Source organism: Cnephaeus nilssonii (assembly GCF_951640355.1).
Source record: "Cnephaeus nilssonii genome assembly, chromosome: 13".
NCBI classification, from domain to species: Eukaryota; Metazoa; Chordata; class Mammalia; order Chiroptera; family Vespertilionidae; genus Cnephaeus; species Cnephaeus nilssonii.
Window position 1 is genome coordinate 73,197,737 of NC_137084.1, and position 246,595 is coordinate 73,444,331.

Below are 246,595 nucleotides of genomic sequence, written 5' to 3' on the forward strand. Positions count from 1 at the left end.
GTGCTTCCTGTGAGGTGACCCTGGGCTTCATTAGGTCTGCACCAGAGCTGTACTTCTAGTAGTAGTTCTTTATAGATTTATTTTTTTTTTGGGGGGGGGCGTGATTTAGAGAGTTTTCTTCCAGTTTTCTGGGAGTTTTATCATGGATGAGTATTATAAAATGTTTTCTCTCATTATTGAGAAAATCAGGTAATTTTCCTTTTTTTAGTTTTTTTTTTTAACATGGTGTATTACATTAATTAATTTTTATATATTAAACCAGTCTTGCAATCCTGGAATAAACCCCACCTTTATCAAGGTACATTATCCTATTCCTATATTGTTGAATTTGGTTTTCAAAAATTTTATTAGAAATTTTATGTCAATGTTTCTGAGACATATTTGTCAGTCTCTAGTTTTGTATTGCTATTAGGGTAATTTAAGTCTCATAAACTGAGTTGGAATACATTGAACTATCTTCAATTTTTTTGGTAGAACAGGTTTTTTGTTTTGTTTTACACTCCCTATAGCTTTCTTTGTGGGAAGGTTTTTAAATACAAATTTAATTTCTTTAAGAGATATTTGGATTTTAGACTACTCATTTCTTCTTGAGGGAGCCTTGGTAATTTTTGTCTTCCAAGACATTTTTACATCTTACTTAAGTTATCAAATTCATTGGTCTACAATTTTTATAATATTTCCTTGTTATACTTTTAATATTTGTGGCATCTGTAATCATGATTCACTTTTATTCCTAATACTAGAGGCCCGATGCATGAAAATTCATGTACAGGAGGGGGTTCCCTCAGCCCGGCCTGCCCCCTGTCACAGTCTGGGAGCCCTCAGGAATGGGAGGTGACCCGGTGATCAGGAGAAGGCTATGCCCCCATCACACCTCTGCTGTTGCCACTGCTGGCAGCACAAGACTTGGCTGGCCCTGGGTATCTAAGCCTCAGGATGCCCTGGGCAGCTGGGCAGCCACCATCCAAGGCTTGCCTGCACTTCAGGCCGGCTGTGGGTGGCTGGGGGGCTGAGGGGACTGGGGGAATCCAGAGGCAGGCACGCGGAGCAGCTGGACCAGCCTGGAGGCAGGCCTGGCTGTGCTGTGCACCTGCTGCCCCAGTGGGGCTGAGGGGACTGGGCATCGCCATCTTGTGGCTGTGGGCACCGCCATATTTGAGGGTGTGGCAGTCAATTAGTACATTCCCTCCTTATTGGCTGTGGGTGCCACCATTTTGTGAGGGAGTGATGGTCAATTAGCATATTCCTCTCTATTAGATAGAATTGGTAATTTGTGTTATTATTTATTTATTTATTTATTTATTGTTTGTTTGTTTGATTTGGCTAGCAATTCTTTCATGGTTTTATTAAAGAATCAGCTCTTAGATTAATTTTTTTAAATTTTCCTATTTTATAATTTTCAATATTATTTTCATTCTTTACTTACTCAGTTTGAGTGTAACTTGATCTTCTGTTTTTAGTTGTTTAGATTAGAAACTGGGCTCACTAATTTGGAAACTGTCTTCTTATATAGGTTTTAGGACGTACCATATGTACTGCTGTAGCACTGGATGCCTGATACTTTAATGATGCATTACATAAATATTCTTCTGCTTTCACTTGACCAGAACCCCATAGTTCCTGGTACAATTTGACCTCTTAGATTTTTTTGTGCTCTAAATCTCAGGGCAGTTGATGTCTGGTAAACCTTGAATAGTCTACTCTTAACCCTTAGATTTCTGTCCCCCTTCCCCACCTGCTCATCTCCTTTGTCACCAGTAACTTTCCCTACAGATTATAGCTGCTTCAACTGGTTGCATCTATGATCATTTAACAGCACTTACCGCTCCATTTCCATGTCATTGTGCTATGTTCTGGAAATTGTTCCCAACATGCCACGATGTTCAGGGGGCTCATCTCTTAAGTTTTTCTTCTTTCAAGTATTGGTGTGTTGAACTTTCCATTTTCCAATATTGAAAAACAGTGATCTTTTATATTTATCTACATTTATGCTGAGAGAGAGAGAGAGAGAGAGAGAGAGAGAGAGAGAGAGAGAGAAAATTTATGCTTATTTTCAAGGATTATTATTCCAGTCTATCTGGTCACCTAAATGAGAAAAGCAGTTCAGAATGCCTACATTTCCTGGTTCTGTGCCAAAGAAATTATGCCATATTTGAGTGTTGGAGTAATTTTGCTGATTCATCAAATAAATGTCTTCATTATTAATTTATTTTTATTTGATCATTTTATGCTTAACTTTCCCTATGCTTAACTTCACACACATTGTAATTTAAGCCCTTTGGACTGTGCAATATATCTTTATTGACAAAGGTTTAAACTGTGATAATGCAGTTCCAATTCAAATGGCACAGAAAAATCTTTTCATCACCCTTTCTTATACTTTGTCTCCAGTGTTTATTGAAGGTGAAACTCCAGTAACTGTTTTATGTGTTTGAGAAATGCAAATTTTAGAAGATGATTTCTGGGCAGAAAATAAACTGCACTGTCTAGCTCCATTAATTAAGGCAGCATGACATTACAGTTTCCATGAAAGAACAAATGTGTTGGGAAAAAAAGACATTGGTATTTTAATGAGAGTTCAGAATCCTCTACTTTAGAGTAGTCCAGGTAACTGAATTGTGAGTCAAAGTTATAAAATGGGGGGAAAATGTATGATTTTTAAGCAATAGAAAAATAAGATTGTGGCTTTGGGTTGATGATTACTAATAAAAACATAATCAATATTTATTTAGGCTCAATACTATTTTAGACCAAGTATTAAGAACTCTTGTGAGAGGTTTTATAAAACTTGACTCCTAAAAGTAATAAAGGTAGACCATGGATGGCTGATTAAAATAACTGTAAAAGTCTCTCTGTCTAATTTGAAAGTTATATATAATTTTTCTAAAGCCAAAGAAATTTTGTTAAAATGTCACTTTGGAGATAAGAAAGGGGTGGATTAAAAATTGTGTTCTAGTATTCATAAGAAGTGTTATATTAGGCAATTTACATTTGAGCTTCAGTGTCCTCTGTAAAATTGATGTGATAGCATAAAGGGTTGTGTTAGGAATTAAATGAGATAATTTATACATTGTGGACATGGTGTCTGCCACATAAAGAGCATCAGATAGGAATACATTATTATTTATTAATAGTGGCCCAGTGCACGAAATTCGTGCACGGGGGGGTGGTGTCCCTCAGCCTGGCCTGCATCCTCTCCAATCTGTGACCCCTCGGGGGATGTCCAACTGCCGGTTTAGGCCATATTCCACATGGACTAAACTGGCAGTCGGACATCCCTCTCACAATCCAGGACTGCTGTCTCCTAACTACTCACCTGCCTGCCTGCCAGACAGATTGCCCCTAACCACCCTGCCCACTGGCGTTCTCGCCCCCAAATGCCCCCCTTGCCAGCTTGATCACCCCCAACTGACTCCCCCCTGCCAGCCTGCTCGCCCCCAACTGCCCTCCCCTCCTGGCCTGATCACCCCTAACCACCTCTGCCTCGGCCCCGCCACCATGGCTTTGTCCAGAAGGACGTCTGGAAGGTCTCCCGGTCTAATTAGCATATTACCCTTTTATTAGTATAGATAATTTTTGCTGCAATCATTATCACCACAGTCAAGAAATCTATACTGAAAGTTGGTTATCTCTATGATTATTTAACAAGAAAAGAGGACATAATGATGCAGAGTTAAGGTGTTCTTAGATGAGAGACACAGGAAAAAACTTAAGCCCTTGGAAGTAGTCAATATGTGGAAATAGACTGAGAAACTTGGTGCACTGACAGTGAGTATGAAACATGGAGAGCATCATATAGGGTCAAAGCTGTAATATATTCTCATGACTGCATTCATCTTTTTAAAAGCCAGTTAGGTTTTACTTAGTTTTTAGATAAATAAATTAATTATCTCATACTTTCTCTTCGTTATGCCTATTTAGGTAGAAAGAAACAAAATGTGTTATGTTTGAAAAGAATATGGAAGATTATTTTATGTATCAGTATTAAAAATAACATATCAGAAAGTTAATCAATGCATTTCTAAAATTAAAATCAAATTGAAGGGTGAATGAAAAGATGCAGCACTTTTGTAAAGAAAGTTGGCATTCTCTACAATGAGGCATAAAGTCCCACACCATGAGACTTAGACTATTGCTGGGAACCCATTCTGCAAAAGCTATTCTATATATGGAGGAATCCATATGCATTAATGCTTTTAATCTCAGTATTATTTGTTATATTAGACTTCCAGTTTATACTAAATATCCAAGAAAATTATTGATAAACTATTGAATATTATTTATAAATCAATTTATATCATTAAACTATGTCATAATATAGAAATAAAACAATCTTATGTATTACATTCCAGATGCCATATTTATAGAATGGTTATAATAACATAAAAGAAATATGGAGTTATAAAAATAGAAAAATTCATTAATATGTTAATAAGTTATATTCTGCATATAGAGAGATTGGAATGATTTTTTTCCTTTCCGTATATTTTGTTTTATTTAAAATTTTTAATAATGGAATCATTCTTTCTTATGAAACAAATATTATCTCTTATGAAAACACAAATTATTTAACTTGAAAATAAAGATTGATTGTGCCTTTTTAGAAATACTTATTTAACATACACACACACCCTAGCCGGTTTGATTCAGTGGATAGAGCATTGGCCTGTGGACTAAAGGGTCCCAGGTTCGATTGCAGTCAAGGGCACAAGCTCGGGTTGAGGGCTTGATCCTCAGTGGGGGGCATGCAGGAGGCAGCCGATCAATGATTCCCTCTCATCATTGACGTTTCTATCTCCCTCTCCCTCTCCCTTCCTCTCTGAAGTCAATACAAATATATTTAAAAAAAAATACTCAAACATAGCTTTAATACATTATAGATTTTCTGATGTAGGTTAAACTTAATACAATTTGGAGTCTAATCCAGGCATCCTCAAACTATGGCCCGTGGGCCACATGCGGGTGTTTTTGCCGTTTTTTTTTTTTTTTTTTTACTTCAAAATAAGATATCTGCAGTGTGCATAGGAATTTGTTCATAGTTTTTTTTAAAAAACTATAGTCCGGCCCTCCAGCGGTCTGAGGGACAGTGAACTGGCCCACTGTTTAAAAAGTTTGAGGACCCCTGTTCTAATCTGATGCTTGTTGCACCAGATTAGAACAGGGGTCCAGATCATCTTCTGGATAATCTATCCCTTTATAGATGGACTTTCAGCTTCAGCACATCTCATGAAATGGTTATCACGTCTCTTTTCAGTTCATCTTTCAAAATGTTGAGATTATTTTTTCTTCTGTTGATACAATATCAGCCTTCCTATAGATTACACTCATACTTTTTGAGGTATAATACTTCTTCAACATGGCAATCTTCCAAATGCATAAACACACTAATAACACAAAAACAAATCAAAATAGAAGGAAAATACCCAGATTCTGATTCACTTGGCATTTATCTTTTCAGTATTTTTGTCACACCATTCATAATGCATTTGCAATTTATCTCTATTCTTCCTTATAGTTTGTCACTCAGATTTGAATACATTTCTGTAGTTTTTCTCTCACTACCTCAGAACAGAGACTATCATTTTTCTTTCCATTAGTGAAGCTTAAATCCAGTTGGCTTCATTGGAAAAACATTTTTAAAGGGGCATAATTTATAAACAGAAATTACCTTTTAGTTTTAAGCTTGACCAGAACTGACTTTAATGAAAAATAAAATTTAAAAAAATCCCCATGCTTCCCATCCTCTCAACTTTCAGACAACCAATGAAAATACCAAAAACACCCCACAAAACAAACATGCATTCCACTCAAAAAGGTGTTAGGAAATCAATACAAGTAAAGAAAGTTTATTTTATAGGCGTGGAAACTTTCACTCTATTTAATATAACTGTTTAATCATATTGTGCACCCCATTGTTAATACGTCTTGATGGAAAGGGAACTACGTCCAAAGTTTCTCTTGGCTATGTTTTCACATATTTCTTAGGGCTAAAAGTCTGAAGATATTTAAAACACTTTTTAAAAATTATTCTGACCAAAAGGTGCATTACTTATTGATTTATGCATATGTAGTTTATTCAACTTATTCCTTCCTTAGTGAAGATGCTCCCTTGAATTATGGTTGACATAAGTTGATTTAAGTAAGCACTTCATGAATTGATACTTTTCAATTATCTTTACATTTTCATTGACGACTTTTTCTTGGGTGGAATCTCTAGAATGGATATACCACATACATTGTATAATTGTTCTAGTGCACATCAGTAAATTGTTAGTGTCCTATGTTTATTAAAGTCCAGTTCTTTCAGTAAGTCACATTTATTTTTAAAGCCAAGTCATCCTTGTAGTCTTAAGTTTGTCATTTTCCCCATCCTATATAAGAAAAGGCTAATATGCAAATTGTCCCCTCCACCTACCCTACCAGGAGTTCAACTGGGAGTTTGACCAGGGGGCAGGGCCGGCCGGACAACCACCTGCGGCCCCTCCCCACAGCCGGCTCCACCCCAATTGTTCTCCCCCATCCCGATCGGGGGTGGGGTTGGCCAGCCAACTGCCTGCATCCCCTCCCCACAGCTGGCCCAGCCCAATCTGCCTTGATCAGGGAGGGCTGGCCAGACCCTACCCTTGCATGAATTCATGCACCGGGCCTCAGGCCTCTAGTTGTCTTTATGAGTTTATCTACATGAAAACTCCTGGCAAGGGTGCTATGTACATTCCTAAAATTCTAATGCACTGTACTCTTGGCTGAGTTATGCAGCTATGCACAATGACCATTCTGTACAGGGACTTGTGTCTTCTCACAGCATAGTCAGAGTGAGGCTGTAGAACAGTGAGACTGGCCAGAACCACAGCTTTAAACTGTGGATTAAAATTAGACAGCCGTTAATGTTTGAAGTCTTTTAAAAAATTCTTTATTATTTAAAATATTACATAAGTCTCCTTTTTTCCTCATTGATCTCTCCCCAGCTGCTCCCATTCCCCAGCACATACCCTCCATTGGTTATGCTCATATGCATGTATACAAGTCCTTTGGTTGATCTCTTACCCCACCCCCACCCCCGCTCCTCAGCCTTCCCTCAGGTTGGACAGTCTCTTTGATGCTTCTGCGTCTCTGTCTTTATTTTTATTCATCAGTTTATGTTGTTCAAATTCTTAATCTAAACATTAAACACAGGGTACAAAAGAAAATGAGTGGGCTTAAAAAGCCTTTCTAAAGAGGAAATACTGTATATTGAAGTGAGTAAAAGATACTAGTCCCCCTTGAATTGCTACACAATAGACAAACACGTATTTCATATGCACAGATCAGAAACTAGTTTGCTTTTTCCCAGCAGTATATGCTAGATTATGTTAACACATTGAAATAATACCTTTCCTCAGAGCTTGTTGACAAAAATGCTTTTTAAAATATTTTATGGCATTTTTGCTGCAGCATTCTACTTGATTGCTTAAATTTTCATAATTCCATAAGAATGCAGTCTCTTTTTAGGCAATAATGGACCTTTTGGCTAAAAGCAAGTTTATTTATGTCTCAATTCTTTTGATCTACAGGCAAGGATTTCTCTCTGGATAAAAATGTTGACATCATAAAGATATGCCATAGTGTTAAAAATTAATTGCAAAATGGAGTACTTTCAGAAAATTGAAATAATCTTCAGTCATATTACACACATTCTCTCTCTCTCTTTCTTATACACACACACACACAAACAACAACAAAAAGAACATACACAGTACATTATATATCTTAGTACTATGAACCAAAATTATGTTATTCTTTTTAAGATTACTTATTTCTGTCTCCAAATACAATATAAAGAAAGAGTGTTTAATTACTAAAGCCACAGTGTCTAGTAGGGTGCCCACATCATAGTAGGTGCTCTGTTATATTTTGTTAAATAAGCTAATTAATTATTCATACTATAGAGTATACATTTAATTATTAAATTTATAAACTATGAAATGTATAAATAATTGAATAACTGAATTAATAACTGTGATGTTAGGACTGCTGTCTTCACTTAACACACATAGGAAGTAATAATAGGGTTTACAGAAAAATTGAAGTAAGAATCTATAGAGCAAGCATTGGCTCCATTGCCTCCAGATTTTTTCATATTTTTGTACTAGTGATTGAAGTGGAAAATTTTAAAATGTGATTGGTTTGTTGGCATTGACTTCTTGGCAGTGGACATGAAATAGCAACAGGAAATTGAAAGGGAAGTATATTTAAGAATTCAGAAATATTGAAAATTAAGATGTAAAATGGCCATTATTTATATAGAAGAACTACTAGGAGTTATTTGAGAACTTATATTCACTGGATCAATTCAAGGATTAAAATTTTGGAGGTTTAATATGCATATATTTAATAAGATATGCTCAGGTAACACTGAAAGTACTTAGCAAATTTTCTGGTGATTGTCCCTAGTTACAGACTCCTGAACTTATTCTCAAGTACTATTGGTCTTCTTCTAGTAAACTCAAAGTCTTCATTCTGTTTGTTTGTTTCTTAGACTCTACCTTTTAGGTTTCAGTCTGATTCTACTGTTATACACACACACACACACACACACACACACACACACACGCAATATATATTCATGTTATATAATTACCTAAAATATCTTTGCATACTCATTCTTTATTCCCACTGAATCCCATGTTGCCTACATAAAACTTGTTTTTGCTAGATCCCAACTAATATTCTCATGTGCGACTTTAATTTTATCATTTTCTTTTCTAAGATAATTCAATGAATATGTACTCAACAAATATGTATTGATCACCTCTTGTGTGGTAGGTTTCCTAAATCCTTCAAATATATCACTTTAACTAAATAGATAAAGATCCTTGCTCTTATGTAATTTATATCATTGCAAGGAGTAACATGTAACAAACACTAGACATACTAAATAAACAAATAGTGTGGTTTAGTATAAGCTGATAGGAGCTAATAGGAAGAAAAAAGGAGAGTAGGTTGTGGTAGAGTAGAAGCATGGAAAGTAAGTATCAGAAACAATTTTAAATAGGTTGATAGATCAAGGATTATTAAGGAGATAAAGTATGAGTAAAGATCCAAAGAAGTTGAAGAATTAGCTTTTCAGATTTATGACCCACCAACTGCAATATATATATATATATATATATATATATATATATATATGATAATTTGGAGGTAGAAGTGACTAAGGAGAAAGTCATGATTGTTTAGGTGAAAGGCTAGAAGATAATGCATTATTCAGAACATTTTGCGACTAAGGAGAAAGTCATGATTGTTTAGGTTAAAGGCTAGAAGGTAATGCATTATTCAGAACATTTTGCATTTGATGTTCTTAGTGGGATAAACTTTAAGATATTCAACCAACATTTTGGAATTCAAGTGTAGCTCTTTTACAAAAATTTAGGAATGGAACTTTTTTTTTTTCTGCATCGGACCACTCTTTCTATGTTTGGTGTATCCCTTCACCTTATGGGATAGTCTTACTTTAGAAACAGAAAAAGGTGCCAGGTAAATATTTCCCCCAACCTTCTTTGCAGCTAAAGTCCACATGTATTATCAAGGCTCAACTAATGAGATTTATGTATTCAGATTATAAAAGCAAACAGCTGGTAAGTGAAGAAGCAAGTATGATACAGGCTTCCATATTTTGAGGAGAAACTTACTTCAGTTTTTGGAGGCAGGAATGGATGCAATTTATGGTGGTGGAGCATCTTGGGTAATGGTGCTTTCACGGGACCTTTACTATGTCACACCAGTAGACTTGCTCCCAGCTATTTATCTTCCAATTGAAGCTCTGTGGTCCTCCCTAAAATTCTGTGTTTAACCGAATATCCTTTAATAAATGTATTTCCTGTCTAATTTTAATTTAGGCAGAATTCGTTACTGACATATACACACATACACAGGGTTGGACAACAGTGGGTTTACAGTTGTGAGTATGTGAAACAGTTTATTCTTGTATTATTATTTTTTAACTATTGTATTATTTTCCATAGAAACAACTGTGAACTTATTACCTGTTTTTGCCCCATCGTGTATATGTGTGTATGTATGTATATATATATATATATATATATATATATATATATATATATGCACATACATATTAATTGATAGGAATCAAAGGCAAATATGGACATCATTTACAAATAGAAATAAAAACTGAAGTCAAAAGATAAAAAATATGAATTAAAGAGTTGAGAACTAAGGAAGATTAAAAAATAAGATTGAATAAAATATTTAGTAAATTATTTGGAAAAAGAAAGAAGAATCCTAGCAGAAGCAGTCTGAATACAGGAGAAAAACCAATAAATGCCTTCCTTGTAAAAGGGTACATTTTTAAAGTATTTCAAGGGGGAATCAAATTTCATAGGGATTACTGGGAGCTTTCAAGGGTATTCTTTGAGTAAAGAGATCATTTAGTGACATTCTCACAAACTCACATCCACCTAAATTGTGAAACACCATGAGGTAATCTGATTTAGTGTTTATTGCTTTGTGTACATAAATATAACTTAGTCATGCCTGCTAAGTTACAACTTTCAGGAGAGCATAAAATACTCTTTATATTTTCCTAATGTTTTAGTCTAAGATACTACACATGGTGTCTTTCAGATTGTTTAAGAGTTCTCTATCTGTGTTACTGTATTTCTTATCCCGATCTACTTTTGCTGCCCTGCCTACCCCTAACACATGTAGCCTTCAGACTGTATTTGGAGCTCTGTAGATTCTCAGTTATTCCACCATACATTTTTTTTCAGTCTTGGACTTTGTCTTGTAAGCTGAATGAATATCTGGTCTGTGCTTTGTTTAGTACATCTGTGCTTAGTCTCCAGAATCAAAGGGAGAATGGAACCGAGGGTATTCATGGAGAAATCACTAAAGATACATCACTGAGGAGTGTAAATGGAGCAGACATTTTTTTAGGAATTAGCAAAAAAAAGAAATAGGGCTTCCAGGAACTCAATTGCTAAAATATTTGCTATTGAGAAATATTGAGAATAGCTTTGAATCTTTTCACTGATCTCCCTCTTCTCAAGAAGGTGCTTGATCCACTTCAAATTTTGAATATCAGCTGCTGCTACTAAAATTTAGTACTATTGAAATTTCTGTTTGGAAAACCACTGCTCTCTCTTGATTCCTTCATAAACACACTACTGTTTTTCAGAAACCTATTCTGGTTTGATTTCAAGAATAACAGAAGTTTTTTGTTGTTGTTCTTGTTTTTAAGTTTCCATTTATTATCTCAATTGAACCTGACTCTTAACCAAAGCTCCAGAATTAAACTTCTAGAAGTTTCTTAGCCATATGTGAATCAGGGTCCTCCGCTCATTGTTGTCTTAATTCTTTTGGATGTACTCGTGAATAATGTAAAACGTTTAAGAGATAAACTTCAAAGGTACAGTCACAAAGTCTCAATTTTAAATATTTCAGGAAAGAACATCACTTACAATCTCTCCTATTGGCAGTCTCCTTTTTGCAGAGTGACTGGATTAAAGAGTGTCTTTGTTATAGGTTCAGTGTTCATGTGCCCAATGCTTCAAAAATAGGCCAGTATTCAATATGTCAGAGTTTGGAGTAAGGAAAGGTTTATTAATTGAGAAGGACCAGCTCTAAGAGATGGAGGTACCTTGTGATTTCTGAAAATCCTTCTTAAAAGAGCCAAAAATTCAAGCATCTTTTATGGTCAAGGGAAGGGACAATGGGAGAAGCAAGAGGTAGGTGGGGACGTAAAAGGCTAGACAGCTGAGCATCAGAAGGGATCCAAGGAAGAGTAAAAATGTCTAAATTCCTTTATTCTGAGGCCCTTGACCCCCACTGATCTGAGTCCGGGTTATGGAGACCCCTATAAATCTTTGAAAAACAGTCATTACTTTGTGCATATTCTCCCACCTCTTCAGGAAAGGTGCCCTCTATCAGGGTATGCTCAAGCCTTAAACAGAATTCATCTAGCTAAATAACTTATCTATAGCAGTAGTTATTAGCCTGAAGGCCATCAGAGAGAGCAAGCATTTCACTCTGTTATACCTTTAGAAGTTAAAGGTTAACACATTTCATTTTTCTATTAACAACATTATTTTTAGACCTGGACAGGAGGGTAACTCCCTTAAACTCCACACATGCCCCACACACTACAAATATATGAAAGAACATATAGGCAACAGTACAATTATTCTCATCAAGTTTAGATATTGAACAGGTCAGATGAAACCCATGGACTTTCATAGTCTTTCTTAAATGAACATTTAATTACGATTAATGTAATGAGGATAAGAAGACAATTATTTCTATCAAATTCATGTCTCAAAAGCAACAAATGCAACTCTGATCTGTCCATTAGAAAGATAGTATGTTAAATCCAGAAAACTAAGAAATTACATGATAATTCTGGACAATATTCATCACTTCTTTCTGACATTGTGAGAATGCTTTTATCCAAACATATTCTGATTCAAATTAATCTTATAAAATTACATTGGGGTAACATTATAGAAACTTTAATATTTTATATTACACCACTTTTAAAATAAAGAAAGAAAATGTAGCTACCAGCATTTAAATGCGAATGAAAAATGCAACATAATTGCCTTTTGTTACACATTTTGCAGGAAGTTGCTTTCATGGTCAGCTTTGCCAATCAAGTTATCAATGCTTGAAAACACTCAGGTTCTCAAATAAAAATCACAAAATGTACTTCCACACAGAAGAGTACATATCTAGTTTTAGCTAATTAAATAAAAACAACAGTATTCATCAAAGACAAATGCATTAGAAGATAGAACACATGGTATTCTTAAAAGAAGGATATCATGTATTCCATATGTTGGTGTTGTCGGAGAAAAGTGTGGATGGTCTTTCTCCATTGCTCGTGGGAGTGGGTTCTTGGGATACTGCTGGAATAAGCATCCCGAGGCCTCCACAGGGGCACGAGATGTGGTTAAAAAAAAATCACAACTTTATTTTCATTAAATTGCATCCTTGGGTTTATAAAGTGTCATTTTCCTTAATACAGTCCTGGAAAATGTCTAGCTGAGGATTCAGTAGAGCTGAAAGCAAAGCCCATGTCTAGAGTTTCTGTTCCATGTTGGAGCTGGGTCTGGTAGAGCATTAGGCCAGTTATAGTCCATCAGTCCATCGTGTGAGGTCCACATGACTGTAGGCCATGTGGATGAATGCAGGAGCGTGAGAGCCCCTGAGAAACCAGGGCCTACTCTGGCCAATGACCTGTTCCCAGGTGTGACGGACAAACAAGTACCTTCCCTAGTTCACCCAGACTCTACTGGCCATGCCTATAAATTGCCGCTTCCTGGCAAAGTTGCAAAAATGACTATAATATTTGGCCTTCTTTTTGCTCCTTTCCGATTATTCATAACTAGGTTAAATTATAATGGTATCACAGATACACATAATAGTGTACATCTTGGGGTCTCCAAAGGCAGAGTGTGTACTGGAATGAAAGAAAAATGCCTGGGTTTATTAGACATGATTTTAAAATTTGATGCTAGAACAGACAAATCTGCATGAAGATAAAAATAATTTAGTGACAGAATGATTCCTACGTGGGATAAAGAATGTAACACAGTATTACTGATTAAATGCATAATAAATTTAGAGAATAAATTACAATAAGTAATTCAGGAAAATGTGACTTCTGTAAAGGTAGCTTAATAAGCAATATAAACCCACTACTAGAAAAAAACAGTAATGGGTAAAATTATTTTTTAAAATGTATCTAAAATCTCTGAAAATTGTTGTAGGGCCTACAGCAAACAGTTATTTAAGAAACTCTTCTAGATTGTGATACGAATGGCAAGTCTTGGCACTTTAGCATGACCTGCTTTCCCCTTCACTCTCCTTATGTCAATGTTTTTATAGAATTTCCAATTTGAGTGGATGGTGCCAAGAACATAGGGCTTCCTCTCCCCTGGTTTCCTAGTCAAGGGATATGCTTTCTTACAAGGAGGGCCAGGTTGCCAGCATGTCTTATCCTTATCAGATCCTCCTTTTAGAGACTACATTTCTACTATGTGAAGCTGAGAAATTAGTCTTTCTTATTCCACTTGATGCAGGCGCTCCGGTGGTCCAGGTCCCTGAAGGTCCCTGAAGGTCCCTGATGCCCTGTGTGTACTTGGATTGGTGCAGAGGAGAATTCAAAGGCAAGCCGGAATAGAGTGTGAAGTGAAAGAGAGCTTATTAGTAAAGCAGTGGGACATAGAGTGGGCTACTCCACAGAGAACAGCCTCTCCCCAGTGGGATTTACTTCTTTTATTGGGGCTCATTTAATTCAGGGGGAGGGCATTCAATAAGGAGAAGAAATGGTCAAGATTTTTCCAGGGAAGGGGCAAAGACTTCTCAGAAAAGCCCCATCTGCAATTTTGTGTCCTTAGACGGGCTTTCTGTTTGCTATCATGGAGCAAGGGCTGTGTCTTTTAGCAAGCTGATGTGTTACAATGAACATGTAATGAGGCTAGAGGTTACCACAGGGTGAAATTAGACATCATGTTAGATGGAGTTGGGCTTCTGCTAGTTCTAAGGCATAACTCTGTTGGAGGTTGATCTTACTATCTCCTTGATAGTCCTTGTAGCCCTTATGGGTTACAGCTGTTTTGCCATGCACCCTATCTCACACTGAACGCCCACTGATATAATGGAAGCTCAACCTCAGGCAAGGCAGGACAAGAATATTGAGGAAATGAGCACCCTTTCTCCAGCTCACACTCACAGGGTGTAAAATCACCGCTGAGAAGGTAAGCCAGGAAAACTAGAGATAGTCATCCTTTTCTATAAAGCAGGCATGTCCCTGTGACCGGACAAGCCATGATCTCTGGCTCTGGCTCCAGAGCAGGGGTTAAGATGTTTTGCCCTGATTCAGAGGCGATCCACAAAAACAGAAAGCTCCAAAACTGTCACAAAAAGAATGGACAAATTTGAAATCAAGTGTGGTGAAGTTGAACCTGAAAGTTACGCAAAACCAAGGCAGTTTTGGTGGTAGTAAGCAATTAAAAGAAATAAGCTAAAATTTAGGCCAGCAATATTACCAGAGAGAAGCAGGTGAAATGACAGCTAAAAAAAACACAAAAGAAACCTACTCTGTGGTGAGAATAAACCTCTTGCATTAAAACTGGCTCTGCAGACATGGAACAGTCCTTCAAACCTCAGAGGGAAGGCAGGGAAGGGTGGGACAGAGGGGTAAGAGATCAACCAAAGGACTTGTATGCATGCATATAAGCATAACCAATGGACACAGATAGTGGGGGGGTGAGGGCAGGTGCTGGGGAGTGGGAGAGGCTGGGGAGAGATCACTGGGTGAAAAAAGAGATATATGTAATACTTTAAACAATAAATAATTTAAATAAAAAAATAAATAAAAATTGGTTCTGCAATGGGCTGAATTAGATCAGACTGTGGAAACAATTTATATCTCAGGGCATCAGCAAAAAACAATACTGTACAGTGATTGGCCTGCAACTAATGGAGATTAAAGTTGGGTATAATACCAGTGAAGGCAGACACCTTCACAGAGAGATCTGGGAATGAGATACTTTAATACAGTAGTGTACTCCACTGCTCGAGGCTGCAACTGCTGAGAAACATCAATGGCTAAAGATTAAAGATGACTGAGATTTTGTTGCCTAAGGTTTCCTCTAAGATTTTTATGGTTTCACGACTTACATTGAAGTCTTTTATCCATTTTGAATTTATTTTTGTGTAAGGTGTAAGTTGATTGTCCAGTTTCATTTTTTTTTGCATGTATCTGTCCAATTTTCCCAACACCATTTATTGAAGAGACTGTCTTTACTTCATTATATGCTCTTCCCTTCTTTGTCAAATATTAATTGAGTGTAATGGCTTGGGTCAATTTCTGAGTTCTCTGTTTTGTTCAATTGATCTATATACCTGTTTCTGTGCCAGTACCAGGCTGTTTTGATTATATTGGCTTTGTATTATAATGATATCTAGTATTGTGATCCCTCCAACTTTTTTCTTCTTTCTCAACATTGCTGTGGCTATTCAGGGTCATTTTTGGTTCCATACATCATTTTGGAAAGTTAGTTCTATATCTGTGAAATATGCTGTTGGTATTTTAATAAGGATTGTACTGAATCTATAGTTTGCTTTGAGTAGTGTGGACATTTTGATGATGTTGATTCTACCAATCCATGAACAGGGTATATTCTTCTACATCGTTATATCTTGCTCTCTCTTTTCCCAACCTCCTGTAGTTTTTCTGAGTATAGGTCTTTTACAGTCTTGGTTAAACTTATTCATAAATATCTTAATTGTTTGGTTTTTTTTTTTTAGTTTCTCTTTCTAAGAGTTCATTATCAGTGTATAAAAATCCTATTGATTTCTAGGTGCTAATTTTGTATCCTGCTTATTCATTTATTAAATCAAGTAGTCTTTGGTGGAGATATTAGGGTTTTCTGTATATAATATCATGTCATCTGCAAGTTATGATAATTTTATTTCTCCTTTTCAATTAGGATGCCTTTTATATTCTTTTCTTATCTGATCATTGTGACTAGGACTTCCAGAACTATCCTATCTAATAAAAGAGTAATATGCAAATTGACCATCACTCCAAGACACAAGATGGCTGCCCCCGTGTGGACACAAGATGGCCACCACAAGATGACCAGCAGGGGAGGGCAGTTCGGGAGGAACCAGGTCTTCAAGGGAGGGCAGTTGTGGGCGATCAGGCCAGCAGGGGAGGGAAGTTGGGAGGGACCAGGCCTGCAAGGGAGGGCAGTTGGGGGTGATCAAGCCTGCAGGGGAGGGAAGTTAGGGGTGACCAAGTCTTTAGGAGAGGGCAGTTAGGGGCATTCAGGCTGGTAGGGGAGTGGTTAGGGGGTGATCAGGCTGGCAGGCAGAAGCGCTTAGGGGCAATCAGGAAGGCAAGCAGGCAAGCAGTTGGGAGCCAGCAGTCCTAGATTGTGAGGGGTCCCAGATTGGAGAGGGTGCAGACTGGGCTGAGGGACACCCACCCCTCCCGTGCACGAATTTCGTGCACCGGGCCTCTAGTGTTGAATAAGAGTGGTGAAAACAGACATCCCTGCCTTATTCCTGTTCTTAGGGGAAATGGTTTTAGTTTTTGCTCATTGAGTAGCAATATGTTTGCCAATACATCTCCTAGGGCAAGGGAAAGTGAGGAGAAAATAAACAAATGGGACTATATCAAAACAAAAATTTCTGCACAGCAACAGAAACCATCCACAAAATGAAAAGGGAGCACACTGTATGGGAGAACATATTTGCTAATGATCCTATCTAACAAAGAGGGAATATGCTAATTGACTTCCATGTCCTCAAAGATGGAAGCACCCACAGCCAATAAGGAGGGAATATGTTAATTTACTGTCCTGCCCTCAAAGATGGTGGCGCCCACAGCCAATAAGGAGGGAATATGCTAATTGACTGTCACACCCTCAAAGATGACGGCTCCCACAGCCAATAAGGAGGGAATATGATAATTGACTGCCATGCCCTCAAAGATGTTGGTGCCCACAGCAACAAGATGGTGGCGCCCAGTCCCCTCAGCCCCGCTGGGGCGGCAGGCGCATGGCACAGCCAGGCCTGCCCTAGGCAGGTCCGGCTGCTCCGTGTGCTTGCCTCCGAAGTCCCCCAGTCTCCTCAGCCCCTCAGCCACCCAGGGCCAGCCTGAGGCACAGGCAAGCCTTGGATGGTGGCTGCCCAGCCACCCAGGGCCACCCAAGGCTCAGGTAACCAGGGCCGGCCAAGGCTTGTGCTGCCAGCAGTGGCAGCAGCAAAGATGTGATGGGGGCATCGCCTTCCCTTGATCGCTGGGTCACCTCTCACCCCTGAGGGCTCCCAGAGTGTGAGAGGGGGCAGGCAAGGCTGAGGGATCCCCCCTCCAGTGCATGAATTTTCATGCACCAGGCCTCTAGTACATCTAATAAAGGGTTAATTTAAAAAATATACAAGGAACTCATACAATTTAACAAAAGTAAGGCAACAACCCAATTGAGAAATTGGCAAAAGACCTAAATAGATGCTTATTCAAAGTGGATATACAGATGTCAAAGAGACATATGAAAAAATGCTCAAAGTCACCAATCATCAGAGAGATGCAAGTTAAAATGACAATGAGGTATCACCTCACACCTGTTAGAATGGCTAACATGAACAAGTTAACAAATGACAAGTGTTGGAGAGGATGTGGAGAAAACAGAACCCTAGCATACTGCTGGTGGGAATACAGACTGTGCAGCTACTATGGAAAGCAGTATGGAGTCTCCTCAAATAATTAAAAAGCACCTTACCTAGTTTGCCTTAATGGATAGAGCATTGGATTGAAGGGTCCAGGTTCAATTCTGGTCAAGGGCACATGCCTGGGTTGTGAGCTTCTTTCCAAGCTGGGGGCATGCAGGAAGCAGCCGATCAATGATTCTCTCTCATCATTGATGTTTCTGTATCTCTCTCCCTCTCCCTTCCTTTCTGAAATCAATAAAAATATATTTTAAAAAATTAAAAATGGAAGTCCCATTTGACTCAGTGATCCCACTTCTAGGAATATATCCTAAGAATCCTGAAACACCAATCAAAAAGAATGTATGTACCTGTATGTTCATAGCAACACAATTTAGAATAGCTGAGATCTGGAAACAGATCAAGGGCCCATCAGTAGTTGAGTAGGTATAAAAGCAGTGGTACATTTACACCATAGAATACTATGCAGCTGTAAAAAAGAAGGATCTCTTACCTTTTGAGGCAGCATGGAGGGACCTGGAGAGTATCATGCTAAGAGAAATAAGCCAGTCAGAGAAAGACAAGTGTCAGATGACCTCACTCATATGTGGAATCAAATGAACAAAATAAACTGATGAACAAAATAAATCCAGAGATATAGAAGCATGGAACAGACTGATGAACCTCTGAGGGAAGGCAGGGGTGAGGTATGGGTGAAGAGACATTAACTGGGGAGTTCATGTGCATATACGCATGGCCCACAGACACAGACAATAGTGTGGTGAAGGCCTTGGAGGGGCAAGTGCGGGTGGAAGGGGGGGGGGAGGGATCATCTGTAATATTTTCAGTAATAAAGGCAAATTTTAAAAAATGTCAATAATGAAAATATTTAGTCACTGAACAAGAGAACAGCAAAATTGAAATTCATAAATATCTAAACAGTATGTTATAAGTACTAGAGTTGTTTCACTTAGTAGGAAACTGAAAAAAAGATTTTGTCAAATTTAGAAAATGATTTCAAATGCTAGTCAATAATGTAGCTTTTTGGAGAGAGAGAGATTTTAAGGTATAGGCTTATGAAATTTAGGGAATTACAGGGACTGTCATTTAAAATCTATAGAGCAGGCTGAAAGCTGGAAATCTAGAGAATTTAGTAAGATGTAAGGTTGGAAACTCAGGCAGAATTTCTATGTTGCTGTCTGGAGACAAAATTCCTTCTTTGGGAGATATCATTGTTTGTTCTTAAATCCTTCAATTGATTGAATAAGGCCATTATGAAGGTTAATCTCTACTTAAAGTCAAATGACTTAAATGTTAATCACAGCTAAAAAAAGATGTTTGCAGCAACATCTAGATTAGTGTTTAACAAAAACAACTGGTCAGCATAGTCCAGCAGATTTGATACAAAAATAACCATCATAAGTCCATTTTTTGCAATTTGAGTATTTCTAGGAATTTGTACATTTTTGTCTAGTTTCACTAATTTATTGTCATACATTTGTTCATACTATTATCTTACAATCCTTTTATTATCTATAAAGATAGTAGTAATGGTTCTACTTTATTTTTATTTTTGTTTTTTAATTTATCTTTATTGTTGAAAGTATTACAGATGTCCCCTTTGGATTTTTTCCTGTTGACCCCCTCCAATCTGCATAATGGTTCCACTTTAATTTCTGTTCTACTTATTTATGTTTTATTATTTTTTTGTCAGTCTAACTAGAGTTTGTCAATTTTGTTGCTGGTTGCAAAGAACTAACTTTTGGTATTATTGATGTTCTCTATTGATTTTCTAATTTTTTTTTTTATTTTTCTCTGCTCAAATCTTTATTATTTCCTCCCTTCCACCATTTTTAGGTTTAATTTGTTCTTCTTTAATCTAGTTCCTAAAGGTGTAAAGTTAGGCTATTGATTTGAAATTCTTCTTTTTTAATATACTGGTAAGTGTTTACAGCTTTAAATTTCCCTCTGAGCATTGCCTTTGCTAAATCCTATCACTTTTTGGTGTGTTATGATTTTGTTTTAATTCATCTCTGAGTATTTTCTAATTTCCCTTGTGATATCTGTTACTCATGGGTTGTTTGAGAGTTATATTTTAATTTTCACAGACTTGAAAATTTTCAGTTTTTCTTCTGTTATTGATTTCAAACTACATCATATTGTTGTCAGATAAAATATTTTGTAGGTTTTCAATCTTTTTAAATGGATTGAGGTTTATTTTATGGGTTAACACTTGGTTTACCCTAGAGAATTGCTTTGGAAAAGAATGCATGTTATGCTGTTGTGGGTGACGTGTCTACATATGTTTATTAGTTCTACATACGTTTATATATATCTACCTGGTTTACATTTTGCTCAAGTCCTCTGTTTCTTTTTAATCTCTCTAAAAGTTTTTTGCCTTATGGACAATGATGCACTGAAGTGTCAACTATTATTGTAAAGCTATTTCTCTCCTCAATTCTACCTCTCATTGCTCTATATATTCTGGGGCTTTGGTATTTGGGGTTGTAATTGTTACATTTTGTGATTATTTGGCCATTTATCAATATTTAATGCCTGTTTTGTCTTTCAGGACAAATGAATTCCCATTGCCCTCTGTAACTTCTATACCTCCCATCATATGTAGTAATATGACACAATCAACATATTTTTGCATAAAAAACAACAACCATGTATTTTCTTAGGCTTTCTAGCAAAAATCAATAGAGTAGAAAAGAAGGAAATTGCGAGAAAATAGGGGGAAATAAACACGTTTTCCTAATTTTAATGTTTTAGAGTGGGGGAAGGAAGATTTGATTTTCTTTCTCATCATAATAGAAAAAGTTCTTGCTCCACTAAAAAATTACATAAACATTGCACTGTGAATACAAAGAAGAAGAATCAAATGCACTGCTATTGTTTTCAAGAGAAGATGCAATAAATTATGCCAAGTAAAATAAATGTTTCAGTCGGTTCCCTACAGGCCACCCAACAGCTGTCTAATAGTTTCTGTTCAATCATTTGATGATATGTGTCAACAATAATAAGTCCAGGCATGATTACACTTTCTAAATCCCTGTCAACAAAAAATTCACTAAATAGTTGCATTAGAATGCATGTTGAATGTTTCCTATCTGAGAATTCTTCCCTAACATGCATGTAACCATGTAAACAAACATTGTCTCTGCTTATGGCATGGCATACATGAAAGTTGGTGAACTATCATGACAGTTTCCATCTAAAGTGAACGCCATACTACAAAGGAAGTAAGACAGGTACATTGTGCCTGCAGCAAACTGCCATCAGCATGGTGATCGGATGTTATCATAAAACACCATGTGGAGGCCAGCAAATGCTAGCTGTGGTCTGTAGCAGTTGACTACCTTTCCCTTAACGACTCTGAAGTTTGAAAAAGCTGTATGGACTGGCTGGTATGTCTCAGGGGTTATATGTTGATTTAGGAATTAAGAGGTCACTGGTTCAATTCCTGATCAGGGTATGTGCAGGAGGCAGCCATCAATGATGTTCTTCTCTCATTGATCTGTTATCCCTCTATCCCTCTCCCTTCCTCTCTCTAAAAATCAATAAAAAATGTTTTTAAAAAGACAAAGAGGCATGCTTTCTTTTCTCCGAGTTCATGATTAATATTAGAAAAAGCTTGCAGAGTGCTATTCTCAGTCACACTCAGAGCTTTTACTTCTCTTATGCAAATTTAATCTGCATCCTCCTCTGTATTACTCAAGGAAAGTTCTAAACAAATATTGGGCTCTTAATTTCAAAATGAAATATGAGCCAAAAGTGAATTCAGAGTGGATTATATAAAAATGATAAAATAAGCTCTCTTATGAAACAATAGCTTCCCCCATGTTAAAAGCTTTTAAGCAGTGGTGATTACCCATTGGAAATGCTGTCAATAGTATTTCTTCCTAAATTGGAAAGTTTAATTAGATGGCACATAATTTCTGATATTGCCATTAAAAGTAGTTACTTAGAGAACAATCTTGATATTTTCCTCATTTTTTTTCCTCCTCCACAGTTTAGCTTGCTTTACTAATTATAACTACACATGTTTTATAAGCATTTATTTATGATTGATGGGACTTTGAGGTTACTAACAAGTGTCTTTCATTTTTTTCTTCTTAAATATATACTAAATGTAGGACTTTAGGGAGAATAAAGAGTGCCAGGTGACTGCACTTTCTTACTTTGACAGTTTATTAAAGCTGTTATTGATTAGCTAACTTAGGATATCCAGGATGATGCAAAGTTGGAGCCATATGGAGTTTGAAATGTCAGTGGGCATCAGGAACAGATATTAAATGTGATCGAGGAGACCTTGGGATTGTAGATCAATGTATGTGAGTTAAAAGCCTATTGCAGGATATTAGCCAATGGTAATCTCAGATAATTTGGATACTAAACATTAGCTTAGTGGCTCATTAGTAAGAAGGGGAATAGAGGAAGACCTGTTCAGAGCATCATGGGAACACAGTCTTCAATATTTGGTTCCATAGATGTGGAAAGCTTACATAATTGATGTGGAAAGCTTACATAATTCTTTATTAAGCATACCTAGCCCTGGATTGGACTGGTAGTAAGCATGGTTTGGTGGGGGTTAAGGGGTTATTGACATATTCTTTTGTGAAATGGAAAAGTTGAGAAGTCAAGGACAGTGAAGATGCAAGAATGAAATAGCATTAATTAATCCAGATTTATACAAAAGTAATTTTTCAAGCATTCTCTAATTCAAGAACTTATTAATCACTTATATATATTTAGGTGTAGAGCAAATAATACAGTATGACATCACAGACAATCCCAAGGGCTCCTCGATAACATTTAATATCTGTTCCTGATGCCCACTGACATTTCAAACTCCATATGGTTCCAACTTTGCATCATCCTGGAAATCCTAAGTTAGCTAATCAATAACAGCTTTAACAAACTGTCTAAGTAAGTGTCACCTGGCACTCTTTATTCTCCCTAAAGTCCTACATTTAGTATAGATTTAAGAAGAGAAAATGAAAGACACTTGGTGACAGTGTTAGTAACTTCAAAGTCCCATCAATCTTAAATGAATGCTTATAAAACATGTGCAGTTATAATTAGTAAGGCAAGCTAAACTGTGAGGAGGAAAATTTATTTTATTCAATTTATTTTAATTGAATAAAACAATAAATTAATTTAGTGATTTATAAAAGCTTACGGTTCATCAAGTGCTTTTTGTATACTTGAATAATTTTTAAATTTATTAATATTTTTTATTTGACCTAATGAAATACAAATTTCTTCAGAGTAAATATGATTTTAATCATGCTTTTGAGTAATTTGAAACTTAGTGAAAATAAATGTGATTTTTTTCCTGAGGATGAAAAGATCTTTATGAGGGCAGGAGTATTTTTGAAGAAAATAATAGTTTACTACTGATAAAATAAATACTATAAATGTAGTTTTGTACATGGCTTAGAGTAGTACCAAACCAGTTTGACCCACGCATTTCTCTGCCCGTATATCTTTGCCATTTCATGTTTTCTAGGCATGAGAGCCTATAACTGGCAAGTCTTTAGTTATAGTCTTGCCCTTTCAGTATTGCCTATTTTATGCCTCCTTTCTCCACATCAACTACCTGATGACTGATTGTACTGCTGAAGGTAGATGATTGTCATGTTGATCCTAATTATAATATCTTGTTCTAGTGACATGCAAAATCTGTTTCCTTAGTGAGCATTCCATGCTATCTCCCTTTTATTTATTGTGTGCTAGAATGAACTGAAAGGTGTGGACCATGGTTCTGAGCAGCACGTTTCTCCAATATAATTTAACCCTCTTTTAGACATCAACAACCATCACTGATAGGTATTTTGATTTCTGTTGAACTGAATGTACTGCCTTTGCTCCACTGACTAATTCAAGTCCTCCATTCCCTTTCCAGCTTTTCTTTGTGGGGTTTTCTTACCCTAGTTTCTCACTTCGATTTTGAAACTGGAACCGTTCTGATGTTCTCATCTAAGCATGTTTACATGCTCAGGCACTTATACTCTATTAATCTTCCCTTTGTTTATTTTGTGTATGTGTACCTGTGCCTGGCAATTCCAGTTATTATTCAAGAAATATGTGAGGTGGAATCAGTTTTACTAGATTTCAAACACATTTTAATGAGTACATGTGGCAGCTTTTAATTTGTGAAATTGGAAACTAGAATTATTCAACATTTGCTATATAATTAGCACCTTTGAGACTAGAGAGGAAGTAAAACCTTAAATTCTTCATGTCCCTAATGAGTATTAAATATTATGCTCTGATGGTGCATGATAAGTCTTCTCATAACAGAATTGTTTACATCGCAAGCAGATGTTTGTGCTTAATTTGATGTAATTTGGAGTGACATTCTATGATAAAGTCCAAGATTCATTTCTCTGTCACTTTTTAATGGATACAATATAGGTTTGCCAATATATTTCTAAAGAACTTCCCTTCATGAAATCTGGTGATGTGTTTTAATTCCTCTTTTTCTATCATATTTAAGAATAAAAATAATATTAAGTTTGACAATAGAAGGCAGTATATCCAACTGTTCATTTAATGCAATAATCTATCAGTGTTGTAAAAAGTAGTCCATCCAAATTTTGTCAGCTCTGAAGGTTAGGATGTTTTGTTTTGATTTTCTTCTAAGTTAATAAATTCCAATTAGATTAATCATTTTAATTAGTTTTTATATGACATCATCTCTATATCTTCTTAACTTTGATAATTATTTTAATAATCTTGGTTTGTAAATACCTTTTTTAAACCTTATTATGCTTTTACCAGATAAGTGAAACAAACAAAACAAGTCACCTAGTTTAATAAAATAAAAACTAAAAATAAACTTAATCTTTCTAATATTATTCTTTTTAATAATAAGCATTTTATTTCAGAATAATTTTAGATTTGCAAAAATATTGTAAAGTACAGAGAATTTTTATTGTCTCGTGCCTAGGTTCCCCTATTAGTAACGTCTTACATTTGTATGCACATTTGTCACAACTAATGAGCAAATATTGATACATTAATATTATCTGAAGTCCTTACTTTATTTAGATTTCCTCAGTGTGGTAGGCAGGATAATGACCCGCAAAGATATATGCATTCTAATTTGTTGAACCATATTAGGTATATGGCAAAAAGGAATTAAAATTGCAAAAGCATTTAAAATTGTTCCTCAGTTGATCTTTAAATAGACTCTTCTGGATTTCCCTGATGAATTCAATGTAATTAATTATAAGTCCCCCCCCCTCTCTCTCTCACTCACTTTTTTTAGTTGAAAATATAAAATTTTAATTTCCCAAGAAGTACAGTCTTAAGTATTTCATTTCAAAGCTTTAGACTTTCAAAGTCAAATTAATTTGAGTCTTCATTATTAGTGAAATTCTGTAAAATACGTTTCCTTGAAGTTAGAGAGAACTATGTGTAAAATATTATCATGTACACATACTAGGCAGTGGACCCCTTTCAGTGCATGCCTTTTATTATGTGTCTATCATATTCCACACACGGGGCTGATGCTGGGAAGAGCAAGAGCAGTCCTCTGCCACTAGAATCCCCAGGTGCTGTGGCTGAGGATTGTTGCTTCCCTGGTCTTTATCCTGCAACAGGGTTTACATAAAGGATTGACTTATGGCCTGCCACAGAGTGTGTACTTTGATCAAGACAAGGGCAGTAGAAGTTTCTGGAAGGAAAGGTAAAAGGTACAAGGTCTCTTAAATGGGAAAGAGGGAAGCAGAAGAAGACATTAGCGTGATGCAGTGTTAGAACTCAATCCACCGTTCCTGAATTTGAGAACAGAAGCAAGCCCACAGCCTTGTGATTTTTTATTACTCAAGGAAATGAATCCTCCCTTAGCGCTTCCAGTAAAGAGTACAGCCTTGCCAGCGCCTCGATGTGTGTTCAGTGTGACTAATTTTGGACTTGTGGACTGCAGAACTGCAAGAAAATAAATTCATACTGTTTTAAGTCACTGGTTTATGGTAATTTGTTATAGCAGCCATAGAAAACCAATACACTTGGTTTTTATAATGACCTTTTTTGTTTCAGGATACATTACATTTAATTATTATGTTTTCCAATATTTTGCCTTTTCTTTCTTTTTTTTTTTCTTTTATACAGTAAAAAAATATATCTTTATTGATTTCAGAGAGAAAGGGAGCGGGAGAGAGAGATAGAAACATCAATGATGAGAGAGAATCATTGATTGGCCACCTCCTGCATGTCCCCTATGAGGGATGGACCCCGCAACCCAGACATGTGCCCTTGACTGGAATCGAACCTGTGACTCTGCAGTCCACAGGCTGACATTCTATCCATTGAGCCAAACTGGCCAGGGCCCTCTTATTTATTTATTTATTTTTCCACAAAGGTCAGGACTCCCTTCCCATTTTCTCTCACAGCCTTCTTCCCAATAGTTATCATGCATGGCTGATCCCACTTTGGTGTCTGATTCTTAGAGGGCATGAACTAATGCAGTTTTCACCCCATTGACAACCTCCCCCACCATCCCCCAGAGAGTGTCCAGCCAAACTGATGAAAGGGGAGTAACTGACAGCAGGTCCCATGGTTTAATTGATGCTCCAGATCCCAGCTGAGACCACATCCTTACTTATCTTCATTCCTGGCTCTATCATACTTCTTTTACTCCTTTTCTTTAGATCACTTCACCAATAAATTTCATGTATGTGAAACTCTGGCTCTAGGGGAAATTCACAGGGGATTGATCGCTATACTAGACTCACTGCACATCTATAAGCTCAAAAAATATATCTCAGGATAATAGGGATTCCCCACATCTAGGGGATCTTATCTATGGCCATCCCCAATCGCCTTTGAGTGGATAAGATAATTTTTGCTCTCAAGAATCTCAGAGCCCACTGTAGGAGGAAAAACAACAACACACCAGATCATTTAAAAAATAGGTACCAAGATACCGATACCATATTACACTGGTATAAAGTGCACGTCTTGATGGCAGTTTTGAAGGAAGTCCACTATGCCCATCTCAAACACTGGTGTGTCTCTCAATTAGGTAAGGAATTTATTTTATTTCATTTTTTAAAATATATTTTATTGATATGTTATAGAGAGGAAGGAAGAAGGATAGAGAGCTACATACATCGATGAGAGAGAAACATCGACCAGCTGCCTCCTGCACACCCCCTACGGGGGATGTGCCCGCAACCAATGTACATGCCCTTGACTGGAATCGAACCTGAGACCTTTCAGTCCGCAGACCGATGCTCTATCCACTGAGCCAAACCGGTTTTGGCTAGATAAGGAATTTTTTTAACTTGCAGACAAGAAATAAGTATGAAAGGTCTACTGAATTTATTAAGCCAAGTCACGTAAACATTTTATCAATTGATGAATATATGCAAATAAATTTCTTTTATTTGTCCATAAGTCTTGGTTATGGAACTTTTCAGGATAATGGATATCTCTAAATAGAAATAATCTCAAATTATGATTTTGTGCAGATTGGGTCACAGTGACTTCCAAGAGTTCCAGTCCCACCCCTCATTCCAAACAATTACCTGTATAGTGCATACTTAACTTATCAATCTTATTTCAGAGGTATTTCTTAATGATCAGTAATTATATCTTTTGAAGATGTATTCTAAATCTGTAGCTAGTGCTATCAGTCAATGAAAATAATAATTTGAGCTTAAAATCTTCAATTTTATTCATGTAATGTAAGCAGAAAAATCAATTTCAAATATAGCAAGAGTATACATTTGGTGATAAATCAATTATTATGATGATACAGAGACTTTATATTTCTCCTAATTTTGACATTCTAGAATCTGATCACCTGTTAATAATGGATGATGGCATTTTGGGCCAAAATAGTCAAAAAAATTTCCTGGAATAAAAAAGCTTTTGATTAATTAATTTAAAGCAATGATGTATATGGATGCTGACATTTTAAATAAAATGTTTCAATACAACAAATTAATTGAGCACTGATTATAAATACAATTATGCTGGACACTGTGGGGAAAACAAAGATAAATAAAACATAGTTCATGTAATCTGAGGGCACAAAAATATTGAGGAGACTGATTTTGTGCCTGAGATAATCTAAGGTAAATTGTGAAAAGTACTATAATAGAGCTAAAGAAAAATAGTTTTATTGATAACATATCATCTCTCACTAGGAAGAGAGATGATATGTTACATCATAATAGTAGTTATAATGATGTATATTTATAAATAATATATACATAAATACATATGATATATAAATATACATATATTTATGTATATGTATGTAAATATATGTATATTTATATATCATATGTATAATATGATATATAAATATACATATATAATATATTTATGTAATATACATAAATATGTTATATATGTAATTATATATACATATATATGATATCCCGTGAGAGTGAGGGCTATGATTTTTGTTAAGTGTCCAGTATTTTTCATCATGGAGCAGGATTATCCATGTTTGCTGAATTTGAAAATAAATAGAAAATATAAGCCAGATACTTCACAGAAGATTAAGCACTATGCTACACTCACTGCACATCTGCGGGCTTCAAACATACATCTCAGGTTAATTGAAACTTGCTCATATTGTCAAATAAATATTTTTTATTTATAAGAAATCATGAAGAATTGCAAAAAGGGCAGTCACCAGCAAAAATTAACCTGCTTTTTATCATGCTTTATAAAAATAATATACATGTCATTGTAAGCAGACTAAATCAAATTTTTTTATTACAGTTTCAATGAGGGTGGAAATGTCGTGACTTGGGTATCCAAAGCTAACCAGCTGTAAATGAAAAGATTATATAGTTCATGCCTTATATACATTTAATTAATTAATCTTTAGTATTTCAATCAATAAATTTGTTAAGTAGACTTTTACTGAAATTCCTGAATTGAAATTCTATTTCCATTTATGTTGCATTCAATAAAGAAATAAAAGCTTTAGCCAAAACATTTTGTATACTCTCTTCTACTGATATTGGCAATGTAGAAATGGAAATATTATTTTACTTTATAAATGAGTCTAACAGTAGTATTGAGATTCCAATCCATATACTGGTCTATTTTTATTTCTGTTTTAGGAATTAGTCAATGTAAACTTTTTTATGTACACATTATGTGAAAAGTATTTCTCATTAAATTTCACATAAATATATTTTGCCCAATGAGGTAAAACACTTTAAAAATTTCTTATACATAAAATAAAATATAATTCACTTAAATGCCTATTTTAGTCTAGCATAGAGACTGAGAAAAATGGGTTTTACATATGTATTTACATTTATCAACAAGCACTTATTATACATAAATGTATGCTAATAAACATACCTATAAAAGAATAACTCAAGGATTTAATTCTGAAAATTGCTTATGCATAGTTATTTATACACATTCAAAATTTGTTTCAACTTGGGAAAACACTAATTTGTCTAATTGAGCTGAGTTTTATACATTTTTCTGAGAATTGGAAGTTGGTTAGAATCTATGAATTCTTTTGTGTCATACTGAAAACATTATTGTCTTTTAGAAACAAAGTAATGTCTTTATTTTTTACCAAGTTCACCCAGTTGTACAGTGCTAGAGCTAATAATATAGTCTATTTTAAAACATAGATTTATGGGCAAACATAGTAAAAATAATCTTTATTTTATTATATTTCACATATAACTTCAAATACAAATTCTGGAAAGATCAAGAAAGGTGTTAAAGAACAGATATATTGTTATAAACTCAATTCAAAACAAATACTTTTAAAAGTAGATATTTATTGAAAAAGAATAAAAATAATATATCCAATACCTCTCCTAGCTTAGGTTTCATCATGTGTAAAATAGAGAAGAGTAATAGTAAATTTTATAAGATTCTTTTAAGATGGGATCATGTAATGCATGTATTAGTGCCTGGGCAAAGCAAGCAGTTACTCTAAGTTAGCTAGTTAACTACTACCTACACAGGAAAGGGAAGAGCACATGTTAGCCATTAGTTCCTTCTATGATCTCATCTAAGGTAAAAGGAGCAGTCACTTTCTTCTCTTCTTCCTGTGTGGGAAGATATTGTGCTAGTACTAGATTTTGAAGCTTTCTGCCCTGGATGAAAAAAAAAACACATTTATTTAGTGTTATGCTAAGTGAAGAAAGTCAGGCAGAGAAAGACAAATATTGTTTAGTTTCACTTACATGTGGAATCTAAAAAACAAACAAAACAAAACAAAACAAAACAAAACAAAACAAAAGCAGCTCATGGTACAGAGACCAAAGGAATGGTTACCAGAAAGGAGGCTCGGGTGAGGAGACAGGTGAAACAGGTGAAGGAGAATGTAATCAATAATATTGGGATAATATTGCAAAATGACAGATCATTACAAGAATGAGTGGTGTGATCACATTGTAAGGTATAAAATTGTCAAACCACTTACATTGTACACGTAAAACTAATATAGCCAATATAATCCTATATAATAAAAGGCTAATATGCAGATCTACTAAACAGCAAAATGACCTGTCACTATAATGCGCACTGACCACCAGGGGGCAGACGCTCAATGCAGGAGCTGCCCCCTGGTGATCAATGCTCTCCCACAGGGGTGCACCACTCAGCCAGAAGCTGGGCTCACGACTGGTGAGCACAGTGGCAGTGGCAGGAGCCACTCCTGCCTCCGCGACAGAGCTAAGGAGCAGCAAGTCGAGTGGTAAGAAGCAGCAAACAGGCAGGTGGTAAGGAGCGATGGGTCCCAGACTACGCAAGGGCACAAGCTGGGCTGAGGGACCCTCAAAGTGCACGAATTTCATGCACCAGGCCTCTAGTAATGTATACCAACTATACTTAAAAAAAAAAGTTTTCATAAGTAGAATTCTAAAATAGCTCCTGAGATGATTATTTTTTACTTTTTATTGTTAATATACTTTTATTGTTGATAGTATTACAGATATCTCCCTTCCCCACTCCCTTTCCCCACCTCCTCACAGTCCCTCCCCCCCCCCACCCATTTCTTCACTACCCTATTGCCAGTGTCCATAGGCTTTGCCTATAAGCATAAACTTTCTTTGTTTTATCTCTTCTCCACACATTGAGGTATGTCAGTCTGTTCCATGCCTCCATGCTTCTGGTCTTATTTTGTTAGTCAATTCATTCTGCTCATTAGATTCCACAGATAAGTGAGATCATGTGATATTTGTCTTTCTCAGATTGGCCTGTTTCACTCATTTCCAGGTCCATGCATGCTGTCCCAAAGGGTAAGAGATCCCTCCTTTTTACAGCTGCATAGTATTCCATAGTGTAAATGCCCCTCAGCTTTTATATCCATTCATCTGCTGGTGGGCAGTTGGGCTATTTCCAAATCTTAGCTACTGTAAATAACACTTCTATTAACATAGGGGTGGAATCACTAGATCAAATGTCAGTTCCATTTTTAATTTTTTGAGGAAACTCCACACTGTTTTCCATAGTGGCTGCACCGGTCTGCATTCCCACCAGCATTTTCTCCACATCTTCACCAGAATTTGTTGCTTGTTGATTTTTTGATGGTAGCCAATCTGACAAGTGTGAGGTGATATTTCATTGTGGTTTTAATTTGCATTTCTCTGATGATCAGTGACTTGGAGCTTTTTTTTTTTTTTATATGTATCTTGGCCATTTGTATGTCTATTCAGATATTCTGCTCATTTATTAATTGGATTGTTTGTCTTCATTTTGTTAAATTGTAAGAGTTTCTTATATATTTTTTAAATTAACCCTTTAACAGATGTATCATTGGCAAATGTATTCTTCCATACAGTGGGTTCCCTTTTCATTGTGATGGGGGTTTCTTTTGCGGTGCAGCAGCTTTGTATTTTTATGTAATCCCATTGGTTTACTTTCTCCTTAGTTTTCTCAGACCTAGCAGATATATCCATAAACATATATTGCCCCTGTGGATATTTAAGACCAACCAGAAGAAGCATGGCATCACAGTATTTAGCAGTGAGAAAGCACATGGATTGGAAAGACTTGTTGATGGTCCCAAATGCTCTTGGAGGAGACAGGCTGAGACGCTCCTGGAGGAAGGACTGGCATGTGATGGGAAACCTGAGAAGAGATACCAGTGGTGGTGGTGGACACTCCACAGCCCTTATGTGCTGTAGATCAGAGGCAGCACAGCAATCAGAAAGCAGAAGGGCAAAGCCAGCATACTGGCCACACATATGGCTCAAACCAGTGAGCTGTGTGTCACTCTTAACTCTCCTTGGTTTAACGGGTAGAACATATCATGTCATCATCTTTCTCAGGCATGAAACTCCCCTAATCCCGTGAAAGAGATATGGCCCCCATAGCAGTGATCCTGTAACCAACTGCTCTCCTGAAACCATGGTGAAGCTCTGGGGCCTAGAGATGACCCCATAGGCATGAATCCTTGATCTTGGGGGGCATCTGGTTTATCCCACATGGGATTGGGGAGGATTTTGAAAGTTAGAGAATGTCCCTAAAGGGAGGAACAGGCCTACATGCTTCCTGATCTAGGCTTGGAGCATCCTTCCTAATGATACTGACAAGAAAGACACCCAAGAGAGCCAGGCCTCTGAGATGGATACTCCAGGAAGAAACCCTGCATGCTCAGGTCAAGGATATTCTGTGTAGCCTGTCTCCTGACCACTCCAGGGCACTGCCTGTCCAATATCTTACTGGACCAGGATTATCCTCCAATGGGCTGCCTTTCTTCCTGTGGCATCTTCCCTGTGTACTTCCAATTGTCCTTGAGCTGTCCCTCTGTCTCTATAATTTTTAATTATTTAAAATATGCAATATCTACATTATTTTCAAAATTTCTAATATACACACTTGTATATGAAGCTGAATATCAATGTACACAGATCTTGTGATCATCATTGGTTATTTTCTTAAGGCAGTACTTTGGAAGTAAATTTGCTAGATTAACATGAACTATAAAGACTCAGATATATATTAAAGAGGACTTGCATGAAAGTTATAATTCAAAAAGAACATTAACAACATCTTTATATTCAATGTATACATTCTTATTTTATTTTCCACTGTTTGTTATTTAAGAAAATATCTCCTCTTTTTACCCAATCACTTTTACTTGGCTTATTAAATTTTTATGAAGTTGTATTTCTGCTTGATATTTTTCAGAAATGTTAGTGGTACTTGTGTGATATCAAATTCCACTGAAATAGCAAAGTAAATGTCACCTAGGCTATTAAGCCTTGTGCCCAAATGATGTTACACCCAGTTCTTGGGGAGTCATACAAAAGTTTGAAACTCACAGGTGACCATATTTATAATAATCTAAAAATTATATAGAAACATTGTTCTCAATGAGAAGTATTTGGAGAAAACAAAATAACTTAGAATCCAGCATACATCATTGTTAGAGTAAATAAAGGCAAAATATATCTATGTGTACATATTACATGTAGGAATAATGAGCGTATCAGGTTGAAATATATTTTTAAACCTGAAACTCAAGTCTTTTTCCTGTTATACATGCTATAATTAAAACTGTACCTTTTATAAAAATTTGATTGATTTGTGATTCTTTTATTTATAAAAAACTAGAGGACCGGTGCATGAAATTCATGCACGGGGGGAGTGGGGCTGTCCCTCAGCTCAGCCTGCACCCTTTCCAATCTGGGACCCCTTAGGGGATATCCGACTGCTGGTTTAGGCTCAATCCAAACAGACACACTTCTATGCTTATAAATTGCTTAGTCAGTAGACTTTAGGTCATTATTATTTTTGGATATTTTAAAAGTTTGTTGCTATCATTCATGTATTGATACTAATATGTATTGATACTTTACATTCAATAAAAACATTTTAAAATTCTGTACATGGAAATATAAAGATAGATTTTTTTACTTTTACTCCGTGAGAAATTATTTTAATTGTAAACACCTTCCAATTATTAAAACCTAAAAATGTCAGATAAAATTAAAAGGGGGATCATCAGGGTGAACACTTAGTTAACGTTTCTGCAATAAAGTAAACTTCTCAGTTGTCTAAAGAGAGACTTTTTAGTACTGTAAATGTTGCATTTAGTGAGAGAGAGCGTATGTCTAATGTACAGAAAAAGGTTTAAAAGACTAGTGATTTATACTTTAACACACACACACATAAGTTAAGGTACACAGGCAAGCAAGGTAGGAAATATGAAATTAGACCAATGAATAAAGCCGAGAAACTCTAAATTCCAATAAAAAATTACCAATTCAGAGAGTAAAGAAGAAATTTATTTTTTCCAATATGCTCTGAGTGGAAAATATATTCTTGAGAAACTGGCTTAGAAGGAATTCTCCATGTCCTGGTGAGTGATTAAAATTTGGTCAACTTAGGAGTAGAAAGAATGAAGCCAGTAAGACTGGATGAGTATGAGCACAGCACATCCCAAGGTGTGGGCAACCACAACAGCCTCCATCTGAACAAAATCCAGGAAATATACATGGATATCTTTGAATATACAATGAAGAACCTCCTTTACTAAACTTGTTTTGTAGAATAAATAACAATGGTTAGGTTGGAAAATAGTGGACCTTGGCTAATGTATTTAAATTTGTCTTAAATTCCTATGACAAGACTTCTGCTTCTGACGAAGATGGGAAAAACAAAACAAAACACACACACACAAATACTACAAAAAAACAGCACTTCCTTCCTCCTGAAACAACTAAAAACTACATTAAATGATGGCTTACCAAACACTGGGCATCAGGTGATGAAGAAATGATTCTTGGACATGGCAAATACCCGAGGTTAGATCTTTGATTGCCTGCTTACTGCACTAAGTTTCCAGACTATGGTACGGGGAGTAGGAGGAATTCTAGCAATGGTTACTGAACCCCTGAAGGGAAGATCTAGAACTGGGAGCCCAGGGAGACTAAAGCTGCTAGAGTTTATTGGACGAAGCACCAGAGAGGGAGAGCTTCACAGAAAGAGAGCCCCAGAGCTCTGTGGGGGATTCCCCTCCAGAGTTCAGCAATGTAATGACCATGTGATAGGAATGTCTGTGAGGAAAACTACCTGAGGCTGGAAAATAAGCACCTGAAAGCATTCGCCATGGAGTACCTGGCAGCCACCTAGGCCTGGGATGCTGCCCATTTCTCTCCGCCACGCGGGAAACCTCATGATTCCTAGGGCCTCGCACAGATACAAGGAAGGATGTTTCCTGAGAAGTGAGGAGTAATTAGCCTTGGTTGGGCACTGCTCTGGTCCCCCATTATAACCTTAAAAATAAAACCTGATCAAATAAAATCATCTGTAAGGAATTTAATTGTATTATAGAATAAAGCTTGATGATACATACACCAGAGTAATATTTATCTATTAATATAAATGGCTCTTGAGTTGGCTTCTGCATTCCTTCCAGCTGGCACTGGCACCAGGCACATACATAGATGGTAATCAATTAACATGACTTTTTATTTCTCATGAGCATGCATTTTTGGAATGAGTAACACCTGGGTTGTCAAGTAAAAATAATAGCTGCTTGATTTAGAACAATTTATTAATCTAGAAAATGAAGATTAAGGTTGTTTCAATGATTAACACACATTGATAAGCTAGTGCTTCACAGTAACCAATCAATGAATAGTACTTGTAATTATAACTAAGGAGTGCAAATTCAGTTAAAAATGTAACACATTCCCAAATTTCTGCCTTCATTTTATAAATACCACAGTTTAAAAATCACAAACAACAGACTTTAAAATATTTTTCTAAAGTTGATACATTAAAAAAAATACAGTAAATATTCATAAATAGTATAATCAGGCGTAACATATAAAAGCAACTATTTATGCTGTCCATTCTACCTACATGATTAAAAGTTGTATTAGGAATAGGCCTTCAAACTCATGCATTGAAATCTTTAATTAACACATGAGCCTACTTCCCTACCAGAACAGCTATGTAGAACAAGGATAAGGCAAAACTTATGTGTTCCAAATGTGCTACACTTACCTCTATCTAATTTCCCTACCGATGATGTATTACTGAACTTAAAAGTTGAAGCTCAAATTGTACCAGTTTACTTCATAGATATATTGGTAACAGGCAAATCTGAGAAATATTGAGAATAATTTGTTAATGCAAATCCTATTATGTTGTACAAATAAGAATATGTTAAGGTGTTCTTTGTACTTTTGGGTTTCTAGTTATAATGAAATCATGGTTGCATTTTTCCAATAAGTTTTTCCAACCTAATGGTGAAAGGCTATATCCAGAGATCAGTTTCAGAGAAGTTGTGATAATGTGATTATTCTCCCTATGTCCTAATAATATGTTAAAGGACAAAAATTGAAGAAGCATTGTGTAACTGGGAATCAGGAGAATGGAGCCTAAGATTGGCTCTTCACCTAAACACAGTGGGGACTTGTATAAATATTTTCACCTTGGCGTGTCTCAATTTCCTTGCCTGTAACATAATGTTTAAGCCAGACAATGTGCAAAGTCCTCTTCAGCTGTTAACACCTTATGAATATTGTGACCAAGTTACCAGAGTTTATATTCACTGATTTTTTTAGGTTCTGAAAGTATTAGAGATGTAAAATTTGTACATATTTTAATCTAAAATAAAGAACATCTAAATCAAATCAATAATTTATTAGATATCAAATAAACTGAAGGACTCCACCTACTAGAATCTCAGAAGAGCTTGAAAGCTTGGTGAGCTTGCTGTTTCATGACTTAAAGTAAGTTATCAGCCCTTCTCAGGGAGGGTTAAAGGAAGAGTGCAAATAAAGCTGGGATAAAATTAGACCAAACCTGGGTGTTTCCAGATTTATTTCAGGCCTTATTCTAACCAATTTTCTTCTTTAAATGACAGTATTTTGTGCTATGAACTTGATAATATGAGTATTTAGTTAGCTAGACTGTTTATTATTTGGTACATTGTGTTGAAAAGAAGCTCTTTGAGAAGGTTAGGGGAGAATTGGGATTAATTGAGGACAAGTGTTTGAAGGTGATAAGTGTTGAACTATTTAATGGAACAGAAAGATGGAACAGGGGTGAACTGGGCAACATGGGCAAAATGCTGCTCCACAGAGAGGAGATTTGTAAGAGAAGCAGGGTGAGGAATAAGGTGAAGAGGAGACGAGCAGGAAGGGAGAATAGGTCTCGCTTCAGCATTTTGAAGGTAACATTTAGAAGCTAGTATTTTATCTGAGGGCAAAGGAGACTCACTGAAATAGAGACATGACAGCTTCAAGGGATTGGTATAAAAATGATTTAGCAGGAGAGAGAAGGAACCAGAATCTAGAAAGCCAATGAAGAGTAAGTTCTTAAACTTACTTATATTTTAGGTAACTAGGAATACTGAAAAAAAATACTATTAATACTACTAATAATAATTGTAAATCAGAAAGGAAACACACACACACACACAACAAAATTAAAATTCTAACATAAAAATGATGATGATCTGGCTGGTAGCTCGGTTGATTAGAGTGCCATATCCATACGCGAAGGTTGCAGGCTCCATCCCAGGTCAGGGCACATACAAGAATCAACCAATAGTAAAGACTCCATCAAAACATTATTAGACTTAATAAATGAATTTAGTAATGTAGCAGGATATAAAATTAATGCCCAGAAATCTACGGCATTTTTTGTAAACCAATAGTGAATTTACAGAAAGAGAGATTAAAAAATCAATCCCATTTATCATTGCACCAAAAAAAAAAAAAAAGATACCTAGGAATAAACTTAACTTAGAGGTAAAAGACCTGAACTTGGAAAATTACAGGAAACTGCAAAAAGGATAGAGGAAGATATAAACAAGTGGAAGAATATACCATGTTCATGGATTGGTAGAATCAGCATCATCAAAATGTCCATACTACCCAAAGCAATCTATAGATTCAAAGCACTCCACATTAAAATACCAACAGCATATTTCACAGACCTAGAAAAAACTCTCCAAAAACTTATATGGAATAAAAAAAAGACTCCAAATAGCCTCAGCAATCCTGAGGAAAAAAAGAACAAATTAAGAAGGATCTCAATACCAGACAGATATCAAGCTATATTATAAAGCCAGTGTTCTCAAAACTGCCTGGTACTGGCACAAGAACAGACATATAGACCAATGGAATAGGATAGAGAACCCAGAAATCGACCAAAACCACTATGCTCAATTAATATTTGACAAAGGAGGCAAAAGCATACAAAGGAGTCAAGACAGTCTCCTCAATAAATGGGGTTGGGAAAGTTGGACAGATACATGCAAAAAAATGAAACTAGACCACCAACTTATACCATACACAAAAATAAACTCAAAATGGATAAAGGACTTAAACATAAGACAGGAAACCATGAAAATTTTAGAAAAATCCACAGGCAGCAAAATATCAGACATATGCCAAAGCAATATCGTCACCAATACAGCTCATAGGACAATGGAAACTAAAGAGAAAATAAAAAATGGAACTACATCAAAATAAAAAGCTTCTTCACAGCAAAAGAAACCATCAACAAAACAAGAAAGCCCACTGAAACTGGTTTGGCTCAGTGGATAGAGCGTCGGCCTGCAGACTGAAGGGTCCCAAGTTCGATTTCGGTCAAGGGCATGTACCTTGGTTGCGGGCACATCCCCAGGGGGGGGGGGGGCAGGAGGCAGCTGATCAATGTTTCTCTCTCATCGATGTTTCTAACTCTCTCTCTCCCTTCCTCTCTATAAAAAATCAATAAAAATATATTTAAAAAACAACAAGAAAGTCCACTGCATGGGAGAACATATTTGCCAATGTTAACTCCTATAAGGGTTTAATCTCCAACATTTACAGGGAACTCATACAACTTATAAAAAGGAAGATAAATAATCTAATTTAAAAATGGGCAAAGGACCTAAATAGAGACTTTTTGAAAGAGGACAGAAGGACAGCCAAGAGACATATGAAAACATGCTCAAAGCCACTAATCATCCCAGAAATGCAAATCAAAATGACAACGTGGTACCATCTCACACCTGTCTGAATGGCTATCATCAACAAATCAACAAATGACAACTGCTGGCGAGGATGTGGAGAAAAAGGAACCCTCATGCACTGCTGGTGGGAATGCAGACTGGTGTAGCCACTGTGGAGAACAGTATGGAGTTTCCTCAAAAAACTAAATATGGAACTCCCATTTGACCCAGTGACTTCACTTCTAGGAATATACACCAAGATACTTGAAACATCAATCAGAAAGGATATATGCACCCCTACATTCATAGCAATTGCTAAGATTTGGAAACAGCCTAAGTGCCCATCAGCAGATGAGTGGATTAGAAAACCGTGGTACATCTACACAATGGAATACTATGCTGCTGTAAAAAGGTAGGAACTCCTACCATTTGCAACAGCATGGATGAACCTGAAGAGTATTACGCTAAGCAAAATAAGTCAATCAGAGAGATACATATCACATGATCTCACTCATTTGTGGAATATAATGAATAACATAAACTGATGAACAAAAACAGAGACAGAGAAGCATTGATCAGACCTTCAAACCTCAGAGGGAAGGCAGGGGAGGGTGCGGGGGAGGGGGAGAGATCAACCAAAGGACTTGTATACATGAATATAAGCCTAACCAATGGACACAGATACCAGTGGGGTGAGAGCATGAGCGGGGGGTGGACAATGGGGGCATAAGGACACATATGTAATACCTTAATTAATAAAGAAAAAATATATATAAAAAGGAAAGAGCAAAAAATAGATCAAGAGAGATATGTGCTATAAATTAAATATCTGTGTCTCCCTCCCCCCCCCCCCCCCCCCCCCGCTATCTGTTATGTTGAAATCCTAATCTTCAATGTGATAGTATTAGGAGGTGGGGCCTTTGGAAAGTAATTAGCTCATGTGGGTGGAACCCCCATGAGTGAGATTAGTACCCTTATAAAGGAGGCCTCAGAGAGCTTCCTGGCCACTCCCACCCTGTGAGGACACAGCAAGAAAACAGCCATCTGTGAACCAGAAAGTAACACTAAATTAGCCAGCACCTTGACCTTGGACTTCCTAGCCTCCAGAACTGTGAGAAATAAATTCTGTTGTTTATAAACCAAAGAAAAAGTATCAACCAATAAATGCTTAAATAAGTGAAACAACAAATCAATATTTCTCTCTCTCCTCTCAAATCAATACATGAAAAATAAAAAAAGAGAAGATGATTATTAAGTTTAACAAAATTAAAGTATAGAGGGAATTACCACACTTTGGAATTTGAATAATTATTGGAGATTATACCTTAGTTAATGAGAAAACTGAAACATAGAGAAACTATTGGAAGCACTCAGTTATTTAACCAGTTATTCGCAGATGTATAAATAATATGATCCTTCTGATTCCAAGTTTAATTTAATTTTTATTATGTCATTATCTGCTTTCTTGAAAATTTAATATGACTAAAGCATTTGGATATTTAAAATTAAGAAATATTAATAACATCATGGTGTTTTTTGCCATTTTTTAATAAACAGACAATTTGAAAAACCGTTTGGTGTGTAACATTCATTGCCCCCCCCCAAATAAACTTGGAGATTGCAGAAAAAATTCCATGTTATTAATTTATTCCTTAATATATGCTTATACTGTATTGTGCTAAGAGCTGGGATTATAACTTTGAGAAAGACTTTGTTTCTGGTCTCAAAGTGTTCATTGGTCAGTGGTGCAGATAAATGGGAAAATAAAAGTTAACGCAGGGTCATAAACTCCAAATACCATTGTGCACACGACATTTATGCATCTAGAGAAAGGTAACTAACATCATTTTTATAGTCTGAGAAGACTTTCTGGAGGAGAAAATATTAGAAAATGAAGGGCAGGAGTAATTGAGCCCAGGAGAGAGGAGATAAGGGATTTTACCAGGATAAGGACAGTATTGGGATGGACGTGTATCACTGAGATAAATTACAAGAAGCTCTGGGGGACTGGATAATGGAAAAGGGGGAGTGGGAATGGAGAGTGGAATAAAAGGGCAAAGTTCATTTCATGAACTTCATATGCAATAATCTCCAGTCTATAGCCAGGTGCTACCCAAGGATACTAGGTAAGATAGTAATGATCAGAGTTTTAAGATGCTCACTCTGGTAATGTAGAGAGTTGTTTGGATTCTGGAGGATAGATAGGAAACAGTTTTAGGATCTAAAAGAAAAGCAAAAGAGGGATTTACCTAGGGACTTGTAGGAACTAAGAGAACACAGGAGTAATTCATGACAAGAGAGTTACAAGACTTCCTACCAAGTGAATGCTAGTGGAGTGGGGGAGGTAGAGGTGTGGGCAAGAGTCCTGACTTGGGAGGGACAGTGCTGTAAAGAGAGAGTGCCTGGTCAACAGTGGTTAGAATAGTGACTTAGTAGAAAGAGAAGGGAAGGCATTATTTTGTTAGGTATTATGCCAGACACTTTGTAAAGGCTATCCTTTTTTTTTTTTTCTTTATTGATTAAGGTATTACATACGTGTCCTTATCTGCCTAATTCCCCCAACCCCCGACTCTTGCCCTCACACCCCTGTTGTCTGTGTCCATTGGTTAGGCTTATATGCATGCAGACAAGTTCTTTGGTTGATCTCTCCCCCTTCCCCCCACCCTCCCCTACCTTCTCTCTGAGGTTTGACAATCTGATTGATGCTTCTCTGTCTCTGGATCTGTTTTTGTTCATCAGTTTATATTGTTCGCTAGAGGACCGGTACACAAAATTAGTGCACGGGGTCTGGAGGGGGGGGGCTCCCTCAGCCCATCTTGCACCCTCTCACAATCCAGGACCCCTCAGGGGATGTCTGAATGCCCAATACCACAGGGCCTAAACCGGCAGTCGGACATTTCTCTCATGATTCAGGACCAATGGTTCCTAACCGCTCTCCTGCCTGCCTGCCTGATCACCCTAACCACTCACCTGCCTGCCTGATTGCCCCTATCCACCTCTACCTTGGCCCCTGCCATGGTGGCTTAGTCCAGAAGGATGTCTGGAATGATGTCCGGAAGGTCATTCAGCTGTCTGATCTAATTAGCATATTACACTTTTATTATTATAGACTAGTGGACCGGTGCATGAAATTTGTGTACATTAAAAGGAGATTAATTAGAGAAAATATATTTTTAAAATATATTTCGTTATTGATTTCAGAGAGGAAGGGAGAAGGAGAGAGAGATAGAAACATCAATGATGAGAGAGAATCATTGACTGGCTGCCTCCTGCACATCCCCTACTGGGGATTGAGCCTGCAACCCAGGCATGTGCCCTGGGCTGGAATCGAACCCGGGACCCTTCAGTCCGCAGGCTTATGCTCTATCCAATGAGCTAAACCAGCTAGGGCTAGAGAAAATATTTTAATACTAGTGACTCAGTGCATGAAATTTGTGCACATTAAAAGGGGATTAATTAGAGGAAATAATTTAATATTGCTATTTGCCCTTACTCTATAATAGAAGTGTCAGAGATGAAAGAAAATTAGTAAAATGTATATGAAAACCTTCCTCCTGTCAGAGTCTGGGGCTCACCACAGGACCCAGAGTCAAGTCCCCGCCCACCCACATGCACCTCAAAATCGCATGTGACCGAGACCCGGCGGGCCCCCCTGCATTGGGCTAGATCCAGACCCAGCCAGTACCACCCTTGTCAAGCCCTGCCAGGCAGGGGGCATAGCCTCAGGTCCCTTGGCCTGGCACCAGGACAGGGGGCATGGCCTGAGTTCCCCCAGCCCAGACTGGGGTGGGGGGTGTGTGCCTTGAGGTCCTCCATCAAGCCCTACCAGGTGAAGGACACGGCCTGAGATCCCCTGTCAAGCCCAGCCAGGCAGGGGGGCACAGACTCAGGTCCCCTGTCAAACCCTGTTGGGTTGAGGCGCAGCCTGAGGTCCCTTGATCCAGCACTGGGGGTGCACCTTGAGGTCCCCAGTCAAGCCTTGCTGGGAGGAGGGTGCGGTCTGAGGTCCCCCCGCCTTGTGCTGGGGTGGGGGGCGAGACCTGAAGTCCCCTGTCAAGCCCCACCTAGTGGTGGGCGCGGCCTAATTTCCCCCGGCCTGGCTCTGGGGTGGGGGGAGCAGCCTGAGGTCCCCTAGCCCAGCACCAGGACAGGAAGCACACCTTGAGGTCCCCTGTCAAGCCCCACCAGGTGGGGGGTGAGCCCTGAGGTCCCTTATCAAGCCCCACAGGGGTGGGGGAGGGTGTAGCCTCAGGTGCCTGCTGACTGTTCATTAAAGCTCATTACAGGAACTCAGACTCCTCTGTGGGTGCAGCCATCTTGTGTTACAGAAACAACCCCTCTGCCTGCGCCGTGGGCCACCGCCAGCTTTGTGGCGGAGTGACAGTCAATTTGCACATTCCTTCTTTATTATATAGGATTATATTCCACAAATGAGTGAGATCATGTGATATCTATCTTTGTCTGACTAGCTTATTTTGCTTAGCATAATGATCTCCAGGTCCATCCATGCTGTTGCAAATGGTAAGAATTCCTTCTATATATATTTGGAAGCAAAACTCTATGTTTTAGATTTAAATTTGTATATGTATGATTCAAAAAATTATGCTCCTTCCACTTTATCCTTCTTAGTGATAAGAACTGCATTTGAGACTAGGTAATGTGATCTTAGAGTATCTTACAGAAAATTCTTTATGCAATATGAAAATCTCTGCTTCTTTCTTGCATAAAAGTATAAAAAGAAAAAAATGACATGCAAGCCTCATAACAATGATTATTATAGTTTTTTAATATTTTATTTTTTAATGTTCAATAACTTAATTTTGCCATTTAACATTATAGCATAAACAATTTATAATGCTTGCAATTCTTATTTTCCTTTTAATGGGTAGCTCATTGTTCAGAAGTATCATGTTATGATGCCAATATTCAACATACATTGTTGATTTCAATTTTTAGTAATTTAATAGTGTTGTGATGAGATTTTCCCCCCCCCCACCCCCCCGCCCCACATACACATGATTTTATGTTTGAATCTCTGTTTATTTCCTACAGCTTAATTCCAAAAGTAGAAATACTGGGTCAAAGAGAATGAGCACTTTTAAGACCCTGTAAATAATCTAGCCATGGATAAAAATAGGAATAGAAATAGAGTTATATTATTCCACACTATCTACCAAATTTATATTTTTATCAGCCACATATGGAGTGAGCATTTTCTCTAATTCTTATAAAAACTGAATATTTCATTTTTATTCTTTGCCAATTTGATGGACAAAACTCAAACCTCATTGTGTTTCTGATGAACTTGCCTTGATTCTCAGTGTGGCAGAATGCTTTATAACCTAATTGTCTATTTGCATTCTTTTATGGATTAACTGCTCATGCACATTGAAAATTCTTCTTTTGAGCATTTATAAAATTTAAACTATATGAAAAAAATCTTTGGTAATGTTTATAATATATTTTGCACATTAACTAATGCACTTACTAAGTTACACACACATTATTGGATTTAACTTGCCTTTTAAATTTATTTATGTTTTTACAAAATATTCTTATGTTGCCAAGTTAGTCAATATGTTACATTGTTTCACTTTGCATTTACAACTACGTTATCTTCCATTGGTGGGTACTTAAGATAGTTCTTCTATAAACAAACATTAGAAATTTATTCATATAGTTAAAGTTATTTTTGACTTCTTTATTTTGGATAATTTCACTATTTGATATGCCTGTTTTTATTGACATTTTACAACATGGCTTAGTAGCTGAAAGGGCAAGAAATTCTTACTGATTATTTTAGAACAATGTTTCTAGCCATTCTAAGATTTTTCAATTAAAAAAAATGAAAGAAGAAATAGGCATGTCTTTTGAGTTTTCCCATATTAAATATAATGTTATATTTTACTTGGGATTTACAAAAACAAGTCAGTATTAATAACTGACTTTGATGTCTATGACATATGTTGCTAGAGATTATAAGAATATTTCCCAGTAAAAGAGCCTATGTTTCTAGAGCTTATAAAACATCTTCATAAATTTGCCAAGATAAAGAATGCTAATTGCTTTCTTCTTAGTTTTATTAGCAATTAAGGTTTTAAGTGTTAAAAACTCATAATGGGAATAACTTGAGGTGTTTCAGAAGGGTAACTGGAACACCTCAGAAGACTTGTTTTATGTTACACTAGAGGCCCGGTACACTAATTCGTGCATGGGGGGGTCCCTCGGGCTGGCCTGTGATCAGGGCTAATTGGGGCCATCTCACCCAGTCCTGATCGGGGCTGGCCAGCCGGGCAGGAGGGATGGCGAGAGGTTGGCCAGCCACAGGAGGTTGGCTGTGGGAGCACACTGACCATCAGGGGGCAGCTCCTGTGTTGAGTGTCTGACCCGTGGTGGTCAGTGCGCGTCATAGTGAGAGGTCGACAGGTCGTTCAGTCGACTGGTCATAACCGTCGCTTAGGCTTTTGAATATATAGATTGCATAGGAAGCATTATAAAAATTAATGATAATAAGCACCTGCAGTGTACTGTGTGCACAAACAATGGTTTTAAATTAAATAGTTAGGGCTATGGGAAGTTATAGATGTCTGCTGGTTCTTCCTGGCTGCTTGGCATATACCATTTTTTGTTTTTTACATCATTCCTTTATGGGTACATTATAGTGCATTTAAGTTGCACTTGGATGAAAGAACTAAAAACAAAAAAGACAGGGAAAAGTTATAAACTTGTGGTTAACCTATAAATTAAGTTGGGAAGAACTGTCATCTAAAAAACTATTTTGTCTTTCTATCCTGGGCTTTATTCAAATCTGTTTTTATTTTCCTCAGTAATGGCTTGAAGGGATTTAATTTTTCACAGAGTTCCCTAAGTTTTTGGTTGCAATTTATCTATATATTACATGTGTTAGTATTATTGTTCCAATCATTGCCCTCTGATGTCTCTATTTTTAGACAGAAGTATTTTATTAACCAATAAAATGGTATATGGTAAAATATATTTCTTGAGAATATATTTGCTCTTTGTCAAACTGCCTTTTTGGATTTTGGAAGCAATCTTTTCCCTTCTCTGTTAAGTCACACAGATAACCACTATTAGAACAAGAACACACTTGGATTGTAGAATTTCTCCCTTGTTCCATGTAAACAATGCGCAGTTCCCAATAATACAGCAGAGTCTACACTTCTATGCCTTTCCTGGAAGGAAGCCACAAATAGGAAGAATGAATAAATTCTTCATTAGCCAACCTTAGAAAGGAGGCCAGCATTTAACAGCTCACACAATTTCAGTAAGGTTTGCAATGGTGGCCTAAGGAATACTTCATGAACAAATTGATACCATAGGCTTCCCGAAAAATTCATTTGTCTTTTTAGCAATTAAAATTTATCTTTCTCTATTCTTATCATTCCCTGACCCTGGTAACTCTTACTTTACTGAGGATAAAAAACAGAAACATTCACCCAACAGGATCAATTTACACTTCTTTATAACTGTGGGACATATCTGCTAGCTAACAGTACTCTTGTTTCAAGAACCATGCCAAGATAGTGTATCAAAATACTTTTGACCTGGAGTCCATGATTAGCTTAGTATCTAAAAATTAAAACTTTGTAACCTGAATAGTTACTGAATTCTAATTGAGAGTATACTCCCTAGGATTTCATAACTGAGTGAAAAAAAATTCTGTATAGATGATAAAATAATAGAAAATATACTGCTCAGAAAGCAACAGCATAGATTTTATAATCTGTGCTTAATTCATAGAGATAAGATTTCTAGATATTTTTAAGATAGAAGTTTTAGATAGTATGATGTGGCATTGACATACTTTAAAAATTTTATGTTTTACATAAATTTCAATAAATCTTAGATTATCCTTGTTGACTTCTAAATCTTCCCATTTTCATACTCTACTTGGGTATTTTGCCAAAGTTTAGTTAAAAACTCTATTAGACAATGGGCACCATATTAATATTGCCACCTACATGTGGAGGTATTTTGCCTTAGCTTTACCTCAATCTAAATAAATAGTACAGAATAAATCTATAAACAACTATATTTGGCCTTCATCTCCAAACTTACTTAAATCATTGTATTCATCATTTATGATTTTTGATAACATATATTTACTACATTATTATTCATTTTGTGGAGCTACTATTTGCTTTATATATCAAAGTTTTGAACTTAATCAAGTTTCCATGAACTTTTTTAAATACCAAGGATTCTTTGTTGTTTTTTTAAAAAAATTAAAAATAATTATACCATGATAAACCAGAGTTAAGTGTGAGTGAACGAGAAACTGAAGGTACGATTAAGTTTTGCAGTGGGAGTTACTTCCTGAAAAAAGCCACATCTCTGATAGGTCAAAGGTTTAAAATACAAGATATTCCTTATCCATGAGTAGTCACTTCAGCACAAAAGGGATAATTAATATTTCTGTCAAGTAATTGCCAGATAAGGGATTTAGGCAATAACTTTAAATTGATAGAAATATTTTTCCATTTATCTTAATACTAATTTAAAATCTAAAATACCTGTGGGATTGAATAAACATTCTCCACAACATAAATGTGGCTGTAACATTTTCTATCAAATTTAATGAAAAATGTCAGGTAGTAATTGTTGCTCTATCTCTATCTGAAAGCAGTTTCTTCCGTTAGATAAATAGACCCAATGGAGGAGTTTTGGACAGGGGACAGGGACCCTCACAGCCAATGTTCTAACAGTGGCTCTTGTCTGAGCGTCATGAGCCATAGGTCTCATGGGTGCTTGGCTTGAGCCTGTCCTTCAGTTTTACACCTTCTCAGAGGTTCCTGGGATTTCATCTCTTTAGAATCTCTCTCCTTCTCCTTCCCCACCTCTTTCTTTCTCCCTCTCTCAGAAACCCAGGTTTTTATTATTTTCTGACAGTCCCTCTTCTTCTATCATATACAAGGCAGAAGGCCTTGAATAAATTGTCTTTTTGAATTTTTCCAAGCTTTAAAATTGAAAATTCTAACATGAAACCAGATTGTATAGTTAGTTAAAAAGAAGAAATAGTCTAGTAAAACTTCATGTTTATTAAGTTAATTTTTAGGGTGTTGATAATTATTTGGTAACTTAAGTTCACATAAATAATAAATGCATAGAAAATCACTTGTGTATATAGGCTTGAATTTTAAATTTAACCATTTCAAAGTATTATTATTAATAAATTGCAAACCTTTCACTATATAATTCATACTCATATATAAATATCAGAAAACCTTTTTTAAAAAAAATATTTTTATTGATTTCAGAGAGGAAGGAAGAGGGAGAGAGAGATAGAAACATCAATGATGAGAGAGAATCATAGATCAGCTGCCTCTAACACACCCCCCACTGGGGATCAAACTCATAACCCAGGCATGTGCCCTGACCAGGAATCAAAGCGTGACCTCCTCCTGGTTCATGGGTCAATGCTCAACCACTGAGTCACATCCTCTGGGCCAGAAAATCTTTTTTTTTTTAATGCTGGACAATCTACTAGACACTTGCATTCATTATTTTCTTGAATAATTATAACAATTCTACAAGATAGGGTCACAATATCCATTTTATCCATGAGGAAGTTGAAGCTCAGACCTGCCAACACTTGTCACACCGTTGTCATGTCACAGAGCAAGGATCACATCAAAGTTGGCCTGGATCCAAATTCCATGGTCTTTCTTCTATACTGTAATACAATTGGTAAGATTTATTGCTGCACTTTTTAAAGCTCTGTTTTCTCCTATTTTATTCACTCAAAAATTATTGATTGCCCCCAATGTCCCAAGCACTCTTCTGGATGCTAAAAGTAAAAAAACACAGGTGAATAAAACAGTTGCAGTCCCTGATCTGATGGAGAGTTCAGATGAATGAGAACATGAGGTGCACAAATTATCACAGGAGTTAATATCCTATATAACAGTGATGGGCAACCTTTTGAGCTTGGTGTGTCAAACTTCGCCAAAAAACTGAGCATAACTCGGGTAGTGTGTCACTTTGAGGAAAAAACTAACTCCAAGACTCTAGTCGCAAATGTTTCATCCTCAGGAGCAGCAAATGTTTCATCCTCGGCATGCGGCCGCCTTAGCGGCCGCGTGTCAGAAATGGCTACGCGTGTCAGTGCTGACACGCGTGTCATAGGTTCGCCATCACTGCTATATAAGAAAAGCCTAATATGCAAATCGATTGAACAGCACAACCATCAGTGGAACGATAGGTCGCTGTGACATGCACTGACCACCAGGGGGAAGACGCTCAATGCAGAAGCTGCCCACATCCCACAGACTCCAAGCCAGCCAAGTTGGGTGCCAGCAGGGGCTTCCCGATTGCCCCACTGTTGCCCCACAGATCAGCCCTGATCGCTAGCCAGGCCTAAAGACCCTACCATGCACAAATTTTGTGCATCAGGCCTCTAGTCTACACTAATAAAAGAGAAACATGCAAATTGAACTTACCTCTGCTATGCCTACAAGCCACGCCCATCAGCCAATCAGGAGCAAGTATGCAAATTAACCCAACAAAAATGGCTGCAGCCATGGAGCGAGCAGGAGGCTTGGGTTTCCCCAGCAATGGAGGAAGCCAAGCTTCCTGCCTACTCTGGTAGGCCCGGGCCTCTGCTCAAGGCTACAAAGTTTCAATTATAGAAGATAAATAAATACCAACAAAAATGGCAGCAGCCACAGAGCTGGAGAGAGCAGGAGGCTTGGGTTACCCCCGGCGATGGAGGAAGCCAAGCTTCCTGGCCTGCCCTGGCCTCTGCTCAAGGCTCCAAAGTTTCAATTATAGAAGATAAATAAATCTCAGACACGAGGGCCTCTGCTTGGGTCACCAGGGGGGCGTGGCCAGCTTGCAAACCACCACAGGCCTCTCACCCAGGTCACACCATGCCCCAAGGGAACCCCCACCCTGATTTGGGACACCCTTCAGGGCAAACCAGCTAGCCCCCACCTGTGCACCAGGCCTCTATCCTATCTAATAAAAGAGTAATATGCTAATTGACCATCACTCCAACACACAAGATGGCTGCCCCCATGTGGACACAAGATGGCCACCACAAGATGGCCAGCAGGGGAGGGCAGTTGGGAGGGACCAGGGTTGCAAGGGAGGGCAGTTGTGGGCGCTCAGGCCAGCAGGAGAGGGCAGTTGGGGGTGACCAGGCTTGCAGGGAAGGGCAGTTGGGGGTGACCAGGCTTGCAGGGGAGGGCAGTTGGGAGTGACCGGGCCTGCAGGGAAGGGCAGTTGGGGGTGACCAGGCCTACAGGGAAGGGCTGTTGGGGGTGACAAGGCCTGCAGGGGAGGGCAGTTGGGGGTGACCAGGCCTGCAGGGGAGGGCAGTTGGGGGTGACCAGGCCTGCAGGGAAGGGCAGTTGGGGGTGACCAGGCCTGCAGGGGAGGGCATTTAGGGGCAATCAGGCTGGCAAGGGAGCAGTTAGGCATCAATCAGGCTGGGAGGGGAGTGGTTAGGGGGTGATCCGGCTGGCAGGCAGAAGTGGTTAGAGGTAATCAGGAAGTCAGTCAGGCGAACAGTTGGGAGCCAGCAGTCCTGGATTGTGAGAGGGATGTCCCAGATTGGAGAGGGTGCAGGCTGGGTTGAGGGACACACACCCCGTGCACGAATTTTATACACTGGTCTCTAGTATAATTATAATATGCATTATGTGCGATTAAGAAAAAAAAGGCCTATGATTAAAATGTAACAAATGGCCTTTGTTTAAATTTTGGAACTGATACTCTCAATCTACTAGACATTTGCATCCAGTCTTTATTGAGGAACTAACATTAAAGATATATACCACCAGATGAACAGTGGGAAGAACATTCCGGGCATTGGGATCCGCATGTTAGCAGGCTCTGCTCTGAGATCGTAGCTGGACCTGAATCGGCAAGAGAAGAGCAAAAGCCATGCAATGTAGAAGCATGTGGGTTTTACTAGTAAGAACTATAACTTCTTTTTCTCTTCAGTTATCCACCAAATTCTACCTGTCCTTCTGGGCCCTGATAAAATGCATCCTACTCAATGAAACACTGATGCCCACCCATGCCTATGCTGATCTTTTTTTTTTTTAATTTATTTGATTACTTGTGCATATAGCATCATGTTCTACCAGCCAAATTGTTCGCATCTATGAAACTACAGCTCCTGAAAGCAGAAGCAAGGTCATGTAAGCCTCATCATATAGGATAGATGAATTTAAATATAAATGAATTTTGGGATAGTCCCTCCCATGATGGGGAAATTGGATACAATTAATAGTCTTACACCAAAGATGATTTATCTGAAATCAGTGGCTGCCTTCATTAGCATATCTGAATACCTGAAGTAATAATAGGTGGAATAAACAACATTGAAATGCTATGTAAATGTGAAATATTACATTAAGAATGAAACTAAAGATTTATTATGGGGTTTTGAGAATTATCAAACACCTGAGCATCATATTCTTTTGAAGTTAATGTGTAAATACGGCACGAGTCAATAAAATCAAATTCATGCTGCAAAGTCCTAAAAATATACAGAATTTTACATCTTCCCTTACATTTGAATAATTCTCAAAAGAGCAAAGACACAAACATGTAACTTGTGCCAAAACTAAAAGGGTTGTCTTCACAAAAATGAGTTCCAATACTGACAGCAGATCAAGGCTATAGAAGCTTCTCACTAATGGGGAAACGGTAAAAGGTACACTAGTTGGATCCTTCTGTTTTTATGCCAGAATTTGTTAGAGATGACAAAGAAAAAGCCTCCCAAATTGGATTTTATAATGAAAATATCCATGGAAACTTCAGTAGTGTTTTATTCCTACAAATTATTCTAGCCACTTCATATTTCTTAGTTCCCTTGACAACCAGCTCACTGGTGACAGTTTGAAAAAACTTATCTTTTGCTCCGATCTAAGAATCATTGAGCAAGGACTTCTCTTCAGCTCTCTTCTAAGTAAGCAGGCATTGTATGATGGCTACAGGTTTATAAAAGCTATTTAATAATTTTAAAATTATACTTACTGGCAATTAATACAGTCACTACAATTCTGAGTTATGATATATGTTGTTTTATTTTATAAATATGTAAGTGTATAATAAAAATATTATGATGACAGGTAAAATGTATGACCAACTAGAAGATTCTATCAAGTTAGATGTAATAACTTGACACCCCATTCTTCCTCTCCCAAAATAATACTGCAGTATAATTCAACAGTGAACCACTAAGAATAGAGAAACTATAGGATTTTAACTAATATTAATGCAATTTCTACCCCAATGAAATCAGTTATCATAGTTGCTCTTACTTACTGACTCTCTATGGTAGAACCTAATGTTTCTTATTTTCAGTGTGCCAGTGGCTCAGGGTTCCCCTCGCCTCCTGCTCCCAATGACGTGATTAACCTGCAATTACCCCCCATTTGCATTCACTCCTCAGTTCCCTCCTCTCCATGACTGGGCAGGTGCCTTATTTTCTCAGTGAGAAAACAAACCTGATACATGATTGCTAAACAATTATGACACAGAGTGATAGGGCTGAGTGTGATAGGTCCAAGTAGGGAGATACTTGAAAAAATATGTCTTTTGAAGGTGTGAAACCCAAGTTCTACTATGTAGGTGACTCTCTTTATTCACACATGTTATTGGTTCCACCCAGAGATTAATCATAAGCATCATTGAAATAATTTGATCTTCTCCCTCTGTCATAGCTTCCAAATAAGACATTTTTGACAAATCTTTCTGTTTCCGTGATTTTCACAATACTCATTGAAGAGGACATCACTGCCACCTGAAAAATAAACAGGTCTGAAGCCCCTTAGAAGCGACTCTTTAACACAGCAGAAATGGTCCTCAAGGGGTGCATCCTAGATTATATTCCATTGTTTTGACTCTCCGTGAAGATTACCTGAGTCAGTGGACTCTAATACTGGCTCAGCTACTGACACTTTGCTCAGATCCTTTGTCAAAATATATGCCAGATAATGTCTAAGGTGCTGGGATAGAGAGAGATGGAAATGTGCCAGTCCTGTCCTGGGGGAATTTCCAGTCTAGTGAAGGGAACTGATATATAAACAAATACTTTTACCATAATGTGAAAAATACACTGACTGAGACCAGTGCGGGATACAGTGGGAGTTTAGGATGGAAAAGTAACAATGGTTTTCTGTTGTATGCACTAGGAGACACTTTTAAATTAAATGGCAGCATACAAAATTATCCTGAACTCTATGGACAAGAAAAGTCCTATAGAAATCTGAGGCATTATTAAGCATCATCATCCATCATGTAGACATCCCTCTGGTTTATATAAAAGGTAAGGCACGTGATATAGGTTATTCAAATTATGCAACAGTGAGCCTTATTTTATTCACTTATTATAGAGGGTCTTCCGAGTTAAAAGCCATGATTTAAAAAAGAAATTTTCTTGTTTTTGATACTCAGTTTTGGACTACAGTAAATGTTAAATTCCTAACTTCTGCAAAAACTAAACAAAGAGAAAGGCACTACAGATTAAGAAGTACAAATCGGTAGTTACAGAATAATCATAGGGATGTAAAGTGCAGCATAGAAAATATTGTCAATAATATTCTATAACTCTGTATGGTGTCAGATAGGTATGAGATTTCTTCAGATGATTGCTTAGTAAGTTATCTAATGTCTAATCACTGGGGTGTACACCTGAAATGAAAATAATATGGTATGTCAACTGTAATTAAAAATAAAAAAGCATTAGAATAATAAAAATACATTAGATTCATTATTTGGCTATTAGAAGTGATTTTTTATGATAAACGTCATTTCAAAAAAGCTGAAAAGTGGCAAAAATTCCTCTTCATTAGATTCTACAATCAATCATCTCTCCACAAACCAGCCTTCATTAAACCCTAGCTTCTGCTATAACCTTACTTCATACCTTGTTTTAATGGTAAAATATATTTCTGGTATTCTGAGTTCTCATTTACAAGATACATTAAGTTCAGTGCTCATTCCCAGCTGGCTTGGTTCATTGTTTCTAGTAATATCAGATTTCTATCGAACTTGATTAAATGTGTTTGACCTTCACTCAAACGTTTATTGAGCACCTTCTATGTATAGGGCAGTGCACTAATCATTGTAGATAAACCATGTCTCCTGCCAGCATAAAACCTATGACTGTTGGGGGATAGAGACACACATTCATGCCTACAGGACAGTGGAAGATGCTATGGGAGAGAAAGTTGAATGGTACAATGAGGGCAGAGAAAAGGACATTTAAATTAGACTGAAGTAGCTGGGAACACTTCTCAGAAGAAGGGATACTTAGGCTTTCTCCTGTCTAAGCCAGGTAATTGGACTGGATGAGGGCATGATGGGGGTTTTCCACTTGAAATAAAATACACGGTTTTCTCCCTTATTGGCATAGCCAGTTCAGAGCTGATGATGGGTTGAATGTATTTTGAATATACTTTAATCTACGTGGTAAAAATATCTCTTTATAACCTAATCCACTGCATATTTTGAATTCTTGAGTCAAAATAAATTTGTCATGTGAGACCACGTGACCAGCATCTGGGACTGGAGTGGCACTGAAGCTGAGCCTTTCAATGTTGCATCAGAGTCCATCCTAGTCTCTATTAGGGGATTGGCAAGCGAAGTGAATTTATATGGACCTAGGGAGCTAAGGATGGAAGCGCAATAAATTGTTCTTATCTTTCCTGACCATATCCATTGTTCTTCTCTAGGTCTTGGTCTTTTTCTACAGGCTTTTCCGGGAGGTGAGCTTGAAAGATTGACTGTTGGAAGTAGAGAGGCACAGGAGAGATAAAAGGCAAATGCAGCTTAAAGACAGGATTAAACAGCTATAAAGCACTCACCTCTCATCTTGCTCCACTGACTACAGACACGATGCATTTACAGTTACTATATTTACTTCTCTCACTCTTACGGAGCATTTACTATGTGGCCAAACCCTGCGTTTGGGTTTACAGGTGAATCAGACATGGTCTGTGCCCTCCGGGGCTCACAGGATAGCCGGATACCTGTATTCCAATAAACAGATACAATAGCATGTAATTGACCACTGGTTAATGTACGTATGGATTAAATGAGCAAGAGCAAGAAAAGAAGGAGATCAGGGAAAGCTTCTGGCAGGAGGTGGTGCCTAAACTGCTTCTTGGACAGCCAGGAAGTGAGTAGATTTGCAATAGACTGATGAGGGCATATCAGGCTGAGGCAAAGTGTGAGCAAAGGCCCAGAGGTGAGCGGCAGCCTTGGACATGTAGAAGAGTTGGGATGGGGTGGGGAGGGAAAAGTCTATAAAGGCCAGCAGAGACTGAACAACACTGAGCACCACCCTGAGAGGAGAGCTTCAGCTTACTCTAGCAGGGGAAGGGTGAGCATGAAAATTGTAACAGCTTTTTTATATAAAAAACTTGTACACAAATGTTCATAGCAACACTTTTTACAATAAACAGAAGGTGGAAACAAAGCAAATGTCTCCTTCCCCCCTCCCCAATTGAGTAGTGGATAAACAAAATGTGACCTATTCATAATGGAATATTATTCAGCCACACCAACCTGGGTAAAGAATGGAAGCACTAGACTAGGTGACAGAAGCCGGACACAAAGGCCAGGGATGGCATGACTTCATTTAACCGAACCATCTGGATCCTCAAATGCAGAGAGCAGCTTGGGTAGAAAGGAACAGGAATTGGGTAGGGGGTTTACTTTTACGGGGATGAGAATTATCTAGGACCAGGCAGCAATGTGACGGCACAAAATTGTGAATGGACTAAATGTCACTGAAGTATTCATTTTCAAATGGAAAAAATCATAAATCTTATTGACTGTATTTTAACACAATTGAAGAACGTAAATTTAAAAATTTAGCTTAAAACTAAAGCTAAATAGTGATACCAAGAACAATCAATTTACATGCCTCCTACAGTTACCTGGACAAGGTTCAGGGGAAGATGCCTACAGTACAAAGCAGATCGGCCACACAGTCCTAACGAGCCTTCTGCCTGGACACGGAGGTCATCTGTGTGCCCTTTGTATTCACTGTCCTTTGCTAGGGCAGCCACTGAGATACCCCCTTGTGGGACATATGCCTAATACACACAGTGGATGTTCAAGAAGCTGACCCCAGAGTTATGCCAAAACAGGGTTCTTCTGGTGTTTAGTGTGTCTTTAAGTCAATACTGTACACTGTTAATCTAAACCCCAAAGAGGCCTATTCATTTCATTCTCATTCTCTTAAGAGGGCATTTTCCATTTTGTAGTTAAAGCAGGTTTACTTTTCTTCTCAGAGTATTAAGCGTTAGGTTGTTTCACAGTTTGCTTTTTCTTCAAGGACAATAATTTGATAGCAATTTCTCTGCTGTTGTCAGTGTTCTAGTTCAACTCCGGAAGAATTTATAAGTCCCCGTTGGGCCATGATAACCTAACGAGATCAGTACACAGGATACAGCAAAGGTAGGTTTACAGTTGGGAGTACACCAAATACAGTTGTATTATTATTTATTAATTATTGCACTATTTTCCATACAAATAACTGTAAACCTACTTTTCCCCCACCCTGTATATCATATCACTTAAGTGAGTTGACCAAACACATATGAATCTTAGCTTTCCAAATGAAAATAGGGAGGCTCAGAGTAAGTCAGTGACATGGCATAGAGAGCAGAGGGGAGAGCCTGCCTTCACACTTAGGCCTTCAGGTTTAAGGTGGTAATTAGCCCAGCACTGAGGCTAATCCATGGGCCCTTCATCTGAGTAGGCTGACCCTCCGCCTATTTTAAGCCTGATCTTGTAGAGTAGCTTCAAACTTCTTCCCTTTGCCCTGCAACCTCTTGCACTTGTTGCTAAGATGCTACACAAAAATTTGGCCCACCTTTTCCTATCCTATTTAGTTCTTTAGAAGCGTCACTTTTAGTTCTCTACAGTGGGTGATCTCAAACTTTGGGAACATAGGTATTCAGAGTGAAAAAGGATTGGAATTCATCTCCTGACCTAATGGGTTTTAAAGAATACCTGTGATCCTGGGTGTGGCGTGAGAAAGACAGCACTGTGGGTGTGGGTAGGAACTTTTAGGTATAAGATGGGTAGGTTCTGGGGATATAATGTGGAGCATGGAGACTACAGTTAATAATACTGTAGTGAATTTTTTAAAATTGCCAAGAGTAAAACTTTAAAGTCCTTATTGCAAGAAAAACAAATGTAACTATATGAGGTGACAGATGTTAACTGAACTTATTGTAGTGACCTTTTCATGGTATATATAAATATCAAATTATTATGTTCTACATCTTGGTCTAACACAATATTTTAAAAAAAAGAATACAACACTACAGGGTTGGTCTTATGGATTGCAATGTATTTTTAACTCCTAAACTGTAGTTACTATACTTATCATAAAATACCTCTCTCCCTTTGAGTTTATTGCTTTTTAAATGACCTTATTACATTCCAATATAGGTTGAACAAGGAAATATGATAACTCAAGGTACTTGCTGACTGATTGTCTGTGCTGACATGGCAAATTCCTTCTTCCCAATACACTTCTAAAAAAAAATCATGCATCCCTGGTTAAATAATCCACGCTACAATCTGGTAAATGAATTAGACACATTTAGAGGTTGCATTCTGTAATTTTTGGAGATTAATACAAATTAATATTTTTTCATTAAAGTTTGGTTGCCATACAATATTATGTTGGTTTCAAGTGTAAAACATAGTAATTCACATTTATCTACTTTACAATGTGATCACCACAAGAAGTCTGGTAACCATCTATCACCATACATAGTTATTGCGATATTATTGACTGTCCCCTATGCTGCACATTATATCCTGTGACTTATTTATGTTACTAGAGGCCTGATGCATGAAACTCATGCAAGAGTAGGTCTTCGCAGCTCCAGCTTCATCTGAAAGGTCGTCCAGAAGGTGTCTAGATGGTCATTCCTCTGTTTGGTTGTTCGGTCGATTTGCATATTAAGCTTTTAGTATTATAGACTAGAGGCTGGTGCACAAAATTCATGCATAGGGGGTTTTCTGCTCATCTTCAGGTCGCTCTCAGAGATAGCTCTTCTCCACGTAATTGTAGTTCGGGTGTCAATGAGAAGAGGTGAGCTCAGCATTCTTCCTAATCTGTCATCTTAAACCTGAAGGCAGGAGCCTTGCTCTTGAATGCCAGTGCAGCTTCCTGTGAAATGCCCTTCCTTATGGCTGGTACACTCACAAATTAAATTTCAGGCTGTTTCTAATGGCAACATCTCTGGCACCATTGGCTGGTGGTAACTAGTACCAGTCTATTTACTTGCTTTTACATATGATTAAAACTAATTATTTATTTAGTGTCTTAGTAATCATAGACTCTAGCATTCATAAGTCAAAGTTTCAATTCAGCCATTCATCCCACCCCCGAGACATTGTGCAAACTGTTACATACATTAGTAAGTCCTTGAAGCAATCTTCAACTGTGAGTTATTTTGCCATTTTTATAGATAGTTAAGCATTCTCAGAAAAGGAACTGATGATATTGGATGAAGTGGGGTGTCCTCTTCCCCACTGGGTGCTGCTGGGGATGGGGTGTGTGTCCCTCAGCCCAGCCAGAACCTTACAATCCCGAGAAGAAGACTTTTCTGAGTTTGCACAAAAGAATGAGTGATTTTTCATATGTGTGGAATTAACCCCTGTGTTTCTAAAGTCCCATTTTCTTAGTTTAGTCATAGAAGTGTAGCTTGGGTTTCACTAAAACCAGAAGCAAAGCCATTACCAGAGTTTCCTTTCCAGGTTGGAGGCAGGTCCAGTACAACGTCAGGCTAGTTGCAGTCCACTGTGTGTGGGGTCCACATGGCTGTAGGTCAGGTGGGTGAATTCAGGGGAGCAGAAGCAAAAACGCCCCGAGGCACACGAGTCCCTAGTGAGCCAGGAGCACAAAAACATAAGTGAGCAAACGCCTTTGTTTAGGGCAGTGATGGCGAACCTATGACACGCATGTCAGCACTGACACGCGTAGCCATTTCTGATGACATGCGGCGGCTGAGGCAGCAGCATGCTGAGGATGAAACATTTGCTGCTCCTGAGGATGAAACATTTGCAACTAGAGTCTTGGAGTTAGACTCTAGTCGCAAATGTTTCATCCTCCCCTATTAGACACTCTGTGCCCGAGGTCTGTAGGCCAAAACAACAGAAGTCCGGCACAGAGCGTCTAGTTCTGGGACTTCTGGTTAAGCCGGGATCTTTGCCGTCACTTCCCCCTGCAGAGCAGGGAGCAGCTGAACGCAGCGGGGGATGCATCTCTGGGGGCCCTGCAATTACCAGTAACCAAATAACAGTTAACCACAGCAACCATTATCTACTGTTCTGGGTTGTCATGGATTTCTAATCCATCATTACTGAGATAAGTGAGGGGGAGGCTGGGACAGGCGAGGGTTTGTGGCGTGCTATGGGTGCCGTTTCCCGCCATTAGAAATAGCGGCAGCCATTTTAATTCACATAAGGAACACATCTTGCTCCATAGTGCAGACTCCATTTCACCACTATTACTGTTGTGCATCCTTATTAACCCCTATTTCTACCCTGCCCTTTCCTAAAAGACAGTTATATGCACCATTTTGTGGTTAGTTAGGCTAGTTAACCCCTAATTGCCTGCAGGCCTAACAAGCTATCTATAATTCTATCTTCTGTCACTGCCCCCCTGATGGAGAACCCAAAAAATAAAAAAACTAAGGTTAAGTAAAGGAAGTGGTAGTAGCAGTGGCCTACCCTTTCAAGAGACAAGGACCGAGATGTACGGCTTTATAGAAAAAAATGGCAGATCATTTTGCGTTCTATGTACTGAAACGGTAGTAAGCAGAATGTGGAATATAAATAGACATTTTGAAACTAATCATTACCAGCTCTTGGAAAAAAGTGAGGATGAAAGGAAGGAATACATTTCCAGGCAGCTACACCTTTATAAGAGCCAATCTAATTCCATCCTTAAATTTATGAAAGGCTCTACAAATTTAACATCTGCAAGTTTGAGCATTGCTCATTCAATAGCTCAGCATGGAAAAGTGCTCAGTGAGGGAGAATTTATTAAAGAAACTCTCCTAAGATGTGCACCAGTTCTATTTCACCATATGCAGAATAAAGATGCAATTATTAAGAGAATATCTGAGTTACCACTCAGTAGAAATATCATAAAAGACCGAATAATGAGACTGAACACAAACGTACAACATCAATTAAAGAGAGACGTAAGGAAGTGTAAATATTTTTTGATCTCTCTTGATGAAACTACTGATGTCACATCACATGCTGAGTTGGCCATTATTGGTCAATATTCTGATGGTCTCACAATGAGAGAAGAGTTGATAAAGTTAGTATCAGTGTCAACAAGTAAATCAGGAAGCGAAATATGTAAGGTTGTTATACAAACATTTCATGACCTAAGCATTGATATCTCTAAAGTTGTGTCAGTGATGACAGATGGGGCACCAAATATGGTGGGGAAAAAGTCGGATTTGTCAAATTGTTTACAGAAGCTATTGGACAACCGATTGTGCCTTTTCATTGTATTATCCATCAGGAGGCTTTATGTGGCAAGGCAGGATTTACCGACTTAAATGACTTAATGTCAGTTGTTACAAAAATAGTTAATTTAATAGCTGCTCGCCCCCTTCACAAGTGAGAATTTTCGGCACTTTTACTGGAGGTTGATTCCACCTACAGTGGACTGCTGATGTACAATAATGTAAGATGGCTGAGCCAAGGCAAAGTTCTTGAGTGCTTTGTGGAGTGCTTTGAAGAAATTAAGGTATTTCTTGGTGATAAGGATCTGGGAAACTTTCCTCAGCTTAATGATGATAAGTGGGTAACACCCTGATGTTTTTTACAGATCTCTCTGTTCATATTAATGAACTGAACTTAAAGTTACAAGGTTGTGGCAAAAGTATTGACGTTATGTTTGGATACATAAAAGCTTTTGAAAGTAAAGTTAAAATTTTAAGCGAGATGTAGAAACTAAAACTTATAAGTATTTTCCTCGAATAACAAAGTATTTTGAGAAGGCCAGTGCAGCTGTACAAAATGAAATGGAACTCTTGCATATGAAGTACCAGCATGTTTTAGACTCGTTACTTGACCAGTTTAGTGATAGATTTAGTCAATTTAGAAATCTAGAACAGACCTTGAAAATAATTAAGTATCCTGATGTAGTAGTCTACAGTAGTTTGGAATTAAATGGTTTCCAATGGATGCAAATTGATGATTTGGAGATGCAACTTGCAGAATTTCAAGACAGTATCTGGGCTCAGGTGTTTGTCAACTTGAGGTCAAAGCTTGAGAATCTGGAATGGTGCCGCTTGGAGAATCAAGAGGAGTGCCACTACGAACAGGAAATTTGGAGTGCCTGGAACCGACTACCAGACACTTTTAGCACCCTGAAAAATATAGCAATGGCTTTACTCACAATTTTTCCCTCCACATACTTTTGTGAGGCCTTATTCTCAGCATTAAATAATCTCAAAACCAACAAAAGAAACAGATTGACAGATGAAGTTAGTAGCGCCTGCTTGGGCCTGAAGTGTACAAAATACCAACCTTCAATTGAAGATTTAGCCAATGAAATTCAGCAACAAAAAAGTCACTAACAGGCAGGTTAGTTAAAGAATTCCCCCTCCCCCTCACTTATCTTAGTTCACGGCACCCCACACAAGCTAAATAATATCAGAACCAACAAAAGAAACCAATTGACGGATGAACACAGAAGTCACTAAGCAGGTAAGTTAAATATTTAGTTTTTGGTTTATTAAATACAATTATATATAACAATTATACATTTATGTTATTTAAACTATAAATATCGCAAAATAATGTTTTTTCCTCAAAGTGACACACTACCCGATTTATGCTCAGTTTTTTGGCAAAGTTTGACACACCAAGCTCAAAAGGTTGCCCATCACTGTGTTAATCAATAAAGTAATTTAAAAAAAAAAGAAAGAGAGAGAGAGAGAGAGAGAGAGAGAGAGAGAGAGAGAGAAATATCAATGATGAGAAAGAATCATCAATCAGCTGCCTCCTGCACATCCCCTACTGGGAATCAAGCCCAAACCCCAGGCATGTGCCTTGACCGGGAATTGAACTGTGACCTCCCAGTTCATGGGTCAATGCTCAACCACTGAGCCACTTTGGCCAGGCCTGTCTTGAACTTCATCTCCCTCTCTCATTTCACATCTGGTGAATGGCCAAGTCCAAAGCTTTTGAGTAAGCAGCATCCCTTTCCTTTTGGGGGATTTGTTTGTAAGCTGTCTATATCCTCCACTAAATCAGTGACCTCCAGCTGGTTCCTAGACTCTTTTCTCCAATTCTTTATTCAACAAATACTCACTGAGCTCCTACTACCTGTCAGGTGCTGTGCTAGGAGCCAAGTACACAGGAATGAATTAAGCAGAGAGATCCCTCCTCTCACCGAATGTAGAGATGTAAGTGGATAACAGGGTTGACGGCCCAGTGTTTACCCCACTCCTCATTGTGTAGCAGTGAATGCAATTCCAGGAGGTAACCTCAATCCTAGGGTTGTATTTCCCATTAGTCCAACCACATCCTGTTTATTGGTCATAAGCTCAGGGTCAAGGTGACCACCCTAAGGCATTCCTCTTGATGGTAAGGAGAACATGTGACCCAACCTGAATCCCACCTACCTCTGCATATCCACTCGGGAGATAATGAAAGATCCTTATTTGTGTAATATCTACACCTGGGAACATAGGCATTAAGCCAATACAAGATTATAAGTACAATTTCAAATATAGCTACTTACTGTGAAGGCAAAGGAAGTGTAATGGACAAAATAACCCATAAAGGGGGAGTGTAGGCAAAGAAGGAATCTGCTTAGAGTAGATGTTCATGGAAAGTGTCTGAGAGGGTGAGGTCAAAGCTGCTACTAGAGAATGAGAAAGAGCCTGGCAGCATGGCAGGGGGACCGTGATTAGGCTACCATTTGAAGCAGAGGAAGTAGAACATGTTGTGGGACCCAGATGGGGAAGAGCATCATGTCTAGAACGTTGGCAAGCAAAGGGAAAATGGAATGTAGGAAGACGGAGTCCTGGACGCCACAGAGAAAAAGTGGGTGAAATCAGTGGGAAGCGAATAAGATATTTTAAGAAACAGAGGGTGAGGCTACATTTTTAGAAGATCACTATGAGTTAAAAATAGATTGTGGGGTAGCAAAGATGGAAACATGAATAGGAAACCATCGCATAAGTCTAGGTAAGATGCAGGAGGATGGCAGTAAAGACGAAGGAAGCGGAATGGTTGGAAACCCATTTTGGAAGCAGGAACAGTAGGTCTTGGCTGGTTATAAGAGTGTGAAGAGGGGTTCGGGACTTGGACAAGTTGCATGGTGGTGTGGCTTTCTGGGCTGGGGACCTTGGAGCAGAGTAAGGAATGAAGAGTCAATGTTCGATATATTCAGTGTGAGGTGGCTACAGATGTGCAGTTCATTCATCCTACAAAGTTCAGCCCAGTAACTACTGATGACTTTGACTCACCTTGAGCATTGGCTCAGTGACAGGCATTGTGGCAAGTTCTTTTCATCTACTACCTATTTACTATGATTGAGCTCTGTTTAGTCAGCATGGTAAAAGAGCTTTCAGTTTCACCACTTTACCTACCTAATCTCCTTAGTGGCGTGTTCCTGAGTTCATGCTATGCTTAAATTCAGAGCCTCATCCTATTACGCTTTATACACCGCTGCTGTGTTCCAGCCAACTGGTCTACCAACCAAACACCTTCTGACTTTCTTAATGTGATATGCTTTTGTTCATGTCTTTTGTGGGTGAGTGGGTTTTTCCCAGCCTTAGTGAGTTATAATAAACATATAAAATTACGATATTTAAAGTATACATCATAATGATTTGATATGTATTTGTTGTGAGAGGATTTCCCCATTTAGTTAACACATCATCAACTTATTTGTTTATTGAGAACAATAAATTTTAGCAAATTTCAATTATATAATAAAACTGTTATCAACTATAGTTGCCATGTGTTATATTAGATCCTCAGATCTTATTCATCTTATAGCTGAAAGTTTGTACCCTTTACCAACCTCTCCCTATTTCCCCACTCCCAGCCCCTGGTAGCCACTTTTCTACTCTTTCTGTGAGTTTGGCCTTTTTTTTTTTTAGAATTCACACACAAGTATGGAATCTATGCAGTTTTGGCTTCCTCTGTCTGGCTTATGTCACTTAGAATAATGTCCTCAAGGACTATCCCAAACTTTGCAAATGGCAGGATTTCCTTTCTTGTGGCTTTTTGTTCACACTTTTTTTTAAAATCTACTTATACGTTCTCTTCAACTCTTAGGAGATACAACTGCTCCTCTCACCTTAGCAAGTCTCATTTCAAATGAGACTCCATTCTATAACCAGGCTCCTTAACCCCACTCACCCACTTGTACTCCTGATAGAAAGTGAGGTCTGAACCTCCGGTTCTCCAGTGTGCTTACTTATCACCCCAGTCATGAGCCTCTGTCTTCCCTTTGTGCTTTGGCCAGGTGAACTGTGGTGAACTGTCTGCCCCTCGTGCTCTGGCCGAGTGAACTGTCTTTGCCTCACACTCTGGCTGGATGAACTGTTCCCAGCACTCTGGCCAAGTGAACAGTCTTCACCTCTGTATTCTGCTTGTGCTCTGGCCAAGTGAACTGTGCTGAACTGTCCTCCCCTCGTTCTCTGGCCCAGTAAACTGTTCCCAAAACTCTTACCAAGTGTACTGTCTTCGCCTTGTGCTCAGTGCTCTGCTAAATGTACTGTCTTCGCCTCATTCTCTGGATGAGTGAACTGTTCCCAGTTCTTCGCCTTGTGCTCGGTCTTCGCCTTGTGCTCTGTTCCCAGTTCTTCGCCTTGTGCTCGGTCTTCGCCTTGTGCTCTGGCCGAGTGAACTGTTTCCAGTGCTCTGCTAAATGTACTGTCTTCGCCTCATTCTCTGGATGAGTGAACTGTTCCCAGTGTTCTGGCCAAGTGGTCTGTATTCCGCTTGTGTTCTGTCCGACTGAACTGCTCCCAGCACTCTGACTGAGTGAACCGTCTTCACCTCATGCTCAGGCCGAGTTAACCGTTCCCAGTGTTCTGGCCCAGTGAACACTCTTCTGCTTGTGCTCTGGCCGAGTGAACTGTGGTGAACTGTTCTCTCCTCGTGCTGTGGCTGAGTGAACTGATCCCAGTCTTCAGGCGAAGTGAACTGTCTTCTGCTTGTGCTCTGGCCAAGTGAACCTTGGTGAACTGCCCTCTTCTTGCGCTCTTTCTGAGTGAACTTTTCCCAGCATTCTGGCCGAGTCAACTGTCTTCACCACATGCTCTGGCCGAGTGAACTGTTCCCAATGTTCTGGCCAAGTGGACTCTCTTCTGCTTGTGCTCTGGCCAAGTGCACTGTGGTGAACTGTCCCCCTCATGCTCTGGCAGAGTGAAGGGTCTTGTACTTATGCCCTGCCGAGTGAGCTGTGGTTAACTGTCCCCCTCATTCTCTTACCGAGTGGACTATCTTCTCTTCATGATCTGTTCAGGTGATAGGTGGTGAATTGTCTTCTCCTCATCCTCTGGTTGAGTCAAGTGTGGTAAACTGTCCCCCTCGCATTCTGGCCAGGTGAACTGTGAACTCTAGTCCCCTTGTGCTCTGGCCTGCTTAACTGTCCTCTCCTTCTCTCCTCAACTTAACTGTTTTACCCTTTCACTCTGGGCCGGTGAACTGTCCTCCTCTGTTACATTCTGCCTGGGTTTGGCCAAGCATTGTCCACTCATGAATATCACATAGGTGCCACCTGTGTTATTTTTATTTGTTGTTTTCTAGGTCCTGCTGTGCAACACAGGAATTTTAAAAAAAATCCAAAGATCCTTCTTGCCACCCCTTTCCGGCCCTGTCTCTGGCCAGAGGAAGAGGTCCCCTCATAAGATGGCCCAGCTTGACAATTGTCAGTGTTTCTGCCCTCTGGGGGTCCCCCACAGCTTCTGGGGCTGCTGCTGCTCTGGGTGGCAGGGAAAATCTTATTGTTACAATGGAGTACCTGACTCCTTAATTCCCTGCTGCCCGGCTGGCTGGTCGTCTCCCGGCATGTGCGTCCTCGCTGGCTGGTCCTCTCACCGTGTGCACTGCCCGGCTGGCCGGTCCTCACCACTTGCGCACTTCCTGTCTGGCTGGTCCTCTCCCCATGAGCGCTGCTCAGCTGGCCGGAGCTCCCCAGGTGCGCGCTTCCTGTCTGGCAGGTCCTCTTCCCGTGAGCGCTGCCCAGCTGGCCGGAGCTCCCCAGGTGCGCGCTTCCTGTCTGGCTGGTCCTCTTCCCGTGAGCGCTGCCCAGCTGGCCGGAGCTCCCCAGGTGCGCGCTTCCTGTCTGGCTGGTCCTCTTCCCGTGAGCGCTGCCCAGCTGGCCGGAGCTCCCCAGGTGCGCGCTTCCTGTCTGGCTGGTCCTCTTCCCGTGAGCGCTGCCCAGCTGGCCGGAGCTCCCCAGGTGCGCGCTTCCTGTCTGGCTGGTCTTCTCCAGGTGCGCGCTGCCTGGTTGGACGATGATCTTCCTCACCTCCACTCTAATTGGTGGAGTGTCGGTGGTCCATTCCAGGCTCCCTGGGGAACTGGTGCTTCTTGAGGGCGTGGTGGTTTTGCCTCTCATGCTTCCTGCGGGCGTGGTGGTCGTGCCTGGCATGCTTCCTGCGGGCGTGGTGGTCGTGCCTGGCATGCTTCCTGCGGGCGTGGTGGTCGTGCCTGGCATGCTTTCCGAGGGCGTGGTGGTCGTGCCTGGCATGCTTCCTGCGGGCGTGGTGGTCGTGCCTGGCATGCTTTCCGAGGGCGTGGTGGTCGTGCCTGGCATGCTTCCTGCGGGCGTGGTGGTCGTGCCTGGCATGCTTCCTGCGGGCGTGGTGGTCGTGCCTGGCATGCTTCCTGCGGGCGTGGTGGTCTTGCCCCGAATGCTGCACGAGGAAGTGGAGCTGTTCCATTCAAGGCTGCCTGGGGGAGTGGGCACATTGGATTCTGGGCTCGGTGGTGGAGTCACAGGGCCTCTGCCCTTCTTCCCTGATGCCCACATCCCCTGGGCTCTAGAAAGTCTCATGTTGGGGTCAGAGGAGGAGCAGGGTCTTACCTTTATCTTCCGGGCACCGATGTTCATTTTCATATTTAAAATTCGATACGTGCCCATGATGTTATTGAATTTTCTCCCCGTCAGGGATTCTTCTATTTCCTCCTTCTGATAGCCCAGGGTCCTCATGATCTGTGTTACCTGGGGGTCTAAGTCAGTACCGGGTGGTTCAATGTAGGGTGTCATGATAGCTGACTGCCCCGTATTGACCCAACGATCTTGCATGATGATTCCCAGGGTGGGTCTTCGGCCGGCGTCAATGTTTATCATCTTTTGTAATAGTTTGTGGCACGGCACTGATAGAGAATAAGGAATGAAAAAGACCCCGCTCAAGATGTACTCCGTGAGTTCTTCTAAGTTTTTGCCCACAAATGGAAGCACGCCGGTCAGCATCTTGTACAGCACGATCCCCACGCTCCAGACGTCCACCTTCGGGCCCTCGTACGGTTCGAGCCGGAACAATTCTGGGGCCATGTAGGGGTTAGTGCCGCAGACGGTGGTTAGTTTTTCCTCCATAAACACTTCGCTCAGTCCGAAGTCAGCCAGTTTTATATTCAGCCCCATGTCCAGAAGGATGTTCTCGGGTTTTATGTCCCGGTGGACAATGTTTTTCTGATGGCAGTAATGGACTGCTGACAGGATCTGGCGAAATGGGGCTCGCGCTTTCTTCTCGGAGAAAGGACCACACTTTCTTATATACTCATGTAGCGTGCCCTCAGGCGCGTACTCCATAAACAGGTAGACTTGCTGGTGGGTATTAATCACTTCAAAGAGTGTCGTTATGTTTGGGTGATTCAGTTCTTGGAGTGAATAAATCTCTTCGGCTACATCTGCGTGGTCTTCATAGTTCACAATCTTCACGGCCACCTCCGTGCTGGTCATGATGTGCCGGGCCAGTCTAACCTCGCCAAAGGAGCCCTTCCCGATGCCATTGAGGATTCTATAGCTGCCAATGTGCCACTCCACATTGGCAGAGGTGTCTTCAAAGAAGTCAGCCATGGTGTTATAAAAAAATAGTATTTGCTATTTGTTCCCACTGAAGGGAATCAGTGGGAGGAGGGGAGGAGGAGGAGGAGAAGGAGGAGGAAGGGGAGGAGGGTGATGATGAAGGGAAGAGGAGAATGAGAAGGAGAAGGAAGAGGTAAAAAGCAACAAATAATCAATCCACTAATCCACGAAAAACCAACCACTCACTACCCAATCAGCTTCCTGGGCTCAGCCAGCACCTTATATAGGTTTGCAATCAGATCACAATGGCACCTTATGAGGTCAGAGCAAGAAATGAACTGATCATGGTTGGAAATGAACCACAGTAGTTTTCTCACCTTTTGGTCCCATGATCCTTATACTCTGGTAAAAAAATAAATAAATGACTACCAAATATAGAATATAGAATATTAAAATATAGAATATTAAAAGTTGATGTTTATTAGAAATGAAAATCTGGAAGGAAGAAAGGAAAGTCTGACTTTTCTCATGCTTCAGGTCTGAGTTCAAATATCACCTGCTTAGTGAGCTTCCATTCTTACCTGCCTCACCCAGCCCATCACATTTGTCATCTTCATAGCACTGACCACAGTGTGGCTGATTCTTGTTTACCGTCTGTCCTTCCTATGAAGGAAGGAGCATGACTGTAGCGTTCCCTGTGTCTAGCACAGTGAGTGGCAGGCAACACCGTAAGTATTTAATCAATATTTGTTCAATGGATTAATAATGAGTTTGGGGAACAAAAGAAAATATGACCAACTATTTATTTAATCAGTGATTACTAAAACATCTTAAAAAATAGTCATGTTCTGTCCTCACTTAGGTTTCGGGGCAGATAAGATAGGAACGAGGAGGGCTGAAGTCTGGGTTCCCAGGAATTTGGTCTCTTGGTGAGACTGAGGAAGGCCAAGTGGTAGGAGCCTTGTAAAGATGAAGGAAGATGATTCGTCCTTCCAGTGGTACTTGCTAAGAATGCAATAAGAGTGGAACTGTATTGAGGCTGCAAGGTATTTTTTCACTTTGAATATCCAATACCAGATTACACAAAGGACTTGTCAGGTGACCCTGAGTAGACCATTTAGGTGAATTTCTGTGTTACTTAAATGAACCATCTCTGTGGACAGAAGTGATGCTGAGACTTATTGATTTATATTTGTGAAGACACTGAAACCTCTGAATGGAAGACATCCTGCGTGAGTACAAAGGGTGAGGTAATATTTGGGGGCAAAATTTACCCTTTATGAAGGCAGAGAGGGAGCAGTCAGGCTTGGGGACACTTAGGGGGAGCCTCAGGCACATTATTTTTCAAACTAATCTTCGAAGAAAGCTCCCTACTTTTAGTACATTGAGCGTTTTAACCACATGTATACGTTATTATTCTAGTAATTACTTTCCTTTAACATTTCCCTCCTAAAGTCTCAGCTCTGTGTAAAGGCAATCTTTAGAGGGATTAGCCTGTGAGCTTTTCCCTCGACTGCACTTTAGTTTGTTACTTTTACCTACATCAGTGACACTCAGCTCCTAAGCATGACAGTCTCTCCTGCTGAGCTGATTGGGACCCAAAGGGGGTCATCTCATCAATTCTAGACAGCTGTTCACAAGTTCCAGCCAGAGATTAGAATAAGCTCAGAAAGGAGAAGGGAGAATTTCGGCAAAAGCTGCCAGTCTATGACTTAATTGTATCCATTTATAAAAAGTGGTATTAGTAGTTACTTAATAAACAATACCAATAGAATAGGTCATTTCTTAGCATAATGATCCCTTTCAGCAAGGTAAATGCATACTCACAGATAAGACATTGAATGTAAAACTGTCAAACCAAAAGCCAAGCTTAAAAAAAAGGAAACGGGCTATCGTAGTTTTCAATATGCTACATCAGTTATATGCTTGTGATGTGCCCAAATGAGCATACAGCTTTTTTATGTTTTTCTTGACCTTGTAAATTTGCTTAGTTTGGGCAATCAGTAATTTTACTACTTGTTCTCAGGAGTAATAAGGATTTTTTTGCTTTTCTGTGCCTGGCTCTTCCTGAATGTGGACTGAGCTCCTTGGCCCTTTCAATGGATCCAGACAAGTCCTAGGAACTGCTCCTTCATGCTTCCTCTGTTCATCATATCTCCTGGATTTCTTTACCTGCTTTACCTCCGAAATCTCTTCTTCCTCAGGAGGTAGCAGGGCCCCTTCCTCCTGCTCAAAGGCCATGCAAGGTTGCGTTCTTCCCAGGTCCAGTCTCATTACGGGGTGTTTCCTAGACCTCAGCCAAGGTTCTGGTTAGATGAATACCACACATGGAGCCATAGGAGAGGTTGCCCACATCCAGCCCTAGGACTCAGGAATTCTTGGATCCTCATACATGAACTATGTGAGTGCCGTGGGGCCATTCTATTCCTTGGCCGCTAGTGTCCTAGCTCATATTTCCTCTTTTTGTGCCAAAGTTTTCTCAGCTTTTGAACTAGTTTTCTTAAAGGAGGCCTATCACTCCAGGCTGCCTGGAAAGATGGAATGCAAAGTCCCTAGGGCAGTGATGGCGAACCTATGACACGCATATCAGCACTGACACGCGTAGCCATTTCTGATGACATGCGGCCGCTGAGGCAGCCGCATGCCGAGGATGAAACATTTGCTGCTCCAAGTTAGTAACTCCAAGACTCTAGTCGCAAATGTTTCATCCTCCCCTATTAGACACTCTGTGCCCGAGGTCTGTAGGCCAAAACAACAGAAGTCTGGCACAGAGCGTCTAGTTCTGGGACTTCCGGTTAAGCCGGGATCTTTGCCCTCACTTCCCCCGGCAGAGCAGGGAGCAGCGGAACGCAGCAGGGGACGCATCTCTGGGGGCCCTGCCATTACCAGTAACCAAATAACAGTTAACCACAGCAACCATTATCTACTGTTCTGGGGTGTCATGGATTTCTAATCCATCATTACTGAGATAAGTGAGGGGGAGGCTGGGACAGGCGAGCGTTTGTGGCGTGCTATGGGTGCCGTTTCCCGCCATTAGAAATAGTGGCAGCCATTTTAATTCACATAAGGAACACCATCTTGCTCCATAGTGCAGACTCCATTTCACCACTATTACTGTTGTGCATCCTTATTAACCCCTATTTCTGCTTATTAACCCTGCCCTTTCCTAAAAGACAGTTATATGCACCATTTTGTGGTTAGTTAGGCTAGTTGCCTGCAGGCCTAACAAGCTATCTATAATTCTATCTTCTGTCACTGCCCCCCTGATGGAGAACCCAAAAAATAAAAAACTAAGGTTAAGTAAAGTAAGTGGTAGTAGCAGTGGCCTCCCCTTTCAAGAGACAAGGACCGAGATGTATGGCTTTATAGAAAAAAAATGGCAGATCATTTTGCGTTCTATGTACTGAAACAGTAGTAAGCAGAACGTGGAATATAAATAGACATTTTGAAACTAATCATTACCAGCTCTTGGAAAAAAGTGAGGATGAAAGGAAGGAATACATTTCCAGGCAGCTACACCTTTATAAGAGCCAATCTAATTCCATCCTTAAATTTATGAAAGGCTCTACAAATTTAACATCTGCAAGTTTGAGCATTGCTCATTCTATAGCTCAGCATGGAAAAGTGCTCAGTGAGGGAGAATTTATTAAAGAAACTCTCCTAAGATGTGCACCAGTTCTATTTCACCATATGCAGAATAAAGATGCAATTATTAAGAGAATATCTGAGTTACCACTCAGTAGAAATATCATAAAAGACCGAATAATGAGACTGAACACAAACGTACAACATCAATTAAGGAGAGACATAAGGAAGTGTAAATATTTTTCGATCTCTCTTGATGAAACTACTGATGTCACATCACATGCTCAGTTGGCCATTATTGGTCGATATTCTGATGGTCTCACAATGAGAGAAGAGTTGATAAAGTTAGTATCAGTGTCAACAAGTAAATCAGGAAGCGAAATATGTAAGGTTGTTATACAAACATTTCGTGACCTAAGCATTGATATCTCTAAAGTTGTGTCAGTGATGACAGATGGGGCACCAAATATGGTGGAGAAAAAGTCGGATTTGTCAAATTGTTTACAGAAGCTATTGGACATCCGATTGTGCCTTTTCATTGTATTATCCATCAGGAGGCTTTATGTGCCAAGGCAGGATTTACTGACTTAAACGACTTAATGTCAGTTGTTACAAAAATAGTTAATTTAATAGCTGCTCGCCCCCTTCACAGGCGAGAATTTTCGGCACTTTTACTGGAGGTTGATTCCACCTACAGTGGACTGCTGATGTACAATAATGTAAGATGGCTGAGCCGAGGCAAAGTTCTGGAGTGCTTTGTGGAGTGCTTTGAAGAAATTAAGGTATTTCTTGGCAATAAGGATCTGGGAAACTTTCCTCAGCTTAATGATGATAAGTGGGTCAACACCCTGATGTTTTTTACAGATCTCTCTGTTCATATTAATGAACTGAACTTAAAGTTACAAGGTTTTGGCAAAAGTATTGACGTTATGTTTGGATACATAAAAGCTTTTGAAAGTAAAGTTAAAATTTTCAAGCGAGATGTAGAAACTAAAACTTATAAGTATTTTCCTCGAGTAACAAAGTATTTTGAGAAGGCCAGTGCAGCTGTACAAAATGAAATGGAACTCTTGCATATGAAGTACCAGCATGTTTTAGACTCATTACTTGACCAGTTTAGTGATAGATTTAGTCAATTTAGAAGTCTAGAACAGACCATGGAAATAATTAAGTATCCTGATGTAGTAGTCTACAGTAGTTTGGAATTAAATGGTTTCCAATGGATGCAAATTGATGATTTGGAGATGCAACTTGCAGAATTTCAAGACAGTATCTGGGCTCAGGTGTTTGTTGACTTGAGGTCAAAGCTTGAGAATCTGGAAAGGTGCCGCTTGGAGAATCAAGAGGAGTGCCACTACGAACAGGAAATTTGGAGTGCCTGGAACCGACTACCAGACACTTTTAGCACCCTGAAAAATATAGCAATGGCTTTACTCACAATTTTTCCCTCTACATACTTTTGTGAGGCCTTATTCTCAGCGTTAAATAATCTCAAAACCAACAAAAGAAACAGATTGACAGATGAAGTTAGTAGTGCCTGCTTGGGCCTGAAGTGTACAAAATACCAACCTTCAATTGAAGATTTAGCCAATGAAATTCAGCAACAAAAAAGTCACTAATAGGCAGGTTAGTTAAAGAATTCCCCCTCCCCTTCACTTATCTTAGTTCATGGCACCCCACACAAGCTAAATAATATCAAGACCAACAAAAGAAACCGACTGACGGATGAACAAAGAAGTCACTATGCAGGTAAGTTAAATATTTAGTTTTTGGTTTATTAAATACAATTATATATAACAATTATACATTTATGTTATTTAAACTATAAATATCTCGAAATAATGTTTTTTTCCTCAAAGTGACACACTACCCGATTTATGCTCAGTTTTTTGGTGAAGTTTGACACACCAAGCTCAAAAGGTTGCCCATCACTGCTTTAGGGGGTTAAGTATCCCAAATCTTAAAGGGCTTGCAGTGGCCACACCCACTCTGGCCAATGACCTATTCCCAGGTGTGACTGACAGCAGCCCCTTTGCTGGTCCCCCCAACTTTCCTGGACATGCATCTATCTTCCCTTTGTCCAGGACCTTCCCCCGTGTTTTGCAGGAAACATGCCTAAAATGTCTGGCATTTTCTTTGCTCCTTCCCTGTTTTTTAATAACTAGTTAATTATAACAGTGTCACTAAGGTAGTAAGTAAAAAAAACATAATTGGAATCTTGATCTGTCTGATTCCAAAGCCCATTTTTAAAAATCCTTATTTCATGCAAGTGTAATTATAGTCCATATTTCATAAGTATGTTTTATATACATGCAAGAATAGAATTGTACAAAACCACAGACTGCTGCTTCTGCTCTGATTGGGCATTTTTCTAGCTGCTCACTGAGTTCTTTATTTTTAGCGATGTTTAATTTTGCTCACACCCAGCCCAGGGGTGAGATAAATTTCCTTTCCCATTCAGTTCCTGAGACCTGGCGCTGTTATGTTTTCAGGACATCACCAGCTTCTAGGTGCAGTCTAAGATCCCAGAGGGTGAATTACAGCATAGCCCAAAGGCCAGGCCTCCTCTGTGAAGCCGGAGTGAGATGATGCCTCTGAGGCCCGCTGGTCCTCTCCAGCATCCCCCAGAGGCCTGTGACTCCGCTGGATGGCAGGCTCAGAGTGATCTGCACTCCTGGGGGGCTTGTAGAGAACACTGTAGGCTGGCCTCATACTCACCCCTGGGAGAAATCCCGGGGCCTGAAATGTGGCAGCTAAGTGGACCTAATGGCTCTAACCCAGCTGCCATTGGCATGAGTGATTGCCTTATTCTTGTCTCCCCTCAGTGACAGCACCCTACCTGGGCAGGCGGACATGCCTCTAAAAGTTCTCCTTTCAGCTTCTCTCTAACCCTCCAGGGAAGGTGAGATTGACTTCTGACATTTCTATTTGTGCCTGTGGCTCTCTGCAGCAAGGTATGCTGAGTCATGCCTCCCCACATTCCCTTCAAATGATAGCTACATAGCTAAGCCTATCTGCTTTTTTAAACTTATTTTTTTACTTCCTCATATATTTCACTCAGCAGTAAATACTGAGTTGCCACCACACACTCTTTGCTTTTATTTATATTACTAGTGGCTCAGTGCATGAAATTTGTGTACAGGATGGGAGGGTGTTCCTCAGCCCGACCTGCATCCTCTCCAATCTGGGACCCCTAAAAGTATGTCCTACTGCTGGTTTACAGGGATTGGGCCTAAACCAACAGTTGGAAATCCCTCTTATAATCCAGGACTGCTGGCTCCAGCCACTCACCTGCCTGCCTGCCTTCCTGATTGCCCCTAACCACTCTGCCTACTGGCCTGCCCACCCCCACTGCTCCCCACTGCCGGCCTGCTTGCCCTCAAATGCCCCCCGCCAGCCAGATCACCCCCAACTGCCCCCCCCATGCCAGCCTGCTTACCCCCAACTGCCCCCCCCTTGCTGGCCTGTTCGCCCCCACCTTCCCTTCCCACTGGTCTGCTCATCCCCAACTGCCCCCCTGCTGGCCTGCTCACTCCAAACTGCCCCCCTCCCTGTCCTGATCACCTCCAACTGACACCCTCTGATGGCTTGCTCACGCCCCACTGACCCCCCCTGCTGGTCTGCTTACCCCCAACGGACCCTGCCATCCCATCCTGGCCTGATCACCCCCAGGCAACCCAAGGTCCCAGCTCCTCCTTTTTTTCTTTTTCTTTTCTTTTTTTTTTTTCAGCACCTCCTTGAGTGGAGGCCAGGGCCAGCTGGAAGCAAGTATCTAGGATTTATTTATCTTCTATAATTGAAACTTTGTAGCCTTGAGTGGAGGCCAGGGCCAGCCAGGGTTGGCGGGAAGCTTGGCTTCCTCCATTGCCGGGGCAACCCAAGCCTCCTGCTTGCTCCAGCTCCGTGGCAGGCTGCCATCTTTGTTGGGTTAATTTGCATATTTGCTGGTAGGCGTGGCTGGTGGGTGTAACGGAGTGATGGTTAATTTGCATGTTTCTCTTTTATTAGTGTAGATTTTGATTCAGTCTGACAAATAGAGCTGCATGATCTTGGCCCATGAGCTGCTTTATTTTGGTAAAAGAGGAAGTCCCCTAATGCAAGGACATATGTATTGAATCTTAGCTTATGGAGAAGTCAGATTCACTACCCCAACCTAATGGATTCATTAAAAGTGAAATGTTCTTATTAGCTGTTTAATTTTTAAAAAATATTTCCTTCTTCATGCTTTTATGCACTTTTTATATCTAATTTTAAAAATATTACTTTTATAATTTTTCAAGCAATAATTATTTCTAAGATTTAACACAATGGTCTTATTACATTCTCATTAGTTTTGAATTTAAAAAGCTTACAGTGTATACTTATTACTTTTAAATAAGAAATTATATACAAGCACAGGAACATTTTGTTATTTCTATTCATGGATCTGGGTTTTATCTTATTTTTTTCAAATTGAGCGTCTCATCAGAGGGTTAAAATTAAGCACACTGGAAAATCTCTGTTAGATAGCTGCCCCACATTTCAGTCATAAAACAAAGCTACTTTTAAGATCTCTTCATTGATACAATTGTAATTAGCTAATTATTCATAACAGGAAAGGAGCAAAGGGAAGGCCAGACATCATGGGCATGCCCCGCACTTCATCCTACATCATTCTGTATCCTTTTCAGAACTTTTCAATTGGTCTTTGAGTCATGGCTCAGAAAAGTATCAGGAAACACTATTATCAGGTACAAAGTAATTTTTCAAACATGTACTTCAAAATTAACGGTGGTTTTGACCAATTGTCTAGCATGAGTAATAATGACATAGAAAAGTTCATATGAATAATTTTATCTGAATCCCACTCCATAAGTCTCTTATTTAAATAATTTTTACACAATATAATATTAGAGGGCTAAGTGGAGACTCAGAAATTATTTAGGTTTCTACTTTTCAATCTTTTATATTATGATTGACATTAAAATTATCTTTTATATTGCATTCCAGTATATATAAGAATTTATATTCAAAACAGAAATGAGAACTTCATGTTCCTTTAAATCAAGGTTTATTTATTTGTCTGTGACTATGCAATTGCTTCTTCACCATTTGTTAACAAGATTATATATTTTTTTCTATTGAATATCTTTGCATTTTTGACAAAAATCGATTGGTGTATTGTGTAAGTCTATTTGTGGAGTCTCCATTTAGTTCTATTGATCTTTGTATGGAATATAGCTGTAATACCTATTTTGTTGTTGTTTTTAATCCTTACTCAAGAATATTTTTTCTTCATTGATTTTTAGAGACAGTAGAAGGGAGGGAGAGAGACACAGAGAGAGAGACACGTTGATGGGACAGAGACGCATTGATTGGTGCCTCCTGAGTGGGGCTGGGGATTGAGCCTGCAACAAAGGTACAAGCCCTTGATCAGAATTGAACCTGGATCCTTCAGTCCAAGGGCTGACATTATAACCACTGAGCAAAACTGGTTAGGGCTATAATACCTATTTTAATATCTCTGTCTGCTAAATCTAATATCCAGAGGATAATTTGGATCAAGTGATTTTTCTACTAATTGTGAGTCATGATTTCCATCTTTCTTTGGTATTACTAGAAATATTTCATTGAATGCCAGATATAAATTTATTTTAGCTTGTTGGGTGCCAGATATTTTTAATCTCCTATAAATATTCAGGAGGTTTTGTTTTGTTTTGTGGAATCAAGTTAGGTTACTTAAATATAGTTTGATATCTTAGGTCTTGCTTTTGACTTGTTACATGGGACCAGATCAGTATTTTGTTTGGGGCTCACCATTTCACAAATTCTGAGGCAAACTCTTCCGAGTTCTCTATTCAAGTCTTGTGAATGATAAGGTTGTTCACTGGCTGGTGGAAGCAGATGATGTTTATCCCCCTCTGAGATAAAAGGGTGTGTTTCTTATAATTCTTAATTCTCCAGGGAGAACTTCTGCAGGTTTTCATAGTTCTGTTTCTGTGCAGATCTCTTCTCTTCAGTGTTCTGTCCTTCCTAAGCCAGTTGTCAGCTCCATCCTTCAACTCAGAGAGCTCCCCAGGCTCCCCTCGTGCCACTCGCGGTAATGTGGCCTGCAAACTCCTTCAATGCAAAATGGAAGCAACCTCAAGGCTCACCTCATTGTTTCTAATCCTTCAAGATCACTGCCCAGCATTGCTGTTTTTCAGTGTCTTGAGTACCATAGTTTCACACTTTACTTTTTTTGATAGTTTTAGAAGTCCTCAATAATTTATCTTGGCTAGTGATACGGAATTTTTGGACTGGAACCTGGATTCTTTGTCTGCCAGAGTCGAAGAATGAATCCATGGACAGAAGGTGATATAACAAAGGTGGAAATTTATTAAAGAACAAGTATAGACTCTCGTGTGGGGAGAGGGTAAGAGTCCCACTGAGTTCTTTTCCCTCTGGCTTATAAAGGCTGCAGATCCTGGTGCCTTGATATCCCCTCTGATTGGTCACTATTCCCTTGGACTGGTTACTATAGTAACTCCTGGGCTCAAAGGTAGAACCTTTGGGACATATGAGGTTCTCCCCCCTCTACTCCTTCCTTATTGTTTTTCTATTCCCTTTGGGCTTTCTTCTTCTTCTTCTGGATGTAGGGCTTCCTTCTCTTTATTTTGTAAATATAGAACTTCTGCTGTTTCCAACTCCCTCATTCTATGGAAATGTACCTGTTGCAGCTTTTCAGCTTCCCTATTCTATGGAAATGTACCTTCTGCTGCTCTGAAGCCCTGTGCTTCCTCCATGGTCCCCTTAATTTCCAAAATTTCCCAAACTGGTTCTATTTTACCCCTAAAAATTCCTGTTTCACTGGAGGCAGAAATCAGAATTTCCACATGCTTTTAATATGATGATAGAAATCTTATATTTGAAGGAAATTGTGTCATGTTTTGATAAAGACTGAAAAGAAATTCACTGAAATTTAAATACATGGAAATGGGACTTTTAATTATAATTACATTTATAATAAAAAGGGTTACATCATTCTCCAAAAAGTGATTTGCCAATATCCTTTAAAATTAGATTTTCATCTTTGTCTAAATGTGGTTATCTAATAAATTGAACACATTCATTTCACTCTTCTCAATATTCAATATAATAATAAGTAATTAAGCCACCTTCATCAGATGAATAAAGGGAATAGTCAATAGTTTATTTCAGTTTTTGAGGCCATTTACTGGAAGTCTTATCAGGAAGTATAAAATAAAAAAGAAAACAAAAGGAATTTGATGAATAAGACCATCTGGAGAATGAAATGTTTTGAACAGTGTTTATAATTTGGTGAGGCTCAGTCAGTTGGCACTTTTTCTTAACTTAGACTTATAATAGAATAACATCACAGAAGTGTAAAAAGAAAATCTTCAAAATAAATTAAACAGCACTTAGTTCTGCCACCTTAGCCTTTCAAACTTGCTCTTTATTTCTGCTTTGCTTATATAACTTGAGTAAAGCATGGTGAGTTGGAGAGAAATGCTACAGAGGCCTGAAAACCCGAGGAGGCTGCACAGCCCTGTGGTCTTATGAGCCACGCACTCAGGGAGTCAGCAAAAGAGCCTTATATTACCTGCGGGGTTGTCCCAAGTAGATCCTGGGAAAAGATCTGGGGTGTTTATCTAAGGCTTCCCCTTTGATACATTTTAACCATGCAGGTGTTGGGACATTCAAGGAGTTGTTAGCGAAGAGGCTGCTCTACACAAGCAGGACCAAAGGCCCGCCTAGGACCGAAAAGACCAGAAGCTTTAATTTCAGTTTTAGGCCTACACAAAAGAATTCAATTAACTGCTGGAGGAATTACACAACATGAAACATATGCAGTTGCAAATCACACAGCACTTTATTACACAAGTTCCTGATGCTGCGGGTACAGGCTTAAACGGAATTCTGGCAGTGCTGTCCTCTGGGATCCAGCAACTGGGCTGGTCCTGTCTGCTTGCAGGGGCCAGCACTCCTCAGTCGCTACTCCATCGGGGGGTACTAGCCATTCTTCTGTCGTCTGGCAGAGAGAGAGGAGCGTGGAGTGGTGTCACTTGCCAGACTGACAAAAGGACGTGCCTTTGTGGCTGTCTCGACAGGTGAGCACTGTTGGCTGGCCAGGACCCATTTTTAAAGCCTGTTTCATACCCGCAGCAGTTCAGGTGGCTATCAATGACTTATGTCAATGCACACGTTAATCTCAAACGGGGCGAGGGGCTACATGTGGTTATCTAGGGAGAGTACATCAGTCACACAAATGGTTATCTTAGCAAGTCACTCTAAGTCAGTAACTAAAGTTCAAATCCTTATCTTTGGGGTACACACAATTCAGGACAGTGGGGACTGTGTCCTTAATATCACAATTTAGGTTTTAGAAAAGTTAACTCAAACATTTTAAAACCTTTTTAACATTTTTAGACATTTTTAAAGTAGTTTTAAACATTTCTATATATTACTACAACAGGGGTCTGATCATCCTGCCAACTTTTAGCACCCAAAAGGTACCAGATATTTGTGTTAATCAGAGGTAGTTCCCCATATTTGAGCAAGCTGAGACCCCAGGCTTCCAAGGTCGCTGACCCCTGTGAATCCTATAATCCTTTCTGGTGCAAAGAGGGAAATCCAGGGGAAATGATGAGCCAGCATGTCCACTGCCCCTGGGATCTGAGGTCCACCTGCCCGGGGCCAACCTCACTGTGATCCCAGCCTGGGCCTGGCCAGTTGCTCTGTCTCCCATCCATGTTTATATTCTGGAGGGGGCTACTCCATCCCCCCAGACCAGAGTGTGGTCCAGCACAGGTTTTGGGTGAAACTGACAGGTGCCACTGCTTGAACCCTCCCTCACCTCCAGGAGGTCATAGTCATTCCTAGCTGTTGCTGCTTGAATCTTGTTTTTTTTTTTTTTAATAAACCTCTTAAAATTAAGATATCAAAACAAAAAATGAGAAGAAAATATAACAATGAGAAGAAAAAGAAAAAAAAAATATACCTTTCTTAAAATAAGATTGTAGGTATTTCACTTAATAGAATTTCTTCAACTCAGAATTGTGCTAAAGCTTGTGGAACACATGTAACATGTTTAGAGAAAACAGCTGCGATCATTTTTTTCATAGGTCAGATGACTCTGTTTCTAATCATAGGGACAGTATTTGACCCACTTTACAAGATCTCTCTAAACCCAGCTGAACCCCTTTCAGATTCTCCATGGTGCCATGCGGAAAATGCATTTCTTACATATTATACTGAATCAGCTCATTTAAAATGGATCTCAAAGATAATGACACAGAATAAGCATCATTGATAATGAGAGTATTTTGTATACCCTTTGCTATGCTAATAAAATAGTCAATAATATATTTTTAAAAAACAAACATTACTTTTATAAAAACTAAGAATTAATAATGACAACCATGTGTCTTTTCTTTTCTAATGGTCGCAAATACTTTTTCTTGGTTGTTTAAAATTACAGGAATATCTTGAAACATCAAGCACATACTTACAAAATAGCTCAGTAAAAATTAGTATATGGACTTATAAAAATAACAAATATATATATATATATATATATATATATATATATATATATATATTAGCCTCTGGATAGATATTATTTTCAAATGGAAGAGATTCCAGAAAGTTGAATGTAAATTTATTAAAAACAATTTCATATGTTTCTGTTTGAAAAGCTTCTCTATAAAGAAGGATTCAAATCTCAGTTTTTTTCTCTCAAAATTTATAAAACCACTTTCAGTATTTCCTAAGTGTTTTCATATTTTCAGTATGTCTATTTTCCAACAAATCTGACAAGATTTTGAATAATGTAAAAATAAATACAGATAAATCTCAACAACTTGAAAAAGTTATTCAGCCCATATCTGCAAATGAACAAAGGAATCAAAGAAAATGCAAAAAAATAAAATAAAAATCTTGTCTACAAATGCCAGGGGCAACAGCAAAAACTGAAATCTTCCATATTAAGCCAACCATTGAATAACATTCAGAATAGTATGCTACTTGAATTTTAAATGTCTTCAGGTATTCATTATTGCTTAATAAATTAATTACCTCAGTACTTTGACAGAAATTATACCCATTTGTGGAAGAAAAACAAGATATTTCAGAAATTATGGCCCATCCTACATGTGTTGTTTGTGGTTCGACAGACTTCTCTCTGTTGCAATGTTCTTTTTCTGAATTATGTTGGGTTTCTACTTGGTCAAAATTTCCTGAGATTCCTTGGAGTTTTCCTTTGTTTGCTCCTCAATAGGATAGATATTTCAATGTCTACACATGAAAGTTTATAACAATTATATTTTAAAATAATTACTTTAAAAAATAACATTATTAGTGCTTAGATTTACATAATTAATTTTCATAAATAAAATTTTTTAAATGAAGAATTCTCTAAGTGAAGTAGTTTTAACAAAATCTATAGTTAAAAATATAAAGAAAGCAAAAAAGACATTTTGATATCAGAAGATTAAATTTAGAGCTTAATGCTTAGATTGTCTTTTCTCCCATTGTATAAAGTTTTGATGAATCAGAGGCTTATGAGTTATATTTAAAAATGTGTGTTTTAATACATTAATAACAATATATTTTAAAGGGTACAGCATACAGACTTTAAAATATACTCATTTTTTAAAATTTTATCTTGTTTAAAGTATTACAAATAGTAGTACATATGTCTCCTTTTTTCCTCCATTAACTTTCCCCTGGCCTCCCCTACCCACCCCCCAGCACATCTCCCCCGCCCCACCCCAAGTGTCTGTATCTATATTTGTTCATCAGTTTATAATGTTTTTTATATTCCACAAATGAGTGAGATCATATGGTATTTCTCTTTCACTGACTGGCTTATTTCACTTAGCATAATGCTCTCCAGGTTCATCCAAGCTGTTGCAAATGGTAAGAATTTCTTCTTTTTTACAGCAGCATAGTATTCCACTGTGTAGTGTACCACAGTTTTCTAATCCACTCATCTGCTGATGGGCATTGCAACAGTGGTGACATAATACGTCTATATGCTGAATATTCAGCATGTAAATTTTATTGGTATATTTGCTTTACATTTATGTTTTATAAAAGTAATTTAAAAAAAAAAAAGCTGGAAATCATGACCTACAATGAGTTGCCAGCAAGTTCCCAGGCTGTGTTCTCAATAGGCACTACTAAAACATGTCTGTGTAGGATTGATTACCCATTCACCACTGAGGACCTGTCTTTGTTCATTTGGGCTGCTATAAAAAATACCATGAGCTGGGCAGTTTATAAACAACATTTATTTCTCACAGTTTGTAGGCTGGGAAGTCCAAGATCATGGTGCTGGCAGATTCTGATCTCATGAGGGCCTGCTTCCTGTCTTTTCAAGGTTCTGACTTAGCAGAAGGGGTGAGAAAGCTTTCTGGGGCCACATGTATGAGGGCATTCATTCCATTCATGAGGGCTCCACCATCAGGGCCTAGGCATCTGCCAAAGGACTCACTTCTAAACACCATCACATTGGTGGTTTATTCTCAACATATGAATTTTGGGGAGACACAAATAGTCAGTCTGTCTATAGCAAAACCTAAGGCAAATCACACTTAATCTAATGTCTTCCAATTCCACCTCTCTATACACATAACATGTTATCAGGTGAAATTATGTTAAATGAGCATTGGAAAAGCCCTTGAAGAGAAATGGAATTATCCTATCTAATAATAGATTAATATGCAAATTAGGCATCACTCCGCGACAAAATGGCCGCCTCCATACCCACAAGATGGCGGCGCCCAGTCCCCTCAGCCCCACTGCTGGAGTGTCTGGCCTGTCCCACCAGCAAACAGAGCACTGAGAGCAGGGCATGGTTGCTTCCTTAGTGCTGCTGCAGCGGGAAGCTGCCAGGCCCTGAGCACACGGAGCCGGCGGAGGAGCAGGGCCTGTCGCCGCGGTGATCGGGAAGACGCCAGGCCCTGCACACATGGAGCTGGCGGAGGGCAGGGCCTGGAGTCTTCCCGATGGTTGCCGTGGCGATCGGGCCTGTAGCTGCAGCGCGCACATGGAGCCGGCAGAGGAGCGGGGCCTGGAGTCTTCCCGTTGGTCACCGTGGCTATCGGGAAGACGCCAGGCCCTGCGCACAGGGAGCAGGCAGAGGAGCAGGGCCTGTCGCCGCAGCGATCGGGATGACGCCAGGCCTTGCACACACGGAGCTGGTGGAGGAGCAGGGCCTGTCGCCATGGCGATCGGGATGACGCCAGGCCTTGCACACACGGAGCCAGCGGAGGAGCAGGGCATGGCGTCTTCCTGATGGTCGCTGAGGCGGGAAGACTCCAGTGCCAGCAGAGCAGGGCATGGCGGCTTCCTGATCTCGGCAGCCGGGAAGCCGCCAGGCCCTGCAAAGCCAGGCATGGCGGCTTCCTTACTGGGGCAGTGGCAGGGAAGTCCCCAGACATGGCAGACAGAGCCCAGACAGCAGAGCTTGGGGGCTTCCTTAGTGGGCAGTGGCGGTGGGAACACCCCCAAGGCCCTGCAGACAGAGCCTGGACAATAGGGCATGGGGGCTTCCTTAGTGTGTCCATGTCTGGGAAGCCCCCAGGCCTGGCAGACAGAGCACACTGCAGGGCATTGGGGCTTCCTTCACATGGCACATGGCAGCAGCAGGCAGAGAGCCACAGCAGGTCATGGGGGCTTCATCTCCATGGCTGCAGGGAAACCTCCAGGCCCCGCAGAGAGCAGAGAACCATGGGGAGGGGGCCTAAGCCATCAGTAGGATATCCACTGAGAGCTCCTGGATTGTAGAGGGTGCAGGTTGGGCTGAGGGACCCCCGTGCACGAATTTTGTGCACCGGGCCTCTAGTCTATATAATAAAAACCCAGAGACTGTCACGGTGGAACAATCAGAATGACCAGTTGCTATGACATGCCAGCTGCAGGGGCAGCCACCTGTGCTGCTGCTGAGCCCGAGGGGCCCGGGGCCAGTTGTGTGGCTGCTGCCAAGGTGCTGGTAAAGTACATGAAGGTGGCCAGCGTGACCATGCAGCTTGAGATGAAGGCTCTGTGGGATGAATTTAATCAGCTGGGCACTGAGATGATCGCCACCAAGGCTGGCAGGTCAGGGCACCCCTCTCCCTGCTGCGACCCTCCCCACATGGTGCCAGTCTCGGGCAGTGGGTTTTGGCCCGATCCACACGAGTGAGACTGAGAAGTGGGGTGAGGGCATGGCCTGGCGACCTGCTGGTCCCTCTCGGCACTGGTCAGCTCCTTCTCTCTCTGAGTCCTGGCTCTAGCAACAGCCACCGGGCGCATGGGGCCAAAGGGTACTGCTTGGGAGGCCAGGAAGGCGGTGGAGAGAAACCCTGTGGGCCTGCTGCCTGACCAGCAGCCCAGGACCCGGCACCACCAGAAACAGACTGGCTCAGTTTGTTTGGAAGGCAGCCGCCTGAGGGGGGCCTTGCCACCAGCTGGCTCCCGGTGAGTCCCACCTCAAAGGAAACTCAGTCTTTGGTTCCTTAGTTCAGTCTATCCCGGCTAAAGAGGAGCAGCTGGGCACATTTTAGGGGACAATTAAGATTCTAAAACAGTGTGTTCTGTTCCATGGAGATTGCTACCTAGTTGTCTTAGGCCTAAATTCCGGGTGATTGTGGGGCCTGGCTCTGCCACTGGGGCCCGTGTCTTCCAATTGGCCTGTATTTACTGTAAGGGCCCAAAGAGAAGAAGGGGAACAAGTTTTCCAACGCAATGGATTTAACCAACAGACAAAGGCAAGTGCCAGGCTGTGTCTAATGTACACACAGAGACACCAGCTCTGAGTCCGCCTGGCCAAAGGGAGCTCAGAGCCTGTTTGAAGAGCCTTCTGGTGGTTTCTGTTTCCTTGCTGAGGTCATCCTCCCTGGGAAGCCTGGGGCTCATGCTCAGCTCCAGCTCAGTGGGTCTTCTCCAGGCCCCTCCCCATGGCCGACCAACCTCCCCCGGCCCTTCCCTCTGGACGGCCTGGTCCAATTGGCCCTGATTGGGGCAGGCTGGCCGGCCCCACCCATGCACAAATTTGTGCACCTGGCCTCTAGTAACACTATAATATGTTTAGGAGTCTCTGAAAGTCCAAAAGTAGCCCAATATTTTGTCTGGGTAAAGGTGTTGAGGATTAAATTATCGTTGTATGTCTGTGAATTTCAGGCTTCCTTTTGTCTTCAGTTGAAGTTAACTAATTTCCTCTAAACATGTTTATTTATAAACAATGACTCCAAATTCTAAACCACTCTGCTCACTCTAATTATTATATAATTACTAAGGTATGGTTTTCTGGGAAGTATTTACTAAATCCTAAAATAATGTACATACAAGAGTTTATGTGAGAAAAAGTTGTTAGTGTATTAAAGAGTAATATTTTTCAATCTATGTTAGTATATATATTATATACATGTAAAATAATACACATAATGAGAATTAAGGAACCAAAGAACTAAGAATTTGATAAACTGTGTAATTAAAATATCATATAGTAGACAACAGGTAAATGTATCCCAAATATATCCATCCATGCACTACAATATCTACTGTGATTCAAAAAAAAAAAAAAAAGTCATTGTGGCTTGAAATGGCTCATTTAAGAAAATAAAAAAATTAAAGATTAGCAGAATATGAATATTATGAGTTAAGACTAGAAATTTGATGATCATTATTTAGAAATTTCTATATTTGATATGTATTGTTTTTCCCCATAAAGTTTCATTATTTATAATTTTCTCTTCGGAGTATCTTGATTTATATGAACTCATTCTCAGGGCAGATATACTACCTTCATGTTCATGTTACTGCACCACACATTGTGGATTGACTTTTTAAAAGGTTTGGGGGTTTGCTATTATTAAAAATATTAATTGGTAGACTTTCCTGTACTCACATTATCAGTAAGTTAGGATTTTGTATGCTACACTGCCACTTTTTTATTTCTCATAAGAAATTTCAGTTTTTTGGGATTTTTGTGGTTGTTTTTCCAAAACAAGTACCCTCCCGTAATTCCTTTGATATCTGTTACTGATTTCTGTGCTGCCCACAATACAGCTTCCCTGGCTCAATAGAAAAACATTGAATTCTTCACTATGGTTATAACTTCTTGTCCCCCAATATTATCACTCTTTTTTTAATCCTCACCCAAGGATATGCATTTTATTGATTTTTAGAAAGAGAGGAAGAAAGAGAGAGAGAGAGGAAGAGAAAGAGAGGGAGAGAGATCGATGTGAGAGAGAAAAATTGATGGTTGCCTCCTTGTACAAGCCCAACTGGGTATTAAACCTGCAACCCTTTGCTTTACAGGATGGCACTCCACCCAAGTGAGCCACCAGCCCAGGGCTCCACTCTGTTTTCATAGGTACTCCAGACGTTAAGATGAGGACAGGTGTAGAAAATAAAATGCTGAAGAATTGTTCAATAATTGTTACTTTTTAGATAGCATTGTTCGTTTGGTCACTCAAGAAATTTCCAAGGCATTGCCTCTTTAATTTTACAACATCCCAAGGGTTTGCTGGAAGATACTGTTATCTTCAGGTTTATACTTGCTAAACAATTTGCTCAAGGTCAAGAGAAGGAGCATTTGCCCCCAAACTGGGAACGTCTTATTCTCTGTATTGATACTTAGGATGAGGGCAACAGGAAACCATTGTGATAATGAAGGCACAGACAGATTTAAAATTTACATATTTTTTAAAGAGTTGAAAATGAACCAGATTATTTTTGCAAGTAATTCTCAAAACTAATGGGCCTAAAATCTTCTGACTGCTTGCAAAGTTATATTAATTCTTAACATTGTGTGTGTGTGTGTGTGTGTGTGTGTGTGTGTGTGTGTGTGTGTGTTTTAAGTAGCACCTGGTAACACTTCTTACCATCTTTAATTTCTTTCCTTTTCCACTCGAGGTACAATCATCAGCATATGCCTCTTGGAAAAAAAAATATAATAACCTTGACTAATGGTTAATGAAATGCTTCTTGAATACTGGAGAGGTAGGGAAATGAAAAGCAGTCAGGAAACTTACTGATATAATGAACCCATACAGATTTCCAGAAGTTTAATATTATTTGGACTTTTGAAATCCTATATATAAAAGCAAAATACTTTATAAAAATAGCGATAATAAACTTTTAGTAATTGAAAGTTTACTATGTGTCAGGCATGAACCAAGCATGTAAGCAGAGTATACTTCTTAGAAATGTTCTAAGTTTACCTTGGATCTTTATTTCATAGGATACAAATCTGAGGCAGAGAGAATTTACCTTCTCAAGGTCACCCTGCAAGCATTACTTGGGCTATCAAAGTGTATTTTAATACGTTAGAAATAAATGGTATTTTTAATATTATTTTACACAGGCTATCTTTCTTCTTGAACTTGAGCATAGAGACTCCATATGAAATTCTTGTTATATTTTAGATAATGTTATCTTTTACATGAAGGTAAATTGCAAACAACTTACATTGCAAACAATGAGGTTGCATTTAGGGATGAATCAATGTGTCCTTTACAGTGCTTCAGAACTCAATTTGCAGTTCAGAATAAAATAAATATTTCTCACCCTGGCTGGTGTAGCTAAATGATTAGAGTGTTGGCCTGTGCTCCAAAGGGTCACAGGTTCAATTCCTGGTCAAGGGCTCATCTGGGTTGCTCCAGTTGGGGTGAATGTGGGAGGTAGCCAATCGTTGTGTCTCTCTCACATCCATGTTTCTCTCTCTCCCTGTCTTTTCTCTCTCCCCCTTTCTCCCTCCATCTCTCTCCAAAAATCAATGGAAAAAATATCCTATGGTGAGAATTAACACACACACACACACACACACACACACACACACACACACATATCTTTTTTTGGAACTGAATATACATCTATTCATCAAGCAGCATTTATTTGGCAAATGTCTATTTGTTGTAGGTAAACTATGTGCTAGGATCTGGCTTAGGCATTCTTGCTGCAATGAATGCTATAATTTGGTCTCTTCCCTTAAGAAGTTTAAAATATATCTTACAACATATATTTTTTAAATGAGCCCATATCATTTGTGAAGTTCATAGATTCTCTATAAAGTGTGACTGTCATTAAGAAATGGTCTAATATTCATGAAAAATACTGGCCTGCATGCTTCCCTTGAAAATTGCTGGGAAAGTGACACCTATATACTATTTCAATGTATAGAAGTGATTTTTATGGAGAATCCAGTCCTAGACAGGAATTATAGTCCACCCGCCTAGAAGACTGCCCATTTCCCTAACTTTTTGTCGATAAACTAACGGGGGGAGGAACAGAAACCTCTGGTGAGAATGTACATGGATTCCCCAGAACAAATTGTGTATCTGTTACATCCCTCAATCCAATCCTATCATTTTATTTTTCCCTCTCTGTAGCCCAATGAGCAGTTAGCTAAGCTGGTGTTTAATTCTTCTGACATCACCCTTCAGCCACCAAAGGTCACTCTCCATGAAAAGGCTGGGAGAGGCTAGGCCAGGAGAAAGCCACATGTTTAAGGAAACCGACAACATAGCTAAGCATAGTGTTTGGCTTCCACCCCACCACCATTCATGGATAAGTTAAGTATAATTAAGATTTTTTTTTAATTTTTGAGACAAATAAATAAATAAATAAATAAGACCAGTATAAGTCATGGTGATGTGGAACCCTAAAGATATAACATAGATTGACCTTAGGTCTGTAAATAGCAGATGAAAGAACCAGTCCTGGAGCAGCTGGTACCCGTTGGTGCCTCTTATTGGGTCTGAAAGAGTTGAGCACTGAGTTCTACTAACTCATTATCCTACACAAAAGGCTGCTTGAGTCTGCCTAGCTCTTGGACAGTAGATTCATCTTGTGTCGCAGGCTTGAGCAGTTCTGGTCTGGGACTTGGGCCAGCAACATTAGACCATTAGAGTGAATAAGTAGCATCTATCTCTCTGCAGAGAGCATGATATCAAGTCAGCAAGGACTGATGGCAGCAGCAGCAACCTTGGACTAAAGAGACATTTGGTGATTTCTAGTGCTGGCTACAGGATACATGTATAGTCTTCAAGTTCTCATGGATGAGTCCATTATCTAACACTGGTTCATGTATGTTTATACTAATTCCATTGAGAATAAAAGTTGGAGTCAATCAGTTCTTCATTAAAATCTGTATCCAAATAGGTCTTTCATTCACCAGGTCTAGATTGGAGCAAGCCACTTAATTTCTCTAAACTTCAAGCACAAAGTGATAGTAATTATAGTACTTAGATTCAATGTTTGTAGTTAGATGGCATCATTAGGAGTACCGTGCAATTTTTAGGGGTAGACACTCTGATTGGTGTGGGAGATATATAGCAAAGAGGAAAATACTAGCTAAGTTGTTGAATGGTTTTGCAAACATGAACAGTCTTCCTGAAACAGTGAGTAACTGATTTTGACTTCAGTGAAGGGTACTTAAAAGCTGCAGAATCACAAAATCTTAGAGGAGCTCCCAAGATCTTACTCAACCATTTGCTCAAAAATGAAATTACCTCTGTGTTTTCATGGATTGAGGTTAACCTCTCTATTTAAACCCTGAAACACAAAGGTAAGCACAAAAGTATATAAACTTTAGAGCAAAATATTTAGATTTAGTTTTAGTCTGGCACATTAATAATTTTAAGATCTTTATTCCATGGCTCAGTCACTACCTCAGGGTTCTCATCTATGAAACGATGGATGCTAACAAAAAAAAAACCTTTCCTACTTAACTCATAGGGTTGTTATACGCCTCAAACAACATAAGACGTGTAAAATTCCTCTGTAAATGTCAAAACTCTATGCAAATGAGAATGAATGCTTTTATTTTACTGTTACCATCAGAAAGAGACCACAGTTTCAGAGAGAGCAATTTATTCACTATTCCCTTCAAAACAGCAAATGCATGATTATCTCTATAATTCTTTGCTCATCCCTTTTCACTTGTGATAATTATTCTCATTATTGCTGTCTACTAGTTCAAATCCTTGCCTTCTTTATTTTTCAAGCTCCAATTTCTTCATGAAGTCTAAAAAAATCTAGTGTAATAAAAAGAATCAGCTACCTGGATTTCAACTACAGCTATGACTTGAATAAGTTATTTAACCTTTCTGAGCCTTAGTTTCTTCTTTTGTAAAGTGTGGAAGTATATATTTATTATTATCATGAGGAATTAAGCACTGATATATGTAAGTTGCTGCCGTGTAAATATAATATATGGTGTATTCTTTCTCTCTTTTTGTCCATCATCCACATCCAGATTTTCTCTGTCTTGTGATTTCCTAGAACACTAATCCTATATAATAAAAGCATAATATGCAAATCAACCGAACTGCAGAAGAACCGGTTGGCGGGGTGTGGGGTGAAGAGCAGGCAGCACCAGGCCAGCCAAGGCGTGTGCCAGCAGGCAGAGGGAAGGAACGGCGATGGGCGGGCGGTGACCAGTGATGGTGGAGGGGTGATGGTGGGGGGCAGCACCATCCCCTGATTGGCCTGTCTGGTCACCTCCCACAGAGGGAGGCTGGGCAGCAATGGCAGGGTGCTGGGGGCGGTGCCATCCCCTGATCCCCTGTCCTTGCCTCCTGTAGAGGGAGGGCAGGCAGCATAGCGGCAGAGTGATGGGGGCGGCAGTGCCATACCCTGATCGACTGGCCCTGGTCACCTCCAGTAGGACATCCTCTGAGGACTGCTGGACTGTGAGAGGGCACAGGCGGGGCTGAGGGAGCCCCCCTACCCCCAATTGCATGAATTTTCGTGCACCAGGCCTCTAGTTTTAAATAACAGTGGGACTTTGCAGTTGAGATATTTTATGTGCCTTAAACACATTCTAAGCTTCTTGAGCACAGGGACTGTGTCTGATACATTCTTTTAACCTACAGCAGCTTTGAACTTAGCATTACATCAGTAGGAAAATGACCAGTGAGTCACTAATACAGTAGGATTTCCAGCTTTTTCTGGTTGCAGACTTACAGCTTGGTTAAAGTTAATTGCACAGTGCCACCTTTATTCCCACAGTAAATGTAGGTCCTCCCTGCACCTGATAAGACAATGGCTCAAATGTGATATCAGGGGCCATGTGACTTTCATAGTGGTAAGCCCCAAGTAATGGGAGAGGCCTGACCATCCTGGTAAGAACATGCATTTGTTGTCCTTGAGGGTACTGATGCTTTGGGATGAAATAAGAAAAGTGACAGATGCAGGTGGTGAGAACTCCCACCTGAAGAGAACAAATCTGGCAGGAGTATGCAGAGCAACCTCAGCTTCCATCATTGTGGCATGGAAATCACCGTGGTGATATAAATGTAACCATGGCTCGCTCTTCTTAAGCAAAATTCAATCAGCTGAGTTCACCCTATCTTTATATGGCACTTTAAACTGTTTGAGGTGAGAAATTTTCTCATCCACGGATCATTTACTGTCTCAACAACTGTGCTTTTCTGATCCTATTTATTCATAGTAGTGAGGTCTATCTTAAATATAAAAGCCTAAAGTACAGACACCAAATCTGAGATTTTATTTGACGATTTATAGCTTGCAAACAGGTTGAATAGTTAGATTCTGCTTAAGTGCTGAGGATGGAGTGTCCAGAGCATGCTGATTTTATACAAAGGACTTTATTTAAACAGAAGACGTTTTTTTCTTGGTGCCATAATAACACTAGTGAAAAAACGTTCTGGTAGACCATTTGTGCAGATAATTTCCAGTGACAAGAAACAGATCAAAGACAGAAGGACTGTCTTTCTGTGATCTCTGGAGAGATGCTGAAAGTGATGAGAGACACTTTACAGCTACTGAGAACAGATGAGAAAGTTAAAGGCCTTGGTACCAAACCCAATTTCATTAAAAAGCCTGTACTTTATTAATCATGTTGTCTGTCATTGTTTAAGTCAGGAGCCCATGGTGGAAGGGTGAGAAAGAATGCTCTTTTTCACTGTTGTGAAAAAGAAGGGCTTTTAAACTCTCTCTGAAGTCACCATGGAAACCTCTGCCTTGACTAAATAAGTGAGGCTTAGTGTCCACACACATGAGGCTTTTCCTATTGCACATTTCCCCATGCCCATCTGAAATGTCCCTGAAATATATAACACATACCTACCCACTGATATGATGTAAACATCTACACTAATAAAAGAGAAATATGTAAAGTGACCATACCTCTGTGATACCCACCAGCCAATCAGGAGGGAATATGCAAATTAGCAGGATGAAGATGGTGGCGGCCCCACCCCCGAGCTGATCCAGTCGCAGAGCGGCTGGGTGGGCCAGGATGCCTGCTATGAGGGGGAGGGCAGGAGGCGGAGGAGCTACGGGAGCGGTGCTCCAGCCAGAGCGAAGTGAAGACTGCAGACTCCGGCCGGAGTCAGCGAAGACTCTGGCCGGAGCGAAAGCGGAAGGCGGCGGACAGAGCAAAGGCCTGGGTATCGGGTGCCGGAGGAAAACCGATGCCGGCAGCCAGGTGAAGGAAGGCCTATTTCATGAATCTTCGTGCAATGGGCCTCTAGTGATATAATATTTTTCTTGAAATAAAAGAATCAACATAATACAAGAAGATACATTGCATGATATAACTTTGCCCATAGTGTAAAGTCTTGCATGCATCAACTTTATTGAATGCACTGGCCGATACTTGGGTGCCATAATGATCAATAAGAAAAATGAGGAACCCCTTCTGGGGGCGATCTAGCTTACTGCCTGTGAATGCTTCTCCGAGGACCTTGAATGGAAAGAGACAATAGAAAATAGCACTGGCACATGGTTTGGAATATGTACAGATGATTTAATAGCTCTTAACCAGAATATATAACAGATGGTGTAGGAAACTTACAACATTCATCAGCCTGGATTCTTCTTTGATTCAGTTAGATGGGCTAGGTTGAGAAAATTGCATATTTGAACACTCTCCCAAGTGATTTTAATGTGTACAAGAATTTAAGAAATATGAAAATAATATAATGTTTATGCAGTGCATTGTAGGCAAACATTTAACCTCTCTGAGCATTAATGTTCTCATCTTTAGAAAATATCTTGTATGCCACTACTTGACTTCATGTCTTAGGTTCTCCAGTACACTAAAGCCCTCTTGGTGAACTGGAGATGTTTTCTGGCAATGGGACAGTCTTGTTTCATGTGAGTTTTGTATCTGCTGAATCTTGAAGATACTAAGAATGATACAATCAGTTGTTTCAATTATCAAGTTATCCTATATAATAAAAGCCTAATTTGCTAAGTGTCCAGTCATCCATTCAACCAATCAAAGTATAATATGCTAATGATATGCTAAGGCTGCTCAATCACTTGCTATGACGTGCACTGACCACCAGAGGGAAGATGCTCCAACCGGTACGTTAGCTTGCTTCTGGGGTGCATCTGATAGGGACTGAGTGAGACGGGCTGAGCATGCCCTGGAGTCCTCCTGTGGTCCCTCCCCAACTAGCCAACCTCCCGCATCCGCCTCAACCCTGATCGTGCACCAGTGGGGTCCCTCAGCCTGGCCTGTGCCCTCTCACAATCCAGAAAACCTTGGGGGATGTAAGAGAGCTGGTTTTAGCCCGATGGCAGAACGACCTGTCACTATGATGTGCACTGACCACCAGGGGGCAGACGCTCAACTCAGAAGCTGCCCCCTAGTGGTCAGTGTGCTGGTGGTCTGTGTGCTCCCACAGGGGAGCACGGGTCAGCCAGAAGCTGGGCTCATGGCTGGTGAGCGCAGCAGTGGTGGCAGGAGCCTCTCCCACCTCCGTGGCAGCACTAAGGATGTCCAACTGCTAAGTGTCCAGTCGTCAGCCAGACATCCCCTGAGGGCTCCCGGACTGCGAGAGGGCACAGGCTGGGCTGTGGGACCCCACTCAAGTGCGTGAATTTTGTTCACTGGGCCTCTAGTATGATATATTAACCACAAGAAAGATGCATTATATAAAAATTAGAAGTGCTCTAATGGTTTAACGTATTAAATTGGCTTTCCCGTAATGTAAATTTATAATTTAACAATATCAGGCTAAGCTTTGACATGTCTTTGGCAAGTGATTTAAGGAGCTGAGCTTCACCAGGTGCCTTTCTAAAAATTTGTCATTGACCTCAAGTTCCTACCATTAAAGATTCAATCTTTAAGTATACACGTAGGTATATGTATGTATGTATGTCACTTTACTTCAAGGAATTGGTTCACCCAATTGTGGGGACTGCCACATCAGAGATATGCAGGGCAGCCTGGCAGGCTGAAAACCTTCTCAAGCTAGAGTTGATGTTGCAGACTTGAGGCACAATTTCTTTTTCTTTGGGAAACCTATTTTGGCTCTTAAGTCCTTTCAACTGATTAGATGAAGCCTACCCATATTATTAAAATTAACTGATTGCTGATGTTTACTACATTTATGAAGTGCCTTCATAGCAATGCCTAGGTAAGTGTTGAATTGAATCCTGGGTACTACAGCCTAGTGATGTTGACACATAAAGTTAACCATCATACTAGTCAATAAAACATAAATGGGGAAGTAAGAATGAGGAGGAAAATACCCTGATCACCAAGATATTTTATTAAATTTCTATAATGGGAAATTTCAAATATATACACAAATATAATCTACACTAATAAAAGAGAAACATGCAAATTCACCATCACTCCACTACACCTACAAGCCATGCCCACCAGCCAATCAGGAGCAAGTATGCAAATTAACCCAACCAAGATGGTGGTCGACCACAGAGTTGGAGCAAGCAGGAGGCTAGGGTTGCCCTGGCAATGGAGGAAGCCAAGCTTCCCACCCGCCCTGGCTGGCCCTGGACTCCGTTCAAGGCTACAAATTTCAATTATAGAAGATAAATAAATCCTAAATACTTGCTTCCAGCTGGCCCTGGCCTCCGCTCAAAGAGGTGCTGAAAAAAAAAAAAAAAAAAAGAAAAAGAAAAAAAGGAAGGGCTGGGACCTTGGGTCGCCAGGGGGTGATAAAACCAGGATGGGACAGCAGGGATAAGCAGACCAGCAGGGGGGCCAGTTGGGGGTGAGCAAGCCGTCAGTGGGGGTCAGTTGGAGGTGATCAGGACAGAGGGGGGGGGGAGTTTGGAGTGAGCAGGCCAGCATGGGGGTAGTTGGGGGTGAGCAGGCAAGTGGGGAGGGGAGGTGGGGGCGAGCAGGTCAGCAGGGGGGGCAGTTGGGGGTGAGCAGGCTGGCACGGGGTCAGTTGGGGGTGATCTGGATAGTGGGGGGCATTTGGGGGCGAGCAGGCAGGCAGTGGGGGGCAGTTGGGGTGAGCAGTTTGGCAGGCAGAGTGGTTAGGGCCAATCAGGCAATCAGGCAGGCAGGTGAGTGGCTGGAGCCAGCAGTCCCAGATTGTGAGAGGGATATTCAACTGCCAGTTTAGGCCCGATCCCTGTAAACTGGCAGTAGGACATCCTTCGAGGGGTCCCAGATTGGAGAGGGTGCAGGCTGGGCTGAGGAACACCCCCCACCCCCCGTGCACGAATTTTGTGCACCAGGCCACTAGTAGTATAATAAGATACCATGTACCTTTCTCCAAGTTTTAACAGTTATCAATCTATAGGTAATCTTATTTATTTTATAATCAATCACATTTTTCCCTACCCAATAATTTATTTTGAATCAAGTCCTAAATACCATGTTATTTCATTTATATATTTAATATTTATGTTTAAAAGTTAAGGACCCTTCTAAATAACATAACTGAAACCTAATTTTTTAAAGCTAAAACTGTTAGTAAATCTTCTATGCCATAAAATATTCAAGAACTAGAGGTGGGGACAGTGCTCCAGAAAAGACACGCTGAGATTTCATGACTCATTAGAAGCACCTTCAAATTAAGGGGTGGGTGATTGGTGTGGAAGAAATGGAGGACAAAACAAAAAGGGGGTTGGCAGGAGAATGCTCTAAACTGTGTATACTCTTTATTTCTATATAGGCCAGCTTGGTTAGATATATACAGGGTGTCCTCAAAAATGTGTATACACTTTAACAGCTGATAGCTCAATTTTGAAAATGAAATGTACTTTAATAAACACTGTTTGTATAATTATTCAAAGTGTGTGTACACATTTTTGGGGATACCTTATGTATTCTAAACTACTCAGGAAAATAGGTAGCAAATTTAATTTTTATTATCAATTTTGCCAAAAAATAGTAAACAGGATGATTCTTATTTTCTCTAGAAAGGTCTATCAAGAATAAATGTTAGACAGAAACGTTGTTTGGTAAGAGCCCCCTGGTTTTAAAACTCTGTGAAGGAAAAGATTGAGGATTCATTCACTTCTGAAAATACGTGCTTAACAGTTTCTGACACATAACAAGAGATCACTAAATACTTTCTTTTAAAATATTTTTAAAAAGCAGACTGTGAGGAAGTGTCATTATTGGGAGTTACTTAGCTCCATGCCAAAATAGAAAGAGAGTGTTATTATTCCAGGGCAGTGATGTGAAGGCCAGGGCGGGGAAAGGAGTAAGAGGGAGGATGGGCTATTAAGCTCACCTGGGGGACCTTATCAACATGCAGGTGCTCTTATCCCCAAATCCATTAATGGATCACTCCCAAATCCATTAATGGAAGGGGACACTTGCATTTTGAAAATAAAGCCACCCTGTTAGGGAGGAAAAAATAGACTCTGGGCTACTTTAAATTTTAACGTTCTTTTTTCCCCTTCTCTAAGACTCCAGTATGACATTAGTCCCTGATCACAATGATCTCAAGTCAGGGGAGAAGAACATTACATCCACTCGCTTTCCTCTGTTTTAATGTGTTTAGTGGCCAGTTCTAAAATTGGAGTGGAAAAAGCATCTGTATTTTCCTAGTTATTGAAAAGAATGGGTCCTATTTTGCTTGTCTTTTTATTTGGCTATTGCAAATATTTGGAGCTGCTCCAAAATTCTCAAGTAAAAGGATTTGCAATTTGCTAGGTACAACATTACAGACCATGCTAATTGAGTGGGTAGTGAGCAAAGATACACTTATGTAATTGTATCTGTATTGTGATGTATCTCTCCACACCAGAAAAAAAACAAAAACTATTATGCCTCTTGCAAACGACAGTGATTTTACTCTTTCTGTAGCACAGTTACATCTCCACTTCTTTTCAGAAAATGGAGTTATACACTGAGTGGCCAGATTATTATGACCACCCCCATCAGTACAGTGAAGTGGATTAGTTATGCAAATAATAATAATAATAATAATAATAATAATACCTTGAGAATATTTGCTTAGGAAGTTTACAATATTCAGTATTTTTGGAAGTGTCAGTGAAGTACTGATGGGGGGTGGTCATAATAATCTGGCCACTCAGTGTATATGCACAGAACAGAAGGGGTTACATTTTTAATGTTTTAAAGAGGATTCTTCTGTCTCAATAATAGAGATCTAAATATAAGGTTTTGCTTAATAAGCACAATTATATCATCTCCTTACCTAGAAATATAGAAGATGATCATTTTAGAAGGGGATCATAAAATAGCAAAAAGAAATAATATTTAATTTCATAGATGGGATATAATTATTGGCTGGCTTTGATATAAAACTCTTCTTCCCTAAATTGCAGAGGCAGACTGCAGGGCTCTGATGCCATGCTAAGCAGAAACAGTCACCAAAGGTACCACTGAAACTCATGAAAGAGGACCCTCTTAGAGGTTGTTGGGATAACGGAAGGGGGTTAATTGTGAAGGAATAACTATTATTCCAGTAATTATCAGTATCACAAAAATTCCATTCATTTTGTAGGATGGAGCACTCACTAGGGGTGACCCTAAATGGGGAGACACCAATAAAATGCTACTCCTGCAAGGCAGAAGGGAAGAGCAGCATATGAGGAGAAAGAGGCTCAAGTTCACATACACACCAAACACCTCAGGGAAAAGGGGGGCCTTACCTTCTGGATATAGCAGCATGAGGAAACTGATAAACATGAAAAGTGGATAAAAAGCAAATAAGCAAATAAGAAAACAAATTTAAGGAGAAACACATGCATAAATCTTTGTAATTTGGACAATAGCCTTGAATACTAGTGATATTTGAGGGGACCCTGCAGCCAGCAATACAAATATTGTGACCAAGAGAAAGAATAGAACATCTCAGTACATGTACAAAGTAAAAACATTAGGGAGCTTTGAACACTGAAAATGCGCTAAGTACTTTATATGTGCGATCTTTTTCTCTCACACACAAAACACTATAAGACTTTTTTTTCCATCTTAGAAATACAAAGATTATAATCCCATCTAATAAAAGAGTAATATGCAAATTGACCATCACTCCAACACACAAGATGGGTGTCCCCATGAGGTCAAAGATGGCTGCCCCCATGTGGACACAAGATGGCCACCACAAGATGGCCAGCAGGGGAAGGCAGTTGGGAGGGACCAGGCCTGCAAGGGAGGGCAGTTGGGAGCAATCAAGCCTGCAGGGGAGGGCAGTTGGGAGGGACCAGGCCGGCAGAGGAGGGAAGTTGGGGGCGACCGGGCCTGCAGGGAAGGGCAGTTGGGGGGGACTCAGGCTGGCAGGGGAGCAGTTAGGCATCAATCAGGCTGGGAGGGGAGTGGTTAGGGGGTGATCAGGCTGGCAGGCAGAAGTGGTTAGGGACAATCAGGTAGGCAGGCAGGCGAGCAGTTGGGAGCCAGCAGTCCTAGATTGTGAGAAGGATGTCTGACTGCCCGTTTAGGCCCGGGATAGGGCCTAAACGGGCAGTCGGACATCCCTTGAGGGGTCCCAGATTGGAGAGGGTACAGGCTGCACTGAGGGACACACACCCCCATGCACGAATTTCATGCACCGGGCCTCTAATTATAAATAAGACCAGATCTAGAAAGAGTTTTGAGTTCTATCAGACCATGGCTGTGTTATTTAACATAAATAACACAAATTCATTAGAAAGTTGCACTTGCATGAAAAACACTGAGAGGATGGAATAAGCTTCCCTTTAGTGTGAGAGTCAGGACAGCTTTAGTTCCTTCTGCTGGTGTTCTGGAAAATAGTAGATGTCCAATAATGACTTTTGAGGGAATGTATTCTATGTGCTTGTTTAACCCTTTAGGAAGCATGTGTAATACTTTATATTTTTTTGTTTAGCTTTTCTCAAACCTTTTGCATTTCTAAGTCCTAATCATTTCTGCTAAATATTATTTTGACACTAAAGGAACACTCAACATCTAGAACAATTTGAAATACCTTTTGTCTAAACTTGTGAGTCTAATAGTTAAGTGGATATTAGTAAAAAGAACACTAGAATGAGAGTCAGAAAACAAGCTAGAGATTTTACTATTTGGCTTCTAATTGTGAGCAAAGCACTAGCTTTCCTTTAATATAAAAGGGGTTCCTTGTATCCCATAGAATGCTTAATGGATGTAATCAAAATGGTATTTACAAAGAGAACCTGCATCCTTCCAATATGGTATAAATGCACTGTGACGCTATGACTTTCTAGTGGCCTATTTGTCCCTGTGCCTGGTAGTCCCTGTGTAGACTTCCTCACACCACCCTAAGAAACGGGACTCATCAAGGGCCCTCCTTTCCCTGCAGCTGTTGCACTCACCCAGAGCTAACCGTGGATCAGCTCCTCCTCTAGTCAATCTGTCCTGCTCTAACTTCTAACAAAGGGCCAACAAGTGCTTTATAACAAAAGCTTTCATTTACAAACTCTCCCTTTTGGAGTTTGAAAGGTGAATGCCTATTTTGTCTTTAGGGCATGGTTAAAGTAAACATAGATAATTTGATTTTGCTTCTATTAGGTTATATCAAGATGTTACTTTATTCATTTCTGTTATTGATAAAACATCCTGATGTGCATAAAATCCCATATAATACAACCCTAAAATGCAAATGGACTGAACGGCTGACTGACTGGTAGCTATGATGCACACTGATCACCAGGGGGCAGATGCTCAATGCAGGAACTGCGCCCTGGTGGTCAGTGGGCTCACAGCTGGGGAATGCAGCGGGTGATCAGAGCCTGCCTGCTGGGGGAAGGGACTGAGAGGTTGGCCAGCAGACCCCAATCCAGCAATTGGGACAGCTCCTATGTTGAGCACCTGCCCCCTGGTGGTCAGTGTGCATCATAGTGACCGGTTGTTCCTCCCGCCTCTGTGGCAGTGCTAAGGACCCTTTGGGGGATGTCCAACCCTTAGGGGGAGTGGGTGTAAGCCAGCAGTCGGACATCCCCTGAAGGGTCCTGGATTGTGATAGGGTGCAGGCCAGGCTGAGGGACCCGCCCTCCCCCAGTGCACGAATGTTGTGCACCAGGCCTCTACTAGATATAATATTCATGAAAATGTTTGAAAGAGCACGTGTTCAAAAAATGAATATTGATTGAATATTTTCTAAATGCCCTTGGAACTCTAAAAAGGCACATTGCTCCTACCTGGGGGAATCCTCAGAATTCCTCATGCAGGAAAATAAAAAAACATTGGAGGTTTAAGAATGTGTGCTAGTAAAACTAATATCAAAATAATTGAGAAGCATTTTGTTAATATCCAAAATAAAAATTTTCTTGAAATAATTTGAGAAAGTGCTGAGAAATATAAGACTTACATTATTTGTGATATTTTCCCTGTAGCCAGGGTGTATTTGGATAGCTATGACTAAAACAATCCTATATAATAAAAGGGTAATATGCAAATCGACCAAATGGAGGAACAACCGGTCACTATGATGCACACTGACCACCAGGGGGCAGGTGCTCAACACAGGAGCTGTCCCAATTGCTGGATCGGGGTCTGCTAGCCAACCTCTCAGTCCCTTCCCCTAGCAGGTAGGCTCCGATCACCTGATGACGAACAGGGAACCGAGGGTAGGTGGCTACAGATGTGGGCAGCGCCAGGCCAAGGCCCCCGCCCCGCCAGTAGCCCCACACACAGAGGGCAACCTGTGGCAGGGGACAGGGCTGGTGAGCAGGTGGGAATGGCCAACCTCTTGGTCCCTCCCCCCCAACCCTGGCAGGCAGGCTCCGATTGCCCAATGGCGAATCGGGAACCGAAGGTGGGTGGCAGCAGAGGGGTGGGGGGGGGGGGAGGGGGAGGGCCGGCACGAATTTCATGCACCGGGCCTCTAGTTAAGAAATAATTCTAGTATTTGAAAAAAGACAAAACACATTTTGGGAAAATATTTCAAAATCTGAAGAGACTTCAATAAGTCCATCGGTAATAGATAAGAATACAGGCATAACTTAGAGATTTTGTGGGTTTGGTTCCAGGCCACCACAATAAAGTGAGTATCTCAATAAAGCAAGTCATACTCTTTTTGCTGGTGGCGGGGTGAGGGGGGGATGTCTTACCTTTAATTTGTAAAAACAAACAAACAAGAAAACTACAAACTTCAATAAAGCAAAGCACAATAAAACCAGGTGTGCTTTTATGTTTCCAAATATGCTCATATAAACCAACTATGCTTGTGTATCCATACAAAAAATTATTTAACAATCTAGAATCTAATAAAGTTTGATATTTGATTGTATTTATCCACTTGATAATCATCAAAGAAGTTTTATATTGACCCTTTCTATCTAATTCTACTGAAAACAACCGTAGTCACTATGGGCAATGTAATGGTTTATTTTATCTGTCAACTTTACTGGACCATGGTGCCCAGATATTTGGCCAAACACTCTGTATGCTTCCGTAAGATGTTTTTGGATGAGGTCACCATTTAATCAGTAGATTTTGAATGAAGCAGATCACCTCCAATGTGTGATGATGCTCACTCAAACAGCCGAGAGTCTGAATAAACTAAAGACTGACCTCCCAAGTAAGAGGGGATTCTACCAGGAGACTACCTGTGGACTCAAACTGAAACTCTTCCCTGAGTCTTCAGTCTGCCTGCCCATCTCATTAGATTTTGGACTCACCCAGCCTTTAAAGCCACACGAGCTAATTCCTTAAAGTAAATCTCTATATACACGTGCATCCTGTTGGTCACTTTTCTTTAGGGGATCCTAATACAGACCAAATTTTCCCAGACCTCTGATTTCATGATTTCTTCCAGGCCTCTACCAGATGGATAAATGGAAGAGACATCGTGGATATATGAGTACATGATTTATCATCTACATTAACTTGTCTAGAGTAGGAAGACAGAAAAAATAGGTCAGCAGAAACCAAAAGCTTTTTGTACCTAAATGGCATTTGTCTACATTATAATTTCATTTTCTGAAACACAATTCCTCCCACACACTTTTTTAGACCACCCTCCAAAGTCAAGCCAACTGAACCACATACATGATCACACACTGTACTGTTATTGCTATTCACCTCACTTACATATGGAGTTTCCTTAATTTAAAAAAATGCTTTTATTTTTTAATTCCCTCCCCCATTATAATATACTAGAGGCCCGGTGCATGAAATTCATGCAGAGGGGCTACCCTCAGCCCACCCTGCACCCTCTCCAATCTGGGATCCCTCTCACAATCCAGGACCACTGGCTCCCAACTGCTCACCTGCCTGCCTTCCTGATTGCCCCTGACCGCTTCTGCCTGTCAGCCTGATCACCCCCTAACCACTCTGCTGCCAGCCTGGTTGATACTTAACTGCTCCCCTGCCAGCCTGTTTGCCCCCAACTTCCCTCCTCTGCCGGCCTGGTCACCCCTAACTGCCCTCTCCTTCAGGGTTGATCAGCTCCAATTGCCCTCCCTTGCAAGCCTGGTCCCTCTCAACTGCCCTCCCTTGCAGGCCGGGTGCCTCCCAACTGCTCTCCCCTGCTGGCCATCTTGTAGTGGCCATCTTGTGTCCACATGGGGGCAGGATCTTTGACCACATGGGGGCAGCTATATTGTGTGTTGCAGTGATGATCAATCTGTATATTACTCTTTTATTAGATAAGATAGAGGCCTGGTGCACGGGTGGGGGCCAGCTGGTTTGCCCTGAAGGGTGTCCCGGATCAGGGTGGGGTTCTCTTGGGGCGTGGGGTGGCCTGAGCGAGGGGCCTGTGGTGGTTTGCAGGCGGGCCACGCCCCCTGGCAACCTAAGCGGAGGCCCTGGTATCTGGGATTTATTTTCCTTCTACAATTATAACTTTGTAGCCTGGAGCAGAGCCAAGCCTGCTGTTCCCTCCGGGGCGGCAGCCATCTCTGTGGCAGTTAATTCACCTTCTACAATTGAAACTTTGTTGTCTTAAGCGGGTGGGCCCGGTCAGGGTGTGCTTTAAAGCTTTGCTTCCCCTGTTGCCGCTGGCAACCCTGGCCTGCTCTCTCAAGCTCCATTCTGTTGCCATTTGTTTGAATTTGTTTACCTTCTATAATTGAAACTTTGTAGCTTGAGTGGAGGCTTAGGCCTGCAACGGCTATGGAAAGCTTGGCTTGCTCTGTTACCTGGGAAACCTTGCTCTCTGTGGCTGTAGCCATCTTGGTTTGGGTTAATTTGCATACTCGCCCTGATTGGCTGGTGGGCGTGGCTTATGTAGCATAGTGATGGTTAATTTGCATATTACCATTTTATTAGAGAAGATGATTATGGTCTATAAAACAGAAGGCATTCCAGACTAAAAATAATTTATTATAGTAAAACAATGTTAAAACTGATATTATAAGTTATATTTAATACTTTGAACAAGTTGATAAATCAAAGATTACCTGAAAAAACTCCTTTCTATGTAAAGTGTCTCAGTTAAGCTACATGCATCCTATTTTTTTTTAATGTATTCTCTTTATTATAATATTACCAGGATCTAAAAGAGTGTCTGGAAAATTGTAAGATATAAATGTGTTGATTGAAATATTGAATGATATAAGAATTTAGATTTCCTTTATTTCTGGCCAGAAGATCTTAGAAATTATTGCATTTTTGTTTTTTCAAATTCACCGAAAGTCATTATGCTTCATTTATTTAACTGGCTCTAAATGGGAGATTGAAGAAGGATCATAATTTAAAACAGAAAATATCATTTTAACAATACGTAGTTCACAAAGATTTTCATTTACAATACTGTCATCCGAGGAGAAGCTTAATTTTAGTGCTATTCACTTTCATAATTTTCCATTTAATTTCCTTTGTATTTCTCAAAGAAGACTCCTACCTTGTATGTGCTTCAGTCCCACAGAGCCTGGATCAGATCCAGGCCTGATCGCAGTAGTGATGGCCTCTTAGGTTACTTTATGGCTCAGTCCTGAAGAAATTCTAACCTACTTGCATGCTGCCAAACTGACCTTTCTTCTTGCCTTTTCCCTCAGAAACTCACCCTACACATTCCTCACAGATCAAAGTTCTTTATGCCATTTCTCAGAAACACTCAATTCTTTTCCAAGCCCATAAAGTTAAGTGCTCAAATCTGTACTTTGATGCATCTAAAAAATGCCATAACCTTCCCTTCACCTTTCTGTTAATCTTCTTTCATAACCAACTTAACTGGGCCACTCTTCCCCTCTAATATGGTTTATATATGCACAAAAAGTTTCTTTTCTCATTCTCTTTCCTTTCTCTGAAATGGCTTCTAGATGTTATATTCTGGGCTCCCTGATAAGGACTGACAGGTGACAGGGTGGAAACAGAAGACGGGATAGAAGGATGCTAAATCCAGGTGCCCAAGGATTTAGCACCATTTGCATTCTCCAGAGTGATCCTGCGGCAGCTTGCATGGCATTTGCCTGAGAAATCTTCACTTTTCTTGTGGTTGGCAAGTTCACCTCAGATTTATTGATGCTGGTCATGGAACAAGAAGTTAAGCATCAGGACCACTAATAAAGGCTGCATTCATGTTTATGGACAGATGATCATAAGATGCGAATAACCCAAGAGAAAGACACATATATTTTTTACTCAACAATATAAGTGTTAATGTCAAAGAGATCTACTTGTTTTTATTTGATTTCACTGCATGGTCTATTGTGTCGTGCAAGAAAGGGAACACAGTTGGGAAGAAATTATAAAATATTGACTGGAAAAAAGGTATTTCCTGTAGTTACATACTATATTTTAGATAAATGTGAGGTTTAAGGCATTACATTGTATGTTTCTCATATAGTGTTTTAGATTCCAAATGATCACAATATATTAATTTCTATAAGTTTATTTTCCTTCCTTTAGGTCAGTGATGGCGAACCTATGACACGCGTGTCAGCACTGACACGCGTAGCCATTTATGATTTTATGATGACACGCGGCCGCTGAGGCAGCCGCATGCCGAGGATGAAACATTTGCTGCTCCTGAGGATGAAACATTTGCGAAATAATGTTTTTTTCTCAAAATGACACACTACCCGAGTTATGCTCAGTTTTTTGGCGAAGTTTGACACACTAAGCTCAAAAGGTTGCCCATTACTGCTTTAGGTTATTCTAAAATCAAAATACATAACATACATTGGAAAATGAGTTATTGTACAAGTAATAATGCCATCCACCTTCCCAAATCAGCCTATAAAAATCCTTCCATTATCATTATGTTATCTCAACGCCTTTGTCTTGTAAAATTTCCTGAGTCCCCACTTAAATGCTACCTGTTGTTCTCTTGGCCTTCCCTTCTGCCATCTCACTTTCTTTTAAATTTTAATATTTCTATATTATTTCCATCAGATTGGCTTATAGATTATGTGAAGAAAGTACTCCAAAGAAAGCATGTTTTATAAAACGTATATTCTGAAGATGTATCAGGTATAGATTCAGTATACAGGGAGATATTTAACAACTTTTCTCTAAAATATGCTTCTGTTGAGAGTACTTTCCCCCAAAATGTCTGCTGGTCATTCATTCTATTGTATCAACTTTAGAGCAGTTAAGAGTCATTTACTTCCAAAGTCTTCGGGGAAGTAGATGTTGTATTTCTTATCCTCCATGTCATTGGCTTTTAATTCCTTTAATCACCTTCCATTTATCAGTACCCATAATTCCATAACTTTATGCACTTCTCCAGACTAAAGCATAAATATATTTATATTTATAAATAATACATTAAATAGGTATATAATTTAATATAAATATTTATTACAAATACAATATGTTATATATTCAATGTTTGGATGTGTTGAATATTGAGAGGAACTCTAGAGATTTTTTAATGGCTGTTGTTTTTGCATATTCCTAAAACTTGGCATTGTCACTTCCTGTGTTTCTTCCAATATTATTTCTTACTCTCCAAATTGCTCAATTGCTCCTTTTCTGATATGAAGCTCAATGTTTTCTCCCACTTTATTTGTCTACAAATATTTCTAAGCAATTCTCACTCCTTGTTGTTACTTCACAGTCAATAGTGGAGTCAGTGAGACAGTTTCCAGTCTGTGATTGTCTGTGAATACCATTAACATGGTGTTATTTACACCCTCCTTTAGCTGGCTAATGAAGATGCTGGCTAGGTTCGTCTGTAGATCACCTATCTAGCGATAATGTGATGAAAGTTGCCATTTTTCCATAGCTTTCATTTTTGGTCCTTGGATTATATTGCAGCTTGTATCTAAACTTGAGAAGCAAATGTCCTTGAGGCAGCATCATTCCTTTAATTTACAGCATATCTGGTTCTTTTGATTCCATAGCAAATTGTCAGTTGTACTCAACAGCATTTTTTTTTTCTTCATGATCCAATGGTCATTACTTTTTGAGATGGTATTAGTGCAATTCCAGGAGTACGTTACCTTATTGCATTAGGTTTGTTTGCACAGGATCTGAGTTTCTTGGACGTGGCAAACACAAGGCCAAATTTCATTGTTTGTGTTTCTATCCATAGGATAAATGGTGTTCTCATAAGCCATTGCTCATTTACACTCAGTGGCCAGATTATTATGATTTCTGAATGCATAATAATCTGGCCACTCAGTGTATAGCCTATGTAATAAAAGGCTAATATGCAAATTGTCCCCTCAACCAGGAGTTCGACCAGCAGGCAGGCTGGCCAACCGCCCATGTCCCTTCACCCCACCCATGCATGAATTCATGCACTGAGCCTCATAATAATCTGGCCACTCAGTGTATACTTCTGTGCTCTTACCATTTTACACCCTTTACTTCATCTGGACCACTTCTCTTTTGGATTTATCAAATTCCTTCTTATGTAGTTCTCAGATCATTTTCCCATTTCCCCCAGAAAATTATTTTTCTTTGTATTCCCAATGTCTCTGTATTCCAATGATAACTCTATTACCACATTTATCATGCAATAGGGCACCTCTCTTATTTACATATCTATTATTGCTCTGGGTTGTGAACATCTGGAGGGCAGAAATCTTGTCATAGCCATCATTATTCCTTGGTGTTTAGCATAAATATGGCACTCAATGAATGTTTGCCAATAGAATGAGTAAATTAATAGCCTTAATTTGAATAAATCAACCTTTTGTGTATATCAGAATGGCTCTCCACCAAATTCGTTTTATTTATTAACACTTTATTAGAAAATGACAAGTTGCCTTTTCTTCTCTACAGAGTTTCAGCACTTTTAATTGTTCATAGAATGAGCAGAAAGCAATAATGCACAGTCAATTACTGTTATTATTTTAAACACTGAGACCCTTATGTAATAATAACTAGTTTTTAAGAATGAGAAACAAATGTCAAGAAAATGAACTTTTTTAACCCTTCCTTAATATATTCTGATTTAAAAAATATTTAATATTAAAAACATAATTTAATTAATATTAACCTCCACCTCCCTCTTAATGCCCTAAATACCTAACTGTTTTGTTTGTATTTGATTTATTGAGTTACACTGTTTAATAATATAAATTTCAGGTATACTTTACCTTCTTCTACCTACCTCAGCCCTCTCCTTCCCTCTGGCAATCACCATACTGTTGTCTGGTTTATGAATTGTTTTCTTTTTTTTTTTTTACTTAATCCCTTCACCTTATACACTCAGCCCTTCAACTCCCCTTCCCCCTGACAGCGTCTGTTCTCTGTATCCATGAGTATATTTCTATTTTGTTTGATAGTTTATTTTGTTCATTAGATTCCACATATAAATGAAATCTTATGGTACTTGTCTTCCTCTGACTGGCTTACATCACTTAGCATAATAATTTCCATCTATGTACTCACCAATGTAAGAGTTTCTTCTTTTCTATGGCCAAGTATGACTCTGTTGTGTAAATGCACCACAGCTTGTTTTCTTCACTCATCTACTGATGGGCACTTGGGCTGCTTCCAAATCTTGGCTATTGTAAATAACACTGCAGTGAACTTAGGGGTGCATATGTGTTTGTTTGTGTGGGTTTTTTTTTTTTTTTTGAATTAGTATTTTGAGTTTCTTAGGATAGATTCCCAGAAGTTGAACCTCTGGGTCATAAGGTAGTTCTATTTTTAATTTTTTGAGAAAATTCCATACTGTTTTCCATAATGATTGCACCAATCTGCATTCCCACCAACAGTGCACTAGTGTTTCCTTTTCTCCACATCCTTACCCACACTCGTTTGTTGATTTATTGATGATAGCCATTCTGACAGGTGTGAGGTGATAGCACACTGCAGTGTTAACTTGCATTTCTCTGATGATTAATGACACTGAGCATCTTTTCATATGGCTATTGGCCATCTTTAAGTTTTCTTTGGAGAAGTGTCTATGTAGGTCCTTTTTTCAAATGGAGTTTTTGAGTGGTTTTATTTATTTATTTATTTTTTGGTGTGTGTTGAGTTATATAAGTTCTTTATAAATTTTGGATAGTAACCCCTTGTCAGATGTATCATTGGCAAGTATGTTATCCCATTCAGTGGGTTGTCTTTTCATTTTATTAATGGTTTCATTTGCTGGGTAAAAATATTTATCTATCTATTTATTTATTTTACTTTTTATTTTTAATGAAAATTATAGCATTTTATTCTTTTTTAAATTTTATTTTGAATTAGAGTTTACATTAAACATTATTTAATATTAGTTTCAGGTGTATAGCATAGTGGCCATAAAATTTTTATTCTGAAGTATTTTGCTTCAAGAAAGACAGAACATTCTAAGTTAATAAATGATTAACTTTGACAACAGTAATGAGCACACCTGAATTAGTTTTTTAATTGAGTACTTATTACATTTGTGCATATATACCTAGTTCTATCTATGTATCTAATTATATAGGTAGTTATTCTTTAAAAATATGGAACATTTAAAGTGTTTAATGTAATGTTTAATTTTTCACCATTATACCTTAATAGGGAAAAATAAAATAAAATGTATCTTTAATTATATAATTCTATGACCAGGTAGTCTTATTTATTTATGTAAGGTTAATCTGCTTAAGACTTTTAACTTTCAGGAAATATAAGTCTAAAGTAAATCATTAAAAAGATAAAGATACTGAACAAATCTACTGAGTTGCAGATTCTAAAATTGTCCCTTAAAACCTAATACTGAATGTCTCCCTTTCTATAGTCAAAAGCTATCTAGATCCCTCTTTAGTTTGATCTTCTTTAAAAAGGTGGGGCCCATCTACTTATCAATATTCAGCTTCTCTCTTTCTCCCATTAGAGCAAGTCTGCTTATCATTATTTTTTCTAATGGCTTAGACAAAATAATAATAATATTAATAATAATAATAATAATAATAATAATATTGAGAAAACTTTAGACTTTGTTTGCAGCCAACACACAAATTACTCCCTTATACAGGAATTTCAAGGAGAATTCCTGAGAAAAAGATGTTAAACTAATGAGAGTAAGGAAGAAATCCAAAGATATTTTGAAACAATTTATGAAAATGAGAACACAACAACCCAAAATCTATGAAACACAGCAAAAAATATCCCTAAGAGAGACATTCACAGCATTACAGGCCCACTGCAAAAAAAACAAAGAAATCTCAAATAAACAATCTATCTTTACACTTAAAGGAACTGGAAAAAAAACACCCCATAAACAAAACCCAAAGTGACTAGAAGAAATGAAATAATACAGATAAGACCAGAAGTAAACAATATGGATTCTAAAACACACACTTCCATTCTCTTGATAGAAACAAAGGACTGAAGATGAAGTTAATTATCAGTCATGCTTATAAGATGAGGCCTCCATAAAAGCCCCAAATATACAGTGTTTGGAGAGCTTTCGAATAGCACATCCCAATTTCAGGGAATCTCTGATTTGTAGCCAAGTCAGACTACAGTAACCCAGGGATCTATGATTTGCAATTGGCATCTGAATTGTGGGAAGTCTCATGAGAGTGAGCCCCTAACCTTTGGCATGTGAGGCTATTTTCATGTAGGTAGTACCAGAATTGAGTTAAATTGTAGGACGCCCAGCTTCTGTCAAAGAATTGATTGATGGGGAAAACCCACACATATCAGGTGTCATAAGTGTTGTTAGTGTGGTAAAGGGGAAACATAGGAGGGAGGGCTGGTTTTTTTTCCAACTTATAAACATATAATATATACATATTATATAGATATGTAAACAATTATTAGCTAGTAGGCAAACAGACAGTTATGAGACATGCCTTGTATTTTTAATGAAGGCAGGTGTTCTGTCCTTTTATTACTCCAATAATATATTTTGTGGAAAACTCACCAGAGGAAAATGAACAATACCCTAAAAACAAGTTTCATAAATAATATAATAGATATTAGACAAAGAATCAGGGAAATTAACTGTGAGACACAGAACTGTTTCTGAAGCAACCTGCAGGAGCCAGTCTGAAGGTAAAGAGTATTGCAGTCTCTGGCTCCTTTTTCTTTTTTTTTCGGACTTTCTTTTTTTTTTTTTAATTTATTTATTTATTTTTTAAAATTTCTTTATTGATTAAGGTGTCACATATTTGTCCTCATCCCCCTATTACCATCCCACAGCCCTCCCCACGGATGCCCCAATCCCCTGTTGAACTTAACCATTGGTTAGGCTCATATGCATGCACACAAGACCTTTGGTTGATCTCTCCCCCCTCCCCCCACCCTCCCCTATCCTCCCTCTGAGGCCCGATAGTCCGATCGATGCCTCCTTGTTTCTGGTTCTGTTCTTGTTCATCAGTCTATGTTGTTCATCATTTCCCCTAGATGAGCGAGATCATGTGTCACTAGAGATATACTTACACGAACTGAATGTGAGATGAGCAAAAATAGTTATGCTGACAGGCAAATGAATCAGTCTGTAGTGAGTTTCTTTCTGGACCAACAGTTCTTTTGAGACCCAATATCAATGTCCACCAGTTCCTTATGTGTACATGTCGGCACTGACCCCTTAGCTCTGGATGGTGGACAAATGGTGGTAATGCAGGTCCGATTCCCTCTGGTTGGGTCTCGGCCGGACCCAGGGGCACGGCTTCATCCGGACCCAGGGGCACGGGGCCTCACCCGGACCCAGGGGGTGCGTGGCCTCACCTGGACCCAGGTGCGCGCTGGCTGCTTATATTCTCTTTTAAAAACTACAGACTACCTAACAACTTCCCAGAAGAAATTCTAATATCAATTGCTAATTAACTTAACATATTGGTATATTGCTCTATGGGATCACAATTTATGTGCCTACTATGGGTCCATCTTTAATAAAACAAGGACAGGCTTTTCTTGTATAGCATTGATATGTGGAACAGTGTTTGTGGATAAAAGGGAATGGGATATATAAAATAATGCTAATGTTTACTTTATAAATACAAATATCCTGAGATTTCACTGAATCTAAAGGGAAAAGAAAATAGTGTTATTAAACCAAAGTATGCTTTATAATTAAATGAAAAAAAAAAGAATTCTTTTTTGGCTGTAATACTCTTAACCCCTATATCATAGCACATATGTGGGGTTGGCTGCACCTCGCCTGTTAATTCTACCTTGAATTAATAGATATCCTTTTTGACAGTGTAGAACCCTCCCTTTAATGAATAGAATACATGAAAGCACAAAAATATTATTTTAAATTTACTTTAACTGCACAATAACCAAATCGCAGATTTTGGTGTAAAAGGCCTATGATTGATTGTAATTTAATCTCAGTTAAGTTCATTTCAATGATACCATGTTTTTCAATAAAAATAAATACTACAGATTTTTTTCTAAAGGATTCTAAACCTGTCTATGTGAAGACTTCTCAATCACTTGCCTAATTTTTTCATTGTTCATCCTTATGTGTGTATTGAATAGTTAGAAATTTAACAATCTGATCGTATTTACTAGTACAGCAATGTAAAAACTTCTATGGTATTTGGAAGCTTGGATTCACAGAAGCGTACCTGCATAAGGCAACTATTCTCTTCTACAAACATTTGCTGAGTACTTACAATGTGCTAGACAGTGTTCTAGGTTCCAGGAATGGAATCATGATCTAAAGAGAAAGAAGCCCGCCCACTTGGAATTTGCCTTAAATCTCTTTCTTTGCTTATAGTACTTGCAGTGCCAAAAAAAGGATAGCATCTAGGTTTCTCACTTGCAGCTTTATATTGCTGCCTGTTCTAACTTTACTAATAAAAGTTTTATGTAGATTTCAATAATCCTAGGCATAAACAGCGAATATATTTGTTTCACAGGAAAAATATTCCTCCAATGAAGTCAAATTTTGACCATGTAAGAATATTTAGACTTTAGACTTTGTTCTATACTTCCTGATGGAAAATGGAAAATGGTTCTAACATACAAAACATTGACTGATCTACATATAAAATGATTTTACTTATGAAAGCTATTTCTCCACAGTGGGCTATACTCACTCTATTTCCTTTCTAGAGGGGCAGCCATCCATTAATTCCTTGGTTCTATTTAATATGAATATTTGATATGCTGTAGGAAGTCTTGAGAAATGTTCTGAAAAAGACTGCCTTTTAAAATAAACCAGCATATTCTACCTTTAAATTTAATTTCTCCAAATCCACCCATTCTTTCCCTAAGTTCCTTGAGCATCATTATAACCATTGTTTTGAACTCTATATCCGATAGATTGCTCACCTCCATTTCATTTAGTTCTTTGTCTGGAGCTTTCTCCTCTTCTTTTACTTGAGGCATGTTTCTTTGTCTTGCCATTTTGGCTGTCTCTTTTGTGTTTGTGTCCATGTATTAGGTAGATCTATGACTTGCAGGCTTGGTAGGATGGACTAACGTAGCAGGTGTCCTGTGGGACCCAGTGGCACAGTCTTCTTGATCACCTAAGCTGTGTGTGCCAAAAATATTTATTGTGTATGTTATGAGCCCTCCTTTTGTAATTGAGTCTTTATTGTTGTTGGTCCATTTATGCATACGGTTGACCCTCAGACTGGCTGACGGTGAGGATTGATTTAGACAACAGTGTATGAGCTGCTGTTCTGATGCTGACCACACAAAATGGAATTCGCCTCAGAAGGGTCTGTTGCCTGCTGAGATCTCCCTTTGGATGTGTTGCTTATGGAGCTAATAGCATCCTGCTCTGATGTTGTCTGAGCTTGCTACTCGGTGTGTTGGTTCTGGGGTCTCTTGGGAGGATCTCTGGTGCAGGCCAATGTCAGACTCTGCCAGTGACTGGCCTTGAGCAACCTACTGGGAGCTACAAAGCACTCCGCAGTTTGTAGCTGTCTCTGCTGGTCCTGGTTGTGTGTGGGAAGGACACAGCCACATGCCAAGTCTGGCTTACACCAGTACTGATCCCAGGGGTAGGTCGGCAAAAGGCCCAACACACTCTGAGATCCGACTCTTCCTGGCTCTGCTTGCCAGCTGCCTTCTAGGCTGACTCACTGAAAGAGCCTCTGCTGGGACAGGAGTTGCTGAATGAGGCAGGATCTCAGTGTGTCGCCAAATGCGAGTGGGTGGTGTTCACTACATTGATACAGATTCAAACTCAGGGCCCGTGCTGGGTCTGAGGCCCCTTAACAAAAGCTCCAGTGTACTCCAAGGCTAGCTGACACCAGCTGGGACCCTGCAGACCTTTGTGGTGAGGCAGGGTCTGAGAGAGTTGTCAGAGCGAGCCCAGCAGAGTTACCAGGCCTAAAGAGACCAAATTTGGGGCATGTAAAAGGAGGGCTCTGTGCAGGTCCAGCATGTGAGGTAAAAATGACCTTGATCCTAGAGCCACACAGCTCAGCCCATATCCCCAGACCTGCCAGAGAGCCCAAGCTCAGCCGGGCAGTGCCACAGGAGTCCAGAAGGTGGTGCTAGTGGATCTCCTGTGAGGGGGTGACCCTGGTCAGGCTCACAAGAGGTAGAGGGAATGGCTCCCTCCCCAGAGCTACACAATTCAGTCTCTGACACCTTCTGAGTTTGCTCAGACCTCTATACTCTGGATCCAGGCAGCTGACTCATTCACAGGGTGTGAGCATCACAGGACATGTGACAGGGAGTTCAGAGTGTCAGGCTATTGCATTTCCCTAGGCTGATGCTATAAGGAGGGGAGTACTTGACCCAAGAAAAATGGTGTCTGGTGAGGAAGAGGGACTCATACAGGAACCTGGCTGCTATCCTTTCTGTTGTCTTCCCAGGACCACAAAACTCAGTCTCTCTTCACATGACTCTAAACTGCCTTACCATGCTTCTGCCGGAGTCCAAGGTGTAGGCTGTGAATAAGATTTTTGCTCTGGCCCTTTAAGAGGGCACCTGTATCTCTAACAGTCTCTCATTTCTACCTGGCAGACAGAATCCCCACTGATTTTCACTAGATGTCATGTAGGCACCTCTCTCTGACTCTGGTGCTCTGGGATGGGGAGCCTGGTGTGGGGTTGAAAACTCTCACTACTCAGGGGGTATCTTTGCAGCAGAGATAACCTCTGGATTCTCAGATGCTGCAGATGGGTGCAGGTCCAGACTTTTTCACATGTCAGCCCTTTCTACCAATCTCAATGTGGCTTCTTCTGTAAATCCTCGGTTATAAGATTTCTGTACAGCTAGTCTTCAGTTGGTAATTCAGGTTGTTTGTTCTGTATTTTAGTTGTAATCCCAGTGTGGTCCTGAGAAAAGGCGAATATAACTTTTACCTACTCCACCACCTTCTTGGATCCTCTGGAGTAGGCATGCTTAACTGTCCTAGACAGCCACCATAGCTCTTCTATTCCAGAAGACTGTCTAGGTCAGGGGTCCTCAAACTTTTTAAACAGAGGGCCAGTTCACTGTCCCTCAGACCGTTGGAGGGCCAGACTATAGTTTAAAAAAAAAAAAAACTATGAACAAATTCCTATGCACACTGCACATATCTTATTTTGAAGTAAAAAAACAAAACGGCAAAAACACCCGCATGTGGCCCGCAGGCCGTAGTTTGAGGACGCCTGGTCTAGGGAATGCAGTGATATACAACAGTGATTGCCAACAAACACTGATGTCTGGTTCCTATCCCTGGACACTTTGATTTCATTGTTAAGAGGTGCAACATGGGCTTTCAGAATTTTCAAAGCTTCCCAGCTGGTTCTACTGTATCACAACCAAGCAAAGACTTTTAACATACAGTGTGACATGAATGGCAAGAAAATTAATATTATCTCTGGCAATACTTTATTATTATTAACTAGAGGCCTGGTGTATAAAAATTCATGCACTGGAGGGGGGGTCCCTTAGCCTGGCCTGCCCCCTCTCACAGTCTGGGAACCCTCAAGGGCGGGAGGTGACCTGGCGATCAGGGGAAGGCGACGCCCCTATCACACCTCTGTTGCTGCCACTGCCAGCAACGCAAGCCTCAGCGGGCCCTGGTTACCTGAGCCTCGGGTGGCCCTGGGCGGCTTGGGGGCTGAGGGGACTGGGGACTCTGGAGGCAGGCGCACGGCAAGGGAACTGGATGCTGCCATCTTGTGAGTGTGGGTGCCACCATCTTTGAGGGTGTGGCAGTCAATTAGCATATTCCCTCCTTATTAGATAGGATGATGTCATTAGACACTGATCTGAAAGCAAAACACAGGTATTAAAAAAAAACAAAGGCAAAACAAAAATAAATAAAATTAATTGTTATATAAACGAAATATTTTTGTGGTAAAACAATTTTAAAATTTCTTTTACAAAAGATAAGCTAAAAGAAAGTAAAAGCTTAAAAAAATGAATCAAACAATATAAACCTGAAACTTTGCTTTCGGTTGAATTTTACTAGATTCTGTTATCCTATTTGAGTCATAGACAATCCTCTTTGGTGCTTCCATTTAGATGGTTACACAAAAGCTTTCAAGAATATGGCTGTTTCTATTTATGATTCATGTTTTCATGAGCCTTTGAAGTTTTCTATAGTGATTACTGACTCATCTGTGGCTTTATAGAGAAGAAAATAGGTATTTAAGGAAGACAGGCAATGCTCAGCAGTTATTTCTATAATATTTCCAAACTGTTTTACCTGAAGGCAGAGATAAGGATTTCTTAAGCTCTCAATATTTTTTTGAGCCAGATGGTTCTGTTGTTAAGCCTATGTAGTATTAAGAACTGCTTATAATAAATATACAGCTGATGAAGTTTTAGGCACAATTTCAAGTTAGAGTGGGCTCCCTTTATTTCTACTTTTCCATCCTTCATTTGCGATTTGCTTTAGGCAAAGGACATGTGGTTGCTAATTTTAGTTTGTCATTAGTTGAGTTTCCTGAGGTCAGATAGCTTTGGTGACTGGAAGAATATGCATTTGTTAGGCAAAACAGAGGGATTATTTTTCACAATGATTGTTAGTCTTTATGTAGTTATCCTGGGGAAAGATGTATAAATATTTTCATATAATTGATTATAGTAAGTAGATACAAGCAAATCAGAATTTTCAGAGCATGAATGTAACTAATTTGAGCCTCGCTATTCTGGTTTGAAAAAGTCAGCTCAATTATTTCCAGTCATTTAGATATATATTTTTTTTAAACAAGTGAGCATTTGGTTGTTTAAACATCACAATTAATGTGTATATCATATTACATAAATATATTTCTTCATATCTAATTTTATACACAAATGTATAGAGTCATACATAAAACCCCAGTAAGTTTAATTTTTCCATGCACAAAATAAGTACCTCAGCAGAAAGGCTAAAGATTATTTTACTCTGGTGTGCTATGTTCATATGTGGAAAAGAACCTTTTGATTCACTGCTAAGATTTTCAACAGCTTTACTAATTAGTGTCAAATAAAAGAGGGAATATTTTTCCAGTAGGAGTTTAATTGTAATTTAGCTTATATAATTCAGATTTATCAATAAGTCTTAATTTTTGGTGTTTCCAAAATTTTTTAAAATAACGGAAGTTATTTTAAACTACTGATTGACTTTCTAGTCAACAAGGGTGTGGTTTTGTGTGTGTGTGTGTGTGTGTGTGTGAGACTTACAAGATTAAAAATAAATATCTGAATAAATAAATGATAAATAAATTAGCAGAGCATCATTATTTTTCCTTATAAAATTTATGTGATAACTATAAAGTCTGTTCTTCAATTTGCAAAGTTTGACGTGCACATAAATTAAAATGGTTTAAGCTTTCAACCAAGAAAAATCTAACAGAATGATCTCAAACTCCAAGAATCATGAAATAATGTTTTAGTCATTATTCTACTACTGATTACTAGTTGACCTAGGAAGAGCATTAGTAATTCTTAGAACCTAGTTCTGACAATCTTGAAGAGGGCAGTCCTGGTTCCTTTGTTTTCATACTATTTCCTGGCTCAAAGTACCTGGAGAGTCCATTCCTAAGGGCTTTTAGTCTCTCTCTCTCTCTCTCTCTCTCTCTCTCTCTCTCTCTCTCTCTCTCAGATAATGCACTTAACCTTCACCCCATGCTATGCAAGGATGGTCACTGCCAAGTTTGTGACCCATAAGTGGTAAATTAATATCTCTTTCAATTAAAAAAATAGTTTTGTTTTCTAAGTTACTCTGATATCATCTTGTATCAATGGTTTAATGCCTTTAGCAACATGGATCTAGGAAGCACCCACTAGGAGAGGCATTTCACTAAGCACCTGAAGAGGGGATGCTGGAAGTGAAGCAGCAATACTGGATCCAGCATCCGAGCCTGTTATTGTGGAAGTCCTGTGATTAGAATCTTTTGGTGGAATTGGAATTGTCTTGAGATGGGCAAGAAAGAAAACTAAGGGTCAAAGAGAGAAGCAGGGCCAAAATATATTTTATAGGAGAGCTAGTTTTATCCAAGTATAGCATATGCTGGAGGCCATTTTGACCCCCAAATACTTTAGCACAAAGGTTGAACTTTGGGAATAGTTGTTAAGCATGTAAGTGTGAACCAGAAAACGATGCAAAGTGAGATGCCTAACATGTGGTGTGTTGTACTGACATCTAGGTTACCCAATACTTTCTGTATCAATGCACAAGCATCCACAGGAAGTGTGAGATCAGTTTTCAACAGAGACAGTAAATGGCAGTGATTAAAACAACTGGCTCATTGAGACCTCCAATCAACTCTCACACCAGACATTTTGTCCCCAATTCCTTTTTTTTCCTTTCTTACCTGCAGACTACAGATTCCACAGCCCATCATTATAATCACTTCCTTGTAAATATGCCTAACACTCTTCTTTCTACCTTCCTTGTAATCGCAGGGACTGGCTATTGGTATACAATATCACAGCTTTGCTTAGAGTGTTAGCTTAAATTCTTTATTGCACACTCAATGGGGCAGGCAACACTTCAAGACACTATTATCATTTCTTTACTGAGTTAACTTTCTCCACTTGGGAAACAGGTAATTTATACCTACTTTTCTTTTGTCAAGCTACTAGCACTGCCTCTTATTTCACTTTTGTCTGGTGACCACACTCATATTTTATTGATATAATGGAAATCCATAGGAAACACTCTGTCATGTTCAATCACCATGGCCTTCACATTGAGGATGAATGAAGCCTTTGTGCCCAAAAGTCCTCTATTCTTCAGATCTTGACCTCATTACCTCCTGGAAAGAACAGCAGGCATTCTTTCCTTCTGCATTTCAAAAACTCCACACCTACTCAATATGTTATAATAATGGATAGACACATAAAAATCATCCATCTTTTAAAATTTTTCTCATAACCCCATATTGCCATTCTGCTACTACCCAATTCATCTATCTTCCTTTAAAACATAACGTATACTCTGTACTCACTGTCTCTCTTTCCATATATCCCCATCTTACCACTTCATGGAAATTTATTTTTCCAAGTCACTAATGGCCACAAATGTTGTTTTATCTGTTGAACACATCAAAACAATTTGATGCTGGCTCCTTATTAAAATACTAGAAACCCAGTGCACGAAATTCATGCATGGTGGGGGAGGAAGGTTCCCTCAGCCCAGCCTGCTCCATCTCACAATCTGGGACTGCTGGCTCCTAACCGCTTGCCTGCCTGCCTGCCTGCCTGCCTCATCACTCCTAACCACTAGTCTGCCTGCCTGATCACCCATAACTGCTCACCTGCCTGCCTGATCGCCCCTAATCACTCTGCTTGCCTGCCTGATCACCCCTAACCACTTGCCTGCCTGCCTGATCGCCCCTAACCACTCGCCTGCCTGGCTTATTGCCCCTAACCGCCTCTGCCTTGGCCCCCGCCACTGCAGCTTTGTCTGGAATGAAGATGGGAAGGTAGTTTGGCTGTCCGGTCTAATTACCATATGATGCTTTTATTATTATAGATTATCATCTGTTGGTTATTGTGAAACCATGCCATTCCTTGGATTTCTGCTTGCCTTTACTGCTTCATTCTGTTTGTTGGCCCTGTGTAATAAAAATTAACCTTACCCAAAGAGAGGTTAGGCCTTTATCCTACACTACTGCCCTTGGAATGTCCTGTTATGGCCTTTGGCATGTCTTGTATAGGCCCTTGGAATGTCCTGTCTGATGAAAGTGTCTTCATTTACCAGAGGCCTTGGCCACTGGATAATCCAACAATGTGATTTATGATAGAAGCTTTGTGGCTTGTAGTATCCACTCTACCTTTAAAAATACTATAGACTACAGGTCATACAGGTGTGTAGTCAAATGTGATACCCCAATTAAAATTTTTCACACCAAGTTTCAGGTGAACTTATTGAGCATTGATTCTAGGAAATAACAGTTTTTAGTTAGTTATGTGAATCATTCAAGAGAATTGTCAAATCTGAGTGTGGTTTTTGGAACACCCAAGGCATGCAGTTGATGTTAGAAGTGAGGGAGATCTGTGGATGCCTTCCTCAAACCGTGGTGGCTCCTTTTCTTCTCCCTTTGGAATATTAGAGTGCTCCAGGGCTCGATCCTAGTTCCATTTTTTCTAGCTATACACTCTACCTTGATGATTTTATAGGGCCCTAGAGTTTAAAATACCATCCAAAATCTGTATCTCTAGGCCAATTTTTTTCTTAGAATTTCAAGATAAATGATAAGCCTTAGGTAACGTCTGCTTCGGCAACTACTAGTTGTTAAAATTCACAACCCATTGCTATGAGCAAGAAGATCCCCTTTAAGTCTTCCACCATCTGACCCAGTCTCCCTGAACACTACCTAATTACCTTTTTAACTTCCCACAGTCCAGAACAATCTCAGGACCTGACCTATTCTAGCTCTAAGGACAGCTTCAATTATGATTAATACAGCTGTGCCAGCTATATTTCCAAATGTTTTCTTGGAACCTCTTGGGGCTACTCTGGGGTCATTATGTCACTCTGGCACCTGCCAGTCTGCTGGGTCTCCAACCAAGTCATTGTTGCTTTCCTGGGAAGGCTCTCTTTTCCAATATATCTTTGACCAAAGTGGCCTTGAACTCCAGGGCAGGAGAGAGAGTGTCTGAGAGCTATGATGATACCTAAGCGTGCCAATGCCAAATGGCCACCTGGCACCCTGAGATTATAACCACATACGTCTGGCCATTGCTCTCTTGGAATCATTCTTGCTTGTGTAGTTTATTTTGTTAAGTAAAGCCTTCTTGGGACTTTTTTCTGGAAGGTTCCTGGGAGAAACCTGGAGAGAAGGTAGGTTGGTCCTAATTAGGGTCTCCAAAGGCAGCCACAGGGCACAAGAAGTGCTGCAAGAGCAGTGGGTGCTCCCTCCCTAGGGAGTTGGGAGGCTTGGATGATGGGTGGAGTTTAAAGTCTGTTTGAAACTGGAGGTGTCTGAAGCACAGATGCTCCTTTCACCCTTCCCATTGATTTTCTTTTTTTTGCTGAGATAAAATTCAAATATCAAACATTTACCCTTTTAATGTGTACAATTCATGGATTATTAATACATCCCCACAAGGTTGTGAAACTACCATCACTATTTAATTCCAAAACATTTCATGATCCCAAAAAGAAACCCCATTAAGAGTTACTCCTCATTTTCCCCTCTCTCCAGCCTCTTATGTCTCTACTAGAGGCCCGGTGCATGAAATTTGTGCACAGAGGGGGGAGTGTCCCTCAGGCCAGCCTGCACCCTCTCCAATCTGGGACCCCTCGAGGGATGTCAGTGGGATCGGGCCTAAACAGGCAGTCGGACATCCCTCTCACAATCCAAGACTGCTGGCTCCCAACTGCTCACCTGCCTGCCTTCCTGATTGCCCCTAACTTAAGGTGACCAGATTTTAACATTGGTAAAGCGGGACACCATTAATGGTGGTGGGGGGGAGGGCGTTAAATATATTTTATTGATTTTTTACAGAGAGGAAGAGAGAGGGATAGAGAGTTAGAAACATCGATGAGAGGGAAACATCGATCAGCTGCCTCTTGCACACCCCCTACTGGGGATATGCCCACAACCAAGGTACATGCCCTTGACCGGAATCGAACCTGGGACCCTTGAGTCAGCAGGCTGACGCTCTATCCACTGAGCCAAACCGGTTTCGGCCCGGGAGGGTTCTTGATTAAAAATTTGGTCTATATTGTAATTGCTTTTGTTTTTTTTAATAAAAGGAAATTCACTTCTTAGATCATCATTGAATTTGCATCCTCTTTTCTTACTCATTATGTTAAAAATCTAAAAAAAATAATTTAAAATTATATTATAAATTATTATATACATATTGCTTAAAAACACAGTAAGTAGGTACATAATTACATGAACATATTTTATTGTTAGTTTATAAATTAAATTAATTTGATTGTTATAAAGTAACTATATTTTAAAAATTATTTTAATCCTATATTTCTTTCTAAATAATAACAATACTAACTTGTATTATTTTTCCTCTGAATTTGCTGTAACGTAAGTCGTAGGTGTCACTTTCAAGGATGGCGCTAGACTTTTTGCCGCCACTATAAAATATAAATAATACGAGTACTGTCTGCTAAATTCAAGAAAATTTATGTATTTATGAAATAAATAAATAAATTACTTACCTAAATTATCTGAATAGCTGATTTGTAATGACATCACTTGTTTAACTAGCTTACTAGCACGCAGTACGATGTGTATTGTCTGAGAGACAGTTACAAAATGTTTTCGTCATTGCCAATCCCAAAAAATGCCATTGTTCATTAAGTCCAAACAATGGTGGTCGAATTCTAACAACTGATCAACAATGTGAACTTTGATAAGCAGTTCTCGATAATCAGTTCTCAACAATTAGTTGTTATTATTAAAGTTTAACATTATAAAATTAACAAAGATAATATGAAACTCATATCCTGGCTAAATAGCCACATGGCCGCCAAAAAAAAAAATATTCCCTTCCCGTTCTCCCACCGTTCCCTAGCTTGTCGTGCCTTTTTTCCAAAAATTGGGACTTTTTTAAAACGCCGCAGGACGCAGGACAAATTGTTAAAAATCGGGACTTTCCCGCCAAAAGCGAGACGTCTGGTCACCTTACCCTAACTGCTTCTGCCGGCCAGCCTGATCACCCCTAACCACTCCGCTGCAAGCCTGATTGATGCCTAACTGCTCCCCTGCCAGCCAGTTTGCCCCCAACTTCCCTCCTCTGACGGCCTGGTCGCCCCTAACTGCCCTCCCCTGCAGGGTTGATCGCCTCCAACTGCCTTCCCTTGCAGGCCGGGTGCCTCCCAACTGCCCTCCCCTGCTGGCCATCTTGTAGTGGCCATCTTGTGTCCACATGGGGGCAGGATCTTTGACCACATGGGGGCAGCCATCTTGTATGTTGGAGTAATGGTCAATCTGTATATTACTCTTTTATTAGATAGGATAGAGGCCTGGTACAGGGGTGGGGGCCAGCTGGTTTGCCCTGAAGGGTGTCCCGGATCAGGTGGGGGTTCCCTTGGGGTGTGGGGCGGCCTGAGCGAGGGGCCTGTGGTGGTTTGCAGGCCAGCCATGTCCCCTGGCAACCCAAGCAGAGGCCCTGGTATCTGGAATTTATTTTCCTTCTACAATTGAAACTTTGTAGCCTGGAGCAGAGCCAAGCCTGGGGCTCCCTCCAAGCCTTTTGTGCTGGGGTTATAATTGAAACTTTGTTGCCTTAAGCGGGTGGGCCCGGCCAGGGTGTGTGGAAAGCTTTGCTTCCCCTGTTGCCGGCGGCAACCCTTGCCTGCTCTCTCAAGCTCCATTCTGCCGCCATTCTGTTTAAATTTGTTTACCTTCTATAATTGAAACTTTGTAGCTTGAGTGGAGGCTTAGGCCTGGCAAGGGCAGGCGGAAAGCTTGGCTTCCTCTGTTACCTAGGAAACCTTGCTCTCTGTGGCTGTAGCCATCTTGGTTTGGATTAATTTGCATACTCGCTCTGATTGGATGATGGGCGTGGCTTGTGGGCGTGGCTTGTGGGTGTGTCAGAGGTATGGTCAATTTGATTATTTGTCTACTAGAAGCCCGGTGCCCAAAATTCGTGCACGGCGGGGGGTTGTCCCTCAGCCCAGCCTGTACCCTCTCCAATCTGGGACTCCTGGAGGGCAGTTGGACATCCCTCTCACAATCCAGGACTGCTGGCTCCCAACTGCTTGCCTGCCTGCCTTCCTGATCACCCCTAACCACTCCGCTGCCAGCCTGGTTGATGCCTAACTGCTCCCCTGCCAGCCTGTTTGCCCCCAACTTCCCTCCTCTGCCAGTCTGGTCACCCCTAACTGCCCTCTCCTGCAGGGTTGATCACCTCCAACTGCCCTCCCTTGCAAGCCTGGTCCCTCACAACTGCCCTCCCTTGCAGGCTGGGTGCCTCCCAACTGCCCTCCCCTGTTGGCCATCTTGTGTCCACATCGGGGCAGCTATATTGTGTGTTGCAGTGATGATCAATCTGTATATTACTCTTTTATTAGATAGTATAGAGGCCTGGTACAGGCCTGGTACAGGGGTGGGGGCCAGCTGGTTTGCCCTGAAGGGTGTCACAGATAAGGGTGGGGGTTCCCTTGGGGTGTGGGGCGGCCTGAGCGAGGGGCCTGTGGTGGTTTGCAGGCCGGCCACACCCCCTGGCAACCCAAAGGGAGGCCCTGGTATCTGGAATTTATTTTCCTTCTACAATTGAAACTTTGTAGCCTGGAGCGGAGCCAAGCCTGGGGCTCCGGCAGCCATTTCTGTGGCAGTAAATTCACCTTCTACAATTGAAACTTTGTAGCCTTAAGCGGTTGAGCCCGGCCAGGGTGTGCGGAAAGCTTTGCTTCCCCTTTTGCCGCCGGCAACCCTGGCCTGCTCTCTCAAGCTCCATTCTGCCGCCATTTGTTTGAATTTGTTTACCTTCTATAATTGAAACTTTGTAGCTTGAGTGGAGGCTTAGGCCTGCAACAGCTATGGAAAGCTTGGCTTGCTCTGTTACCTGGGAAACCTTGCTCTCTGTGGCTGTAGCCATCTTGGATTGGGGTTAATTTGCATACTCACCCTGATTGGCTGGTGGGTGTGGCTCGACTGGTGGGCGTGGCTTATGTAGCGGAGTGATGGGTAATTTGCATATTACCATTTTATTAGATAGGATAAGCAATCTTAAACTAACTACGGACAGCCCTGAGTTTGAGCACATGGTAGGACATCTGACCTTACCACAGTCTCTTCCATTTTTGTGAAGGACTGTGTCCTCTCCACTTGATTAAGGATGGGAAATACATTTCCAGAATCCCATTCACTGTAAGCTTGCAAACAGCAATCCAGCGAGTAAATGAGCAGCCATTGATCTTAAAAGGTCATTGTGGCTGGATACAGTGATGGGCAGCTACAGAGTGGCCTGGCAGACCTCATCCCAGCTTCACCTCTCTCTGCTTTGCTCTGTCTTCAGCTTGTCTTTTCTATTTCTGACCCTGTTGACCAATAGAGGCTTCAGGGCCACCACACAAGATCCTCCCCCTGGAGCTGTGGTACTTAGGCTGAGACTTAGATCCAGCCTCATCTTCCCTTTCAGTCTTTCTTTGATGGCTCAGCTTGAATGGTTTCTCACACTTACCTGCAAGCTGTACTTTAACTACCTGCACCAGTTCTTCTGGCAGGCTGGTTAGTGCCTTTGCTTCTGATCCTCCAACTCTCCCTTTCAGTCTTTTGTTTCCTATAATAAATCACGGATTCCCCTAACACTCATTCTGTTCTGCTTCTCCAAGCAAATCCTGACTGATGCTTTCCCACAATGTTTAGTATTTTACAATTGTACAGTCTCAGGAGTTTCCTTATTTATTTCTAATGGACTTTATGTAGTGAAGCCTTAAAAAGATTTGATTCAAAAAGATGCTTATGTTTCTCTAAAAGTGATTCTATGAAGCTGAAAATGGCATGTAGTAGGCATAGTGGGAAGAAAGAAAATTGACACTTTACTCCAAATAATAGCATTTTATGGCCACCTATAATTGAGAAAAACTCTTTGTAACATATTTTTCTTTTCTTCATGCTGAATTTTACATGTATTTTAAAGGCTGCTTCAAATATCATACCTTTATTTTTTGGAATCCTGATTTCAATTTGCAAATATAAACAGTACAGACATTAGGGAATAATGGGCTCATTTTTATCTTAGCTAAAATGTGTATGTAGTCACCATATTATTTAATCATATATCATAGACAAAGAACTTATAGCCAAATTTAACTATATTTAGTGGCAAAATGCAATGCACAAGACTGTCTTATGTAAACAGACTGCATAAAGGGCGGAAATGGAGACTTTTGTAACAGTGCAACAATAAAAATAAAGTAAAAGATTGACATTGACTTCATTATCACATCTCATTTTCAATAGACTCATGGTGATATCATGAGTCTATTCCTTTGAATAACAGTTTCCTAAATGAACATTAGATTGCATGGCTAACTATTGCTATTCTCACATGAAAGTAGGTCTACTTTTATTCTTTTCAATTTACCTGTTAATGAAATTTGAAAGCATTTTTCTTTTCAGCAATATGCTTCTAAAATCCTGCTCTCTGTTGATTTTTGTTCTCTGTTGACTCACCTTTGATATCAGGTTTCCTTATATTTATCACTACTTGTTTCATAGACCTTGAACATAAACAATCTCTAATAATATCTTAAAAAGCTGATTGAAGAAAGGACTCATATTTTACTTGTAATATGAAAATGTTACTAATGCAGTTACAATATTTAATATAATTAAAAATAAAGTTTGAATTGAATATGGTAGTACACTATATTCCATAAACTCTAGAATATTATGATACTAACATTGAATTGTAGACATGAAGTTTTCCCAATTGACTTCTTTAAATAATTTCTAAAAAATTAAAAATGAAGTTCTCATCTTATAGACATGATTTGCCTTTAGCTGTCTGAACTTTTTCCAAATTATGTGTGTAATATTCTACATTTTGACATTAATTGATTGCTTTAGAAAAAATAATTCTGATTATTTATAGATTTTTTACTGTCTCTATTTTAATTATTTTACGTAAGACATGACTAGAATAATGACTCTGAGGAATTTATTATGTTTCCTCTAGTTAATGCATAAAATTTATTATGTTTCCTCTAGTTAATGTCTTCCTTTTCTTGTCAGTCCTGGAAATGTCACAATTAAATCTTGCTCCTTAATTTAAATAATATTATATACATATATATGTATATATATATGATATATATAGTTAACTTGAGAATTTACTTAACAACTTAATAAGTTCTATGAAATATTCAATTATTCAAAAGGTTTATACAAATTTATTTTCTGTGTATGTTTGGAGGGTTGTAGTGCACATGGCATTTTGATTCTGCATAACTTCTAATCAATGCTTTATCACTAAGAAACTTGGATCATGACAGAGAAGGTAGAGATAATCTTTGGATTTTATAAGCAAAGCAAACCAAGTGTGACTCAAGGCTTCAATACTAACACCTAAATATAAACCTTAGGAAATTACTGAAACTTTTCTGATCTCCCAACTACCTCCACTATAAAATGGGGACACAAAATAAGAGTAAAATTTAATAAATTGTAACTTTATTGGTTTGCTAGGGCTCCTATAACAAAATACAAGAGGCTAGTGGCTCAAACAATGTACATTTATTTTCTCCCAGTTTTAGAGGCTAACAGTCCGAGATGGAGGTTTTTACGCGTTTGGTTTCTTCCGAGGCCCCTCTTCCTGGCTTGCCTACTTTCCCTGACCGACATCAGCCTTTCTCTGTGCCTGTGCATCCCTGGTATCTTTTAACACCATTGTAATGAACCTCGTTATTAATAACAGGGGAGGAACAAAGGGAAGACCAACTATTATAGGCGTGTCAACAGGGTAGCTTTGCCAGGAAGCGGCACCTTTACACTTCTCAGGGGTCCAACGAAGGGCAGAGAGACACATGCCCAGCCAAGTTGGTAGACTAGAAAAGGTACTTTCCTGTCAGTCACACCTGGGAACAGGTCATTGGCCAGAATAGGCAGGGCCCTGCAAGGGTGTGACATGTAGGATATTTAATCCCCTAAAGTTTAGGGCCTAAACAAAGGAGTTCTCTCTTTTGGTCGGCCGACCCCCGGCTTGTGGAGCCCTGGGCTCCTGCTTCCAGGCATTCTCCTGTGTAGCCCACGGGCATGGACTAATGGACCAATGGACTGCAATTAATCTGATGCTGACCTGGACCCAGATGCATATGGAGTGGAAACTCTGGACACTGGCTTTGCTTCCACCTCTACTGAAACCCCAGCTACACTTCCATAAATGGGCTAAGGGACGTGGGACTTTGGAAACCCAGGGATGCAATTCCATGCAAATAAAAATCACGAATTCTCCCATGCAAATCTCAAAAAATTCCTTTTCTCAAGATATCATAAGGAATCCACCCCCAGCACTCAGTGGGGAAAGAATACCTCAGCTTCCCTGATGACATTATTGTGTATTCAAATTTCTTCTTCTTATAAGGACACCATCATATTGATTTAGGGCTCGCTCCAATGACTTACCTGAACCTTAGTGCGCTCCTCCTGTCTACAAATACAGTCATATTCAGAGGTGTTGGGGGTTAGGGCTGCAGCATATGAATTTTTACAGGGCACAATTCAGCCTGTAATAGTACAAAACCCATTAGTTTCTTCATCTTGACTATGTAATAGTATTTTCTTAGGAACTAGATAAACAGGCAGATTGCCACCTCCATTCAGATCTATTAAATCTTTGTGGTTGGGGCCTGACGAGTTCCTGGCACATGGTGAGCATATATATGGAACTTTTTGTAGTAATAGTTGTCATCGTCATTGTCATCTGCATTGTAGTAGTCATAATGGTAGAGCAGTTTGCATTAGTGATGATACAATGTTTGACGTTTAATTTAAACACTAACGGGCAAACTACTAATGGGCAAACTTTTGGAGGTTACACATATAAGGAGACAATGTCACATGATAGTTCCAGAAACAGATTGTATATTCTATTGTTACTATAACAAGTTTACACAAACTTAGGAGCTTAAAATCATACTTATTATTCTCTTCCTGTTCTGTTGATTGCAGGTCCTGGTGAACTTGACTGCATTCTCTGTTCATGCAGTAGTCACAAGGCCCAAATCATGAGGCAACTGGGCTGGGTTCCTAGCTGGATATTTGAGGGAAAAGTCTGTTTCCAAGTTTATTCAAGTCTTTGGCATAATCCATTTATTTGTGGGTGCAGATCTGAGATCCTGGTTCTTTGTTAGCCATCATTTGGGGACTATTTCTGGCTCTTAGAGGCCACCCGCCTAATTTTATTTTTTTTTTCAATCTGGCCCCTCCATCTTTAAAACAGTGACAATAAATTAAATTATTCTCAGTGTTCTAATCTCTTTATACCTGCCTCTTCTGCCACCAGTTGCGGGAAACTGTCTGCTTTTAGAGAGACTCATGTGATTAGGTGAGGCCCATTCAGATGTTCTCTCTGTATGAAAGTCAATTGTGCCGTATAACACAACATAATCACAGAAGTGAGATTTCATCATATACACAGGTTCTCAGGATTAGGGTGTAACATCTCTGGGAGGCAGTTTTAGAATTTCTATCTTCTACACTGACATTTAAGGCAAGATTTTTAGTTCAAATTTCAAATTCTTGCAGAAACACTAGACTTTGACCCTAAAATATTTGATTTTTTCTCATTCTGGAATTTTCTAAAAATATTTTTTATTGATTTTAAAGAGGAAGGGAGAGGAATAAAGAGATAGAAACATCAATGATGAGAGAAAATCATTGACTGGCCGCATCCTGCATGCTCCCTACTGGGGATCAAGCCCGCAACCCAGGCATGTGCCCTTGGCTGGAATCGAACCTGGGAAACCTTCAGTCCCCAGGCTGATGCTCTTTCCACTGAGCCAAACCAGCTAGGGCTAGAATTGTTTTAATTATAAAATTTCATGTATGATAATAACATTTACCTCAACATTAGATTAAGTAATAAAATGGAAAGAAGAACATTGAGATTTGCTTAATTGTATGTGCTAATAAATGTTCATAGTTACTGCTCCTATTGTTTTTGCTATGATTTCTACTACTCTATAAGCTCCTCTGAGCTTGTTATCCATCAGATTATAGGCACAGTGAGAATGTAACTCAGGCTTATGTAAAACAGATTTCCTAAATAATTTGTTTCACCATTTTAATATAAATTTTAATAAATAAAAATACAGTGAATATGATCAACATGTTACACACTACCTAGAATTAGCAGATATTAATATATTGTTATATGACAGTTTTATGAAATAAATGAAACAATGTGGCATTATTCTTTGTGCTATTGCTTCCCTCTTGCTTCAGACTCAACCACAATTATGGTTTTGATATATATCTTCCTGACTATAGCTTAATATATTTACTGAGTGTCTGTAACATATGTATAAAGCCTTCTATAGATTTTTAGAAATATTATACTTCAGTTATACCTTGCAACTTTATTCTATTCATTGAACATTAGAGTTTCAATATTTCTTGAAATTGAAAGAAATAAAGGTCTAGTAGAAAATGGGAAACTCTTTTATGACTTGAGTATACATAAGTATTTTTGAAACATGATATTGAAAGCACAACTAATAAAATAAAATATTGATAAAATAGGCTAAGTCTAAATCAAAAGACTTTATACACCAGAATAAAGTTCAAAAATATTGGTCAGATTAGAAGATATTTTTAACACCTGTAGGAGACTATGGTTTGGTATACAGAATACCTTTACCAATCAATAAAAATAAATAACAATAAAAAATAGGTGACCATGACCAGGGGATTCTGGCAGTTTTGGGTGATGTAGAGTTTAAGCATTCAGTTTGGAGTTTCTGGTTTAGCAGATGAGTACACTGTAAGCAGGTCTCCATTGAGAGCTGGTACATTCAGCCCCTCTGTGGAAGCCAGTCCTTTGGGGTAGGACCCAGTTTTCTTAACAGGCTTATGTAGGTAGATCTCCAAGAATATTAGCACCAGTTCATTCACCAGAGTGTAGTGAACTTTCACATGAGTCATCATTACTAAAAGTGTGTTATTAGTTACATGATTTGAAAACATCATTCTCAGAGGTTAGGATCCGGGAGGATAGGGCTATTTTGTTTTCTTTTTCTCACATGAAAAATGAAACCAGGAAAGATCTCATGCTTTTCAGAGATTGTAGGTGGAAGCAATGCCCCAGTGCATACTGGTGATGGAGTCTCTTGGATGGTTGGTAGTGCGCAGTGAGAAGAAAGAGGCAGTATTAGGAAAAGATATGGGGATGCTACAGAGAGAGGGTCTTACTATTGAGCTTAATGAAGGCTCTCTGTAGGGAAAATGTTTATTTGTTATCCTTTTCTTCCATTTTGAAATGATTATGGTTTTCACTATAAAACCAGCCTGGTCTCAATGGTGGGTTGGCAAATGGTAGTGGTGGTAGTGGTGGTGGTGGTGGTGATGGTGGTGGTGGTGGTGGTGGTGGTGGTGTGTGTGTGTGTGTGTGTGTGATGGGGGGTACACAGAACACTTAGATTGTGAAAAGCCAAAGTTTTAGACAGAAATCATGACAGAATAATGGAAGTAGTGGTTGTTTTGGGGGATAAACTCATAGAATCTAAAAGGGCATAAAGTTGACCATGTAGGTCCTATTTCTAATCTTAGATATATAGGATGCAGTTCATGGCAGGAGTTCTCCGATTGCCTTTGTAATTGTCCAAGTGTCTACCAACCAACCCACGTAATCAGAAAAGGTCTTTCTTATGTTTAATTTACCACTTTCTGGCCAAAATTATATTGTTTCTTTCTGACTTTAGTACAGTAGGAAAATAACTGGCTATTATCCTTTTAGTAGATACTTTACAGTCTTTAATATCATCATTGCAAGCTGAGGTTTTACTATTGTTTTTATTGATGTTGTCAAGGAAATACTGGAGTACGAGCTAGTGTAACACATCTCTAGAGTTTAGTGCTACCAGTATATGTGGCCCTGGAAAGGAATGCATGTCTGAGCTCACAGTGAGGCTACAGGGTGAGATACCCGGGTGTCCTCTACTCCCTAGCACTATCAAGATTCCTTCAGTCTTCGAAATAACACCACATCTCTGTTTTAAAAGGCTAAATGCTAAAAACCTTAGAACATACTCATAAAAATATTATAGCACAATGAGAAACGTTGAGGCATTTAACTGCAAGTAACCTTTGAATATTATCTTTGTCCTATTAGGTGGTGTTAGTTGTTAGGACAGAAGTAAGAGCCAATCTGTTTTGTTGAACTAAACTTCTCAGAATGGGCTATAGGAGAACACATGCTTTCTTTCCTCAGGTGAATTCAGATTAGGCTTGCTGCATCAAGAAATCTGGAAGTATTTTACTTCTAAGGCAGAGACAATGAGTGTTTCTTCTTAGATTCCTTAGAGTAAATAGTCTGATTAGATTTAAAGCATCATTGTAAAGATTTGTCACAACAAAGTGATGGCATTTCCAGCACATTGCTGATACCGTTTTTACTAATATCTACTAATTTATGTCAAGCTTGATTTTAAAAGGTCTCTAATCAGCTACAAGAGAAATTTATTGGCTTACTTCCTCAGGAAACGCAATTCCCTTATCAACCTCAAATAATTTTACCTGCTCTTCCGGTAGTGAAAAACCGCTTTGTCTAATGACGTTAGAACAGTTTCTGCTACAAAGAACAGCCTTCTGCTTAATGGTGATATATTATTTTAGCCCAGTTTCCATTAAAAATAAAATTCGGAAATTATTGAGTTTCTCAGTGGTTCTTTCTCAGACAAAAAGTTAATGGAGGTCAATTCTGTGGGCAACCACATACAAATCACAGGATATCAGGGCTACTCAAGAGCTGAGTTTCTGCCCTCCTGGAGGTGAGAAAGCAGTGGACCTCATATCTGCACATGGCCAACAATTGGCCCGGTGCCTTCTGTGTTACAAAACTGGAGGATGATGCAGGTCCTATTGTGATAAAACATAGTGTTGTGTGACTATGAAATTAGGCAGTTGGTAAAGGGGCATAAGCAAATGCCTTCATGCCACCCTGAAAACTTATGGCACCTCGTTCTCTGAATATGTTTGGGCTGTGTCAACAAAGTTTCCAACCTTGACGCTGAGGACTTAGTCTAGCAGAAATGTTCAAATGCAGAGACTGCCCAGCTTGCTTCTCCTGATTAAACATTCTCAAAAGCATTTGCATTGTATATGCCCCAGCACCAAGGAGCTGTGATTCAGCAGAGAGGCTGTGCTGGAAGGAGCTGAGGTTCCTTGCCAGACCACCTGGGGGTTGCCTGTATTCATTAAAAAGAGAGTGACAGAATAATACTTTAAAAATCACAGCTCTGGGAACTGTGGGCAGTTTTTACATCTATGTTCTAATTAATGTGTGCCATAAATATATTATTTAGGGATTATTCTTTCAAATCTATAGAAGATAACTCTGAAAGAGATAAAGTAACTTACCAAGTTTCCTTAGCTGAGTGGCAATATCTAGATTTGAACTTAGGTTGTGAAAAAAATTAATCCTCACCCGAGGATATGTTTTTATTGATTTTTAGAGAGAGAGGTTGGGAGGGAGAGAAACATCAATATGAGAGAGAAACATCATTTGGTTACCTCCGTTATGCTCCTGAATGGGGATCGAAACTGAAACCTAGGTATGTGCCCTGACCAGGAACCTACAGCCTTTAGGTGTATGGGATGATGCTCCAACCAACTGAGCCATGCTGCCAGGGCAGGCTGTGACATTTTTAATGCCAAGATATAAAGCTCTATATTTCCTATAATTCAGATTGCTAGAAAGGTGCAGAAGGAAAGGGATTAAAATGCTGGTGGTCAGAGACACCTTCTCAGAGGAAGCAGTAATTATGTTAGGACATAATAAACAATAGCAGTTAAGGAACCAAAGAGAATGAAGGGGGGAAAAAGAAAATATTCTGTGTATAAAAGCAGCACATGCTAAATTTCTGAGGTGAGTCAGACCACCAGGACATTTCAAAACTGTAAGCACTTTATTGTAACTGGGTAGCACTGGGAAGCTAAGCAGTAGCAGGATCATAAAAGGCCTCATGTTAAAGAGCAGGTTGTGGTAAGAGGAACATAGACTTATTAACAGATATTAGGTTGGCAATATCAGAACCAATGCCCAACCTTGACCAAGGAAGGAACAGAACTGTAAAGCTCTATAAAAGCACTCGGTTTTCTGAAAGCCATAGCCCAGCACCAAACCTACCTACTTCCTTCTGTGTCCAACACAGATCCTTGGCTGCATGATGCCAAGTGATAATGGTTCCTTCACTCCTGCAAAGAGAGGAGACTCCTTACTAAATCACATTAAGTCAGTGAGAGTTACTAGTAAATGCCTGAGTGAGTAAAAGAAATTCTGAGTGAACAAGGTTTAATAATTGACCTAAATGACCACAGATAAATGCTGGTGGCTTAGCAAGATGAGATGCAGAATGGTGCCAACCGCACACAGGACAATAGCACAGCGTCCCCCAGTGGAGCAGTGGGACGGGGAAACAGCCCAGCACGTTTTGACCAGGAAGGAACACGAGAGACATGTTTATATCAGTGGTAGTGGCGGAGGCTTTTACGTCAATAGCTACAGTAGTCAGCACTGGTCCAGAGGGGAGTGTTGGCCCTTCCAGATGCCTGTAACACAGAGATAGCAGGAAAGCAGCTGAAAGCAAGTGAAGAACACCCTTGGCAGGTATCCCACTGCTGGGGCTGGCGAGGAGGCAGTAGCAGCATAGAGAGGGTAGCCCCAGGCTGTAGAAGGAATTGCTGCGTGTTGAGTGAAGTCGGCACATATACAGCTTTACTGAGCACAGAAATGAACTAGCTCTGACTGATCAATTGGGAAAATGCACTCAAGGACTGAATTGATGTGTTTTAATATATTCTTGGAGATAAATATGAAGATATCCCTCACATTGGTTTTCCTGTGGCTTCTCAAAAACAAACAAACAAACAAAAAATATACACATAGAGAAAAGGGATGAAGCCATGTCTTTGAGTGATTTACACACTATGATCTGGTTCACAAAATTATATAAGTTTCAGATGCACAATTCTACAACACATCATCTGTACACTGTATTGTGTGTTCACCACTCCAAGTCAAGTTGCCCCCCGCTCCCTTTTCCACCCTCATCTCCTTCCCCCTCTCCCTGGCAATCATCACACTGTTGCTTGTATTCATGATTTTTTTTCCTTTTGGATCAACCCTTTTAGAATTATTTAATTGCAGATCTATGGAGAGATTAATATAGCTGGTGGATAGAAGAGGCTTCAAATCAGAAATTGATCAAGGGAAGAGGAATGTGTGGATTTTCACCACTGTATGCAAAAGTTGAGTTTCAAATGAAACCATTGATTACTCGATATTTAAATAATGTGGAAATCGGGCATAGTTTATGTGTCACTGACTTGTGGAAAATAATCACATATACGTTTCATGAAAGTTTACTAGTACACACCCACTACTTCTTTTCCTTTTCTCTCCTAGCACCTGTGGTACAGACTCTCATCATTTAGTCCCTGATTTGCATTGACAATTTCAAACTAGTTCCTCTCACCTTCAGTTTTCCTTCAGAGATTTTTTTTTCCCCTACAGGTATTTATCTTCTGATTCCATCAATTGCACTCTATAGAATCTTTACTGAATTATTCCTCATGATGTACAAGAGATAAAGTTCAAACATTTTCACATGATATAAACAGGTCTCACCTATGATCTCTACCTATTCCTTGAAGTTTACCTTCCATCACTCTTCCAAGGGAAAACTGTGCTCTAGCAAAACCATTTATGTATTGCTTCTCCATACGTATAATTAATGGAGCACAGGTTAATGCCCTCTGTAGCCATTACAACCATAGCCTTCCTCTAAGCTGTTTCCTCCTGTGAGCAACATCCAAAAAACATTGACCCATTGCTTTGCCATGGCTTGCACATCTATGAGGCAGTATATCATATGCCTAAGAGCAAAGAATACGCAGTGAGTTCAAACTCTGTCCTGTCCCTGCCTAGCAATGTGAACTTTATCAACTTTTGTAAGATCTTTGACCATTATTTCAACTGGAACAGAATGATTATCAGGGTTTTACTGCATTGTATTGTAGTGAGGGTTAAATCATTTGTTATGTGTAAAGAATTTGACACATAGTAAGTGAACCATGGATGTTACCTATTATTATGCAAAAACTCTGAAATCTCGCCTGCTTCTCAAAGTGCCAGAAAGCCCTGGGTCGATTTATGCGCCATTAAAGTAGTACAATTTCATTGGAAGACCCAGGTCAGCCTCCATGAAGAGTTCCCTTGGGTCCTGAATACACTTGAGCTGGGACTTTGAGAGGCACTGTGGAGGGTCCAAAGGAAAAAACAGGAGCCAGGCTCTGTGCAAGCATTTTAACAGGCTTGGTCCTCTTTATATGAGTCGTAAGTGTCCAACCTCCTCCCTCAAGCCAAGCAATACTGTGAAGGTCACAGGATAACGGAATGTCCCTTGGGCTCATATCTGCTGACATGCAGACCTCTTGGTGCTCTATCTGTGTGAATTAGAAATAGCTTACCCGCCAAGGGGCTTCATTTCATGGTCTGATACATATTCAAAGATTTCATTTTACCCTTAATACCATAATGTTTAAGAAACTAATTAAACATACAGCAGTTCATTTCCCCAGGTATTTTTCTCCCCTCTGTGTATAGGAGTTTGCTCTTTCTGTCTTTCTGTTACTTGCTGTCTTTATAAAGAAAAGCATTTGTATTCAGTAGAACACCGTAGATTGCCTTAGAACTTCATACACATGACTATGTTTTCGATATACCAATATGGCCTAAAAGTGCTATTTTAATTTGTTGTGATTTGCTTCTGTTTATAAGAATTCTATAAGCAAGTAACTGGATGGTTGTAAGAAATGTTTTAATAAATCACAACTCATTCTTATACCACACTATCTTCTGTAGAAAGGGAGACCAATGCCTCTCTTTTTATCTGCTCTCCTCCTTATTTCACTTACAAGGCGGAGTCCAGAGAGAAGGACTTCACAGCACTTTCCGGAGTTCTCTCATCCATGGATCAAGGTCAACATTATTGACATGGTCTCAGTTCCTTAAAGTCTAGCCTCACCAAGCAGAACATACATAAAGCTGTGCTGAAAAACAAAAGCTCTACCACTAGCATTTTCTTCTCATTCAATACATCACTAGATCGTGACAAACCTCCCTTCACTACAAAAGGTGTGAGACTCAAATTTGGGGTGAGATCTTAGTGACTTTTCAATGCACTTTTATTACTGTGTCTAACCATTTTCAGTTTAATTAAAGGATCTCTCCAAATGGTTTATCCCAGCTCATTAGAGACCTTCCCTGTGAGCAGAACTGATAGGTTAGCAAGACGGTCTATTGCCTTCGTCAGCTGTAGCTGGTCTCCATGCCCTGACTTATTATCTCTCTCTCACCAGCAATTGTACCCAGTGGATGGATATGGATATTTTTAGGGGTTGGGTGGAGAGTAGAAGATAGAAGCTGGAAATTAGTTTTCTGTCAAATACTACATTCTTAACCTCATCATACCCATAATATTTAATTTAGGGTTTATGTGAGTTTCTTCCAGAGAGTCTCTTCTAATTCACAATTCCAATGTGTCTATATTAAAAAAAGAGTATTTTTGAAAGTTATCCAAGAGTCTCCTTAGTAAAGCATTAGTCTCTTGAATCAAATGAGCTGAGGTGCACAGAATGACCCTTCCCTGCCTTTGGCACTGCTGTGCAGAACCCACTCACAAGTCATTCTAAGTGACTTCTGCTTCACCTCTCTTTGAGGCTCTTATCACATAGACACTGGTGCTATCAGCTGGGCTATTGTGGGAATAACACATTGAAGTTGTAATAATTTCTAGTTTCCACTTAAAAACAAAACATTTGGTCCAGTATGCGTTCACCGTTTTCTCTCACATATAACTTTGAAATCTAATAACTCTTTTACTTTATCTCAGTATTCTCCCTAAAGCCCCTGCACACCCCGGGCACAATATTTCACAACTACTATAAGCAGAGGCAGGTTGTGTCTCTTCATGATATATTAAAATGACAACTTGTGTGTTTGCGAGCAAACACAGAGACAGATAAATTAACTCATGATAAACTTTAGTGGGCTCCAGTGGCTTGCAATGTTTGGGGCTACTGCAGAGAAAAGCTTGTTTTCCAGTGAACGTCTGTGAACAGCAAAAGACGTGACCATGTGAGGCAAAGTGAAGCTGGCCAAGTAACAACACTAAAGAGACATCCACGCGATCCATTGCACAGGGTGGACTCATCATCCCGACACATTTCTACTTTCTGCTTAGCGAGACATTGCATCCCACGTTCTCAACTGCGGAGTCCTTCCGCTTACATTTCTAAATCTCAAATCTTCCTAGGCCCTCTCCCCAGAGTCCTCCCTCTCAATTCAGCAAACCCCATGCATGCATATATCACACATTACATTCTACTGAATAAGACAGAGAACATAAATTATGAAACTGCTCTTGAAATGTTCAGTCTTCAGGAGGAGGCAAGAATTAACCAGGTGAATCAGTTGGAAAAGTGCTAAATGTAATAGAATCGAGAAGCAAGATTCATTGACTATATACAAAATGGTCACTAAAAAATCAGGGCGATGTCATTGTTGGTCAGTTATTTTCAAAAGGCTTCTCAAAGTTACCAAACCCAGCAGCAAAAAGAGGAGAGAGGGCCTTCTGAATCTGTGTCACAAACTTAAAGTCACAGCCTGTATCAAAGTCAATCTTATATTAAAACAAAAACCACTTGAATAAACATGAGGATGTGCATTTGAAGGCTCTAGTGCCTGTGGGAATGGTAGGAAAAAATTAGGTTGATTTTCACAAAAGTGTTGTCTGCTGACCACTTGTCTTAAAACATGTCATGTTGCATATCCCTCCTACAAATTCAGTTGCACATTAGCATATTAAAAGGGCTGAAGCCTTAAGTTAATTAAGCTGTTAACTTTTGTTTGACTCATCATTTGTCAAAATGTTTTGAACACAGACCACAGTAACCCTTATTATATAGTTTTCTGTAAGACACACATTAGGAAATGTTGAACTAAGTTTACCAAGTAGAATATATATGCACCAAGTAGAAAAAAAATCAAATTCTACACTAGAATTCCAGTGTAGAGTTTGACTTCGTTTAACAGGCAAAGATACTGAGTAGGAGATTTGTAGGTTCTAGTTTAGATATTGAGAAAGCACTTTTTGAGAGAACTGGAGAAAATAAAAATCAGAAGAACACTAGTAAAGTAATTTGCAAAAATCACTTTTTTTTAAACAACTGGATTAGAATGATAGCTTTGAAAATAGAAGAGAGAAACACTACATTTGTAGACAAAATGAATGGTAAAAAACAATAAAAGTAGCAAAGTCAAGATCATTGAAAAGAAAGAAGGGAACTGTTTTAAAAAAGTGAAATGAAACTCAGTCCCTGGACTGCTGTCCTAGTTCATGGCATGAAAACTAGGTTGGAATAAATGTGAGACACAGATGGAAAACACACGCAGGCCAGAAGGATGCAATGACTCCAAATAGTGAGCCAGGTCCTTTTGCTGTTTGTTCCCCCATTTGAGACCCAATGATCAGTCTAATTATTTTGCAGGTGTATGCAATATAGTCTCAAGGAGGTAAGGCTATGAAAATCACCTTACCATTTTAAAACCTCTAAAATACATTTTTTTTTTTTTTACTATTTCACTATACCATAATTACCTGAGGTGTATATGAAAATTCAAATTCATGCTCAGGAACCTAAGGTTCCGTAATTTAATTGCTACTATTATTTATTTTTAAGCACGCTAAAGTGGAGAACAGCTGCAAGACCATTAAAGCTAGCTAGCACATAAACATACTTGTGGAAGTTGTGAGAATGTGACTGGCAGACATCCAACAGCAGGGGTCAGCAGTGAGCAGTGATCCCACAGCTGCTGGGCTCTGAAAATTGGTCCTGCATTGGTTCTGAGGCCACTCCTCCCTTAAGCTTTTCCTGGCCAATGACCACCACTGTAGGGATTGTAAAGCAGACCCAACCTTGGGCAAAGCAGGATTTCTCTGAGGGTCATCATTGCCTTGAGGATTCCCTAGGGTCCTTTGTCAAACATTCCTTACTAGGGACCCAGTGCACGAATTTGTGCACCTTGAAAGGAACTGTGGGCCATGAGGCTGCGGTGGGCACAGGGGTGGGTCTTGGCACATCCTGATCCCACACACTGATAGCGCCGGCCTGTTCACACCCGCTGACGGCGCTGAGCAATTGGGGCCAGTGCCAGCAGCAGATGCGAGTGGGGCCGGTGCTGTCAGCAGGTGTGAGAAGTGGCTGCTGTCTCAATCACCCCTCAGGAGCAGGGGGAGGTGGAGAAGCCCTCAGGGGAGATCGGGGCCAGCACTGGTAGCAGGTGTAAGCATCGGGCAGGACCATTGTATGCAGGAGCAAAGAATTTTCAATAACCACCAGAGGCTTGCCTCAATGACAGCGACCGGAGCCCCGCCTTGGTCTGGCGCTCCTACTCACCTGCTCCACCATCCTTCCGTAGCCATGTTCTGTGCTCTGCTGCCTCCTGCCAATGCCCACCATGTTCTGCATGGGCCCCTGGTGGTCAGCACATGTAGTAGCCACCAGTTGTTCGGTTGTTTGGTTGTTCTGCCATTTGGTCTATTTGCATATTAGGGTTTTATATATGGTATATAATAAGACATAGCAGTCTAGCATGCCTCCATCCACCATTTTTCTCCCTTTCTCCTTCACTCAGGTCCACTTGCATCATAGTCTCATGTCTCTTGCAGTCTTCCTGTTTATTTTCCTTTTCCCTAATAGAGTCATTGCAAAATTAATTTCTTCTTGGCATCAGCTTCCTGGAAGACCTAAACTAACCCCCTTCTTTGCGGTTTGAATAAACTATAGCAAACAAGTTCCCCTACTTGCTAATAACACCTGGTCTATGGTTTTATAATACACTAGAGGCCCAGTGCATGATTTAATCATGCACCTGGTGCACCAGCTGGCTGGCTGTCCGCTGGTGCCCCAGGCCTTCCGAAAGCCTCCGGCGCGGCGGAGGCTTTAGAAAGGCCTTGTGCTGGAGCAGACAGACAGCCAGCTCCCCCACTTTGGCTTTTGATAGTGGGGGAGCTGGCTGGCTGTCTGTCCGCTGGTGCCCCAGGCCTTCCGAAAGCCTCCGGCGCGGCCATGGCACAGACGCTGAGCTCAGTGTCCTGCTGGCCCAATCAGCTACCCCGGCCACCCTGAGTCCCGCCCCCTGCGCCTCCTGCTGGCCTAATTGTGGGCGTAGCGGAGTGATGGTAATTTACATATTACCATTTTATTATGTAGGATACTGTTGGATTGCTTTAGTCTCATTAATGTATACAGTATAATTCTATAGCAATAATAACAACAGCACTTTATTGCATGCTTATGATGGGCCAGGAAGTGTGGTAACCATTTTGTATCTGTTGTTACAATCAGTAGTATGCTGGTAAACAACCTTTTTTTAAAGCAGCTTTTAAAATATTACTTGTACATTTTTTTGTGTGTGTGGTGTAAATACCCTCACCATGGCCAATTTCAAGCTATTAACAGGATAAATAACTAAGTCACATAATTTAAAAAAATTTACACTTGGCTCTTAAAAGTTGGTAGGAGCCTGCCTGAACACACAAAATTAACCCCCAATCTTCTTTATAATTTTTGAGGTAGATTTTTAATCCAAGGCCTACTGTTAAAGGCACTCAATAACTGGAGAAGTTGGGCAATTTCCTCAAATCCTAGATTTCGGATTTGTACCCTGGTCTGAGACACCATTAATCTAATCACTATCTAGGTCTACCCAGAGCTCCTTTACTTGCAAACCATAGTTAGTTTAAGCCAAATGAAAGAAGAGAGAGGCTTAGTGAGAAAACCCAGCTATGTCTTATGGAACACAAGATCAATTTACTAGTTAGTCCTCAAAAAGTTAGTGAGACCTGGGACTTCAGGAGCTACCCTCCTTTGTGCCCCTGATTTACCGCTCTCTATAAGTAAACCAGTATGCTCTGCTTCTTTAGTTCATGTGGCTGGTATAAAGAGGTTCCCAATCATGTGATATTATGTTTTACATATACAGTTATCCAGAAACATTGGTTTTCTCTCTATTTTAAGCTCAGAATCCTTAAGAAGGAACTCAGACTGGCCCAACTTGATTCATGGGTCCACCATGTTCCAATTGACTGTATTCTATGTTTGAGTGATGGAAGGAATAAAAGAGGGCTGGTGGTAAATGGACAGATACTCCAACTAGGGTCGAGAACACATTTACATGGCAGAGAAAAGATACCATTAAATTGCAATGTAGTAATGTATATTCATGTTTATTTAAAATATATTATTGTTTTTAATACAAAAGCATAGTGGGTTATTAACTTTTACCTTGTCACTATTGGATTACACTTCATTTTTGTGAGTCTTAAAAAATTATCGAAGTCCTCTATTATTAGTTATGCCTAATTTTGAGGATGAATGGGGAGCATTCTGGCTTAGACCCTGTGAGCCAGCTACTATAAATTTCAAATCCCCTGGTGCATGAATATATATGATACATATATTTAGTTCAAGGCTTCCATTTTGATGGCGGAAACCAGGTACTTGCAACTTAATAAACAAAACTCCAGTTGCTCTTCCTGTTCACTGGTTGGGAGGCGTGATGGGGAGGTTGACCACAAGACAGGATATGGGCTGCTGTAAGCTGAGTTCCTTCTTACCTGGAGTATTTCCTATCTCTCCATATGGATGGTCTCCTCAGCCAGCTACATGCATTTAATCTTAGGTAAAATAAATATTTTTTTATATAGAAGAGAGGGGGGTTTAGTGCATATTTAAATAGAAATAATAAAACTTTAAAACAAAGGTAAAATATGAATTCTGCACAAGAAGGATGCACAGAAACAGAAACCTGAGCTGATGAGCTTCTTAAGTTTCAATGTAATGGGCATCAGCATCTAACAAAATGTGTAAGATTTTTAAGAATCAGAGAAAACTGGCTGGAGAGGTTGAATGCAAAAGCCAACCTTGTAAAATGACTTTTCTTCTTCAGAATATTCCTGACTAAAGATGAGGGACGAGTCTTACCAGATATTTAAATACTAAATACAACGTTACAATAATAAAAACAACATGTTACCAGCCAGGAATAGATGACAACTAATGGAACAGAATTAACAGTCCAGAACCAGAATCCTACGAAGATTAAGCATTTCATAAAATTAACCCTTAAAATCAGTAGAGAAAGAGATTATTCAAGAAATCATTTTGTGACAATTAGCCATTTCAGGGGGAAAATAATAATGAATGCCTACTTCTCTGCCCTATGAATAAAATAAACTCCAGATTGGAGGAAAAAAAAACTTAAAAAAATGAGGCCAAAATGAACAATTTACAGTTTTAGATAATTTTGGAAGAGGCAAATGCTTTTTCACTAGTAAAATAGGAAACAAACCCAGAAGATAGAAAGTTTAGAAACATGTCTGGTTTAAATGTTTGTACACAAGTGTTCATTTGACAAGAAATCAACAGGAACATAAAGAGCCAGACAGAGGGTTTTTTTTTGTTTTGTTTGTTTTTTGGTTTGTGGTTTAACTGGCAAATGCTCCACTTTGCATAAGCGCATAGTGAACACACCCATGACTTTTGCCTTCAGATTGCACAGTGGGTGTCAGATGTGACACTCTTCTCTTTGGGGATGGCCAGTCAAGGGGAGGGGTCTGACAAAGGACCTGGGCTGGTAACCCGGAATTCCTCACCTGGAGTAGAGGTGAGCTTACCATTGCCTGGATTTGTAGGGTTCCCCACTAGCCCTTTGTCTTCAGTGCTCCCTCCCTTAAGTATTTCATTGTGGTGATGAACTTGATATTTTACACAAGTTCCTTTTCTAGAACTCTCTTTTAAAAACAAATCTTTATTGTTGAAAGTATTACATACACCCCCCATTTTCTTCCATTAACCTCTTTTAGCCTGCCCCCGCCCCCCTCCCCACCCTCCCACTCAGGCCTTTACCACCCTACTGTCCATGTTCCTGGGTTATGCATATGTGCATACAAGTTCTTTGGTTGATCTCTTCCTTCTCACCCACCCTCCTCTGCCTTCCCTCTGAGATTCACACTTTGTTACATGTTTCTATGTCTCTGGATCTATGTTGTTCATCAGTTAATTTTGTTCATTAGTTTATCCACACCCTATACCCTTCACAACATATGTTTTAAATGATAGCTTATTCCTTCAATCTCAATATCTCAGCAATTTCTAGAAGTGAATTGCTATAGAATTCTAAAACAATTAAGTTTATCCTTTGTAGTTCTCATATCAAATAAGCCACCTTCATGCTTTTAAATAATATGTTCAGAGGTATTTTAAACTCTAGTAGGAATTATAATAATTTGTTGTGAGTAGAACAGGAGGTTAGAAGACCCAGTCAGGGATTTGATAATTTACTGTTAAATCCTCTATCGTACAAAAGACCTATTTGGACAATCTCTCATATAAATGGATATAATAATAGTATTTTAAAACCTAATTGTTTTTATGAGTATCAAACACTATAATGCTTGTTAGAAACTCAGCTCAGTGTTTAACATATATGAAGCTCTCAATAAATGCTAAATGTTGGTTGGTTTATTTTCACTATCAGCATAAAATTATTTAATAACTAAAATATATTAATGGAGAGTATTTATATGTGTGAAAGTGTAACCGGACAATCAATGGGTCTGGGCTGCCCATCACTACTTGAGCCAATGAAGCAGAGACAGAGTTGAATCATATACGAGCGTTTATTTCAATAATGCCGGCAGTACGGGAGAGCAGCAGGTCATCCACAAAGTCTGTTCTACACTCCACCAGAAGCCAGCTGCTTATATTGGGTAGGGGGACAAATATTACATGGGGAAGTAGGCAAAAGGGATAAGAATGGGTACACAAAATGGACAGATTACAGACAATGCAGGCTGGAGGTATGCAAAGGACTGGCTGCCTCTGGTTTCTGCAACAAGGTTGTTAATCTTCCCATGATAATAGGCAGCTCCTGAATGTGGAGGATGGGCTAAATTTCTAGGTGAGCTCCCAGGTCCCATGTGCAACTCCCAGCCAGGTTAGAATGTGCTTTCTGTAATCAGAACAAAACAATCACAGTTAACAGGGCACGATTAATATTTCTTGTAATTATAGCTGGTCCCCAATATTCTATTTCTGCCCTTAACAAAAGAGTGCTATGGTGAGACCCACTGAGAAATAATTTTCAAGTGTTTTACCCTTATACATTCGGGTGATGATAGCCTTCTGCTTTGCTTCTCAGAGGAACACTTTAACTTAATTATCAATATTTTTTATCAGGTTAAAATAGATTGCCTTTCCTTGGAGAATCTGAAAACAATAGCACTTCTAAACTGACAATTAAAGTCTCAATATATGACACTCCTTTGTAATTTGTCTTAAAAATGCACTAGTGCCTTTTTGTCTTGACATAATTAAATAGCTTTGTTTAATTAAAAGTGGTTTGATTTATACTCTTCAAGGTTGAATAATCATTAACTTACTATGGTTGTTGACTGATTTATAAATGCGTGATTTTCCATTTCAATATGCACCATTATACAGATGGTTGAAGATAACTTCTGTTCTGCAGAAACTCAGTTTTGCTGATTTGCTTCAGGAAAAGGAGTTTAAAGAGCAACAATACAGGCGGTTAAACTTTTCCCAGGCCTCCCATTTCTCACATCAGTCTTTTGTCACACAATTCTTCACTTCCTCCATCCTCATGAATTATCTTGATTATTTTTATCATTCTTAAAACAGAAATGGCATAAGGAACTCCATGATGATATCGACATATTCCTTATATTTTCTCCCAAAGGAATCATTGAATCCTGAGAGAGATTTCTCAAGTTGATTATCATAAACTTTTAGTAATATCTGATAATGAGTTTAATTCTTAAATAGCTGAGCAAAAATGGTATCGGAGGTAAATTTTAGGGCAACTTCAGCCTTCCTTTACCCACTATTTGGTTCTATTCCTAAAACCATGGCTTTTACTTATCCCGGGTCCACTTTTCATCACAACCTCATGTTGTGAAAAATCAGTCAATGTATTTCCTTACCAGGCTTGCTTACATAAATTGTTGGCCCAGTGAAAAATAAAAATGTGAGGCCAATTGTTCAAAAAGCGGGAAAAAGTATAGTTATAAGTTATTAAAATATAAAACTTTTTTCTTTATTCTCCAGTCTCTCTCTGGACTTGACATAGTGTGGTTTTTTTTTAAATGTTTTATTTGCTATTTAATATCTTGAGTAAAGAATAAATATTTTAAGTTATTTTTATAAATGTAATTGTTCATCTTTTTACTTTTTATGACAGTTTTACTGCAAATATGCCATGTTTTAAAATTCCAGTTTAAAAACATTTAACTAATATATGGACTCACAGAAATTGCCCAATTTGTATTTGTAGCTTATACATGAATATGTATTTCACTAAAATATATATATATATATATATATATATATATATATATATATATATATATTAGGGATAGAGACATAGAAACATACATGATGAGAGAGAATTATTGATTGGCTGCCTCCTGCACCCCCTACTAAGGATTGAGCCCAAAACCTGGGCATGTGCCATAACTGGGACACTAATCTTGACCTGATGGTTCATGGGTTGACTCTCAACCACTGAGCATTACTGGCAGGGCTGTATTTCACTTTTGAAAGAACAATGAAAACACTATACTCAAAAATCTCATCTGTTTTTTCTTCTAGTTTTATTGAGATACTAGTAACTCTGCCCATGAATCCATGTGCCAGTAGCTCTCTGCAGGACCTGGCAGTTCTGCACCCGCTGCCCAGAGGTTCTCCACGGCCCAGAGGCCCATCTGTGGCCAGGCGCGGAACACTTGCCTCATCGCCGGGGTGATGACTCAAGAGTTCACCTGCCCTCCCCCGGCTGCTTCGTGCCTGCTGCCCAGAGGCTCTCCACAGCTAGGGTGGAATGTTTGCCTCATTGCCGGGGTGATGAAGCAAGCATTCCACCAGGCCGCTCATGCTGCCTGCTCTCAGTGGCTGCCCCCCTGGGACTGGGGGACTTTGGCAGGGCTGAGAGGACTGGGCACTGCCATTTTGTGACGGAGTGATGGTTAATTTGCATATTACCCTTTTATTAGATAGGATAATTGACATACAGTGCTGTATAACTTTAAGGTGTAGAGCAAAATGACTTGACTTATATACACACTAGAGGCCTGGTGCACGAAATTTGTGCACTTGGAGGGGGATTCCCTCAGCCTGGCCTGTACCCTCTCACAGTCCGGGAGCCCTCAGGGGATGTCTGACTGCCACGGAGGCAGGAGAAGCTCCCGCCGCTGCTGCTGCACTCGCCAGCCTTGAGCACGGTTTCTGGCTGACCAGTGCTTCCCCTGTGGGAGTGCACTGACTACCAGGGAGCAGTTCCTATGTTGAGCATCTGCCCCCTGGAGGTCAGTGCACATCATAGCAACCAGTCTCTCCATCATTCGGTCTATTTGCATATTAGCCTTTTATTATATAGGATAGTATTTTAAAATAATTACCATAATCAGTTTAGTTAATATTCATCGTTTGATATAGATACAAAAAAATACATAACACTTTTTCCTTGTGATAAGAACTTTCAGTATTTACTTTCTTATCAACTTTCAAATATATCACACAGCACTACTAACTATAGTCATTTTGTTGTGCATTACAATTACATCTCCAGGACTTACTTATCTTATAACTAGAAGGTTGTACCTTTTGACCACCTTCAACCAATCTAACCATTCTCCCCCACCTCTAGTAACCACAAAGTCTTCATCTTTTTCTGTCTGACTTATTTCACTTAGCATAAAGTCCTCAATGTCCATCCATGTTGTCACAAAGATAGGATTTCCTTCTTTTTTATGGCTGAGTAATATTCCATTATATTCCACATTTTCTTTTTATTGTTGATACTATTACAGATGTTCCCATTTTCCCCTCCTTTGCCCATCCCCTACTGACCCCCTTCCCTCTGGCTATCATCACACTGTTGTCTGCATCCATGGGTTATGCATATATATTCTTTGGCTCCATGCATTCATTGACAAGCAACTTAGGTTGTTTCCATGCCTGTGAATAATGCAACTATAGACATAGTGTTGGAGATTGAGCCCAAACACTATATCTTTTTGACATAGTGTTTTCCGTTACTTTGAATATATTCTTAGAAGTAGAATGGCTGATCGTGGTGGTAGTTGTATTTTTAACTCTGGAGAACCTACATCCTGTTTTCCACAGTGCCTGTACCAACTTACATTTCCCTTAATGGTACACAATGGTTTCATTTTTTCTACATCCTGGCCAACAATTGTTACCTCTTTCTTAAGTATATTATGTTAGCTATTCTAATGGAGATCTCATTATGGTTTTGATTTGCATTTTCCTAATGATTTGTGATGTTGAGCTTCTTTTCATGTATCTATGATGTTGAGCTCCTTTACATATCATTTTAGAAAAAAATGTCTATTAAGGTCCTTTGCCCATTTTAAAATAGGATTATTTAGGTTTGTGTTTCTTTTTGTTATTGAGTTGTATGAGTTCTTTACATATTTTGAATATTAACCACTTATCAAATATATGACTTGCAAATATTTTCCCATTCTGTAGGTTATATTTTCATTTTGCTGATTGCTTCTTTTGCTCTATCTCATCTATTTTTATTTTACACATATTCTACCAATACTTTACCTTTAGCTTACTGATGAGTAAGATCAAACAAAAAGAAAATAAACTATTGGTTGCCCAATCTTTCCCTTTCATTCTTTAATTTTATTTCAGCATAAGTGGTAAGCTAATGTAAGAAAGAAAATTGATTAGGAAAAGATATGATAGGGTACCTTAGTCATTCGAACTATGTCATTGCTTTCTTTCCAAACCAGAAACAATATTCTCCTGTTTCCAGTGGAGATATGGCTTCTGGGGACATGCAATGCCTCCACTGACTCGATCATTGATATGTTTACTTTGTGTTCCTTTTGAGTTGTCTTGAACTCACAGGAACCATGGGTCTATAGGAATTCTAATTTCATGGGGCATCTCTAATGTTTTATGTGAATGAGGAGGCAAGGGGCAGAAAACAGATATATTTAACATATCTCCTATATTCATACACATTCTTGATTGTCCCATCAGATTTCACTTATAAAATTCAAGTTAAAAGGTAAAATGGTAAATAATTTCAAGTCAGTGATAACAGAACATTAAATAAACATGGAGTCCTGAATACAAGGTGATGTTTCTTACTCACCCATGAAGCCAGAGTTTATCTCTTATTTATCTTTCATGACTTTGAGCAAATGTTAAAACTCTGTGAGTCCCTAGAATTACTATTTTTTCTTTATTTCCATATTAATACATACTACTATAAGAGCATGTAGCACATTTTAGATGCCTAAAAATATTGAATGAATGAATAATCATAGGAATAGATTAATGGGTGGAGTTTTAAAGAAAATAAAACATTTTAACTGTGTTATTTCTATTTGCAAAATAAAATATTTTAAAGTGACTTTAAGTAATATCAAGGTGGTATCAAGTATATTTATGTATTATGGAGTCTTTCCAGTATGCTGAATCAGAACATCTCTATAAGGCTCAATAAGTTGCACTATCAACTGGTTGTGCCCTATGAAACTTCATGGTCTTTTCTAGGCACTTAAAAGCATTATCTTGATAAATTTTCATAACAATCTCTGAAAATATTCTAGTGTCACCATTTTCTAGGTGAAACTGAGGGTGACACATAGAAAGTGACTTGTCCAAAGTCACTACAGATACCAAGGGACAACACTTACACTGAACCTGATTCCAAGCCCAATAGGCATTTCACAAAGTATGGTAGTTTCTTACTATCTGAACAAATTTGCAGAAAAAAAGGAACAAAGAAAAAAATTTAACCCAAATAATGTACTTTGCTCTTCTAATTTCTTTTTTCTCCTTTGTTTCTTTCTAAAACAATAGAGATATGAAAACCCCTTTTGTTGCATAACTCACTACTGAGTCTTGACCCAATTGGATGAATGCAGTCCTGGAGTTGGCCTGAGTTTGGCTGGAATTCCTCTCTTCACCTTTTCCCTAAATGTTATTCCTTCTTTGCAGCCCAGTTCAAATCCTCCTGTCCACATAACTTTTCACAAAAATACTAATGATCCCTTTTTTTTCTCTGACTCATCATGTAGTTTAGCCTGAAATCCATCACTCCGGTTGGTCTTGATTAATTGATTAATCTATAAATACTTTTTGAGTACCAATTATAATCCCAATACTGTTCCTTGTGCTTGGAGGACATCAGTGAACAAATAGGGAAAAAATGTCTACCCTTACAGAGCTTATATTATAGAAAGCATGACAAGTTTTTATTTTTCTCTGTTCTCTAATTGCTTTGTGTGATGTTTGACGCAAGGAGCTTTACTTCTCTGTATTTCGAGTTTATTCAAATTAGTACAGATGCTTTTTTATGAGACAATTTGAATTTTAACACAATGCTGAATAGTTAGTAAATATTTGGTTGAGTAATTGGACTTCTGTTAACAGAAAGTTACCCAGACATCGATGGGGAAGGGTAATTTGAAATATTGAATTTATTCACATAATAATCAATTAGTAGTAACTATTTTTAGTAATAAGCTTTTTTTTACAGATAATAAATTACATTTTTGAGATTTACACTGGATGTTTTTATTTAAGTCTCACAGCTGTCCAATGAAGTAAATCTTATTCCCAATTTACTGGTTACACTTTTGGAGGCTACTTTAGTTGTCTCAGGTTACACATTAAAAAAATGACAGACCTGGAATTAAAACCCAAGTATTTCTAAATCCAGAAGGCATGCTGTTTACCAAAATACTATAATTACTGCCCAACTAGGAAGTAATCAATTTGACTACGACAGGAGATGAAGCCGGTTGTATACATATCAAACATTTACTCATAAGCCAGCTGAGTAGCATAAATGGCTCATTTTAATTAGTAACTTCATGGATGATAACAACAGCTTTAATAGCTTTCACTCGGTATTCTAGATGAATACTAAATTAACAAGAAAAATAGATACACATATGCATACAACGATACAAATGCTCAGTGCAAAGGCTCCTGAACTTTTCAGTGGCTGTCTAAGTGCAGTCAACAGCCTGAAGCTCCAGTCTCCCAGTATTGTGCCTTATGTCCCACAGATGCCGTATAAATGAAGTGTTGCAGGACAGAAAATCATAGTGTTAAAAATTGGTTGCATGCCTGTGAATTGTCACTGTTGTGATGTTTCTGCATGTTGACAATTTAGAAGGTTAGTCTTCAGTGGAAGGAAACTTGACACTGGTGTAGAGAGAGAGGCAGTATACTAGTACTATAGTGTTTTGGAAACTTGTAAGATCGAAGCCAGTCAGATATACCTAGGTGCAAATCTAATTTCAGCTCTGTTTAGTTGTATGACTTTGGCTGAGTGGATGCAATCTCTGAATCTCATTATTCTAGTCAATTAAAAGGAAATAATAATCATGGTCTTTAGGATCATGAACCATTGGTGAAAAGTGTTTGATACTTAATAGGTATTCAGCAAATAGCAGCCACTATTCTTTGTCCCAACTCACTCATTCTGTCTGGAAACCCACCCACTTTTCTGACTGGGAAATTTGTTTTCATTCTTCACAGGCCAATGGCACTATCTACTCCTTTTTTATTCAGGATCTAATCACGCAGAGAGAGTTTGGTGCTTTCTATGCCTCTACTGGTTGGGATCACATTCGCCCTGGCTTGTAATAGCATGTACCACGTTGTTATTCATGGGTGCCTTCCTTTCCCATCATCCTCACTGGACTGTCAGCTCTTCAGGGCCAAATCTGTCTGATTCATATTTCTATTTGCAACTCAGGAAGACGTAATAAGATTCCTCTTATGTCTGAATAAATGAGAAACCTGATACCCAGAGGCCGAGAAGAGGTTCAGGAACTACTCAGAGGAAGCAGTACAAAATCCACCGCTCGTCTTGCAATCTTCTGCTTTATTCACTGTCAGGAAACATCACCTTTGGCAAAAACCCAAAGAACAGATTATAGTTGGAAAGAAAATATCAATAAACAAAATTTTGTGTTCTACTATCTTAGAAATTATTTTACTCCTGGATTTTAGTTACATAATTTTGGAGGTTAATAAATATTTTAAAGCAGCTGGAGGCCAAATGTCAGGTCACTGCTACAAGGCTGTCACCAGACAACTGGAGTCCTACTTTGTCAGTTAATGCCGTGTGTCATACCACACAAGGACAGTAATGTTGTGCCTAAAACCAGACAAAACCTCAACTCTGGAAGAATCTGGTGACTTTGGCTTATGTGGTACAAGAGGTTACTCTTAGTTAATTCCAGAATTTTAACTGGAACAACAAGTTACTTTAACAAAATGCTGAAGCTCTGGGGAGTCACAGCGTCATAGATCTAGAAGCAATAGTAATATCATCTAGACAAATACGATCATTTTATATCAGAACCCTGAGATGTGCAATAGCTAAGATGTTCAATAACTTACCTAAGGGCAAATAATGTCAGATAATGTACCAGATCCAGCTTTCAATGGGAGCCATTTACTGAGCCAATTGTTTCACAATCATTGTCTACTTTATTAACTAAAAAAACCCCACACATTATTTTTCCTAAAGCTAATCCTTATTATACATAGCATTTAACCTGACCTTTATAATGATCCTCAAATGTGGGATACATTATGATTAACGGTATAGATGGAGAATGGAAGGCCAATAAAGTCTGAAACTTTAATTCTGTATTAGAGAAAGCTACCAGTAGAGGCTATGCATCATTCTTTGGGCAGTATTATTTTACCATATTTCACTTTCTTATTCAAAGGAATCAAAACTAGTAGGATTTTTTTTGTTTTTAGTTTATTTATTAATTAATAAACTTCATATTTTAAAGAAAAGTTTTAGGTACATAGCAAAATTGAGCAGAAGGCCCAGTGATATATTATACAACCCTGTCCTATACACACTCAACCTCCCCCAATATCAACATCCTGCACCAAAGTCATATGTTTGTTACAATTGATGAGCTACATTGACACATCATGATCACCAAAAATCTATAGTGTACATAGGGTTCATTCATTTTTTTGTTAATCCTCACCAGAGGATATTTTTTTCATTGATTTTTAAAGTGAGTGGAAGGGAAAGAGGGAGGAGAGGAGGGAGGGAGGGAGACAGGAAGGGAGAGAGAGACCGAAACATAGATGTGAGAGAGACATATCTATCGGTTGCCTTCTGCATGTACCCAGACCGGGCCAGGGATCAAACCTGCAACCCAGGTACATGCCTTTGACCAGGAATCGAACCCGTGACCCTTCAGTGCTTGGCCTGATGCTCTAATCACTAAGAAACACCAGCCAGGGCATTAGTGTTTATTCTTTTTTACATTCTGTGGGTTTTGACAAATGCCTAATGGAATGTCTCCACCATTGTTATTATACAGATCAGTTTCATGCCTTACAATTCCTCTGTGTTGCTCTTACTCATTCCTCCCACCTCCTCAGCCCCTGACAATCACTTATTTTACTGTCTTACTTGTGTCCATAGATTTACCCTTTCCAGAATCTCACATAGTTGAAATATGTAGCCTTTTTAGAGTGGCGTCTTTCACTTATTTATATGCATTTAATGCCCTCTATGCCCTTCTATGGCTTGAGAACTCATTTCTTTTTAGTGCTGGACAATCCATTGCCTGGATCTACCACAGTTTATGTATCTATTTACCAACGAAAAACATAGTGATTGCTTCCACATTTTGGTAGTTATAATCAATGTTGCTATAAACATCCATGTGCAGGTTACTATGTGAACACTGCTTTCAATTCATTTGGGTAAATACTGAGGAATGTTATCGCTGGATAATATGGTAATAGTATGTATAGCTTTGTCAGAAATTGCCAAACTGTCTTACAAAGTGGCTGCACCATTTCGCATTCTTACCAGCAATGGATGAGAGTCCTTGTTGCTCCACACTGTGGGCAGCATTTAGTGTTGTCAGCGTTTTGCATTTCGGCCATTCTAACAGGTGTATAGCTGTGTCCCATTTTAATTTACAATTCCCAAATGGCATATAATGTTGAACAGCTTTCCATATGCAGACTTCTATCTGCATATCTTCTTTGGTGAGATGAATATTTAGGTCTTTGGCCTATGTTTTAATTAGGTGGTTTATTTTCTAAATGTTGAATTTTAAGAGTATTTTTAATATTTTAAATAGCAATCTTTTATCAGATGTCTTTTGCAAATATTTTTCTGTGTCTATGACATTGTTTTCCACATAGCAGAAGTTTTTAATTTTAATGAAATACAGCTTATCATGTGTCTTTCATAGATCATTCCCTTGATGTCATATTTATAAAGTGTCTTGCCCACGGTCCTCTTGGATTTCTCTGATGCTATTGTCTGGGGGTTTTACTGTTTTGCATATTTATTTAGGTCTTTTGGTGCATTTTGAGTTAATCTTTATGAAAGCTGTAAAGTCTGTGTCTAGATTCATTATTTTGCAAATAGCACCATTTGTTGTAAAGATCATCTTTGCTCTGTTTTACAGGGATGCCTTTATTGCACTTTGTCTTATTACACTTTACAAATGTGTATTTTACAAATGAAAGGGAGAGCCCTCCACCAGCAAAAGATTAAACTTGCCTTGTTGCAATATTTGCTTTATTGTGGTGACCTGGAACTGAACTTGTAATATATCTGAGGCATGCCTATATTATCCTGTTTCCTTGTCAAAGATCAGTTGATTATATTTACTTCTCAGCTCTCTATTCTGTTCCTTTGATCTATTTATCTATTGCTATATAAACTTTAGAGTCAGTTTATTGATATACACAAAATAACTTACTTGAATTTTTATTGGAATGTATAGATCAAGTTAGCATAATTAGGTTTTAAAGATAAGTTCTGTTAGAACTATTACTTATTATTTGGAAATGAGGTATACAGATACATGAGAATTCTTTAACCATTAGATAAAAGAGCAGTAAAATGACTTAAAAAGTTGTTCTTTTCAGTGAAACTATTTGGAAATAAGATTGCATACTAGAAAGCTTCATGAGATAAATTGATTCTAGTTAAACAGTCTGGAGTTAAAACAAGACTACAGGCATTCCATGTAAAAGAAATAAATTTATGAGTATTCACGCTATTAATAACTGCCTGCTACCCTGTGGCTTCATGGCTTCTGTCAGGTCTCATTCATAACACCCACAATGCTTGGATATGTGAAGGAAACTAGATTAAGGGAAAAAAGGAAATCGTTTGGGTGAGAATTAGTAGTGATGCTTATTTGGCTTAAAGACAAGTGCATTTGCTAGAAATTTTATTTCAAACCCTAGTGTTTATTTGACATTTATGATGTTTAAGTTCAATTAAAGATGTTCACAAGTTAAGCAGTGAAAGACTCTAAGAGATTGTGGTACCAGTTTCCCAAGATCCTTTAAGCTATACATGCAGTGGAAATGTGGCTCTCCCATGGAGCATTCTTCAAAAAGGATATGTTCTGCCCAACTGTCATAGCTTAGGGGTTGAGCATCAACAAATGAACCAGGAGGTAACAGTTCGTTTCCTAGTCAGGGCACATGCTCGGGTTGCAGGCTTGACTCCTAGTAGGGGCATGCAGGAGGCTGCCAATCAATGATTCTCTCTCATCATTGATGTTTCTCTCTCTCTCTTCCTCTCCTTTCCTCTTTGAAATCAATTACATATATATATTTAAAAGGATATGTTCTTTCTGCTCCTGCATAAACATATGATAGCTATGATTAGAAGAGGTTCATGTTCTTGTCTAGATCACAATTTTGGAGGTGCCTTTGATACATATATATTTATAAACTGTGCATACATGTCCTATCATATTATTTTATGTAAATTCTTAAATGCACTAGTACAGAATTTAGGATGAGCCATAAGGCAAATACAACTAGAAAAAGTGAGTTAAATTCTGAGAAAAACAACTAGAATATTTGCTTTCTATTTGCAAATTTGTAACATGGAAATAACATGAGAATTACTGATATTTTTATTGAAGCTTAAAAAAATCTTTATTGTTGAAAATATTACATATGTTCCCTTTTTTCTCCCAATGACTCCTTATAACCCATCCCCGCCCTCCACCCCAGGCCTCCACCACCCTAATGTCTGTGAACATGAGTTATACATACATGCATACAAATTTTTTGGTTGATCTCTTCCCTACGAAAGCTTTTTAAACCATTTGACATTTTAAATAAGTCATAGTGTTTGAATAAAAATATATTTAAAATTCTAATATTTTCTACACCATAATAGTATTTCTTAAACATCTCCTGATATATTAGCAACTCAGTTTGCTGATCACTAGTGTAAACTGCTTTCCTGCTTCTCATTTGACTTGAAGAATATTAAATTGCATTCTATGTTGGACGTTGCCTTTTCAAGACATAAGAGAAATAAAACACAATCGATTTATTAAATACTCTGAGATTTAGTTTATTTTTATTTATGTTTTATTCATTAACAAAACATATACTTTATTGAATGCTTATTTGCCAAGCAGTGATCAAGGTGCTGGGGATGCAGAAATCAGTCATAAGTGGGGCTGAAAATGAAAAGGTCTGCTTCCTCATCTTGAAGTTTATTAAAATAATTGTAGCACTAGATGAAGTGCTTAATCTTAATCTTCTATTTCCAAATATGTACAAAGAAAAGGCATGATTGGATTACCATATCCACACAATTGCTTTGAAGATTAAAGAAGATTATGTTTCAGTTATGGGGTACATGCCACTGGCTTTGGGGTCAAGTGCTACAGGATTTACCTTGAGAGGAAAGAAAAAGAGGATATCACAGAGAATAATTATAGGTGAACAGATGAAGGGCATGTAGAGATAAGAAACAGCAAGTTCATTGAGAGTAGTGAATAGGGCTAAAATTAGAACAAGCCTTGAAAAGAAAAATGGAGAAGTAAAACTGAAACATAAAACTAAAGACAAGTGGTGGAGGAAGCACTGAGTAAATGCTCTGGTATAACTCATCAGGTTCAAGGCAAATAGTTACAGGCTAGTACTTTTCAGGGATAGTAACATACCGGGGTTCTTTTCCCAGCCTTACAAAGGGTTCAGCATTCTGGAGAAAGGAGCTGCGAGTAGATGATTAAAGAGTCCAAGGATGAAAGATATTTTTCAGAGGCATTGGGGGTCAGAGGAGCTTCAGCTAAAGGGAACTAGAAAACTCTCCCTTGACCCAGGACCCGTGCTTTTATTCAACATGATTTATCCTAAGGCAAGGTGGAAATATACACTTCAAAGGGTAAGGTATCAAAGGGTTTACAGAGATAGTCAGTTTGGGGAATAGCCTACAGCTGTTCAGGTGTTTGGCCAACAGGAGGCAATAAAATGCCCTGAGCTGTCTGGCAGCTAACAATCCCATTCAGGTTTGGGGGAAGTGCCTTAGCAGTTTCCAACAGGTAAATTACAAGTGTGGCTCACCCTTGTTGAGCCTCCCAAGTCCCATCAAACTTTTGATGGAACTCTTGTAATTATTACATGCTGGAATTGGTTATAGACAGTAACACATCACATTTTAAAAATATATATTTTTATTGATTTCAGAGAGGAAGGGAGAGGGAGAAAGAGATAGAAACATTAATGATGAGAGAGAACCATTGATCGAATGCCTCCTGTACGCTCCTCACTGGGAATCGAGCCTGCAACCTGAGTATGTGCCCTTAACTGTAATTAAACCTGGAACTCTTCAGTCCACAGGCCGATGTTCTATCCATTGAGTCAAACCAGCTAGAGCAACACATCACATTTTTAACAAAATTAATCATATCTTATATATATTTGATGATTTTGCATGTAAAATTTATCTCTTTTCAGCTTCTAACCAGCAGTTAATAATATCAGAGTTGATATTGTAGATACTCATCTTTGGATCAAATCATAAAGAATAATCTAGATTATGTTGCTGCTGTAGTTTGAGAGTTGCATGCTTGCCCTGGGACTTGGTTTCCATAGAAGATAACCAAATAAGTCAATAGTCCTTCTACATATGTGACACCCTAAGGAAACATCTCTGCTTCATGGAAAGCAAGTTGTATGAGGTGTGAGGAGGACAGTTCAGTGTAAGAAGAACACGTGGTTAAAAACTATTCTTTAAAAAATTATTTAAGCCAATATAAATAAAAGGTACTATTAGTATTAAATTTAGGGGTCATGAAAGTAATGAATAGCAATTATTTCACATAACTGGGCTGGATCCCTTCCCCCATTCTGAATCTCTTTTTGTTTTGTCATTAAACATTCCACATCACTGTGTTTATTCAATTGCACAATCAATCAATAGCATCCAAAGCTTTCACCTACCTTGATATTTCTTAAATCAATTTTTATTGAACAATCATAAAACTACAAAATAAACATTTTCTGGACTTGTTTTATATGGATATGATGACCTAAAATGGAATTAAAGGAATGAAAAATATAGATGAACAAAAACAGATCCAGAGACAGAGAAGCATCGATCAGACCATCAAACTTCAGAGGGAAGGTAGGGGAGAGGGAGGTAAGGGGGAGAGATCAACCAAAGGACTTGTATGCATGCATATAGGCCTAACCAATAGACACTGACAACAGGGGAGTGAGGGCATGAGTGGGGTGAGCGAGTAATGGGGGGATAAGGACACATATGTAATAACTTAATCAATAAAGAAATTAAAAAATAAATAAATAAAATTTAAAAAAAAGAAAAAATTAGCTCAGGATCATTAATACAACACAATTCAACAGGTAATTTTGAGTACTACTTTACACTTGACATTTTCATTGTTACTTGAAGGAATTCAAAGATAGGATCATTCAATTAAATATAATATAGCAAATATTTCCTTGATGAGTACTTACTTTGCACCAGATACTCTTTTAGAAATCTGAGATGCAGAAATGAGTGAGAAATAATCTTTATAAGAGGCTTATTAAAAAGCTTGTAATTTATTTGTAATATGTGGTGATTTAGATGACATAGTTGAAAAATACCTACACATGATTAAATATGTTACATGGCATTAAAGAAGGAAAGCCAAATATTTGTTTGTTTTTTTAAAGAAAGCCAACTAGATCTAGTGAGTCAATTAGATTGAACAATTTATGTTTTCAGAGATTGGGAGTGGGTGAGATCCAGATCTTTCACTAACAATGCATAGTTTGCTAGAAAATAATAGATATGAAGGGGAGAAATTAGAGGCAGACAGGATGAAAATGTTGCCTGCTTAAGCAGAGTCTGTTGGTTCCTGCCAATATCCCCTTGGCAATTACCTCTACAAACCTAGACTTGTGTGCTAAGTATACCTGTGATTCTATACCTGAGGATTTTATTCTCAACAACAGAGACTCTATACCTACAAGCAGAATAAGCCAGAAGTGCCAGAGAGTTAGGGTCCTAGAAACAATTCTCAGACAGTGGTAGACAGTGAGAGGTCTCCCCAGGCAGAGCTAGTCATCAGCATGTTGGAGAGGGGCAAATAGCTTTCATCTGAACAATGAAAGCTCCTATCCACTGTTTTCACTAGTTATGCAGGGCCCTAGAAAGAAGATTAGAAGACTGAAGACAAATTATCTTGTAAGGAAGCATGCAATTGGACCTAGAGGAGTGGACACAAAATGTGTACATTTTTATTTCTCACATAATGCCCAATTAAAAATATCCAGTGCAGTGAAGTCATTGAACTACTTGAACAGGATGACTAGTCTAGAGGAGTTCAGCCAATCTCTGTCTTTGGCCACCTTAGCACTTTCACTATTGGTTTTGTGAACACAGCGGCCATGGTGATACAGATGGATGCTAGGAAAGGGCCAATATCATGGCTGCAGAGGCTGGTGACATTGCTGAGTGTCCAAACTGTTAGTGACATAAACGGATACTGAGCTCTTGATATTGTATCATTCTCTAGGTGATCCACCAGGGGCAAATTGATTATTTTTACCATTTCAACTTTGAGTGGTACAATTCTTTTCAATAATTTTGCCTCCTTGGAAAGAAAGGGATTGAATGCATAGAGATTGGCAGCAGTAGTTGGCCTACATTCTCACATAATATCTGACTTACTGTTATGGGATCTTATATAATACTAGAGCCCAGTGCACGAAATTCATGCATGGGGCGAGTGGGGGGGGGGGTGGTGTGTCCCTCAGCCCAGCCTGCACCCTCTCCAATCTGGGACCCCTTGAGGGATGTCCGACTGCTCATTTAGGCCATCCCTCTCACAATCCAGGACTGCTGGCTCCCAACTGCTCGCCTGCCTGCCTTCCTGATTGCCCCTAACCAACCGCTTCTGCCTGCCAGCCTGATCATCCCCTAACCACTCCCTTGCCAGTCTGATTGATGCCTAACTTCTCCCCTGCCAGCCTCGTCATCCCTAACTGCTCTCCCCTGCAGGCCTGGTCACCACTAACTGCCCTCCCCTGCAGGCCTGGGTCCCCCCCAACTGCCCTTCCCTTCAGGCCCACTCACCCCCAACTTCCCTCCTCTGCCAGCCTGGTGACCCCTAACTGCCCTCCCCTGCAGGCTTGATCACCCCCAACTGCCCTCCCTTGCAGACCTTGTCCCTCCCTACTGCCTTCCCCTGCTGGCCATCTTGTGGTGGCCATCTTGTGTCTACATGGGGGCAGACATCTTTGACCACATGGGGGCAGCAATCTTGTGTGTTGGAGTGATGGTCAATTTGCATATCACTCTTTTATTAAATAGGACTAGCGTTCCCGTTGCAGGAAGAATACTGCAATAGGGTTTCCTGCTGCACTCTACCCCGCCCTGCCTGCTCTCCTCCCTTCTCCCCAACCCCGCCTTCTCCGCCAACCCGCCTACTTTTCTCCCTTCTCCGCCAGCCCACCCACTCTCCTTCCTTCTCCCCCGCCCCGCCTCCGCTCCTCCCTTCTCCTCCCCCTGGCTTGCTTGCTTCTCCGCAGCTTTGCTCCCTTCTGCAGCTCTTTGCTTCTTTCTATTCTGTCTTGATATGCAAATTAACTGCCATCTTGTTTGGGGTACTTTGCATACTCATCCTGATTAATTGGTGGGCGTGGCTTGGGAATAGCAAAGGTGCGGTCAATTTGCATATTTGTCTATTATTAGGTAGGACTAGTGTTCCAGTGCACAGATTCATGCACATTGAAAGGAAATTAATTAGGAGAAATATTTTAATATCGCTATTCGCATCTTGTTAATGAAAAGAAAATAGGATTCTACTGAGTCTCCTAACTACCTACCCCAGGACTTCTATGAGAATCAAGTGAGATGAGGCATAGGAAAACACTTCACAAACATTTGGTTAAACTGTGAAATGTTTGCACCTGGCTATAAAGCAAGTTGGGTTCCTGGGCTGAAGAAACTCTGAAGATGCTAGTGGCTGGGATGAGGAAACTGGGCATTGCTATATGACATCATTACCTAGTGCCTACAGCGACCCTTTCTGGGCTGGGCTTGTCTGTGGGCCGCACTTTGTGCCATGGGGTCTTGGCAGTGTTGGATGCAATTTGGTGAGGTGTCGCTCTGGGGTGGTGGCAGGGTCTGTGTCCCACTTGAGGGGAGCTGAGTGTTGGTTTGTTGGTGCCAGGTCCATGGTACCATTTATTTTTAAATAGCCAGTGCTCGTCATGGCAGCTCCTGCATTGAGCGTCTGCCCCTGGTGATCAACGTGTGTCATAGCAACCTGTCAGACAGATGGACACTTAGCCATATATATATATATATATATATATATATATATATATATATATATATATATATAGACTAGAGGCCCAGTGCATGAAATTTGTGCACTGGTAGGGTCCCTAGGGGCTGCCGGCTGCTGGCTGGGACCTCCCTCCCTTCCCCCAGCCGGCCCCACCCCCTGTTTGAACTCCCAGACAACTCCTGGTGGAGGGGGCAATTTGCATATTACACTTTTATTATATAGGATATTTCAGGCCCACTTTATAGTAAAGAAAGTGTGAAGATATTTAATAATTACAAAATCCACTAGTTATACCGTATACCACTATCCAGAAGTTTCCAGCCTAATAAAATGTTGAAATGATCTTAAAGGTACAACTGAAATGGCATCTTGGTGATCATGCCTTGGGGAATTGGGACAAATGATGATTACTTCTATGTGATAGTTGGAACCAAGGAGAAGAACTGTAAGTGCCATCTCTCATCATCATTCTCAGTGACCAACGTGGAAATTTTTGCTTCTCATTCCCACACTTCTGGGCTCCCTGGACTATAATTTCTGGTTCTCATATGAATGAACAGATACAACTAGGCTTCTATTAAACCTAAACTATGACTACCACATGTTTATTTTATATTCATTAAACTAACAGCCAAGTAATCCAGTCAATATGCTGGTGGGTTTAATTGACCTGGCATGATGGTAAATTTTATGTCAACTTGACTGGGGCAGAGGTTGCCCAGATATTTGGTCAAACATTACCTTGGGTATGCCTGTGAGGACATTTTGGGGTGAGATTAATATTTGCACCAGTAGACTGTGTAAAGCAGAATGCCCTCTCTCTGATGTGGGTGAACCTCATCTAATCAGTTGAACCTGATTATAACCAAAGGCTGACCTCCCCACAAAGAAGAGGGAACTCCTCCTACTTGACTCCTTGAATTGGTCTTTTCCTGCCTTTGAACTTGAGCTGAAGCCCTGACTCTTCCAGGGTCACGAGCCTGCTGGCGTTGGGACTGGGACTTATACCATCTTCTCTCCTGGTTCCCAGGCTTTCAGACTCACACTGAAGCTATACCATTGGCTCTTCCTGGTCCCCAGCTTGCTGACTACAGATATCCCATCGATTCTATTTTTCTGAAGAACTCTGACTAATGTACTCTGATTATCATGACCCTCATGACAAAACATGCCTGAATCTCAAGGCCCTTACCTTGGTCCTTCTATGGCAGTATTAAACTTGATTGAAAGTAACCTAATTAAAAAAAAAAAAAAAAAGAGTTCTGCCTCAGGGTATTGGGAATCCTCTTTTATTTTAAACCTTTTTTGTTTGTTTGTTTAGAAATTGTGACTGGCCAGTCTATCTTTAAAAATTACTTACAGGACAGAGTGAAAATAATGTGCAAAACCAGTGAGTCTTTCAAGGAGAAACTTGTAGCAAATGCTATTTGTGCGCTGTCCACATCCCTTCAAAACTTACCTGTACGTGCCTAATGCTTATTTACTGTAAATCTCTCCTGGGAGATAATTGTTTTCTGGCCAAGAAAGCCTGCTTCTCCCCCACTCCTTGTGGTTTTGGTAAAACAGTCTATTCTGGTGCCCCTCAATGCACAACACCCCTCTCCCCCCCCTCCCCGCCGCCCTGCCCTGCGCCCAATCACAAGGTTGAATTCATTACACAGGGTAGGGGATGCTTTATTTCCCTAACAAAGAGACTGATCTAAGAATAGGGTCAACATACAAACTAGATCAGATTATTGCCAAATGTGTGATACAGAGGCCCTGATAGAAGGAGGAAATAAAGAGAGAAGAGAAAAAGAGAGCGGCAAAACAGAGACTGATGACTGGCTGTTGTCACTCAGTGGTGAGAGTATACACCAAAGGATTGTGGGTTCAATTCATGGACAGGGCATGTACCTGGGTTGCAGGTTTGATCCCCAGCCCCGTTGGGGTGGGGTGCATTCAGGTGACAACTAATCGATGTCTCTCTTTCAACATCCATGTTTCTCTCTCTCTCTCTTGCTCTCTCTCTCTCTCTCTCTCTCTGTCTCTTCTGTCTTCTGTCTCTCTCTTCCTCTTTCTATTTCCCTTTCTCCCTCCCTCCCTCCCTCCCTCCCTCCCTCCCTCCCTCCCTCCCTCTGTCCCTCCCTCCCTACCATTTTCTTTAAAGTCCATGGAAAAACTATCCTCTGGTGAGGATTAACAAAAACAAACAAGAAATATGAGTCTGATAGCACCCCTTGGTAACTTGAAATTAGTTGTATGCAGAAAATACCTTATATATTTTCATTTATTTGAGTTTTGTTTCTGTCAGTTATATCTGGGGAAAAATCATGGTTTATATAAAACTAGAAGCCCGGTGCACGAAATTCGTGCACTGCAGGGGGTTGTCCCTCAGCCCAGCCTGTACCCTCTCCAATCTGGGACTCCTGGAGGGATGTCTGACTGCCCGTTTAGGCCCGATCCTGGTGGGATCGGGCCTAAACGGGCAGTCGGACATCCCTCTCACAATCCAGGACTGCTGGCTCCCAACTGCTTGCCTGCCTGCCTTCCTGATTGTCCCTCACCGCTTCTGCCTGCCAGCCTGATCACCCCCTAACCACTCTGCTGCCAGCCTGGTTGATGCTTAACTGCTCCCCTGCCAGCCTGTTTGCCCCCAACTTCCCTCCTCTGCCAGCCTGGTCACCCCTAACTGCCCTCTCCTGCAGGGTTGATCACCTCCAACTTCCCTCCCTTGCAAGCCTGGTCCCTCTCAACTGCCCTCCCTTGCAGGCCGGGTGCCTCCCAACTGCCCTCTCCTGCTGGCCATCTTATGTCCACATGGGGGCAGGATCTTTGACCACATGGGGGCAGCTATATTATGTGTTGCAGTGATGATCAATCTGTATATTATTCTTTTTTAGATAGGATAGAGGCCTGGTGCACGGGTGGGGGCCAGCTGGTTTGCCCTGAAGGGTGTCACAGATAAGGGTGGGGGTTCCCTTGGGGTGTGGGGCGGCCTGAGCGAGGGGCTTGTGGTGGTTTGCAGGCCGGCCATGCCCTCTGGCAACCCAAGGGGAGGCCCTGGTATCTGGGATTTATTTTCCTTCTACAATTGAAACTTTGTAGCCTGGAGCGGAGCCAAGCCTGGGGCTCCGGCAGCCATTTCTGTGGCAGTTAATTCACCTTCTACAATTGAAACTTTGTAGCCTTAAGCGGGTGGGCCCGGCCAGGGTGTGTGGAAAGCTTTGCTTCCCCTGTTGCCGCAGGCAACCCTAACCTGCTCTCTCAAGCTCCATTCTGCCGCCATTTGTTTGAATTTGTTTACCTTCTATAATCGAAACTTTGTAGCTTGAGTGGAGGCTTAGGCCTGCAACGGCTATGGAAAGCTTGGCTTACTCTGTTACCTGGGAAACCTTGCTCTCTGTGGCTGTAGCCATCTTGGATTGGGGTTAATTTGCATACACACCCTGATTGGCTGGTGGGCGTGGCTTGGCTGGTGGGCGTGGCTTATGTAGCAGAGTGATGGCTAATTTGCATATTACCATTTTATTAGAGAGGAAGTGAGACATGGTAGATTAATGACTCAGAGTGGAGAGCCCACAGGGACAGATGGAGGAGTCTCTGCTTTACCTGTTTTTAATCAAGAAATAAAATACAAAATTTTTAAGTGACTTAAAGTTTTGTTTATATTTTAAATTTATCTCTCAATTTTATTAATTTTTATTGTTAGGTAGTTGCTCAGAGTTGCATTCATTATATTCCATAATTCATCTCACATTATCATTAGTCTTTCCAAATATTTGTTTTATTATATGATTTATTTCTCCTTTATCTTTAATTGCTCCCACACCCTAGGCACTCATTTTAATGTGTTGATACATCTTCTTATACAAATAAAAAGTAATTATTTATTTTAAATATATGTGATAATATTTTATCTACATATCCTAAATAGTTTACTTACTTAAATAATGATACAAGTGCTATTTTGTGTTATAAATCTCACTATTTTATCTTTTTTTAGTCTACCCAATGGCTTAAAAATGTCCATTGTACTGCCATATGAATATCTAGCTCAAGTTTTCTCAATATTGATGCACATTCCATTATTCAATCTCTTAATGATGCATCCAACAACTTACCATCAGGAAAAATACCAGAAAGCAGAGCCGTGCAAATACTGTCTTACGAGTGTCTCTGGTATAACCTGCAGTTGCTGAATTAGAAATTACACACCTGTTTATTTCACTTTAATACTTTATGATTGATTTATAATGTGGTATAAACTACTTTACCTTCCTACCAGTGGTACATGAAGGTTCCTTTGCTTCTGTATGCTAGTCATTGTTTGATACCAACTAATTGTCCACATTTGCTATTCCAGAGGATATAAGGAACATTGCTTTGCTCTAATTAGTGAGATTGAAAAATTTTATATACTATCCTGCCATTTCTGAATCTCTTTTTGTGAATTTCTCAAACATTGACTTTGTTTATTTTTCTATTAGGCCCTTTGTCTAACTCTTATTGAAGTAGAGGAGTTATTTATATATTCTAGATATTAAAAATTTAGGAATCTACAGTGTGGCAAATACTTTCATTGACTACCTACTATTTTTGTCAGTGGTGTCCTTTGTTGAAGATAATTTCTTAATTTTAATAAAGAAAAATCTATCAATTTTATGGTTACTACTTATACTTTTTAGGTCCTATTTATGATGTGATTCCCTATGAAGGGCACAAGAATATTATCCTAGACTTTGTTCATTAATGTCATAAATTTATCTTTTACAATTAGGGCTTTAATCCATATTGAGTTTATTAAGTATAAAGAGTGACTTGGATCCTGTGTAAAGTTCCCAAAACATCATCTAATAAATAAATACTTTCTCAGTGACCTGTGAAACAAATACTATCCTCAAAATTGGTCCAAGTATTTATAACATTGTATTCTTATATTCACATATCAGAACCACTTTTTAAAGTTTCCCCATAAAATCCCATTGGAATTTTGTTGAGTATTATAATAATTTATATTATTTACTTTGCAAAAATTGAAGGGGAATAAATAAAACAGTGTTTAAGAAGTACCTACTATATGTTGTAGGCTATAATTTTACTGGGATGTGATATGAATGGGCTATTAAAACTGAAAAATAATGTCCAATCTTACTAGAAATAAAAGTTATTTTGTAAAAACAAAATATATATTGTTAACATCCAATTATAGAACATTTTTAAGTAAATTCTGCTTCATCCACTTAATAGACTATATTCAGTCACTAAAATGTTTGTTATAGATTGTCTTGTGAGTATGTGACATTAAACATATGATTGCTGAGACATCCATTTCAAATACATTCATCTGGAATAAACATATTGCCCACTATGTAATACAGCTACTAGCAAAAAACAACTAGACAAGAATCCTGGCCACTCCCACCCATAAAGTTTCCTTTTTGAAAGTCCTGGTAACTTGGATAACTAACAGGTTGAGGGGCCATGTTCTTCCCTTCCTGCTCCCAGTTCCCATTCTTATATTTCTAGTTTTATATAATAAAGAGGTAATATGCAAATTAACCCTCACGCCCTCACAAGATGGCTGCCTACAACCAGGCCGGCAGGGGGGTTAGTGAGGGGCGACCAGGCCGGCAGAGAGGCAGTTCGGGGTGACCCGGCCAGCGGGAGGGTTCAGTTGGTGGCGACCAGGCTTGCAGAGGGGGCAGTTGGGGGAGATTAGGATGGCAGGAGGGGCAGTTAGGAGCAACCAGGCCAGCAGGGAGGGGCAGTTGGGGACAACCTGGCCAACAGCGGGGGGCAGTTAAGGGCAACCAGGCCAGTAGGGGGGGCAGTTAGGGGTGATCAGGTCACCAGGGGGAGGCAGTTAGGGGCAACCAGGCAGGCAGGCAGGTGAGAGGTTAGGAGCCAGTGGTCCCAGATTGCAAAAGGGATGTCCGACTGCCGGTTTTGGCCCAATCGGGATCGGGCCTAAACCAGCAGTCAGACATCCCCCAAGAGGTCTTGGATTGGAGAGGGTGCAGGCTGGGCTTAGGGGAGCCCCCCTCTGTGCACAAAGGCCTCTAGTACACAAAGAGTAAAACTGTGAAACCCTAAACACCTCACCCTAGTATGAGCAGAGCCCCAAACCCAAGCTCCCTCCTTCTCTCCACCAGCAGCCTGACTGTATGACCCTTGGGAGCACTATATTCCCTCCAAGACCTGTGAGTAATACATTTTGATTTTTCAAAATTACCTGATGGTTGTGGCTAAGGTACATCCTGCGGTCATAATGAGAAGCATAAGGACTGTCCAGCTACAGCCTTAGCTCCCGTTGGGGAAATGACCATGGGCTTGCCACAGGTGGTGCGGGCCCAGGGTAATGCCGCGGGTATTTCCAGTCAATAGCATTCCTATCAATAGCTGAGATCAATAGGGTCTTGGGTTTGATTCTGGTCAAGGGCATGTACTCAGTTGCAGGCTCCTCTCTGGCTTGGGACCCTGGTCAGGGCTCATGCAAGAGGCGACCAATCAATGTGTTTCTCTCACATTGATATTTCTCTCTGTCTTTCCTTCTCTCTAAAAAATCAATGGAAAAATAACCTCAGATTAGGATTAAAAAAAAAAAAGCTGAGATGGACACAACACACACATATGTATATACACACACACACATATGTATATATAATATATACACTGTGGACAATACAATAAACTAAAATGTGGCTTACAAGTAAATACACATGATACAGTTGCATTATTTTAAAATTAAAGAGAGAAAATATATACCTATATATGTTGTGTGTGAGTGTGTGTGTGTGTGTGTGGGGGTGTGTGTGTGTGTATGATTTGTTATCAAAATAGCAATTGTGGTTATCTATGGATGAAAGAACTACCAGTGTCTATTTTGTTTGCTTATCAGTATTGATATTTTTGCAACATAGGCATAAATGCTTTCTGTAATTCAAATTGTTAAAAGACCAAAATAAATACTCTCACCTCCTTTAATAATTTGCTCTAATTCCATTCTATATAAAGCACTGTCTGACTTTGAGTTTCCATAGCATTTACATTTAAAACATCTTGTGGTTGTTTCAAGCTGTATGTTTTGCTTTTCCATTTAATTTATAAGTACCAGGTAAAGCCCTAATTCTTAAATATCATTTGTGTTTCTAGACAAGATTACTAGAAATATCCACTAGATTTTACCGCCATAACCGTAAATAGACCAATACTCTGATATATGCACCAGCCTTTTGTGAAGTCGGTGTCAGTTCAGGTGGCCTGTTTACAAACTCTGTTCGTGGACTGGCAAACACAAGGACAAGGTCCCGAGTGCTACCAAGATAATGACATCCATTGAGATTCGGTCTGATTATTATCACTTTTTATAATGTTTTTCAATTTGATGTTTTAAAAAACATAATTTTAAAGCTTGTGCTTCTTTCTCATGATTTTAAAATGTATATTTTATTGATTTCAGAGAGGAAAAGTGAGGGAGAGAGATAGAAACATCAATGGGAGATAATTATTGAAGGGCTGTCTCCTGCATGCCCCATACTGGGGATGGAGCCTGGGAATTGAACTATGACCTTCTGGTTCATAGGTCTATGCTCAACCATTGAGCCAAAATTGGCCAGGCTTCTTTCTCATTATTAACTTTGGGTAGAGGTAGCACATTTGAGCAGTGGTTAGGACACGCACATACCTTATACAGAAGTAGAAAACATCCTGTGTACATTAGATAAAATGATTATGATTTAACTATACTTTTCAATATTATAGTAGAATTGGAAACAGAAAAAGACTCAAAGCAAAATATCATCTTTATGATTGTTGTAATGCAGGCTTCTGTTCTTTATAAAGTTACTTCACATAATTAACAAACCAGAACAAAATATAAATGGTTTAGAAAATAAGATTTTTCTTTTTAAACAAACAAACATTTTTAATTAAATAATAAATGTAGTTGTTATAACCTATATTTTTTAGGGAAAATATTCTAGTCTATTAAAGTAAATCTAGAAGTATTTTTTGACAGTTACTAGGCAAGACACCCAATAAAATGACATTAAACTTTTACAAGTATTATATAGATTTTTTACCATTTAATCATTTTTATTTTATAAAACACCATTTGTATAACACATTATTGTGTTAACTTAATGACATTCACCAGTATATAATAAAATAATAAACTAGAATACTAATAAAAATTAGGCCTCTGTTTGACATGTGTCTGTATTTGAAGTGCTTTAAAAATAACAGCCACGGACCTATTTTTGTAAAATTGTCTTAAAGTTTCTGCATCCTTTAAAATGTCGGTATTATTATTTTCAATTTATCATCTAGACATATAAACAGGCACTTCAGAGGAAGTCAGGGACATTTTGACATATGTTTTTATTTTCCAAAGAAGATGCTAATACAACCATCATAAGCACCATAGACCCAACACTATACAATAGATAAGTCCCAGAAAAGGGCTATATTAGAAACATATATTTTTATCTCTCACCACTCTGCACAAAATGATCCCCTGTGGTGGTGAAATTCACCAGCTTTGTTCCTTAGCTTGGAAAACAATATTAAACAAGTGACCTAACATTGAATTCTGAACTATTAAATGTATTTTTCAGACAATGAATGTGTTATGTCAATGAACATGCAAGAGATTGGACAACTGGATTAAAATGTCTAAGACTAGAATATAAAATAAATAGCATATCAATTGTATTTAAAACTATAATGTTTAAAACTATAATGTAAAAGAGATAAATTATTTGCCATTAAAATGGGGGGAGGGAGTGAGAGGGGGAGAGTCAATAGGAGAAAAATGGGATGTCTGTAATACTATCAACAATAAAAATATTTTAAAATGAAAAATAATAAAGCATAAAAATATGTTAATCCTTTGCACTCGCTTGCTTTTTTCTCGATTCCTTTATTCTAATGCTAACCATGTCGAGTCACACTCGACATCCGAGTGCAAAAGGTTAAGATAAAATAAATAAGCACTTTTTAGCACTTGCATTTCTATACTCATTAATTGGTTATTACATTACCGAACCTCCACCATTTTCTTCTTAGAAATTCATAATGACGACATCCCACTTAAGGGAGAAGGACTGCATACCATCTGAAAACATGTCAGATATATTGGTAGATATTATTGATTATGTATGTTTTAGAACACAATGTAAAGCATAAAAACAAACAAAAACTACTGTGTGTCGATTTGTGGTTTCCACTTATCTATTCTTAATCACTGTTATGTAATAAAGCTATGTTATGTTCATCTATATTAACGTTTCCTCACCTTTAGGTATAAAGAGTTATTCTTCCTAGTCATAGACATATAACTAATTGGACTCATGTGTTGTGAGTGGGAGTGACATGGGTCATGGTGGCCTGAAGCATTTAAATGTTAATACTCAACCCTCTAACTATCTTCTCTTCTGCCAAGAAAAGATAAACGAAGGTGTTAGAATGGAGATAGCGGTAGACCAAAGCATCATGTATTGCTGAGCCACTTCATGGAGGACAGAGCTCTTATCTCCTGCAGCCATGGTGACCATACTTAGTGCAATAAAAACTTCTATTTGTGCTAAACGACTGAAACTCTTGTTCTTACTCCAGCAACATAGCCTCATAACCCTGGCTTATGCGATGAGTTTGCCTTTTTATAAATATCGACAATGAATTGAGGACTTAGAAAATTATTTAAAAAGAGAAAGGAGATGGCAAATGCACTGGAGCTCACATAGAAAGTGGACAAATACACATAAAAAAAGGAAGAAAAAAAAACTGGACAGTTTGTATAGTGAAGAAACCATTAAATACTGTTTTTTGGAAGGAAAAAAAAATCCTGTTTTTCCAGATTTGTTCTGTTTTGACACCTATAATTGCCTTCACCATTCTGGATTCATTCATGAAAATTGTAATTAGATATTCTTGTTAAAAGTGGTTTATATTACTTATAATAACTAAGAATCGAAGGAATTTCCATGAGGTAAGAAGCAATAACCCAGCTTGGAATTGTCAGCTGTGTCTCTTGTTGGAGCAAATGCAGAATTGGTTTTTCTTCTTCATATATGAGACTCCTCTTTATGCACTAACGGGAAAGCTTTAGGAGCTGTGCATATATGGAGGGCAGATATTGGTTTACTACAGAACATGGTTCAAAGTGCTCCTCTTACTATAGTTGGGAGTTTTATTGTATTGACTTTACTTGGAACAAAGTAGATTGGAAGACTGGGCAACGTTCAGAATGATCTAGAGTGAAAGAAACATAACTTCTCTTTGTGTCAACCTCAGGCAAGGCGAGTAAGGCAGATCAAAGAACTGCTTTAATGATTCACTGAAGCTAACGTTCAAATAAAAGGGCAGCGGCCACCTGGAAATGCAACAAGTGCAAGTGAGGCATATGCTTTTCTGAGAAAAGGTTTTAGGAAGAATATGCATCTAAGAGAGAAAGATTACCCAACAGCACATATCCATATAGTGATTCTAAAAGGAACCAAAGCAAGGTCAGTGTTTAAGCTAATGCATTGGTCCTACAACTGCGGAAGGCCTTTGTTCTGAATCATCGCACTGCTGTGATCTTGGGCTAAATCTCGATTTTGGGGAGGCATTAGTCTTCTCAGCTGTTGAATGAATTGGCCTGTGAGACCTCAGCTGTGGATTCTATTCTAACGTAACTCATCTACTCACAGGTGTGCTGGAAAAGCCTAGCTCTGACACAGCTGAGTCAGAGTCCCTGCCCTCAGGTAGCTCGCAGGCCCAGAGCTGCCCAGAGCTCAGCAGCCATTGTCACGGTGAGGAATCTGTATTTGATACTCTGCTTGTGGATTTAAATACATGGTGCCTAGAAGAGTGTGGGAGACACCCTCTTCTAAGGTGAAAGACCTCTTCTAGTGACTCACAACCTAAAGAACAGAAGGACTCTTAATGAACGTAATGCTCATGTAAGCATTAAATCACAGGTGAAAAATTACAACTAATTAAGCACGTAACCCTTATGATGCTCTTGTTCTGCCAAACTTGCTCAGAGAGAGAAGCAGAACCTAAACAGTGCAGTAAATTAATTGGAAGCAGAAGTCCCTGTTTCTAAATCTAGCTAATAATGATCACTTAATTTAATGACTAGCTGTGTGACCTTGGGAAACTCAAGCTCTTTGGACTTCAGGCCTCTCATCAAGTGTAAAACAAAGAGATGTGGTCATGGACAAGGTGATCATTAAGGCCCTATTAGCTTAAAAATGGCATTGTTTCTGAAGTAGCTTTACACACTAAACAAGGAATAGTGTGACAGCTTATTAAAATTGAGAAAAAAATTAGGAGACATCTTTAATTTTAACAAAGATTGCCTATGTGAATGTTCCAGGTACAACCTTTCAAAAGCATAAAATGCAAATTAGGGATAAAATCCAAACTTTTCTTCAATAAAATGTGAAGAGCAAAAAAAAAAAAAAAAAGAGGGGAAGGGTGACATAGATTTTTAATGAAGATAAAATTGTACTTAATGCTAGTAACAGTGAGGTTGGGTATGGCCTTGATACCAGCATAACTTCCCTGTGTTCCCTCCTAGCTGGTATGCATTAGCACTGCACAAGTCGCAGGCCAATCCCAATATGTTATATTCTTAAAAAGTTTCTACTCAGATACAAAATAAATGCAAGTGAACATTTCTTCTTTAGGGACAAGAATTACTGAATAGATTTAATTTTTCCCTTTCTGTGGAGGAGGTAAAAAATAAAGTGAAACACCTGTGAGGTCTGTGACACCAGGCAGAGGTGTACGAGAGGCCTTCCCTCACAGACGAATCCCTTCATTGCCTTGTTCACTTATAGACATCAAACAGTTTAATGCTTTTCTTAGGAATTCACTCCCAAATCTCTGGGCTCCTTTTCATATAACTAAAAAGCAAATAAATATAACTTGGAAAAATTACGTTGATTTAAAATATCAAAACATAGTATGGGCATACTTTTTGTTTAAATACATCGCAAACCATACAGAAGGTACCATGTTTTATCTTGCTCTAAAAATATTTGCTATGACTGACAAGCCTCTTGTACATTGCCTGCTTATACCTATCTAACTAGGGAAAACTGGCTTGCAAATGCTTATACAGCCTGATAGGACCCTGACCAGCTTCCAGATTATCTATTACTCTTACGTTTGCTAAAGTGCACACCATTTCTGGGAACTTCTTCCTCCCACCCACCACTCCCAACCCCCACTTACACTTATAATGGGAATCATCTGCAAAAACAGCGATATTTCAGGGAACGATGATTGTCCTTATTTTGTAGGTTTCACTGTATGGACCTCATCTTGGGAGTGGGGATTATGAAAATTTCTATGGCCAATATTTATAAAAACTTTTCAGGCCCTTCAAAACAAAATGTACTAAAAAACTAAAAGTTCTCTATCCCCATTCTAGGTGACAGTAGGAGACACCACTCATCCCCCTGGGCACTTTAAATAGGTGAATGGATGCATTACAGATTTTAGTCCACTGACTATTGTCAGCATGTTGTCACATCAGGGGTTTCAATGAGGCTTTCCCCAAAGACTTAGAAAAGAGGACATTACAGTACCTTTGAAAGATAAACTGAGAAAGCTGGACTTAGTGGATCAAAATAGATATATGAAAAAAGAAAAACTTGAAAAAGGAGAATGGGTTTAAGAACTGCATATGAATTATTTGTAATTGAATTTACTGTTGCAATATTAATAATAGATACCTTTTATTAAAACTTATACTGTTGCCCTAGCTGGCTTGGCTCAGTGGTTAGAGCATTGGCCTGTGGACTGAAGGGTTATGGATTTGGTTCTGGTCAAGGGCATGTACCTCAGTTGTGGGCTTTGTCCCTGGCCCCAGTTGGGGTGTGTACAGGAGGCATCCAACCAATGTGTCTCTCGCATCAAAGTTACTCTCTCGGCCGAAACCGGTTTGGCTCAGTGGATAGAGCGTCGGCCTGCGGACTCAAGGGTCCCGGGTTCGATTCCGGTCAGGGGCATGTACCTTGGTTGCGGGCACATCCCCAGTAGGGGGTGTGCAAGAGGCAGCTGATCGATGTTTCTCTCTCATTGATGTTTCTAACTCTCTATCCCTCTCTCTTCCTCTCTGTGGAAAATCAATAAAATATATTTAAAAAAAAGAAAAAAAAAAGTTACTCTCTCGCTGTCTTCCCCTCCCTTACATTCTCTCTAAAAAAAAAAATCAATGGAAAAAAAAGATCCTTAGGTGAGGATTAACAGCAACAAAATAAAGAGTCAGGTTCTGGGGCCAGGCAGAAAAGTTCAGATCTTAGCCCAGGCATATACTAGGTAGTGGCTGATTACCTTGCAGGGGTGGGGGGTGGTAGAATAGTGTGAAAAATACTGTCTGATACTAAAAACTGGAGAGTAAAATAGGGTTGCTAAAGGCCTCCCAAACACTCTTACAGGGGAAAAAGGTATTAGTCTATGAAATGTGATTTTTTCCCCTGCATTGGCAAGACTATGTAAATCAAGTCAAAACCTCTTGACTCTGACCCTGCTATCCCCACTCAAACTTCTAAACTTGATTGAATGCTTGTACTAGTATAGGTCTACCTGAAGGAAGAGATGACCTTTTCATAGTTATATTAGTATACAGGCCCACATCAACCTTATTTTCCATTATAAACTAGTCAGTTAACTTGGTCTTTATGTACCAGTCTTGTAAGTTTGACCAATGTCAGGGGTGGGGCAGGGGGACGGGGGAACATGTTTCTGAGAAGCTGAGGTCTCCTTGGTGTGCTGCCCCAGTAGGATTCTCAGTTCTCCCATGGCAATGGGTGCCACCCAGCCAGGGCCCTTTGAGAAGCAGCCAGCCAACCTACTTTTCCCAGAGATCGTCTCTCCAGCTCCACCTTCACCCTCATGCACCAGCTAGGCTGAGGGACTTGTGGTGGGAGCATCCATGGTCTATGTCAGCTCAGGCCCTCACATGCATTCCTCCTACATATATGGGCTTCCATTCACTCTTGCATTTTATATTGCTTATTCTGTTTTTGAAGACATCCCAGCCACTGCAACCTTCAAGAAAATGTCTTTGACCTCTTATCTGGATTAAAGCCTCCTCCGCTGTGTGTTCAGTCACTCTGTGCGTTATCATAGCAGCTACCAGTTGTGATTCTAAGTGTCTGCCAACACTATTAACTCCTGAACACAGGCACGCTCTCACTTATCTCTGCATCCCAGAACTGTGCTGTCATTCAGTGAGTAACCCCAGAATTCTTGTTAAATGTACTACTAATTGAGAGCCTCTAGACACTGGCATACAATTATAGATAGTATCTTGCTCAGAGCAGAATCCTTAGGATCTAGCAATTTATTTAATTCTTAATAAATATTTATTTAAAATAACCAGAGATGACTTATTTGTGGTTGTATCAAAAGGAAACATTAAAGGTATTTTTTATCTGTAAGTCTTTATTCAGCGTGGTCAGCATTCTTGGTCTCCAGTTACTGTTAGAACCAGATACTATTTAAATTTATTGCTTCTCATAGTCCTTCCCTAGAGAACAATCATTTATTTTCTAAAACAGTAAAACATATGCAAGTTTGTTCCAGAGTTATGACAAAATCACATCATCGAATGATAGAAATGGAGAATCAGCACTGAATACAGAAACAGAAGATTGAATAAAAATCTGGCCCGATGCCCAGACAAATCTCTATTTACGGGGGCAGAAATGGACTGACAATTAGATTTCTGAATCACATCTTTGAGTTGATCCGTTTTCCTTTCTCATGTGTGTCTGAGTGGCATGTGGGAGAGGATGAGAATAGGGTGGTTTGCACTCCCAGGAGTGAGACTGTTGTATTATTCAGGAGGTCTGTCACGAAGTAATTGTTTATAAATGCAGACAGCACAAATGAGTGCGATGTAAGCATATGTAGATGCAACTGTAGATAAAAGGCATTGCTAATCTCTACCGAACGGAAAATAATTAGCCAATGCAGAAGGGTCACTCTTATGATCCAATGTTAAGACTGATCCTTTGTTCATTTGAAGATATTCCCTGATGAGTTTCCCATGCGTTTTCAATGGTAAATGATGACCTGCTTGGATGGATAAAGCAGGGAAGGAAAGAAGTGACCATGTTAATTGTTGGGAGTACCCAAAGCAGTGGAGAGCGTTTGGTGGCTGCCTTTGAGGTTCAGACACACTTGAACGGCACCTTGGTACTCACTGTCTCACAGCTCGGCTGTTCGGGCCTTTCCCCCAGACTTGATTCAGATCTTGCAGAGGCCAGTGCTGCGAGAGCATCACAGTCTAGGCCAGTGGTCGGCAAACTGCGGCTTGAGAGCCACATGCGGCTCTTTGGCCCCTTGAGTGTGGCTCTTCCACAAAATACCACGGCCTGGGCGAGTCTATTTTGAAGAAGTGGCGTTAGAGGAAGTTTAAGTTTAAAAAATGTGGCTCTCCAAAGAAATTTCAGTCGTTGTACTATTGGCATTTGGCTCTGTTGACTAATGAGTTTGCCGACCACTGGTCTAGGCTGATTCACTTGAGCTCTTCCGCCCGTTTCAGAAACTCCTGCAGCGCCCTCCTGGAGCTCTCCGCGGGGTGATTGTCCTGTGCCTGGGTCACTGCCCTGGTTCCTCAGCCACGTCCTTGATGGGACAGCCCTCTGCCGCCAAGAGCTGGTCTTGAAATTCCATTTTTATTGCCCCTTCCTTGCTATATCTGCTGGCCCTTAGGAAGCTTTTTTATTTTCTTCTTACAGTTAGTCCTTGGGAGGATGACAGAATTTGTAGGTACATGCCACTAAAATGTCTGTGATGATATGAGGCAGAGCAAGCCAGATTTTAGAGTTTATGGCCTTTAGCTCCATACTTCTAAAAGTATTAGTCCTCACTGGCAATCTTTCTAGTCCTGAGAAGCAAGTGTCTGCTCTGCCGCGCCAGCATGGCCAAGGGTGAACCAGAGGGGGGGTGGGTGTTGGTGAAGGATTTAGAAAAGACAGACAAGAGAATGAAAGCTGGGTCTAGGTGGGACACTGCTTTTCAGATGGAGTGACAGCGCCCGCAAGCCAAGTCTTTATTTTATAGCCAAATTCCAGAAGGTAAAGTAAGGGCGTGGTCAAGATGCTAACGATGTTCTAATCTACTCAATTATATGCACCTGAACTCTATCAAGCCCACATCACTCAGCCACGTGGGACCACAGGTTAGGACCATAGGTTCCAGCTTATAACCACAGCCTCTGGCTATAATTGTGCTGGGAGGGCTTTGCCCTCCAAGCTGGGACCTGCACATGGCTTTGCCATGAGAAGACCTGCCCTCTCATTAATCCGAGGCTTGAACCTGTCCAAACACTGTAGCTGCTATCCACAGTCTGCAGAAATGCCTGCTGCTATATGCATATATGCCTGCTACTACTCATATTAATGATGACAGTGACTGGCTACTCGCCATGTTCCAATCATTGTGCTAACCTAGTCATATGATTTACCTCTTGTAATCCAGACAGCCGACCAAGCTTGTGTGATTACTGTGATTATTCCCATCCTACACATTTGAAAATAGTGTCTTATAGTGGTAAAGACAATAGTGGCTCAGAGCTAAATGGCATTTCAGATTTGAATTATTTCACATTATTCTTTTTATTGCATAATTGTCACAATTGGAGCCAGGCTCAATCATTATGTAATTGACCTATAAGTAATGTTGCTGATTTCTTAAAAATAACTTTTACATATATATATATAGTTGGCTCTTTTTCTCCTACTTTCTTTCTGTGATTATGGGCCACCTTGCACAAATATGCACAGACAATATGCTTTTGTTTGTTTGTTTTTAGGAAAAACTGGTTTTAAATTATCATTGATTTATGCTCCATCTTTATGCTTACATATTGTTTGGAAATGTAAAAACAGTTCATGGGCATAAAGGAGCAACCTATTTTCTCAATGAATCATGTAACTTTATATGAAAATGAATCTGTCTCCAGGAGACTGAAAATACCATATTAAGGAAGGTAAGGCACTGAAGAATCTAACTACATTTAACCAAGTATTAAAAATACTAATTTTTATGAGAGCATTTTTGGGGATATGTGTCAGTTAGAATAAGGTTTATTTATGAGTGGCAAAAAAATAAAAATTAATGACATCATTGGCTTAAATACATAGTTTATTTTTCTCCCACATAACAGAAGCCCACAGTAGATAGTCTTGCTGATATGCCATTCAGTGGCCCCATGTACCATATTCCTTCTAACTTATTCCTTCTACTATTTTGTGATTTTTTTTCAACTTTTGATATTATCTGTTGGTTTCTTAGCATGGATGGTGAAGATACAGGTTTTCTTTTTTGTTACTTTCTTGCACTACTACTGTTTTCACTACACACACACACACACACACACACACACACACACACGTATGTGCGCGCACACACTGCTCTCTCTAGAGTCAAATACATCAATTATTGTATCAGTTTCTTGTCTGTGTGTGTGTGTGTGTGTGTGTGTGTGTGTGTGTTTAAAATATCCCTCCTGAAATCTTCACTTCTGTTCCAATCTACATTTAATTTTCACTAGTCCTCCCTTAACATCTCTTCTGTGTTCAATCCCCTGATTGTTGGAACCATAATTAATGTCCTTATTTTTATAAAATTTATACTTTAACAATGTTCTACATAGCTATTCTATAACACCCCACAAAAGAGTGTGAGAAGATAAATTAGTTTCAGCCCTTGCATCTTTGAAAGTATTTTTATCCTGGCATTAATTTGTAGTGGCTGAGATTCATGGGTTTCCAGATTGGAAAATACTTTTGTCCACAGTTGAATACATTGCTCTGACCTCTTTTAGCTAGCTTGTGGTGTTGCTGTTTAGAAGTAAGATGCTATTTTTATTCCTTTGTATGTGATCCTTTATATCCTTTGTATATAACATTTTTTTTCTATCTTTGGATGTTCTTAAGACTTTCCCTTGGTGTTTCAAAATTTTATCAGGATAAGCATTGGTATGAGTGTTTTATAAGCTAAGCTATAATATAGATAGTGAGCATTTCAATCAGAAAAATTCTATCCTTTTATTCTGGAACATTTTCCTAAATAATACTTTCATAATGGCCTCCCTATCATTGTGTCTCTTAATTGGAACTCTTATTAATTGGACTTTTAGATTGAGCCATTTAAAAACATCTTTTTCTTTTATTAAAAAAGAACTCTTTTTCATTTGTTCTTTCTGAGAGGTTTTTCTAACCACTGTTTTATAATATTTCAATTGATATTTTTGTCATAATTTTTTATTTTAACCTATTCTCTGAATACTCTTATTCCACAAATATAGGATAGTCTCTTTTAGCTTTGAAGATGAGAATTCTAATATCATGTGAGTGTTTTGTTTTGTGTGGGGTTTTTTTCCTCTCTGCATATTCTGTTATTTTTTACTAGTAGGTTTGTGTTTTGTTTTGTTTTTTCCTGTTTGGGATTTTCATATGTATCTTTTGTTTTTACAGGCATTTTAAAAATATCTATGTCCAAACAAATGAAGAAGTGGGCCTTCAAATTCTGATGGGAATATCTCTCTATCTCTGTCTATCTCTATCTCTAATCTCTGTCTATATCTCTATCATCTCATCTATCTCTCTCTCTATAATGGATTTTGAATCATGAACCTCACATTAGTTTATTTGGGCTGAGATACACATTATTTTAAATATAATTAGTGGTTTTCCATTCTTATTCAGGGCAGTAATACTTTATTTTTTTATTTTATTTTATTTTTTTAAATTTCTTTATTGATTAAGGTATCACATATTTGTCCTCATCCCCCCATCCGCATCCCACACCCCTCCCCACACATGCCCCCACCCCCCTGTTGCCCTTAACCGCTGGTTAGGCTCATATGTTTGCACACAAGTCCTTTGGTTGATCTCTCCCCTTTACCTCCACCCTCCCCTACCCTCCCTCTGAGGCCCGACAGTCTGATCCATGCCTCCTTGTTTCTGGGTCTGTTCTTGTTCATCAGTCTATGTTGTTCATTATTTCCCCTAGATGAGTGAGATCATGTGCTATTAGAAATACACTTATAAGAACCGAAAATGAGACAAGCAATAATGGTTATGGTGACAGGCAAATGAATCAGTCTGTAGTGAGTTTCTTTCTGGGCCAACAGTTCTTTTGAGAGTTGTCTTATACCCATGGTGTGGGGAAGTGGGTTTACGATATCTAAATCCAGCCTACCACCAGGAATGCTCAGGACCTACTCAAGAAGGCAAATAATTCCTTCCACTAATATTTACAGGGTAAAATAAGATTGTTGTTAGAGTAATAAATTTGACAGTAAAATAGTAGTCAAGTTTTCAGGCAAATTTAAATTGGTTAGTTGAAACAAGCAAATATTCTAGAAAAATTAATTGTACTGGACAAAAAGGTGTTCCTAAAGTGTTAACTAAAATTTTTATTGGTACTTCATCTCATGATAAAATTGTGCACCATGTAATGAACTTAAAACAGTAATATTATAGTGCAAAAAATTAAAATTTAAAAGCCATCAAGACTACATTATAAATTTTTCAAAAGCCTCCTAACATTTAAATCAAAAAAAGGAGGGGATAGTAGAAGAATATCATGTAAGGAAAAATATCCTGTAAGTAAATTACATCTAGAAAATTAATACTTTAGAAAATTAATTGTAAGGCTAAAAGCAAGACACCCATGAAAAACACACAAGTTGTCAAAACAAGCCAGAGGAAAATTATTTGGGGAAAAAACGCAATAGGATCCCAAGTCAAATTTATAGAAAATATTCCTTTGTTAACTTTTGGTCGAGAATATGTTTGTATATTTTCAGAAAACAACTCCGAGACCATGTGGATTCCAGCAACAGAGAGGAATCTACAGGACTACTCCAGCCATGAAGACAGAAGAGAAACAGTCCAGAGATGGAAGACGCTGACGTGGCCTTCCCATACTAGCAGGTAGCAGCTGTGCATCACTGCAGGTTGCCCAGGACCAAACCAGAGAGAGTTGAACCTGCATTACCACCATTTATCCACCATCCAGAACTGTAATGTCAGTGCCGACATGTACACATAAGGGCAGTAATACTTTCACCAGAAAGTAGTCCTTCAATCATCTGCTACACAGTAAGGGCATACAAGCCAGAGTAGTGGGAGGCGGCAGCATTGGAACAGAAGCATCAAGACTCAGTATGCCATCAATCTCCTTATCCCAGGTGTTCAGCAGGGTGCCTCACCTTTGACCTCAGTTGTTCAAAGAGTCTCCAACCCAGGGTCTTTGTGTTCAAATATCTCCAGAGAATAAACCTTTCTTTTTTTCTGCAGAGCTCAAGGAAGGGCAATTGCCTATTGTTTTGGACTGAAGGAGAATAACTGGGAAGCCACTTTCTACTAAAAACAAGCTTTTAACAAATACTTTGCTTCTAGCTTCACTTTACATCCAGAACTACTTAATAATCAGAGAGTACTTACTCCTCCAATTCTTGAAACTTTCTATGGTTCTGCAGCACAAATGATCATGCTCTTTATTGGCATCTAATAGTCAGTCATGTTCTGTTTTGTTTTTTTGTTCATATATAGAACCGGTTGCTATTCATGTGTATGCTTTTCATATTCCAAAATTAATATTGTAGTGTAATATCATCCTTTTTTCCCTTAGTCTTTCTGATCTTATATCTTTAAAAAATACTTAATGTCATTTACTTGAGTTTCTAGCAGGGCCAGAGATATTTGGTGTCAATTCACCATTTACACATGAAATTTCTCACTTATTTTCTAACAATGTGTTTTATATTTGTTTGACTCCATTGAAAGTGTTATTGACTATTCTTTGCCAGTTCCAATGAATTTGTTGATTACTATACACCAAAAATTCTACTCTTTCTTTAAGCACTACTATTCTCTAATTCTTTCTTACTCATATTTTCTATCTCCTTCCTATGCTCTAGTTCCTTTGCCTTACCACTAGTTTTGTGTTCACTCAAATTCTGACTTTAGTCCATCCTAATTTCATTTTACATTTTGAGTAATCTCATTTCTCTAATCATTATCACTACCATTTGAATTAATGGTTACCCCAATATCTGAATGTCCAACCTTAACTGAATTCCTACATTTCAGAAGGAATATATCCCCTATTGTGATATGCATTTCAATTATGCTCAGCATCTCAATTTGTTTTCTTTTTTTGTTTTTGTGTGTTTTACTTTTAAATATATTTTTATTGATTTCAGAGAGGAAGGAAGAGGGAGAGAGAGATAGAAACATCAATGATGAGAGAGAATCATTGATTGGCTGCCTCCTGCATGCCCCCCTAATGGGGATAGAGCCCAAAACCCAGGCATGCACCCTTGACTGGAAACGAACCTGGGACCCTTCAGTCTGCATGCAGGCTGATGCTCTATCCACTGAGCCAAACTAGCTAAGTCTCAACATCTCAATTTGAATGTCTCATGAGCACCTCAAATTCAATATGTCTAATAATGAATTCACCATCTCTTATACCATGCATGTTCCTTCTCATGGGTATTTCAGTTCAGTTGATGGCACTACTCATTCATTCAAGTTAGAAAAAAAAATAATCAAGATGTTTTTCCCTTCTCTCTTACTATCCAGTAATTTATTTATAACTTAATATTTGACTTATTTCTGATTTCTCCCCTTGCTTTAAGTCTATTCCTTCTGATCCCATTTTTTTTAAATAAATATGTTCATTAATTTTTAGAGAGAGAGTATGGGAAAGGGAGAGAGAGAGACATCAATATGAGAGCAAAACACCAATCAGCTGCCTCCTGCACACCCTCTACTGGGGATCTATCTCCAAACTGGGCAAATGTCCTGACTGGGAATTGAACTGGCAACCATAGATGCAAGGGACAATGCCCAAACAACTGAGCCACATTGACCAGGGCATGATCTCATATTTCGTATTTGTCTAATATATGTTGTTTTCTTTTTCAAGAATGCCTTCCTACTTTTCTTTATTTAGCTGACTTCTATTATTCATCTAGACTCAATGCAGTTTCCAACTCTAGATTATCTTCCCTAATATCCCCGGAATGAAATAACTGGTCTTTTATTCTTCTCCCCTAGAATCCTTTATCTCAGTCTGTTGACAAAATAGTTTGTTGATCAGTATATACATGATGTTTTATATTTTTTGAAGGTACAAACATGATGTTTTATGTTTGTTGATCAGTATATACCATGACGTTTTATGTTTTTGAAGGTACAAAACAGTGTCTTATTCATTGGAAGAGTCTCTAAATCTAATGTGGTACCAGGAAAATAGTGGGCCAAAATAAAGCTATTGTTGGATTACTAAGAAATCTTCCCAAAACTTTGTATTATTTTTCTTATTTATCAGTTGCTCCTCTTTCAAGTATTTTGCTCTCATATATATTTGCAAGTAGAAATTTTCTTTTTTGCAAAGATACATGATTTTACAGCCATTGAAAATGCTACTATACTCTAACTCATCGGGAAGTTATAGTTTAGTCTGATGCTATCTTAGGTAAAGTAGTTTTATTTTGGAACTTGGGTTTAAAGATATTAATTCAACCTTCCAGCTCTCTAGTTTTTCTATTTGTTACCTGAAGAAATTTGAGATAAGCATCAAATTCCTCCCCAGAAATTCTAAGGATATGTTACCCACTATTGAAAAAAAGAAAAATGTCTTCTGGAGCTTATAAGCAAATTGACTATACTGAACATCACTAGCAAATGAGGACTCTTCTTTTCCTTGAAGAGCTGAAAGATAGGCATTTATGCCCAGCAGATAGGAACAAAGCATCAGGCTGAACATCCTGACTCAGTTCCAATATCCATGAATGTGTCTTTAACTATGATTCCATGAAAAGGAGGTAGAAGTGAGACTATTTGCTCTTCTTATGTATCTTTTGTTATGTGACCAAAGAAAAGTGTTAATCCTTTTTTTTTTTTTTTTCATTGAAAGAAATGGTATCAAGAGCTTCTCTTTAGTATAACCATAAACAATGATATTTGGTTACTTTGGAAAATCATAAGGTAAATTTCAGGACTAATGAAGTCTATTTCCCAAATGAACGTTATTTCAGTAATTTACATGAGTCACCATGACATGTTTTCTCTTGTGACTAATTCACAATTTAACTTTGTTGCAATCTATTAGAGTTAAAAACAGTTTCCTAGGGTTTTAATTCTTCCTGAATATTCTTAATTGCTTCCAGATGTAGCCAAACTAATTTTGGATGAACCTGCACATAGTATTAAAGGGAAAAATAAAATTCCAATTTTACTCAATTTAAAAAATATAATCTGGATGCCATAATATATTTTGTCAGGCTTTGACCAAATTTAGCAGCAACCCTCTCAATTGTCTTGAAACTAGAAGATGAACCTAAGTTAATATAAGAACGTATTCTCATTCCCAGATTTACCATTTCAAGTATTATCATCCTCTCATTTTTATAACATTAATGATGTTCTAGTTCCTTTATAAGCAGAAATGCATGAAGTGACTTACTTTAGTGTATAGAGAACCCATTCATCATTCATAAATGATCTTTCAGATTTAACAACAAGACAGAGTACAAGCTGTCTTCATTAACTGCCATTTTAAATTGGTACATATCAAATGGTTCCAGAGATGATGCACATTTTATACATTTTCCATTGATTTTTTAGAGAGTGGAAGGGAGGGAGAGAGAGAGAGAGAGAGAGAGAGACCTCACATTGATTGGTTGCTTCCTGCACACATTCTGACCAGGGTCAGAAATTGAGCCTGAAACCTAGGTATGTGCCCTTGACTGGAATCGAACCTGGGACCCTTCGGTCTGTAGGGTCTTATCCACTGAGCCAAACCGGCAAGGGCATACACATTTTAGATTATATATATATCTTCTCAATCTCTATTCCCTTCCATTGTTGTGGGATTTTGTTTACTTTTGGCACATGTGTGTTTGTTTTGGGGGGAATAGAACCTCAAAATAGGGAATCCTGATGATAATGTGATCAAAAATTTAAAAAAAATCAAGCTATTGGTGTCAGTATATGGCAATTTCCATGTACTTTTGTTTTATAACTTCTCACTAGAGAGGCAACATAGATAATGTATTTGGCCCTAGGGCAGCTATAAAACATAACCATGAACGTGATAACTTAATAAGGAGGACTTGACTCTCACAGTTCTGCAAACCAGAAGTACAAAATCAAGGTGTGGGTAGGGTTATGCTCTCTCCGGAGGCTCTACAGTGGACTCTCCCTTCTCCTCCAGCTTCTGGGAGCCCCATGTGTCCCTTGGTGGGTGGCGGAGTAACTCCAATTTCTGTCTCCTTCTTCAGGTGATCTTATGTTCTTTTGTTCCATATATTCTCTTTTACTATCTCTTGTAAGCATTTTTTTTTCATTGGATTTAGGGCAAATCAGGCTAATTTAGGACGACTTCATCTCAAAATTATTAGTTACTTCTGCAAAGGCCCTTTTTCCAAATAAACTCACATCATTCACAGTTTCCAGGGATTAGGATGTGGACTTTTTTTCTTCTTTTTTCTTTTAAGAGTAAAGCCATCATTTAATCCATTGCAAGTTAGGCTGAATACTCACGTATATAATGGGGGAAATATCATCTACTTTTCTGGATCTGGCAACCACATTTTGTATGAGTTCCCTTTTATTAGAGAGAGAACATAGAGAACTTCCTTGTTGCTTAGGAAAAAAATCTCAATTTAAAAATGTAATTGCTCCTCATCTTTTTAAATATATATATATTGATTCCAGGGAGGAATGAAGACCAAGAGAGAGATAAAGACATCAATGATGAGAGAGAATCATTGATTGGCTGCCTTCTACACAATGCCTTGACCACGGAATTGAACTGTGACCTCCTGGCTTATAGGTCAACACTCAACCATTGAGCCACCACTCCTGGGCGACTGCTCCTTATCTTTGATTCACCTGATGCAGTCACTGTCTGCATCCCTCTATATACCCTGCCTTTCTAAATATATCTCTCTTTCATGGCTTTCTCTTGGTTTCATGCTTGTCCATCTGTCTCCATTTCCCTTTCATTTTCTTTCCTTGGTATTTTCTCATAGACTTTGAGGCTAGTATAGCTGGAAATAAGAGGAACAAACTTTAAATTGCATGCATATTATTTTTTTTTCTGCAAATCTAAGTTATACTATACTTAACTTTTCAGAGGGAGAGGAATTAAGAATGTGTTGGAATGTATGAAACAAAGTAAAAAAGAGAGGGGTTTATAAAGAAATAAATTAAGAGACTAAAGGGTATGAAATGAGTTTATAACTTCTTGCTTGAAAAATACATGACCAAAAATGAGAGATTTGTATCAAAGAGAAATTATTCTAAAAATATAGAATATAGAGGAGCTATTCTATATACAATGAAGAATCATTCCACAATATTATTCCAAATGATCTGAAGAATTCCAAAAGGAATTGAGAAGTTCATAAATTAATGCATTTCAATCATATATATCAAGCTTATACATGGATTTCACCCAAGGTTCTATAAATATTTTTAAGTGTCTACTGTATACTAGCTACCTTTAGTATATTAAATCTGTTATAAACACAGAGAAGCCATTATGTTGTACCCAGATAAGAATATAATTAGCCAGTACTGAAAACTCTCAGATCCCTGTTTCATACCATAGAGAGTATGGCACATGCTACAAAAACAAATATTAAAAAATTAAAACAAATAAGCTAGCATAAACCTTTAAATTGAGATTTATAAATGTAATATTGTCCTAAATGGAAAGTGTACTCGAATGGTTCTGGATATTTGAAAATTACTTAAATGTCAGAGCCTGTGCCTGTTCTCTCTACAGAACAGTTTTTGTTCACAGTGTGCTCTCAATAAAGACTGAATAACAGTCATAAAGCTGGTTGGGATCAATAAATAGAACTTAATATTAGAATAGATATCCTTGTGTCTTGTACCACAGAAGACAAAAGAGAGAATGCTATTATTAACATATATACTTTTTCTTGACATGGTTATTAGGGAAAGACAATTTTCAAAACATATCAAGCTATGATAATATAAAGTCCTTATAAACAGTTCCCATTCCAAACAGTTGCATTTGAGTGATGGTTAGTTTTAGCATAGCTCTTAGATTTGTACATTTTAGCATGAAAAAGTTGATATTTTCCAGTGAAGAGAAAAATTTCAGAACAAGAGTTGATGTGTACCTTTCTTTGATTGTTGAACTCTTGCTCCTGTTTAAAGTTATGGTACTCCCCTCACTGGGGTGTCAATTAAAGAACAGAGGGATTTTCCAGCAAAGGCTTTAGCTGTCTTAAACTCTTCCTTCAACACTGGGCCCTTGCTTCCTATGCATTTAATCAAGTTTGTAAGGCAATTAACTCTCCTAAAATGTCCAAATCATAGTTCTCTTAAAAAATACTATTTCTTCATTTTCTGTCCACTAACATCAGACTATGTACGTATTCATCAAAAGCAAGTTTTCTTTCAAAATAATTTTTAAAGTCAACCAGCATTAGAACAACAAAATTTGTCTTGCCCTTCTCCTTTCTGCTCAGCAAAGTTAGGAAAACACAACTAGTGATGCTGTTGCCTATGTTTGGAGTCAAATTATTTTCAGGAAGTCAACTGAATAAATTCCCATTATGCCAGGATCCTGACAAGAGTGTTTTATTGGCTGGTCTCAGTTTCTCTTGCTCAGGAGTTGCAGAGTATGTTTCTATAAATGCATACTTCCCCAGTGACTCTATCGGGTAGTCCTCATCTAATTTGCCTGCACTATGGGAGACTGTATGGCTTTTTGGTTGAAAAACCCCTCTCCTTTTTTACGTGAAAAATAAATCAGAATATAATGACGTTTGAAAAGTGTTAGATAGATGAATGAATAAAGATAAATGAATAAGCAGAAACAATTTATATTTTTAGAAGCATGTATATATCTTAAAAATGTTAAAATATTGCATAACTTTTATTTCCTAAGGCTTATTGGAATATCAGTATGTCTGTTGTCTGCTGAAGAATATACTCCATTTGTTCTTTGTCAGCTTTCAAGCTATTTCTGGATATCGGTTATAAGGCATAGGCTGAATCATTCACATTCTTTCTGAGACATGGGTTGGCTCAAGGCCAAGGCATTTAGAGGAATTTCCATGATCTTATTTTAGTCCTAGCTTTGTAAAAGGCCACTAATGATCTTAGTAGCATATCTGTTTGTCCATAGTTAGGTAAGGTCTTACCTTTTAGTTCAATAATCCATCTGAAGGAAAATACAAATGTAAAGAAGCTATCTTTCTGAATAGTTAAAATCAGGGGTTGTGGACTCAAAAAGTCTGAATTCAAGTTCTAGCTCTACCAACTGATAGTTGTGTGACTTTAATAAACTTGCTCACAGTTTAATTTTTTATTACTAACATTAAGATATGAAAGCTTAAGATCTCACAGGAATATTCTAACAATTAAACAAGATAATATCTATGGAACCCTGCTTAAGTAAACATAAATATGGAACTACTTATGTAAACATAAATATTAACAGTTATTAAGATCTAAATGATGCAAGAATAATATTTGAGAAAATGTCTCTTTAGATTTTGACATAAAAGGTGACTTTACACTTACAGACAAGCAACGATAATAGAGGAAGACATGAAGAACTGCAAGTACAATTGTTAAAACATGATAAGCATAGAACTTGTGTTTGGTTGGAAGAATCCTGCCAGCAACTCAGCAGAAACTTCTTTAAAAGAACACTTCAGCTCAGCTATTATATCCTTATTATAAATATTGTTTGACTTTTAAAGGAAGCAAATGTTTAAGACATTTTAGAAAATAACAAAACTATCAGATCTGGTTTAGAACAAAATTAATTTAATAACAAATTGTTTAAAAACCTGCAAGAAAATACATATTATTTTTCTAATATTCCCTTGAATGTGCTCTTGACCTACCTTTTCTGCTCATTTTCTTCTCACTAGGTTAGTCTGTGTGTGGGGGAGACAGTTAGTATATGATAAATGTGTACTATGCTTAATTTATTGTTTGTAGGAATAACTGGACAAAGACTTTAAAAAAATAATCAGATGTTTCATGGTTCTAAATTTGAAATATATATTAATACTATGTTAATACTGGCGGGGTGGGACTAGGTGAGATGGGCTGGACACCGCCTGGAGCCAACCTCCCTTGGCCTCTTCCCAGCATCTGCAGAAGAAAGAAAATATTTGCTTATAAATTTAGTGTAGCCTAATTGTTCAGTGTTTATAACATTTACAGTAATATTTTATGCATTCATATTCACTCACCACACACTCACTGAATCACCCAGAGCAACTTCCAGTCCTACAAGCTCCATTCATGGTAAATGCCCTGTAAGCAAATACCACATTTTGTCTTTTATACTATATTTTCACTGTACTCTTCTATGTTTAGGTATACAAATACTTACCATTATGTTACAATTTTTTAAAGCATTCAGTACAGTAACATGCTGTGCATGCTTGTAGCCCAGAGCAGTAACCATGTCATAGAGCCTGGGCGTGTAGTAGGATGCTATTTCATCTAGGTTTGTGTAAGTGAACCTGGACACTAACCAGACACTAATTTTGAATTTTTTTTTCCCTTGGAGACAAGTTTTTTAAGTATCTTGCAAACACAACAGGAGGTTGTTCTCCATCTCTTCTGCAACTTCCTACCTAATAATAGACAAATAGGCAAATTGACCATACCTCTGACACACCCACAAGTCACGCCCACAAGCCACGCCCACCATCCAATCAGAGCGAGCATGCAAATCATTCTCCTTATCATGATTTTCAACATTTCACAATTCTTTCTTACCTACTTGTGATTCCTTATGTAGAATCTAGTAATTGCTCAGTAACCCCATGGTAATAAGACATTACAAAAATCTTGAAAACTAGAATAGCAATAATTTATGCCAATCAGTTACCTTCTGATTAACACATAGTTTGTAGTAGGGCTATGTGTGCAGGTTGTTGACTCAAAAGGGTGCCCAGCCCATGGGAGTGCGTAGGGGCCCCAAGGCTTCAGGTCACCTCGCCAAGCTGTGTGTCACAGTCTTATGAAAGCATTTCTCCTCATTTGCCTGAGGTACTCTGAGGGGTAGTGACGATCCTACTATCTAGGAACAAAGTTAGGCTAGTTTGGCATCTGGTCTTTATTTTTATCTTTTTATTTTCTTAGAGAAATGATTGAAGAAGCCAAGAATATGTTTCTAGAATAGAAGCATTATAGCCTCCATCACTTGGGTGACATATAATTTATTGCCCAAATAGTGACCCTTTTGCAAATGAAAATAAGAGTTTTTAATAATTATTCTGGAGAGCCATAGCCAATTTGGCTCAGTGGATAGAGCATCAGCCTGAAGAGTGAAGGATCTCAGGTTCAGTTCTGGTCAAGAGCATTTTACCATTTGCAACAGCATGGATGGAACTGGAAAACATTATGCTAGGAGAAATAAGCCCGTCAGAGAAAGATAAATACCACATGATCTCACTTATTTGTGGAATATAATGAAAAACATAAACTGGTGAACAAAAACAGATCCAGAGACAAAGAAGCATCGATCAGACCGTCAAACCTCAGAGGGAAGGTAGGGTAGGGGAGGGGTGAGGGAGAGAGATCAACTAAAGAACTTGTATGCATGCATATAAGCCTAACCAATGGACACAGACAACAGGGGGTGAGGGCATGAGTAGGGCATTGGAGGGGGGCAATGGGGTGATAAGGACACATATGTAATACCTTAATCAATGAAGAAAAAAAAAGAAAAAAAAGAGCATGTACCTCAGTTGCAGGCTTGATTCCTGGTTCAGTTGAGGCCTGCGTAGGAGGCAACCAATTGATGTATCTCTCTCACGATGTTTTTTTCTCTGTGTCTCTCCCCCTGCCTTCCACTCTCCTTAAAAAATCAATGGAAGAATATCCTCAGTTTATGATTAACAGCAACAAAAAATAATAATTACACAGTGTCAACAAGACTAAACTTAAACCTTTGTGGGCAAATCAAGATATTTGGTCAACCAAACCATAATATATCTGAGTACCTTTCCGGAGAAGAGAAATAAAAATTGAGACAAAGAAGAAGGGGGCAAAAATGAGACAAATATAGTTCAGTGCCTGACACAGCCCAGATAATTAAAAAAAAAAAAAAGATTGAAAATTCAGGGTGGAGGATCCATGTTTATATAAAATATAAAAGTCAAGTAGTAAGATCTTCACTTCAGAACATGTTTATTCAGTCTCTCTATATATACATTTCTCTATCTCTTCTCTCCTCCCTCACCTCACTTATTAGATGTTATAAAATAGAGATGTCAGAAAGAAAATAGCCTTGTTTTATTACACAAATAAATTCACTATGATGTTCATTACAACTGTGGGACCCTAACATGAAATTCATCTTTGGAACACCTTTTACATAACAAGAATAACGGGGAAAAGACATTTCAGAACTATATGATGTATATTACTCACAACCATAAATTTTACCTTACCAAAATTGAAATAGATTTTAATATCAAGCAGATATTTTGCTGTTTTACTTTTAAGAATAAGATGAAATTATTATTTTCTAATTGTATTCAAATAACTGCAGAGAGTTCTTTAAATTTTACCTTTTTCTCACATTTTGCCTCTGAGCTGTAGTGTTGTACTGAAACCCCATGGATGATTTCAGGTGCATGATGAGTCCAAGAACTGGAAATTGCTGGTCATCTGGTCACCTTTGGGTCAATTACATGAAACATTTGCTTTCAGTGATAGTTTTTAAGTCAGTCATTCCTACAACTGCTCCTTGCTTGTCTTTTTATTATTTTACTAGAGGCCTGGTGCATGAAATATGTGCACAGGGGGGTATGTCCCTCAGCCCAGCCTGCACCCTCTCCAATCTGGGACCCCATTGTTCTGAAGTGAAGATCTTACTACTTCACTTTTATATTTTATATAAACATGGATCTCCACCCTGAATTTTCAACTTTTTTTTTTTTAATTTTCTGGGCTGTGTCAGGCACTGAACTATATTTGTCTCATTTTTGCCCCCTTCTTCTTTGTCTCAATTTTTATTTCTCTTCCTGGTAGGATCAGGCGTAAATGGGCAGTTGGACATCACTTTCACAATCCAGGACTGCTGGTTCCCAACTGCTCACCTCCCTGCCTTCCTGATTGCCCCTAACAGCTTCTGCCTGCCAGCCTGATCACCCCCTAACCACTCCCCTACCAGCCTGACTGATGCCTAACTGCTCTCCTGCCAGCCTGATTGCCCCTAACTGCCATCCCCTGAAGGCCTGGGTCCCCCCCAACTGCCCTTCCCTGCAGGCCTGGTCACCCCCAACTTCCCTCCTCTGCCAGGCTGCTCACCCCCAACTGACCTCCCTTGCAGGCTTGATCATCCCCAACTGCCCTCCCTTGCAGGCCTGGTCCCTCCCAATGTCCCTCCCCTGTTGGACATCTTGTGGTGGTCATCTTGTGTCCACATGGAGGCAGCCATCTTTGACTACATGGGGGCAGCCATATTGTGTGTTGGAGTGACAATTCGCATATTACTCTTTTATTGGATAGGGTAGAGGCCTGGTGCACGGGTGGGGGCCAGCTGGTTTGCCCTGAAGGGTGTCCAGATTAGGATGAGAGTTTGCTTGGGGTGTGGGGTGGCCTTGGCGAGGGGCCTGTGGTGGTTTGCAGGCTGACCATGCCCCCCCAGCGACCCAAGCGGAGGCCCTGGTGTCTGGGATTTATTTATCTTCTATAATTGAAACTTTGTAGCCTTGAGCGAAGGCCAGGGCAGGCCAGGGCTGCAGGAAGCTTGGCTTCCTCCATCGCCAGGGAAACTCAAGCCTCCTCCTCTCTCTAGCTCTGTGGCTTCTGCCATTTTTGTTGGGATTTATTTATCTTCTATAATTGAAACTTTGTAGTCTTGAGCAGAGGCCAGGGCCGACCAGAGCAGGCAGGAAGCTTGGCTTCCTCCATTTCCAGGGAAACCCAAGCCTCCTGCTCTCTCTGTGGCCGCAGCCATCTTGGTTGGGTTAATTTGCATACTCGCTCCTGATTGGCTGGTGGGCGTGGCTTGTGGGCATGGTGGAGGTATGGTCAATCTGCATGTTTCTCTTTTATTAGTGTAGATTCCTGTGAAATAGAATGAAAATGGGAAAAACATTAATAGCTGCTAAAAACTGCTTACAGTTCTGACTCCTTTTTCTGGCAAAGAAATGCTACTAACTTCATTTGTTTTTGTGAGCTCTGACACTGCTTCTTAGAGAGACCAAGTGGGTAAAGATTCAGACAAAAATTAATGTGTTACTTAGAGCTTTCAAAGTGGGAACTATTCACTGTGTTTTTAATAATTTAATGAGCATTATCTACTTACTAAAATTAGTAACCATAAAGGAGTAGTTGTCTATCATAGGAATCCAGATACTTTTTATTCCTGAGGAAAAGTAGAGTTGAAATTTTTACATTTACCTTAGGAACAGAAAATGAGTCTGTTTAAAGTGAGCTCGAAAATAATTTCTCCTCCTTCTTATAATCAAGTGACCAAATAATTGTCACTCATTGGCTCATGTAGCCATTCCTCAGCAAACATACATAAATGCTAGTGATGTGCTAGCATCAAGTTTTCTCTCAAGATTATAATCCAGCAAATACTTGATAGGACTATGACATATGTTCTAGCCCCCAAAGAAGAATGCATGACACAGAGGATAGGAAATGAAATAAAGAGATGAAAATAGGTGTTCCTAGAAAATCTGTATGTATAGTAACATTTCATCTGTCCACAGATTAGAATTTCAGCAACTTTGAACACAGTTAGTAGTAATCAAGGGAGAACAAGAATTCTTATGGCTCAAGACTCTTCCCCACATTCAGCTCTGATGGACTGAGATTTGGAGGAAAAGTCATTTGAAGTTTAAAAGCTTCTATTTAAATAAAATGGGGAAAATGTAACTGATTTTTATACCCATTATGGTCCAGACAGTATGCTAAGTAGGTTCAATTACATATCTAATATATTCAACAGAAAAATAAGCAAAATACTCTCACTATGCATACATATGAAAAAAAAAAGGCTCAGAGAATCCAGGTCAAATCAAATTTGAAGCTGGTGTGAGCTCAACGGTCATGAGAATGACAGCAAGGTTGTCCTCAGATGACCACCAAGGTTGTCCTCAGATCAGTTCTTATATTATAACATTCACTGTATATATTTACACAGTTGGTAGAAAAAGAACTGTTTGAACCAAAAGCAAAAAAATAAAACATTGGGGAAGAGTGGGAAGATTTTAGAGCTAGAAAATATATATCTTGTTTTAAAAAAGTAAGCAATTTTAATGAATCCAGCTACTTAAGGCTGCTTTTGAGACACCATGGTTTTCCTTTCCATGCAGGGTAATTTTTGAAAAGGGCACAGTACTGCTTACCAAGCCAGGCCCTTGGTCCTGACTAGCATTTTTCCTTTCATCTCATTTGTGATGATTTTCAGGACACTGGAGCAGTGCTGACATCTTAGTTCTCAAAATGAGAGGAGGGGTGTCAGTTCTAAAGCTAATTCCAATGCCTTTTCTGCATATATTTCTTAACCTTCTGAAATGGGCACCCACTATGGTTTAGAGAAATTGTAGCATTTTCTTTCACTACTTAATTTTTACTATATATAGTGTGTCCCCAAAATTACATACATACTTTAAGAGCTGATAGCTCACTTTTGAAAATGAAATGTATTTTAACAAACATTTTATAATTGTTAAAAGTGTGTGGGTACATTTTGGGATACCCTATGTTATTTATTTATATTAGAATTACATTGTAATATGTCTAAAATTTTTTGGCTGAATATACAATGGGAAATGAATAGGGAAATCTAAATCATAGTTTTTGTTGTTCTATTAGCTGTCATCACTTACTTATGTAACAATAACAAGAATAGGAAAGAAGAAAAGGTGATGCAAATGTTAACTTTTTTCCTTCCTATCTACTTATAAATGGCTATTTCTAACCTCTGCCTTCTCTGTTTGTGCATGAATTTTATTTTCCTTCTCTGACTAACACTGAGCTTCTCTTAAAAAAAACTGTCCTCCTCCTCCATATAATTAGTTTGATAATATACTTATTGATTTCTCTGCCTACAAGCATATGTTTTTATATTAAAGTGACATATTTTTTGAGTTTTATAGAGTTAATCTTTCCCCTTTGATCTAAAGCATATCTTTTAGATTTTACCCAAGGTCACATTGCAAATCTAGAAGCCATATGCATACAAAGTGTTATGATATTATAGTTATGTTATATAAACAAATACAGTGTTCTTATCTGCTATAAAGATACAACTGAAATGACAGTGATAGATTGACAGCTACATTCCACTGCGTGATGATTATAGAACCATCAACTTTTTCCCTTCATGCTAGTTTTGCCAAGTTTTTATTAAACTTAGAAGAGTTCCTTCTGTTTGTTTTATTTGCCATTTTTCCATAACTAGAAAACTTTAAATGCATCTTAGTATTTTCAAAAAATAATTTTAAAATGCCCTACACAGATTAGAAGCAATATAAGTAAGAAGAAAATCTAGGTCAATAATTTCAGTTTATATAAAATTAGCATGGCTTAGGGGGCATTATGTGCTTGGTAATATCCTATGCTTTTAGTATCTCAAAAAATTACAATTTTTTTGTGATACTCACACAAAACCTCGGGACAAATTAAAAGTTCAACCCAAAGCACTTCAAGAAGCACTGAAAGAAAAACAAAACAAATGCAATTCCATTCTCTTTGGATTTCTTTTTTTATAAAAAATGTCTATGAGGTTATATTTATAGCACATCTTATCATTGTGTGAGCATGTTTTGATAAGTTTCTAATGTTTTGGTAAGATTTTCAATTTTGGAAGTGCTATCCAAATGCACTTTGCACTAATGTATAGACAGTATAATAGTCCTTATATAACAAAATAAAGAAATACAAATTTATTATTTGCAGATCAAGCAAAAATGTGGAAACTGCAATAACTGTATATAGTGGCAATGCTGATGGTATTTATATCCTTTGAAAACTTTCCAATATTCTCCAAATTATCCATCATAAAATTGTATTGTTTTAAGGTAATAAAAATCACTTAACTGTACTATCTTTTTTAGAATCATTACTAGAGATGATTTATTATAATCACCATAACTAGTAATGGGTACATAACACACACACACACATACACACAACACATTCTCATACATAATAATGAAACTTAAAAGCATTTTTTATCTATTACAAATTTTTAATATATGGTTTGGTTTTCTACCCTAGATATCTCATGATTTTTATCAGGATGTCATTTTTTTTTTTTTAATATATTTTATTGATTTTTTACAGAGAGGAAGAGAGAGGGATAGAGAGTTAGAAACATCGATCAGCTGCCTCTTGCACACCCCCACCGGGGATGTGCCCGCAACCAAGGCACATGCCCTTGACCGGAATCAAACCCGGGACCCTTGAGTCCACAGGCCGACGCTCTATCCACTGAGCCAAACCAGTTTCGGCAGGATGTCATTTTTAAATTTTATTAAATGTATTGGGATGACATTGGTTAATGAAATTACATAGGTTTCAAGTGTACAATTCTATAATATATTATCTGTATATTGTATTGTGTTCTCACCATTCAAAGTCAAGTCTCCTTCTGTCACCATATATTTGACCCCTTTTATGCTCTTCTACCTCTCCTCACACCCATTTCCCTCTGGTAACCACTATACCATTAAGACTAACAAATAAAACTAACAGTTTGTTAGTTTGTCTTGTTTGTTCATTTGTTGCTTTCTGTTTTTGACTTGTTCTATCTAACTTATTATGTTTAGCATGATGTTCTCAATACCTATCCATGTTATCACAAATGGAAGCATTTTATCTTTTCATATAGTAGTGTTCCATTGTATTTATGTATCACATCTTCTTTAAGCAATTATCCATCAAAATAGATTTCAGTTGTTTCACATAATGCTGCAATGAACACAGTGGGTACATATATTTTTATGAATAAATGTTTTCAAATTTGTCAGGTTGATACCTAAGGAGGGATTGCTGGGCCATATAGTAGCTCTATTCTTCACTTTTTGGGGAACCAACATCTGTTTCCATAGTGGCTGTATCGATTTACATTTCCACCAGAGGTATACCTTTTTTCTCCAACACGTTATTTCCTATCTTGTTGAAAATAGCCATTCTAACAGGTGTGAGGTAGAATCTCGTGGGGTTTTTTTTTATTTCTTTTTTTAAATATATTTTTATTGATTTCAGAGAGAAGAAGGGAGAGGGAGAGAGAGAGAGAGACAGAAACATCAATGATGAGGAAGAATCTTGAGAAAAAAAGAGCCAAGTCAAAGGTATAACATTCCCTGGTTTCAAATTATACTACAAAGTGACAATAATCAAAGCAGCATGATATTGACAGAAAAACAAACACAGAGACCAATGGAACAGAATTGAGAGCCCAGAAAAAAACCCACATATATATGGGCAAATGGTTTTGTTATTGTCATTTAGCTAATTAACATTAATAAAGGAAAGAAAGCAAAGAGAACTCAGGCATCATAAGCATGGTCACCTAGGAAGCTACAGCTTCCCCCAGCAGTGCTCCTCCAAGGGGGTTAACAACCCTCCCTTCCCTCATCTGGTACTGGGTTGTTGTGGGGAGAAGGGTGTGACAGGCACATGCACAGTAGAAGTTGGGGAGGTGCTTGTCTGTCAGTCTAGCCTGGGGAACAATGGATTAGATTGGGGGTGGACCCCATCAGAAGTGAGTGAGATCTTGAAAAGTTAATTGGCTAATTTGAAGAAACTCTTGGTTAAAAACCTTCGCTCTTGCTCTTCCTTTGCTATGTGTTCACCAGTTCCCTTTCCATAGCTACGTGGCCTTCAGCAGCCACACGTCCCATGGCCTTGTGGACCCCAAACACAATGGACTGCAGCTGGGAACACAAGATAAACTAGCCAGGTGCTGGACCAGACTGGACCTTAATGTGGAGCAGAAACTCTGAGCAGTGGCCTTAATTCTGGCCCCATTAGAAGCAAAGATTGGGCTACTTCCGTTGTGAAATGGACAGAAAAGGGACCTTGGAGGGGAATCCGCTTAATTTTACATCATCATAAAGCTTTCCATAGAAACCACATCATACCACAGGGGCCTCAGGAAATTATTTTCCTCGTGGTAGCCGAAGAACTCAACTTCTACCACTAACAGTTTTTGACAAAGAAGCCAAAAACATACAATAGGTAATAAGAAACCTCTTTGATAAATGGTGCTGGGAAAATTGGAGAGCCACATGCAAAAAACATGAAAGTAGACTGGAATTTGTCACTGTACACAAAAGTTAACTCAGAATGGATCCCAGGATGTCTTTTTAAATTTATCAAATGACACAGCAAAAGGTATTTTACAGGGCAGCTTGGACAGGAGTAAAATATTGAGCGTGCTCACTCTGTCTAAGTAGAGAAAGCAAGGACAGGTAGTTATCACCCGACAGATGGATTTAATTTCCTGACTTCTGAAAGTATCGCTGAGAAGCAGAAAGAAACAAAATCCTGTTGCCAGACACACTGCTCAGCCATGAGATGTGCAATCGAAATTGTTTTTTAAAGGAACACCCTGTTCAAATTAATGATTACGTACTTCACATTCATCCTCATACAGGAGAAGTTTTATCATGACTCATTTATGTTCTTGGAAAAACATATTAACATGTCAATTTATGTTAAACTAAGATAAAAAGGAATTATATTTATGATACAAAGGAGCTGTAGCCTAGTTTTCAATCAAGCAGGTTAACTCATTTTTCCTGGAAAAAATATGAGTAGCCTTTTAGACCAATTTGGCTCCCACATCCACAGCATAAATCGTTATGTTCTCATCTGGTTAAAGGTGCATTTAGATGTCTGCAAGTTAGTTGTGGCCTTTGAAAACCCAGGGCAACATTCACATCTTCGTTTCCTTATTCATCTTAAGGTATAACACATCTCACCCAGCAAAGCCAAGAGGAAAGTCTAATAATTTCCTGGACTTGTCCTCCCCTTAATCTTACATGTTACTCACACAATAACTAAAATGATTTTTCAGATTTACCACTTAAATTCTCCTTTTGGCTCCATCCCTCCTCACCTGAAATCAATACATGTGTCTGCCAATATGCACTGATCAGTCTTCTTTAATCAAACCTGTTCTTTGTGTGTGTAAAAAAACACAAATACAGTATTATTTTCCCACCTCTGCAACTTCCCAACTCGATTTTCTCCTACGTGTCAGGGGGATTAATTAGCTAACTATGACAATCTCTTGGGGTCTGGGTATTCCACTTCCCCTCTTCTCTCTCATTGGGTTACAGAACGTGGTCTCCCCACACCTTATTCAGATAGCAGGGGGAATGACTAGAGAACTGTACATCTCAGGAAATCTCTGGCTGAGCCTGGGAGAGACCAGAAGCACGCTCAAGGTAATGAGAAAGTGGGTAGGATTGGTTTAGTTTTCTATTTCACAGGTCTAAAGTAAAAGACTATATACAAACCCTGATAAAAAAGAAAGGGACAGTCCTAGCCGGTTTGGCTCAGTGGATAGAGCGTTGGCCTGTGGACTGAAGGGTCCCAGGTTCGATTCTGGTCAAGGGCAAAAGCCCGGGTTGTGGGCTCGATCCCCAGTGGGGGGCGTGCAGGAGGCAGCCAATCAATGATTCTCTCCCATCATTGATGTTTCTATCTCTATCTCCCTCTTCCTTCCTCTCTGAAATCAATAAAAATATATTTTAAAAAAAGAAAGGGACAATAAGCTTTTCTTTCATTTATCCTTTACTTTTCCAAAAGTTTGTGGACAGAGCCATGAAGAATGAGCCTTTGCCATAATAAAAGAGGCTGACATTTGAGGACATCTTTGACAAAGATAATATCTGTTTTCAAAATTTTCATTATATTTTAGTTAAGTTGCAGAGAACTGGAAGGAGGGTAGATAGAGAGAGACACAAATAAGGAGGAAGGAAAGCTCCCTCGCTGGCAGAAAATTGCCAAACTAGCTTTGCTTCTTCGGCCAGAGGCTCTGCTTCCTTTTATGAGTGAAAAAAGGATGGGATGACAAGCCAAATGTCCCTTGGGCTTCTGGAAGAAGATGAAAAAGTCCGGAAGGATCTGGGTCTTTATTAATGCATTGTGCTTCTTTTCTAAATCTTCTCTGATTCCTTGAATGGGCCGAATTTGACTGAGGTTGCCTGTCTTTGCAAGGAAAGACCACGATGGACTGCTGGCCTCATGAGAAAGGTTTGGGGGTTAGGACTGGTTCTTATAAACCGAGGGCTCTCTGAAGGGAAAATTGGGTGCTGCATTTTTAAGGAGTAATTAAATGACTCACCGAGGGAGACCAAGGAGAAGATTCCACACGTGTATAAACACAGCTGCATAGTTCTGACAGCACGAGAGTCCATCAGCAGAAAAGAAATGATTTTTCAGGGGAAATTCAACTACCACTGGGTCATTTTTGTGGGACTCCTGAACCACCATGGGAAGGGAATGGGTGGCCATTTCCCATCATACTTCTGATTTTTGGCAATCTATTGTTTTTAGCCGATCGGGTGCTTTTTTTTACTGAATCAATGGGCAAGGACATACTCAGGGGCTTGTTAGAGGACAGAGTGCTAAATCAGGAGAAGATGAAAATAGAGGGAGATGACAATGATACAGAAATAGACCTGGCTTGACCTCTGATTAACACTATCACTTGGAAAAAGCACTGAGCTAGCCAAATGTTATCAACTACAATGTACCAGAGACGTGTGTCCTGCCAGCAACCTAGAATGCTCTCCAGCTAAATTTAAATATATTCTTCTCAAGGTAGGATGATGTAGCCAGTGTACTGCAGAGTCTGGTTTCCATATGCTGTCAGCTCTTAGACAAGTAAGTAGCCCAATTTCACCCCGCATTTCTTACTCTCAGACCCTACTTCCTATGTCCAAGACCCTGAGATAAGCTGCCCCGTGTCCTCCTTGCTCCTGTGACATGCCTCTGCAGCCCCTTTCTCCTGTCTACAGCTGAACACCTGTTTCCTCTCTGGCTTCTCTCCCTTTTGGAAATCTTGGAACTATCCTGAAGGCCTCATCTTGTCGAAGCTCTTTCAGCCAATAATTAAATCTATACAAGACAGATTAATAAGAGAAAAATAACTAAATGGATTTACATATGGTAGCATGAGAACCCCACATACATGCGACAGTCAGAGACAGAGAGAGAAATAAGGTATGTAGGGTGTTCCGAACCCAGGATGATGTAAGGTGCCTTGAAGCTTCAGAGGTGAGGAAGGTTATTGCAGGACAATAAAGCGACCAGACATTTAATAGTAGTTTGCCCTTCCCTGTAAGTAGGTCATAAAACGTTATTTCTGTTAAGTCTTATTATGGGCAAGGCCACTAACTGAAATGCTTTAAGGGAGAGGTAAACATTTCTGATGGTCTGCAGGGTCTTGATTGCCTTCAGCCCCAAGTTATTCACATGCCAAATTGGCGCATTTTGGTGATGTCTGTTCTGAATCCCTATAACACCAAAGACTGTATGAAAAAAAAACACACCTTCTAGTGTTGATATAGTTGATAGATTGTCTTTGATGGAATAGCAGTAATAGAAAGAGTATAATGAAACAACTAAACTGCCAATGCTAAGTAATATTAAGAATCTTTTAGTTCAGATGCAATTGCAAGAATATCACATCACAGGGTTAACAATTTACCAGTGAACACTGAGTGCAAATGCCAGAAAGAAATAAACTACACTAGCTATGGGACTTAAAGAAGGAACAGAATCAACAATTTATTCTAAGCCTTACCTTCTTAAAACTTGGCAATGTTTATTGCTCAAGAACAAAATAGTCATGGGGTCTCATGGTGCCTACCACTGTGTGCAAGGCCTTCTGCTAACTTCTGCACCTATAAATGGAGTTTCTTATTGGAAAGAAGTCATACATCTCTGGTCGGAGCTGGGAATTGTGCCTCAGGTTTCCGTCTAGTGTAAGGGAACAAAATTTGTAATCCCCAATAAATCTCTTTGATGTAAGAATTCTTTTAGGCTGATCATTTCTATGAAATTGCAGGCATAGAAAAGCTCTCAAACTGTGTAAAAGTTATCCTTTTTTGCAAGAGACATTTACTTAATACTAGGGAAATCTCCATTTGGAAGGATGTCTCCCTAGCTGTACCAGGAAGAGAAGGATAACCTTACCTCTTGACATTCTTATCAGTACTGAAGGCAAAAGTGTAAATCTATAAAACAACCTCACCCTTGTTTACTGGATTGTTCTTGGTTATGTCATAATTGGCTCCCCACCCCCAACATCTTCTTTAGTCTTTATTGAAGATTGTATGTAAGGTGGTGGCTTCAGCCCCTTCAGGGACTTACTCAGTTTTCCTGATTCTCACCCATGTACACATATTAATTTTTGTGTGTTTTTATTTTGTTAATTAGTTTGAGGTCAATTTAATTATTAGGCCAGCCAAAAACCTAGAAATAATAGGTTTTTTTTTCCTTCCACACCAGTCTATGGTAGTATTCCCTCACAGCTTGGGGCTGGGGCAGGAGGTCGGGGCTGTAGGGCAAGGTGTTGCATGGAGTTCACAGATAAGGTGACCAGATGATGTGTGTGCTAACCTGAGGTACTTTGAGAGGAAAAATGCATGCTAACCTAGGAGGACATGAGGAGGACAGGTAAATTGGGACACAGTACAGAAAACAGGCATAGGGCCAAAACTGGCCCAATGAGAACACAAAGGGAGAGATCTTTGGGTGACAAGGTCACCTGATAGCCTGCTACCACTTCAGGTGTCCAGGCATAAATCTGTCAGGCACTCTCAGAGGCTGCGAAGGGAACTATTAATCAGTATCCATCTCCATTCTTGTACGGTAATGGAGCTTTCAATTGATCCCATGCTAGTTCAGCTAAAGTTTATTTTTCCTTTGTTTGTTTTCCCTACCAGCTCTCTTGCAGCTACCTTTGGCCAAATGATTAGGTTTTTGTCCAAAGAGAGATGAAATGTCTGTGAGAGAGAGAGAGGCAGGAGCTCTGACGCTCCTCTGTCTCTATAAGAGCAGGAAATAAGTTCATGTGAAAGGTGCCCTTCACTCTCCTGAGGGCTGAGAGGCAACCTGATCACAGACTCATAAAAACCAGAATTGAAAAGCCTGTATAAATAAACCTAGTAACGCCTTTCCAAATTTCCTTCCTAAGTCTAAACCTTGCTTAGCTTTCTTTCTCATGAGCACTAATATCTTTGTCCTGTCAATTTCTCACAAATTTTTTTTGTCTAAAAAGGTCTAAGCCGAAACCGATTTGGCTCAGTGGATAGAGTGTCGGCCTGCGGACTGAAAGGTCCCATGTTCGATTCCGGTCAAGGGCATGTACCTTGGTTGTGGGCACATCCCCAATAGGAGGTGTGCAAGAGGCAGCTGATCGATGTTTCTCTCTCATCGATGTTTCTAACTCTCTATCCCTCTCTCTTCCTCTCTGTAAAAAATCAATAAAATATATTTAAATAAATAAATAAAAAGGTCTAAAAAGGTACCTCATTTGATCATTTCTTTGAGCCTCATTTTATGATCTGAGTATCATATCATGATTCCCCTGTCCACATGTGGGAAACTGGTTTTTCTCTTTTCAATCTAGTCTTGTGTCAATTTTATTTTTTTCTCATTAGTCCAGCCATAAGAACTAAAGGGTAGAGGGGAGAATTCCGCGCCCCCCCCCCAACATATGCTTTGTCTATGGATGTACTTAAATGAAATGTATTCTCCCCTTTTCTTTGCTCTGCTCCCTCAGAATGGAATGCAGGCAAATTAGCATAAGCTGAAGCATCACCTTAAACCATGATAAGGTATTATAAACCTGGATCCCCAGGATCCCAACATATTAGCCCTGGAATTCTATCTTGTTGAAGCCCTGATATACAAACTTTGTCCAGCAGCTGAATATGTATGACTACAGGTGCCTTCACTTTGGTCCTCTTGTTAGAGTGAGGCAGAATTCTGACCTAGTTGCTTCCCTTACATACTTATCGGGATAAATAGAGGTGTCAGCCAATTCCAGCTCAGTTGCCAACACAGAGCATACTATGTTAGAGGCTGCTACATTCAGATCCTTTTCCAAATTGTATTCTAGGGTTTAATAATAATAATAATAAACCTATATAATAAAAGGCTAGTATGCATATTGTCCCCTCTGGAGTTATGACATGCACTGACCACTATGGGGTGGCACAGAAGGAAGGAAGGCCCTGGCTGGCAGCCAGCAGCTGATCGCTGGCCAGGCCTAGGGACCCTACCTGTGCACGAATTTTGTGCACTGGGCATCTAGTAATAATAATAATAATAATAATAATAAAGGGTCAATTGTGGCCAGTCATAATTCAAGTTCAAAATAATTTAAGAACTGCATCCTCAATGATTTTGAGATGTAATTTATATCTCAGGGCTGAGTTTGAAGTCAGAAACCACATAACTGTCACAATTTGAATATTGTCACCAAGAGCTGAGGTTCCAGCACAGCGAGGACCAGAGACTGCAGTACTTTTCTTGTTCTCAGGGTCCCAAACAGGGAGGAGATCATGATGAACTCATCCAGCTTTTACTTTTCCTTGACAAATAATGGTTCTTTAACAAGAAAATTCTTTTAAACCTGGCCCTCTTTACCACACTAAGAAACGTGTGTGTGTGTGTGTGTGTGTGTGTGTGTGTGAGAGAGAGAGAGAGAGAGAGAGAGAGAGAGAGAGAGAGACAGGATGCTCAGTTTCTTCAGAGAAGCCATGGGGTCATGGAAAGAGTACCTGGCCAGGACTCAGATGACCGTTGCTTCTCCTTTTATCACCACATCTTCCTCACTGTGTGACCCTGACCTGTGGTGCTGAACCCAGAGAACACTTAAGAAGGATCTAGGTGCCTGAATTATTTGAAGCACTTCTACAGACAACATAAACATGCTATTTTGGGAATTACTAAAAGGCAGGTTTGCCAAATGTGTGGCAAACCACCTTTCTCACAGTTAGACGTGTTTAGCAATGAATGGTTTTCCTTCAGAAGTTTTAAGGTTCCTGACATAGGAAGTTTCCAAAACGGAGGGCTACATAGGGATCACCTGGTATTTCTCTCAGAGTATATTTATCTGAAAAGATTAATAATAAAAACACTCAGCTAACTTATTTCAGTGGACTTATTGAGAATACTTAGCTTTCAATAAATATTGGAATGTTCCTTGTAATTTTAACACAATCGTGTATTAATAGACAAGAAACAAGACTGCCTGAATGCACCCAACAATATTGACATGCCTTCCTCCTGTGGGGTGGTCAAAGGGGATACACACAGAGAAGACAATGGCAAAGGCAAGAAAAGAGCTTCTTGTTCTCCAATCACACTTGCTTCCAGAGGGAAAAGCAGCACCAAGGCCAGGTGGCCCTTAACAATAGCTCAGTCTCTAGCTCTCCAGGGAAGCCTGTCTGCCCACACAGGCTCACGCTATTTAACAAAAGTGCCTGTTTATCCGTTTAAAGTCTTCCCACACGGTGATGTAAGCTTGGGAAAGGCGGTGGTAGGAGAGATTCAGCTGCCCCGTGGCCTCTTGACAGGACACCTGACTAAAGGGGCCAGGATAAAGCTATACTGTGTCCCATTTATTCTGTGTAGCCCCCTTTCTTTCTTAAGTTCTGACCCAATTCCTGGGCCTCCTTTCTAGTGACTGAGTCTCTGTCTTTCTGTTCTCTCAGTCTACCATGATGTCAATTGCCTCAGTGGTGGATTAGAATGGAAGACTCTCCCACCATTTGGGCTCGCTTTTGGAAGGGATTTTGGAAGTCAGTGAAAGAGTAATGTATTCAGAGGGAAACCTGAAAACACGAGAGATGTTTCTGAAGGAATTTAAGGGTCTATCAATAAAATTTGTCCACTGCTGATCTTTCACTCGATCCCACTTGATAAATGAAGAGGGCCAGACCCAGAGAAGGGAGCCCAAGCATGAGTCCTTGGCTTCTAATTTTATTAGCTGAGTGATTGGAGAAACTGATCATCTTTAAAGGGGATGGAGAGGGAGGGCCCAAGATTTATCCAAGGCCTAAATTTCTCAAATGATACAATGGATGCATATATATACTGTTTTCCCCCTAAAGTATCAAAATCATTTAATGTAGTATGAAGGCTTTTGGCATTGGGGAAGTAAAGAGAGTGAGTGGATGGTAGAGTCAAGGTTTTCACACTCTACGTCAGGCCAAACTCCACATAAAGACAGCCCAGACACAACCAAGATAAAAGAAGAAATTCAGCAGCCGGATAAAGTATCAGTCACAACACATAGTACTAGAAAGTGTACTGTTGAGCTTCAGAAGGAAAGAGAGCCTTCAGTCTGGGGTGTGTGTGTGTGTGTGTGTGTGTGTGTGTGTGTGTGTGTGTAAGAATGTAGGACCAAGTGAGACATATTTTCAGATGCCATGTCCCTAGTTGAGGATGGGAGCCCATCATTTCCCTAGATTTCTCTAGCATAGACTCAGGCAGAGAGAGCGAGGCACATAGGCTTCCTCTCAGAATCCTCTCTAATAAAATGGCAATATGCAAATTAACCATCACTCCGCTACATAAGCCATGCCCACCAGCCAAGCCACGCCCACCAGCCAATCAGGGCGAGTATGCAAATTAACCCCAATCCAAGATGGCTACAGCCACAGAGAGCAAGGTTTCCCAGGTAACAGAGGAAGCCAAGCTTTCCATAGCCATTGCAGGCCTAAGCCTCCACTCAAGCTACAAAGTTTCAATAGTAGAAGGTAAACAAATTCAAACAAATGGCGGCAGAATGGAGCTTGAGAGAGCAGGCCAGGGTTGCCGGCGGAAACAGGGGAAGCAAAGCTTTCCACACACCCTGGCCGGGCTCACACACTTAAGGCTACAAAGTTTCAATTGTAGAAGGTGAATTAACTGCCGCAGAAATGGCTGCCGGAGCCCCAGGCGTGGCTCCGCTCCAGGCTACAAAGTTTCAATTGTAGAAGAAAAATAAATTCCAGATACCAGGGCCTCCCCTTGGGTTGCCAGGGGGCGTGGCCGGCCTGCAAACCACCACAGGCCCCTCGCTCAGGCTGCCCCACACCCCAAGGGAACCCCCACCCTTATCTGTGACACCCTTCAGGGCAAACCAGCTGGCCCCCACTCCTGTACCAGGCCTCTATCCTATCTAATAAAAGAGTAATATGCAGATTGATCATCACTGCAACACACAATATAGCTGCCCCCATGTGGTCAAAGATCCTGCCCCCATGTGGACACAAGATGGCCACCACAAGATGGCCAGCAGGAGAGGGCAGTTGGGAGGCACCCGGCCTGCAAGGGAGGGCAGTTGTGAGGGACCAGGCCTGCAAGGGAGGGCAGTTGAGAGTAACCAGGCTTGCAAGGGAGGGCAGTTGGAGGTGTTCAACCCTGCAGGAGAGGGCAGTTAGGGGTGACCAGGCTGGCAGAGGAGGAAAGTTGGGGGCAAACAGGCTGGCAGGGGAGCAGTTAAGCATCAACCAGGCTGGCAGCGGAGTGGTTAGGGGGTGATCAGGCTGGCAGGCAGAAGTGGTTAGGGGCAATCAGGAAGGCAGGCAGGCAAGCAGTTGGGAGCCAGCAGTCCTGGATTGTGAGAGGGATGTCCCATATTGGAGAGGGTACAGGCTGGGCTGAGGAACAACCCCCCGCCGTGCACGAATTTCGTGCACCAGGCTTCTAGTATATTATAATCCATGTATAACACTGTCTTTTATGAGATGGACTTTGTGGGATATTGAGACCACATAATTTACCCCACTTAATATGTTTTAGTAAAGTTTGAGAAGGCTTGGATGATTCTTATTATTATTGATTCTTTTTATACGATATGCCATGCTTAATCAGAGTTTAAACTGCTAGATTATTACACCACAACAAAAATAAATATCTACATTTACCCAATTGTCTATATATTCAGGCTGGCTACCTAGGAAATCCAAAAGTGATACATACTCATGCCCATGAAAATATTTTAAGGACTATTTACAAAAAATTTTTGCAATGGCTTGTATTTAATTGTTTTATCATATCCATTGTTTCAGCCTAAACATGTGGTAATTGCTGTGGTATTACAAGTGGGTCTGTTTGTGGATTTTTTTAAAGCTTGGAGAAATATTGAGATTTATTTTTATTTTTCAATAATTTGTTTTTCAGTAATCATAAGGGGAAAGATCACCTGTACTTGTATAAGTTGGGAACTTTTCTGAAATACTTGATTAAATATAAAACAATAAATAATGAAATAAGTGAATAGGCAAATGAGTAAATATTCCTAAGTTTGGTAGGGCCACTAGTATAAATACATGGCTTGATATAATTATGAGTGACTTTGAGAGAGCAAAACAAAGGACATTAGTTCTTAAATTAAAACTAGAGGCCCGGTGCACGAATCCGTGCATAGGTGGGGTCCCTCTGCCTGGCCAGTGATCAGGGCCAATCAGGACCATCTCGCCCAGTCCCGATCCAGGCTTATTGGGGCCAATGGCTGGGGAGGGACTGTGGGAAGGACCACAGGAGGACTCCAGGGCATGTCTGACCCTGTCTCTCCCAGTCCTGATTGGCCGGACCCCAGCAGCAACTCACCTACCAGTTGGAGCATCTGCCCCCTGGTGGTCAGTGCATGTTATAGCAACTGGTCAGTTGACTGCTCAGTTGGACACTTAGAATATTAGGCTTTTATATATGGCATATATATATATATATATATATATATATATATATATATATATAATTAAAAGGCATAGTGTTAAATTGGAAACATAGATGTGAACTTCTGGCCCATTTGGAGAAAATGAGAATTCCATCTTGGGAATGGGTAATACACCAGGCTTCACTTTACTTTATCCTGAATACTTATGTAAAGCATTACTTCATGCACCTGTATAGGCATCTCAAGAACACATTTCTGTCTCTAACACTATTCCTCATAAAAATAACTCAAAGTTCCTTGCAAGTGTGTTTTTTTCTTGTTTGGGGCAGAGGAACTCAATATAACCAAGAGACATCCTAATTTTTAAATCCCCCCCTCCCCAAAGCAAGAATATTTTCAATGGTGTTTAAGGTAACTTACAAAGAAGAAAAGAGTAAAAGTAGTAGGTTGCTAATTGACAGATTGTTATTAATCTACACACATGCACACAGAGACATAAACAATCAATAACAGTAATTGTGCAGTTATTCAAATTTAAATTCTCAAGGTATATAAATGTCAGGAAGTCTATAAAGGTTTCTAAAGTGGATAGATGTAAAATGTGATGAAAATCATTTCTGTCTGAACATTAGGAAGTTGATTGCTATCTCTAATTGCATGGGTCATTATTCAGTGGAAAAAAGGGGAAATAAATCTTAATTGTGAATGAGACTCTCTTAGGTAAAAGGTATAAAATCAAAATAACCAGACTGTATTACTATTTTCAGTCTCGCTATGCTCTCAATTTCCAGATTTAAAATATTGTATATTCTAGTTTGCCAAAAATTATTTAAAATTTATATTTAAAGATGAAAAACATATTCTGAAAGTGACTTAGAATGCTCAGAAATTAGTGGAACAATCTTTCCCCTTACATTGAAACTACTTTATTAAATAAAGTAATAAGATTTGTCTACTTACTCAGAATTTCCTGACCATTCTATTAAAATTCTGCTTCCTCCATTGCCTTATTTCCCAATATCTCTTTTTTGGTAGGAAGAAGAATGGGCGTCCAAATAGGTCTACATCCTAATTACCAGCACCTGTGAATGTTACCTCTGTGGAGTGTAAAAAATAATTTCCTAAGAGAATGTGTAACCTCTAAGATTTCAGAGAGAAAGTAGGCAGTTCACAGATAGATGAGAAAGAGCAACAATGTGGTGCATAAATGGATCCTGGCTGTCACTTAATCCACATATACTAAGGTAAATTGCTAAAGTGAATATCTCCCTCCTTTAAACATATTTTTCTAGCTGAATTCCATTAGGCAGGCTGCAGAGGTGGCGGGGGGGGGGGGGGGGGGGAAGATGTTCAAAGTTTCTTTCTGAGTCTTTTGTTTCTTAAAAATAACCAGCTTAGCCCAGTCAGTGGTTGAGCATCAACCTATGAACCAGGAGGTTGAGGCTCAATTCCTGGGGGCATATGCCCAGGTTGCAGGCTGGATCCCCAGTTGGGGTTTGCAGGAGGCAGCTGATCAATGATTCTCTCGCTCTCTCTCTCTTCCTCTCTGAAATCAATAAAATATATTTTAAGAAATACCAGCTTAAAATCAATATTCCAAAGGCATATTTTGGAGTGTCAAAATCTGGTCCCGCTCACTTAGAAAAGGGGACTTTATGGATATATTTAAATTAAAAACCTGGAGATGGAAAAATATTCTTTATGATCAATGTCAACCCATTCATATAAGTGGTTCTTTAAGAAAAAGATGGAGGCAAGAGTCAGAGTTACAAAAGTAGATGTAATAATGAAACTGAACAAGTGGGTTCTGCTGCCTATCACAATGAAAGCCAAACTTGGGAGACAGGTGCTGGTACAAAAGGCAAGATGTTTATTCAGCTGCTGCCCTGGGAAAATGCTGGGCTGTGTCCCATCTCGCCTTCCTACTCAAGCCTGCAGTTCTTATAGGGATAGTGAGGGCAAGGCTTCTTTTCTCCATCCAGTTATCTTGCTAGCTTTTGAGCTGGGGTCCTGTCCATTCATGTTGCTAGCTTTTGGGGTAATAAATGTAAAAACCTCCCCTGCTCTATCTTGGCCAGTGGGAGAGACCCCCCTGGTGATCCCTCACTATCCGTGGTATCAGGATTAGTGGGGAGGTGAAGCGGGCAGTTGCAGGCTGTGAAGGGGGATTGCAGGCCCTCCCTCGGGTCCCTGAGATACTGCAAGCCTTAGCCCACCTCTCCATGTTGGACAGGTGTCCACATGTCCAGGCCCGATGGAGTCTGGAGGGCACCCCTGGGTCCCAGCATGCCTGTGCTCTCAGCACAGCTCTCAAGCAGTGAACAAAGTGACAAAAGACCATGAACCTGGAAATGTGGAAAAAGCAAGAGAAAGACTTCACCCTTAGCACCTCTGTAAGGAACACAGCCCTTCTGACACCTTGATTTCAGTTCAGTGACCACAAAAATTATAAAATAATAAATTGTCAATGTCTTAAGCCACTGGATTTGTGGTAATTTGTTACAGTTACACCCCCCACCACATCTACACATTTGTCCTTCATAATATGAATTATAACTTGCAATTACTATATGTATTTGTATGTGGCCTTTCCTAAGACAAAATATGCTTTATGAAGCCAAGATTCTATACCTTACTCATTCTCACTTAGCACAATATATGATATATAGTAGGATCACAATACATATTTTTTTAAAATATATTTTATTGATTTTTTTACAGAGAGGAAGGGAGAGGGAGATAGAGTTAGAAACATCAATGAGAGAGAAACATCAATCAGCTGCCTCCTGCACACCCCCACTGGGGATGTGCCTGCAACCAAGGTACATGCCCTTGACCAGAATCGAACCTGGTACCCTTGAGTCTGCAGGCTGACGCTCTATCCACTGAGCCAAACCGGTTATGGCACAATACATATTTTAAGTGAATTAAGATTAATGCAATTTAAGACTGCATTCAGTTGTTCTAGCACCCATTGAGTTTATGAGAACAAAATAGCCCAGGACTTTTGTTCTACACAAATGCTATTGTCAAACCTGTTCATCTAACCTGTTTACTACCCACATTGTGCAAACTTTAATTTTGTTAATGCCAATGAGTGACTCACATATCTGAATTCCTGAGTAGTCAATAAAAAAAAATTAAGGACAAGGACAATGCCTTATTCTTGTTTTGAATCACTAGATCATAATTCAGTGTCTGACATTTATTAGACAGTCTATAAATATGCACTTAATGAAGAATATAAATTGAGGAATGTATTATGATTAAATTCTTAATTCATATTTATCTTTCCTGCAAATATCTTCATAGTTTAATTTTTTTAAATGATTTATCTGTATTACCAGATATTTTTCCAAATTATTTTTCATTCACAAATTTGCTATGTTGACATTTATTCTTCTTTCATTCTATCTGTATTTTATAATATACACTGATTTCCTTCTAGGTTGCAATTGTTTTAGGTGATGTGTAGATATAGGACTGAAGAAGAACTTTGTACATTGCTTTTTAACAGCATTCTTTCTTTAAAATGAAATATCTTTTCCTCCCCACGCTCACCTTTCCTCTCTACTATTAGTACATGAAATAGCTTAGGTTTGGGAATTGGAAGAGTAAATTTAAATTTGATTTCTAGCAGGTATTAACGATGTGACTTCCTGAAAGAATCTTAAACTAGAGCTTTAATCCACCTGTAAAATGGAGATAGAACACTAACATTCCTTCATAGGGATGTTAGTGAACAGTATTCTATTGTTGTAAAGCATCCACAACAATGCCAGAACTTAGTAAATTCTCAAATACAGTCCCTTTCTGTTTGAACCTTGCCATTCTTTAAAGCCCGGAGCACTTTTAAATCCATCCTTTTCTCAAATTCTAATCTGGCACTCCAGGTTTGTCCTACCATTTAGTGGATTATCTACTCTCTTCTATTGCATTTTTGTTGTTGTTGTTTGTTTTTTTCTTATGCTTTTGTCCCCCAGACTATCTTAAGTTTGGCATAATGCTCAAGATGACTGTTACTTTGATAATAGAGAGAGCTGGCCCAGGTTGAGAAAAACCGGATTCTCATCAAGCTCATCTTGTTGTTGGTTGAAATTAGGCTCTTCCATGGGCTTGTGAGAAAAGCATTTCAAGAATCCGTACATGGGAGACTGTGGTGTGGTTAGGTGTTTGGTGGTGAAAAATCAGAGTTCCCTCCTGGCTTTCCAATGTCCCATCCAGCTCCTTCCCTCTTCCCATGGAAAAAGTGCAATCCCATCTTCAGCAGGGCCGGAAAAAAAGTCAGTGTCCAAAGCTTCTGCTTCATATGAAGCTTAGTCCCTTCAGAGCCCAGTGGCTGCTAACCTGGCATGGGAGGCATGGTCCTGTGCTCCCAGGAGAGAGAGCGCACACGTGAACAGACTAGCGTGGGTCACCAAGCAAGAGACAGAAACCTTCTTTGGTTGCCAGGGATTATGTATTCTCAGGCGTGGGAGGAACCAGGAGGTTTTTCACAATAACCAATCAACTTCCCAAGCTTCCGAGGGCTTTTGACAGGGTCCAACATCCAATCAATTTATTATTTCCCCAGGTTAGACTGATAGACCTCTACAGTCAAGTACCTCCCCCTGAACCTTTATGGCTTTTATTGTGCATGTTCTTATCTCCCCCTACTTTTCCCAAACAATCTAGGAGAGGGGAAGGGAGGGGCAGTAATCCCCTGGAGGGTGTATGAAGCTGTAGATCCCTAGTGAAGCAAACAGACCCTGCGTCCCCAGCTGCTCTTGCTTAGTAATGTCTGGCTTTCCTTGACTTCTTTCCCTTATTAATAATTAGCTAACTATGATAGCAATCTCATCTCTCTGGCAAGTATAAGGCTCAGTATTATTCATCAGACAAGGCTGCTGCTACTTGCCTTTCCTGTCTAGCTCGAAAGGTGGTTGTGAGGACGCAGTGTAAAAAGTTCAAAAGGAAACTTACAACACAGCACCTGCTTTCAGGGCTGTATACCATGATAACACTAACCTAATCCTACAATCAATGCAGACGACTTAGCTTTGGTTCTGTACCAGGCACCTGCCACACAATCCATGCCCTGTTTCTGAGAGGCAGCCTGGCATAACGAAGAACCAGGTTTTGCTGTCAGACCAACTGGGTTTGAATTGTGGCTCTGCCATTTACTTGCTGTGTGGACTTGGGCCAATCCTTTAACCTCTCTGTGCCTCAGTTTTCTCAACTATAAAATGAACTTAAAGTCACCCACCTCATATACTCATCCTGTATAGTAAATTAACAAATAATTGAAACAACTTCATAAGGCACTATATAAATGTGTATTAAATAAACTTTATCATTTAATCCACACAAACAGAATATTATTATTCCTATTGTAATGTTAAAGCAACTGAGGCTAAGCCCAATGTAACACAACTTGTGAGAGAGCAGACACTTTACCCACTATCTTAAAATCTAACTTAAAATCTAGAAAGGTTCATTGTGAAGTGAGGGTGGGGGAGGGGGCCAACTTTTGTAAAGTCTGAAGCCATTTTTGGTAGTCACCATGGAGGCAGTGTTACTGGAACCCAGTGGGTAGAAGCAAGCAATGCTGCTGAACATTCTTCAATACACAGGACAGCTCCCTACAGCAAAGTATATCTGGCCCTAAATATTAATAGTCTTGCCAGATAAAACGCTGGTCAGCCGTTAAATTTAAATTTCAGTTAAATAACATATAAATATAAAGAAGATCCAAATGATGCCGTTAATAATCTGGTTATTATCAACAGGGAAGGAGGAAAGGGGAAACTAGGTAATGCAGGCATGTCATTTATACAGCGTTGCCAGAAGCTGCAGTTAACACGTTCCAAGACTATTCTCTGCAGACCCATGGGGGAAGGGACTGGACTATAGACGCATGCCCAGTAAGGCCTGGTGACCTGGGAAGATGCTTACCTGTCAGTGGCCAAAATAGGCATGGCTACTGCAAACACGAGAAGATATGATATTTAAATTCCTGTACAGAGCGAGTTCTCTCTCTTTCTTCCCCTCGAGACCCTCTTGCTCTCTTGGGACACCTGTTGCAGGGGGCTCACTCCCCCTCTGCATTTGCCCACATGGCTCACAGCCATGTGGACTCCACACAAGGAACCAATGGGTTTTAACTACCCTGATGCTGCATGGAACTCAGCTCCACCATGGAACGGAAACTCTGGACACCGGCCCTGCTTTTGGCTGTGCTAGAGTCCCAAGTGCACCTTTATCAGGACCGATTTAATGACAATGGGACTTTACCAACTGAGGGATGTAACTCTATGTAAATAAAAATGATTCATTCTCCCATGTGAGTCTTAGAGAACCCCTTTTCCGAAGATATCACCAGGCACCCACTCCCACTAGCAGTGGAGGCATCCCATCAACCCAATCCTCTGGCAACACAAATATTTAGATAAATGTGCAACATAAAACATTTGTGACATTTTTAACCAGGATTAATGCATTGTTATTTGCTAAATCTTGCTAGCTATAGAGTACCTGATTAGCTTTTTACAAAAACTCCATGAATCGGTGGTACATAGAATACACCTGTTTATAATTTACCAAATGGGAGTCAGAAAGGTTAACTTATTTGTGCACGGTCACTGAGCTGGAAAGTTGAAAAAATTAGGGTTAGTATACAAAAATATCATAATTCACTGGCCAATGGCTTTTTACATTCTCTAATAGCCCTTATTGATTCAGAAATTTGGAATAAGAACACTGGGCTATGATTAAAGAGAAAGCCAATGACTAATAACAGATAGAAAATCATTGAACTTGATCTTGCGTGATAAGTGGTCTTTGGAGCCATCAAATCATTTTGTGTCTATAGAGGCATTCTTAGTCATCTATGGTGCTAGGTACCAGGCCCATCTAAAGAACTCATCTTATAATTGTTTTCATAATTGTTTTGGTGTTTTACTGCTAAAATAAAGACAGAAGACAAGGACAAACATTATTTTATAGTACTGTTATAGTCCTTTTCATTAGAGTTGCAAATGGAGCTAAAGGACATCATAGAATTTGTTTTCTATAATAACTAGAATATGTACACTGAGTGGCCAGATTATTATGATCTCTGAAAGCATAATAATCTGGCCACTCAGTGTGTGTGTGTGTGTGTGTGTGTGTGTGTAATTAGAGGCCTGGTGCATGAATTCATGCATGGGTGGGGTCCGGCCAGCCTGGCCAGGGGGAGGGGACATGGACAGTTGGCCGGCCTGCCTGCTGGTCGAACTCCTGGTTGAGGGGACAATTTTCATATTAGCCTTTTATTATATGGGATATGCACTGAGTGGCCAGATTATTATGCGTTCAGAGATCATAATAATCTGGCCACTCAGTGTATATGAGTGGAAGAGATGAATAACAGAAATTGTTGCATGGGCCTCATATGAGACAACAACCTGTTGAACTGGCTAGAGAAGTCACTTATTAGTCTGTCTTCTCACAAGGTCAAAATGAGCCTCTGGAAGATAAGAGGCTTTGGTTTGGGGGAGGTTTGGAGCAGAAAGGCTCTGTGCAGGTGCTTCTTGGAGTCTTTCTGTCTGTGGTGGCTGGCCAGCTGCCCCCAAAGCTGAGAGGAGGTGCCCATGGGCTTGGGAGCTTGCAATAAAATCAACTGATTTCATTTTCAGTTTAGAAATCTCCCAGGTCAATGTTTAATTCTGCTACTTTATTTTTTCCCTACCTTTATTGAGATATAAATTGACATATAACATTGTATAAGTCTAGGATGTACACATAATGATGTGATATATGTATATTTTGTGAAATAGTCACCACAATAAGTTTAGTTAACATCCATCACTTCACATAGCTGTCATTCTTTTTTTTTTTTTTTCTTAATATGTTTTTATTGATTTCAGAGAGGGCGAGGGAGAGAGAGATTGGAACATCAATGATGAGAGAGAATCATTGATTGGCGCCTCCTGCACGCCCCCTCCTGGGGATTGAGCTCGAAACCTGGGTATGTTCCCTGACCGGAAATCAACCTTGACCTCTTGGTTCATAGGTCCATGCTCAACCACCATGCCACACTGACCAGGCATCTCTCTCTCTTTCTTTATTCTTTTATGGTAAGAATGTTTAAGATCAGCAACTTTCAAGTATCCGATACAGTACTGTTAACTATAGCCACCATGTTGTACAGTAAATCCTAGAACTTATTTAGCATATAACTGGAAGTTTTTACCTCATTTCTCCAACCCCTAAACCTGGTAACTAACAATCTACTCTCTATGTCTATGAGTTCAGCATTTTTAGATTTCATATTCAAGTGAGATCATACAATATTTGCTTTATTGCTTGATATTTTGTCTGACATTTATTTTACTTAGCATAATGCCCTCAGGGTTTATCCACTTTGTCTGAAATAGCAGAATTTCCTTCTTTTTCATGGATGAATTATATATATATATATATATATATATATATATATATATATATGATATTTTTATAGCCACATATATTTATATCATATAAATATATATGATATTTTTAATCCATTTAACTATTGAAGGATACAGGTGATTTCCATGTGTGGCTATTGGAAATAATGCTACAATAAGTATGGTGGTACAGATAGCTTTTGGGGATAGTGATTTCATTTCCTTCAGATATATATACCCAGGAATATGGTTGCTAAGTCACATGATAGTCCTTTTTCTTTTATTTATTTATTTGTTTTTTTTTAGAAACTCCCATGCTGTTTTCCAGAGTGCTGTACCAATTTACATTCCCATTAACAGTGCACAAAGGTTTCTTTTGCCCACATGCAGGCTTTTCTCTACATGCTGTCTCTTGTTATTTTGATAGTGGCCATTCTAGCAGATGTGAGGTGATATCTCATTGTGGTTTTGATTTGCATTTCTCTGAGGATTAGTGTCATCAAAGACCTTTTTATATACATGCAGACCCTATATATGGCATTTTTGGAAAAACTGTCATTTCTGCTCCTTTGCCTATTTTAAAATCATATTATTTGTGTTTTTGCTATTGAATTCTATGAGTTTCTTATATATTTTGGATATTAATCCCTTTAATTAAAGGGGTTAATTACAAAGATCTTAAGTAGCCAAAGCAATCTTGAGAAAGAACAAAGCTGAAGGGATCACACTTCCTGATTTCAAACTATATTTCAAAGCTGTAGTAATAAAAATTGTATGTCACTGGCATAAAAACAGACATAGATCAATGAAATAGAAACAAGAATCCAGGCCCAGGCACGTATGGTCACCTAACATTTGAAAGGGGAATCAATAATACTCAATGGGAAAGGACAGTCTCTTTAATAAACGTGTAGGAAAAGGTCATTGCGATAGAAGGTCATGTGACCTAAAGCAGCTTCAGGAAAGCTTGAGAACTTGCTTCGTGGTGGGGAGAGGGTTGGAAACACAGAAAACACTCACTCTGCTCCACAGAAATTTTCGCCCTCTATGCAGGAAAATCTGTTTCCTTTTTCAACACCTGGGAAGACTCAGCCAGCTGGGGCTGACAGGCCATTCACTAGGTTCAAGGGCAGTCTTCCAGGCAAGCAGCCGGTGGCCTCACAAAACCATGCCCTCCAAGTTTGTTAAGGTCTCGCTTACTGTAACTTGTGGTATCAAAACCACTTCCTGAAATTGTAAAGTACTGCCAGAATAAATGGCCTTCCCCCGCCAAGAAAAAAGTGACATTTGTGCGGTGGAATCTTTTGAATGAATATAATGGAAAGAGTTTGGTGTCATTTCTGATGGGCTGTGTGTTATTTTTCTGGCCATAGTTTGTGAATTGTAATTGTGGCTTCCCATTTAATTGTCATAACTAGACAGAAATTGTTTAAAAGTTCAGAAAGTTCAATAAAAATACAAATGGCTAAACAAAAATAAATAAGTAAATAGGGAAAACTAGATATGCAAAAGAATTAAATTGAATTCCTATCTTACACCATTCACAAAAATTAACTTAAAAATGGATTAGATTTACATGCAAGATTTGAAACTATCAAACTAAACTCTTAGAAGAAAATGTAGGGAAAAAGCTCATTGACATTGATTTTTGCAATGACTCTTTGGATATGACACTGTCATTGAATAAGAGAATTCCCATCTTCTACCCTACTTTTTAGTTCTTATGGTTACTATTGACACAAAACCAGATTAACAGAAAAAACCCCCACAATTAAATATTTGTGCACAGGAGAATCACAACATGATGTTCAGATCATAAAATGAGGTTCAAAGAAATGGTCAAACTGTGATACTTTTAGAGACAGAAAACAGTAAATTTGTGAGAAATTGACAAAACAAAAAGAGCTAGTGCTCAAGAGAATCCGAGCAAGGATTTAGTTTAGATAGTCAATTAGTAAAGGCCTTACACGGTTTGTTTACAAACGTTTTTCACTCTGGATTTAATAATTTATATATATAATGCCTAAGCAACCGGCTGACCGGTAGACCATTTGACTGTCTGACCAGTAGCTATGATGTACACTGACCACCAGAAGGCAGACACTCAATGCAGGAGCAGAACCACAGGCATGGAAACATGGAACAGACTGATGAATCTCAGAGGGAAGTGGGGAGGAGAGAGGGTATGGAGAGATTAACCAAAGATCTCTATATGCATACTAGAGGCCTGCTGCATGGATTCGTGCACCAGTGGGGTCCCTTGGCTTTGCCTGTGCCCTCTTGCAATCCGGGACCCCTAGGGGGATGCCTGGGAAATAATAATTAATAAGTAACTATAGATAGGTAATTTATTCTATTAAGTGAATTAGATTGGCAATAATGAATAAATAATGCTGCAACATATTATATATAGATACTAAATCATATATATATATATATATGCTAGAAAAATAATTCTATATAATAAAGAGCTAATATGCTAATTAGACTGAACAGCAGAACCACCATCTGGAGGACCTTCCAGATGAAGCCAGGGCTGTGAGGGCTGAGCCCCTTTGCACGAATTTCATGCATTGGGCCTCTAGTGTCCATATAAAGCTTTAATTATGATTAGTGTAGACTAAAGTAGGTGGAGAATGTCTTTAATTATGATCAATGTAGACTAAAGTAGGTGGAGAATGTATTTAATCTTCAAAAAAATTAGAAATGGATTTTTTAAAAAATCTTTATTGTTGAAAGTATTACATATGTCCACTCTTTTCTCCCATTGAACCTTTATTGCCTGCCCCCGTCCCCACCCATGCCCCAGGCCTCCACCACCCTATTGCCTGTGTCCATCAGTTATGCATATATGCCTACAAGTTCTGTGGTTGATCTCTTCCCACTCAGAGCACAGGACCTCAGATAGTACGTTCTTGGTGTTCATGTCTCATGGCCTCCTGCTTATAATCTGTGGGACTCTGCATAGCGATGAAAACCCAGATGTGCTACCTTATGACACCATATTCCAGATTTTCAAGTATCAAAACTGCTGCCATCTAAAGGACAAGTCCAAGATCATCATCATCCAGGCCTGCAGAAGTGGTGAGTTCTGACGGGGTTGAGAGGTCTGGGAGGAGTGTATCATGCAAGCTTTTACTGGGTGTTTTATATCTAGTAAAAATAAGCCTAAACCTGCCTTACTTTTGCAATTATACCTAATATACTTTTTTTGGGAAGAATACCTAGCGATGACAACAGAGAAATTGATATACAAATAAATATAAACTCTATTCACTCTAGTGGACCATAGCAAGTGAAGATGATATTAATGCTAACTCTAAATTATCTTTATGTGGAACTATTAAAATTATAACATATAAATGGCTTTAATTTCAACATTTATGAATCAAAATTATATTATCTCTGGCAGGATGAAAGAAGGTGAAGTCATTAAGAAAAAATATAACATAAGGCATAGATACCAACAAAAGTGTGGTGATAGAGGGAAAGTGGGTGGGGATAGGAGGAGGTGGGCAAAGAGACTTTGCTTGGGGGGATGGGAGCACAATGCAGTGTGCTGATGATGTTTTGTTGAGTTGTCCACTTGAAACCTGCAAGGTTTTGTGAACCAATGTCATCCCAATAAACTCAATTAAAAGTGAATTTCACTGTATGTTAATTATACCTCAACTAACAAAAAAAAAAAATCAAAACAAATAATTATGGCATTTCTTTCTCTTATATGTTAATTCAAACTTTAAGATATTTATATCACTTGGGGAATGGCTTAGAAGGGTTAAGTAGCAATAGGAAAGGAAAGAAAAATTTGTTTTAGAATCCTATGCCTGTTATTGAATTAAGCAGATATTTCCTTCCTTGACATTGCAATGTTATTTTACTGCCATTAAACCAAAAACTGGTTACTTAGGAATAGTCAATAGTATTTTATAGCACCATTACTCTCCCTGATCAATAGGTACATTCCAGGTGTAGATGGTAGTTGCTATTTATTGACATTCTGTAAAGTGGGAGTAGAGATAATGTATTAGGCCTGTACTGTGTGTGTGTGTGTGTGTGTGTGTGTGTGTGTGTGTGTACGCACACATAGTTAATTAGAACACCTTCATTAAGGGCATCCTATTTATTTAGTCAAAAGAGTGTTAGCATGGGCTTAGCAGTGAAGAATATAACAGGTGGTGTCCCCTCAGCAAACCGTGGAGAGGTGTGGGTCAGTGACTCTCTAGTGGCCTCAGCAGACAGCTCTGCAGAGTCTCCAGAGGACTTGAAAGACGATAGTGTCCACAAGACCCATGTGAAGAAGGATTTCATTGCTTTCTGCTCAACACCACGTATGTGTCTTTAATTTGTAGGCAAGGTTTCGTAGGGATGAGGACTGCCTGTCATCATAATTTGGCTTGATATTCCAGGAGAGAACACAGAACAAATGTGTTTGGGAGGAATTTATAAAGGAAAGAAGAACCTGTTGAAGATTCTGAAGCCTCCTTTCGTAGCTTCCTATGGTCATTCAGTCTCCCTCAGGTTCTACATCCACCCAGATGTTAGTATTGCATATCCTATAAGTGATCAACAGCAATATTGATGTGGTGAGTCTATTGTGCAAAATAGCATTGTTTTCACTGCTGAAGAAAATATTAAAAGAAAAAGAGGGTGTGCGCTCCTTTTCAGAAAGCATATTTTCTAGTTTGGAAAACAAGAAATCAAGGTATAAAATGCTGTTAAAAGATCATTAAATAATTAGCAGCACATGGTAAAGTGATATTGCAACCTGGGGTAGTAATGAGGTTTAAAGAATTAATTCCCCAAAATCATCATATTTAAGGTGTTATCATTTAAAAAAGAAGATAGTATAGTAGAAAGAAGAGCGTTCTCAGGCCTGTATAAAGGCAGATAGAATTTCAAAAATGTTGAAGCAGAAGCTTATTCTTACTTAATATATTTCATTTAATTTATTAAAACATATGTATATCTATATATCTATATCTATAGATTAGATGATATATAGATATAGATGATATAGGTGATAGAGATAGAGATATTCTAGCACATCTCTATTAGCTAAATATTATCATCTCATTCACCCATAAAAGGAAACTAAAGCTCACAAAAATCATATCAATTGCCTGAATAAACACTAGTAGTATTCAGATATGAACCCAAGTTAGTTTGAGTAAAAAGTTTAGGCTATGTTAGCAAACTCAACAAAAACAATAGAAACATTATATCATTTAAACATGTGGACCCTTCCAGAGTCAGAAACATGTAGACTTTTGTGCCCAGGCATGGCCTACTGAACTATAAGAATACAGCAGTCTTAGCAAAAGCTATCTCTGCCCCTGCACGACTGACCTATGAATTGAACCACCCAGTGTTAACTAAGGAAGAGCAAACTTGGGTTTCCTGCTAGGTGGGCTTTTATTGGAGGAGGGCATTCATGGTATAGTATTGAAGCATCTTCTGAGCCAGACAGATGTGGGTTCAATAATTATGTCATCAATTTGTAGCTCTGAGGCCTTAAAAATTTTTAAGATTAAGTGAGAAAATATTTGCTAGGAAATAAGATCTAAACATACTGGTTTTAGATTTTGAAGTATAGAACTGTGGTTCTAGAACTCTACTTTCTCATCTAAGATGCTATAATCCTTACATGATGTATTTTATGGTTCAATCTAAGTCCACCATGTCATTTTGCATGTAAAGCCACGCCCAGAAATCTGAGTCTTTATTTTTCCTACATGCATAGGTCTGTCTGGAGGTATTTGCAATTTATGACCTTTTTGTAAGGATGAAGGTTGTAACTCAAAATTTAGCATTTCCTTTATTCACAGATGATGTTTCCTGGAGAAGAGCAAGTGTTTCTCTCTTCATCACACAACTTATAAATTATATCTAAGAATATTCTAGGCCTTATCACCTGACAAAAATATTTGTGATGGTAAGTAGCATATTATCTGCTATAGTATTCATTTATTCATAGAAGTAAGATAATTTATAGAAGAAATAACCCAACTGCATATTTTACACAAATGATAGAATATTATTCACTGTAGCACACCTTGCTTTTTAAATATTTCCAAAGTACTAAGCTCTAGTAGGCAAAGAAAGTTTAATGTATGTTAATATTAAAAATATTAAAAATATGGGAGATAAGGAAGAGATAAAAAAGAATATTAAATACAGAACATTATAGAAAATGAATATGACCTATGGGGATAACATGTGGTAGGGAATAATATTTACTTACACATATCCACTTGAGTGAATTTCCAGGCTACTGCATATAGAGGCAGAAATAAGACAGAGTCTGGTGGACTCCACAATTAAAAAGACAGAGCTGACAATCCAGGAAGAACAAGGTGGCTAGAGTTCATAGAACATCAAAGGAGAGAACTCTGGAGACATTCAGAGGGTCCCCATGATGTATTTAGCAGAGTATGCTCAGTGTGTGTGTGTGTGTGTGTGTGTGTGTGTGTGTGTGTGTGTGTGTATGTGTACTGCTGAGTCAGGGGAAATAGCTATCCTAAGGGACTACTCGGAAAAATACTATGGTAGCTATACAAAGCCAGGAATAGTGCCTATTGCCACCAGCCAGACTGGAAAAATATCATAATTTGCCTGCAAACTATTCAGAAGGGTCTTACCTAAGGTGTAGGGAATAAAGGACCCTGAAACAAATAATTCTCTGGTCCTTCCCAACAAACCTAAAACCAAAACACAAGATAAAAGTGTTCCCAAGTCATACAGTACATCCAAGAACAAAGCATAATAATATATACAAAAGCACTTGAAAATATAAATTTCAAAATATATGACATCAAATAAAAATTACCAGGGATGTAAAGAATCAGAAAAATAAAACACACTATCAGCAGAATAATCAAAACTGAATCATAACTGGCACAGATACTGAGATTAACAAGGACAATAAATAGCATTAAATATATCCAATAATTAAGTAGAGGCATGGAAAATATTTAAAAAATCTAAATTGTATTTTGAGATAAATAAATTAGAATGTGTAAGCTGAAAAATACACTGAATTAGATTATTAGCTGATTAGATATTGTAAAAATAAAAAAATAATGAACTTGAAGAGACTATACAAGATGAAGCACAGCAAACAACAAAAATACAATTAAAAAATAAACAAAGCATCAATGAATTGTGAGGTCAATTGAAAAAGGGCTATGATACATTTAAGTCCTAAAGGAGAAGGAAGAAAATAATATTTGAAGATATAAGAGCCAAATTTTCTCCAAATGTAATAAAATCTATAAATCTATAGATTTAAGAAGGGTAACAAACCTCAAGTATTAAAAATGTAGAATAAATACAACAGACTCATATTAGTCTAAATTCTCTAAACTATTGGTAAAAAATTGAAGAGTAAAAAGAAACATGCTATATAGAGAGAAACAGAGTAGAGTGAAGCAGACTAATTATCAGAAACAATTCATGCTAGAAAACAGTAGTGAAAGTCAAAAGAAAGTCATCCTAAGATTCTAAGTCCAGAAAAACATAAAATTATTTTTCATAAACAAAGGCAATGTAAAGACTTTTTAGCCATACAGAAGCTGAAATATCTCATCAGGAGAGCTGCACTATAAGAAATGTTAATGGAAGTCAGTCAGCAGAAGAAAATGATACCATATGAAAATATAGATCCACAGAAAGGAATGGAAATACTGGAAATGGTAACTACATAGAAAATTAAGTATACATTTTCCTTTTAAAAAATACTCTTTAAGGGAAAATTTGATGATTTAATAAAAAATAAAAACACCTGTTGTGAGATAACAAGTTAAAGTTATATATTATGCATTTTTATACACCAATAATGAATTCATAGAAAGAAAAACTAAAAAAAAAATCCATTTACTTTTGCAACAAAAAATTAAGACACTTAGGAATGAACTTAACCAAGGAGGTAAAAGACCTGTACTCAGAAAACTACCAGGCATTGAAAAAACAGATACAGGAAGATATAAACAAGAATATACTATGTTCACAGGTTGATAGAATTAATATCATTAAAATGGCCATACTACCCAAAACAATCTATAGATTCAATGCAATCCCTATTAAAATACCAATGGCATATTTCACAAATCTAGAACAAATAATACAAAAATTTATATGGATCTAAAGAAGACCCCAAATAGCCACAGAAATCTTGAGAGAGAAAAAGGAGACAATTTTGGAAGGATCACAATACCAGATATCAAGTTATACTTCAAAGCCACTGTAATCAAAACAATCTGGGACTGGTACAAGAACGATTATATAGATCAATGGAACAGAACAGACACCCCAGAAATCAACTAAGGCCATTATACTCAATTAATATGTGACATGGGAGGCAAGAGCATTCAATGGAGTCAAGACAGTTTCTTCAATAAATGGTGTTTGGAAAACTGGACAGATACACGCAAAAAAAGAAAAAAAGGAAGGAGGAAGGAAGGAAGGAAGGAAGGAAGGAAGGAAGGAAGGAAGGAAGGAAGGAAGGAAGGAAGGAAGGAACTAGATTACCAACTTGTAACATACAAAAGAATAAACTAAAAATGAATAAAAGACCTTAATGTAAATTATGAAACCATAAAAACCCTAGAAGAAACTATATGCAGCAAAATCACAGACATCTATCATAGCAATATGTTTGCCAATAATCTTCTAGGTCAAGTGAAACAAAGGAGGAAATAAACAAATGCTACTACATAAAAATAAAAGGATTCTGCACATCAAGAGAAACCATCAATAAAATGAAAGGGGAGCCCACTGCATGGGAAAATATACTTTCCAAAGATACATATGATAAGATGTTAATATCCAAAATATATAAGGAATTCATACAACTTAACAAAAGGAAGACAAACAATCCTATTTTAAAAAATGGCCTAAGGACCTAAATAGACACTTCTCCAAAGTGGAATACAAATGGCCAAGAGACATGAAAAAAAATGCTAAAAGTCACTAATGACCAGAAAGATGCAAATTAAAATGACAGTGAGGTATTACCTCACACCTGTCAGAATGGCTATCATCAACAAATCAACAAATGACAAGAGCTGGAAAGGATGTGGAGAAAAGAGAACCCTGGGAATGCAGACTGGTACAACCACTGTTGAAAACAGTATGAAGTTTTCTCAAAAATTAAAAATGAAACTGTGATTTGATCCAATGATCCTAGTTCTATAAATATATCCTAAGAATCTGGAAACACCAATCAGAAAGACTATATGCACCCCTGTGTTCATTGCAGCACAATTTACAATAGCTAAGATCTGGAAGTCCATCAGTAGATGAGTGGATAAGAAAGCTGTGATACATTTACATCATGGAATACTGTGTAGCAGTAAAAAATAAGGATCTCTTTTCATTTGAAACAGCATGGAGGGACCTGGAGAGTATCATGCTAACTGAAATAAGCCAGTCAGAGAAAGACACGTATCACATGATCTCACTCATATGTGGAATCTAATGAACAATATAAATTGTTGAACAAAATAGATTCAGAAACATAGAAACATGGAAAAACTGTCAAATCTCAGAGGGAAGATGGGGGGAGGGGAGAGGGGGAAAAGATCAACCAAATAACTTATATGTATATATGCATAACCCATGGATACAGACAATAGTGAGGTGAATGCCTGGGGCAGGATGCAGTGTGGGTTAGAAGGGGTTAATGGGGGAGAAAGGGGGACATCTGTAATACTTGCAACAATAAATTTTAAAAAGTTATATATTATAAACCCTGAATTAACTACTAAAAGAACAAAATTGAAAATCATCGCTAATAATCTAAAAAGGCCATAAAACAAAATTATAAAAATACTCAACTCAAGTGACAGCAGAAAAACTGAAAAGAGGGAAAAAACAGATAATACAAATTTTAAAAGTAGCAAAATTTAAACCTAACCTTATCAATAATCATATTAAATGCAAATGATCTAAATACACCAAACAAATGTTAAGTATTATGAGACTACATAAAAAAAAGAAAAAAAAAAAGATAAATATAATCACCCTACATCCAAATACACTTTATAAATAATGAGACAAATAGATTAAAAATGCAATAATGGGAAAGTGTATTGTGTTAACATTAATCAACAATAAATTAGAATATTTTATTAGATTCAGATAAAATAAATTTTATATCAAGAATATTAACAGAATAAAATGTGTATAATTATGATGAGATTAATTCAGGGGAAAGGCATAACAATTCTAATCATTTATGCACTTAAAAACAATTATCCTATATAATAAAAGGGTAATATGCAAATTGACCCTAATGGCAGAATGACCGGAACGACCCGTTGCTATGGTGTGCAATGACCACCAGGGGACTGACGCTCAATGCAGGAGCTGCCCCCTGGTGGTCAGTGAGCTCCCACAGGGGGAGCTCCCCTCAGCCACAAGCCGGGCTGAAGGCTGCCAGTGCAGTATTGGTGGAGGGAGCCTCTCCCACCTCCTTCACAGCACTAAGGATGTCAGAGTGCGGCTTAGGGTCTAAGCTGTCAATTTGACATCCCCCAAGGGCTCCTGAACTGCCAGAGGGATGTCTGACTGCCAGCTTAGGCCCGATGCCCTGGGGAGTGGGCCTAAGCTGGCAGGTGGACATCCCCTGAGGGCTCCCAGACTGAGAGAGGACGCAAGCTGGGCTGAGGGACCACCCCTTCCCCCCAGTGCACAAATTTTTGTGCACTGGGCCTCTAGTAAAATATAAGAAGCAAAAAAGGAATGAACTATATGGAGAAATAGACAAATCTATAGCAAGATATTTTACTACCCATCTTTCAATAATTGATATAAAAAGGGCACAAAAATCCAAAGAAGATAGAGAAGATATGAATAACATGATCAAACAACTTGACCCAACTGGTAATATATATAGCAATCAACCAACAATAGTAGAATGCCCAATCATTTCAAGTGTACATGGAATATTTACCAAAATAAGTCATCATCTGGGCCATAAAACAAGTCTCAATGATTTTATAATGATTCTAGTCATACAGAATATGTTCTTTAACCAAAATGGAAACAAATTAGAAATCAGTACTGAGAAGGTCTCTAGAAAATCCCCAAATATTTGAAATATTATGATGAAGAATATCTATGAAAACTCTACAATTAATATCATATTTAATGGCAAAATACTTAATGTTTATCTCCTAAGATCAGGAATGATATATCTCCATGCCTAAATCTCTTCTGTAAAAATAGAAATAACAGTAGATTCTGTTTGGTAGAGTTGAGATATGGATTTAATGAGATGTTCCTGGTACATAGAAATTGTTCAAGAAAGTAAAGCTGGTGGCAGATTGCACAATTATGGGGATTTGGGGACGGTTACACAGAAAAGTAACTTAGATAAAGAAAATATAGGAAAATGTTAACAATTTGAGTTGAACACACTGTTGTTTATTGTACTTCTTTTTTTTCAAATTTTCTGCATGACTGACACAAAAACATATAATTAACAGATTTGGGGAAAAGCCCAGAAATAGATTCAAACATGTATGGCCAACTGATTTTCAGCACCATTGTGAAAGCAATGCAGGGGAGAATAGAGTGTTTTCAACAAATGGCACAAGGAAAATTGGATATCCATATGTAAAAATAGTGAACCATTATTACCCTAGACTAGAGCCATATCAAACTAACTCCAAATCTACTTGAGATCTAAATATAAAAACTATAATTATAAATCCTCTGGAAAAACTTATAAGAGAATTTTTCTGTGACCTTGGGTTATAAAATTATTGGCCAAAAGCATGAGCCATTAAAAATAATAAATTTGACTTCATCAAAAATAAGCCTGTCTCCTTTTCCAAAGACATTTAAGAGATTGAAGGGATAATTATATATTAGTAGAAAATATCTGATTATTTTCATAATATAAAAATACTTTTATTCATAATATATAAAGCTTTATTACACAAAGTTTTATTCATAATATATAAACAACTCTCAACACTCAAATATTGGAAGAAATAAAACTAAAACTACAAATATTTGATCAAACACTTCACATACACACAAAACTCATAGCAAATTAATACATGCAAAGATGGTCATAAATCATGAGAAAATAAAACATTAAAATGGCTAATAATAAATATATTTTTAATAAATAAAATAAAAAAGACTGAACACATTCAATGTTGGAGTATTTGTTTGGGAACTGAAACTCATGAACTGCTGGTGGAAATATAAAAATGACAAATTCATTTTGGAAAATATTTCAATAGGCTCTCAAATAGCAAATCCTACACCTACCATCCAAGATAAATGAAAAGTATATGGTTACATTTAGGTACTTGAATATGAATATTCATAACAGCTATATTTGTAATAACTCAAAACTGGAAACAAATTAAATATCCATCAACAGTGGGAAGGATAAATAATTAATGGTGTGTTCATATAGTAGAATACTAGTAAGCTATAAAAAGGAATAAATTATTAATTCATATATCTTCATAGATGAATTAAAAGAGTAATTATGCTGAGTAAAAGAGTGAAATAAAAACTATACCTATTTTATGATTTTATTTATATAAAATTCTAAATATAAACTAACCTATAATGACAGATATCTATATACTAGAGGCCCGGTGCAGGAAATTAGTGCACGAGGAGCGGGGGGGTGTTCCTCAGCCCAGCCTGCACCCTCTCCAATCTGGGACCCCTTGAGGGATGCCCTACTACCCGTTTAGGCCCAATCCCAGTAGGGCAGTCAGACATCCCTCTTACAATACAGGACTGCTGGCTCCCAACTGCTCGCCTGCCTGCCTTCCTGATTGCCCCTAACTGCTTCTGCCTGCCAGCCTGATCACCTCCTAACCACTCCCCTGCCAGCCTGATTGATGCCTAACTTCTCCCCTGCCAGCCTGTTTCCCCCAAACTGCCCTCCCTTGCAGGCCTGGTCCTTCCCAACTGCCCTCCCCTGCTGGCCATCTTGTGGTGGCCATTTTGTGTCCACATGGGGGCAGTCATCTTTGACCACATGGGGGAAGCCATCTTGTGTGTTGGAGTGATGGTCAATTTGAATATTATTCTTTTATTAGATATGATTAGATAGGATAGAGGCCTGGTGCATGGGTGGGGGCCAGCTGGTTTGCCCTGAAGGGTGTTCCGGATCAGGGTGGGGGTTCCCTTGAGGCAAGGGGTGGCCTGCGCGAGGAGCCTGTGGTGGTTTGCAGGCCAGCCACTCCCCCCGGCAACCCAAGCGGAGACCCTGGGATCTAGGATTTATTTATCTCCTATAATTGAAACTTTGTAGCCTTAAGTGGAGGCCTGGGCTGGCCAGGGTGTTCAGAAAGCTTGGTTTCCTCCATCTCTGGGGGCAAATCAAGCCACCTGCTCTCTCCAGCTCTGTGGCTGCCATCATTTTTGTTGGGATTTATTTATCTTCTATCATTGAAACTTTGTAGCACTGAGTGGAGGCCTAGGCCAGCAAGGGCAGGTGGAAAGCTTGGCTTCCTCCATTGCCGGGGAAACCCAAGCCTCCCTCCTGCTCTCCATGGCCACAGCCATCTTGGTTGTGTTCATTTGCATATTTGTTCCTGATTGGCTGGTGGGTGTGGCTGGTGGGGCGTGGCTGGTGGGTATAGCAGAGGTATGGTCAATTTGCATATTATTCTTTTATTAGATAGGATATATAAAAGCTTAATATGCAAATTGTCCCCTCAGGAGTTTGAATGGGGGACAGGGAGTTCAATTGCTTGCTATGACATGCACTGACCACCAGTAGGTGGCATCAAATGAAGGAAGGCCCCGGCCAGCCTTGATCTCTTCCAGGCCTAGGGACCTATCCATGCACGATTTAATGTATCTAGTAGTGTATAAAGCATTCATTACTTATTTGAAAACAAGGGGGCATTTGGAGAGAAAGGTATTATAAAAGGACATGAGAAAACTTTTGAGGGTGATAGACATGTTTATTATATTAATTGTGGCGATGATTTACCAGTATACCTATATGTCAAAATTTGTCAGGTTGTTCATTTTAAAAATGTGAAGGTTACTATATGTCATATAATGCTCTTTATTTTCAAGTGTGGGGATCACAAATAAAGTTAATGGATATTCCAGGTTAATGGGTATATTAATTCACCAGGCTGCCATAACCAAACAACAAAAACTTATTTCTCATAATTCCGGAGGCTGGAAGACCCAGATCAAGGTGTTGAGAGAGTTGGTTTCCTCTGAGGGGTCTCTGCTTGGCTTGTAGATTGCCTCCTTTTTAATGTATCCTCACATGACCTTTTCTCTGTGCTCCCACATTCTTTCTGTCTCTGCCATGTCCAGATTACCTCTTCTTATAAAGAAAATAGTCATGTTGGAATAGAAATACCTTAATGGACTCATTTCAACTTACTCACCACTTTAAAGGTCCTTAAACCAAATGCACTCACATTCTGAGGTCCTAAGGGTTATGGCTTCAACATGTGGAATTTGGAGAAACACTATTTAGCCTATAACACTGGGGTCATGGATTTAGTGGAAATTTATTTGAAGGTAAATTTGAGTTTGTGACCTAGGGTATTAGGTTATGGGTGTGAATGGGGAGTTGACAGCATAATTAAAGGCTTGATTCTTTTTAGGACAGTTATAGGTCTTTGACCTCTCTATAAATATCCTCTATTCCCACCATCCTCATCAGCAAATGCTGTAATTGGTTCTCTGCTTCTGCCCAAGGTGAAGGACCCAAAACTTTCTTTTTATTTTTAGGTGCAAAGATCATTTGAAGAACCAGGTGTTAAAGCTCAGATGCCTACAATTGAAAGAAAAACTATGACCAGATATTTTTACCTCTTTCTAGACATTTAAAGTTAGTAAGTACCCATAGCTGATGTTAAAAAAATCTGAAAATTGACTAAAGTAGAGAACAGAATGGTGACAGGTTATGCACAAATGAACTATTAGTTCTATATAGCAACCGGACATTCCTGGTCGTTCTGCCATTAGGGTCAATTTGCATATTATCCTTTTATTATATAGGATAATTGTTTTTAAGTGTATAAATGTTTAGAATTGTTATGCCTTTCTCCTGAATTAATCTCATTATAGCTATATACATTTTATTCTGTTAATATTCTCTGAAATGAAAATTATTTTATCTGAATCTAATAAACTATTCCAATTTATTGTTGATTAATGTTAACACAAGACACTTTCCCATTATTGCATTTTTAACCTATTTGTCTCATTATTTATAAAGTGTATTTGGATGTAGGGTGATTATATTTATCTTTTTTTTTCTTTTTTTTATGTAGTCTCATAATACTTAACATTTGTTTGGTGTATTTAGATCATTTGCATTTAATATGATTACTGATAAGGTTAAATTTTGCTACTTTTAAAATTTGTATTATCTGTTTTTTCCCCTCTTTTCAGTTTTTCTGCTGTCACTTGAGTTGAGTATTTTTATAATTTTATGTTCTTTTTAGATTATTAGCGATAATTTCCAATTTTGTTCTTTTAGTAGTTAATTCAGGGTTTATAATATATAACTTTTTAAAATTTATTGTTGCAAGTATTACAGATGTCCCCCTTGTCCCCCATTAACCCCTTCTAACCAGCACTGCATCCTGCCCCAGGCATTTACCACACTATTGTCTGTGTCCATGGGTTATGCATATCCTATCTAATAAAAGCCTAATATGCAAATTGACCATCACTCCAACACACAAGATGGATGCCCCCATGTGGTCAAAGATGGCCACCCCCATGTGGACTCAAGATGGCCGCCACAAGATAGCCGGCTGGGGAGGGCAGTTGTGGACGATCAAGCCAGCAGGGGAGGGCAGTTGGGAGAGACCAGGTCAGCAGGGGACGGCAGTTAGGTGTAACCAGGCCTGAAGGGGAGGACAGTTAGCGGCAACCATAAGATTCCTTAAAACACAGGTAAATGACAAATTACATTTAGGGGAACAAAAATAAAAAAGACTGTAAACTTATTTTCAGAAATATTGCAACACAGAATACAGTGAAATGACATTTTTTAAAATACTAAAAAGAAACAAAATGAAAGCATAGAGCACTATTTCCAGCTAAACTATCATTTAAAAATACAGATGAAATAAACTTACAAAGCCAAAATAAATAAGAGAGCTAGTAAACCATACTATGGTAAGTAAATAAATGAAATGAGAATGCAAAGATCATTTTTCAGGTGCAATAAAAATGGCACCAGAAGGAGATTTAAATATGCAGAATGAGAAGTCCCTTTTTTCAAAAAAAAAAAAAAAAGGCTTTTTATTTTCATTAATGTTTTATTTAAAACATAATTAAACTAAAAATATGATTTATTGCAAGATTTAGAACCTATTAAGATTATTTATTTATTTACTTATTTATTTATTTAATCTTTATTGTTGAGAGTATTGCAGATGTCTCTCTTTTTCCTCCCATTGCCCCTGTCCACCCAGTTCCCACCCTGCCCCAGGCCTCTGGCACCCTATTGTTTGTACCCATAGGCAATGTATATGTACATGTAATATCTTTGTTTAATCTCTTCCCGCCCCCTCTTTCCTCCTGAGAATCATTAGTTTCATTTACATGCCTCTTATTCTATTTTATTCACCTGTTTATTATGTTCATTGGATCTCCTATGTGTATAAACATTCACAGTATGCAGGTACCAGAAGAAGAGAGAGAGCAAGATATTAAAAACCTATTTAAAGAAATAATTACAGAAAACTTCCCCTACCTGGTGAAAGAAATAGACTAACAAATCCAGGAAGCACTGAGTCCCAAACAAGAGGAACCCAAAGAAGACCACATTAAGACACATCATAATTAAAATGCCAAGGGCTAAAGACAAACAGAGAATCTTAAAAAAAGCAAAGGAGTGCCCAAATGACTGTCAGTTGATTTCTCAACAAAAACTATGCAGGCCAGAAGGGAGTGGCAAGAAATATTCAAAGTGATGGATAGCAAGGACCTACAACCAATATTACTCTACCCAACAAAGCTATCATTTAGAATTGAAGATCCGATAAAGAGCTTCACAGACAAGCAAAAGCTAAAGGAGTTCATCACCACCAAATCAGTATTACATGAAATGTTGAAAGGTATTCTTTAAGAAGAGGAAAAAGAAGATAAAGGTAAAAAATATGAGCAATGAAAAAACAATAAATGCATATCTATCAACAATTGAATCTAAAAACATACTAAGAATTTAAATTCATGATAGCAATAACACAAGGGATGGGAGAAATGGAAGTATATTCTTACAAGCCATTTACCGGTATGCCAAATGTAAGTAAGAATAATTTTAAGATAGAATGTAATAAATTAAAGGTTCCTATTATAAAATCTACATCAATGTCTAACAAATAGTGGTATTACTATTAATAAATTAAATACTAATGAGAAATAATCATATAATTGAAGAAAAAGGAACAGATGAGAAATAAAAAACTACTAGCAAGATGTCAGGTTCAAACTGAACTGTATTAAATATAATGTAAATTTGTAATTTAATATAGATAATTATAATTTTTCTATGCACTTTAAGTAAACAACATAGAATGTTAGACTAAATAAAAAAGTAAAACACAGTACTATGCTATCTAAAATGAACATACTTTACCTATGGGTGGGGGGTGGGAAGAAAGTAACTAAAGAACTTATATGAATACTAGAGGCCCAGTGCACGAAATTCATTCATGGGGGGGGAGGTCCCTCAGACCAGCCTGCACCCTCTCTAATCTGGGACCCCTCAAGGGATGTCCGACTGCCCGCTTAGGCCCAATCCCAGTAGTATCGGGCCTAAAAGGGCAGTCGGACATCCCTCTCACAATCCAGGACTGCTGGCTCCCAACTGCTCACCTGCCTGTCTTCCTGATTGCCCCTAACCGCTTCTGCCTTCCAGCCTGATTACCCCCTAACCACTCCCCTGCCAGCCTGATAGATGCCTAACTGCTCTCCTGCTAGACTGTTTGCCCCTAACTACCATCCCCTGCAGGCCTGGTCACCACTAACTGCCCTTCCCTGTAGGACTGGGTCCCCCCCAACTTCCCTCCTCTGCTGGTCTGGTCACCCCTGACTGCCCTCCCCTGCAGGTTTGATCGCCCCCAACTGCCCTCCCTTGCAGGCCTGGTCCCTCCCAACTGCCCTCTCCTGCTGGCTTGACCACCCCCAACTTCCCTCTCTTGCAAACCCGGTCCCTCACAACTGCCCTCCCCTGATGGCCATCTTGTGGGGGCCATATTTTGTCCAAATGGGGGCAGTCATCTTTGACCACATGGGGGCAGCCATCTTGTGTGTTGGAGTGACAGTCAATTTGCATATTATTATTTTATTAGATAGGATTAGATAAGATAGAAGCCTGGTGCATGAGGGGGGGGTTGCTGGTTTGTCCTGAAAGGTGTTCCGGATCAGGGTGGGGGTTCCCTTGGGGCATGGGGCTGCCTGGGTGAGGGGCCTGTGATGGTTTGCAGGCTGGCCATGCCCCCTGGTGACCCTGGCATCTGGGATTTATTTATCTTCTACAATTGAAACTTTGTAGCCTTGAGCAGAGCCAAGCCTCCTGCTCGCTCCATGGCCCCAGCCATTTTTGTTGGGACTTATTTATCTTCTATAATTGAAACTTTGTAGCCTTAAGCAGAGGCCAAGGCAGGACAGGGCAGGCTGAAAAATTGGCTTCCTCCATTGCCGGGGAAACCCAAGCCTCCTGCTCTCTCTGTGTCTGCAGCCATCTTTGTTTGGTTGATTTTCATACTCATTCCTGATTGGCTGGAGGGTGTGGCTTGTGGGTTTAGCAGAGGTATGGCAAATTTGCATATTACTCTTTTATTAGATAGGATATGCATTGCCAGGGACACAGACAATAGTGTGGTGAAGGCCTGGCGTGGGGAAGAGACATCTGTAATACTGTCAACAATAAAAAAAATTTAAAAAAATAAAATGGACACACTTTAGATGTAAAGCTGTAGGTATGATAAAATCAAAGGACAGAAAAAGAGTCATAATTCAAACACATAGCACAGAACCCAAAAATCACTCCACACAATAAAAAAAGATAAATTGAGTTTTGTAAAATTAAGAACAATTGCTCCCCATGATATTATTCACAAATTAAAAATTAAGCAATTGCTTAGAAGAAAATACATATACCTGCAAAGGTCTTTTATCAAGAATATTTAAAGAATACTTCACTCAATAATAAAACAAATACTCAATAAAAAATGGGTACATGTTTTGGACACTATAAGAAAGAATATACACCAATGGCCAAGAGGTACATAAAATGATGTTCAACAACTTTAGTCATGAGGAAAATTTAAATTGAAGTAAGATATTACTATGGTAGTAAAGACCTACAAGTTACCCAAATATCCACCACATGAATGACTAAATAGATTGTTATATATTCATTCAGCATAATGTTTCTCAACAATAAAAAGATATGAACTACTTCTACTTATATCAAAATGGAAAACTCATTGAAATATTTAGTTGGTAAAAAGAACACTTACATAAACAGTGCATACCATATGATTCCATGTATATGAAAATAAAAACAGAAAAACTGGCAAACAAATCCATGGTGATAGAATCATATTAGTGGTTTCCTGTAGCTTGAGGTTGGTATCATTGATTCTATTTTGACTTAAGATAATGGAAATATTCTGTAAATAGACTTTGGTAGTACATACATTTAGCAAATCACACTGAACTTATATCTAAGATGGATACATTTTATTATGTGCAAATCCACAACAATACATTAATTAAAATAAACAAAGGTGAACAAGATAAAGGTATCCTATATAATAAAAGGCTAATAAGCAAATCAACTAAACAACAGAATGACTGGTCACTATGACGTGCACTGACCACCAGGGGGCAGATGCTCAATGCAGGAGCTGCCCCCTGGTGGTCAGTGGGCTCCCACAGAGGGAGTGCCGCTCAGCCAGAAGCCAGGCTCCAGCAGTGGTGGTGGGAGCAGCAGGCAGACATCCCCCGAGGGGTCCTGAACTGCGAGAGGGCGCAGGCCGGGCTGAGGAACTCTCCCCCCCTCCAACCTCCCCCCCGCCAGTGCATGAATGTCGTGCACTGGGCCTCTAGTTTTCTATAATTCCAGGGAAAATGGTTTAAATATGGATAATATGCCAACATTAAATAAGTATTAATTTACACACACTAACCCAAGAAAACATATGCATAGGGTATCCATTACTCGGATGAGCCTAATTTAGAAGATAGGATTAACTATAGTGAAATCAGGTGTATGGTGCACTAAGTGTGCAGATGATGAATAGGATTGATCTGCTCCTAACATCAGACACACTAGCATACTGCCTTTATTTATGTTGACAGTGCTTTCATTGTACCAGAGTCAAACATTATCATATAAGGCAGCTCATAGCCTATTACATTCCATGCATAGAATTTTGGATGAGTCGCTCTTTTAAGTACTGAAGCTAACACACTGAATTTTCTCTGGTCAAAACCCTTTCAAATATTTGCCGTAATTATAGACTAAGAAATTTGCTTTTTTACACTAATAAATAAATTTATTATTGAGCAATAGAAATATTTTAGTTTGTTTAAATGTAACAACAAACTTCATATTTTTATTCTAAAATAAGGTTCACAACAAACAAGTGTTGACGAGGATGTGGAGAAAAGGGAACTCTGGTGCACTGCTGGTGGAAATGCAGACTGGTGCAGCCACTGGTGAAAAGCAGTATGGAGTTTCCTAAAGAAATTTTTAAATGGAACTGCCTTATGAGCCAGTGATTCCACTTCTGGGAATATATCTGAAGAAACTCAAAACACTAACCTAAAAGAATATACGCACCCTTATGTTCATTGCAGTGTAACCTACAATAGCGAATATTTGGAAGCAGCCCAAATCTTGGTACAAAAACTGTGGTATATTTCCTCAATGGACTGCTTACTCAGACGTAAAAAAGAAAGAGATCTTACCTTTATGACAGTATGGATGGACCTGGAGAGCAATAAATCAGTTAGAGAAAGACAAGTACTATATGATTTCACTCATATTTGGAATCTAGTGAACTAAATAAACTAACAAAGTAGAAACAGACTTATAATTAGAGAACAGACTGACTGATGGTTGCTAGAAAGGAGGGGGTTGGGGGCTGGTAAAAAAGATGAAAGGATTAAGCAATAAAAACCAAAAAAACCTTATTGTCATAGACAAGGGTATGATGATTACTAAAGAGAAGGTGTGGTGGTAGTGCTACTGTTGTAATTAACCTAGTTATTAATAGCCAGAAAGAAGCAAAGGGAAGGCCAAATATTATAGGCACATCATTTGGCTGCTTCACCAGGAAGCTAAGGCTTTTACACTCCCCAGGTAACCCTCATCTACTCCCTGCAGAGCAGATCGCGTGGGGAAGGGACTGGACAGGAAGGAGAATAGACGCATGCCCAGTAAAGATAGGGTGACATCAAGAGGGTACTTGACTGTTACCTGGGAACAGGTCATTGCCAAGAATGGGCATGGGACTGCAAGGGCATACAATGTGGGATAGTTAATCCCCTAAACAAAGGAGTTTGCTCTCTAGGTTGCTCTTGGCATATTGCGCTTTAACTCCTGGCTTGCGGGGCTCTCTGGCTCCTGCTTCCTGGCATTGGCCCACATGGCCCACAGTCATGTGACCCCACACACAATGTACTGATAGACTTTGGTAGTACATACATGTAGCAAATCACACTGAACTTACTGTAACTAGCCTGATGCCGAAAAGGACCCAGCAACATGGAATGGAAACTGGACACTCGCTTTGCTTTTTAGCTTTACCGAAATCCCAGCTATACTTCTTCTATAACTGGACTAAGGAAAAGGGGACTTTTGAAACACAGATGTAAGTCCATGCAAATAAAAATCACTCATCCTCCTGTGTGAGTCTCAGAAAATTATTTTTCTCAAGATATCATAAGGACCCCACCCCCAGCATCCAGTGGGAAAGAGGATACCCCAAGGTCTCCAATACAGTGGGAGTTAGATGTTATAGGGGGATAAATGGTGATGGAAGGAAACTTGACTTGGTGTGGTGAACACACAATACATTATATAGATGATGTGTTATAGAATTGTACACCTGAAACGTATATGACTTTATTAACCAGTGTCACCCCAATACATTCAATAAAAATAAAAGAATTGGCAATTAAAAAAGAAAGTGTGAACCTCCTCATTAAAAAAAAAATTCAATTGGGTCAAATTAGTAGAGAGTTTTTTAAGTCTTGTATATATGTTCATTGAATTTCCAAACTTATGTTCCATCAATTATTGAAAGAAGACTGTTGAAATCTTCAACTACATCTCTGGGTTTGTTTGTTTCTCTTTTTAGTTCAAGTGGGTTTTGTTCGGTATATTTTGAAACTCTCATTAGGTGTGTACTCATTTAAAAGTGTTTCTCATCTTGATAATTTGACTCTTTTGTCATGAGTAAAAGTCCGTTTTCATTCCAAGTAACATGCTTTGTTCTAAAATCTATTTCACCTGACGTAGCCTCTCCATATTTCTGTTGAATATTATCTGCATATCATATCTTTATTATTTTACTGTCCGTCTACTTGTGCCTTTATGTCAGAATAGGTAGCTAGTTATTAATATAAGGAAGAAAGCAAGAGGGAGTGAAATAATCTTAATAAACTGTGAAGCTGAAGCAGGTGGCAGAGCAGCATTCCTAGTTTGCTGGGAAAATAGCATAAACAGACTCATTCACATACTCTAGGGGACTTAACCCTCTGAACAGACAGGAAACTCCCAGGAGGCTGCTGCAAGCCTGGTACCAGAGGGAGGAAGTGAAATTCCTCTGCTGGGCGCCGGGACAGTAGAAACCAGATGACATAAGGGAAGTTTTGGAGATGTGCAATGAGAGCCAGGGTGACAACAACGAGAGGCGGGGCCTAGCCTGGGGAAAAATTGGAAGGTAATTGGTTTGGATAGTGGGAGTGAAACTCCAATAGAATTTGCCAGGAGAGGGACCTGAGTCAGGCCTGGGAAAAGTTAGAATTTTGAGTTGGATAGTTTGAAAGGTGCTTTGTTCTTTACCCAAACCAATAAGATATTTGGAGGATTAACCAAAGCCTCTGGCAGTGCCCACCCTCTACATCCCCAATGGTGTGTTCATTCCCTTAAATCACAATAAAATCTTGGTGTCCCATTTAAGTTTCATAAGTGTGCCTTTGAAATTCTTTTTTCATGAAGGTATGAAAGAACTCATTTTTCACAGGTAACGTTTGTACTCATAGTGGGTTTCTTTTAGACAGCATAAACTTGGTTCTTCCTTTTTAAAAATCTTATCTGACAACCTGCCTTTTGATTGGGGTATTTAGATAATTTTAAATTAAATATGGATATAATTTGGTTTAAATCTATGCTCTTTCTTCTATTTGTCTTTTGTCCCCACTTCCTTGTTCTGTCTTCTAAATTTTTTAATAAAAAACTCCATTTTAGCTCCACTATTGGATTATTTTGTTCATTTATTTATTTTTTAGTAGCTGCTGTAGAGATTATATTATGCATCTTAACCCCATTACAGTTTGTCTTCAAATATTTGTTTCCCCTTTTTATCATTTGCACTTTTATCATGTTTTTCTTCTATATATGCTACAAACATCACACTGTTTCTATGATTTTTGTTTCATACATTCAATTCTCTTTCATCATTTTTGATGCTCTTTGGTCTAAGGTGTTGATCTAAAGTTCTATCTAGTATCATTTCTTCATCCCAAAATACTTATTTTCATATTTATTTAAGTAGAAGTGTGCTGAAAACAAATTATGTTAGTGTTTTCCCCCCAATATGTCTTCATTTTTTAAAGAAAAATTTGCTAAGTTAAGAAACTTAGAAAACAAATTTGGATTTGTTTTGTTTTGTTTTCAATATATCAAAGACATCTCTCCATTATTTTTCTGGCTTGCAGAGATTCTGATGAGCAGTCTACTGTCATGTTGTAGCTCTGTGCATAATGTATCTTTTCTCTGGCTATCCTAAGATTTTTTTCCATTATCCTTGGTTTTCACACAAAATAAATTTTATGGTCTTGGTGTTTTTGTTTTTTAATATTTATTTTGTTTAGAATGATTTGAGTTTCCCTGATTGATACAACCACTATAGAAAACAGTGTGGAGTTCCCTCAAAAAATTAAATATGAAAATTTGACCCAGTGATCCCACTTCTAGGAATATATCCTAAGAAGCCAGAAACAAGAGAGGAGAAGAAAAACAAGCATTAAAAAATTAACTAGTGAGGAAAGAGAAAGAAGAGGGTGGACTTGAAGCAGGGGAGAGGAAATTAGATATATAAGTAAGCTAACAGAGACGACAATAATAATAACATACCAACAAAGCAGATAAAGAAGATCAATTTTTAACAAGGGATAAAGAGAAAGGAAAAAGAAAAACTAAAGCAGAGACAGGAGAAGAGAAAGCAGGATGAAAGAGAGAGATGTGAGGAAGAAAAGGGTGGGGAAAAAAAGAAAAAAATCCTACCCTAACCAGTTAGGCTCAGTGGATAGAGCGTTGGCCTACAAACAGAAAGATCCTAGGTTTGATTTTGGTCAAGGGCACATGCCTGGGTTGTGGGCTTGATCCCCAATTGGGGGCTTGCAGGAGGCAGCCGATCCATGATTCTCTCTCATCATGGATGTTTCTATCTCTCTCTCCCTCTTCCTTCCTTTCTGAAATCAATAAAAATATATTTAAAAAAAAAGAAAAAAATCCTACATAATAAAAGGCTAATATGCAAATTGACTGAACAGCAGAATGACTGGTCACTATGATGTGTACTGACCACTAAGGGGCAAATGCTCAACGTAGGAGCTGCCCCCTGGTGATCAGTACACTCCCACAGGGGGAGCGCTGTTCAGCCAGAAGCTGGGCTCATGGCTGGCAAGCGCAGTGGCGGTGGATGGAGCCTCTCCCACCTTCGCAGCAGCGCTAAGGATGTCCAACTGACGGCTTAGGCCCCGAAGCCTCCTGGACTGCAAGAGGGTGCAGGCCGGGCTAAGGGAACACCCCTGCCTGAGTGCACAAATTTTGTGCACCAGGCCTCTAGTCTATCTAATAATAGAGTAGTATGCAAATCATCACTCCGCTACACTCACAAGCCACGCCCACCAGCCACGCCCCAACCACGCCCACCATTCAATCTGAGTGAGTATGCAATTAAACTGAAAACATGGCGGCAGCCCCGCCCCCCAGCCTCTCCAGGTCTCTGGGAGTTGGAGAAGTCAGGTGCCAGCGCCTGAGGCTGGCTGCAGCCACAGAGACCAAGAAGCCGCCTGCCCCATGATCCCAGGCTGCAGCCAGCCTCAGAAGCCTCAGGTCCGCCTGCCCAACGCCCTGGGGAGACGGAGAAACCGGGCCCCAGCGCCTGAGGCTGGCTGCAGCCACGGAGACCAAGAAGCCACCTGCCCCATGATCCCAGGCCTCAGCCAGCCTCAGAAGCCTCAGGTCCGCCTGCCTCACATCCACCTGCCCCACGTCCTGGGAAGACAGAGAAACCGGGCCCTGCGCCTGAGGCTGGGTGCGGCCGGGAGACGAAGAAGCTGCCCGTCCCAGGATCCCAGGCTGCAGCCAGCCTCAGAAGCCTCAGGTCCGCCCGCCCCATGTCCTGGGGAGACGGAGAAACGGGGCCCCAGCACCTGAGGCTGGCTGCAGCCATGGAGACCAAGAAGCTGCCTGCCCCGTGATCTCAGGCCTCATCCAGCTGGAGAAGCGGTTCACCCCACGTCCTGGGGGAGACAAGAAACCAGGTGCCAGTGCCTGAGGCTGGCTGCAGCCCGGGAGATGAAGAAGCCACCTGCCCCGTGATCCCAAGCCACAGCCAGCTGGAGAAGCCGCCCTCCCCACGTCCTGGGGGAGACAAGAAACCGGGTGCCAGTACCTGAGGGTGGATGCGATCTGGGAGATGAAGAAGCCACTTGCCCTATGATCCCAGGCTACAGCCAGCTGGAGAAGCTGTCCACCCGCCCCACGTCCTGGGAGAGATGGAGAAACCGGGCACCAGTACCTGAGGCTGGCTGCAGCCCGGGAGATGGAGAAGCCGCCCACCCTGCGGTCCTGGGCACCAGTACCTGTGGCTGGCTGCAGCCCGGGAGATGGAGAAGCCACCCACCCTGCGGTCCTGGGCACCAGTACCTGTGGCTGGCTGTGGCCTGGGAGACAGAGAAGCCACCCACCCTGCGGTCCTGGGCACCAGTACCTGTGGCTGGCTGCAGCCCGGGAGATGGAGAAGCCGCCCACCCTGCGGTCCTGGGCACCAGTACCTGTGGCTGGCTGTGGCCTGGGAGACAGAGAAGCCACCCACCCTGCGGTCCTGGGCACCAGTACCTGTGGCTGGCTGCAGCCCGGGAGATGGAGAAGCCGCCCACCCTGCGGTCCTGGGCACCAGTACCTGTGGCTGGCTGCAGCCCGGGAGATGGAGAAGCCGCCCACCCTGCGGTCCTGGGCAACAGTACCTGTGGCTGGCTGTGGCCTGGGAGACAGAGAAGCCACCCACCCTGCGGTCCTGGGCCCCAGTACCTGTGGCTGGCTGTGGCCTGGGAGACAGAGAAGCCACCCACCCTGCGGACCTGGGCACCAGTACCTGTGGCTGGCTGTGGCCTGGGAGACAGAGAAGCCGCCCACCCTGCGGTCCTGGGCATCAGTAACTGCGGCTGGCTGTGGCCTGGGAGACAGAGAAGCCGCCCACCCTGCAGTCCCGGGCACCAGCACCTGTGGCTGGCTGTGGCCTGGGAGACAGAGAAGCCGCCCACCCTGCGGACCTGGGCACCAGCACCTGCGGCTGGCTGTGGCCTGGGAGACAGAGAAGCCACCCACCCTGCGGACCTGGGCACCAGTAACTGTGGCTGGCTGTGGCCTGGGAGACAGAGAAGCCGCTCACCCTGTGGTCCAGGTGCCAGCACCTGCAGCTGGCTACAGCATGGTAGATGGAGAATCTGCCCACCCTGCAGTCCCGGGCACCAGCACCTGTGGCTGGCTGTGGCCTGGGAGACAAAGAAGCCGCCCACCCTGCAGTCCTGGGCGCCAGCACTTGCAGCTGCAGCACAGGCGAAGCCCCCTGTCCACCATCCCCTAAGGCTGCAGCCAGCCTGGGCGCCTATGGCTGACCAGAGGGAGAGAAGCCCGGATCCTGGGTGCCTGTGGTCAGCTGGAGGAGGGAATCCTGGGTACCAGGTGTGGGCCGAGGCAGAGGTAGTTAGGGGCAATCAAGCCAGCAGGGGAGCAGTTAGGGACAATCAGGCTGGTAGACAGAAGCAGTTAGGGGCAATCAGGCAGGCAGGTGAGCGGTTAGGAGCCAGCAGTTCTGAATTGTGAGAGGGATGTCCAACTGCTGGTTATCCCATGAGGGGTCCCAGATTGGAGAGGGTGCAGGCCAGGCTGAGGGACACACTCCCCGCTGCCCCCCCCTCCGTGCACGAATTTCGTGCACCGGGCCTCTAGTATATAAAATAAAATGACAATAAAAATTAAAAATAGAATGAACAAAAAATGATACAAAAATTAAAATAAAGAAAGAAAACAAATTTTAAAATAAAAGATTAAAAAGTGAAGTATTGTTTGCTTCAGCTGAGTTTTAATACCCCATGGAGGGTGGTTTAATATCCCACTCTTCTGTCCTGTCTGCCACTTCTCAGTTTCCTGCTAGGTAGTCAGCACTGTATTGATGTGCCAAGTGATGCACCATTCCTCTGTTTGTGTCTATCTCCACAGCCTTGGCTGCAAGCAGGCATGACCAATCAGCCTTCTGTCTGCCTGCTGTCAATCTTAACCTCTCAAATGTCTGCTTTTGTCAGGGTTTTAGGTGTGGGTGGTACTGTATCTCTTTCCAGGACTGAATGCCCCTTTTCAACCCAGTCCCTGAGGGCTCTTTGTGGCTATTCAGAGTTTGTGTCCTTTGTACAGCTCTGGGTGTAGTCTGGGTGTGGCTGTATTAGCTGTCTTGAGGCTGCTGGAAAGAGCTGGCTCATCAGGGAAAAATGGCTGCCTATGTTTGGCGGGTCAGGAATGTCTCAGTGCTGGATTCCTGGTTACCTCTCCCTGACCCGCTCTCCTCCACTGCCTCCCCAGACTCTACAAATCCACACTTCCACCTGTACTACAACCATGGTTAAGTGTTTGTATTTGAAAGGTCCTATGAACTGGGTTTAGCAAATAAAAGCAAAGACAAAACAGAAGCAAAACAAGAGTGCATCTGTGAGTTTCTTTCCCTCCTCCCTCTCCAGGGCATCATGTGGCTTGGGCAGTGCTTCAGTCTGTCTTTCTGGGCTCAGCCTTTTGTGGCTGTGGACTTAGATCTAGAATCCCCTGTTGCCAGCAGCCCTGTGGATTTCCTTTCCACAATTGGGTGTTACACCTGAGATGCAGACTTGGTGCCATGTAGCTTCCTTCTGACCATCTGCCTAGTGGTCTTATGTCTCTCTCCAGCCCAGATCCCTGATCCTACAGTTCTCCAGGCATCCTCTGCCCTTCCTGGCTGTGAATCATCTCACAATCTGTGTCTACTTCACCAATTCC

The 246,595-nt window shown here is 39.4% G+C and overlaps 1 protein-coding gene across 1 annotated transcript; it reads left to right on the plus strand.

The window, feature by feature from the left end:
- Window positions 1-84,615: 84,615 nt before the first annotated feature.
- On the plus strand, window positions 84,616-232,911 carry LOC307110204 (caspase-13-like; the record flags this gene model as incomplete). The annotated part of the gene is given in 6 exon segments (XM_079789199.1): window positions 84,616-84,820; window positions 220,960-221,154; window positions 222,261-222,401; window positions 223,899-223,960; window positions 223,964-224,005; window positions 232,813-232,911. Coding segments are annotated over 6 exon segments (744 nt in total).
- Window positions 232,912-246,595: the final 13,684 nt, after the last annotated feature.